General features: G+C 28.4%; 1 protein-coding gene across 1 annotated transcript; it reads left to right on the top strand.

Annotated features, from left to right (window-relative positions):
• The first annotated feature begins 86,349 nt into the window (after positions 1-86,349).
• LOC121116863 (uncharacterized) lies at positions 86,350-205,058 on the top strand. The gene is made up of 4 exons (XM_071887918.1): positions 86,350-87,238; positions 201,581-202,531; positions 203,996-204,214; positions 204,293-205,058. The coding sequence occupies exons 1-4, from the start codon at positions 86,497-86,499 to the stop codon at positions 204,826-204,828; spliced, it is 2,448 nt and encodes an 815-aa protein (XP_071744019.1). The 5' UTR covers positions 86,350-86,496; the 3' UTR covers positions 204,829-205,058.
• Positions 205,059-288,358: the final 83,300 nt, after the last annotated feature.

Here is a 288,358-nt window from a genome sequence, read left to right as displayed (position 1 = left end):
GAGTACCTTTGGGATGATGTTGATCTTCCACACTTTGGTCTCATCAAGCTTATTATGAAGTGTTTTTGAGAAATGTGAAGAAACATTTTGTAATCTATTGGTAGGCTCAACTTTTTTTGCCCTTTTCACTTATTTTTGAGTTCGAAGCAATGAAAATCCCGAGGAACTTGGTTTTCTTTCTATTTATTTCAAGACCCGATAGTTTCTCAAAATTGTCCATTGGCTTGAGCCATGTTTTATTGTGAGAAAAAAAAATCAATAATACTTAAATTTTTTTGACAACCAACACATCAAAAAAGATTACTATTGCCAATTGAGAAATGTCAGTTGTTGTTTAAAGAACAGTACCACTCACAAAAAACATTTGCTGTCGTGTCTCAGTCCCCTTTACTCAGCTAACTAATTATCTAGCTTATATCTGGTATATTTTTATGTAGCCTGCAGGCCAGAGAGTGTAACATTTTAGTAGGCCGAGTCAAAAAGTTTATTGCAGTCAGGCTAGTGATTTTGCTAATCCTGAGATACATGGCTAAAAAATATTCTTTGAAGGAATGCCCACTTTTTACTAAAAAAATATTACTGTGCACAAGGTTGAAGTTATAAGTTATTCTTAATTTCAAGTCTAATTGAATATACATTGGAAAAAAATAAGTATTTGATTCCTTCCCATTTTCTAAGTTTGCCCACTGACACAGAAAAAAACTTTAATGTTAGGTAATTTATTCATGTATGTATTAAAATGTTTGTGGATAAAGAAAAATAATTGTCATATCCCCAAAACATCATCCACACTGTCAAGATTGATGGTGAAAATATTATTTTTTTTCCGGTGTTTCTCTGTTACTGTGAATCACCGCATTGAAGAGAAGATGGACACACAGCTCATGGGTGGAGTGTAATGGTTCTTCCAACAGAACAATGATCCAAAACATACGACATTGGAACAAAAGAATGGCTTAAGAAGAAATGCATAAAGATCATGGAGTGGTCCAGCCAGTCTCCAGACTTAAAACTTTTAGAAAAAATTTATGAGTATGCAAATTTATAAAATTAGGAAAGAATCAAATACTTATTTTTTCAATTGTATATTCCTTAGATATTTTTACAGTTCTAATTCTATAACGTATACTTAAAATGAAAAAAACTTTTTTTTTACCAAATAATTTTTAAGTTTCACATTTATTATGTAAAACTTGACATTTTTGAATCTTATATAATAAAATAAAAGAAAGCTACCCACGAAATCCTCAATATTACTTACCGTTAACTCAATCGGAGTTACTGAATAAGTATATATTATCTGCTCAAGAGTAGTACTAAAAACATAATAGGTGAAATAAAAAGCTGTGATTGTTTTTTCGCTTTATTTTGACAATAAAATTCTAACAATATAGTTAGAGTTATCCAATTTAGATTGTTCCAAACTGTTTTCTGGCTAATATTTAGTTCCTAGACAAAAGAATAAGTGTTCAATTGCTGGTCCAACTCGACTATTTACATTATTTTATCGACATTTTCTATATCTATATTACTCCAACAGAATCAATGGAACCACCGATTTGCCGTTACATTCGATATTGTATTTGGTTCATAAACAATACAATATATTTTTTGCCACCAACTCAGCCTTTTCACCTCGATCGTAGTGATACTGAAGAATGTATCAAATTTTCTCTTTTTTACTTCCATTTTGGGACGTTGTAATACATAACTGCCTTCACCAAATACAAAACTGTAAATGAACTATTTTAAAGTGTACAATTAACCTTTACGCAGATATTAATTTTTTTTATCCGATGTATTAATCATGAGATATAGTTCAGTAAAGACATCTAACAAGAAACGCTCAGAACTGCTTACTTAACCAAATATAAACAGATTTTAAAGAATCAAATTTAAAATTGGGTCCTTAAATATAGTTTACATGAAGGACAAAAGAATAAATTATATTAAAATTACGAACCACCAATACACTAAATTTAATAAAAACTCTTATCCAAAATTTTATAATAAGTGGTTACTTTTGGGGAAATGGTTAAAATATTCTACAAATATTGTATCTTAATAAAAAAAAAAAGAAATAGCAAAAAATTAAACTTTCCCATCCGACAGCTATATAATTTTTATCTTAACTATAACGAAACAACTCACTCTTTGTCAAGGGTTTGAGTTTGTTCAAGTTGACAAATTTAAAAAAAATATGTGTAGTTTATAGTATAGCATTTGTTGATAAAGTAGGACATAATATTAGAATAGTTTAGTCATTCTTATTTGTGATTTGAAACTGTCGTTCTTTCGCACTTGTTGCTGCTGTTATCACAATGACGTCGCTAAGCCCTTCTTAGTGTTTCCAAGTACGTAAATACCTCAATATTTTCAGCAAATATGTCAATACCCATCTTATATGTGTGATCAGGAACGATGTTATCTTTTGGCTTAGTCTCAAAAATTATGAACACAGCAATATAATTAATTATACAAATAGGTTAATTTTTTAAATATAAATATTATTTAGGGTAGGGGGAGGAAGAAGGATTAAGAAAACATATGGGGGCTTAAAATCCCTAAAAAGGGGCTAGCACCGCTATTTTTATAGCAACAGCAATAAGAGTGAAAAGAATTGAGCAATGTTTTTTTCTTCTTGATCAAATATTTATAGAATATTTCAGATTTTTTTAAAATCAAAATTGATAATAAGAAATTTAATCAATCTACTATGGAATTCAATTTTGGAATCCTCACACTTCAAAATAGTTAAGTATCAAATTTCAAAAGTTAAGCTCTTTTGGATAAAAATGTACAAGAAAAAGTAGATCTATGTTATTTCATGTACTGTCGTAATGTAAGCTGACAATTCTAAACTACCCTTTATACCACAGCCCATGTAGATGGAAGTAATTAAAACACCAATAGGGAGATCTGAACACATCATAACCTACTTTTAAGGTTTAAAAAAATAGAATTATAAATCATTACCAAGAGTAAAAGTCTTTAATTTAATTGATTTCTGGATCTTCTAAGACCATACATTTTAAGATTAGTAAAAGAGTTCAAATAGTCATTTCCTCTCTCCATGAATAGCCTTATCGGATAATGTGGATAGATATGCAATATACAGGTCAATACAATCTGCTAGAGTGGTGAAATACTTATTCACTACTCGGTTAGAAATATATATATAGAGTATTCCTTGGCTATACATAACCAAATTGATAATTTAAAAATAACTGAAATAAAAAGTTACTATGACTTAAAAATATCTACTCTAGTAATATTGCTAAAAACCTTTGATGTGATGAATGGCGAAAATTCATATAATAGAAAGGTATAAAAACAAAAGAAATGAAAAATAAATAAAAATGGAATGTACCAATAAAAGTTAAAATTTTATATATAAGCTTGACCATAAATTCTTAAAACTTTAACTAAAACAGTCTTTTTATTTCATTCTCTCTTTGAAATCACATTTTTTTAAATGGAAAAAAATCTTGGAAACCTTTTATTGATGCATAAACTTTTTGCATTCTTCAAAAAAATGTGTTCCTTCTAGAAGAGAATAAGATATATTTTACAAAGTACTTCTACAACTCAAGAGAATTCTTAATTTGATTATCTTAGATTACATATTGTAATTATAGCTTCTTTTGTTCATTTGCTTTAATCATCTTGAATATTATATATCAATTGAAAATATGATCAGATGATGGATCCCATGATATCTTGATCTTTAATTCACATACATTAAAAAAACCAAAAACTATTCATAACGGTGTTTCAAACATATTAAGTTATTAATGTCCACCGCATCAAAGAGAGTATTAGTGTTTTTCTACGAGCCCAAAAAATACAATTCCTTACAACAAAAAGAGTGAAAAGTGAGTAATTAGTTCAGTTCCAGTTTTTTTGTTGAACTCTTGGATTTCCTAATCACCAGATCTGAATCTTCCGAATTAGAGTATTGGTTGGCAAGTAGAGTCCCAGGCCTGTACAATCCTACATCCAAATCTTTTAAGAGCTTAAAGGACTCTATCAATTAGCAATAGACTGCCGTGTCAGATGCCTATATCAAAAGTACTTGTAGCAAATTCCACCGCCGCGTGGAAGTCGCTATTCCTAGCTATGGGGGACATGTTCAAGGTTATTATCCTTAATATCATTAATGTGGCGAAGGCAATGCCTCTATCTCCTTTCTTTATGGGCAAAAAATAAATTTTCATAAATGGAGATTCTCCTCACTGATTTTTTTGATTTTTACGCTGTTTTTATTTGACATCAAATAGATTCATATTTAAATTTTGTTTTGTTCATATTATTCAAGACAGTTTCAGAATGTTTCTGAAAGGTATAATAACCTTATTAACAATTTTTGCTCTATCATGGTGTCACTACCAGCTAATTAGACAATGTGTGGGGGCAGCTAAAGCGATATTAGTAGTATCCTTTAATTTGATGTAGAAATTCCATTTCTAAAAGGGTGTTTAGATTTCTTAAGCCAAAATAAGTATTTATGATAACTTTAGTATACTTTCTTAGTTCCTTTAAGTATAGTAATACATATAAAACTAAGTATGTAAGCATAAATATTCGATTAATTTATACTCTTTCAATTATGTTAACATTTTTCCCCCCGTTCTGTGGAAGCCATGGTTTTAAATTCTTAATTACGTGTTACCATAATTCAATATACAATATTAAATACATATTTTCTTTTTTTATCGACGTCCTGCTTTTATGTTGAGACCTCAAATATGTGTGAATACGTATGTAAACGAAGGATTCACTTCCATTTTTTTTTTAAATTCCGTTTTATACACAGCATTCAAAACTTTTTTGGTAAAACTTTGTAAAAAGTTATATAAATGATAAAGAAAAAATAATTTTATTAAATTTAATAGATTTTTTTTTCTTTATAAATGTTTATCTCCTTGGCAATCAAAACAGTACTTACTTGACGTTCGGACTCGACGATATCCATTAATTTATCCACCTTTTCGACAATTGCCATACAAAGCGTGGAGCCTCTTTGACATCAAAATTACAAAAACGGAGTTTATGAAACAGTGATTTGCTGTTATAGTATCAGGTCCAAAAATTATATTTACATTTTTAGCCACTTGGCTTGGGTATTCGCCTTTATTGTAGAACAACTTTAAAATATGGTGTATTGTTTCTTTGCTGGTATCTTTGATGTGCGTTAAACAATAGTGAATCAAACTATAACAAAATCTTATCTCATGAACTCTATCTAGCATAAACCGATCTTATACAATGCGAGATACACATAACTTAAGCAATCGATTAGAAAAGTAATTGTTGTCATTTTACTACAGATATTATTTTTCAGTAAGACACCTTTAAATTTTTAAGTTGTCAAAGTAACACAAAACGTTTGTTTTTTTTAAAGCAGGATTATGGAAAATTAGCTAATCAATTTGGATGAAACTTTCTTTGTGTTACCAGTAAGAGGTCATTCTATTTTGCCAGCACTTAGGTAAACTTTTAAAATATATTATGGACTATAAATTTTCAGCAAATTGAGATATGTAACTCAAATAAATGTTAATTTTTAGGGGAAAATACTTTAGGCGAAGATTTTTCAGTCTATTAAATGCCTATTCCAGTTTCTAATTTAATTATTCTTCTTTCTGCTCAAACTTGGATATATTATGAATGATTATAATTTGAATTATATTTGAAACTAAGAAGAATTTTTTTTTAACAACAACTATTTCTATGCCTATACCTGATTTGTATTAATGCACTAAAAAACCCATATGTATGGCCATTCATATAATCTCTTTCTTTCCTTGACAACTATGTAATTCAAAATGAAAACTTAGATACCCACGCATTAAATAATAATATTGAACTAAACCATATGAAACTTCATGGCTTAGGCAAAAAGTATGAACCCCCATACTAACGTAGGTAATAACTTGTGTGTATATTAATATTAGTGTTGAACATCTTTCCAACACTGATTTTTTTCCATTTCAATTTAATGTATTTTTTTTAGAACAATCTTAACCTGTATTTTGGTACAGATTGGGTTCCCATACAGCAAACAAAAATTTAATGTGAATCAAAATGTTCTTAATGAAACTTTACTTCAGTTTTCCTTTCTGAGTTAAAGCTCTACGTGTTTATGAATAGAACCTAAATAACTAAGGGGGTAATTCTACGAGTTTCTAGAAGAAAACAGAAGAAGATGATGTGTTTCCTTCTTGTTTGAGATTAGCTTAAAATTGTCAGCTGGCATAAATGTATTCCTATTTGAAAAGTATTGGAGGTTATATTTACTCGTTATATATGTACATACCACTTAATTTAATTAATTAATATAATCAGTCCATAATTGCAATTTATGTATTTATAATAATTATCATGTTTAGTATAAAAATTGATCAGCTACGGATAAAAGTATCTAGATAGGCTTCTTGTATTTGAAAATGTTTAGTTTTCCAATAAACATAAAAAGAAAGATTTTTGTTAATATCTTCCAATTTGATAATTAATTTTATTTAGTTATAACTAACTATTGAAATGAAATCGATTTATTATATGCTAATAATATTATTTAAGCGTATTATAAAAAATTGTGAATTTAAAAAGTTTACTTAATTATTAAATATATTAAATTCTTTTTTAACTTTGAATGTATTCTTAAATATTAACATAAAAAGTGAATTCATAAATTTAAATAATAAAACAAGACGTTAGGAGCTATTATATACAAAAAATAACAATTTGAAGTATGAATAATTAAAGTACAAAACACTATCAGTCAGTGAAATAGGTAGTTGTAAAGAATATATTTATTTTCCTTGAAATTATGTTGTTGTTGTGTCTTTTTGGTCCGTCTACTCTATTATAGAGTCCTTTTCTACAACCTAACTTGTCCTAAGATTCGTTGGCAAGCTTAAATTTCTTTTCTCCTGAAATTATCTTTGAGTGGCATCCCGGGAAATATTTGTCAAATTGCAGGATACGTTTCGTAAATATAATAAATACTGTTACAATAAAGTATTTATTTTTATACTTGAAGAAAAGAAAAATACATTTTGTGATAGTATTACGAATTATTTCTTATTTATCATACTCTTCATTTTCATTTTTATCGCTAAAGCGTGGAAAAATATGCGATCACACATTGATTTGAGATATAAAGTCAAGTGGCTAAATAAAGACCAAGCAATCAATTTTGGTCTGAATTAGGGATAATACTTTTTTTGTACGCTCAGGGGTGCTTAGAGTACCATGAATTGCTCATTAGATAACCGTGCAACATCCATGAATTTACTATTTAAATTGAATTTACGAGGCTAATTCTAAAAAGGAATGATAATTTTTTTTTTACTTTATATATTCAAAATTTAATTAGTAAAATAATCTACAAATAAAACCAAAAAAACAATAACCTATTTTGAGACTTTTCTTCACATATTTAAGCATTTTTGTTATCATATTTACACTATCTTTTTCTAAAAATTTTAAGACAAATATCTAACTTTAAGTTATCACTAATAGATACTGTTGCTTTTTTTAGAGCCTGCCGATCCCGTTTTTTATTGCCGTAACCCAAGCCAACCTTCCATAAAAACTTAAATAGGTAATAATATAATTTTGGTGAAGCTAGGGATTGTAAGATTGAGAAATACACAACATGGCCTGAGATCCAAAAATCAACTGTTATAAAGTCAATTATTACAATTAAACGGAACTTAATGAAATAATTTAGTGCAGAGTTTCCGTAGGTGAAAACTGCTAGAATTCCCGGGATAACAAGATCAATGGAGAGAAACTTTAGCATGTATCTATCATTTGCTATAGATATACATCCTATTGTATACATAACTTATCTATTATTATTTTACCTACACCTTCAACCCCATCGATCCTGGATATTTAATAATACATCATGCAAAATAAACATCTATAGACAGTTATCAATCAATAAGAAATATTGCAATAACCTTGCTCTCTCTATAAAAAAAAACATACACATTACAATCATAACCAAATACCTCAAAGAATCTACTATTTCAAATATTTATTAACGGATACTTATTGATAGATTATACTTCTGTACTATAACAATCTACTAACTTATCTAAGAGAATCCTATCAACAAAGTGGTACATAGAGTACCAATAATAATAAGTGAAGCATCTTTTTGTGGCAATTATTATTTTATGTTCATTAATGACTTCTACATTAAATTATTTTACAAATGATATCTTAATTCCTAAAGACCGATTGTATTTTACTCAGTGTATGTTTTTTATGAATTGAAAAAAATAATTTCAAATCTCAATAGTTTTCCAAAATATTTTATATTGTTACTAAGTTATATTGTCGTTCGAACAAATGATAGTTTTGTATACAGAGATTAGCTCAACATCTAAAATGTGTTAGATATCAGTCATTATTGTATCATAAACTCATACAAAAAGTGAATGGTTTGATTTATCCCACTCTCATAATTCATTCACTCTATTTGTAAATGAGACAATTGAAGATTTCTACGACCCACTTGTTGGAAAAAAATACTCTAAAGAAACTATAAAATTATATCCATAGAACTAATAGTCTAATTCAAGGCTACTCAACTAAGGAAGTACGGTCCTTGTAGTTGGGCCCGGGGCCTCAGTAAATAAAATATTTGTATTTAATTTATTTCACAATCTTAAATAGCATTTAGGAAGTTGTTAAATTAATGTACCTATAGGTACATTGAAAACTTGTTACGGGATCTTTGCTAATAATAATTGAGTAGCTATTTGCTTTAAACTAAGTGATGCAACGAAGACGATGTCATAAATTTCTGTCTAAATTTAATCGGGTCTGAGAATTTTTTAAACCGTCTTATAGAACATTCTTTAAAAAATGACCTAATTATTATCAGTGGTATAGTTAAAATTACTACCTCTAATTTGAACTTTAATTAGAACAAAATTAAGAATACTGATAAAATATTCACGAGATTTAAAGATAATTAAAGTTTGACTAAACTAATTTAAATAATGAACTAAAATATTTTACATGCCTTGTAGAGGGCAATTTAAAATATAACACGTTTTTTGAGGGCCGATAATAAAGACCGATTTTAAGTTAAATATTAAGGACTGATAAATAACTAGGCAAACTCAATGAATGAATCCTTGTTATGGAAAACAAGGTTAAATCTTTAATAGAAAGAAGAAAAAAATATCATTTGTTTTTCGTTAAAGCGACATCTTGCGGCAGAATTTTTTTCTTATTGATAAGAAAATATCATCATCCTTAAATTATTCTTTTGTCACCCTATTTAAGAGCTTTAAGTGGCCATAAGCTAAAACAAGTGGTTTTGAAATGTGATACACATAACTTTAGTCATAAGTTGTAGGTCCCATGTAGGTTGGGAGGGGGGGAATAAAAAAACGTCAACAACTATGTCTTTCGTAAAAATAAACTGTCATAGACTTATGTCAAAAATTTTAAAAATATACCATTTTAAAAAAATAAGGATATCTTAATATTTTCTTACACCTGTTTGACAAGCCATTTTATAAATAGTAGATATTTAGACATTTTGCGTTAAAAATGTTTTTTTTGTTTTTTGTTTACATTTAGTGAAATAAAATAACTTGGTACTTTTTCTAAAATATTTAAAAAATAATAAAATTATTTTGATATTTTAAAGATCCTATAATTGGTCAAATGGAATTCTACTGAATAAGAATATGCAAACATTCTACTATTACAATTACTCCATCTGACCTAGGAATTGTATTTGAATTCCATATTCAAAAATTTATATTTTTAAACTAAGGCTCAAATCAAAGAATTTCTCTGCTACAATTTTGATTATATTTGAGAGTTGAAACAAACATAGTACTGTACAATAGATATAAACATACTAATCGTTACTATTTATTATATCAATTTCAATTTTTTCAAAAATGTAAAAACTTTCTTGAAATAGCTACATTTTTCTCGACTCTGATTACAAACTTCATTTTACAAAATATCTACTCCATATTAGATTTTTTTTTTTTGTAAATTCCTATAAGTTTGAAAAATCGTTACCCTTTTAATTTCATAACTATAATAATTTAACAAGAAAAAAAAATAATGACACAACAACAAAGAATTTATATATAAAAAACATTAAAGTTTTTTCATAAATCAAGCTCGAATTTCCTTATAGATTTCATCACGATCATCGCACCTTCAAGTACGTAGGTACATTTAAATAATATGCCCTTTTGAGTGTCTTGAATTCCCTCGTATTTTTAAAAGGATATAAATTTTTAGTACGTGTTAAAAAAAAAGATGTTCCTTAAGTGAGTGAAGTAATAAAAACCATCATTGTATACGCATTTTTAATTCGGATATTTTTCTTTTTATAGAAAAATTCAAATTGACGTTTTAAGAAAAGATTTAAAAAATATATAAATTTATTATTTGAAGGTTTTTTTTTTACCTTTTGGTCAAGAAGGGCTTATTAATGCCTCGTTGGAGATGATGTATTTTTAAAAGAATAGTAAATTTAAAAAAATCAAATATTACCAAAAATAAATTACTTCTTTCAGTCTACCATTTGAAGCCATCCTGTGCACATAAATAGTATAGTATTGAATATCCTAGCCAAAGAGTTCCCAAATTGAGTTTTTTACTTTGTGTTGTAAAACCCACTCATAAAAAATCATCAATGGGTTTGAGATTTTTATATGATATTTTTTTTTAAATTGCTGAATTTTAAGCACTCAACTAATAAAAATTTACTATCACCTATGTGGTGTGATAAATTTCTTACCTTTTTTTAAATTTGCTATAACACTGTTTCCTTACGTAAGGCGTTCGACTCAACAATAGGTTTTGATACAAAAATTTGTTATAAAATTCTTATACTTATTTGACTAAGCATATAAAACAAAAGCGTCCTTAAAGCAATTATATGTACACATTAAAAACACACTAGCCCAGAGAATGACAGTTTTTCTTTTATGCAAAACTATTTTCATTTTTATATTTTTAAAAAAGGAAAATTTTGTGGGGTAGAAGGCTAGCTCCAAAATTTGTAAGTTTACGTTATTGTTGAGTATTATTTTTGTCACGTAATAGCATGTAATTGGCTTCAAGAAATAATTTAGAAAAGGATTTTTTTAACCCAGTAATACCAATAATTCCTTTGTAGCAATTTTGTCTCCTGAACAATTAAAAAATATGTATTTTGATAAAAGTAAGTAAAATAAATTTTATTCACTTTTTTACAAAAATATTAGGAACTGGCAAAATTCCTTACCACTAGGGAGTCCACTCGTGTTTTTACATTAGCAGAGAGCCGTATTTATAATAAAAATTTACTGAATCACAACACAATATGACTCATTAAAATAAGTAGAATAATTTCATCTGATAATATCCGAAATAAATATGAAAAAAATCCGCATAACTAAAATTTTTATTAAAAGGTTTTTTTACCAGTGTTTCATCCTTCCAAAAAAAAATTCGGTGACTTATGGACAACTCCCTCGGGAAAATTTATTCTCTTGGATTCAGTGTGTGTACGTTCGTGTCCAGGTGATTAATAGAGAAATAAATATTCTCTATGCATATGGATTTCACAAAAAATTAGATGGAACAAATGTAATACTATAATGTCAGTACAACTCTACCTAACCAATTAAAGGAACATTAACAAATAGTTTCTGAATTTATACAAATAATTCTACAATGATTTAAACTAGTATAAGCCCTCAATGGAATATTCATAAAATTTTAAAACATTATTTTTCTTAAGTTTTTTCTTACTTTAATGACAAAAAAAGTATTTTTAATGTGTATAAAATTAATTTTGCCACTTTGTGCTAATAGATTAGATGTTTCATTACATCACTACCACTATAGTGCCTTTTATGCTAAAATATACTACCAAAGACTCATTTACCCGTGTTATCGAACGGTAATAATCAATTTCTCAGTCAAGTTGAGTTTGTCAGTAAAAATTTCCTAATAATGCAACAAGGTACTATATTATGAAAAAAAGATTAGTCTTATCATGTTAATGATTTGAGATTAAATAAATATTGTAGCAGTATTTTCAAAGAGACTTGTTACATTGTTAGATAAAGAAAAAAAAAATGTGAAAGTGTCGAAAAAACCCATAGATGTTGTCACTTAATCATTTTTATAAGTGTTAAGAAGTGTGACCCGAGTACGTGGTGGTATAATACCATTTATGTACTCTCTCCCTAACCATTCCTATTACTTAGATTGATTATAACTTATGGGAAAGAGTAAAAGATAATACACAATGATCGTACGTAGATAGAACATAGGTAAATAAATATATTTTGGAGATTCCAATGTGTGATAAGTTATGCAGTATATGTATTACAAATGTACACGTATATCTATCTAACTGTGAGGTCCTCGAAAAAATGGCTAATTTTTTAACAAATTACATATAAGCAAATTGAGTGATTGTCCCTTGTTTTTTAAAAACTCTATAGAGTGCGTAAGTAAAATCTTCAGTCAAGATTCCTTATATTTTTTGTCAAATATAGTACAATATCTGGTACATCTGTTTTATATTTTTTATTTGTTACCAAATAGAAGGAGTACCCGGCATTGCTCGGAGTTATTAGGCTGCAATTAACAAACAAAAGTTAGACAAACTTTTTTAAATCTAATTTTGTACCAACTTAATAACTTTGGACGGTATCACACTTAACTTTGACACGTACATCAAATCACTCACGAATGACTTAGCCTTAATTGCACGATTTAGTCTTGCAATGTCAAGAACAAAGCTTTCGATGAAGGTTATCCATATACTCCGTAAGTTTTTGGACTTGATAAACGGTCTTGGAGGTGACCTTTAGCTTCTTTGTTATTTCAGTGATTTAAGAATCTGCACCTAGTTATGCCAAGGTATGGAAGCATTTCTTCTCTCTTGTTACCATTTTTGAAATCACGTGAGAATTTATTTTACAAGCACGTAAATAAATGCTTACAACGGAATATGTATATACATAACAATTGAATTAGAGCTCCAGAAAACTTTTTACCAAAGATTTCATACACGTATACTTTTCAACACAACCCATAGTAATAACATACATATGTACTCCATTTTTCTTTGCTTTAAAAAAAAGATGCGTTGAGCTTTAGTTAAACACACTCCTTGCTAAGCCCCATCTTATGTCATATTTCTTATTTTGTAAATGTAGTCTTCTTTTCTATTTTGTTGTTGTTTAATATGACGTACTGAGCTTTAGCTATACGCAATTGGTGTTAAAAATGAGTCCCCCAAAGACAAATTTTGTTTTATTATATTAAATATATCTTTATTTTCAAAAGTTGGACCAAAATCTGGCAAAAAAATGAATCAAAAGCAAGGACAAAAACAAAAATCATATCATCTCTCACACATATTTAGAATCAAAACACATTACCAAGATAATTGGAGGTTTATCTGCTCTGTTTAGGATATAGAATATACCAAAAATGCTGGATTAGGAATTAACAGGGCACAAGGAAGTTACAGGCCCAAAGGGAAGCGAAATAATAGCTTTATTTGTATTCTGGTGGTCAGGATCAATAATAATGATCCGCATCAGTATGATGATACTTTAAGTAAAAAGTTATATGTAGAATTTTGTAAGCGATCGCTAAATTTCTCAAGTAATTGTTCATTTTGACAATTTTTTGAAAATCATCATTTTTTCCTTTTATATTTTCAAATTGCTCTTCTTTTTAGTCTGGTAAAAAATAAATAGGGAAAATATGGATTCTAGTTGGGTTACATAACAGAATCGATGATTCCTTAATGATATTAAAAAAAAAAATATAAATCATCTCTCATATTTTTCAAAATTTTAGTAAATTTCTTATTTTTTTGTCCAAAAAAATCCCTCAAAAATCTTAAAGTCTATTTATAAGCCTTTAATAGTATAACAGCCCTAGTTACAAGACACTTATTCAGGCCATGTGATGCCGTTTTGATGTCATTTTTAAAAAAAACAATGACATTAGATATGTCAAAATGACATCCCAAGCTATAAAAGGTGGCAAAGTGTATTGTGCAGTTGTTGATAACCTTACATATTATATAAAATGAAAATAATTGGTGAGATAAGAAAAGTCATAAAATTACACAACTTAATTGAAAAATATTTATGACTTTTTTTTCTATTAAAGAAAACAGGGATATAATTTTCACATCCCCAGCCCTTTTAGAATTAAAGTTTAGGTTATGAGGCCAAACATTTTTCCGTACGAACTCTCTATGGATATGTTTATACCTGAAAGAGAAACCAAAAGTGATGGATTCGTAACCATAACTTGAATATCTTCAATAACAACACATAAAATAACAACAGTCTTTGTGAATAAAATGTTTTGATAAAGATCAAAAACATGTTTGTTAGGTTTGTTTGTGAAAAATGTACACAAATTGATTTCCAGATTTTAATTCAATTTGTAGTTTTCATTCAAAGAGAAATAATGACTTTTTATCTTATTATGTATATGATTTGTAACTAAAATATACACTAGGCCAATCAATCAATAAAACGAAGCATGAATACGGAATTGCAGATAAAGAGGTGGCTAGGCTTGTTTAAGATATACTACAAGGCACCATTGACATCGTATGGAACATCCTGAAATATAATTTCCAAAGTTAAATAATAAGGAATTCTTAGAGCTAGTCATAATATTTCTTGGTGCTGCTTATAAGCGAGAAGTTAAATTTATGATATCTGGTGCAATGCAATGCAGCATCCCGCTAGCTATCAAAAGTCATATTATATATAGTCTTGTAATCTGGATGTTTAATTCTGAATTTAAATTGACTCCCAGAGATGACGGAATATTGCAAGATATATTTAATTTTATAATAAGAATATATCGAAAAGTTTACATCTATGTATCTAAGGTCTTAGACGCTCCTTACAACAACCTAAGGCGGATGCTGAGCTCTTTGAAAACAAATAATATAAAGCAGCAATAGTTCTACAAAAAAGATGTATATAAAATTTTTAGAAAATTGTCTCCAAATAAGTATTGAAATTTTATGAAAATTATAGAGCTTCCTTATAGATTTTTTGAAGCTGATCCTGTATGAAGGAATAACAGGGATGATTTCAAGTAGGCATAAGAAATAATTAGGTCTCTCAATGTGATTAATGATCTTGCTGATAGGGGAGTTGCACTCATCAAAGAATGTAGCCCCTTGTTAACGATGAACAAATCACACTTCAATATTATTTTACATGTAATTGAAGACCGTAAAATATTGTATCCCGACTCAAACAAGGGAACTTTAAAAAAAACAATATTATATTTTAATATTACTAAAAAAACCTTTAGGAATTATAATGGGATAGTTTCCATTTATTATTAAATCATTACATATACATAGATGAATGTATTACATTGTAATATTAGTTATTAATTAAACATTTATATTTATATGGGTCACCCCGTCCTAGTTCTCGGCCTCAAATGACTTCGGAGATAATTTTTAAGTAAAAATAACTTCTACTAAATTTTAATTACAATATTTTTTTATAAGACATAATTTTTATATAAAACTTGGCTATTTTGGTGTTTTTCCTCAAAAAAGGTCCTGAAGGTTAAGATCATCAAAATTGGGGCTTTTTTTCTTAATCTAAGTAAAAAAAAACGTATTTGCAATTTTTTTAGATATCCGTAGTCGCTCACTAGCTGTGATGAACAGATGAGCAAACAGATAGACAAAAAGGCTATATTTCATTTTATTATTTTTACCGTTGTTTTAGACACGTTAACAATGATTTATCATAAATATTTATGAATAAATTTTGATAGAAGTTAAGCTTATCTAATTTCATTTATTTTACTACGAAGCTGTAATGTGAAATATAAGGATGATATTAAAACAAAATGACATTTTTTTCCAAAAATATGTAAAATTTAAAATTTTAGGGTTATTGAGCTATCTCTACATATTCATACAAATTGTTCTTACTTTGTTAATCGTATTTTTTTTTCAAAGGAACACATTTGAACACTCAATTTTTTACTTTTTCACAAAAAGTGATTTAGTTGGCACCCTAATGTAAATAACTTGTAAAATAAGAGAGAAAAAAGGTTGGGATATTTTGACAATAGGAATTCAAGACTTGAACATCATACACTTTTCTCAAAAGAATGAATAAAGTTTTTGAAAAGTTTTTAACATATTGCAAATGATTTGAATTAATATTTGGCAGTGTATAATACATTATCATAAAAGTCAAAGTATTCATACCAAATATGAAATTATAAAAAATTACCAAAATATAAATGTTTGAGTAACCCTATAACTCACACTAAGTTAATGTACGCTCAATTTTTTCTAATTATTGAAATTTGAATCCTTCTCCATTTCTAAGGACAAAATCGTGGATTTTCAATTCTTTTAAATTACAAATTCTATCATTTTTCAAGTAAGTGGATTGTTTCTAGTTTAAAATTATGGAAAGCTTGGTTAGAAATAAATAATTTTGGAATACAGAGAAACTGACTGATTTTGTTTATGCTTATAAAAAAAATATAGAGCTTTTTCTTTCTGGCTAAATAAACAAAAAAGGACATCAATACTATCAGTCCGGTCCTTATTGTTCTTTTACAGTAACTAGAAGAGCTAGACTGACGTAGTCAGTAGTAGTTTTATCATAATCTTTTTGAAAGAAACAATGTACATATTATTAAAAGTAGGTGGTATGTAGCTAAAACGTCTAATGCTCTAGTATTATACGATTTAATGATCACTTTCATTGTCATTTTCTTCAATCCTATCACTTCACTCCATAATAATGAAAATAAAAGGATAACTAGAATCGAAGACTTGAAGGACCAACTAATCGATCCTAAGAGCCGTTGACTGGTAAAAAAAACATCCGACCAAAAAAAAAAAAAAAAAAAAGACTTAAGGGGGGCACAAGTCCAATAAGAAAATTATTCCAATCTTATCTGACAATACTTTCTTTATATAGCATCTATAAAATTAGATATACATTTCATAAAAATATACAAAATTTCAGCACTTATTCGAGGAGACAATATGTTTGCAAAACTGAAAAATCATAAGTAAAAAATTGTAATTTTTCTCTTTATTGAACCATCTATAATAAGTTCATATTTGTATGCATGAATTGTTAAATTTTGTATAGTTATATTAAATCTTTAAATAATTTATATTAATATTTGTTAAGGTAATAAAAATGTGATACTACAGGTAAAATTATAAAGTACTAAATCGTCTGATTTCAGGTAGTTTTAGATTAATATTTTCCCATATTTAAAATACTGTAAAAAGCAAGTACGAATATTTAGGGATAAAAAACAAAAAATAACAATTTGTTCCATGAAAAATGAAATCAAATTTTAATTTGTTAATCAACAAAAACATACACGCTACAAATGTGACCAAATTGGTAATTTCTTTCACTCTTACTTAATATTTTTGATTTTGACATTTTTAGGTAATTGACATCACTTTTAAACATCATTTATTATTGTTTAATCTAAAAAATGCACAATATCATATGTGTCGCCACACTGGACATCAACAAAGTATAACTAAACCCAAAAAATTTGTAAATATCCAATGCAAAACTAATTGAAGTAATTACTTGACATTTGGCAAATGTTAAAGGAAATTATAGAGTTCCTAAAGTAGACGTGCTTCGGTTGTTTTTTTATTGATTATATTTGGGATCTCAAATTTTCGATCGATTAGTTGGTTATCTGTTTTTGTTAATAATTGAATAGGTGCCATCGTTCTTAAAAAAAATAATATATATATATGAGTTTAAGCCCTGAATCTTTATCATAATAATAAATAATTTGCTCAAGTCTTAACAAAGAATTATAAAAACTGTGTCCGTACATCAGTTCTTAATATTGGGGCTTCAATATTATCAATTTTGGATAGTGTAAAAACATTTTTGTATTGAAACAATCCTGAAAAAAAGCGGAAGTTTAAATTTTTGATTTTTAAAACAACCCAGTCAAAAAACATAAAGAGCTCTATATTTGACACAGAAATTAGCAAAAATGAATAAAACGCTTATTGCAAAAATATACAAGACGGTTTACAGGTCTGTTTTATGTTTTTTGTCAACAATAACAATACTTTTTGGGTACTAATATCAATTAAACATTGTCTTACTTCTTTTTTTAAAGAGTAATTGATTCTTCATTAGTTTTTTACAAATAAAATACACTTGCTTTTTATAAAAAGCATCAATTGAATTTGTGATATAAAAATAAAGATATGTTATTTCAATAACTTATTACAGATATACTTTTGATGGGACTTAAGTTTTTGTTTTTGTTTTAATTTCCTCTACTCATATTAAACATATATGTATATTTTATACACTTGCCAGTAAGTATAAGTAAATATTTGGCATTGCCAATGATTCATTACTCTTCTTTTTTTTAAACTTCTGTCACCCACATGTAACCTGTAGCCAAAAAAAAAAAAAAAAAATAGAATATTGACAAAGAAAATAACGCATTACTTTAATAATTCGTATGCTCTTAACATAAGGTTCAATCAATATCTATTGCACATGTAGCCTTAGGTTTGTCTCTCGGTTCTGGGAATCTTTCTGGGTTTTACATCTACCTACAGAAAATTCTCGAAAAATACCAAATTTAATTATTTTATAATATAGAATTCATTTAATAATAAATAATTAATTAAATTAAGAGTTAAATTCTATACAAGAATCATTCTGTAGGAAATATTTTGAAAATGGTGCATGGATAAAAAAATCATCACCAAAATGTTTCAAAAGATGAAATTTGACTACAACAACAATCTTTTACATTCTTTTCTTATTTTTACACCCAATAGATACAATAACATGCACTCACATATTGAAAAAAGAAATAAGGGTTAGAAATCAACATACATAGATTATAGATGTCAGATAGTGTATTTCACAATTGTAAAACCTACTATTACACCAAAAATTAGTTTGTTCATCACTTACAACCACTTGCATTATTTTTGAGTTGACTAAAAGAAAATGTATTTTGAGGAAATCTGCACCTTTATTTCTTAAGCCTTGATATTATTTCTTGTTTGTAAAATTCAAATTGTCACGACAAATTATATTTTGGAAGCACGCCATTTACTAACGTCTTTTATAAACTATATTTTTGTTGCATTTTCTCTCCTGTAAACTTAAAATACTAATAATTACATAACTTTTTCCTTTTGAAAATGACAATTTTGGGATTTGAAGATTTAAAAATGGCAATTGTGGGATTTGAAGATTTAAAAATGGCAATTGTGGGATTTCAAGATTAAAATATGTGAATCTCTCAAAAGTATATTGTCCATACAATGAGAAATCGACATATTTTATTGGAAATACCATATCGGGGTCAATATAAAGTTCTTATATCAAATAAAGATTATTATGAAATATAGATAAAAGTCTGGGGTATCTTATATCATCCTATAAATTAGAATGAAAAGCCTGGAATGGATTAAAATATGTTTATGAAACAGTAGGGTGTATTTATAAATGAATAAAAAAACATTTCGGAATTTTTTCCTATTTTAGATTTTTGTGCAAAAATTGTTTTTATGATGCCCCCCTACACATATTAACAACAATAACTCCATCATGCCGTTACTTACGCTTTACTCTGCAATTTATGATCTCAGTAAAAGCATTTTAAATGGAAAATTTCCGAGATTTCATATTTATAATCGGGAAACGCCATCTGTTAAGTTATGTATGAACTAAACATATTATCATGCTATGAATGGCGACATTCGCCACAGGACCAGTGTATAAATTATTACCTGTTATTTTACTGAACGTTTTATATAGCTAACACTAGTATATAGGTACACATTTAACCCACGTAGCTACATATTTTCAGGAGAGATATAAAGGAAATACTTTGAATACTAATTGCTTATTATGAATTAAATACAAATTTGTTCCTTTTTATATGATATTATATATGGTTAAGAAATACTTTTATGTCGCATGACGACAAAAGGAGTTTATGAATAACTTTTACATATTTTCTACCAGATATAATACATAATAATTAGACTCTGTTTTCATTAAGAGTAGTGAGCCGTAGAAAATAAATAATTGATATTGATAATTTTATATAAATATATTTTATGTCTATTTGACGAAAATGAATAATGTTCATTCATTGAAGTACCATATTGGCTACACAGGCAGTCTTTAGTGTCTTTCAGAATCCCTTGGGTTCGCATGATACATCATGGCTATTTCATAATTTATTATTTTCGATAAATAAACAAAATAGTAAGTTATTCTATACGTATGCTCCATTTCCAAAAGGACTCAAATACAATTTCATGTTGATTGTTCATAGCTTATCATATATATATATATTGGTCATCTTATTATTTATCTGAGCATATTTTTTTGGCTATCATACAGAAAAACAAATTTATGACTTTACTTTTAATAAACAATTACAAAGAAATATATAATACAGTATCAAATTAATGAAATATATATATGTAATTCATATTAAAAATTGTGAAGAAATACTGCGACAATAAGAGGTAAATAAGAAGTTAAATGATTGAATTATTTTACTTACTACCAGAGGTGACTTTTAGCCTTCTTTTTTTTTTCTTTTCTTCTTTAAATAAAGGTTGTGTGATATAAGAAAGGTAACAACGTGTATATTAAAACATTATTACGTTTATTGAACTTGAATAATTTCTTAACCCCTTGGGTTCCTAAGGTGATTTTTTCGACGCCTTTGTTTAGAAAAATATATTTATCTTTGAAACTAATCAACAAATCGATTTCAAATTTTCAGTATTTTCATTCTGAGTAGTTCTTACATCCTATAGAAAAAAATAAGGGAATTCTGCAATATCTGATTTACTCCCATCGTCTATTTATCGTGGAATGTCCAAAGTAATAGTTTTGAATTTCCCAAAATTTATCTTATATCTTTAGGGCTTTATTTCATGATAAACGTGAAAATCCCACTTCCTACTTTCCCTAGTAATTTGATAAATCTAAAAAGATCAAATATGAGCATTTGTATGCCTTTAATAGTTTTTTATTTTTTTATTGCATTAAATAGGTTTAGACTATATGTTTTTTCAAATCTTATTATACCTAATTTTTTATAAATAAAAAGCTCATTATATTATCAATAGATAACAAATATTAAGTATTATTATCTTTTCGGGACATCCAAGTCAATGCATAACTCGTAACATCTGATTAAAGTACTTATCTCATTTTTCTTATGCCACTTTAGATACTTGTCATATCCAAAAAGTAAAAAAAACAAAAAAAAAACGAGTGAAGCGTGACAGGTTATCCCTTAAAAATGAATAAATAAAATTCAATATTGTGAAATGTCATTGAATTAGTTGATTTGATATGTATGCAAAATGTATACGGGCTATAATACTTTGAATATGAGAAAAACAAAAACCGATTGAAAACAAAAAAAAAGTTTCCAATTGACAGCATTTTGTTCTTTTAATATTTTGAAATGCACGTATCATTTAAAAATACGGTTCACTATTAATATTTTTTAAAGGCCTGTGGGAATTATGTATTTATTTACATACTAGTGATGTCACAGATTGTAGATCCGAACTGTTTTTGTTAACTGCTAAACTAAAGGAGATCAAGATACCCACGAAAGTAAAGGAACCGACACTAGGAAAATGAACCGGTTCGTGAACTTGTACTGACTAACCAAAAAAATGAACTATCATTTTACATCTAGTGCATGTTTTTCTTCAGACACAAAGAAACAAGCTCTAACACTCTTTACTCAATGGGACTAGTTTTTTGAAGCCATTGGCAAAATATAAAACTAAGAGAAAAATAACAAAATACTTAATTCAGGACTTTTTTTTACTACCCTTCTGAAAGATATCACTATAGACAACACACGATAACAATAGGGTAGGACCTGCAGTATCCCATTTTTAAATGCCCCTGATATTACATTGGTTGTTTAAAAACAAAGAATTGAGGAACTGGGTCGTAATTGGATCACATTTTCCTATAATTTAAAAAAATAATCAATTGCATACTCCCATTATATGCAATAGTTAGAAATTATCTCTATGTATACATTAGATACAATTCGATAGTGAATCATTTAAGCTAAATAACTTTTCAAAGCTTAGCAATAAATATTTCTCGTTAAACCTATCAAGGCTCAGAATACAAATCACACGTTGCTACCTTATAGTATCACGCCACCTTTACTTATAAAAAGGTAAAAAACCCTAAATCAAAAATACAAATGAGATTACATTTACATTTTTCGATGAATTACCTTGAGTTTCTATCCAAAATTAATCAACACAATAAAAGAATGAGAAATTGATTGATATTATTATCATATTAATCATATTATTATATTAAAAAATGTTTTGCTTTAAAGGCTCTTGGGAATCTTCACTCATCTCACAAATTTAAATACAAAGCTAATAATCGACTAAAATATGTGTATGAAATATACGATATAAAAAAAATGTAGATACTCACAAGATTAAATCTAGTCAACAGATCACAAGATTAGTCTTATCCACTATACAGATTAAGTATATAGCTGGGATTTTCTGAAGCAGGCTATTTTCTGATGACAATATTCAGAAGGAAAACCCTCCGCGCTCGAAGGATGTCATAAGATTTTCTAAGGTGTACCGGTACGAATTTATAATATGATAATAAGTATTTATGTTTATGCAATCTTTTATTCAATCTATTAAATTACATATACGGAGATTACATAATATAAATTTAGAAATACCAGTATTCGAATATTCTTTATTCGTTTTAACCTCTAGTCCACACTGTTTTCTATGTACACCATATGCATATTTGTTTTTAATACTATCAGACTCATCTAGAGAATAAAAGCAATAAATATTATGGAACAACCCTTGTTACCCTGTTTTTTTTGTATTAGAAGCAAACAAAGGATTCTTAAGCCTAAGCTAGCAACATTTATGTACATATATTTTGAATATGTCGTCTTTTTTTTTCTTCGTAAAAACTTCATTCTTTTTATGGAGTTTTACTATTATTAACCATAAATATGGTTCAAAATGAGGGGTTTAACTATTCACCTACATAAATTCATTTTTGTGACTGTCAAAATAAGTTGTTTTGTGTGTGTATACCATCAAAATGAATAGTAGGGTGATTCGTTTTGAGGGCGTTTTATCAACTTTTTCGAATATTGAAACCGGCGTATCCGTTGACAAAAGTTGATTACTGCTAAACAAATAATGTATGTAAAATATAGATGGAAGGATTGGGTTTCAGAAGTTCTTCAATACATATACACATTTAAAAAGACTATTTTTTTTATCATATAATTGATTTCTTTTATGACTTACCCCATTCACTATTTTGTAAAGACAAGATATATTAGTATGAGAAGTAACAATTTCTTAGGTATTGGTGATGCTTGATAATTATTATTGTAGAAAAAGTTGGAGCATTATTGTTTTGATCTAGTAATGGTTCGATCCTAGTACGGCATTCTCATTCATGGAGGAGGGGATTCAGTCTTTTTTCAATTTTTTCTGGTCTTTTTTACCCTTCATCAGTCCTAAAGAGCAATAAGTCGATCATTCGATCCTACAAAAAGTAAAATACGTTCCAGCCATCCATCTCTTACATAAAACTTCAGGTATATTGTCTCTTTGAAAGAAGTTATGATAAAACTTCAACAGCATATTTGACGTAGTTAGTAAATGCTTTACTAAGAAAGACAATTCCATCCCGAATTTTATGACTATTAATTTAGTTTGGAAGTTCCACAATCCCATTGACAATTAATTTATACATCTTTTTGAAGTAATTTGTTTTTCATAATTACTCACTATGGTCAGAAATTTGATTTCTGGAGAAACTTGACTGTTATTTTTAACCTATAAGCACCAAATAGTTCAAGCTTTGTTCTTATTACAAAGTTCTCAATACCTCAACCGTCAGCAATGAGTAAAATTCTGATTTTCGACCCACTCTAATGTATATGAATGTGTGAGGCAAAAGAAAATTTCACAACAAAAGAGACTAATACCCAATGTAGGTGAATACATTTAAGTCTATAGATGTGGTGGTACAGTACCATCTATGAGTTAAAAAGGGTTAATGGTTAAAAAAGAAACATACACACACTAACTTTACACCATTGTTTACATATTTGGTTATATATTTTTGAATCTACATAGGTACAAGATGTATGTATATATATAATGAAAGGGCTTTTTGAGTAGCTGCTGAGGATAATGATGACTCAAAGATTGGAAAGTAGATATGATATTTGATATATGTGTATGTATACAATGTACATTTGTATAAAAGTATGAATTTATATACATGTTTTTGTATCTGTATAAGGATAATAAACTAAGGGTCATTGTAAATGATTTTAACTTCTCAGGAAAATAGTGAAGTAAACACTCTTACTATACAGTTTATACATGTACTTACAAATTTGAAACGGCTATGAAAGGTTTGGTGAATTTGTATAAATCAAATTATATAATTATGTTAATCGAAACATTTGGTTTGTATGTCTTTTTTAAACAAGTGCCTAATTTAAGTGCTGTTTCGACTTATTTATACAGATTTGGGCATAAATACTGTTATTTTTTAAAGTTTAAAATAAACTTGTATTTATGAAGAATTGTAAATACAGTCGGTATTACTGAATTTATTAGGCTTGCATCCCTCTAATGATATATTCCATATTAGAATTGGAGTAAATATGTATATGCAAACACATCAAAGGATAACAGATAATTAATTTGAACGTAGTGCAACGGCCAAATAGGGAGTATTCTCTTTCTTCCATAATAAATAGTCCCAAAAACCATTACTTGACAGACTAACAACATGATCTAAGAATGATACCAGAAATTTGCCACTACAGCTGTTGGAGACTTGGTTAACTGTAAATATATATTTGTCCCTCTGCTTTAAAATTGATATTGATTCTTTTGCACCGTGTGACTCATTTCTGCATTTGTTTTTTTTGTCAACATTTGCATTGGGATCCGTACATACGACTTGAAACCGGCCGGTTATAAGGATATATTAGTATTACTATTTAGTACACTACCGTTCTTAACTACGAGAGTATCTCTAAAGTACTGATATACCGAACAACACTAAATGACATGTGATTTGGATGTGTTTTGTTCAACGAGTACATTACTTATTTTTGGGTCGATTTGACAAGAGACGTTAATTTTTCGAATCAACCCAAATTGTGAGTCAATTTTCAAATTTAAAAATAAAGCTGAAACAATATTTCATTTCTAAATACTTAACTTCAATAAAAGTAATTGATAATGTGTAATAATCATAAGCTTAAATGAAGGCTTAAACAAGGATAACTAGGAATAATTCTACATTTAGACTTGAAAGATTCTTCCGAAAAATGAGAAAAAGAGGTTTTGACGTAAAGTTATATATACATTCGTCTAGATATGAACCAACCCAAAACTCCATTAAAATTTATAATTTCTCGAAGTGTTATTTTTGGGAGGTTGGAGGAGGTTGGCTTAGCCTCCAAGCACATTTTCTACAATTGAAACTATCAAATTTTTGATGTGTGATTGTATAAAACAAAAAGAGTATCGTATAATATAAGTCATCTCACATAAGTTTTTAGTTTTTGGAGAAAAAAAATCACCCAAATAGCTTTTAAAAAATATATCATTCAAATTGATTAAATGCTTATTTAATTACATTTATTGTCAACCAAAAAAAGGTTAATATAATTTGAAAGTAAATCAATGGCGGCAGTTTAAAAAATGGCTGTTTGTATCAAATCTGGGTTGTCAAGAGATAATTTAAAATAAAATTGGCCTTTTTATTATCTTGAAACTCTTAATTTCATTTTTTAAAGTTAAAATAATCATTAATCATTATTAAATTTAGCTCTTATTCGCAAACTATTTATACCATAATTAGTCATTTTAGTCAATTAACCAAAAGAAATATTTTTCAAGTTGTAATACAAAGCCCAAGAGCCTCTAAATTATATCACAAATTCTTATATAGAACTAAAAAAAAATTAAGATGCTCACACTAACTATATATATTTTTAGAGGTTTTTTTTTTCATATATATTTTATAATATAAACAAAATGTAGAATTTTCATTGTGTTAGAAAGGTTGGTAATAAATAACTAGACAATCTGAAAGGGCATTAACGTCGCTACCATGTCCAAATATTGTTGACTGGAGATGAGTCTATTTATAATATTTGGCAATAAGTTATTCTATGTTACTTACTTTGACTGAACTTAATCAATACATGGCATATGCATACAATGGAATATGAAGTGGTTAAAATATTTTAGGATTTTTTAATATATTCATGATTTTTTCTGATATTTTAATAATATATTCCATATTCAATGGGTAGGAAAGGAGGGGGAAGGCTATTTGCATATAGATATACTTCATATATGTATGGTTTTTTGCATAGATGTATGTATTTATTAACATAATTGATGACTGATAAACGGAAGTCTCTTATTGGTACAATAGTCCCAAAGTGATGCAGACAGATATACAATAAACATATATGAAAAAATCCAATTGTTTAATTTGACAAAACAACATTTATACAAAGTGCGTGAGGTAATTTATCTGCAATTTTGAATTTTATTCTAGCATTATCTGAGGGGTAAAAAAAAAACCAATCAGCTGGTAAGTTAACTGATCCTTTCACTCCATTAATTTTTAAGTCAGAAGAAAAATCAGTGGACAAAAAGCAAAGAAGGAATAAGTATGAAGACTCCCTGTGGGCCAGGTCTTGAACCACTAAAATGAAAAATTCATAGCAGGATAATCCAGAAAGGTTAACATACCTTTAGAACAAAACATCTAGCTTCTCAGATCATTTTTCTGAACGTCTTAGCAGCTAATGAGAAGACAATCACCAATATTTCTGAAAGCAGAATAAAAAAGGTGATGCTAAGACCTACTATTAGGTTGGAAGAGGACTGTCTTGCCAATTTAATTGAAGGCCAATTAGTATGATGGAAATTATGTCTGGACTTTGAGTGGGCTTTATCTGACACATATTCACAGTGCCAGTTGTTCTAACACTATTTCACCTGATCTCAACTCTCAGGACTAAAGTATATGAATCATTTTAGAGGTCACGGTTTGTAAGACATCTCACTGCAATATACAGGAGTTAAAAGCTAGCACCATGGAGCATTGGAACCAAAAGTTGCAAGGAATACATTTGAAGTTCTTTGCCAGGTTTTGTTACCGTGTCTAGAACGTGATTGCTGCCAAGAGTGGTAACAAGTAGTTATACTAGTCATTATATAAATACACAATTTTTGTCAAAAGATTTTGTTAATAATAAGTATTATTTTTAATATATTGTACACTGTTTTTGAAATAATTAAATTAAAAATAAAAATGGTCTCACAACCTTAAAAATCGATTACATGAGGGTAAGCTATAAGATATATGACAAATATGATCTGAATGTATCATTAGAGTCATCCATTACTATTTTCTTTAATAGGCTTCAAAATATATATATTCCATATACATATTGTAATGACCTTACAATAAAGAAGGAAATACATTAATCACAATGGAAAAAGTTTAACAATAATTTGTCAAACGAATATCATTATTAATAATAAAATACAAGGAGATAAAATGCATTTCTGTGCCTCAGAAATACTAAAAGAATGTTGTACAATGTACATGTATGTCCTAAAATAATGTCCAACGGATTGGATCCTTTTTCAACTCCACTTATGATGATTGACTTTCATAAATCATTCTAATCGAGTCTACCCATGTTTTATGATCTGTTGTATTGACTCATACATAGGTTTAAATAATACTTGTACATACTTCATATAGTTATAACAATATAGACCATTTCAACGATAAAAGGGAATATCAATCATTTGAATAGCAGGGAATTCTATAAAAACAAAAAATATATTATATATTATTCATCTTTGCCTATAGATTTAAGTAATATATTTATTTTTTCCCTTATTCTAAAGGACATCACGCAGTGTTTGAGTGAGTTTGGGTCAAAGCTGTTTTCATCATCATATTGTGTTATTTGATTTTTGTCTGATAGATAAGGAATGTATGTACCTATGCATAATGTATGTAGGGAGGTGCAAGGTCAAACATAAAAGGAAGGATGGAAAATAAACTGTAGGATGTGAAATACCAGGGATTTGATTTATAACTAAATAGTCACTTCAGATCAAACAGATTATGATGAAAAATATACTTATATTTGAACTAAAAACAAATGATGTCCCAAAACAAATTTTTCACTTCTGATGCGTGATATTGTAGGACTTGCCGACTTTTAACTCGAGTTAAATGACGTGATTATTGTGACTCAAGGTTATTAACCTTTATCATAATCATTTAATATCCTATTGAAGAAAAATATTCAGTATATCAGTAGAATATCGCTAATTTTAATTTAATGTGTAAATCAAAGAGAGTATGTTTCAAATCCAATGCAATAAAAGTAAGTGGTGTATAGAAGAACGTAGATGATAGAATGCAATCTCTGGAAGTAATGTATAGGCAAATAAAAATAAAAATGATAACAACAGTGATGGATAGTGGGCTGAAATAACTTTTGCAATGATGATTATCTTAAGAGTATGGGATCATAGACCGAAATCCTGGAGAGCAATACTGAAGGACAATTGTCAAGTGTTGAAATTGATAATCATGGGAACAATACAACTAACATTTGCGTTAAATTCGAGAAAATTATCGACAAACAGTTTACTAGCGGAGAATGAATATGGAAATCCAAGAAGTTGTAGATTAATGTAGGAAATGTACGGAAAGGTTACTCATTTACCAAAGGAATCACCTTTATGTGATCCAACTCTAATAACACCATTTGAAATTGCATCTGCTGATTCTTTTGAGAGTAAACGTAAGCATAATATCGTTTATGGTGATAGATTATCGGGTTATCAATACATGGAATAATTTAAGAGAGTTCCTAATTTTAAGGATGTGATTGTAGTGTTGCGGAGGATATATTTGGAGACTAGATTTCCAAAGAAGTTGAAATAAGATTTAAGGTTACATTTTAATTCCAAAGAATTTGGGGAGTTTTGGAAGAGATGGAAAATAAAATAGGCACCATCAATTCGCTGAGAGTATAGACAAAACAATGAAGTCACTATTGAAAAAAGTAAATTGAAGATATGGGACATAAGAGTTTTTTTCTCGAATTACTTGAGATTCAAATATAAGCCAAATGTATCTTGGTCATCTAGTCTGATTTAGTATGCCACTGTATTCCTAAATGCATTAAGTTTTAAGGATCTTTGAGAATTCGAAAGAGTTTGTACTAAGAAATGAAATGTTAGGGTTTTAGTAGTAAAAAAAGGTTTGAACATGGATCCATTTAGGACAACGAACATAGAAAGAGGAGCCATTATTCATATGGAATGGTGTATATAATGTGTTGATTGTAAGTTAATGATATAATATAATTGTGTACATAAAGATGATAATCAGTCGTCATCATAATAGGATCGTACTAAAAATAACAATCTGTATCCAATTTGTTTGGAAGGTTGTTTCATTAGTTGCTGAATTACAAACTAATTTTGGTATTAATTTTCGAGGTTTAAAAATTTTTTTATATGCGTTGTCTACCCAAAGGATAAATATGAAAAATTAAGATGGAATGTGGTATACGTATGCTATTCTGTATCAAATATAGAACATATATTACTTGATAATAATTCATTTATATATTGATTATATATCCTCTACGTTCTACAAAATGTACAATTTTGTAAAATTACTATTTTAGATTATGAATTTAAATGTATTAAATATTATATTAAAAGTCTTATGTGTGCTGAGACACCCTGGGAAATACGTTTGCAAGGATTGGAATGAGAAAAAAAAGGGTTAAACGTTTTATTAAATTCCACTATTTAAGAATCTATGACAACAAATATCTTATCATTAACTTTTTAAAAGTCTGTTCATTTAAACATCGGAATGAAAAATAACAAGTTTTATATAACTTTTATGAACGAATATTTTATTTGTGTTACAAAATCTTTTTATACATTGTTTACTAACACCAACATATAAAAATATAACATTTGCACACTTAATTGCCATTTTATGTGGAACGGTCCCTATTCATAATCATTCTTTGTTCTCACTTATGTCATAAAGTCTCAAAGACATATCTATTATTTATTTCAAATAAACTTTGATTGGTTTATTTCACAACCTACTTAAGAAAATGAAACACTCAAATAATAATAATCAAAGACTCTCAAAATTTACAAAGAGACAAGGAATGCAAATCAAAGTTTGTCATTTATTATTTCGCATGGATTTTTTATGAGTAGAATTTTATGTTACTTTATGTTGTTTTTTTTATGTACAAACATAGATTTTTTTAAAATAAAAACAGAATTGGTTAATGGTTTTTAAACTTTTTTGAAATAATAAAGAAAATCTATATTATGCTTGGAGGCGTAGTGGGCTGAATATAACTGTAAAACAAATATGTCTCACGAGGGTACATTACAACCTGGACAATTTAAATATTTATAAAACTTTTTAAAATAGTAACAATTGACATTACATTAACAATAATTATAATTATCAATAATGTCTTGAGGGTACACTCATCCAGATATCCAGAGGATTCCAAAAAAAAAAATAGCTTCGAAAACCTTTATAATAAGTAATGTGACTGTGAATTAGTAATAGCTTATGAGCGATGTACTGGAACAAATCTTCGAATGGTCAATTTTTTTCGCATAAATTGAATAACTTTATATGTAATTAAAACAATATACATGGTTGTTCAGACCTGCGTTGACAAAATCTATGACCTATTGTTCAAAAATAAGACATTTTAGGGGAAAAGCCTACAAGTATCTATTTTCAAATACTTGAAAAGTTACAAGGTGTATTAAAAATTTATCTAATAAAACTACCTACCCCCTTTGTCGATTACTGCTTGGAATATTTTTGGAAATTTTAAACATGATTTACACACTAAGGATTCAGGTAATGCGTTTCATTCCTTCTGAATGCTGACTTTAACAGATATTATATTTGGATGTGATATTGTTCCTTCCTTCTACTCTAGATATCCCTAAGGAAATAATCGAGGGGGTTAATATCAGGGCTCAAAGGAGGCAAAAAGTTCTTGAGCCAAAATTCCATATTAAATTGAAGCCACTCTTAAGATTTGTCTTCCGGTATGTGCAGGGGCTCCGTCCTTCTGAAAAAAAAAAGTGTTTTTTTATTTTTGTTTTCCAGAAATTATACCACAGAAGGACAAGAGGCTCCAAAATTTCAGGTATGGAGCATTCTTGGTTCATCCAAACACCATTTTGAAGCAAAACTAATGGAAGCTTAAAAACTTGACATGAAATCCCCCCCATACCATCAATTAGATGCCAATTAAGACTTTAGTACTGCTTTTCGATCTGATGGAACCTTATTACCTGGACCAGCTATGATTTGGTCATTATGGAGCTTGAAATTGGTATCCAGGTCAAACTTTTTCTCGTCCTAGAAGATTATTGTACGGTTGATAGCTTTGTGGATGAATTGGCGGGAAAATGTATTCCCAAGGGCGCTTCTAATTTCCTGTGGCTTAATTCGTTTTTATTGGAGCTCAATAACTATTTATATTGAGCCTCTATCTTGAATGAATGAAAACTGATTTTGACTTATTCCTTTATATAGCTGTCAGGGAGAGGGAAACAAGAACCTAATGGAGAAAATTTTGACACCAAAAAATAATGAATGAGTGACTTATGGCGGCAAAAATGAACTTTGTCAATGCGGATCTGAATAACCCTGTATAGCAGAAAAATGGCTCTCTTATAGATTTTTTTTTTTTTTTTTTTTGCATATTATTTTCATCATAAAACCAATGAACTCTAATTTTTTTGTAAAAAGACCACATCATACATATTATACTATTGTGAAGCTCTCCGACCAGCTCTTAATGTTGTCATGAAAGAAAAGAAAGTCTCATTTAAAGCAAAAAATTAAATGATGTTATTTTTTTGCTCTGGCATACTCTAAATTAGGTTCTTTCTCAAGTTACTATTATAATGATATAAACTACGATCTAGTACTAAATATTTTCTAGTAGGGCATCTCAACCATTTATTTTTAATCTTCTTAAACTGGTATCCTAATTATTATATTATTGATGAGAGAATATTTTAGGATAAACTAATTAAGAGTATCTGCTTTTTTAAATGTCATAGAGTAACTCTAATGATTTGTTGGGAGTTATAAGTGTAGTCCTTTTTGGACTCATAGTAGAATTGAAGATCAACATCGGAGTAATTACAGCCTATCCATTTGCTAGATACATGGTCAAATTTATGTAAATCTCCTTCCTAACACGACTGCTTGTAGCTGATAAAAAAAAAATTTAAGATAGCTAAATTGCTTTCCTCCAAAATATTATTTAATTTTGAAGAAGACGGACTTGACTCAACGAACACAATAAAACAAAGATATTTAGAGGATCAGTAACATTCAATCGATTTATTTTCCATTAAAAAGACCTCTTCAGAAATAATTATAATTTTTGGATAGGGAAGTCGTAACAATTGCTTCGTTATATTGGTATTTCCCTGTATCATTTACATTCCTTTTTTAAATATGTCTCCTTTTGATATTGTTGTCATTTTTTCTTATTATATACACGAGCGAGTTGCGCTACAATATATATTACTCGTTCGTTGTATATGTTTGAAGGTGGCATGTGGTCGCCTTTAAAAAAATTAGAATTACAGTCCATTATTTAGTTTGTTTTATGAATTAGGCCCTTCCTTGCCTTTAAAAGGAAAGAAAACGCTCAAGAGAGGTTTTATTTAATTTAAATTGTCAGGATTATTATTAGAAATGTGAATATTGGCTAATTTGAGGTGAGTGTTAATCTAAAAACAAGAGCATGTAAAGAGCACTAAAGTTGATCGTGATCATATGAAGTTCTCATTGACGGGGTTTTTACGCTCACCTTTATTTAGCCAATATTTACATCCCTAGTTATCATATCAGATTTGGGTTTCTATTTTTACCATACTGACAGATCATATTTTATACAACTCTATTTATCACTAAAAGGTACAGTAATAAGTGTAGTCCCTCAAGCGATTAACAATCCATTACTTATCATCGTTGAAACTATTATATTAATTTATTACGTCTAATATGTAAAAAAATAATTAAAATTTCGATGGATACAAAATAAATAGTTTTCTTACTCTTTTATTTAGATTATAATTGCTTTATCGCTATTTTGCTGTTAGTTAGTTATTATTGTTTTGAATTACCATGTGTTACTTCTCCAGGCTGTTAATCCATCCCAGAAACTGAGATATTTTCTAATACTTAATTTCAATATGTTGATGAATTATTGGGCTGTACGTATATATGAAGTAAAAAGATATGTTGGGGGTTTCTCCTTTTCTTGATTTTTGTTAAAGATTCATTTTATGTTGACGCACTGTAGATCACTTATTCTGTGTAAAACAAGTCTTGTTTGATAATAATTTATTCATATAGAAATAATATATTCTCTACATTCTAAAAAGTTAAATATTATTTTTTCCAAATACTGTTTTAGAATATGAATTCACAGTTATATTGGAAAAAAGTGTACGTATAATAAAGTTTTACATCTAATACCAAAGTATTCGTTTCAATATATGGGTTATTAAACACCCCAGAGAAGTAATTGATTTAGAATTAAAAGGGAAGTAACAATAAATTTTAAAAAAAACATATTTGATATGTCAAATCTATAAAAGCCTTATAAAATTGATACATATAAAATGATAATTTATACTTCTAAATTATTTCAAAATTTAAAAGTCAATTTTTGTAATTTTTTTAAAACAATTAAATACACATTTACATGAATTCTCTGTTTTTTCAATTCTTTTATTTTCTAATTTAGAATAAGTATTTTTATATGTAGGTATATAAAAGTATTACTTATAAAATAAAGAAAAAAGTAATTTACTTCATGAGTCAGCTCACGTTCAAACATTCCTTTGACAAACCCCGAAAAGGTAAAATAAAAAACAACCCTTAATATCATGTACCTAAACGTAATGCACTCATATTTATAAAAATATTAATAAAGGTTAAAGATAATAATAATTATAGATGTTAATAAAAAATACTCACTTCTATAAATTATTAAAATAATGATTTAGCTCTCAAATAAATTGATTTACAAAATTATCCAAATTAATTGCTAAAAGGTTATCAAAATACACAGTTCAAAAATGTGGTATTTTATGGATTAATTGTAGTTACATTCGTAATGAAATTGCCATTAATTTTTTCAAATGTATTCTTTACAGCCAAATTCTATACATCAACGCTATGATATATGTAGAACTAAGATATAATATCTTCAATTTTTAAAATGGCTGTATACAACAACTTACCTAGTTTTTCTACTTTTCTCTGCATTTTAATATGACAAAGAAATCTTTTTTTTCAACTAATTATTTCCTACCAAACCAATGACGTCAAACAAACCCCGTTACCTAATAGATTATTAGTAGTGTTCGGTTTCTTTCTGGAAATCCTGGACCCATTTGATAACATTATAATTTTGTAATAACAAAATAATTATGTTCATGTTAAGTTCAGACCTATATCGAAGTTTAATTTGGTCTACACAAACAAATACCAGTGACCAGCCCCACATATTATAAATTAATTTTAGAAATATGATTTCATATATTTTTTCTCCTCTTGGATTAATAATTTTAATTTCAGTCTATAATTTATAATTCCTCCACAGTTCAGACCAAAATATTCGTCTAAATTAGCGTAAAACAATTATTGAAACGGGTTAGCTCAATGGACAACGCGCTCGGAAGAAGTTATTCTCAATAAGTTAAAGTGCGTTAGTTCTATACCAGGTCGCTCATGAACAAGGAAACATACATTTGTTTTGTAGTAACAAGTTCATATCTCAAACGTGATGTATAATGTTATTCACAGAAGTTGTTGTGTAACCCATCTTAATTGCTCTCAAATTGAAAGGCGCATCCCATAACAGGAGGGAGAGGTGTGACAGACTTTAAAAAATATTTTGGATCAGTAATCTCACTAAAAACAGGATTACCAAATCCCAAATGACAAGGAAAAGAGAAGTAAATGCTCAATAACCATCTGAGGAAGGAATGGCAAGACTTTTTTTTGGGCGGGGGGGATCAATGTTTTAGTAGAGGGAATTTCAAAGTTTGGGGGAGAATTCCAAACTTCCTTCCTCGAAATAACAAATGAAATCACATTTCAAAACAATAAGGTTTAAAGTTGCAGGACTATTTTCTGGTTTGCCGCCTCCCTTAAACAACTCTCAGGGCACCAATTTAAAACCCGCTGCGTTTGTCTATTGAATACATATCAAAATATTACCCTTAATAATTGTTTTGACATATGTTACTTTAAATGTTGGTTTTCCTCTCCAAAGTGCCCCATAAAGAAAAGTGTAGTAGGTTCAAATCTGGCGAGGTTGGGGCCATATCTCTTCTGACCAGAATCGAGCCATGTTTTCGGCGCAGAATTTTGTCACTTGGCAGACGTGTGAGAGGGAACACTGTCTTCAGTACACACTTAGTTACCCTCCTGGTTGTTGGTCTTCAGCCATGACAAGATGGTGTACCTAACCACATTATAGTAGGCCTCCTGGCCGATTTTCTATCCAGGCTTGAATAAAAACAGAGGCATCTTCTTTCTATCAGAGGCCACAACGCTATTTCATTGCTTAGGCCAGATATTTGGTATGGTAAACTCTTTGTACCTCTTCTTCTGTGAGAATATTCTTGTGGGAGAAAATTTTCATAATTGACCCATTAGCTTGATCCATGTGAGGATTATTTTGCACCTCTCCAGCCTCCTGGCTTTCATGCCTTCTGTCAGAAGGGGGCAGGGGTCCTTGTGATAGAAACTAATCCCATGTTGTCCTTTATAGCCCTCCTGATGGTCCTAAGAGCAACGGAGAAGTTGTTTGCGAGGCGATTCATAGAGTTAGTGGGATCCTTCTTTATAGTATTCTCCTAACTGACCAAGAACTTCGTATCCCTCTTTAAATAATGCCCTCCACTTCCTAACATCCTTGAGAGGTCTTGCCCATTTTTTTTCATCTTGGCCAACTAAAAACCAGGCTCTTAGAATATTTAACAATGTCTGTAATCTTCATCACATCAACTCCAGCATCTAGGAGATCTGAGATGTGCTACCTTTTCTCATGTACCACCTACATTATGATGAAATGACTAAATGATAAGTATAGTTTGGTTATGGAAAAAGAATGGTGGAAACAGAATATCAAAAAATAATAACTCTACCTTGTCAAGATAATGTGAAAATAAACAGTAATGAAAAGTCCACGTTTTGCTGCACAACCCTGTAGATAAAATACCCTTTTCCTTCGTAAATATATAAATGAATCAACAATTTTAGATGTTGCAAAACTATGGTGATAAGAAAAATTCTGTTATTTTTTTATATTGAATTTTTAAAGAATTAATGTTAAAAAAAACTTTGGCAAACATAATTGTGTTTTCCATAGAGTGGAACCTTAACTTTTATATGATTGGAAAAACTATATACCAATACCTGTTTACCTATTCTTCAATTCAATTTAAAAAAAAAACTTTAAAAAAAGTGTTAATTGAGTTGTCCAATTAACAAAATTATTTATAGTAAAATTAAAATCGTTCAAAAATGAAAAAAAAACTTTTTATTGAAATCTTTTTTAAGGGCACTTTGAATATTCCTGACTTACAATTACTTTTTTAAATGTAATAAATTCCAACTATACATCAACAGGTACCATTATTATTGAAAAATTCTTCGTCTATGAGGTAAATATGTACTTTCAATGACGAAATGGAAGAACTCCCACTGATGAGAATTCAAGTTCCATTCTACTTTTTCATAAACCAAGACAGAAAAAAATAAAAGGTAAAATATTTTATTCCATTTCTTATTTTTCTTAGTAAAAACAACATGGAATTAGGTAGAGGGGGGGGGGGAGATAACCCCCTGTGTATGAATGATAATATCTTGTAATGATGACGTTACATATTTTTTTGGGAGGCTCTTGAGATGTTTTATTCATAAAAATTCAAACTTCTTTTTAAGTACATGTGTGGTCGATTTTTCACAAAATATTTCGCCAACGTTTACACACAAATCAAATTTCTTGACATTTTTAAATAAATTTTGTTTCCATATCTTTTCAAGAGCTATACATAAAGTTGTCTAAGCACTTTCCGTATATATAAAAAATGAAAATGAATAAGGTAACCCTAACAAATAATAAAAATGTTTCAAATAAGAGTAGTTTAGTTTACCATTACGTATTTTTAAGCCAGCAAAGAGATAGACAATTGGAGTTTTTCTCCATGATTCCATTTTCCCGATATTTCTTTTGGTTTTAAACTTCATTTAATTAATCGTTGTATGGTTATTAAATGCAACTTAAAAATGTTACGATTTATATTTGAAAATGATAAATTATATGCATTGATATTAAATTATATCCAGCAATGTAGGTCACACAGGCTCTTAAAAAAAACTTACCAAGACACTATTAGTTGTATTAATCAAATGAATAAAATTAAAATTGAGAACAATTAGATAACGCTAGCTTAATTTTATTTTTTCTTATTAAAGATAAAATAAATATTTAAATTAAACATCATTTATTATTAATTAAAGTTTATTTTCCAGAATCCTAATACAAAAAAAGTATTTTCCAGGATCCTGCTCAATGGCAACTTCATGAAAAATGAATTAGAAGACCTTATTTACAGAGATTGTACTGATATCGATCATCAATCTTACGCTAAGTTTAACAAGGACTTACACGTTCACTGCGGTACTATTGATCTTTCATGAACAACCTAACACCTAGTTACTTTATACGTGAATGTTCTCTCCACAATGACTAAATAATAGTGATAGCAGCTAGTGAAATAAAATAAAAAAAAACAGTTCAAATTGCCAACTTCAAAATTGTCGCAGGCCAATAATTTTGAACTCTAGTTTTTATATTGGGGGTATATTATTCATAAAGATATGTACATAAATATAATAGGTTCGTGTAAATGCTATGGAAAAGAGAAAATTTAAAGATATGTTCTCAAGATGGCACCTCTTTTACTCTTCTCTCCAAATATGTACAGACGTGATTTGTGAATATTTTATGAAACAACCAGATTTCTATTCACCTTTATTCTCCAAGTCATATTTTATCTACGCATACTTATATTTTAATTTATTTACACTGCCATTGTACATAGAACATAAAAACTGAAAAAATAAGTTTATGTAATTATTTGTTTTATTTTTCAACAAGATGAAGCAAAATAAATTAGCTCAATTAGAAGTGTACTAAAATTTACCAAAAACAATTTCACCGAAAAAAGATACATAAATGAGTATGTATATGTACTATTGGAAGCAATTTCAGATTGGGAAAATAACTTCTCCAGCCTCAACTAATGATGTAACTAAAGGAAAGTACAAGGAAGAATGGTTTGTTTATATCTAGAATTGTAAATCCTAAGTATTTTCGATATGTAAAAAAAAAAAAAAGACTATTTGGTCAATATTTGAACAAGGTGGTAGTCGAAGAAATTTTTTTTTTTTGTTTCTCTAAATACATTGAATATTACTCGATAGTAATCAAAACAAAATACTAACTCAATTTATTGTACTACTAAATTAAGACCCTTGATAACATTAGTTGACAGTTATATAATTTTGGATCAAGGTTTTACTGCTAAGTGAACCTTCAACATTTCAAATAGTGTTAATACATTAAAAATAATGTAAAACTATATTCAAACATATATATTAATATTTTATTTTCAGTTTTATAAAATTTACAACAAAACTAAAAAAAAAATGTCCCACTTTGTTAGGCATTATTTAGTAACGATGTATAAAAAACAATCTTTTGTAAGGCATACGGGTAGGGTAGCAGAACATGATCTCTTAATTAATGTTTATTTTGTCATTAATCTGAATAATTTAGTGGTATTTTTATATATTTTGTTTCTTCCAACCTTTTTACATAAACAAACTATACTGATCATTTATTCATTTTATCATCATGAGCGTGCAACAAGCAGAAAGGCAGCGCGAAAGGAATGCTGAAGTTGATGTGATGAAGATTACCGACATTGTTAAGTGTTCTAGGGGCCTTGTTTTTAAGTTGGTCAAGATGAAAAAATGGAAAATACCTCTCAAGGATGTCAAAAAGTGGTCATAAGTCATAATTTAAAGACGTATAAGAAGTTTTTTTAAGTTCGAAGAAGAATGTAATGGAGGATCCCACGAAGTCGATGAATCACCTCGCCATCGACTTCTCTATTACTCATAGGACTATCAAGAGGGCTATATACTACAACTTTGGATAAGTTTTTTTCATAAGGACCCTACACCATGTTCAGAAAGACGGCATGGCAGCCAGGAGGCTGGAGAGGTGAAAGAAAATTCTTTCATGGATTTAGACAAATTGGTCAATTGTGAAAATTTTCTCGGACAAGAAGATTCTCACAGTTAATCATTTCCACAACCACCGGAATAAATGCTGGATTCCAAAAAGAAAAAAAGAGGTCCAAGGGGTTTACCACACCAAATATCTGTCCCGAACAATGGTACTCGGAATTGTGGCATTTTTTGTTCAGCCTGGAACTTTTCAGCCCATATGTTAGTTCATAAGTCGTGACATCACCAAAAAAATTATCAACTCTCATATTTTATTCAAACAATTGGAATTAGTGAAAAATGTCTCCTTAGAAACTATCAAAAACCTTATAAATTTTTATATTCCCATCAAATCCAAAAAGACACACAATACGTACCTAAGAATGTCGATCTTTCTAGTAAATTATGTTCTATTCATGTTTGCATATTATAAGGAACATATATTTAATAAAAAAAATGAGGAATAGCAATCATAGTAATCATATCATTTTTTTTATCCCCATTTTTCCTTATACATTGGTGTCAAAAATATACGCATAAAAATAAATTAATCCATTCAACAAAACTTTGATACTTAAAATTCTTTTTAACCCATTGGTACATATGTATTTCAAAAAAAAAAATATAAATAAATTAACCCACGTATTTTCACTTTTGTCCTTTTCATAAGCCCAAGGAAAATATATAAGTACATAACGAATTCGTTATTTGAATAGTTGTAAAATTTGATATTAAAAGGAAAATCTTTTATTTGAATAAAGATTTTCACAATAAAATATATTTAAATTTTTGTATAGCTTTCATTCTATACATATTTGATTAGGTCTAACATGTAGTTTAAAATTCCGAAATATTTAGTCTATTTTTAGAATAAAAGTTTTCTTTTTTTAAAGCACCCATAGATTAAGACAATCAAAAAATGAAATAAGAGGCCTAGTACTTTTTGAATATTGTTTTTTTTAGTAAATATTAGTTTTTTCTTTTTTCTTATAAAAAAAGAATTTGAAAAACATAAATTTTTTTTTATCATACTGATTTTCTTTTTCTTTTATTTGAATAACATCTTTGAATATCATAATTTTTATTATTGTTGTAAATATGGATAGGACCTAAAAGGTTTGCAGTTCCTGTCAGGATCAATATTCTTGCCATTTCTGATCTTCGTCAAATCGTCAGGCCGCTGTTTGGATAAACTTAGCAAACTGAGAAAATATTTCAAACTGAAACTCCTTCTAGTGTCCCAGTTTGGTGAAATTTTTCGTTTTGTACTTACAGTAGACAATGTCCCATTTATATTCTAATAAACCAAGCATAAATTGATGAAATAGATTTAAAATTAATTCGAAATAAAACTAATATTTGAATAAAAATCGAATAAAATATCACACTTTCACAATTGACTTGTACTTTCAGCTGAAATAAGAGTGAAGTAATTGATCTTGAAGGTTATTGTCAAGAATTTTGCTTTGTAAAAATAAAAAGATCAAGATTGTCCTAAAGGAAGCCTTTTAAAAAACACAAGACGCATATTGGTCAAGATTATATTTAGCACTGCGTCAGGCACATACATTTTGACATTATATTGGATAATTTTGTGAAATAACAAACTTGATCAAAGACGCCTTGAAAAACAGGTGGAAAATTTAAGTCATGGCCAATTCCGAAAAACAAGGACAAAAAAGAACAAGGGGCTAACACATTTTTCTAAAGCTGTACTCGAGCTATGTCGCCATTTATTTTAATATATAACTACCAAAACATCAAATTAACAATGTTACTTAACATTTGTAATCTTGCAAAAATTATAGCCCTTTGTTCAGAATTATAATTTAATATGCAGAAGAATAATAATTACTTAATAAAAATTAATTACTATTGAGAAATATTTTTTTTAGTTTGCCAATATATTTTTTACACTATCTCGGTTCTCCCCCTCTAAGGGATACAGGACTTGTAGGTACATAGGTAAGCCTAAGTAATCAAAAGAACCCTATAATTATATTTGCATTATATTCAGTGGCCAATTGTTGGAACATTGATGAAGGCCTTCGTACCTATAGGTATTATATTAATGCATTATCCTTTCAGCTCTATTTTTCTATTCCTCATTTAACATTATAGGTCTGTTTTGATTAGATATAATATCTATAATTAAGGTGGGTAAACAACCGATGAAGTTTTACATTTAATTTAAAACACGATATTATTTTGACAAAAATTAAAGTATCGCATAATATGTGATGTATGATTAAATAAACAATCTTCAACAAAAAATCAAGAAAATCCCTTTTAAATTCCAATATTACCTAAATATATTTGAGTCGATTATTTACTTTATATTCAAATATGTTGGATACGTTAAAATACCCAAGAGTGTTAGCTTTAGTATTAGTATAGATGATATCATTTTAAAATATCATGGCAGATAAGCTGCTCTTCTTGCAAACATTTTTGAAATCGTCAGAGATATCATGTCACTTTTCAGTTTCTTTTTTTAGTATACATATTGGTCATATTTCCTACAACTATACTTATGTACTCTAGGGAACATTGTCTCAAAACTACGTTATTGCATCAAATTTTGTTACTCAATTCTTTGATCATGTTGTGAGTTGTCAATCTTAAGAATAAGTAATCTATCTGATAAATGAAAGTTTCTTGATTTGAAATATTAAGTTTTGTTAGGAGTTGTTGAACTGTTTAATAATTTTATGTTGTTTTATATTTAGTAATTTTGGATTATGCTCCATTTTCGATAAGTGACACCGAATGTCTAATTTTTTAACTACTGATCTCAATAGTTAGAATCTAAAGCAATATTTATAATATTGTAAAAGTTACTATCAATTGATTTATGACATCTTTTCTATTTTTAAGAAAGTTTGAAAAATTATAATTACAACAAAATATATATTTTTATACATACTTTCCTATCTTTATTCTTGCTTGTAGTGCTTCATAGTTTTATTACGAAACTCCAATTTTACTAAAGTGCTAACATTACTTACATATCAAATAAGAATAGTCCAACAGTCGGAATGAGTGACGTAATTGACTCATCTTCATTAATTAATCAAGATTTGTCTCTCTGTATGTCTGTGGAGAAATCTTTTATGAATTCGCGCTGAATATCTTGGAGCTGTGGCCCTACTTTATCTAAGAAATAACAATGTAGCAGCGAGCGTGCGTGGCCAAAGCTCAGCGCATCATACTAAAAAGAAAAGTGGAGTATATATCAGTAGAGATGTTGTGAGGCAACTAGACATGAAGCTTGAACAATTTGTTCTCAGAAAAGTGTGGGATGAATTTTTATTCTTAACTAATTATCTTCCACTGATTAGCTGTACAGAGGCCCCATTATTCCTACTTGAAAGTTGCAAAAATTTACGATCACAATAAAATAAAAAAAAGATATGGTGTCCATGATTTAATTTTCTGCTTTCATATGTGGTGTATCAACATATAAGCAATATTGAACAAAAATTAAGATAAATAATATATTCAAATTTATTTTACGATAATTTTTGATAATGTAATTATCATATAAGGTTTGTAGTCGATATTAATCAGTGAAAAGTTCTTTTGACTATTGTATACTTCAACTCACAAGTTTAAATACAAATAATAAAACAAAATTCTTGACTATTTCCAATGAATCCCAAAACTTCAATTTCTGCTCGAGCCTCTGACAAATATAAAGAAATATGAGTTAGGATCTAAGCCACAAATTGCTCTTTGGAGGATAAGGCGGACAGTGATTTCTGAATTCTAAGCATGTAATAAGTGTTTATTGAAGCAGCTGAGAGGTTTCTACAATAATAATTTTGTTAATGTCTTTAATGTTGGATCATTCATTATATAATTGTTTTGTTTTTTTGCACTCCTGTATGATATAAATTAACCATAGATGTCAACATTAATAACAGAATGAAATAAAAATACGGTGTTGAAAAGAGAAAGAAAATGAATGGGACGTATAGAATTTGACTTTTCAGTTCCTCTATTTGAGTCATTACAAGAAGCGAATGACGATACTTTGGATCATATTGGGTAATACTTCTTGTTAATCATCCCTTTGATGTTATGTATTATTTACTATAAACTCAATTAAATATATATTACTTGTGAGTCGTCGATTTATGCTTAATTAAAGAAAAAGATTAATATGGACTATGGTTTGATTATTGAGCATTAAGATTTCCACATGTATGTAAAGTGTTCAGTGATTCGATAAACCCTTGCAATAGGATAAATTATATGGAGATTTTGGTTTTGTGTCCATAAATTTCATCTCAATGTGTTATACTCATTATACAGGTTTTAATTTTTGAAAATATAATTTTTTTTTAAATAAAAAACATCAAGACCGAGGTAACAGTATTTAACTATTTATTCATTTATTAACATATACATTTTTAACAGGACTGTTTTAAATGTTTGTATATGCAAAATTTATACTAATTACATTTTCGCTTTTTTTATTTAAATATCATTTATATTAGGAACACCCAACATAATTGAAGCACCTTTCTTTAACTCTTGATGATGATAAGGTAGGAAGAGGACTTGGGGAAGGAAGTTGATCAAATTTAAGAGGGCTTGAGGTAAGAAACAGATTCAAAATAGGAAAGGGGCTTGAGGTGAGAAACAGATTTAAGGTTGAAGTAGAGTTTGGGGTAGAAAGATGAAGACGATGAAGGTAGAAGGCCTGAAGAGTGCTCTATAAGTACTTAAATATATATTTTTTCTTTTTTTCTCACAATTGATCAGAGGAGCTATAATTCTTTCTTGGTGTTATTTCCTTTCTTCAAATAAAAGAGCTTCTTCACATCAACAATTTTCAGAAATCGAAATTGTGAATTCCTTACATGAAATGCTATTCTTCACTAACCTTAACGATTTAATTTTTTTAGTGTTGGATCACTCATTCATTCTTGCAAATCCAGGATAATCAGAGGAGAACATAAATACGTGATATTCTTTTATTCCTTTTATCTGACTAAAATATTCGAATAATTTTTTTCCATTGAAATATTTAACTTCATCTTGTTTTACTGACAATTTTGGAGTCGTAATATTTACTACTTCATTTAAATAATCAATACAATTTATACTTTGCTGATTTTTAAAAGATTTAGTAATCATTCTGCTGGAATCAACAGAAAATTTGGAAAAACTCTCTATTAGAAAATGACCGTAGATTTTATCCACTTTCCTTAGTATTACAATGTATGTTAATATGCCCATATTAATGAAATTCTTATTCTAATTTCTGAAATGCAAAAAAAAAAAAAAAATCGATGACAAATAAAAATATTATTGAAAGAAATCACTCACCATAGTTGTTACATTGAAGTTCAAGCCAAAGAGCATTATGAAATTAAAACTATCTGTATTTGTCTCTGTTCATTGACAACTAATAGTTCTAATTAATGTACGATTATGATACTCTCGCTAGTTATGGCTATTGCAAACCTTTTATTCTCTTTTTTCATTTTTGAAAGAAAGGTTGAGAGATATAATAAGGATCTCAATTTGACTCATGCGATAAAAATAATATTACATGTTCAACGATAAAAATACTTTTGTTCATCCTTCTTTTTATATTAAATATGCTAATTACAATATTTTTTTGATTTGCCAAGCCTAATGAGGTTTGCCATAAGATGTTGAAGCTCATAAAATCAAGGAACCTTCATATTTATTATCATTGGCAACTTATTTCCATGTAATGCATAAAATTTGAGGCATGCAAAAAGTTGATATTAAATAATATCTAAGGATAATAATGCATCCTTAGCTGAAAGAACGAGATGCATTAATATACAATGTACGAACATATTTATACATATCTACAACATCGAAGTTGTCTCCTCTCCCTATAATTAAAACCCATTACATTTAACAGCTTTGCAATATAATTTTAATCAAACTTCAAAGATATTTGTTGTGTTCCGCTGCAAATAAGAACAAAATCAAGAAAAGGAAAAAATCCACATTTAATTTTTACTTCATATAACTATGTGTTCTAGTGTTGTCACGATACCAATATTTTTGTACAGGTTCCGCTTCCAAATTGGATTTAGAAGTTGTTGTTTTTTTTTCTTGTTTTTTTTTTTTTTTAAATATACAAATATACAAAAGTAAGAGGATTTCATAAATTAATAGTTGTTTAAAATATGACAAAATGTGTGCCAGATCTTTTTTTGTAGGCAATCTAGAGAATGTTCATTTTTTCCCAAATCTACTATCATTATTCTCAAATTCTTGGAAAAGAATATCGACAAAATAAAGTAATCACTGGTTCATGTGGTTGAAAAATGACGGAGAGTACCACTGAGGATTGTTTAGGGAATTGAAAGTATAATTGAGGATTAATATAGGAGAAATTCATCCAAATCAATGTTCTGGCTTTGTATGCCGAGGGATTTGTGTCTATTTCATCTTATGCATCTAATATAATAAAACATAATGAATTGATGAGAAAGCTTATCTTTTCCAGAACATTCTTCAAATTATCAAGGTTAACATTTTTCGGGTTTTTTATTTTTAGATTAAGGTAGGTCATATTTTAAACAACTCTTGCAATTATCATTCAGAATTACAAAAGTGTCTGTAAGGTATTATGATGGTAAGTGGGGGAGAGCTGGCCAGACAATTTGACGGCTTAAAAAACAATTTTCATTATATTATTATAAGGGTAAGGGTGAAGATCCTAGTTTCGGGATTAAGTCATCATCCGTTCAATACTTTAATGATGTAATTAGGTTGCATGTACCAATTGTAATACCAACTTGGTATAGTATGTAGTGAAATTCTGCTGTATTTTTTAGCTCGCCCGTTTTATTTTTTTTTCTAAGCTTTTGTGATTATGATTTAATTCTTGAGAAGTGAACTTCATTTTTCATTACATTCAAAAACTGATCGAATATTTTTGTAAACTCAATAACCTTGAAGATTGTTTGCAGAGATACATATGTTTTTGTTGGACTCAGAGTAGAATTAAGGATCGACATCGGAGTAATTTTTGCCTGTTTACTATTCAGCTCCTTGTAGGTGATCTAATGAACATCACGCCAGCTATGCTACCCCAAAACATTTCTTCAAATTGTCAGGGTTACCATGCTGATTTTATTCTTCTTCTTTAACATGCACGAAATGCTCCTGAATAGCATCACTTAGTAAATTCCGTTATTAAATGAACGTGTTCACCGCTACAACTATAGACCTGGTGTACTGAACAATACTAATATGTAAAAACAACCCAAAATATATGAACAAATATATGATACGGTCAATTGTAGCATTTGTTTTCAAAAAATTTGATAAACTGCAATACCTAAGAGTGTTAACTATAGTTTAAAATTCTATTTAATTTATGATAAATAGTCAGGTATGAATATGGCATTTTAAATAATACCTACTAATTCATAATTATTTTATTATGATGATGATTTTTTGTACTTTAAGTTTAATTAGCAGCACCTCCAATAGATTAATCAGAATAGTTTGTCGATATAAATTGAAGATAATTCGTCAAAGACTACAAATGTATCCCACACTTGTTTTTATGTTGACTGGCCAAATTTGTTGTTCGTCCCCAATTGAAGATATACTATTTGGCTGAATATTTTTGAATGAATAGTAGAAATAAAATGAAGTAATACATTATTCATGTCATGTACAAAGTAACTGCATTAAAATTCTTTAAAAAAAGATTATTTAATGCATGATATGTTTTGCAAATGTAACCAAATTACTATATTAGGATATTTCTATTTTGATATGATTTGTATACATCTTTTAAAACAATGAATATTCGATCTATTAGTTAGTATATACTACATATATGAAGGTCAAATAAATGATCATTTTTTAATACAATTTCTTCAGTCAAGGGAAAAAAATACTCTTTGGATTGTCATTTGAGATACAAAAATATAAATATTTGTTATTTATGTATTTCTTTGGATTACTGGAATATAGACAATCTTTATCTACAGCCTAAGCCCTTCCAATAAATAGTGAAAAATACAGTTGGGAAGGTTATAAGATTGCATTCCTCATTAGCTTTCTAGTTTCCTGAAAATAGTAACGGTTTAGGAATAAAACAGAACTGTGCGGAATTTAGTCTAAGGACCGATCCAACTTTTTTAGAAGACGGTAAATAGCTAATACAGCTCTATTAAATATGCAGTCTCCATTAACTCGCCCTTTTAACCCTTAAGTGTCGGTTGATATAAATAGTTGATTTTTTTTGTTCAAAATTTGGAAACTATAAATGAGTTAGAGTGATGAAATAGTGTTAGGAAATTATTTTCCGACATTGCAAAATGTGAAAATTGGACTCTCCCAGATACAGATTGTAATTCACAAATTTGAAAACTGTACTTCCTTTTACATTCTTATAAATAATAGTATTGACAAAGAAATATTTTATTTCTTTGTATGGTACTCTTTCATACACACAGTCTTTCGCGTTTTTGGCACATGAGTCTTTTGTTTTTCATGCAGCAAATACAACCTCATTACTAACATGATACCAAATGATGTTTGACTTCATCATATCTGACTAATATTGGTATAGGAGCTGATGGTCTATGAACCCTTACTGATACTGAATTAAGAATATGAGTTCTGAACTGGGGAAAAACAGATGTATACGTCGTGGCAGGAAATAACAGAATATGATGAAATAACTTCAACCGTGCCCTCATAAAAGTGACATCTATTGTGGGAAAAGAGATACAAGTACAACCAGGAATCTACCTAGGCTAAAGTTTGCCCATGGATATGGTTATTTCATTACTAGGTCCTAAACTAAAAAAAGTTGGAAAAGGAAACATTAAAGTAATTGTTTATTACTTAGCAATCTGTTTCTTTATATATAATGGTATGTTTATATGAATAATTTAAACAAAGATATTTAACTTAACATTAACATTAACTCAAAAAAGGATCCTATACTTACAAATACAGGATAAACTCATAAAATTCATATGAAGTTTAAAATAATGCATATTATTATAAATAAAATTTGAATATGGTCAATTTCATCCTTGTATTTTTCGGTTAAGAAATCAACTTATTTGTTACAAAAACAGGGATGCAGTGTGTGTAATTAACAAACTTATTAAATAAATTACATCACTCTTTGTACCTTTGCCAAATAATAAGTAAAGTCTATTTAAGATAAATTAACCGAAAACCCGTGACCTTGACCTTAATAAATTCATTTTCTTTGGAACATACATAATTATAATTGTTTATTGGAATATTTACAAAATAGGAAGATCATGAACAAAAAGAAAAATAATTTGAATTAAAACGACAACAAAAGCGAGTATTTTGCACCAAATTAGTTACATAAATTAAATCGGCCTCATTGTTGCCTCAGAGTATACTATTTTTTTTTTGCGTAGATACATTAATTATATATTATGTACATTAGACTGTCCCGTTGTTGGGTTATTATTAATTTGCCTCTATACAAATACCTTTTCCGTTGGAGATAATCTAAAAAAATAACTTTGCCCAAGTTTAAGGCTTCTCCGGCTATTTTAATTTGAAAAATTGGAATTAAAATAACAAAGTTGATCATTTTAAAGCCTCTTTTACTACCCAAGTATGAGCCAAAATTGTACGTTGAAATATTTTTTTAAATAATTTAAGGGGTTTAAGATGTGCTCAATGATTTGCTATTTCCCTATTAAATCAAAGACAAAGTTCTTCCTTTTTCTTCAACAACTATAAGTTTAAATGGGATGACATGTTTCTAGGCAAAAGAAAAGTTTGTCAGTCGGGATGTTTGCCAGTGTCTCATTTTTGAGCGTATTTTAGAATTGCCTGACAACTTGATCTAAGAAATAAAAATGTTGCATCGAGCGTGCTTGTTATATTACAAAGAAAAGAAAGAGAAAGTACATATATTTAGAGTTGTATTAACAAAGCAAATCTATATTATTAATCAAACTATGACTTATTGTCTGTTCATCAACGCTTAATAACTCCGAACAATGCCGGGTAATCCCCGAATGTTTGATATAATTGGAAAACTGAACTCATTGATTACAGATTATATAACACAACCACTTATTTTAATGATGAAATAAATACTAAAAAAATATATGAAGGGTTTTATCACAACCACCCTAATTAAGGGATTTTTGCTTTTTAAAAGAAAATTTAATTTTTTAAATTTTTTGAGAGCAGCAGTGGATTTTTAAAAAAAAATCCAAAAACCAAGTTTCCCAAGATACAATCCTGTGGAAGCCCCTGAAAATAATATATATTACACCAAAAAATGGTTTTAGAATCCTCAAACTTTGTCATTGTCCCCAGCAGAAAGGATATATTTTTGAAAAGAATAAATATCAACCCGAAAACGGGGCAGTCTAATATAAATATTTCTATGTCCATATCATACTTTTGTATCATTACATACAATCTCAGAAAAAAGTACATTTGCAAATTTATCACGCCTAATTATTTGCAACTTTTGCCTTGTTTTATATAGGTGGATATTTGTTTTGAAATATCCATCAAATGAAGGATATATACATTTTTGCAGTTATGTGGAACCCATGAGGCAATTATATCTATTTTTAAATAAAATAAAATTTAAAAATAGGCAAAGAGTAATCATATCCTGGAAAATGATGATTAAGTGGCTTGAATATACATGGATGGCTATGTTCATATATAAATAAATTAAATCTAACACTCCATAATTTGCCGACACATTTTTTTTATATTATAAAATAATATGGCAAAAAGTGCAAACTAAATTCAAAAGATTTTTCTATGAAGGAGACTTGTGGCTTTAAGGCTTCATTTATTGTTATTTTCGGCTAGAAAATATCTATGATTATGTCCGATTTCATTTTACCACTCTTTGTTTCTATTTCTTTTTTATTTCCATTGTTTGTAAATGAAATTTGACAAGATATTATTTACTCAAACGCTATAATGTCCACACGTTCTATTCAAAGTAGCTGACTGACTCTTTTTGATAATATTAGTAAATAAACTTAATAATTTTCTCAATACAACACCTTCTAAATTAGTCATTTTTTAATAAAATGCATGGTTTAGCAATTTTTCGACAAGACATTATATTTACATCGCAGAAAGATCCTAATTAATACAAATAAAACAAATTTTAAAATTTTTGATACAACAAAAAAATGAACTATTAAAATGTGCACAGGGTGAAGATTTAGCTCTACCAAATATCCCGTGTGATTCTCAAATTGTTGAAAGATATATAGTAACAATAACCAAATAATCCTATAAAACATATGATAAAGAGAAAAGACAGAAAAATTTTATTGTTACAAATCACTCAAGATCAAAATTGAATAAAAACTTTCAAAAGTCTGATTTCATTAATTAATTTACTGATTATTCAAAGATTTAACAAACATATATGTTTATGGACATTTATAGCGTGTTCATGAAAATTCTTTATTATATATGTAAGTAGCTGAATAAATAAATAAATCCATAATTATTTATTTATATTTGTATGCCGTGAATAGTTACTTCATGAGGTTTTACTTGCAAAACCAATTACATAATAAAGTCAAAAAAATTACTAACATGTTCAAAAAATTATAAAATAAGTTTTTATTTTCTATGCCTGAATTATAATGCGATTCTTTTTTTTTAATTTGACTGCATTTTGAAGTACTTCAGGAACGCTGGAACTTTGACCAAATGGAGGGTAACTGTTTTTGTTGGAACAGAAAAAAAATTAGGAGGTATCTAAACCAAAACCTAAACACATCTCATGAATAAAATTAATTTTGAATTTGGTCAGCTATAAACAATAGCAAACACTGTAGTGTAAGTCCTTGTTAGCCTAAGAATATAATTAATGACCAACATCGAAATAGTTATTTTCTATGTCCTTGCTAGATACGGAGTGGTTTATGTGTTTGTTTGTTTCCCCTTATAGTTGCTGTAGCTAATTTAATGAAACGTAAAGTAAACTAAGCAACTTGCATCCCAAACATTCTTCAAATTGTCATTTTTTGATGTTTTTTTTAGTAAACAGGGGTTATCTTTATGTTACCCCCAGCCACTAATTTAGAGGTTTTCTGAAAATGTATAGATTCATTAATGTTCTTGATATTATCGAATAAACAAAAAAAAAGTACAAATCGTGATATATCCATATTTTTTCTTTTTTTTATCTCTTTTTTAGAACGAAAAAAATATACTAATAGTTATCAGATCAAACATGTACTTAAATGATGAATGACAAAAGAGGAATTAAATTTGACTAATGGTTTTTTTATTATTATCTGTGAATAATTCATTAATTATGCAAAGAAACAAAGAAGAAGTAAGCGGAGGGTTTATGCATTGTGACATTTACTAGGAGTTTAAAAAACAACAATCAATATCTAATATTTATATTATTGTTATCAATATTAAATATTGTCAAATCTTGAGCATAAATTACTTTTTAATTATATTAAACTTTTGCACTTGACAAGAGCATAAGCAACAAAATTTTCCAAGAATACAACCCTTAGTTGCTATTTGATTAAAAAAAATGGTAAACTATTGATAAATATTGGGATATCTATTACAATAGTATTTCTCAACTGGTTTGTTACAAACTAAAAGTGGATCACTGCCTTCTTATGCATACAGGGTGATCAAGGAGTTAAGAGTCCCATACACTGTTACACCATTGTATTAAGAGAGTATTGTATCTATAAATTGCGTTATACAAGTCAGAAATACTGTCAATGAACTTGAAAAATGGACCCCTTTGACTTAACAATGTATGGTATGGTCGAGAGGAGGCTCATTCATTGTTAAGGCTTATCCAAGGCTCCCTTATGGAAGCTGCAGAAGCAACGACGGTGATATGCGTACTTGCTATTAGTAAGTGACCAGGGGCCTGCACTAAGTTTTATAAAACAAGGGCAAGCACATTGAAAGAGATATTGGTCAATTGTAAAACAATGTTAAAAAGTAAAAACTATTATTACATATTCTAATAAATACCCTATTCTGTAAGTAATTTACTTTTTTTAATAGAAATTAAATTATGAAAACTCTGCATAAAAATTGGTGATCAAAAAAGAAAAGAAAATCTATAATTTTCATCTGCAGACTAATTCAACTTCAATAAGAAAATTGGGGAAATGGGAAATCATTAATTGTTTTGAATCACACTTAATATTTTTTTTTATTGTGTGGTATATATAAATTTGTACCGATGAACAATTGAAGCCTTTGCAACTTTGTATACTGATGTATTTTTTAATAAAACTATTTTTTCCGATTGTAATACTAAACTTATAAAAACATTATATCTATAATAGCCTCGAAGTTAATATTGTTTTATCTTTCTGATTCAATAAAAACTGTCCTTAATCTTAATTTTTATGAACAATTTTCGGGATGAAGCCATAAAAAAAATTGTCAATAAAAAGAAAATCCGAATTGGTTATGATGTTTTGTATGTTATTTTTAAAAACACATCAGTATTCACGGATTCTTTAGTTAACAAATGATGGGGTATCATTGCTGATAACTTCAAGGACATGATAGAGGTCGGATTTTTCTTGGGACGATGACATGAACCTTTAATTTGTTATTTGATATCCATCTGTCATTAAGACAATTGAACTTATGGTCCATTAGCCATTTTTTTCAATAAAGAACATTAATTTTTCGAGCATCCTCATGTTTCGGTATGTTATATATTTTGCATCTATCCAAGCCAATATCCTTCATCTATCAGTAAAAATTTGTTTTTGCCTCAACATATTAAGCTTGAACCCAAGATTTTTAGGTTAAACAATTATTTGATTTGCAAGGTGAGTGAGTTAACATCCACGATTGACATTAATTGAGCATTTCTGGCGAGCTGTTAATCTTTTCTTGGTGAGTAGGCTTTCCATGAAAACTCTTTCTTAAGTTCTTTAAAACAACGTTACGGTGTTACAACCAATTACCAAAAAGATATGAAACAATAAAAATAAAGATTTTTTTTTTCTATAAGCTTATCGTGTAATCCTTGTATATCAACAACCCTGACTCAAATAAGTCGTCACTTATCATTTATTTTGCAAATAGTGGTATCATTTTTTTTTCTTTATGTTAATTCCTAAATGTATTATTTAAATGACAAAATGAAATAAAAAATGCAGCCATATTTTTGAACAGAAAGTCTTTGATGAATATTTTGAAACCTTCACGTTTTTCTTTGTTTTTTCAAAACCAATGTTGTTCTAAATAACCTCTGGAAGTTTTTTACAATATTTATAAAGTGCTTTTGACTAGTATGATTAAATTTTACCATTTGAAACTTCTTTTGTGTTTCATATGACACCTCCGTATTTATTCAAATATCATATTGTTTTCTTTTCTAATCTCAAATGACACAAATATATATGATCCATGTACAGCTATTTTGTATAATGTTGATACAACAATATCAATTTGCTGTGTTTTTTTTTTAAAATTTATATTACATTTATTGGTTTAGTCCATGGAATGTACTTTTTGATTCATATTTAATCAAAACTTTACTCATTTTGTTTACTACTTTACTTAAATTGGCTAATACATATATTTTAACCCTTAAAATACAAGACAATTTAATGAACTTATAATAAAGCCTGGGGCCATTAGACTCATATAGATTCTTTTTCATCTTTCTTCATTGCAAAATATGAGTGTTATTACAAGATGTTTTCCTTAGCAAAGCATAATTCATAATAAAGTAGATTACTTATACTTTTATAGGGATTAACAGACTTATAGATGTTTTGGACAAAAGATTGTACTAATTAGCATTTATTCTTTGTAAATATGAGAACTTCTATTGTTCTACATATTCGGTAATAGGTTTTTAATTTTGTTAACAAGTGTATAAGCTTTTAATGGACCCATTCTTTTTTCATTCAATATTTTTGTCTTTGTATAAATTAAGTAAAATATAGTATTCGACTGTACAAATAAAACACCTGTGTTTCATTAAATGTTTAGAGGTACAAACAAAGTAACAAAAGTATGGTTAGATGGAAACAATAAGGAAAGTAAGGAAACAATTTCATTAAAAAAAAGATAAAATGGTCTAAATAATACTTAAAGGTTTGGGGATTTTCATTGGGGAATCAATAAAAAAATTATTTTAATAGTGACAAAAGTAAGGAGTCAAGTTTAAAGTATTAGTTTGTTATGAATAAACGGTGTTAAGGAGTGTTATTCTGCAAAAAATATTCGTATAATTGAAAATTTATTTGTAAGTGGATATAACTTAGTCAAGGTTGATTATGTTCATTATAAGAATTTCATGAAAATGAATGAGTTAAAAAAACAAGTAAAAATTAAATTGATAAACTATAGAGAGTTTTCTTTGGTGACACAGACTAAAGAATAAACTGAGACACACCCACATTGAAACCATAATGTTTGATAAATTTAGATATCAATCAAAAAATAAGGAAGTGAACTTCATCAATTAACTTTAAACCTTTCTTAGTAAACTAGAATGTTATACACTGGGAGATTTATAAAAATGTTTCTTATTCCGTTCAATCCAAATTTTATCGCCAATTTTTTTTTATTATACCTCCTCACATTAAATCAAAATACATGTTATTATATATTTATCTAGATTGTCTTTCTTAGTATTTATTCGTATATTTTGCTGTTGCTAATCGAGGTTGAGGTAATTTAATTAAAAACAAAAAAGTTAAAAGTCGTTCCTTTGTTTTTCTATCTGATTTCTGGGATTCTTCATTTTTTTTCAAAATGAGGACAAGGGCGTACAGGGGTAGCTAAAAAATGTCATATTATATTTGTACAATAAATGCAACCTCATCAAAACTGATTACTTATTGGATTTTCTAAATTATATTAAAGTAATACATATTTCATAAACATTTTAACAATAAATAGTAAAAGTTAATTTTTTTGCTATAAAAATAACAAGTTAATTTTTTGTGAAGACCTAATATAATTATATAATTATTAAACAATATCAAAAAGTTTAGAATACATCATGTTTAAAAGTTTAAAGAGCCCAAGTACACTGTTCTGGCAAACAATAATGAAAAAAAATGTTATAAAAAAGCAATATTTACAAAGTTATTACAGGATTTTTTCTTAAAAAAGTATAATGAAGATTTTTGGGCGAATTTTTTTTTTTTTGCCAAAATGTGAAAAAAAAGATCTCTAAAATATTGAAAATGAGCACTTAGTATCAAAATGAAGCAATTTGTATTTAAAATAAATACAGTTTTATAATGATTATTAAAAGTAATTAGTATTGTTTTATATATATTATGACTGATCCATAATTTTTCTTTGTTATATTGACTAATCAAGTTTAAGTCATATTTTTTTGGTGTTAATTTTTCTTTTCGATCTGTATTGCTATATTAATCATTCTACATTAGCAGTTAAAGTCAATTTAAAGTTGGCAACATCTTCAGGAGTCTTGTGAGTGGAAGATACCTCATCACGACCACTGATCATACATTCGACCCCTTGAATAAGTACGAGATCAGGATTTTGATATTTGGTAAAAAAGTATTTATCCTTTGTTGCACAATTCAATAAGAATTATTCAATTGTCAATTTTTGCTCAAAATTCCTCTTTTTTTTAAATTGGATGCTGTCGGAATATGTCTTCCTCACATATATGATCATGTTATCATAACCCTGATCTGATAAAATACATAGTTTTACCTCAAAAAAGATCCTATTGAAAGGTGGATTTTTCTTCGAAAAATATCATGAAACAAGTATTAAGAGCTTATATATCAAACCTTTCTGACGAAATTTTATAAAGATACATAATTGTGTTTGTATGTCAAGTTTCCTTCAAATGAATACATATGTATGACTGACTTGAATAGAAAGAGTGAGAGATGCAAGGTTCTTATTATTAGATATAATGAATTAGTTTTAATTCATAACCGACTATCAATCAAAATCTTCTTTCTAACTCATTATTTAATTTTCCTACTTATACTTTTAATTGATGGGCTTTGTAAATTCTTGTGACTCTTTTTTACCTTCTATGTATATATTTACTTTTATTTAAAAGTCGTGATTTATTAAAAATATATTCTGAGGTTCTGAGTATAGATAGGCACATAAGTATATCTACCTATAGAACGCTCACTGCATTTGAATGAGCAAAGAAATTGTACCTATATGGATATGAATGATGCAGACATCGACTCATTCAATTATTATTCTTTTGTACTCGTTGAGATTGAGTGAGTAGATGGATGGATGGATGTTCCAAAGCTCATCTATAGATGTACTTATATATGATGTTCTTTTAATAAACATTACTTTGAATGCAATGGCATTGTGTTGGCATGGTGAATAATATAATACATAGTTATCATGTATATACATATATATATGAATAAGGGAGGAAAAAATAGTAATCGGATAAAGATATCGTTGGTATAAAAATATAATTAAAATCTCGGTTTATTATTATACTGCTAAAGGTAGAAAAAACACCGTGTATACAATAAAGACAGCTTTATGATTTTTAACAAAAATCATATTTCCATTCAAATCATAAGTTTAGAAAAAATAATGTTTTTATTCTGTTTTTTTTTTGCTCCTAACTTTATATCAAGTCGATAATTTTTTAGTTTTTTCGCAACATTTCTTTCTATGAAGGAAACAAAAAAGGCCCTAAATTATTTATGAATTTTTTTTTGTTACTCCTATGGAATTATACTGATTTGATGTATAGATGTATTTCAGAAAAATAATTAATCCTTTTTACTAAGGAAAATGAAAACAATACTCATGGAATGAGTCAAATTCCCAAAACTCAAGTATTTAATTTACAGAATGGATTATGGAAACTCTACTGTTTCATCATGAACAATGGTGTTTTTATTTTTCAAAATAAAATGGATCTAAGCAATTTATTTCAATAGTGTGCAATTCTCTTTTTTTAAGTATTAGCATTATACTTTTAGGATGACATATAAGCAATTAAACTAATATTGGTTATTCTTTATTTTCGAAATTTCGGCCTTCAACTATCGATATGTACATAATGTAAATATCAGCCTTGGGAAAAAATAAGTCTTGTTCATTATGGCTAATATCAGATCATACGATAAGGTGTTTTGAAGGTGTGATTGTATACTAAATACACTTTTTGGACACTATTATTCATGGCCGGTTCAGTCGTGAATTATGGGGTGTCAAGTATAGAGGTCTCAAAGGAAGAAATTCACCATATTTTACATTTTTACTACCTGAAATGGAAAAATGCGACCAACAAACCTTGCTATATATACGGGGGAAATTCTCATTTGCTTTGTGCTTCACAACAATGTTTGGAGGGATTTTTTTTCAGCTCAATACTGCCCTCTAATGTGAACAACTCTGCCGTTTGAGTCTGCCAATCGAACAGAAGGGAAAAGTAAACAACAAAACATCATCAAGACAACGCTAGGCCGCACACATTTTTGATGACACACCAGAAGCTGGAAGGGGAAGTTTTTATACATCTACGCTTAAAATGTTGGTCTCAATAAAGGCCTATGAAAATTGATTGTACGATTTTTTTGCCAACATGGACAAGGGCTTCTACGACAAGGGCCTTATGAAGTTGGGTTTTCGTTAGCAACAAGTTATCAAACAACAAGGGATAATTTGCTTAAATGGGATTATTGTAACACTTCTTATAAAGCATTGAAATAAAGCGTTGAATACCAAATTATTTCTTCCCAAGCCTATTATATATTTCTTACTCAAGGAGGGACAAGGTATTGAACTAACTCACATTGATTTGAGGATAATTAATTTTTCCCTCTACATTGTTCACTATGTTGCGCTCTATCTATAGAATCATATACAATATCTGTTTGGAATGGTTCACAGCTTAACAAGAGTGCATTCCCATTCAAATAATCAATGTTCAGAACACTGAAATAGAGAAACGAAGCACAAAATCGACAGTTGATATCAAATATGTACAGGGTAAATTTTTATATTGGTACAATAATGGCAAGTTAAATTTCTTAAATTCAGCTGGCAAACTGATAATAATTAACAAAATTCAAAAAAAGTTATTACCACTGCCGAAATGCCATAACTTAATTTTTTAAAAGAAGGTCATATATAGAATTAAGATTCAAATTATTCTACATATGTTCAGCCACATTCGATCTTAGAATTCAAAAAAATAATAATTTGATTATGGTGACCAAACTAATAAATTGTTTCGTTATACACATAAAAATCTTTATTCATCACTCAACATTTCCTCTTGCAAAAGGAGAAAGAAAAAAGGAAGTAAATTGACTTGCAATGAGCCAATCAAAACTTAATAGAAAGTATATTTAACAGTATAAATGATGTATAAGGTGTAAAAAGAGGCTGAAAAAAGGATATTGAGGAATAAGAAGTTTGCATTTAGAGAAGAAACAACCGTATTCGCAAAAAAAAAAAAAAATCATGCAACAGCCTAGAAACCAACATTTTGTACCAATATCCTTGGATTACATTTATGGTAATATTGGTCTACGTCAGACAAAATTCCGGGAATGAAAATTTGAATAACCTCACTATAGAATTGTCAATATGATTTACAAAATATTATTATCACTCTAATAATTCCTGAAAATAATGATCTTTACGTTAATCCTTTTTTTTCCTAATATGGTTCTAGTTAAGGAATCAACAATAATGATATCCAATCAATTTATTACCCTATTTAAAATTCAACTGCAAATAAGCCGAATCATTTAAGTAATGTCTATTTAAATATGTACAAATATGTTAATATATAATCCTAAGACTTGAAATGTTGCGTACATGTTTGGATTTTTGTACAAGTTACAATAATATGTATAAGCAGTTTGTACAAGTTAAAATTCCTACGTCTCCTATTTTATGTTAACATCTGTTAAAGATATATTTTTGATACCCTTCACCACTTCATTTCCCCATAAGGTTTCATTCTTGGGTATTAATACATTTTTATTTTTGACAAAATTTTCCTTCAATGCACGATTTTAACTTGTAAGAATACTTCTTTAAAGGATCTACAAAAATGTTAGAGATCTCATTGTCCCATTTACACAAATAAAAAAAGCTTCTTCTTCAGATTTCACATCTCGTTTAATTCCATCTGATACGTCTACGTTATTAGAAGAGGTTTTATCAATTTAGCAATAAAAATGAGTATTTAAGGTTGAGACCTAAGAACCAACGGTTATCTTTAACCAACAACTCATTGGATTAGTATGATTATATTAATAACAATCAAGACGACCCAAAGAAGATTAAGAGAAGGTTCAATCACCTTTCCTTTGTAATTCTTGGTTCGTTGGTTGGAGGTCGGGGATTTTCTCTGATACGTTACTGATTTATATATATGTATATTGTATATATATATATAACAGGGTGCAGGAGTAAGTTTTAAAAAAAAATATAATCCTTTTTAAAAGAGTGTGCAATATAAAAATACTGTACTTTTAATTGAAAAACTTTTTCTACAAAAAAATTATCATCTATTTAATGACTTGCATCTTTCAATGGTGTTAAACTTGGAAACAATCACATTCTCGACATAAGAAAAATCTGCCACAGGTTGTTCTGGTTATATTCTTTGAACATCTTATTCCAGTAATCCATGATGCCAGTCTTCAACTCCTTCACATTGCAATAAGAGGTATTAACAACCTTGGTCTCCAAAACTCTATAAACACTGCAGTCTAGAGGATTGAGATCAGTTAAAAATGGCACTAGAAGGACATCCCGTAGAAAAAGGCAAAGTAATCTGAGATAACTTCTAGGGCTTGGTAGATGTATGCAATTGAGCCCCATACCAATTCAACCACAGGAAGACAGTTTACCTCTAAGCCTTTTTGTTAGCTTTTGCATGAACGTTTTCCTTGTGTTTGAAGAAATAAAGATCCATTCTTTTGTTATGAGACACTACGGCGCCCAATCACCTGGTATTAGCGACTGAATTCTGGGTTTGAAAGGTCATAGTAACCTCTTCGGCTGACCTTGCAATGTATATATAATTTTGGCGGTTTAGGACCGGATTAACAGTGAAGAGTTTTAGCTCAAGTAGATCAGATACCCGTTTTTTTTTTTTTTTTGTTTTTATTGCTGTGCTCTCATTTTTCGTCCCATTCTAAAAAAATATAAACTAAGGGGTGTAAGGAAAAGTTAACTTGTTTTCTGATTATATTTTATTTTTCTTTCACCTCTCCGATAATGCACAGAAAAATTACCTCCCACACTCTGTATAATTTTCGAGACAAACTCTATATGTAATGTTCGTTCTAATCAGTTATCTCAATACTTTTATGTGAATATATTTTGCAGAAAAAATGTAATTTATTTTGCTTCTTTTTTTTATTTTGTGTGTGTTTAGGTAGAGACAGGGGAACTATAGACAAGACACTTCACCCCCTGCTAGACGACAAACACTTTCAAAATATGTAGATAATTTTATATACCTACTTATGTGCTTTATTGGAAAAAGAGGCGTAGTGGTGCAACGTGGTTTGATAAAGGAAGATACTTATTGTATCAACCATAAAACCTACATGTCGGACTGTCTGATTTACACATTTTTAAAACATGAAAAAATATGTTGACATGTGCAGTGCATATACAGTAGGGTGGACCTTAAAAATCAATGTTTTACTTTTACTAGTCTAAACCATATTTTCATTTTGCCCACAACATACTAAAACTTTGATGTGCAAAATATTTTTATCTTATTTAAATATTAAATGATGACCCCGCTTCTTAATCTATAGAAAAAATTAGTTGGAAAAAACTCTATGTCTTCAGTTTTTTTTTTTTTTTTTGTAGTATCATTATTTAATCCGTTTTACCTCAATCCATTACATTATATAATTGTTTTTTTTTATTATTATTAAAAAGTACTTTATCTACATAATAAACCATCTGATGGTGTTCTCTTCTCTTCTTGGTAGTAGTAAAATTTAAATTTATTATATGTTTTATTTGTGTTTAATAATAACAACGTCAGCAAATCTTCGAACCAGTGCGAAATAATCCTATCGTGACAAAAAGTTAAACGGAGATATTTAACTTTTAATATTTGGGAGACTATATTTCACCAATATTGAAACTAGGAGATTCAAGTATTACTGTCGTCATCAACATCAATTAATCACTAGATTGTCTGTAACAAGTATATTATTTATAAGTTTAAACAAATTATAAAATACATTTCAAAGATGGTGCATGTTGGGAGGCAAAATATATTAGATTCTGTACTATACTGCACTATTTTGTTTAGACATTTTAATAAAGTTTACATTTTCAAGGATATATAACTATTTTTTTGTACTAAGAGATGATACAGTTCACTAAAAAGGTTGTTGTATACTAGTCATGGTACATATACCTATTGAAGTACAATATTGTCATAATAATATTTGTTCAAGTCTAACAATTGCACATCATTGCAGCTAATAGTTAATGTAAAGAAAGTCACAATTTTTTTTTTTTATGAGCTTGGTAATTAGAGTTTCAATGTAGCGACTTTCATCTCTGCTCATGTAACATAGCATCATTTTTAACAAGACAAGTTTCCATTCGCTCTATGTTCAATCCACATAGCATGGTTTTGCACTGAATAAATTAATAGTACATTACAGTTAGCATATTTTTACTTCTAAAATATTGAAAAATATTTTTTTGACCAAACAAAATTGCAAAATCATAATTTCTAACCAGGGTTACCTCCAAAAAGTTATTAAACTAAAATTTTATATGCTTTTTTGCGCTGAGTCAACGAAATGTTGATAATTTAGCCATTTTAGTCATTTTAAAATAAAATTGATTTTTGTTTACACAATAATAGCCACCCTATGTACGAATTGACGAACAGTAAAAATGTTTAAAATAACAATATTATTTTCCAGAAATGATGCATGAGAGAAGAATATTTGGCGGACAGTCAAAGGAATTTGCTAACATTCCTTTAATATAAATACATAAAAAATATATCACAAGGAATGTTTTGGCGACAGAGAGACACTTTAGTACAACAAGCAGTCAATGCAAGAACCTATTTACTTTTTAAAATGACTTAACTATAGGCATAAACAAACATGCATCTATTTAAATACCAAAACATGAGATATTTATTGTATATAAACGTAAGAATGTTTCAAACATATTTGAACCTTTATATATATTACAATAATTCCTCGATTTGTGAGACATTATGTTTTCAAGTATAATAATCTATATGTGTACGTTTTTAGTACGGATAATATATTTATTTGGGATTGGTTGTTTGTCCCTTACTATAAGTACTTCTTAAGATCAACTACTGATCCATTCATTTACTCATGATCATGAACGTCAATAATTGCTTTATTTATTATTCTGAAACGTTAAACCCTCAAGATAGCAATATACAGAGGCGACAAGTTGGGAAATATATCAATATAAATTTTAGCTGTTAACAAACAGAGGTGTACTAAAGAAAAACAGAGATAAGAGAAGAGATGTAAAAGAAAGGGCTGTCACAGTGTTAACTAGTTAATCATCCTAAAAGAAAGTTAGTTAGGTTCATCCTTTTGAGAAATTGCCTTGGTAGAACATTTCAGAAATTCATAACTCAGCTGATTTAAAAAACAAATGAGTGGTGTGAACGTTGAACAGTGTGGTTGTTTGAGCCCCTTCAAATTTCTCAAGTTATGTAACAGTGTCGATATTTTTTTATGCTAAGCTAACAACACTCCTGACGTTGAATGTTCAAAACTTTTTTTCAAGGCAAGGACATCGTCACACAATCTATTTTTATTAGTAGCTGAATTATTTTATTGGAGCTTTATATTCACAAATATAATTGCCTCAAAAGGCCAAACTACCATGCAAAATAATTTATCGCCCCTGAATATTTCTTTCTCTCTGTGTGAAACTATGGGTTTTTTTTGTGTTAGTGGAAAGTTTCATTTTAAAATAAAAAATAGATGCAATGTTGTAATCATTATTTTTGTATGGCAGGCTTGACTGGAGTGACTATAAATGACTGACCTTTGATTGGCCGATAATCACCAATTCTAAATAAATTTTAAAGGGTCCTTCCCCCGTCCGTCCATAACCCAGTCCGATGATATGAAAAAATTCAGCTTCTTATGACTATGCATGTTGATCCTTGCCATTTTTCTATTGAATATGCAGAGAATCAGTTAACTTTGTGTAAAAAAACACTTATCTATTACAAACTGTGCTCATTATGCGTGATATTACTGTAGCAAACCCTTGATATCTTAATTTCAAGTAATTTTATTAAAGTAACTTCGAGGTGGCACTCGAACTCGTTGAGTTTCAAAACAGAAATAATTTATAATTTATTCTACTAAAACTGCAGAAGTGTGACAAAATTCCATATTCCCTTAAGTAACAATTTTGTTTATTTTTAAATATGCCCTCAAACTGTAAAGTGTAAAAATAACATAAATTTTTAAAAAATCTGATAAATTTAAATTTTGGATTGATATAAAGTAAAAATCATTTACGAATTTCAAGAATAAATAAATAAAATATAATTTCAAGCTAGTCAACCCACAAATAATCTCCCTAATCAAAACTCTGGTCCCTCTTTAGATATTGATTTTATTACTGAATTGCTTGATTAACTAAATAATTAGATTACAATACCCTTTTTTTTGTATAACAACGCAAACATGCTTCCTTAATCATCCATTTGCATATTAAATAACGAATCTGATATAAAACCATTCAACATCTTGTGATTGGAAAGGTTAAGAACAATTTTTACCCAATCGAGTCCTTTTTTTTAATACTAGCTTTATCAGTTTCAGATGATGATCCCTTTCCCAAACGGATAGATATTACACGTAATCTAAGATATTGCAGTATAATACATAATAAGGGTCTAAAGCATGTACTTAGACATTGCAAATATTGCCACTCAAAAACATAATGATGGTTCTAAGAAAAATATGCATTATTTTGCAATTTTTACAAGAATTGTCAAATATAATATTGTATGTAAACAAAGTCATCAAAGGAATAAGCTATAAAGACAAACATTAGACTTTAAAACCAAAATAAAAATTATGAACAGGTAACAGCATAAAAAAAATGTCAAGTATTTTTTAAAAAAATGCAAATTTCATTATTTTTCCATTAAATTAAAATAACAGTAAAAAAATATATAAGACAATTATCATAATATGTAATTTAATTATATGACATTTTGATATGCTGAAATTAATATCAAAGGGAGGAAAAAAATTAATTTCGGTTTAGAAGTTATTTATCCTCAGGTTGACCTCCTCAAATGAAAAAAAAAAAAAAATACGTGAAAAAGTAATGAAAACTTTAGTTTCTCATAAAAAAATTTCCAGGAAATGAATGTTGATGATTTATAAAAAGGTCATAAAATACTTTTTTTTTTTTTTTTTTTCTTCATTTTAAGTAGGGAAGCAAATTATGTTAAGTGGTGCTATGAAATTCTATCTTTATAAAAAGTAGTTTTATTGAGTGAGTTCGTAAGAAGTAAAAAATTTGTTAAATTTGATGTGAATTCTTACTCCCTTCACTGAACTATTTTCATTCGAATAAAAAACTTTCCAAAAAACTAAAATATTATTAATCGTTAGCAAAAGCATTTAATAGAAATATGTCTTATTATTCATAGAACATGTCTTGTATGATAATAATTTATAAATTGTATATTATCTACATTCTACTAAATTTAATATTATTCTCTCCAAAATTGTTTTAAAATATTATTTAACAGCTATAAAATATAATGGTAAAAAAGTGTTCAATTTGTTCACTGATGCTTTGAGTATCTCTATCAATAAAAAAAGTTGCACTCCTCTGTATTTTATTATAACATGAAGTCTTGCTTCCTTCAATCTATAAATATGCTCCATTTAGGAAATTTCAGTGAATTGATACTATTAGACGCAATTGTTATTTTCCAACAAATCTTCCTAATTATTGTGAAAAAGTCTTGAAAAATAAACATTGATATAACATAATAGCCATGTAGCGAGTAAAAAATAATTTATGAATAGACGTCACCGGGTTCATTCTTTATAACAATACAGTTTAAAGGAAAAAAGGGAATATTATATAAAGGGACCACTGTATAAAATAGTCTCAAAAGTGTTTAGTGCAAACCATATTAAACTAGAAGAAAAAAAAGGAAGTACTTTATATAAATTTTAAAAAATGAATGTAACTTTAAATGTACTTTGGAAACGAGATAAATTACTCCTGGATCATAAGTCATATTAATTTATTTTCCTCCATATATTATTTTTTTTATTCTTGAGGAGAGAATGTCTAAGTATTGAGTAAGTAGCTACGTGTGAGTGTGCTCATAAAAAACGGAGAATAAAACCAAGGATTTCTTGGAGTGTCTTCTTTTACATTATTAAAGCCAAATTGGTATATTTGTCAACGCCTAATAACTCTGGCCAATGCCGGATACTACCGTGAGTCATTTATAAAACTGCTAAAGTTGAATATTGCTGAAGTATATTTATTTAATGAATTATGGTAATTGATGAATTCCCATCAAAATGGTTAAAATACCTATTGGCCCCCTCTTCTTTATTTACGAATTAATCAAAACAAATGGTTGGGTCTAGAATGTGCTCTTTTTGTAAAGAAAACATCGACACATCATTCCATTTGTTTTATTTTTGCTAAAAAGTAGCTCCAGTTGTTAAAATGGTGGACTGTATTATCCGTGAAAAGTATGGGCAAGAACCCAGCTCTTTAGATTGGCTCGTAGCAACGTCTTCGAAGTACAAACAAAACGTGAAAATGAAATATATTATCTCTAAAGTCCAACCTATAATATATCTGATAAAAAATAAAATGTTGCCTATTCCACCAAGGCCGTAAGAGTATGTACTCCACTCAATGGAAATCCTAGAAGCCGTCTCTGCTCAGTCGGAGATTACAAGTGTTATATATTGTCTTTTTTTTACTTTTATCTCATGAAAATTGAAGGAAAGAAAAGAAAGAGAGGAAATCAAATTACTGCACTGCAAAGTTTTTTGACTGGAGAGCAAAGGGGGGGGGGGAAGGAAAGACGAATTTAATAATTTAACTATTCATCAATATGGGATGCAAGTTTAATCAGTGTCTTGTACATATACTATGTGTCATATTTAAGTTTACTTTTACAATTGTTTTTATTTTCAAAAAATTCTTGATTGGCTTTATTATGAGAAGATCTTATTTTTAAATTAATTCATTATCACATATATATTGAATAAGTTTATAATTTCCATTCATTTAAAAATGATTTATAATATCAAATATCTGGTTAGTTAAAGCAACTAACTACATAATGTATTTATATGTAGACAAAACGAACCCGGAACAACATTGATTACATCGAGTATGACACGTTCAATCATTTTACATCCCTCACACAAACAAAATATACAGTATATGTATTGTATTCATTCAATTAAAGCCTACAGAAAGAACCGGGTGTTCTACACTCTAAATATTTACCTACATCGTATCTTTAATCGTTGATAATAGTGAGCACTTTTTCGAGTTCATTATCTACCATTGGCAAAATAAATCATTCAGTAAGCTTGACATTTTTTAGGGAGCATTCATTGGTACCTACTACTTAAAAGTAACAATAATGGCCGGTCACATATTTGTAAATAATTATTATAAATGGATTCTCACAAATATTTACATAAATGAAATGTCAATATAATTTGGTAAGATTTTTATTTATTTATTTTGCACTTTTCATCTCAGTTGGCGCACGCGCTATGAAAGCATTCGTTTAAAGTAATGAATATTGACTTCTTTTTTCTTTTTTTTTGCATTTGTAATGAATTATGTTTGGTAGATGTCTTGGAAAGTTTAGTGTTGGGACTTGGGCCGATACACATATTCCCCTCGTTTGGCCTTAAAGGATACGTTAAGATAGTGCTGAGTGAGTCCTTACTATAGAACTTAAAATGGGTATCATTTCTCTGTCCTTCGTTTTTATAAGTTCTTGTAAAACGTACCAAATTTTGGAATATCTTTTAGAGCTTTATTTTCACAAAAAATATAATAAAGTAACTCAGTCTACCAATATTTAAGATAAGTTTGTAATTTAATGCATGATAATAGTTTGCCATTATTCTTAATTTAGGCATATTTAAAGTGTTTATTATTCATATATGTAAATTAATGAAGATTGATTGATGGTTACATCATTTCAAAAACAGTTCTACATGACGACTTTTGTGCCTGATACAGACGCCTTTTTAAGATTTAGAACGAAACCGATTTGAAAATCGGGTAGAACTGTAATATAATCGTTCTCTAACAATTGGCAGTTATAAAATCAGCCTCTGACTGTCACGACGTTATCTTTAGTCCATATTGCAACCTTTCTACCAAAAAGAGTATGTAAAATAAGGCCAAAAATCTGTTGGGTATTTTGTGGATTATTCCCAACTATGGCAATATTTTCAATAGAAAAAGGGATTTTTTAAAAACTTAATAGCTACTAATTCGACTTCAACAGATTATATTAGAATATTATATGACATCATCAAAGTCATATTTGCTTATATGAAACCGCAAAGGACATCATGAATATTTCTTTGGAACATTGGTGTAGACAATTTATTTTAAATAAAGTCTGTTTAACTTTAAGCTGTTTATGGGAGTAATCCAGTCCTATTTTGTTCTCAAGGCCAGTTCAGAGATCAATTAAATCATTCTAAAATTTATTTACTTTCTTTGATGAAATAGTTCATCTTCTGTACTTATCAGTATTAAATCATATTAGAACAAAACAATTCAAGCTGTATTGAATTTTATTCAATACCAAAACAAAATCAAATGCAATGTTTAGATAGGCTACTATTAAAGATAAAAAAACTACAATTTATAGAAAAGGACTGTGTTGGAGATATTAAAATTTAGTGTCCTACCTATTTGATACCCCTGTTATTGCAATACGTTTTTTAAGATCGATAGCATTTTTCATCAAATTAGAATCGCAAAATAACATTTTCAAACACCTCTAATTATTATATATTATAAGAAGATATACTAAGAACTAAATGTGCAGATTTGACTTAATCTTCCTTTACTTCCATTCATATCCTATTATTACAAGCTGCAAAAATAATATAATAAAACAATAATAAAGAAGCAAAAAAATATTGCAAATTTAGATTATTTATTTTATGTTGGTATAATTAGCCTAAATTGTATTTTTATGGCAAGAATGACATACACTACCAAATAATAGTTGGAGACTTGGAATTTCCAACCAATTTTTTCTTCCAGTACTGCTTAATATCCTCCTTTTTAAAGCACGTACCCTCCTTCATTTTTCTACTCTAAGCAAATATCGATGTGATAGAAATCTGGAAGCAAGAGCTCTTGATGACCAAATTGATTTTAATAAAGGCTTGGTAAGATTTTTTGGTAAAATATTTCAAAACTTTGATAATTGTGATAGTATATTTAAACTGGTAAAGTTTACACTTTTCATCCTTGCTCAATGGAGTATGGAATGTGCAAGTTCATCAATTTGTAATTAATGTAAATTTTGATGGTCTACAACTCGTGTTACTTGCTCTGCCATCAAACAATGAATTGAAGAACTTGTTCAAATCGCCATCTTCTGCTGAATAATTATGTATTGTATTGTAACCTGGATTTGAGTTTCTAATAGAATTGGGTCTTCTTATTTGTAGAATGTTTGGTTCAACATGGTTGTGCAAATTTGTTTTACTTGATATGAATGTGATGAAATAAATGTTGTACTGAGCTTAATTATGCTCACTTAGATTAGATAGTAAGGATTCTCAGAACCCGTCTGGATGCACACTTAAAACGCGAGCAATAATAGCTATAATTAAATGGACTTTTATCATGCTGATATTTTTTACTATCCAAATAAAACTAAAGCCTATGTTCTATTAGTGTGGCCTGCGAGATGATATCTTCATCTCATGTTGGCTAACAGCCGAAAACTTTGAGAAGCCCTGTTGTGGAGGATCGATTATTTGTTAATTAATACATTATTTTAAAATATGACATGTTCGTTACAAAATAAAACTTCTTCCACTTTCCTCTCATCGCTCTTTTCCATATTCATCATTGGGGTAGATAATTTTATAAACGCCTAAAAATACTCTGAGAGACTTCGATAATTAATCTCAAAATTTGTTAATAACTCAGAGATCAAACGAGCGACGTAGCTCAATGAAATTGTTTTCTTGAACTCAATGTGCGCAAGTTCGATTCAATATTGCTCCTAGAGAAGGAAATATACATAATGTACTTCGAAGGACAAAAAGACAATGCCTAGGTCACTACTTATAATTAATCTGTGCAACTCCATCTGACAAATTAAAGGAGTATTTAAAAAAATAATAGTAATTAAGTATCATCACAATAAATTGGATACTGGAAGTAAATGATAAATTCAGAATTCACATAGAAGAAAGGGAAGTGAATAAATAATTAGGGGTGATAATATTGTTACACTGCTTTGAGCTTAAACACTCATCCTGCAAGTATGTTATAAAAAATATGTCATATCTGCTAGCAGAGATCAGTATAAACTAGAGTGCCCCTTGCTCACTGATACGTTAGGATTTTCAAAATGGGGAGGAATAAAGATTTAAAACAAAGTGGTGGAATGTGACTGTTAGCTTGAATAATTCAGAACGTACGAGTAGCTTTTTCCTGACATAAGATGTTTCTTTTTATGATACCGCAGATGACGTCACTTTCTCATTTTCTGTTATTTCTCTTTATGCCTTATGAAACTTTTTGTTCCCTTCTTAGAATTCAACTTGTTCATTCTGTTCAAAGGATGAATTCACAGAGGCTGAGTAGTTAGTTATAAAGTAATAGTCAAGTATACTAAATACCCCTAGCGGACAAAAAAAGTGTTGCAACAACCACTACTATGTTCAAATATGTATTTTGTAATTATGGAACATAATTAATAAGAGCATTCATAATTTGCTCATTCCAAATTATACTTTTTTTAAATTTAAGCTTACTGTAGTTCAGACAATATTTCCATCCCTATATATAATAAACACAAGATAATAAAATGATATTTCAGTCTCTGTGGTAATGAGACACTCAGAAAAGATCCTGTATTAAACAAAATGAGGAATGAACATACATATTTATTATACGATGTAGATAGAATATCTGAAACAAGGTATAATAACTTTGCTATATGCCGCAATGTATCTATGTACTGTCATTTAGTCATCCTAATCAGAGGCATAAATCGGGGAGTAGAAAAAAATAAATTATGTTAATGTTTTTTATAGTAAATTATATAAGAAGGTATGCCCCGTTAAGAGATACATATGTTCATATATCTCCCATTAATGATCTTTATATAATAATAATCACAAAAATAAATAAATAAATTTTTAGAGTTGTTGTATGTAAATATAGGTGCGTAAGTGCTCTTTACATAAGGCACCTGTATATATCAATTAAAAAAGTTTTCTGATTTTTTTTACTTCATGATTTTTTTTTAAATATTTAAATTAGGCCTACTTACTTAAATTTTAAAACACTTTTATATTATATAACCTCTACCTACTGTCATAGCTTCCTATATACAAGGGCAGAAACTACTTAATACTTTCTTGATAATTTATTCAGGAATCTTGTCCCAAGCATTTGAGAGATTCCAAGTTTGGATGTGGACGAGAGTTGGACTCCCTCTTTACGAGAAACAAAAGATGGTCAAACACGATGAGATCAGGTGAAAAGGAGGCCCACAATATTGGAAAAAAAAAACCTATATGTTTTTTCATTCACTGGCCTTCATTTTTGTTTTTAAGCTAGGCAATGAATTGAGATGTTGGGTCAGATATCTTGAATAAAGACGGTATTTTTCCTTTTCCCAAGTGAGTCATTTGTTATTTTATTTATACAATAAAATTTGAATAGGGGCCGAATGCATTGTGTATAACGGTTTAAAAATATTAAATTACAAATTTTAATCTAATTTGTATTTTTGACGAAAAATTTAATTTAAAAAACTAATTCGGAAATCGTTTGAAATATTTATTTCTAAATACAAATTATGCACAAAGAACTGTAATGAAAAGCAAAAGACGTCAATATACTTCCATGTATCTACATATATGGATCAGATATGACTTTATTCTTCAAATTTGTAGGGAAGTCGGCATCTCTGTTCCACGTCGTTAGACGGCCGTCAACAAATTTTGTAGTGTCCTTTTTTGCCGTTCCCTCATTCTTCTTGGTTATACTTTCTGCTCTATATATGATAGATATAAAATTTTATAATTGCACTATTGCACTTTTAACTCGTGTTACTATTGGGGATGGAATTATTCAAGAGAAACATTGGAGTTTTATTCTTCTCACACTCTACAAAAAATAACATCCCTATTTATTGTTTGATTGAGAGTGTGTGAATGAGTATTCATAATAGAGATATATAATTTTGTTCATAAGTATTTCAACCATCTAGACTCTTTTTTTATAAAAAGTAAACTAAGGTATCTTTAGGTGGACCTAAAGAGACTTTAGGAAAGAGGAAAATTGAAGATTAAAATAATGTGACAATGTATCTCAAAAATAATTACTAATTCACAGCCTCCAAATCTATAAAATGACTAAAGTTGTGATATTTGTGGAAAGCAAGGAGAATACAACTGTAATATTTGTCTACAAAAATCCCAAACCGAACGATGAAGTGGGGCATAAAATGAAGAAAGCGCACTGTATATGTTTTTAAATTTTCAAAATTTAAGCTGATAAATATTTTTTTTTTTCATTAATATTCCTGTTTTGTCTTTTCTAAGAGTCTCTTAATGTAAGATTGGCGGAAATGAAATTATTATTTCTTAAAATATGAAATATATAGTTAAAATTAATAGTATTTCTAATTTAATAGCGGGATCCCAATGTTTACCGGTATCCCGTAATTTAAAGAAAAAATCCTGGAAATAATAAAAATATATTTATTTTCTTTGATGGATCATTTATATCTTTAATTAAATATTCTTTGCAGTTACTGTGGTTGATTTTTTTCACCACAACAAAATATGATAATCAGTGAATACATAAAAACAAAATTACATTGACAAAGTGCTAAAAATAATATTATTTGAATAAATTGTTTATGCTTATGCATTTTTCTTTGCAATTTTTTTTTCTTTTTATTTTTTTAGATACCTAAATACCTAGTTTGTCTATTTCTTCTCCGATAAATCTTTTTAGAGTGTGCACTTAATATCTTAGGGCTGCGTGAATACCTAATATCAGAAAATAAAATGTATCAACGAACGTTTGTAGCCAAAATTCAATGTGTAATATTTTTTGAAAATAAATCAAAATAATTTGCAAATAAAAAATTGGAGGGGCACTCTACTGAGTGCCCTTTCTAATTTGAGGTTGTTTTGTCAGCCAGTGTCGTTGCTATCCTTGGTTGGGGAGGGGTAGGGGGTGTGGGTGCTCATGACGTTTTAAAAGTTTATATACTTTATATATTAAAAAAAAATATTACGGTGTTGGTAACTTTTGGGGGCCCTCCCCCCCATAAATGATGAAAGGTAATGACGCCTTTGCTGTTAACATATAAAACTTTCCTACAAGGGTGCACCATAAAAGATCTGCAGTTTGAAAGAAATACCAGTTACAAACAAACAAAAACCAACAGAGGGCTTTAATTTTGTTGCTGGAGATAATAATAATTGTTAGTTATACGTTGGATGCTCCAAAGTTACTTGTACCAAGGATTTATATATATTTACGTAAGAAGAAAGTGGTAAAAATATTGTCTAAATAATAGTCCTTCAGTATTTGTGTTTTCAATATTGAATAATTTATAGAGTTATAAATTAAGTATTTTTTTAAATTTTATATAACATAATTATAATTTTTTATACATCCAAAAATTAAAACTTGGACATATTTATTGATTAATAAATGTGTATGTGTGTCTGTGGAGGTCTCAATTTTGAGTGGCAGATGAATATTTTAGAACTGTGTGACTACTTGATCAAAGAAATAACAGTTTAGCAAGAAGTGTGTTTACCTAAAAAAGTAATATTGTTAAAAAATGTAAAAAAGGAGAGTTCATATATATTTATAATGATAGAGCAAAGTTTGTGAATATTTTTGTTTGTTTGTCGACGCCTAATAACTTAGTGCAATCTTGGTTACATCTGCTGGTATAAAATAACACTTGTAATAAGGATGCCTGATTTTAAGAGTAAACACTTTTAAACATATAAAATCCAAATATTAAGCAATATCTAATCCATGATTCTGTAATAAAGATATTTTAAGCCTTATATATAACAACTATGGTACACTTTGCCAGTTTGTAAAAGTGATATATTTAGTACACATCACGATCAACGTGTTAGTTCACTAAAAAATTAATGTAAATAAAATAAGTGAGTTATGAGGAGCTCAACTCAGTTATTATGAAGTTTAACCATCTTGTTAGAATGGAAGGTTGAGTCTTACTAAAAATTATAAACAGATTTATTTAATTTTAGAATTGCATAAATCCTTAATATAAGATTGAAATTGGTTTTATCCCTATTATCGGTATATTAAAAGACCCAATTTTTGAACCCCCTCTAGAGTTTATTATATTTACTAATATTTTTGTAAGAGAATCTCAATTGGTCATGGAATTAGTTTAAAACTACTTAGGTATCTCTAATGTATGAAAATTGCAAGTTTACCATAAAATTAAATAAAAGTATAAATTATTTTTATAAAAGCTGTTTTATTCATTATATTAATTTTCAAATACTGTTCTGCGGAACATCTGTTGCATTCAGATATGAACGTGTTCTTAAATTTGGGATGGGAAATCACAATTGTGTGACCACTACATTACTAATTCATTTTGTTTTATTAAAACCGAACTGTGTTTAAGTAATATAATTTATTAAAAAATTAACTATAAACCCATTTAGAGTTCCATTTTGAATTATAATATTGTTAAAAAAGTGATGTTTTCTTGTAAACAATATTTGTGCATATAAAAACATGAGAGTTTTTCATTTCCAGGGAAATATTGGGTAGCTAATCCTGCCCATATTTTCACAATTATTATCTTCTTTTTTTATTATTTGGGTACAACTTTTTTTACCCGTAAGCCGATCCGACTCGTTAAAATAAAATCATAAAGTTAAAAAGTAAGTGACTGAGAAGCTATTTTTCGAGGAATGTGAATGTTCTATGATTGAGAAATATACAATTCGACCTGTAGGCTAAAATTCAACTTTTGCATCACAAGTATTTAGGAACTCTTGATATAAAAATATGAGACATCTCAAATGTCACACCTCATACAACTTCAAAATCAAATTTTAATACAATATGATTAATTGATATGTAGTTAACGTTTACTTTTCATAGCTATACATCATTAAATGAAACTTATTTAGAAATATTTAATCTTCCAGCTGTAAAACTGGTAAAGAAATCCTAATATATGTATATTAATGTTGGAAAGAGTTGACACTTTATATACTATGATCGGACTTTTCTTTGGTGTTGGTTAGTTCAGATAACTTCAGCTACTCTATAGTATTAAAATGATAGAAATTACATATTGAGCTTTTAATAAATTACTCATAATTTTTATTTCGTACACATCACTCTAAGTGAATTTTTTAAAAGTATTTATGTATTTTAAGATGCGAAAATTCTGAAATTTTCTACGTATCTCACTTCCATCTTTTAAAAACAGATGGTATAAATGTTTTAAATTTCATTTCTAACAAATACACTCCTTAACACAAACTTATGTTGAAGTTTCATAAAAATGAAGTCAACCTTACTGTCCACTTTTACTAAAAGAGTTAAGGACACGGCCAAATATGACTCAAATACTCTAATTAAAGTTTGTTATGTTTTTAAAGAGTTGATTATATGGACGATACGTGAGACTTGAAATATTTTAACTCATATATTATGTCCTTATAACTTTTGCTTTTGGAACGTAAGTTTTTCTTTTCAACATTGATAAAAAAATTGTGTCTTGAGTTACAAGCAAATTATTTAATTTTGTTACTCATTGGCCCTGGTGCACCAACCTTACTTAAATTGACATCAAACTTATATTTATTGACATCATAAGTTCCTACTTTTTTGTAATAAAGATAGACTCTATGAATTGTTAAACAGAAATTTTAAGCTATGCTAAAATTTAAGTTCTGATCCCTTGTATTTTATTTGACCCAGGAATGAAATATGAACTTCATTAATATTATTCTTTAATTATATATATTTATAAAGTAAATTAATAAATTCTGTGTTATAAATATATTCAGCTGAATTTATTAAGTTTTAAGACGATATTGTCTCTAGACCGTATCAAAAAGAGGATATAACTTCTTAAATCAGTCTTTGTTTACCTATAAAACTTAGTATGGGGAGCGAAAACTTATACATAGAGCTAAATTCATAACTCAATACTATTTGTACCAAATATGTTTGTAATTGAAATACGTCTTGAAATCATGGGAAGTGCAGAACGTCACTTACTTCATCATCTAAGAATATTCTTAAATTTTTAAAATCATTTCCAGGATCAATCCCTCAGACAAAAAATACTTCATTAGAATACCATATGAAAGTTCATTTTTTCATTAAGTTCTATACGCAAAAAGTGTATTTAGATAAAATAAAAATAATTCTAACTTTTTATGTTTGATTATTGTGCGAAATAATAAATACATTTATGTTAAAAAAACAAAACAAGGACGAGTTTGAAAATGAGAAAGATTCAATATTAAATCGTATATTAAGCACCAATTCAATCTCAAGAGTTAAGGGGCTTTTTAGGGTTATTATTATTATTTTTTTTTTTTTTGGTTAACTCACGTTTCTTCAACAAGGATGCTCCTCATAGTTTAAGATATCCATGTATTCATTTTAATTAAATATATTCTAATTTCAAACCCTATTAGATATGCTTATAAATAACATAATAACATGGAATATAAATTCATCAATCAAGTTTACCTTGAGTTTACATATAATAAAATATTTAAGGATTCCTAAAAAAAGAAGAAACAAGATACTATAAGGTTTCTTCTATAATTAAAATTTAATAATTGGATGAAATTGATTTAAACACAACAGTTTTCATTAAATAACAATTATTACGTAATTAATTAAAGCATTCCTGTAGTTTTTTAAGTGGTTAACGATCCTTTTTATGACGTGATTAGTTAACTGTGTAAAAAGTAACCCAAAAAGAAAACGCATTTAATTACAAGATATACACAGTTGATCGATTATAATATTTACATACTTCATTAAAATTTTGTCTAAATTTTTAAAATATTCCATCCATTTAGTACTCGTAAATATTTCAAAATAATAAAATACAAAGTTGAAAATGTTCATCAATACATACACATTGATATGAAACATTTTGTATGAATTTTTTTTTTTAAATGGTCATACTATAACTTTTGAGTTGTGATGTAGATAAACCTCAGGGTACATTTCAGGAAATTAACGGAAGGTTAGGGTATAACAAAATGTTCTTAGCGCAACAAAAACTTATTTTGAGCTGAACCTATTAAAAACTTATTATATAAAAAAAAAAGAACAGGTAACAGAAAGTATATATTAAGTTTTATGTTAGTAAGATAACACTGTGTCATGAAACATTTTAAAGGAAAAGTTCCGTGGCTTTGTAGATATCTCAAAGGAAATTATAGTTGCAAATAAATTTAAGACAATAATCGAATGTATTTCTCAGTGAAAAATCAAAAACTGATTTCAGTTTTTCTCTCAGTCATTGAATTCTTAAATATCTGGAATTATAGTAATACGGGACTATTATCATTCAGAGTAATTTTTACCCTTAACACAATCAACAAATTAAAAGTAGGATTAATAAAACTAATATAAAAGTGGTTTTTTTAAATCAATAAACAGTGTTTTTATTGATTCTGTATCTTGTTCTGGACTGAATATATTTCAATTTTTTAGGCTGCAAAATGAAGAAAAATGACACTCTTCTTTCAACCCTTATAACTTATGCATAACTCTTAGTGAATATGAATATTATATTTATATAATGTCAAAGAATTTTTTCCCCTTTTGTAGTGATCCCGTTTTTATGGAGTTGTAATAGCAAATATTCAACAATATCATCATATTTTTTTGATTTTAATACAATTTCATGACATCATGCCTCGTAAAAGGAAGATCAATGCAATTGAAAGGAAAAAACATCTAACATGATCATCCATCACTAGAGATGTTCGAATTTGGGTTTCGAATTCCATGAGGGACGATGGGTGAGATGATAGCAAAACTAGCAGATCACTTAAGATAGTAGGATAGACTACTTCCTTGGGAATGAGATACTAGATGGAAGCAATAAAACAATCCATTCACGATGAGTAGATAACTTTTATATTTCAAAATGGCATCACTTGGAAATACAAAATGAAACAAAAAGTCTAAGTGATACATATTTTTTTAGATTTCAAATTGATTTTTTCTCAATATAAGCTAGGAAATTTCTCAACACTATGTATTATGAATGAGTTATAAATCTCTAAAGAAAAGTATAGTTTTTCATCATTTATTAGACTAAAAATGGAAATATATCGTTTTCAAAACAAAATACAGAATCAATAAACCACCTTTTATTCATAAGAAAATACTTTTTACATTTATTTTATTAATTTTTCTTTTAATTTGGTGGTTGTTTGAAGGGTAAAAATGGCCCTGAACAATAAAAGTCCCAAATGACATAATTCTAAAAATTTCATAATTCAGATGACTGAGAGAAAAACTGGATCAGTTTTAAATTCTGTGCTAAGAGATAAAATAATTTTTTTGTTTGAATTCAATTGTACAAAATGATCGTTCTCCTGTGTTATCATTTAAAAAATCAGTAAATTCTTACATCCATGAACTTAGCATAGACATTATGAGGTTAAATATTAACTGAAGACGAAATGAAGTCCATTTTGCTCCAAAAATATGTGGAAAAAAGTATTTGAACGTTTTTATTTTGTATAATACATCCATTTCCATTCACCCAACTTTTTATAAATAATTATCTTTGAGTCATCTGATCAATGGTATTATAATGATGACCCTAAAGGAAAGGCTCTCCTCAATCAATATTCATAGCCTCATCTTGCAAATCAAATTTTTATATTGGTAATATTTAGTTAGGTACATAAAAAAATTAATAACGAGTCTTTAAAAGTTATGTGCATATGCAAATTTTTATTGTTATGGTTACAACTTAACATGTCATCCACGAAGAGTCATATCTCAGCCTAATGATCCTTTACGAATGGAATTCAGGGATGAGATTTCATGCTTCGAATATTACTCGTTACATCGCAAGTAGATTTATATTTACCTCCAAATACATTTATCATCTAATTTGTTATAAATTGATTTAATTTGTTTTCTTCTTTGTTAAATCATGAGGTCAAAGATATTAATGATTTTATAATAAATATATTGAATTATTGATATGCTTATCCATTCTGCTTCAATTGAATTAGTGGTCACAGAGATATACAGAGCTCTTTTGATACTATTTGTTTTGTAAACTTGTATAATATTTAAAATGCTATGGTTTAATTACACCATGTAAAGAAAAGTAAGTCTTTGAATGCTTATAGTAGAAAGCCAACCTTTATTATTATTACTATTTAAGTTGTAAAGCACAAACATAGCAATTAAACTGTCAACAAAAATAGATTTGGTCTTTGGAGCTTTTTAAAAAATCATATTTTTTGAGTATAATTACGAATCAGAACCTTTTGTCTCATTTAAAGTATTATAGAGATGAAAATGAAAAGCAATTGGAATTGATAAAAAACATTCCTGGATTAGAAAAAAAATATATTTTCTAAGAGATTTTAAATTTAATTTCTACAATATATGAGTTAAATACAGGGGTGTCAAACATAAGGCCTAAGTGACTGATCCACTCCACTTGGAGGTTTTGTACAGCCCCAGAGATATATCTACATTTTTTAAATCAATGAATGAATTCACTATAATTTTCTTTAAAATCTGTGAATTCTATATTGCTCCCTAGGAATGCAATGTTTAAGCACTCATAGACAATATGCAAACAAAAATGTGGTGGTCGTAACTAAAACCAGTAGGTAGTAGTATTTGAGTCACCTTAACATCTGTTGGTAGGAAATGCATTATCAAATTTTCCTTTAGCCTTGCACACTCATTAGCCAAATCTATTTGTCAAAAAGGAGAAAACTGGACACAGAGCGTACGATTTTTGTAGCAAAATTGACATTTTCTTATATATTTACAGGGGTGAATGGAAAACCCGTTGTGTTTGTAGTAATGGTCTGTGTTGAAATAATAATAATATTCGGCACCATTATGAATCTCCACATAATGAAAAATATAACACCTGAAGAAACAAAAGATAAATTAAATGATGTGTCGGAGGAAATATCATTCCGTCCCTCAACTGCCTATATTTATTCGTAGAGCTTATAAAACATTGATTTTCTCAGAAGAGCTTCTTGACCTTATACCTATGACCAACACCATGACAGTAGAGGACATTTTGCCCTCTATAGTTGGAGTGCTGGAATGAGCTGATCATTCGTCATAGAGATAAAGTACAAGCCGAAATTGGAGGAGATAATTTTTCGACATTTCGTTGTATATGCATCAGGAAGTATTATGTAGCAAATTGCAAAAAAAAAAAAAAAGGCTCGGCTCATGGATTTGGTGGTCCGAACTGTTAATTTCATCAGAGTTTGAGGTCTCAACAATCATCAGTTTGACAACAGACTCAGTGACTGTAAAATTACCCATGGTGTGGTTTATCACATAGAAGTACGATGGTTAAGCAGAGCTTCTGTTCTGAAGCGCTTCTTGGGTTTACGTGGCAAAATTGGACAATTAATGAGGGCAAAATTGTCCACCGGTTAAGAAATTACAGTGCCTATTATGGCTATTTATGATTGACATCACTCAGCGCTTGAATAATCTTTAAAAAATGTCGCGAGGGAACAAAAAAGTTGTAACACAGTATTAAGACATCATACGTGCATTGAAGTTAAAGCTTGTACTATGGGAGGCACAGATGACAAGCAGTAACTTTCTCCGTTTCCCCTGTCCTTCACAGTCAGACCTTCTGATTTGCCCGTTGACGCACAACTTGAAATCATTGATGTGAAGAGTGATGTAGAATTGAAAAACAAATTTGCCTCCGTTGGTTTCAACACATGTTATAAGTACCTTCTACCAGGCTATCCTATATTGACAGCACTGACTGCTAAAATGTTGTCTAAGTTTGGGACTACTTACAATTATTAGCAAGTTTTCTCACAAATGAGCATTAATAAAACAAAACTGCCCGTCCTATAGAAATGCCAGTCGGGAAAAATGGGATATTAGGGTGAAAGCTTGACATAGTATACGATAAATTTATAATTTTTGTGATTATAGATATTCAAAAAATATACTTCACTAAAAAATCATAAATTGTCTGCAGCATAACGGCGTTTTATGCCTCATCCAAGATGGCCAATTTTTATAACGATGACATCACGTAAAAAAAACTCTATACATATGGATTAAAATTATATCTAAATAATTATTACCCATAACACTTTGTTATTTTTATGGAATATTGCTATCTTTTCTATGAAAATAAAAAAGGAAAAGTTCCCGAAATAATTATGTAATTAGCCAATTCTTCCTTACAAAATAACGACAGTTTTTTTTAAAGCCTAATAGACATATCTTTATTCTTAATGATGACGAAACAAGGCAAAACGACGCGCAAAATCAATTTTTCCCCTTTTTTTCTTTCTTTCATGCTTATATTTTGAGGTTTAATCAGACTTAGTTGAAATGATAACAAAACTAAAGAAGGCTTTGTCCAGTAATACCATATATATAATTACTACTAAATTATTTTATAGTTCGAGTGAACGACCATTGTCGGATAAATTTGCAAAAAGGTTGAGTTCCATAATCATTGCACATTCCAAATTTATTGGAATGGAATGGGGTTTCTGTTGCATCTACAAAAATAAATGATTCCTTGTATTTGGTTGTTGATGGCCTCTACTTTAAGATACCTAGAAAAGTAACTACCCAATCTGTTTTTGGGATACTGGCTATATAACTATTGTTCAATCATTGCTAGGAATTAATCATGGATTAAACAGAGCTCTTTTAATGCACCCAATCAGCATTCAGAACACTGATAAGTAAGAGAGAAATACAAGTAAAATTAACAGCTGACATCTAAATACACAGTATATTTGTTTTTTGGAGAGGTAATGCTTCAATAAGGATATATTTTTTTAATAAACATTTTTAAAGCTACAGATTATTTTAACAAATTTTTTACTACATTAACATAAATACATAATAAGTAAATAAGCTATTGATCAGACTCAGATACATCATATCCATTATCCGTCTAATGAACTGCTATTCTTTACTCATAAATACATAAAATATCATCTTGGATGATAATATCCTTATACAAGATAGATAAAAGTTCATTTATTCTTCTTCTCCTTCTATTCAAGTGACTTCAAAGCTAGTTGAATGTTTTGTTATTTTTCGACAATTCTCTCTCTCTTCTGATGGATCATCCTCATCTATTCTCTTCCAATGTTTTTTTTTTTTATTTTTTTCCTTTTTAAATATTTGTCTCACAAGGTATAAACGTACATATAGTTTGTTGTAACCTTTCTGTCTCTGATTTGAGTCAAAGAAGGTACAAGAAAATAAAAAAGTAATAACAAAAAAGTCCTTACTTATTTACACATTTAAATGTAAGAGAAGTACCAATAATGTATGTATGTACTTTCAAATAACAAACTCAATATGCACATTCAAGTCTCATAAAATCTTTTATTTTTTCTTAAGTTAACTTCTTTTGAGGCGGCCTTGTGTACATTACATATAGGGGAGACCGGGGACAGTTGCAACATGGGAAGGTTGCAACCAGTTGTGTGGCTCTCCCAATTACCGGCTCTAGGTGGGAGGGGACAAATTATGTAATGATAAGAGATTTGAAAATTGTTCAAATACTGAGGATCATACATTTAAAAAAAAGTATAAACTAATAATCTGTAAGATAATTGTGCCCTTATTACTCCTTATTTTAAAAATTCAAACGTATTAGCGAAGGAAGTATAGTGATACTTATTCAATGATCTTTTTAAGAAAATATGTCGTATATCAAGGTTGGCAAAATATACTTTTCTTTTTGATTTACACTCATAAGGATTTAGGCAATTTTCATATCTTTGATAACGGTAACTTCATCAGTGGCGCCTACATAATTGTAATTTTTTTTTTTGGGGCACTTAGCCAATAGTCTTTTTTGACAATTTAGACAGAAAAGTTTTTTTTATATTATGAATGCCAAAATTGACACATAAATTGTTGAATTTATGTAAATTATAGAGTTAAAACTTTTCAGAAGAGACTAAATTTGAACAAACATATTTTTTCTTAAATTAAAAAAAAAAAATTCTCAAAAATTCTCAAACTTCATTTTTTTTAGTCAAATTGATTTTTTTAAATTGGGATAACCATCTTTTCTTTCAAAAATGGAGGGGGGTCAATGTTCCCTGTGGTTCCAGCGCCAATTGATTTGGTCTAGTCTACTCTTAGGACCAGTCATTACAGTTCGTGGTAAGCTTACCGTTGACTTTTTCGGCCAGTTAATTTTGCTCTCAATCCTTTTCGACACTTGGAGAATTTCCCACATGATATTTTCCCTCCCTTTTTATATTTTTGATTATAAGTTCAAATATTTGTTGAATCGTTTCTTTATTTCTATTGATGGAACGTTTTACTTTTCTTCAGCCCTCTAATAAAATTAGGACTATGAATAAGGTACAACAAGTTAATGAGGCTGTCCGAAATAGAGTCATAATACCGGATCCGTGACTTCTTACTACTTTATCCTTATGAACAATATTCCTTCTTTATTTTCCTTTTCCTTCTTCTTTAGAACTATAATAACTGATATACAACATTAAAAACTAAAGGTAAATTTTGAACCTAAAATATAAGAATATAAACAGGGAGTGAATTTGGCTAAGGTAAAATCTAGAAGAGATGAAGTTACGACGGGTGAAAATGCATTAGGCAAAATTCCAGGTCCTTGGATTATTCCTCAAAATGTTTCAAATAATTAAAAAGGGAAAAACACAAAATATAAACACTAATTCAAACAATAGGAGGCATATGTTGGTATGTTGAGTATTAATTTGACGAGTTTAGGTTGAATCAAGTCGGAGTAATTAAGCCAAAAATAAAAATTGTCGCAACTGATCCTCGGTCCCCCTACATTTTACAAATGCATCTACATGGTACTATATATGTACATTTTCATTATATAATTTATGCAACAACATTAATTTAGTTACAGAATATTAAGGAAAAAAAGGTACATATTTATGGAGCTGAAGCAATAAAATCCTAATGACAAAGAAGAAAGATAAAATGTAACTCACGAGTCATTTCCTACGAGTTTTCATCAACTATCCAGTTGTTGAGAAGGTTCCTTGTTGTCCTAGCATAAAGGCTTAGATATTAAAACTTTTTATGGGGAAAACTACAATTTGGCCTAAATATTGATATTTAGGTCAATACAAGTTTGGGATTTTAACTATGAAAAAATTGATTTTGAAGACCTAAAATATTTTTATTTTTATCATTTTAATAAAATGCATTTCTGATGACATTTTTGAATTCTTTTTTATAGAAAATATGTTTCTTTAAAATATCAATATTAAATTGTTTTTAATTTTATAGATTATTAAAAAAAAATTACTCAAATGTTGCAAATTAATTTTGCTACAACGTCATACAACTCTTTTAATGTTTTCGATCTCACTAAATCTGGTAAAGTCTGGTTTATCTTTCAAATATTTTAATTAAAATAATACCTTGAATTACGAAGAAGTCTTCATTAACCAACACTTATGACAACAAATTTACACAATATCGATAGGAAGAGGAATGTACTTATTCACAAGAATATGAACGATAACTGCATCCTTTTGTGGAGAGACTAAATGAAAGAATTTGCAATCATAGAAGTTTTTTTTTGTTTTTGTAATTCAAAAGGGATACTCTGTACTACTTCCCATATAAATTAAGTGTCTCCCAATTTGATGTATGAACACTTTTTTATCTAGCAATATTCCGAGGATATCAACTATTGATTTTAAAAAATTGTTTGAATTCCGATTGTTTGAGACACAAGACGTATCTCAATACTACAAACTCACGTTTTATAGTTTTTGCAGACACATTTTGGATTTAATTACTAAAAAAGTATTGAAATTTAAAAAAAAAGAAAAACTGTATTGTTGCAAGGGCGTCCGTAGGGTTATGCCCCCTCCCCCCAAAAAAAAAATTAAGAAATTTTTGGTTGTTATTAGAATTTGTTTTTCCTAAGTATGAAAAAAAATTACGCAAAAATAATGCTTAGAAATTAATTCCAAAAATTTAATATTTTGTAAATTGCTATGGATATTTTAATTTTATTTTCAAAAAAATTATTATTTAAATTTTTCAAGAAAGTTTATAATTTTATAAACAGTTTTGGATTTTATGAAATTTTTTGATTTTTTTTCTTATTCAATTTAATCTTTGAAATATTTTGTCAAAAGCTATGAATTTTTTCAGGAAAAAAATTCAAAAACCAAGCCCTATCTCCCCCCCGCCAAAAAAAAAAAAAAAATCTATATGTATATAATCCTGGCCCTGTATAGTAAAACCAGTACTGATCGAGTTTTGACTAAATGAAGATATTGTCGTATCTGTAAATATAGTCCCATAACTAGACCTACATCCCAGAAAGGACACTTTATCAATCAATTAGGGTGCAGTGACTCGAATTTTAGCATGAGATGACGTTTTTATTTACTTAAGTTTGAAATTTTTTAATGGCCTTTTTTATACAAAAGTCTACAGTTTGATTCTTTATTAAATAATTATGTTATTATTAGTTATTATAAATGCCAAAAATTGATAAAGTTTAAATTATGTTTATATTTCAGTTCGGAAAAGGGCACTTGCATTGTTTTGTCTCTTGCACAGCTTCCTAAAACTTCCTTTAGTTAAAGCACTGCATAGGTATAGAAAAATTGATCCGCATATATACATCACTTTTGTATAAACTAATTAAGTAATGGGGATTGTTATGAATGCGTCATACATAATTTTATCTAAAATCCTCGCAAATCAAGTGTTTTGTAATTGGAGGTATTACTGAATTTGAGTTCAAATGCTTCAATGTAACTAATTGAGGGTTTTGTGCTCTGAGTTGTTGATAGTAGTGAACATTTTTTTTTGGATAATATAATCTTAATGTACATGAATATATTGTGTATTTGGAATAAAATGGTTGAATCCGTAATCATTGGAATACCAGTTGACTTTATTTTTATTTTCGATAAATCTTCATAAACCTTCCTATCAACTATTTACAAAGTATGTACTCATATAAGCGTTTAATATTCAAGAGAACGCTTTTTTTTTTTGCTTGAGAAAACGCCTTCATATTCATCCATGTACTTTACTTCGTTCATCTAAGCGCGCTCAACTTATTTTTGAGCGGTTTGTAAGCAAAACGACATACAGAAAGAAGAAAAACAATTCTAAGCGAATTAGGAAAATGTTTATCTTTTTATGTGTCAGTTGACAATTGTCTGTGCTCAATGTCGTTTGTGAATGTGTGAGTGTCTAAAAAAATTAATACCGCTCTAGTATTTAATAAATGACATTATTTTTGTGGAAACCTTATATATGTACACTTCAATAGCACCAATTACTATCAAGTATGAGCTGTTATTTACCCGTGCTTGAAAAGTTGAAGCGAAAAAACATAATTTCCTGGAAGGAAAGACCTGTTGCTCTTAACGAGAGGCAACGCAGCTCCTCTGTCCCTAACGTTCTAGAAGAAGACTCCAACCCCTACTATCCACCCTTTGATATAGTCCAACAGTCTCCTCAATTCCCCATACCAAAGAGAGACTCCACCGGTTTTACTATCACCCAAGAACTGGGAAACTTTCCTCATGAACTATCTCTCAATATTCGACACAATCATCCAACACTAGGTCTTTCAGACGTTGCCTACCAACGGATTCATCAGGGACATCGCATGCATCCCGTTCAATATGAAAAACTTCAGTTGCAGCTTCAATCTAATCCAATCCCATCCTTTATCTCTCCTAAAATGAATAGACGACAAGGAGTTCTCTCCCTTGGCCTACCAGATCATATGAATCTCTTTAAAAAGTCACGCCCAAACACTCCTGCATCCACCATATCCCGATCTCGGGATGCAGATGATGAATTTACTGTGGATGAACGGCCATCGTACTATGATGACATTTTGAACTCCAAACATATTGGCTCTTGTAGAAGTTCCAGTGGATTGTCTTCTGGAAGTCATTCACCTAATAATCAGTACTCAACGCCCATAGACTCTTCACCGCCACCTCTTGCACCCAAGGGACTCTCCATTGGACCTCCACCCCCAGTGATAAGATTCGCCAATCGGAACTTTTTAAATCAAGGTAGGGATGATGATTAATCATAATGGTTTATATGGAATTTTATTATTCAGTTCAGTATGCAGATACGTAATCCTTTGTGGCTGTTAGATATGAGACATAAATGTAAAAAAGTGCTTTATTTTTTTAAATATTGTAATAACTTGATGAATCCATTATGACTTGATTTACTCATCCATGATCAAATAAGAGCTGATTAAAGTCTTGAATACCAAACATATTTAGTACAGTTCAAAAATAAATGTTTTCCTTGTTTCAAAATAACTTTCAAAAAGATACTTGTCATTGCATCCTCAGTCAGCAAATTGCTAATTTTATCAATGGATTCCCTAATATAATATATATATCTAACCCATTTGTAGGATTATATTTATGAAGGTTGTCATAGTAACATGGGTATAGGAAATTTTAAAGATTTCATGATCAATTATATTTGATAAACTCATTTCTGACTACTCATCTCTCCATACTAATAAAAGAAAAAGTGTTAAATAATAATCTCTTAAGCCTTTATCGTTTGGCAGTTAAGTTTGTGCCAAAAAGGATTGTTCTTTATGATTATGTATATTAAAGTATACCTATAGACCATGCAGTTTGCAAGAATTAACAAAATATACTTTTCACGTTGAATAAATCATTTTAACCCTGGAATACATCAGCTGATATGTATAAGATTTGTAATTTAACAGTTGTATAAATTATTATTTAAAATTTCTTTGGAAAATATAGACTTGTACCTATAACCATATGAATCCTTTAAGGACAAGACTCGTTACAATTTAATTTCTATATGATAGGTGTATTAAAGAATGAGGATTTGGGTGTACGTATATATATGTAGATTTAATATTGGAACGAATCAATTGTACAATTGTAATAATTGTATCCTCAAAAAGCATACCTAAGTATTTATGATTATTGGATCACGACGATAAATGATAACACTTCATGACTAACAATAAAATTACAATGAGATAATGAAATTAAAAGAATTGTACGTATTGTGAAAGAAGACATGAATATGGTGAACGTTAAATGTTTTACATATGTTATAAAGTTTCGATGAGTATAAATGGTGTTTGCCTTGATCCACTCCCAAAGACCTCTGAGTGTACAAATTTAATTTTTTTAGTACTTATGTACTACATAAAGATAAAAATGCAATGATTGAGATCAAATGCAATTTTAATTGTTTTTTTTAATATAATAATTAGCTTTAATAACCCATTAAACACAAAATGGTTGTTAAAGTAGTACTTTAATGACAGATCAATTAAAGTTATAATGTGTGTCAATTCTGAATGTATTTTTTGTAATTTAATGTTCCCTACATTTGCCACGTAAATAAATAATTTTTTAAAGTATTAAAATGTCACTCAATCAATCCATCGCTTGATTTAAAACCTTTTACAAATACACATTAAAGTTTATACTTTTTGAAGATCCAGTAGCAATATTTTAATGTAAAAATACCCCTCTATAAAGATATACATATTCGTTATCTGCCTTAGAAACATGTAGGAAAATGTGCTAAAAGGAACCCCTGATCTTTATCAAAGGACATTATTTCCCCTATTACTTCTCTAAAAAAGAAATGTACAGCTGTTTGCATTCTGGAATGTTGACCCTCTCTTCAGAATAATGATTAATGGGATTTTTCAGAGTATTCATTTTATAATTATGTAGTTGCCTTTTTTTTATATTTTTTTGCTTTCAAGGATTACCTTTTAATTACAATTTGGCAATGATTATAGTAAGAATGCTTTTATTTTTTGTGTTCATAATTTTACAGAAAATGTATGAAATTTGTATTATTTAATATGTATTTGATATAAGTAGCTTGTGGTTGTAGGGAGTAATAACACGTTTTCAATCACGTCATAAGTTGTGTTAATCGGAACACCATGTTGGAGGAATAGTTGTAATTTACGAAAAAAAACTTAAGAAAACTTCATTTATTTGCTTTAAAATACGGTCATGTTCTGTACGAGGAGCAAGGATTTTTATGCATTAAAATTTGGTTGTTGAACCCAAAATTTAAGATGGCTGACTTCCAGAATGATGACGTCACATAAAAACGCTCAATTTAGTTTGTTATGTACCCCCGATGATAAACATTAAATTTCAACACGGCTCGAATTGTATTTTCTAATCTCTTCATCAATAGAAATGGGGGTTAAAAAATAATTTTCTACATGAATAAACATTTATGAAATTAAATTATAACAAATCTATTTTTGTATGAAAAATGTAATGTAATATTCAACATACCCCTATATAGCCAGGTAGTACACGTCAATTGATCAGGGTGGTACGTTAATAAAAATTAGTAATTAGCACCCCTCTGATACATATTTTTCTTCTTCTTCTTGGGTGTTCATTTTAAATGCAAATATTATTACGTATTATATCAGTTAGTGGTTGTATTAATTATGTTTTTACAAATTTAATTTACCATTCATGTTATTTCTTAATATATATATGAATTGAATATGAACCCGAAGGAGATATACTTTATCAAATAGTTTTTTTTGTCTTGACTTGAGTAGAGTGGACCAATTCAAGTGTTAGGGATGCACTCGATAAAAAAAGATATACAATTAAGAAAACATTACTTTTCATGTACAATTTAGGGCGCTTTTTCTTTTTTGTGTGCTTTATGAGCAATAATAAGGAAATAATGCAGTGCATGTAATGTATAATAAAAACATGGTACATGTCTGTATAGTATATCTCCTTGGAGATTGTAAGAATCTTATAGGAATTATAATTTGTTAGGAAATCACTTAGGGGCTGTTGCACCACAAAACTCAAAAAAATGATGATGATTTTTTGTTATATCAATCAAGCAAATTATTTTTTTTTAAATGTGAAAAGGGACTCACTATTTGAGTCGAGTCTAACCCCATCGATGATTGTTTAAATCGACACAACACAAAACTTAATTTAACGTACTAATGGGAAACTTAATAGAAATGTCATGGTAGAACACGCAGCTAGTTGACAATCTTATTCACACTCTGTATAGGTCCATACATAGAGTTCATTATCATTCACTTCTTTGTCGAAAAGTATCCTGAACAATACTTCTACGTACTATAGTGCAGCTTTATGATCGTTTGCTCACAATAATAGAATAAAAGGAACGTATTCAATTGACAGTTGCTCCTATATATATATTTTTTCACTTACTTATATTTCTCATAGACACAGCTGTTATATATTTTATTGTTACAATTCAATTTTTTCTATATTGTAGTACTCATGAGCTGAATGCGTTTCTTTGATTCACCAAAGTACAAAAGAGTTATTATTTTATAAATCTATTAGTTAAAGAATAAGAAAAAATACAGATATTGTCCACCCTAGTAATGACCTTCAAAAAACCATCAACGGCACGGTATGTGGGAAAAGCTATTATCAAATGTATTTATATTGCATAATTAGTGGATAATGTATTAATGTGTTAGAAGTAACATCAATGTAAATATATTTAATTGATACATTAAAATACCAATTTAGTTATTGATCAGCCTTCGAATTGTTATTGTATCCGATTGCTATTATTGTCATAGTTTAATATATTATGAATGTATTCCTACGCAGTTTGCGTCATTAAAGCATCATTTTGCACACTAAACATTTGCTCTAATGATGTACGTGTATCTTTGAGTATACGTAGCAAATTTGAAGTTGACTCATAAATCATCATTTAGACATCAGTTTATAATTTTCTTGTTTTTGGAGGTGTATGTACATTGTTCACTATATGATATACTTTTTAATGTATCATTTAATGGCTACAATATGACTTGTACTAGCTTTTCCAGTCCAGAATCAGGTTGTGCATCATTCAATTATATAATTATTGCAATTGAATTGTGTTGGATTGACTACAATTTAAATATATAATTCAACCCTTATCAAGTAAGCTACAGACCTACCCGAATTGTTCATGAGTCCGAGTCAGGCCTATGGAGTGGTGCCGGAATTATGGGGGCCATAGCTCCACTTGTTTTTCTTCTTTTTGACTAACTGTAATATTTAAAATAAAAATTCGTAAAGTTGTGCAACTATGACGTCATCATTATATAATTTAACCTCCCCCCCTCCCACACTTGAACATTCATTTTGTTGCTACTGGTCTAAAGTCTTATTAATGTCTAAATCTTAAATAGTGCTTAAAACTCGAAGAACTATTTACAACATACTTAATAAATACAATTAATTTGAGTTACTTACTTTCTGACTCTACTAGAGTAGGCGAACTCTGTTTTTTTTTTTTTTGCCAATATATAGCATTTATAGCATCAAGTACTGATTAAAAATACATACAAGTATTTATTACATTACCATTTCCAATGGATTAGTCTCCTCTGTACCACAATAATACCAATATACCAACAGTACTAGTCTAATGTAGCAATTTAACGATATTTATGTTTAACATCGAGTGTAAATCCCAAAAACTTAAAACTTCCAAGTACTGTTGTTTGTTACACCAGTACTATATGGTGTGGTACCGAGGTGTTGGTATATTTAAAGTGGTACTATACTAAATTAGTATAGTATTTCGACTTTACTACTCCCAACTATTATTAACTTCATTTATGCCCATGTTTTTTTTAGTAATACTTGATCTTTAAAGTTATCCATTAAATTTATTAATCTCTATCAAACATCTATATCCTGCTCAAACATTGAAAGTATGTAGAAATACCTCTAACAAGGATTAAACGTAAAGTACTTGGGTAGATATGATTGGTAATGAACCTAGTATATAGGTAGATAAGTAAGTTTGACCTTTGAAAAGATGACTTAGAACTAATACATTTTGTATAAAGTCTGGCACAAATTAATTGTAATGAATAGGGTTGGTTTTTATTTAGAATGGAAGAATTAAGCCCCGTCCACTTCAGTCTTGTGAATTAGTTTTAAAGCTTATTAAGTTATGTCCTTTATTACGTCATTCCATAATTTTTTCAGTTATAAAACTGACAGTTCGAAGGACCCGTGTGCCAAGGACACATATGACCAATCGTAAGGCTGGACTAGGCCAAATAAATAAGTACCGATACTAAGGCCATAGCTAGCTTTCATTATTCGGGAGGGGTGGGGCTTAGTCCAAAATTTGTTGACCCTGTTATATAACTACTTATACGAATATGTTTATTCTATACATATACTGTGTACAGCTTGTGATGTCTGTACGAGTTGCAACTTATAAAAACACATAGTACAAGTTGTTATGCCTTTGTCTTAAAATGCATTATTTAATACCAACATTAATCAGTTTAACATATAATTAATATTGTTCCTTTATTTTTTTTATTAAAATTGAACGGTTATTTTTTATTTATAAGTAATATAAATGTGGGCATTTTAACTTTATAAATTGCTACAGGGTACATATATTTTTGTAGTTTGTATTAAAATAGTCAAAATCACACAATTAATGGATCAATAATCCATGGAATATTCAATTATTGAATTACCCTCATCCCGTGCACTGTAAATCCATCATATAAAAATATTCATGTTATTTTTAAGTCGTGAGTTGTACAAGTTACAACTATTACAAAATGCAACTTGTACACATCTTATGTACATATGTATATATACATTATTAAAAAAATTGGTCAGAAAATTGATACAGCTCAAGTATCCACGTAAAAAAGGGCCTCTTGTCGTCACTGACTGGCCCGTCACAAGATACAAATATCTAATGGTTTTTTGGGATGGAGTCTATTGTAATATGAGATATGAACATCTGCCTATATTTGTAGGATCTAAATAATTGCTTTTATTTTTTAATTAATTAATTGTTGACCTTTCTTAACGATATGTAATTTTAAAACACGCTACGATAATTAACATAATTAATTGACTATTAACTTTTTTAGGGGGAGGTCTACAGAGTACAATTTATATGTGTAAAGGGGAAACATTTCAATGTACGAGTTGTACTCATTTAATAAAAAAATATAACATCTTTTATAAGCAATGAAAATTCAAAGTTAATTAATTCACTTAATAAAATATAATTTTATATATGTTCAACATATGAAAATGAATGAGAAGGCCCCCTTTTAAATAAATGAATGCTTTAAACAAAGGTTATCCATAAAAGCATAAAATATGCCTTTTTTATTATTTTCCTTCATTCCCTCTTTCTCTCTCTCTCCATCAAACGCTAAGCATTATACATTTAAAAAAATCAAATTCGTTCTACTTTATTCAAGTACAACCAAAGTTATGTAAATCCATGTGTATATGTATGTATTTCCTCATCCAAAACGAATTATTTCAAGATTTTTTTAAAAGTCTCTTTTATGAGAGCTATTAGATTGTTCATGAAATATTAATAATCCATAATTCAAAGTTACATGTATGTACATAAAAAAATATATCTTGATTCGGGGAAATTGTAAAGCTATCATTCATTTGTATATACCTATATATATTATATACTTACATCTTGATTTATCGTATAGGTCCCTATCGGATGTATACGTCATTAACATACATATTTGTATAATGAGAGGGTGTGGAAATAAGAAATGCTAAGTGTTTTTTTAAATGACTTTATTTGTTGAGTTGAATACCTATACTATAAGTAGGAATATATGTATCTACAATCATACTTAGGAACAACGAATCTGTCTATCAGACCCATTAATGAGATAGTTAACTCCCTTGTAGCTGTATGAAATATTACATATGTGGCATGTCAACACTCAGGGGCGTCCGCAGGATTATATACATATATATATATACATTTTTTAAAGGTGGATTCCAAAAATTTGAAAACTTATTTTTTTGCTAAATAAATTACAAAATCAAATGCTGTTCCCAAAAACTAGCATTACGACACTATTTTTCTATATTTAACAAGAAAATTAACGTCCATTACAATGGAGGCTATCAAACAATTTCTGTATCATTGTTAAGAAATTGTACTCAATCCATAGTACTGGAGTCTATTATTGGATATCTGAAAAGAAGAACAATCAAAATAAAAATATACATGAAATTTTAGGAATTACTTATCCTAAATTATTCGATACATTGGAAGTTGGAATTAAATTTTTATAAAGACTACTAACCATTTGTTGTGGGACTGTGCTCTTTTTAAAATAACAAATATCAACATTCTTTTGGTTTTGAAAAATCCTTTCGGATGTTAGTTCCAAAGGAACAATTGTATGACCTTTTTTAATGGAATAGAGAGTCAAAAAGTTAATGCGGTCTTTACTAAGGCACATTATATTTTTAAACCATAAGGTAAAGGATAGAGAAAGACACTCATCATCATAAGTCATAAAGCTGTACAAGAGTATTTAAAATATTTATAATTTGACTTTTTTATATGATCTTCATTATGACATAGTGGATGGTGGTCTGTTTATTATTGATTATACACGTGTTCGGTTTGGTTTGTACTCTTTTGTCTATTTTGCTTGTTTGAAAAAATTGGAAAACATATGGAAAAAACATAAACATATATATATATGTATTACTCCTTTGGTTGAACCACAAATAGCGAAAGAAGTAGTCAAAATTGTTCAATTTATTTTCAAAATTTTTTTTGGGGTACAGTATAAGTATCTTACAACTAATAATGGTTCTCAACAATGATAAAAATTCTTGGATATCTAAACTCATCCCACAAATTTGATGAATAAGCCTATAACTTATTCAAATATGTTCCTGAAATGTTGGGGTGTATGTTAGTATTATATTAGGATTACCTCCTATTCTTGAAGATTGTTTTTATGTTGACACACCAAATGTGTAGTAGCTAATTGGATCTACTCTATAGAAGAGTTTACAATAGTTCTTGAACACTAAATGCGTTTTGCAACATTAAAAAATAAGAAACTCTCTCAATATTCATATTTTTTGTATCCATAATAAATTGTTTATAGTCGGTAACTTGCTCTTATTTTTTTTTCTTCAAAAGTATTCCTGTCCATAAATTGCGAAGGTCAGAGGGCTTTTGTAACATACTTGAAATTCAACTTGGATGGACCTGGACCGCATGGGGATGAAGCAGTGTACTCATGTGCATATAACTTATCAGTTCTTTATATTGTTCAAGGCCATGTGAGTTGTACCTACGTATTTACTCAACTGGATTTTCCGTGAAGTTTATCTCCACATCAAAAGTTACTGTTGACTTTTATCAACAACTTTTCATCTAATTAATGAATCAGTGAAGAATTTTTTACTGTTGTTGTCCATTGAAGTCCTTGTCCTTTCTTTGGCATATTTTTCAACGAATATAGCATTTAGCAAAATTATGTAGGTTTTACTTATCGGGTACGTGTGAGGGGTATCAATATAAAAACAATCTTGCAAAATATCAAGAAAAGGAAAAAATCCCTATTTTTTTTTTTTTTTTCATATATACATATATCCCAATAATATCTAAACATATTTGAGTCAATTTTAGGGTTTGTATTAAAGTTTGAATTTTAGCTATAGTTTGGAGCCTTTTTTTGATTTATTATATTTTATTTGGCTATAATATGACCTTCCAAATAAAATCAACCTGTTTCTCATTATGGTATAGTGACAATAAATTTTGGTTTGTGTAAGTGCAATTTGGGGTGCCTCCAAAGGTTTTAAACTAATAATTTGATGACAGAAATTGACGATAAATCGTAGAAGAATACAAATGTAATTCATACTTCATTTTGAGAAAAATCCTTCTAGCTTTTATATATAAATACATAGATATTATAACTATTTCATTGGGACTCTATTGTGAAAGGGAAGGGTAATATATAGCAAACGTGACAGCTACAAAACATTTAAGATAATTATTCCTAAACGTCTTTGTTCTAGTTGTATCTTTAATTACAAAGATAGGCAGTTGAGGACTAACAAAGAAATCAATTTTAAAGGACTTTATAACTCCTTCAATGTCAACTTTGTTAAGCTAAATTCATAGTTATTTCCTTCATTTGTCTCGATATTTTGCAAAATATTTTACAAGATACAAAAATGTGAAAAAACTATTTTGTCAAGTCGTTGTATTATTTTGATATTCCAACCTTGAATATTTTGCATATTTACTTCTCTCTAATGCAAATTGTTTTTTTTTTGTTATCCCAGTTGATTTGTTTTATTTTATTTGTACCACAAAAAAATCTTTTTAATGGGGTAACCTTATGTAGTTATTTGTTTGATATTTATACAAAATTCATTTTTATAAAATGTTTAAAAAGACACAAAGACTCTCAAAAACCATTAAATAACATTAACCCGTTTTTTTTGCAATACATAAAAGAATATTCGACTCCGAAAAAATCATTAATTTAAAATTTATTACTAAATTAGTATTTCAATAAATGGTTTTTTTATGGTCTACCTCAAAAGTAAAGTTCGTTTTTATTGTCATTTCCAAATTCTTATTAGTGGGTCTAATATTTATTCATAATGTATTTTGTTAACTAATGGTTATAAGTGTTTTTTTTCGATCTTTTGTTCGTTATTATAAATAAACCTTTTAAAATATTTCACCAAACTTTTATAAGGTTAAATAATATTTGTTTATCGACATAACCAATGATATAGCAAGCATTGTTAGGGAAGGAGTGAGATCAATGGTAAATTTTCTACTATTTAACCTTCGACATCTTCATTTGAAAGATCTATAAATATATTCCTAATACTCGAAGAAAGTCGTGATGACTTCTTCCTAATATTCCATGTTAAATATTGGCAACTTAAAAGCTAAAGGGGGAATAGCGTGACGTATTTAGGAAAAAATATAGACATATAGAGAGAGCTGCACATTCAATTACAGTAATTCTTTGGATTACGAGGAACTTGGGAAAAGTACTTGTGAGCTTTAAGGAACTGAGAGTAGGGTTCCTTAGGTGGGATACTACATCCACCATGCGTCTATACTGAACGACAAAATTATTACTAAGAACTTTGCATTGCATATAATCTACAAACCTCAATATCTCCCCCTTTCAAAATAAGAAGGTTCTGTGATTTAGAAATGTTTCTTGTTTGGGGAAGAGAAAATGACACAAAAGTAATTTTTGTGCATCTAAAATTTAATTTATCATTAGATTTTAATTCCTACAAAACATACACTTTTTAAATAGCTAAACATCTTTATTTTGACAGGAAGAGCTGCTGAGGTATGAAAATTATAATATGCAAACTTGTATTATGTGTACAAAAAAAGCTTTAAACCATGTGTTGAAACATAACCACATGATTTTTATTTTTTCCAAATTTAATGGCTATTAGATTCTTTTTTCTACCAAGGAGTGCTGAGAGTTCAATATTTTACTAAAGAGTTTACCACATTGAATTAACTCGATAAGTTGAGTTAGTAAGATAAATTCTGTGAAGGAGAAAAAAAACATTGCACAGGCCACAAGGAAAAATTATAAAGTATAGGCACCTTTGGTATCTCAAAAAAGGCGTTTTCTTGAACCCAAGTTTCGTCATTTTGATGTACATATAGTGTTAGTTCTTGGTATCAGTGTCAAACAGGTTTAGTTAAGATGGGTTTCGGATCTTGTACATATACAATACCAAATTATGTTTTCTTATTACAATTCCTGCCAAATTTGCATATAATTTAAGATACAACTAAAAGGTCCTGTATATCATTCTTTGATCAAATCTTTATATTCAAATATTGGTATTTATAATGGTTGGACAATTTGGAAAATCGACAAAATTAAATTCACTACCAACTAGTACAAATAAGCTCATAATTGAGCATTGCCCATTGTACATCTTATCATTGTATATCTTGAACAGGTACAAGTACTTCTAAGCACAAAACTCACTGAAATATGACTTTAAAAAAAAAACATACATTAATTCGAAGATATGATCCACGTTTCAGTTAAAAATAAACATAAATTAGTTCGAAGATATGATCCACGTTTCAGTAGTCATAAGAAGTTGAATAGTTCTTGTATAAGTGGTGTTCTTAAGTTAGAAGCACAGAACAATTTATAATGAGGGTGACCTAATATCCCGTCTCATAACTAAATATGTTTCATCAGCAAGGCTAGGATGAAATGCATAGTTGACCTTTTTGGAAGAGTGACTAACATAAACAAACTTGATTTCTTATTCTTAAATTGTGACGATCTATTTAGGCTACTTTCATTCAGATTTGCGGCACACCTAAAAAGTTAATAAAATACAAATGTAATCCCAACTCAATTTTGTGAAAAATAATTCTAGCTTGTTTTTGTGTTGACGAACAACACAAATACAATTTATAGTCTATGCAATGATCACTTTATAATTACCCGTGAAATCCTTGTATATAATGCTTAGCTACAAAAATTACACGTTGAAACACTCTGTAGTACTGCACTTTTTAGTATATAAAATATTATCGCATCAATTTTGCTGTTTAATCCATAATTAGGACGTGTTTCTTTTGCAACTTGTAATTGAATAAATTTGAAATTACATATTCACACATATGACTACTCAGGAGTTTAGTTACCTTTATATATATATCGAAGTAAAAAAAACACGGAAATTGATTCCTTAATTGGGCCTAAATGTATATAAGTATCGAAGCTTATAATCAATTTATGATGCCTGAGGCATATTTGGAAATGTGTTAGATATTTTTTTAATGTTGAGCTCCAATTAAGAGATTATGCAAATTATACCTATGTTGAGACAAACTTTGAAATTTTTATCCTGTTCAAATAATATAAATAATATTTGTTAATACACTCATTACCTGATGGAATTAAGTAAAATTATATGACTTATAAATGTTTATAAACTTATCCGTTTATCATAAATGTATTCATAGGTGACAACATCAGTTATTAATCATCGGCTGTACATGTCCATCATTAAAAATGTTCTAGATTAGATACTAAATTTACAAAAAGTAAATACATAAATTATAAATTAAGTTAGTGTTTAACTATAAACTTGTAAAATTTAACCTTAAATTCCAAATTAGATATTTATCAACCTTGAAAGAGATCATGTAATTTCGATACAAATAACATTAGTGTATACCATTTCAATAAAAAATTTTCAAAGCAAAAAGAGTGTACATAATAAAAAATAGCTAATTTTCTTTTTTTGTAGGAATATATATAATTTTTTAGACACTGTTTCAAGAGAAAAACTATGATTCTCTCTATTTTTATCAAAATATGAAATAAAAATTTAGTAAAAAAAAAATATACTTACAAATCGTCATTCTATGTAACTAGTCATAATTTAGATTTTATTTTTGATGATTAGTTTTTCGAAACATTAATTTTTACGCAAAAATAACAAATTTAAAAAATAATTTATGTATATATTACCATATATAAGGAGTTATATTTAAACGAACCAAATCTTTTTTGGATAATTTTGGGGAAAAAGACTATACTACCATGTTAAAAATATATTTTTGAAGAATACCAGAATGTTAAGAGCAAATCAATTTATTTTTATGTTAGATATCTTAACCCTATAGCGTCTTATTATGTTCATGCATAATTTTATTGTTTCAATTAGTATCCTTGTATTTTCAAAAAAACTAAAAAATGTATTTCAATTATTATTTTTTTTTTTGGTCAAAATCAAAGATTTTTAATTTTTTTAGTTATTTTTTTTTAATTTTAGGTATAAAAAGGGAGTTTTTTTTCATATTGAATGTAACTGACTGGTTGTTTTTACAGATGTTCATATGAAAAATAAAAGATTTTATTCGTAATTTTTCAACAACGCACAGCAAAATTAGAAGATTATAAGTTAATAATATATTGATTTTATATTAGTAATTGCATCCATGAAGTTTTTGGGCCTCAAAATTGCCATGTTTCTAACAGAGGATTCCAAAGTTCATATGTATCTAAAAAAAATAAGTTGGTCGTTTTTTGATCATTTTAACCCTATTTATGCATCTGCGTAATAAAGTGTTTCTATTACTATAACATAAAATATGTGCAAAATTATATATAATCGAATATAGAGAACTTTAATTATAAAATTAACCAACCATATACCAGGAAGATGATCATGATGGTACTTAATGGTTGTTATTTTAATATTACTATTTTTGTACAACACAAAGAAAAGGTGAAGATTCATTGAGTTTTATATTTTATGATTAATGATGATACCCTATAGAATATGATGATTTTATAATTAAACAATAATAACAAAAAAAACTTATACTAGCAGAAAGAGAAAAAGAAAGAGATCCTTCACTGTCATGTTTTTCTTTTTTTTCAAAAAAATTATTATTTATTCGGAAAAATTATTGTTACATACTGACAAGAAACCCCATCTACATATTATGTATGTATTTGAACCAGAGATAAACAATTTATTATTGATTGTAGTATTTATAATAATATATCCTCGTAATCAATAGAGATTGGAGGAAAATATTTTTTAATATTCCTTTCATCAATAATATTTATTTATTTATAATTTTTTGCAAAATCATTTTCACCTCCAAAATTAATTTTTTGTGTGTATCTATATCCTAGCCAATATATATATATAAACAAATATATTCATGTATTAATATATGGATGTCGAATGATATTTGAAATATGGATTCCTTCTAAAAAAGATTTAGATAAAAGGCCGTCTAAAATGTCAGAGTTTCTTAAATTATTGATGCTCTGAACAGGTTTTTTTTTTACTGTGATCAGGTTGTGAGACTAAGACAAAAATTGGGCCCTTATATTCCTAACATGGATAATGCACTGGGTCTCTATTTTTTTTGGTTAAAGCGTGGAAACTTTGATAAATGCTCCCGATGTTCCCCCTAAAACTGGAACTGGAGTCATTGATAAAGTAAGACATTAGTCAGTTACAGTATTAGATAGCAACCATTAGATTGCACTGCCTAAATAACGAAATATGTTATAATTATTGACATCATTTTTGAAGAGAAATTCTTGTTGGTAAACTATGTTCAGTATTGTACTGGGTCTCTGAACTAAATACATTGTAATAATTTAGCCAATATTTAATACTGTTATATTCGTTGATTGTTTGAAATTGAATTTTCTTGTGTATTGAGAATTGTAGCATAGTAAGGTTTTACCTACTATGAAAAAAGGGCACTCCAAATTCTAGAAGGTCCCTGCCTGTGACTTAGATTTTTTTCAAGAACTTTTTTATAAAAGCCAGAAATTTGAAAATACTTATTTTTATAGACAGTTTATTAAGGATATGTGTAATTCACCTCTCATATAAAGTAGCCTACCGTCTTCTAAAAATAAATTAAAATATGACACGGTAACTCTGACAATTTGGAGAATGTTTGGAATGAGAGTAGCTTAATTTTCATGATGTGCGAGAGAGGAAATAAAGACTAATTACTCGCTATATATCTAGATAGAACAGGCAGGAATTATCCTGATGTTGATCTTCAATTTTAATCTGAGTCCAACAAGGAGTTACACTTATAACTTCCAACCAATCTTCAGCACTACGTTTCGTCCTTTACTTTATTTTTAGATGTTCTCTCTCAATAATTAAAACAGCTTTAGAAAATAAAAATAAATCTTCAGATTACAAAAAATAATGCACAAGTTTAGTTCATATTAAATAATAAACGTGCTTACAGTTCTAAAATTTCAGTAGTTTTTAATTCAAATTTAGTTTATATTTATATTTCCGTTAAGAGGGGAATAAGAATGTCAACAAGGCCTCCCAGTGCCCACCCTTCCATTATGTTACTGGATTTAGAGGTTTAATAAATATCACTTCTTGATGTAAGTTCTGGAAAATAGTATAACTATGAAATGCCCTTAAACCAATAATTATTTCTTGCAAATATATATATATATATAAATGACTGACATTTTAACTCTATCTATGTTCGTTTGTTTCTCATCAAAAGAACATCACGTTTATAATAATAATACGAATTGGATCAAAATATGTTTTGATGTACATACCTATTTAAAAGGATTGACATTATGCATTGCCTACAACCAAAAAAAAAAATGCCTTACAAATTGGCATTATGTATGTACACACACGATATGTTAAAACTGTCAACGTCCCTTGTTATTCATATATTTAAGACCTATCTATAATATTTTTTGTTCCTGGAGGAACTGTGAGAAATAATTGACTTTATCAAATGGTTTTCATTTGTAGTAAGCCTTGGAGGATTAAATTTCACGGAAGCGTTCACAATATACGACATCAGTAGATGTTTCTTTAGTCTATGCATAATTTAAACACTTATCCTCAGAATAATCAAGGCCATTATCTCTTGCAACTTTGCACATCCTTCTTTACTAATATGTTTTTAGAATTTTACAATACTTTTTTTTGAAAAACCCACTTTTAACATTATTTTTTTATATTTCTAAGTACTTTAATGGAAGTTTTTTAATATAAAGTTTTTTAACTGACATTATAAATTACATTATAATTCTTGGAGACGCCATCTTGGGGGCTCCACGTTGATATTTTTACTACGTAAAATTAACTAATTTCCAAAAAAACATTAACAAAACTAAATCAAAAGGCTTAACAAATATAAAAAATGGAAAACCTTTACTGAATATTATATGATGTCAATGATTAACACTAATATTCGAATTAAATCAAAGCAACTATATTGAAAATCTCTAAAATATGGTAAATTTATACAATTATTAATTTTTTTATCGACTTAGAACAATAAAAGAAGAAGAATTAAATAAGCTTATATCATTACTCTTAATGTAAAATTAATTTATCGTATAGAAAATAAGATTAAATAGCGATGAATTAATATATAGGTATATATACATAATAAGACTTGGTAATTGATGAATGGTTCACTTGTTTCTTTAATTTTGTATGTAAAAGGGTTTGATTGTTATAAAACTTTGTTATGTATGCCCCAAAAATGGCTGACATCAACAATGCTGTTTTCACATGAAAATGCTCTATACCGGTACATGGATTTCTAAAGACCTTAAATAATCATGCACAATTTTTATTCCCAAATATTATTTGAAAAAAAGAGAAGAAGAGTCAACTTTATTTTATACTCCGTTCCCTCGTGAGGGAAGGGGAAAAACAAGTTAAGCGGGATGCGTGATTATTTCATGAGTCTACGCAACCGAAACCGATAATAGAGTGGTAACGGGTACTGACGTATTTAAAAAATTGTTATACTAAGTTGATTTTGGAACTTGTACATGCAGCGCAATTACATAGTACAAAAGTTGTCATGACAATGACGTAACCTCCCAAATTTTTGAGTTAGAAAATTTCAATGTGTATATAGTTCCATATATATTTTGCCTAATTTTATTTAATGTTGTTTAGTCATATTTTCTACCACATAAAACCTGGAGTCCCACTGTAACACTCATACGGTATGGATTATGACTGCCAGTTGCTAATTCAATAACCTTAGTAAAACTTTTTCTGATAGCTAAGAATATTTTGTCTAGTATGTGAATTAAATCATATATAAATAATGTGCGTAATCAAATTGTACTGTGTCAATTAGACTTTCATAAGGCCATTATTACTTGCAATCAATGTTGGGTTATTAAAAACAAATAATTTTGGGATTTATTAGGTTTCATACACTATATTACTGATGCCAATACGTCAGCAAAGAACAACGATGAAGGCAAAAATACCCCATCACTCTATAAAGGACATTGTGAATTGATATGTTGAGCTTGTTTGTAAGATCAGGAGGCTCATTAACAGCGCTAAGAGCATCTCATTGAAGGCAAGAAGTGGGGAACAAAGTATGATTGTTTATCAATACTTATTGACCGGTATAGCTCGGGGGGGGGGGTCAATGAGTGCTTGGAGGTATTGAAAGGTGGTATAACACTTGCTTACAAAACATTAATAGGATGTTGTTCATTTTGCCAATAACATAATATGAGGAGGGTTCTGTATTTATCAAGTTAAAAACTATTACATATCTAATACATTATATTTGTATACCTAATAATTTGTAAATTTTTAAAATTTCGGAGCGTTTTATAATTTCTTGTGTGCTTTGTTCTTATTTTCAAAGATTTCACTATTGTATAAACTTGAGTATTATTTATAGCCACAATTTGATTTTCTTGGCCAGATGATATATATACTTGATATCTAAGGCTAGGCTTTTAAATTACTGAACATCACGAATCTTACAATTGCAAAAATTGTTCATGTAAAAATTAGGCCAAAAAATCACTAATCGGTATTGTTTTTGACTATATCAATATTTATAGATATAATCATCTTTACATCTTTATCATTACCACCTTCTTCGTTAAAGCGTTCAGTTCAAAAATTATTTTCTTTTGTTAGAGCTCATATTAATAGTATTAATATTGGAGTTATTATTCATTTTTGAACTGATATAAAATCAGAATAATCAGAAATTTGAACTCTATTATTTACTTATGACATAAATTTGAACATGTATATGACTAATTAATTCAAATAATGATCCCTTAGAGGTGATAGGTTACATTAATGTTGTGTAGTTAAGATGATGTGTATATTTGTTATTTTATTATTGGCAAAGTTTGTTTTGTTTTAAATATGTACTTTTAATATGTAATGATGGATAAGATATATAATAGTTCATCATGTTACGTCATCTATTTTTATTTTTTTTAGTCTGCCAAATATTTCGGATTAAAAAAAATGAATATCAAATTTGCAAATTTCTGATAGTTATTTACGTCGATTTTTTATCAACTGCTACCTATTTAGATATAACAATGATGATTAATATTGATGATCACAAAATACATATGTACACGCATTTGCGCAAAAACTATTTGCCATTAAATAAATAAGAATAATAAAATAGTAACCAAATTCGTAATATACTTTTGAAAATCAATGAAAAGTCAAATATGAAAGAATAAGCCCAAAATACTAATAATTATCCATCAATTAGCAAAATAGAAAAGACATTAATATATAATTACTGACTGTATAGAGGAAGATGTATATTAGGGATGGACTTCAAACTGAAAATTCGGTCTGGAATTGAAATATATTTTTTATTGGACAGAATTATTTGATTATTTAAAGAAGTTCGGTGTGGATCGCGGTGTTACTTCACTAACAAACAAATTTACTTTGTATTTTGTTGTCAATGGTAGATATTTGTCATCCAATCAGTGTTTTGAACGTTGAGTAGTTAAATTAGAAATAGACCTTGTTATGCTTTTATGAAGAATTTTCAAAAAATATATAATAATATTATTATAGTTCGGACGAATTGACTCATCAACAACAAAATTTAGGCCTTTTGTCTGTTTCTTTTTGAAAAGTGGTTGCAAAATACAATATAGATATCAATATCACAAAAAAATTGTTCATGATTGTGCTCATAAAAAAAAAAAATAGTAACGACCAATTTTATGGATAAACTATTCATGGCGTAACGTGAGTTTCCAAATCATCAATAGCAGTACAATTACGTCATATAATGTTTAAAGTGTATTATACATGTTAATACATATTTAACAGTTGTTAGGAAGAACGTTGGTCAATTGAGTAGGACCAAACAAATTGGTAATGAATTTGAAAACCATTGATTTTTGTTACACGCTAGTATTGGCCAGAATATCAGTCCAAATATATCGAAACAATATCACCTATCTCTTTAAAACCAAATTGATTAATATTTTGTCAAAAATGTCTAACTTAATAAAATTTTTAAAAAGATTGTGTTTGTGTAAAGAAACTAATACATTTTTTTTTAAAAATGGATAGTGTTTTTGCTAATACTTATTTAAGAAATTAAATGATTTTTTCCATACCAAACCAATTTAAATGATTTTTTTTCCCAAGAAAAATTGGGTTTTTACCACTTTTTCGACAACAGAATACGTTTGAAACATTGGAAGCTTGTATTCATGAAATCCGAAACTTTTTCTATTTAATGGCACATTGATTATACATTTACAATTGTACCCAAAGAATTTGTTAAGCCAAAAATTGTCAAACGACTCATATCTAAGATTTTGATACTCATGTATAAAATAGAATGTGTATGTTGTTATAGAGTTAAGATGGAATCGAAAATTGATCGTGACTTAACACTAATGAAAATGCAATATATTGTTTGATTAAACCACTTTGTGTTTGTTATTTATGAATATTTGTCTTTTTATATATGTTTTTGTATGCTATTTATTTCAAAATAATTGACAGTCGTCCAATTATACCATCATAGAATGAAATTCAATAAATGTGATATACATATAACGTTCTTTTTAAATGGAGGTTGATTCTATTAGGCTCTTGTTTCTTCATAATGTAATATATAGAAGATATAACCATAAAACTCCTTCTGAGGCAGCATGAATAACGATTCTTCAATTTATTACGTTTTTTACCTTCTAAAAACAATAAGGGGTTTTAAATATCTTCTTACTCGTGTCATTTAGGAGATTATTTCTATGACTATAGGCGTTTCGAATTGTGGAAGGTTTAAAAAATCTTATATTCATATACATTATGTATATATGAATGGTACAGTGTGTTTCAACTGATTCCAGATTAGATTCTATATATGTATGGGGGATCAAGGATAGTCGCAAAACTTTTTTTTTTTTGGCTGAATTACTCCAAGTGGCCTTAAATTAGACTCGGCAAATTTTCATACAACATACCCACATATATTTTTAATTTAATATGTTTGAATCTATTGAAATATTATACAAAACATAATTGCTCTACAAGTTACATTTAAATACGACTTGTCTAAGTTGCAACTGTCCCCATACATGAATAATATAGGGTTACTGTCTGAAATATTAAAAATTAGGCATAATCATTTATTTTTAAATTATACATAACTACACTTTTCAAGATGCTGAATGATTAAATTTTAATGTATTATGGTAGAATAGAAAAATGCAAATACTAATGGTGCGGATAGTAGATAAAAGGAAAAAAAAGGAGTAGATAAATAGTTGTTGTTTTATTTAAATTTAAAACTAAAAGTAAATTATACCAAACCAGTCGTGTTTGTGCACGTGTTGACATAATTGTTATTTAATTGTTTTTATATTAATTAGAAAATAAATTTTATACAAAAAAAAAAGTTTTATAATAGATTAAGATAATATAAGGTTTATACTATAGATCTCTGATCTGTATTGTAGATTAGAGAAGTTAACTCAAAAAACCTCTTCATGACCCTCTTCTAGCTAAAAAACATGCCTGATATGAAGTCTACATATTTAATAATAAGGAAGAGAAAACAATACAAGGAAAACGGGAGCACTTGTTTTAACTCTTTTCTCTTCACTAAGCCTTACAGTATCTCAAATTTCTCCTCAATGAATTTTGTTAAAGTTATATAAGCTTTTAGGAAAATAACTAACAATTCAATTGATACCAAAAACAATGAAGAAATATTGTCACTAAAATAATGAAGAAATATTGTCACTAAAATAATGAACTTCATAAAAACTACTTTTACCTCTCAAAATGAGTGTTAAATAATAACTTACAGAAAAATTGACAAAATTTTATCACTCTATGTCCACTATAGTTTGCATTATACTATAAAATTGTGACGTAACTATTTTAAATGTAGGTTTTTTGATGTTATTTCAAAGAACATGTTGCAACACTCCCAAATCGTCGCTAACGTAAAATTGTACAAAATATTTGCACCAACCAGAATATAATTCTCATATACCATTTATATAATAAATTATCACCTTCCATTCTATAATTCTTCATGTTATTCATTCCCTTTCATAAAAAGACTATGAGTCTTGGACCTTTTCTTTTGAGGTCAAGGGCTTGACTTTATTTTATTTTTATATTCTTAGGTTATGCCTTCTTTTGTTATTTGTTCAAGGGTTGCTGCTGCTGCTCGAAAAACCTAGGTATGTCTTTCACTGCCTCATTATGCTGTTGTTGTTAATGATGATGGTTATTAGCTCTAAAGAGCTTATAATTAGCTTCCGAGGTCACTGAAGCTAGATATTTATTGTGTAAAGTCGTCGATTTTTGACTCTTATACAAGTTATAACTTTCTATGAATATATTTTACTTTAGTACTTTAAAAGTAAAAAAAAATTAAATATTTAAAAACTATATAACAAAAAAAAAACATACAAAGAAACTGTTTATTATATGTGTTAAAACACATGGAACACTTTAATGGTAAGGGTTTGTGAACTATTAAATTATTTCGAGCTGTGCTATCCAAGCAAATAAAAATACTACATTTTTTAATTTTTTGTTAAGAAATAGCTATTTTTGGCAATATTAATTCAAGACAATCACTTTGTTACCTTTATTTTATATCCAACTTTCCAATAGAAAAAAATCAAAAATCAGCTGAAAATCATTTAATTCTTCCCAACTATGGAATTATTATTTTAGAATTGTGTGGAATTGTTTATAGCTTAACAAGAACTCATTGAAACTAAACCAATTAAGGATTAGAATGCTGCAGGAAGATAAGTAGAAACTTCGACAATTGACTACAAAATATAGCGTAAAATTTATTTCTATTGAGGTAACGCCGTATAATATGTCAGTATTATTAAAAGCTTGTGGGATGTATCACCAAGTCAGATTCGATTTGTCTTGTTTCAGCTAGCTTAAAGTTATGTTAAAATTCTAGACCCTGTTAATAAAGTTAACCATTTATGTATCAATGCACATACGAAAAGAATAAAAAAAAATACTCGCCACATTTGAAAGATTTGTAACTTAATCGAGACTCAGGGGGAAAAATAGATAGTTTTTAAGTAAATAAATTTGTAATCTCATTGTTTTGACTTTGACAACAGGGTCAAGACATTTAGAAGTCTAGGGGAGACTAACACATCATCACTAGTAATTGGCTAACTAAAATATAACTCCAGATCCATTTACTGTCTCCTGAAAAAGAACGAAAGCTGAGAGATCCCATAAGGATTATGTGTTCAATTTAAATCACTATTTTAATATACTTACATTTTTTACCAGCTTTTTTAAAAACCTTTTTAACTAATGAAAAGTTCCTATTAATACAAGTAATTTACTATTTTCCAAAATATATTTTCTTTCGGCCATAAACTAAAATGAAACTTAAACCCTGAATATTACAAAGCGAAAAGAGAGAAAAAAACCTTTTTGGTTGTAATACCTTTTATAAGTAATCGGATATACATTTTACCTCATTATGAATAGAGAAAATGGGTAAAAAACCATAATCATCCCCCTTAACTTTTCATGACAATTGGACATTTTTTTTTCTTGAATATTTTATTATTACTGCTAACGCATAGGTAAATATGTGTGCACATACATACGTTTGTAAGTACCTAATCGTCTTTACCTCACACATTACACGTTTATTGCTTGATGCTATTATCATGTCATGTTAAAAATGAGGGGGGAAGAATGAATTAATGGGGAAATTTTGTTTCTTTTATGAATGTTTGATGTACCACACCATAAATATTAAGGCATGATGGGTTTATCTCATGTCTTTATAGGATTTAAAAATATAAAAAAATTAGTTTATGCACACGATATGCTTTTTTTAAAGTTTAATAAGAGTTAAAACTCTTTGGGTAAGTGCCTACCAAAGTATCTTTATCGTAGGTTGTGTTTATGAATATTGTTTTTTGTAAATGTTTGTTACATGTAAACAGATATGACGTAAAAATCATATTTTCTATTTCGTAAAATAATTCATTAATCACAGGAAATTTATTTTTAAAATAGTTGAAACAATGGTCAAAAATTTAATTTACTCTTTTAACACTAGACCTTCAGCATGAACTATAACTATTAACTATGGCTACAAAACTGTATTTAGACTCAATGTTTACATGCTATTTATAATTATTTTTTTTGAAAGCGAAGGTTTGAAAATTAGATAATATTTTACCCCTTAATCAAAATGGAATTAAAAATCATACCATTGTCGTTCCAGCATTAAAATAAATCCATTAGACTTTTAAAAACTTTATCTTCCAATTTTTTTAATATATTTGTAATTCTTATGTATATGATTTGCTTTACCTATTAAAACAAAGAAATTTTTTTTTGTATAAAATTAATAATAAGTGGATCATTTTTTTAAATTAATTGTTTTAAAAAATCATTAACAAAATTGTCTTCCTAGTTATGTTTTATGTTGAAGAACCACATTTTAAAGAACTATTTATAAGCTTTTAATCTATTTTTTATACTTAAAATATATTATTTTTTAACTTTTATATGGCATTTAGAACAAGGCATAGGTCCTTTTTGATGAATGCACTACTTGTAAATAGTATAATTGATATTAATAAAAAAACTGTTTTGGATATTAAGTATATAATCGTAAAACTATCTTCAAAGCAATTTAGATCATGATTACAACATTTTTTATATGCTTTCTTAGTTAATGATTAAATTTTCATTGTTATATGTGGAAGTGCTTAACTAAAAACTTACCATTTTTCAATATTTAATTCATAGTTTTTGACACTTGCGTCTTCTTTAAAATGAGTTTTACATATTTTTTTTTATTTATATGAAATCAAATATCTGCCCATGTATTCAAATATTTAAACAAAAAAACTTAATTTGGCTTATTTTACGAATATTGCAAAATTATATTTGAAAGTTAAATTGGATTATAATTTGCAAATAGTCTTGTATAAAAATCTTTGAAACTTAATGAACATCCATCTGGTAAGAATATAGATAAAGGTTCGCTGAGCAAAGAATTATAAGCCATAAAGATTAATGACTTATTTTATTTTCTATCAAGATTTTATAGTTTTCTTAGTTTATATGAAGTTATGTCTGTTAGTTTAAATTTCATCATAACTACCTCAACTTTTTTTGAAGCTTATATAATTTTTTTTGACATATTTCTTATTTTTATAAATTTAATATTTAACAAGATTTTAAAGACATGAAAGTTTTTTCTATCAAAGGAGATTAAAAATGGCTGTAAATAGTGTATGTATGTGCAGTTAGTAAAATAATTAAATGTTTGATTCCAAAGTTATTTTTTTATTAGTTTCTTTGAGCCAATAAATAATATTTATTGAAGATTTATAACAGTACATGTACAGTACTGTACATAAATTAAATAAATATTTTAAGTCAAATATAGGCATTGTATTTAAATTGTTGGGACAAGTTAAGATACTTAATAGTGTTAACTATAGTTTAAAACCTTTATTTGATTAATGACACTTAATTTGGCCCCAATATTACCTCTCAAATAAAAATTTAGTTATTTTATTGTGAGAATGAATTTTTGATACTTTACGTGGAATTTAAAAAGCCTTTACAGGATGAATAATTTGAAGATATAAATAGGCAATAATTCTTCAAAGGGTATCAATCTAATACAGACTCCATTTTGATTAAAATTATTTTAACTTAATTTTTTTGTTGACGCAGTGGCGCATTCAGGATTATATACGGGGTGCGTGGACAATCTGTCGCATTTTAAAGACGACAAATACAAGCTTATTTTATAATATTTATTGATAAAATAAAACCGAATATATTTATTAGGATATAGAGCAGCCATCTATTCAATGTAGCCACCGTCTGCGGCCAAAACCCACTCAATGCGGCTACGAAAGCGAGAACAGGCATTTTGGATTTGCGCTGCTTCTATCTCACTGAATTTCTCCTTGATGCAGGTGATGAGAGACTGCTTGGTGTTATGGGAGGAGTGGTTGGTCATATTCTCCAGGTAGGAACAGACAAAGTAGTCCAAAGGGTTCAAATCCGGTGATGAAGGAGGCCAAGAGGAGAAAGGTACGAACGCAAAAGCATTGTTTTTCAGCCATTCTTGCGTCCACTTAGATGTGTGGGCCGGAGCTGAGTCCTGCTCCCACACCCACGGCCATGATGTCCATGTTCACCCTGAAGCCTGTCTCGAAGATGTTGGGCGGCATGACAAGACCCTCACTTGACACGACCCCAAAGACCATGACAGTGGCCGGAAACTTGGTCTTCATGCCCCTGGGGACATCTCTGTTGTTCACAGCAATCCAGCGATGGTTCTCGGAGTCGTGGATTTGATCCTGAACAAAAGTCTTCTCATCAGAGAAGAACCAGAGCATGTTTGGATTGAAGCTTCTGAGCAGCTGCAATCCTTGAGTCTTTTCAGTCAGAAGTTGTGCTCTCTTTCACCGGTAGGACTTGCGCCTTAAATCATACTTCACACAAGCCCTCACAGTCCACTCTGCCACACCCAGGTCCCTCGCTATGGCTCACATGGAACGCTGGGGTCCTCGTCGATGATGTCCCTGACCTTGTTGATGAAGGTGACATCCCGGACAATCCTCGTACTCTTCTCCTCCTTCTTCTTCCTGTCAACAACGTCCATCGGGTCCGATGCCTCCTCCAGCTTCTTCCTGAGACTTCCGTATGTTCTCTCTGGCATTGATAGAAGGCCAAAGATGTCAGCATTGCTTAATTTCATGTGATCACTAAGCATAATCTGAATAGCAGCGCACCTACGATCTCTCTCATTGAACATAATGACCTTTCTTGGACACTGAAAATAAATGATGCAGTCGCTTCAAGTGGTAGTAACAATAACTGAAGCCTATGACCTGGAAAAATTTTTAACACCAAAAACAAACGGATCAGACATGAGCTTTTTTTTTGGGAGGGGGGTCGTTTTTGTATTTTTATGGAAATTTTTGTAGAAAAATTTGAAAAAGTTATAGTTCTCCATAAAAAATACATTAAAAAAAACAACTTCAAAAATCTGTAGCTATTCATAAAAAAATAAATTTTTGAAAAAAATATTCAAAATTCCAGAGCTTTTGACCAAAAATTTTAACTATTATATTTAAAAAAAAAAAAATTCGAAATTCCACAGCTACTTACAAAAACTTTCAAAAACTGAATTTCAATTATATAATTTTAAAAAAAAAATTTAATATTAAATTTTTTCTACAAAAAAATCCAATAACTCATAGCTATTCACAGAAAATTAAATTTTCTTGGAAAAAAATTATTTTTGTAGGAAGAAAAAAATGAAAAATTCAGTTCAATTCCAAATATTAAATATATAAAAAAATATTTTCTAGTAAAAAGCAAAAAATCCTTTATTTTTTTTTTTTGGGGGAGGGCAACAACCCTCCAGCCCACCACCTGCAGACGCCCCTTTAACGAAAAATAAGTGCTATGTATAACCCATATTTTGGACTGCAGGTATTTGAATATGTTGGTAAACTAACAACTACTCTCCAAGGATTTAAATTCTTCTTTCGCTCAAGTATCCCTCTCCTTATATATTTCATCTACTATATGGTTCCATAATAAATGTAATATAATAATTGCATACTTCCAAATATGTGGAAGATAAAACATTCACTCTAATTTTGTCTTGATACAATATATGTAGAACTAGCAAGTCAATAGTTAAAAATAAAGGAATCTCTTTCATACTTAAAAATGAATATTCTACAAAACCACTCATGCATTTTAATTAAAATGTTATTTGGTTTGTCCATATTATTAATAATAGTTATAGTAGGTACTCATAAGTGCTAATTATAAGGCGAATATGAGAAGTGGTGCGGCTCTTATTGTATACTTTAAAATCTTTTTTTCTTTTTTTCATTCTCTCACACTCTCAATTGGTTAAGATAGTGATTATATATTCCTGTAAGAAAAAATTGTAACATTTGAGCGAAATTCAAAGGTGGTCGCACTTGACTATAAATTTTTTTCACGTTGTTATTTTTAGACACAAATGAAACTTAGAACAAATTAAAGTTTATCCATTACCAAGAAGACATCAAACAATGGTTCGTTTTGCAGATAAAGTACTGTTGAATAGAATAAATATTACATAATATAATTGACGTTAAAAAGATTCAATATTGGCATTAAGATATAATTATGCTTACAGACAGAGTTTGTATTCTACATAACTTTATTTTATTAAAAAAACTTTTAGTATTGAGGGCCACCATCAAATATTTATGAAGTGAAGAAAATTGAAGGATGAGACAAGTAAAAGTGCGTCATTGATTTTTTATGGCCACCCTAATAAGCAACATATGTATGTTGGTACATCTAAATTTCAAATATATATATCTTCCCCCCTTTTTTTTTTTCTTTTTCAAGGTGGCATTGAAGACCCCTTGTAGAAGCAAAAAAATATGAGGCAAAAACCTAATCAAATAAATTAAATCTCAATTTCATTCTCGTACAACTCTCTCAGTTGTATCTACCTATGAACGTACGTGCCTCACTACAAATCTGACAGCTAATGCTAAAAAAAATCCCATGATATCGTAACAAAGACTGTATTATTCAGATCTTCTTCCATTCAAATACCAAAAATAACAACAAAAAAACAACAACCTTTAGGTAGAAATAGTAAAATCCGCGGTAGCTGTCACTCACTCAAAAGTTTAATAAACCACTTCTTTTGTTATTTGTATGTACGATTAGATCTGTTATTTGTAATTATTTTCAATTTCTTTACAAGTTGTTATTTTGCCTACCCATAGCCGCTTAGTACAAAGGTATATCTTTGTATTTTTTTCGTTTAGTTACTTGATGAATTTATCATAAAGGGTCAAAGAGTTTACACTTTTTAAATATACTTCCTCTATAGCTGTGTCTCTCACACATTTAACAGTGTGTAAATATCAAAATCTACAAGCTCAACCATACCATAACAAACTGAGTTCACACGGTGGACACCTCTTCCCATACACTTCCCATAATATTGCATAAAATTGATATAAACAAACTATTTTGATACAATTTTCGGTATTAAATTTTGAGTCTTTTATAATACTCTGTTTTGATTTTTGTATATTTTGAACAAAAGTTGACAGTGTAGTGCATTATGGAAGAGCCCAGAAAGGTGATAAAAAATATCTTACGCCACTTGACACTCACTTATGTGTCAGAGAAATACTGTCTACAACAGGATAGTTACCTTTTTTATAGCCCGCTGGTGCAAGGAAAATATCATAATTCTTAATTAGGTTCCGAGGTTTATTTATTTTTTTACTTACCAAAAAATGCTTACGTTTTACAATCTTATTCATATAAGCATTTTTTGGTAAGTAAAAAAATAAATAAACCGAAACCAGCGGGCTATAAAAAAGGTAGCTATCCTTCAAGGGAATCCTTCTTATTCTTAAGAAATCGCTAAAGCCGAAATTAGTGCTTAAAGACATCTTGCTGTTATGGTGAACTGGAATTTTTTTGAAAAAAAAAAATCCCGTCAAATTTTCACTGTAAAAAATATGGTAAATTTGTTGGAGGTCACAAGAGATGTCAAGAAGTGCATGGCATGTAAGAAAACGGCTGGATTCAAGAAAAATATAAGAAAAGTTAAGCTTTCCACGAAGACCTAGAAGGTTGATGATCGTTTTCTCTCTCTCCAGACGCTTATCCTTAGTCACTGAAGTCATCTTGGGTTCTTCTTCTTTTATTTTATTATTCCATCATATAATTTCCATTTAGTTATATATAATTCATGAATATTTTTCCCCATCTGGACACAAGTTATGTACTCAGAATATGATAATATGTGTTTTTGAAGCAGTATGGGATGTAATAATTCAAATGTCTCATATTTTTATTAAAAAATTATATATATTCTAGTGATGTACGAGTAAACTCTTAGCTTCCCGGTCGGGTTGTATGTTTTAAAATTTCGATTTATTAGCTCTCAAAAAAATTGTTCCTTACTTGATATTTTATTTTTTTATGGATCTGATTGGGTTATTGAGTTTCAAAAAGTGAGATACGCGTACTTTAAAAATCACCAATAGACTATTAATGACAGTAATAAAGTCATTAATTTATTGGTAAGACTAGTTAAAATAATTTTTCCTTTTTGTAAAAAGAAATATATAAATTTTATAGTATTAATTACTTATCAACAAGAGTTCGAATTTAAAAAAAAAATGTTTCCAGGATCCCACTCAACGACAACTTTCCGTAAATAAGAGAAACTATTATAAAAACCCCTGTTTTTTAGGGAATAAATACATTATAATCATATTTAAGCATAAAATGGATGAACTGAACATTTGTTCAAAATAGGGAAAATAAAATCAAAAATTTTACATATTTCCAGTTACTTTTAATAATTAACTATATGATACATAAACAAATTTTATAAAAAAAGTACAACTTGATGACTAATTTTACTAGTAGCATCAATTATATAATAACTTCAATACTTTTATTCAGTGTGTACAATAACTTAAGGTCATTTTATGAGCCATCCTCAATGATTAAAGTAATTTTACTTTAAGGGATCTATAAACTAAATCAAAGACAAGAGGAAATTTTAAAAACGTATATAGCAAGAAAAAACAATCGTTTGTGACTTGAGCTGAAAATAAGTGCAAAAATATAAAAAGTCAACAGTTGACAATCTATTCGAGTTGTATATACCAAAAATTATACATAAGAGAATATATTTCATAAATATTTTGCAGGAAGGGACCGGGTATTCCAAGGTTTGATAAATCCGATTTCTAGAATATTATAAAATTGAATATGAAAATGAAATCATTGGAGCGTTAAAAATAGCAAACCAGGTCATTACACCCTACAAACTAAATTATTTCTATATTACAGAGTACCCAAATAATTGCAGAGACTATGGAGTTTCCAGGCCTTCAAATTTAATTGGAAATGAGTTTTTATACTTATTTCCAGAGGGGAAAAAAAAGAATAAGACATTTTTTTTGTACAAAAAAACTGTTTTACTGAAAACTGAAACATCCTATGATTAAACTGTACGATCATGACAGTATAAATTTGTTGGCGGTAAATGATTGTGATATATTCTTATTCGGAAATATGAATTGATTTTTCACTCATATAAGACATGTTTTCGAGAATTGAGTCCTTCTTAAATTTATCTCCAAAGAAATTTCGAAGGAATTGTGTTACTAATAAAAAATTGGTTTTGAGTACTAAGTGAACTTTTAATGTATAATTAAATTCATTTGTGAAGGGTTCACTATTTCAACGAGACCGGCGTAGCTTGCACATCCCTGGACATATATTTAGTATTGTCCCATACGCATCATATATACCAGAATTAACTGTTACTGTACGTATTGTCATGATCGTCACATAGGAACATTCTTTATACCCCCGCCTCTCCCACTTAGTGACATAAATGTAAAAATAATACATGGGTATTCCTCAGAACGTTCATGAAATTTACCTGTCTGTGAGTATCATCATCTTTATATCATATTGTGTACAATGAACATTTGTAGATGCACGTACAACCAACTATAATATTATATTTTTCAACATGAATGATGGTAAAAAAATCAAACAATGATGAGGATATTTTGAAAAAAAAAAAAAAAAAAAAACTAAAAACGATGAGAGAAAAAATAAAAAGTTTAAACGTAAATTAAATATCTCCTAATCAAACAATGATCTTTATTTTTATTTTTTTAATTCTCTATTTATGTATTTTTATTATTATCTTTTAGGGAAGTTGTGATAATAGTACAAAAAGCTTACTTTTAGAGTAATGTAATATGTAAACACTTAGATTTGTGTGTACTACATATATTTACATATTATAGGTATCTGTAGCAGTGTAAATAAGTATATGCCATCACTTAAGCAACTTCTGCGTATAAGAAAAAATGTACTGTACAAGTCGTATATCGTGAATACAGAATAGAACAAATCTATACAAGGGAAACTAAAAATGTGACTGTTTATTTCAAGTAATCTCTTAAACAAGGTTTTGTATTTAAAAACAATTTGAAATTTGAAAATAGTCCATAAAATAAAACAATAAACAAGTTTCGGACGCAATGAATTAACACTCATTCTCAGATAAAGGAAGGGAAAGACATGAAAGTGGGAAAAATATTTATTAATGTCCGTACATACATACTTTAATAGCAAAACGGAGAACACTTAATTAATATTTGTTCAAAGTAATGGTCCAAGAGGAACTTTTTTGGTCCGTTATAGGGTGTCGAGTTTATTTGAATACTACTGCATAACTTACTGTACAAGCCCCATAAATTCATCATTTTAATTCAAATAAAAAGATTAATTCTGCGGAGGGAAGAGAAAGTTGCATACGTCATGAGGGGAAATGACAAAAAAAATTATATAACTTTAACTGTGGTCCCATAATAGTGTCCTATTATGACATATAAATACACGATATTAGCTCAGCATCTCTCTTAAACAGAAATAAAAATTGGTTTTTATTATCCTACCAAAGTTATAAGTTAAGTGGGGAACTAAACCACGTGATTAACATTATTGGGCGTTGCAAAGGAATTTTTGTTGTATAAGTATCTTGAGTATATGTTAATATTACTTTATAACTAACTACGGGTCCTCCATGAATTCACCCTTTTAACTAATTTATCAAGGTTAATTATGTAAAGGGAAGAACTTTAAGTTGCATACGTCATTACAGAAAATTATATAGTGACGTCATTTGTGGTATTACTTATCATAAAGAGTGATATCTTACAAGGGAAAAAAGTTATTAGTACGACCAGAAATCTACTGAAACTAGCAGTCGCTTTTTGTCACTTTGTTTTAAAACTTTATTGCGTATCGAATAGGAAAAGACGATGGACAGTTTTAAAATACTAAATAATTCTATTATGATACTAATGGTTGGTCGTAAAATATATATTTTAAATTCAATCATGTATAAAATACGAGTATATAATATTTTAATCCATCATAGTTACTATCTCAATACAAATCGCATAATTGAATATAAAAGCAAATTAATAACAATTACACTATTTTTGTATGGTATTATTCATAACTCCTGATGTTCCCCTATGGCAATGATGCATATCACAGACTTATGTTCTGTCAAATTGAAAAAAAAAACCAGATTTATATTAGGCAATAACTAGTATATATATTATTGCCTTAATTACCTTAAAAAAATTAGTTTTGGAAAATACTCCATACATGTGCATAAAATTGTTTTATCTTTAAAATTTTTAGAGTTGTAACAAGTGAGAGTTAATTAATATATATATGTAATTAAATAAAACATTACAATTCCAGGAAATAATCCTTAGTAGTTATTCAGAATAGTGATTTGGTTCTCTATTTTTGTCTTGGACACGAGACAAATCATGATATTAATTATTATGTCTTAGTTTCTAACTCTAAAAAGTTTTGTTCTTGATGTCACGACCCCATCAACTACATTAAGGCTTTCCTTTTTTACAAGCAAAATAAAGAAGAAGTTTTGACTGCTATGGTCTTGTTCTAAATTTCTCAAAGTCGAGGTGGAGTCTTTGTCTTTGGAAGAATGGTCATGACCAAGCTAGAATCCAAATGGTGAAACTATGACTACGTGATGAATTTTGTCTAATTTAGTTAGACTAGAGGGCGCTGAGGGTGTCCTCAACTTCTCTATAACTAAAATGGCATCATACATGAATTCACCATTTTAATTGAATTAGCAAGATGATTTTTTGCAAGGATGCGAAAATGCATCCGTCTCAAGAAAAACCGTAAAGTAATGGCATATAAGGCACCTCAAAAGGGAAATTTCGGAAGGGACAAGTTTTCAAGCAGCCAAGAAAATATCATTTTGCTAACCGATATATTTCGTATTTTGGTTTTATAGCTTTGATTTTGACCACAACAATTTACGAACGCCCATTGTCTTTTTATTGAGGATAGTGACCTCATAAGACCCTGTTTGCTCCATGTAAACGCTCAGAATGGTTTTTACGACATAAATATTTACATCCAAAATATTTATTTATCTACGGAATTTGGATAAAAACTCAGTGCAAACATTCACACAGTTAAAGAACAAACACTCTGCCAGCTCAGGGAGGGAAGCAAATATTGACATCATTCACTCTTGAGGATTACCAGTTGACCAACTTTCCAACAAGGTACATTAAAACATAAATATTGCAAACCCTCTTTCACCTAGTATATAACTCAATAAGGTGTTAAAAAATGTTGATTTAAGACCCTTGTCAAACAATAATAGGAAATACATAGGTGTTACACCTATTTATTAGTACACAATATGCTTTATGATGGATCTCGTTTCCGTTTCTCTTAAAAAGATCTCTATTACATATATAATGAAATACAAGATTGTATTTTATTTCAGACCGACGTTCAACAAATTGTTTGAGATTTGTACTAAGAGAAGAAAAATAAAGTCTTTAATTATGAGATAAGAGAATGAAAAATGAATTCGCGGCATGAGTTGAGAGGGAAAGAGTTATTATGAAATGACCACTTTATTTCTAAACTCATATTTTATATCATTTGTTGTGTTTCAAACAAATCATATCTTTATTTAGGACTGAAAAATACAGTCCCGTCCAGTTCAGTCTAGTTTGGTCGAGTTCAGTCCTACATATCAGTCTTAGAAACTTATAAATTTTAGTCCTTGATAACGTCAGTCAACTTTATTTCTTCTGTTTTTAATCAGTTCTAGTATTGATAGTCGGAAGGACTGCCAGTCTAAAGGACCGATCCCAACGACTGATAGGACCAATTTTAACACTGAACTAGACTGTACCAAATAAATAAGGACTGACACAATCCTAACTCTCTATCGTGACTGGTTGAGAATGAGAGAATACCATTAATGATACATAATTTGTCTGCATGAACCGTCTGAAAATAGTATATCGTACTTGTCTCAAGACTGAAACACTAAATGAATTTAATTTCTGGACGTTGACAATAATGCAAATGCAAATGAAAAAAAGTAAGCTGAGAAGAGTAAATTTTGACAAAAAAAGAAATGTGTGAAAATGATAACACTATTCCTCAACAAAAAATGTCATTTTCCAATTTGTTAGAATAATCAATTTTCTTACTCTTTGTTAAACATTAAAAATAAAACAGGGTTAGTTCATTTCATTCCGGGCTACCAAAACCTAAAGAGTGCTGACCCAAAGGGCTACTAGGGATTTTAAAATTTCAAAAGTCCTGAAATTTACCCGTAATCCATGCCTCTATTGTAGTTATAATAGTTTTTTAAATAATTAAAATAGTAATTAGTGGATATCTGATTTATCTATAAAATAAATTAGTACTTAAAGAAATAAGTAGTTTCATTTGTCTAACAGTTAATTATTATTTCTATTCCAGGTATGTAGTTATGTCATTTTGTTCTGTGGAATTATTCTAATGATCATCACTTAGTCTAGAGTTATTTTAATCTGCAAAAAAAAAATACATGAAATCAATATTACTCCAAAGTAATAAAGGAAGTTTTCAAGTCTGCATACTCTTTGAAATACTAAAATAGATAGTGGCATCCTGGACATTTGGCGATGTGGAGGGCTAATGCCCAATTTGGCTTCTTCAATCATTTATATTTTCAAAAAGGAACCAAATATATTTATAATTTAATAATATCCTTCATATAAATAAGAGACCCTTTTGTTTGTGCCCGAGGGTGCAATTTCAAAAATGTATCCTTTGCCCTCTAACTTACCTTCACAACTTTGAGTTCTCTTCTATGCTATAAATGGGCACCTTCAATTTATGAATAGATAAAAAAACCGAAATTTAATTCATCTCTAAAAGAACTCTTTACAAAATTAATAAATTTTTGATCTTAGCTTGATCAAAATTGACTGACCGTTCCTATATTTCAGTGCAAAGGTAGTAGCTTAAAGTAATATTGTATGTTAAAATATTGATTTTGTTGAGTTGAATCATTTAAAAATGTCCAAAGAATTTACGTTAATTAAAACCAAAATAATTATTTATTAATTGTAAATACTAGGGTAGATTGTATTTTTGTGAGTAGTGAAATCTATATTTTTCTAACGGTTTTTAATAAATTTCATATTGGTGTCCAGTCAATACAAAATCAAGCTTCAATAATTTGTCTCAATATTGAGTATGGATTATATTTGTATTCTTTTACAAATTGTTGTCGATTTCTATCATCAAATTATTCTTATTAACCGTTAAAAGACTTAAAAATGGCATTTAAAGTCGCCAAAATTGATTATTATAATAAAATAATGAGAAGTTGACATATTTTATGAAAAATACCCGTAGTAGAGCTAAAATAAGTCTCTTATATCAATAGTAGGCTCTAAAAGTAAAGTTATTGAGTATCTTAACTTACCCGACAATAGAAAGTATTTAATTGACTCAAAAATATCCATAAAATCTTGGGTTGTATATATTTCTGAAGTAAAAAGTAAATTGGATTTTTCTCTTTTTCTTGATTATTGTAAAAGCATTACATGTATTACGTAAAAAAGTTAGGAAAAAAATTACATATTATTAATTTAATTCATTTTTAAAAATAAAAATAAAGTTTTGTACATATTAATATACGTACCCGTATTAAAATAGAATTATTTGATCGAAATATCAAAAGGGATGCAATATAAAATAAAACTGATGAAAAACATATATACTTCTGATTTTGTTCAACGCCTATAATGATATCATTAGCATAAAAGTATTCCTAAAACAATTTTTATTTCAATAACAATAAATAAAAAAAAAGGATTTTTAAGTCCCCAAATATGTAGTATTAATTGAAATCTTGATCCAATATAAATACCGTTAGGCACTATTCTTCTATATAGATACAAGGCCACTTAGATGACAAGAGGCTTTGAAAAAAATACTAATATAAGTATGGGTATTTACTGAGTAAACATTTGAAGGTAGGGTCTGTATCAATAGGTGTCAAACGGTTTTATATTGATTTAATGAGGACATTAGCTAGTGATGCGTCAACATAAAAGTAATCGTTAAAAAACTAAGAAAAGGAGAAAATCTGAATTTATTCTTATTACTTTATATACGAGGATAAATCTAGCACAATATTTATAGGATTTTTGTTTTTGTTCATTTTACAAAAGAAAGTATATGCCTCATTTTTACCTGTCATTATATGCTGTTGTCTATCAAAGTCATAAACTGGCATCTGTTAGCCAAATATGGCCTCCAACGTGTTGAATCTGGCACGGAATTAACGACATTATTTAATTGATAATTGACTGTCGGATTGAGATAGTCAAACTAACTTTCAATATGGATTTTATCAATGAAATAAATATTTTTCTTTGTTTGACGTCCTTACAAAAATTCGAGTCAGTTTAATATTCATTAACTTGAACTTGACCAAACTCAATAATTATAACTCGAATCCAACTCTAGGGGTGGTTCATAAACCACATGGTTTTCCACCACATAAACACCCTGCCTTCATATTGACCTACGTTTTTTTTCCTTTTCTCTATTCCCTCCCAATAACCACGTATTTTTATTACCGCCCCCCCCTTACCTCCCAAAATATAAATATTAACAAATCTATGTTCGCTATGACGTCATTCATTCCATCTTTCATCGTTATTCAAGTAAGCTAGGTTTTCAGTTAACCCCATATCACTAACAGGGATAAATGTGGTTTAGGGCAAAACCCTCTCCTAAGTGGTCACGTAGTTTGTGAATCTCCCCTATTTAGTATTTACCTCTTCAAATTATGATGCCTAAAATAAAAAGAATTTGCAATATTATGTGTGATTTTTTTTGACAAAAAACAACTACCATAAAACAGTGGAATCTATTAGTTTGATCAAATTAGCAGTAGGCAATGCAAGTAGTTGTTGACCTCAAGTTGAAAACTTACTTTTAATGCAAAATATGTACAGTATGTCTAACAATTGATGGTGGTACTAAAAATATCCGTTTTATTGTTAAAAAAAATATTTTTGGTCGGAATAAAATGAAATTTAGCTGATACAAGCATTAGGCAATATTGAATTTTTCTGATACAATAATTTTCGATGATTTTATCATACATCAGTATAAAAGGGCTCAGAAAACACCACAGGATGTTAGTTGAAATTCAATATCCGAAATGGTGAGATAACACCTTTTGGAGACAAGGGGCAAGGATGTTGGCATGATAGAGGGTAGATCAAAGCGGAGATACGTTGCTCAAAAGTTACAGATTCCTCTCAGGATTATTGGGAATTGGTGTAAGAAATGAAAGGATGGACAAACCCTTGCAAATCAGAAGGGTCGAGGAAGGAAGAAAAAAATTAGCAAAGTTCCTAAACTGGTGATTTCAAAATCTTTGCCCAAAAAGAGGCAATCCAATATCCAAGTTATCTGTTCACAATTACCTGAATCACTCATTGAATGATTTGCCCTGCAAACCTCGTCTGCATCCCAAACTTTTCGAAAACCAAAGGAAGACCCGGCTTCAATTCTGTCGTGAGCGGAAACACTGGACTGCAGATGACTGGAAATGTTGTCTTTTCATTGATGAAAGTTCATTTGAGCTATTTCATGCCCCAAATCCCCAAACAGATCGGGGTTCGTCAAAAGATAAGGGAGATGTGGAACCCACTCCAACTGTTAAATTTCCTCTGAAAATTCAGGTTTGGGCCGTTATTGTTAGATCTTCACCTGATTCCACGAAACCAAACTCAGCAAGTCTCTGATGTCAGCTTTGTCTCGTACTGAAGAAACTGGACCTCCTTTGAAGAGGAAAATGTTGTCTGACACATCAAGAGCCATTTTCCACCAGGATTGTGAGCCTTGGTCCAGAGGGAACTCAATGAAAATGCGCCAGTAACCTCAGAGGATGAATTAAAAAAAGAAAAACTGACAAAAGCTTGGGAAAAATTTCTCCAGATACTTTGAATAATCTGTATGAAGGGATACCAAAACGCTTTAAAATATTTATTTAGCTTAAAGGTCGTCCTATTTGGAAGTAAAAAAAGTTTTTCGTCAAAAAAAAATCTGTTGGTTAGGTTATTTCATGATTAAAAAAAAAAAACACCATCAATTTTTGGACATACTGTACATATATGTTTACTGAAATTTATGCAAACATTCAATGAGTTAATTAGTGTACAAGATAAATGATTAGTTTGGAATTTATTTGATAAAAAACACATGTCCTTAAATGTAAATATATACTTATTTGAATATGCATTTAATTTATGGGATTGGATGCAATAAAAAAACTAATTAGACTCGTTCCTTTTCATTTCATATATTATTAAATACACAATTTCCTTAAGGAAATAAATTATTTTTTATGTGTTTAAATTAATCAAAAATATGTGACAAGTTTAGAGTCATAAAACATCTTACATAGTGGAGCAACGATTTAAGGTAAATATTAAAAAATTATCTCACTAACATAAAAATTTAATTGTTTTCTCAGCTGTCGATGTAATGTATCTTTAGAGGTGAAACGAAACATACATGTAGATATATATATTACTCGTTTTATAATTTTGAAACAGACCAATAGACTATTTATTTCAAATAACTTTTTAAATAATAATCTTTAAGCATCAACAATTCTACCTTTTAAAGAAAAATGGTTCTGTGATTTCAATTCTTTCTTGTTTGTAGGAAATAATTTGCCATGAAAAATTAAACTTTTGACACGGTGTTACAATGCTAACACAAAAATTTACTATGTATTTTGTTTTAGCTTCTCGAAGTTTTTTTTTCTTTTGCCGTTGAACGTTGATTGGTTGAATTTGAATTAGCTCTTTTTCAGCAATGAACAATTTCTCACTGTTATTGATTTGTAATAATTTAATTGGTAGGGAAAATTGACTAACTACTAATTGATTTTGAGCCTTTTTTTTCTTTCGTTTTTGGGATGAAAGGTTGCGATGCACAATAAAGGTAACGACGTGTGAAAACATACACGTTACTAATATTTTACAAATTTATCTCTCCTTTAAGCTAGAAACATTTTCAACCACAAAACCTCTTCATATTGAAAGAGAACATTCTTAAGCATTGAAGCTGAATATTTTTAAATGTAATTCTATATACCCAACGGTAAATGTGAAAACTGATCCTTGCTCCGAATTATTATAATGAACTTTAATTGATTAAATTCAAATTAAATATCGTTAAGCTATGAATACACCCACTATTAATTAAAGAATAGATTTGAAACAGTTGAGAAGATTGACGTAATTGGTTAACTACCATATAATTTTGAAGCCTACTTTTGATTCTATTTTAGTGGATGACAGAATGTAAAATACAATAATTATCTATTAAAGTATTATTTATAGCAGCACTTCTCAAACTGATTACATTTCGTACCATCTAAGAAAATATTGATTTGGTTAATATTTTTTTGATAAAATAGATATTAGAACTTTTGTTACAAAAGATACAATTTTTTTATATAACAAATTTTTAAAAGAAAGTATAACTAATTTTTACAAGAAATTTGTAGTGCAGGAAAGAGTTGTATCACCTCTTAATCAGTTATTCGTATACCACTAAAAAAAGTTTGCGTACTACAGTTTGAGAAAAACTAATTTTGCAAAAAAATATACTTTCCACAAAGTAAGTGTTCACCCAAAAAATATATTTGAATACATTCCAGTTTGGAAATGACCTTCAAGTCATAATTGCTATATTAAGAATTGTTCTGTATCTTTGAACAATTTATGAAAAATTAATATTTTTATCTATAAGTTTGGATTTAAGGGTTTGCTTTAACGTGCATAATTATTATACGTGTATATAGTATCTACCTAGATAAATAGACAAAGTGATTTATTCACTGCCTGTGTTCTTTAATACTTATATATGAATACTGTAAGCTATAAATTAAACAAGTATTTTAAAGCAAAAATAAACATGCATGTTTTTGAAAACAGTTTTATTTGGTGCCTTTGACGTTGGGATTTATGAGGACTTGATGCTCTATTCAAAAAATTGATTTTCATTTTTATGGCAATATACCTTAAGTGGCTACCGATAAATGATTCGTTCATTGCTTTTTATATACTTTAACTGTACTTGTACAACATAAAAGAATTAAAACGTTCTTAAACCACCGTTAATATGCTCAATTAAAATTGAATCTGAGCCTATTTAAGATTCAAAAATATCAGAAAAATTCAAACTTCTAACTTTTTGTCTTTTGAACAAACCTAATATATAGTATGGTATTTTTTATACTAATCTAGCAATTGTTTTAAACGACAATATATGATTGTGAGTTAGGAATGTAATATTGTTGTCTTTCAACAATAAAGCAAAATATAATGATTTTTTTCTAAAATTGAGTCTGGATTGCGTTTCTTTTCTTCAATGAACTTATCACATATTTCAGTTAATTAAAATATTTGATTAATTTTAGAGGCATTATAAATTACATTTAAATTAAATAATGATAAAAAAAAAAATGATATATTCTTTTTTATTTAGACTCTATCGGGGGTAAATCATGTCTTATAACTCCAATGAATTTCCAAAACTATAATTATTATTTTCAACTAATCCCATAATTATACTACATTGTTTATAATTTCCCAAAATATGTGCTGAAATATTAGGGTGTTTGAATTTATGAAGTAAAAAATTATTATGTCTTTTTTTCTTAATGTATATTGAAAATTGATTTTTTCTTACGCACTACATATATATTTACGAAATAATTTCCAAAAACCAATAACAGATTTCATAGCAATCTTTTTCAACTTTAATAAGTGATGATTAGAGTTAAAATTCATATTGCATTATCATTGAATGAATTTTTTTTATAAAATATCTTTTTTCTATAATTCAATAGTCATAACATTTTTTTTCTTTCCTTGTGAGAAAAGGCCCCCTAGCGCATGAATTATATATACAAGGATTGCTTGTCATGAAGGTTTGTGAAGATTCAATTACTATAATTAAAGATGAATTACATATTAGGAAAAAAAAATTGCTAGAACCATTCTACATTGAAAATTTTTGATATAATTTTTCAGAAAAAAGAAATTACTTGTATCTTTATAAAAAGATAAAAAGACTAAAAAAACACTTATATATTGTACTTAAACTTATAAGAATCAACCTGTTGTAGATAGACAACCATTCAAGGTGAGCAATCAATTTCGTACCTTATCGGAATGAATATACATATGTATATATTTTTTCAGACATTGAAACAATGAATAAGTATGAGTTTATCATCGACCAAATCTGCTTTTTGTTTTCTTTAAAAAGTCATTTTGAATAATGTCCATAGCTTTATTTATATTCGAAAATAATAATAAAAAATATTATGCATCGCAAATTATGACTGATACTGAAAAGCTATTTTTTATATAATTTAACTATTGTAGGTATTACATAATTTTAAGATCTATGATTCACAAAATCTTTCTTTTTAGACAGTGCTGTGAGAAATTTTGTTAATTATTGTAAAGATAGGTTTGTAAATAAACTGTAATGTGTTTTATATTACATTATTATTTTGGAATTCAGACATGAAGGGAGTAAAGGTTTAAATCTAAACGCGACTATTAGCTTGAATATACTTCTGGTAGAACTAATATATTTTTTGTGAAACGTATGATGTTGTTTTTTATGATACTACAGATGACGTCACTTCATCATTTTCCCTCTTTGCATATGCCACTTGTTCTTTCCTTCGCATAATTCTCTTTGTTAATTCAGTTAAATGGGTGAATTTATAGAAGAGCCTTTGTTAGTTATTGTCTATTGAATAATATTCAAATATACTCAATTTCCCAAACTAACAAAAGAAGTTGGCGCTACTTCTGATACTTTGTACAAATATTGATCACGTGGCCTTCGTTTAACCACTTGTATTATAGCTTTGGTAGGAGGATAAAAACCAATGTTTATTTTTGGTTCACAAAGATACTGAGTTATTATTGAGCATTTATAAGTCATTATAGGACTAACAAACATATGGACTTAAATCTTACTCTTATACTTGGTGTCGTAGTAACTAATTTCGGGCGATATTTACGGATAATAATTTTTGGGGCTTGCAATTACTGAAGAGTGGAAAAAGGATTTATGGTAATGGATTCACTTAAAATTACCATTTTAAAAGAATAAAACTATGTGTAAGTAGGGTTTACATTGTCATGCTTCCAAGTAGTGCCAGTAGCGAGCATTTGTTCTCCAATGCCAAACAGATCCAGAAAAGAACTAGACAGTGGCTGAGAAGCAGCTCCTGTTAAGGTCAAATAAAGAGATAGAAAAGAAAGAATTTTTGCAAATATTTTCTTTTTCGCAGGCAGACTATACTTTAGTTATCTTTCTACATATATATACTTTTTATTATAGTAAAATATTGTAAATAAATACATTTAATATATTTAAAAAAGGTGTATCAATCGTTTATTTAAGTTAAAAAAGTAAATTTACATAAATAGGTTTAGTTATAGCTTTAAAGAAATTGTATATTTGAACATGATCGCAATTAAATTGATCGAATTGCTGATTGCAAATGACCCTGATCGTTATACCGCAGTGAATTTCTGATATCAATTTTCGATCGGATCGCATTTTTTTCCCTGATCGCTCACAAGCCTGATTATTACGTATTAATAAATACAAACATTTGATATATTATTTCAATTATCCTACTTTTCTCAGACCTACAGAGTGGGGATCCAAAACTTTTAAATGCATTTAATTAAGATTTTTAAAACGTTATTTTTAATTATAAAGTTTCATTATGCAACCAAACAACAGCTGAAACAAAAATAAACAAGCATGGGTTTTATCCCATGTCTTTAAGAGTAAAAATTTTTTGGAATGCATTTCGCGACCCCGCATCTGTGTCTCATCAAGAAGACCCCAAACTTCTGGTCGCGACCCCACTTTGGGAACCCCTGCCCTATGTATTATAAAAGCGGGAAGACATAGGAGTAATTCTAGCGAATGTCTTTATTTATATCCTTCTCTCCTTCCTGCCAAGTCACAGCATATTTTACGTGATCTAATAAACGTCATGAGCAATATCCCTTCTCTCCTAAACATTTTCAAATTTGTCAGGGTTAGTATGTCGATTTCCGGTTTCTTTTTTTTTAACATGCCAATTTTACGCGGGATTCTACAGCGCAAATATTTATAACTTTCTCAGTTCTATCACCAAGAACCGAAAAATGTACAATATTCGGTTCTGGCTCCGAATGTTCCAAAATTTTGCATGTTAACCTAATTTAAAAATAGTAAGAAATGACTGAAGGCACCCGGAACTGAAACTATGACCCAAAATAAATCGTCTTCATGTCAATCTTTATGAAAAATCATCTATGGGGTTGGTCCGGAGGTAGAAAAACTTTCTTTTACTTCAAGTTCAAATCAAATCTCAATTTTTTGCCGAAAAGTAGAAGTCTCTTAAGACTTTTATCAAGTCCAGTTCAATTCCTCGGAAAAAATACTAAGTTTAAAGAGTATTTATACCCAATTAAAAAAAATGCAATGTCTTCGACTCCAAGTCAAGTTGTGAGTCTTAGTTTTAGTATCAAAGTAAATTTTAGAGTCTGTGATCGTAGTATCAAGTCTAGACACAATCCTTCAAAATATGGATTCGTGTCAGCGGCACCAAAACCATAAGGGCAAAAGAGCTACTGGCCCCGACTTATTTAAATTATTTAGTTATAATATGTTAATTATAAAACATAAGGTTGCGTCACTATTACATTACCCTGATTTAATATGGATTTTCTCTTGTAAATACATTTTGGCAACGCTGACTTGAGTCCAAATCGAGTCGCAAGTCTCGAATCTAAGTCTTTACCTCTAGGAATCACCGTTACAATTCACTTGTATTAATATAATATTTTTAATCTTATAATTGAGAGTCAATTGAGTATAAAACACCTCCATTAAGTTAGGTTTTAATATTATTCTACGGTTACATTCATCTTCTTGGTATATTCATATGTAAGTAGATATATAAATATCTTTTGTGTAGTTATCTTGAGTAAAATATAATACAGATTCTTATCAGTTCCACTATTCCCCCATCCCCTTGTATTTATAAAAGAAACAAGAATCATCGATCACATATACGCATACAATATGCTTAGATATTTATTTGAAGGTTTTCATATTTTTGTTGTACTCTTCAACTGCCTCAATGTGATTAACCTGAACGATCACATTGTTTCCACTGACGAAAAGTATTAGATACTAATAAATATCTTATAAGTTCTTATACGAGCATGTTAGAAAAAGAATCAAAATAGCGCGAAATATTCAAATTTAAAAATGTATATATAGAAGTTACAACGTCGTAGATAATAATTTGATTAAAGCTTTTTTTGTCTATTTTAGATTAACAATGATATATATTTTTTTGTTATGTTTATTACTAAGTGATGACCTCAATTGACTTCATAATTTAAACTCATGACTATGTATATATATATCGTAAAAAATTACCTCCTGGTGGGATTTTTAAATCTGTTTAAAAATATACTTATATCTATATAACATAATATGTAAGTAAAATAAAAAGGAGAATTATTATTTTTTATAAATAATAATACACCACGGAACAACTATTCCCATTTTATCACGCAACCTGTTGACATATATATATATTTATATATACTTTAATTATTTTTAATCATTGGGTGGAAGTTTTTTGGCTATTTTCGTTTCTTATTCTTTATTCATTTAAGCCCATAAAACATTACTTATTGACTTTTTTTTTTAAATATAAACACTTAAATTAAATTCAAAATAGTAGGGGATACCAGTGGGACAATTGTAACAGTTTTGGTTTCTGACTCAATTTCTCAAAGTGGGTTTGACAAAGACTCATTAAAAAACAACTCATCATACCTACATTTGTCTCTTATTGTTTGAATATATTTCAAGGTTACAATAAACCAAATAGTTTTTCTACAAATTGCATTTGTCCTCAGTCCTTGCTATGAAAAATTACAATATTATTAAAAATAAGGTAATCTATATACATGAAGCATTGAAAAGGAACAAAATTTATCTTTTTGAATACTCTAAAAATAAAGTAACAAAACTTTTGACTGCTAATAAAACTATGCTCTTTACTTTGTCAAACTTTGTTAATGGGGCTTAGAAAAATTAACTACAGATTTTTAAATAAAAAAGTATTTACCATTCTTTATAATTAATTTTAAATTGTTTTTTTTTTTAATTATAGAAAAAAAAATGATATATTTTGTTTATATGGAATCTTTAATTGATAACATACGATAATCTTAGAAAAAAACTATTTTAGTATATCATTAAAAAAAAGTATTTACATTACATATTTAACTCCATAATGCCCAATAGCTTAATGCTTAGTCATAATTTTCTTTTGTGAAATTAAAATCCTGTTTCATTTCTCAAAACATAAATATCGATTCTTTTAAATTAGTATTTTTTGTAAAAATTGAAAATTTTTAGTCAATTCAAATTAATTAACGGACAGTTTTTGTATTTTTTTTTTTTAATCATTGATATTCAAAATTGTAACACTTTTTAATTTCTTTTAAAAAACATGTGGTTGTAGGACTTTTTTTTTGGTCAGGTTCATATGTTGGAAAGACGGGGTAGTATTACATACCCGTTAAAAAAATATGAAAATAGAGATCTTGCTCTTTTTCTAATTGCAGCATCTAAATAGTAATCTTTGTATTATTATTTTTATTATTTTACCCTTGAAGATATATACCATCTAAGCTTAAAGTAATCACTAATGCGTGGAAGACGAAGAGTAACACAGACAACTTGTTAAGGAGTTATAAATGTAAGTTAGCCCCTAATGGATTTGGAGTAGAATTTAATTTCATGCAACGTCATGACAGCTAAGCTGCTCTCCTGCAAAACATTCTTCAAATTGTCGGGGTGAACACGTTAATTTTCGGTTTCTTTTTTTTAACATACAAGTAGGTCAGATTATGTTAATCTATAGTGAGAAATAAAAAATTGTTTGTTTTTTTCTATTTAATGAATTATCCATTGATTTTTTTATTTGCAATTACATTTACGAATTTTTTTAAGGTAAAAAATTGTTAAACAGCTGTAATTGAAGATTACATAACTTATACAAATATACATATACATAAATTATGATATGACATGTATGGCATTAAAGGATATAAAAAAACTGAAAAATTATATAAATTTTATGAATCGAAAAAAAAAAAATTACACTTTTTCATAATATGTTTGCAAATATTTTTTTGTTTTAAAGATAGAAAATTATTATTTAAGAAATCTTTAATGAGTAGGAACTTCCTACCTTTGTAAAAGTATTTTGTTTATTTTTGTTAATTTTACACAAACACATCCACTGAAAAAAATAATATAGATATAAATCTTTTCAAGATGAGAATCCTGGCATTGTAAATACTTTTACAAAAAGACATTATCTTTACGTATTTTTTACTAAAATATTCTGCAAAATATATAATGCCTAAAATCTGTTTTGTATGTCATTTGTAATTACTAATGTTTACTATTATATAAAGACTTGTAATTTGATATGTAGTTAATGTCGAATGATTAATATCTACAAATATTTAAAAGTTTTCAAGCAATCCAAAAGTATTTTAAATCATCTTTAAAAATGGTAATTTAAGAAATTATTATTTATGAAAAAAAATTATTTCACTCCCATGTGAATTGTTGAATTATCTTATATAAATATTTTAGCGTTCACAAGAAAGTATTTGTGATATTTTCTAACATCTATTTTTGGTATGTCACTTATGTCATCACAATTTTTTTGAACATGTTTTGACTGTTACTAGGTAATGAATATAGGCAGTAACCATAAAGGAAAGAGGGCTTAATAGTTGTTGTCGGTATTTCTGTATAAAAAGTTTTTTTAGGCGCATGATCCATGTTATCAAAAAGTTACTTTATCACAAATCATTACAATCATTTACCATTTTGATATATTTTAAATCAAAATCTTAGCATTTTTTTTTCTGAAGACATTATGGCGAGTTAATAAAATATTAACCTTGAAAAAAAATAAATAACTTCAAATGTTTTTTGTTTATCATATATATAATATGTATATTTTCATATTTAATATACATATTTTGGTCAATTACCGGTTGTAGAAAAAGTGCTGAGACCTGCCTCTAAATAGTTATTAAAACACTCATAATTGATCAGGATGATGTTGTACATAGAAAATTTTATTGAATAATATTTTTCAATATAACAATACACGTTAATTATTAATCTGACCACCATCAGCCTCAATGACAGCCTCCAACCGCCTCTGGAACCCCTTTCTCACATTGGCAACGTAGTCATTTTTGTATGATCCTCCACTGCTGGTTAACGGAGGTATTCAGGGCATCAATATTCGGGTGGCGGTCTTTGCAGGTCTTCTTCTCAATTTGCCACCAAATAGAGTTATCTAGTGGATTCAGATCTGGTGTCTGAGGGGGCCAAAGGGTCTTGGACCAGAAGTTAATGTTGCTAACCATTAACTCTTCTACAATATTAGCAGTATGTGTTAGAGCCCCTCCTACTGAAATACGTTGCCTTGTTGTACTTTTTCACGGTCTTGGTGATCTACGGTACCACATTTTCTTTCAATGCCACCAGGTAGTCGGTTACAGGTAACCGGTATCCAACAGGAAACCAAATGAAGGAATTTTTTCTCCAGTTGATGCCACAACCTCCAACATTATCACAGAGACACAATAATTGATATTAGTGACTATCCTGATGCTGTTGTCAGCCTTTCCAAGGCATACCACATGATCAATTTGCTTGTTGTAGAAGGGCAATGGTAAAGTTCTTTTCATCAGAGAAAGAAAGTAACCAGTAGCTATTGCGCTTCAGATAATTCAAGAGTTGTTGACATCGGCAAAGTCGGAGTTCTTTTTGACGTTGGGACAGGAGTGGCCTCTCAATTCTTTTAATCGACCTTCCTCCAGCCTTTTGGACGGCCTTGGCTATAGTATACTAACGCACCTTTTTCTTCTTGGCATAGTCTGACATCTTCATCTTTGGGTAGACCTTAAAGGCATCTGTGACGTCTTCAGGCTTCACTTTGGTGGGTCTTCCACTCTAGGGTTTGTCCTTAAGATTTCTTACGCGACAGGCTGTGGGCCTTGCTGACGTTTAAGGCCTTCATGATGTCAAAAGTGGTTCTCCTGATACGGATTTAATTGCCTATGAGGGCTTTTCTTGCATCCATCGCCACATATACATATTTGTTGTTTACAATATGTACATCAATCAAAGGCTTATAATCTAAGCTATTAAAAATAATCGGAACTTTAAGATTTAATCAACAACACCTATTCAAAACTGTATTTTTAGAAGGTATCATTACTTTTTTTACACCCGTTAATATATAAATACAAGTTTCTTGGATGATTTAAGTAACCCAATAATATTAACAATAGATTAGAAGATTCATTTTGGTTCATTAGACTTAAATAGGGATTATTATGATCCTACAAATAAACTTTATAAAAATCAAGGACCTTCTTTAAGAATTATTGTCACTTTATACTCAGCAATTAATTTTTATATTGATAAAGTTATCAATTCAATTTACATAATAATTTACAGTTGGCAACAACAACAACAAAATATCTTAGTCAATGTATCCACCCTCCTGAGTTTAGGGTTGCCAGCTGTCCCTGGAAAAACGAAATCGTCCCGTATTTAGAAAAGAAGAAAAAAACTACTCACTCGTATTGAGCTGAAATGGGACGCGCTTTGTTCCTAAATCCTGTAAGTTTCATCCCTAGTCGCATCCCTAGTTCAAACTTAAAATTCATTATTTTATAATCAATATCGTAATTTTACTGTTAATTTTGATTAACATCATTTAACAAAATCAAGAGTAGGCGTTGATAGTCTTTTTTCATGTGACATCTCAATTATAATCATACTCAAAGATTTAAAATAACAAAAAATATATGTCAACAATAGCACATTTCTTTACATACATAAATGAAGGATTGTAATAATTCAACACCCTAATGAACAACCAACTCGTTTTGAGAACACCAATGTTGTTGAAATGATGTCATCATATAAAATACAAATACAAGTAACATTGAAGTCATAAAATTCATCAATTTATATTAGAAAATCATAGTTGATTATTTTTTCAATAAAATCAACTAATTTCCTTATTCTATTTAGTGAAACTTCATTAAATTACTTTATAAATACAGAAACACATAACACGTGCATAAAATAATACCTTTTTGTAACAAATAAATAGTGATATTTGAATTAAATCAATGTAATATATACTGAAAATCCCTAAAATAATGATATATTTTTACATTTTATATTATTCTTTGATTGATTATAGACTAAAAAATTAAAAAATATCTTATTTTTTCCATTGTAGTAGTATACAATATAAAAATAAGATTGCATTACTATGATTAACATATTTTTAATATATATTAGAATTAAATATAGGTATATAATACAACTTGGCTTAGAACCAACGATTGATGATAGACAGTAAAGGCTTAAGTCATTTTATTTGTTGATTCCGATTTGACATAGTTGTAATTCACTATTTTCCTGAATATTAATGAAAAAATATATTGAAACTAAGTTGTTTAAATCCCTAAAATGGTCGTATTCAACAATGCTGACGTCATATGAAAACGCTCCAATGGAAACGATTCTTTTATTGTATTTATATTTTTTATGGTATGTACTTATAACTGGGTGTGACTCATGCAAAAATTTCCATTTTAATATACTTTGGTATGTGTGTAGGGCTCCACCTATTGAAGAAGCTCTTTTATAATATTTTTTTTTACTTTTTAAAAAATCCAGAATGTATCATATTATTACAATACAGATGATTTATTAATTTACAAAATAAGTTGGGATCCTATGGAAAAAAAAGCCCAGAGTGTCCATTGTACGTACTACATTAGGCTGGCCCTAAAATAAATTAAAGTTTTTCTTTTACATGTTTCACCTTTCTATTATGCTTCATTTATAATAAAACTTAGTTGTACAAAATATTTTGACTTTAATTGAAATTAATTGTGGGGCTTGTTTATTAATTTTTTGTCCTATATTGAAAAATTAAACTAACAAAAATCGTTATTTCATGGTTAATAGAAATACCAGGTTATATTATAACCCTTTTCCGACTGCTGTTTGACTTCTAGAACGATTTTTAATAGTTATGTCAAGGAGTATAACTGTTATCAAGAGTAGCTATATATCGCATTCCTTGACTGTTACTGTTAGATTATAGCGGTTATACTCTATGACGTCAAAATCTGTCTGTCTTGCCAGCAGTAGGCAAGGTACATCAAACTGAAAATTCTGGCAAGTCCGATTACATGATGGCATCGCCTTGTATTTCTATTACTTTATTTGCCCTAATTTAATGCATTATTATTAAGCTAGAATACTAACTTTGTCTGTTAGCATAAATAAATTTCATGGCAGTACTTTTACTGGTTTTGTAGTTTCTTTCCTTTCAATATTTAATCTTTTTTACATCAATTAGACAATGAAATTTTATTTTTTTGCAAAGTATTTTCTCTACAAAACAAATCATTATTTGATCCCATTTTCTTTCTTTTTAATTTATTTCATTCGTGTTTTAAAATAAAAACATCAGCAAATTTTGATAAATTTACAATTTTAGTAAGAAATTTAAGAACTTAGGGCAGCTACATCTAAATGTCCTTCAAATTTTAAAATTTTTGGTATTGGAATATATTTTCACTATTATAACCGATTGAGATGGTGAAAGAATGAAAATAAAAACACTGATTTTTAAAATCACACAATAAGAGCCACCCTACTATATACATCTTAAAATTGGAGGGTCGATGTTAGTTGTTTCATTGTTATTTATGACCCTACATAGAATAATAATTCTATTCGGGCAGCCATGGAGAAAATTAATCAATTATGTACAACAATTTTCGTGGATGTTATTTTATTTTTTTTTGCTTGCTAGTTTTTATTAATTTTAATTATAGCTTTATATCTACTACAGTCTAACTTGCCTCCCTATATATTAAAACAGACATGTATCCCTTTTCAATATATGAATACAATATTTAGATCTTTTTATTCTCAAAGAATTTTTTTGCTTCCTTTATTTAAAATTATTTATCAAATTTACAATATTTATTTGAGTATATATATATATTTATATTCGTACATAGATAAGATAATTTTACTGTTTTCGTGATCATATTTTATACATAGTAGTCTGGTTGTGAAATGAATGTTTGATGATTAAGTACAATATTATTCATTTCTAGAAAATAATGAAATAAAATGCGCTTTAATATATCAAATGTGTGGCTTCAAAACCATCATGTAATAACTCTTTCGACAGAAATAGGGTTGAAAAAAATGCAAACTTATTTGACAAAATATGTGTAAAGTAAAAAATTTAACTATTGCTTTTAAAATTTTGACTCCCCTTGTTGGACGCTACCAAATTGGACCCAAAAGCCGTTTCATAAAACAATATACAGGGTAGTTAGAATAAATTGGCAAAATCTTTAAAGGCTTATAACGAACAAACTGGAATTCAATAAATATAAATTCTACTAAGTAATATATATCTATAATGTATGATACATGACGACATTATAGATATATATTACTTAGTCACTTAGATAATTATAAATCAATATTTTGTAACTTTAATCAACCTAATTTAGACTTTAAGTGAGCCTAAAGTAAGTATAATGGGAAAATATTTACGTTTTTAAAGATAGTTATAGTTTTAAAAATCTAATTCAAATGGTATATTGAATTACTTCACTATTATGTTTTTGTAAAAAATATGCATTATAGAGGTTTTAAAATTTCGAACTTTTTCTAGGGTAGATAAACAGGATGAGACAGGACTGGGATGAGACAGATTTTAAGTCCAATATTAAGGACTGATACAATTCTAATAAAATTTGACTAAATTGTTAATAAACTTTTTATGATTATGTGATAAATATTGGTTCTAAGTTTACAATTTACATAATTTATTATTTTTTGGTCGGTTATTTAAAGGTCAAAATATACAATACTGAATCGGCAATAGTCACTATCGTGACATATGACAATCAATAAAATCTCTAAAGCAGTGGTTTTTAATCTGGGGGTTTTAAATAGTGGTCTTGTTTAAAACGACATCTATGTATGGAAGAAAAATTAATGTTTGTCCTAAAAAAATCAAGGTCTTAAAATGTTTTTTATGTTTTTTTGTTTTAAATAATTGCTTCAAAAAGAATTAATTGCCTCTTAATTAAAAGTTCCTTAAACTTTTTATCTAAAAAAAATAGGAAGAAATGGATTTATTAAGATTTTGAAATTAGATAATGTAGGTAAAAAAAATTAAGAATTTATAAATAGTCTTTAAAAGAACTTATAGGAAACAGAACACGGGTCGTACGCAATTTCTTTTTCCGTGAGCCAGGTTATACCATTGACCATTGGCAAACTTAAATTGTATAACTATGACCGGTTAAAATATTAATGATTATATAGTTTTCGTCATAATATATGCACAATTAAAGTGGTATATGGTTGATAAATTAGACTCTAAGGGCCACAATATTTTATAAGAGATTTCTTAACGGAAACCCAGAAGTCCAATTTTTTTCATAATATTTTATACATGAACAAAAATAATTATTTTTCAATACATTTTGATCCTTTATTAATTAGAAACATCCTATCCCCGTATTATTCTGAAAATATGTTGGTCATATTCAATTGGGAAATTTGATTCTTATTGGAAGAGAAAAAAAACTTTTTCCGAATATAAATTCATGCGACAGAGCAAAAAAATATAGAGATATTTGATTTTTTGTTTTTGTTCATAAAGTTAAATCAAAGGGATTTTTGCCACCATGTATATTAAATGTATATTCAAAATTTCACTCTTAATATAGTTTGTTAATAATTATTATTTATGGAACTAACTTTCTCTTGATATGTATATTTTTTTTTTTTTCGTAGCCAAAATTAAATGGATCTCAATTTGCAAAAAAAAAAAAAAAAATAAAATTATAACTTTTTTTCCACACAATAATTAACTTCTTTAAGTTCAAAAAACTCATCTTTTTTTGCTTAACGTCTGTTTCTAGATACATCATATAGGTTAGAAACAAACATAAGCGTAATTAGAAATGAAAAAGTAGAAAAATGATTCTAATTTATCTGCATATTTTGTACTTCATAAAAAAACAAGCTCTATCCTTACATTCAATTGAAAAAGTCTTAGTATATAATTAATTAGAGTGTATACTTTGTTTTAAATTTGGAAAATTGATGAGCAAAATAAGTATCGGTGTTTTGTACAATTAAAATTAAGAAGTTATCCCGGATAGGAAAATTCCGAAATTCAACAATATTCTAAAAGACAATTTTTATTTTCGCTTGCTTGATAAAGTGCAGTTGTGTAATTTCAAAGTTTCGGTGATTATGTTGTCAGTGGGACACTTTATTTTATTACGTAATGTTTCTGTTAGTACCGATTCTAATACCAATTGAGTATTGTACCATTTTAAATACGTCCGTATCCCGGTACTATTATAATAACGGTATGCCATACAACGCTACTTCCTAGTCCACAAGTAAGCGTTAAAATGTAGCGATGGTTAATAAAAGAAACTACATATTTTGAAAAGTAAACATTATATATAGATTTTGTTTGTACCTTATATATGCAGTTTTCTAACACAAAAACAAGCTTGAATTACTTTTATTTAAGTTGAATCGACAAATTATTATATATTTCTATCACTAAATAATTATTTGGAGGCACCGCAAATAAAGCACATTGAGAAAAAAAAGAAAATCGATAGATTTTTTCGAAAGGCCATACCGCTGTTCAATTAAGTATTATACATCATTTAAAGGCTTTAAACGGTAGTTAACGTCATTTTGTATCTCAAATAATACCAGAAATTTGAGTACTAAGCCTATAATTTACCGAATTATGTCTATGAAACATTGGGATGAAGTTTATTATAATGTAAAAAAGTACATTAAATATTTTCCCTTATATCTTGATTTTTGTTCAAGATAAATGTTGGAACCCAACGTTTACTTACAAACTTATAAGTTGTAACCTAACTCAATTACCCTAATTTCAAAAGCTTACTGTAGTCATGGCATCAACCTCTTTATGATAGTAATTATCGTCATCAATACTGAGGTAGAATCCTTGTGTGTGGGATTTTCTCTTTAAAAACAAAAAAAACAATAATAAAATCTAATTCAATTTAGTTTTTGGAGGTTTTCTTTCTTTTTATTTTCTGGACTAATAGGTTTTGTTGCTTTTGAATCAAAATTGGGCAATTTATGAGTTCCCCCTCTCTCTAAATGCAAGTTATTTATTTGGAAGATTTTATTTTTATTTTTTGCAAGAATTTATGTTTGATTTTCTTCTTCTTCTTCTTTTTTTTTTTGGGGGGACACACATTACCACATATACTTAATGTATTTATGTACACAGAATATAATTTGAGTATTAAATGTGTATTACATAGGTACAAGATGGCAGAATATAAAATAAATAAATATATATCTACCCTCAAGCATTTTATATGATGGTCATAATTACAAGTATCATCATTCTATGACTATATGTATTTGTATATTTTTTCTAACTATGTAGATGAAAAAAAACCTGTGTTAAAATATTTTTTTCCTTTCACACACTTAAAAATAAAAACACAAAGTGTGTAATTTTTTTGTTGAATTTGGAACACTTTTTTTTTTTTTTTGGAATAGGAAACGTCAGTCTCTTACTTGTTCTTTTGTTGAACTCGCAACAAAAAAAAACACATAATTCATGTCTCCTTCAAAAATACCTACTTATTGAAATTTCTTCAAAAAAAAAAAAAAACAAAGGTGCTGACGATTCAAATGATTGCTCTTGATGAACATGAGAGAAAAAATACTGTTACTCATTACAGCAAATAACAAAATAATACATATTGAAGACATTACATTGTGAGATTATCAGAGATAGAATTATATAAAGTATGACCTGTGAAAAAGTAATAAAAATTACCAAAAATTAACATTGTTACCCTAATAAAATTGAGCAGCCTATCTATCAGGGCGTTTCATTAAGTTAGCTGCGAGGAACCATGAAATAAAGTAAATGAACACAAGTTCCACTCCATATCAAGAAGGGCAAAGACAAAAATTACTTCGATTTCAATCTTCACTCTAACAAGAAGTTCCGCACCAATTCCCTAAGAAATCCTTAGTTTTACTCATCGTTATTTAAAAGCACACGTACTATTGATTACTGAACACTTATATATTCTCTCTTTAAGCATGCCAAACCAGAAAAATATTTGTACATGAAAACATTTTAACCAACAGAAGAAGAAACACATGTTAATATTGCGGTAGTGGCTCAGGGGTTCGGAACAAGTTCAAAAGTGAGGAGGCGGCAGGTTTATAATAATGACGAACGTATCATCAATAATCACCAACTTTTCAATATTATTGTGCTTCGAAAAGTTAGAGGACAATGGCCATCTGTTTCAGCACCTATAGGGTGCACAGTTATTCATTTATTATCTGATGGGGGTGGGTGCTCAATTTCTAAAATGTTGAAAACCCCCTAATCTAAATTAAAGTAACACAAAATTGTAATTTTTTTAAAGTTTGACCAACATTGCTTTGCTTATTTAATCAAAGAGAACTGTGTCGTTTATTAGAGTTGGATAAAATGATTTTTCTAGCTGGCAATTCGAATATTGTTTATTATTTCCCAAAGCTTCTATCATTATTATATATATATATATACATATAAGGGAATTTTAAATGCCCTATTCATAAAAAAAAAACTTCCAAATCAATTAGTATTAGAACTTTTTTTAATCAAATATTTATTAAAAAAACTATAAAACTATCTCTCTAAATGAGCAAATTGGGGATTAAATGTGTAATTTATTATTAATAGATTTATTTAGACATAATTAGAAATAGTCAAATATTATAATTAAATGTAGGTGTGGTTTGGAATCTATTTTCAGTCCTTTATGCACATAGTACATAATTGTGGTGACTCAAAGCAAAAACAGTCTTGGACTAAAATCATTAAAAGAAAAAAAGTTATTATCAATTTTCTTACAATATATTTATACATTTGGTCTAATATTTTATGAACATATTTTTCCCCATTTTGGCTTTTTATTTAAATTGATGGGGGGATTTGAGATTCGCAAGAATCTTAAGTACAGTTTCGAACCTTCATTTGATTTTATGAGATTTAAATTCCGCTTGATATGTTTTCAAAAAGAATTGATCAGTTTCTAATTATTTCATTGCATCGATGGATTTTTGCAAATTTCAGTAGAGTATCCAGCACCTCCAAAGGATTAATCATAGTAATTTATAGATATAAGCTTACAATAATTCGTCATGAATATAAATATCAGCTATACTCAATCTAGCAATGTATTTCTCCTCACAAACATTCTTCAAATTGCCGGGGCTACCATTAAATTTTCGACTTTGTTTGTTTTTATATACCGAAATACTTAAGATTTACAACTCTAGGTAACGTCATAATCAGCATTTAAACCATATTGTCATCATTTTCCCAAAATTTTATTTTATTTAGCGATATTTTTTGCATAATGTTTACATTTTGTTTAAAAAAAGTAATGATATTTTTTTTTCCTTTTTCGTAAGGTTATTTAAATGAAGAGTCAAACATGATTTTTTTTTATATTTGGAGATCCATATACATAGACCTATGTATTCATGCATCATGTTCCTACATACTTTCGAGCCTTTTTTTATTCTTAAAAAAGGTGATTATTAAGCTCCTTACTCAAAAATGAAAATAATATAACGATGTGTGTAATTTCAAAGGCTCGTGATTTTATAAGTATGTAATTTACACGTCACGATGACAAGTGCAGAGAATGGAGGGAGAAAGAGAGAAATTTTAAATACAACTAAAATAATAACAACAGCAGCAAGGGCTCTATGATTATGTGCCTTTCAAACATTTGCATAAATTGAAGTAGACAATAGAAACATGTCTGAAATTATAGGTAGGTACTTTTTGCTTGCAAAATAAATGAATGGATGACGTCATATCAATGAAGACCATGAATTCTCTCGACCATTTTTAAATTTGAATGGCCAAGCCATTATAAGGTAGCTCAAAAACTGCAAATATGTTTATATAGCTATTTATACGGTATAGAAGCTATAAGCTGTATGACTAGGAATGGGATATTTGTTAATGTAAGTGGACATAAGAGTAATTACTATCTTATTTCTCAAGTTGCAAGAAATATCACATTTACGAGTGCGATAAATTTTGTATGCAGTTAAAATTTAACAGTTTTTTTTTTAAATTTTCTAAAGCTCTTATCATTATTTTTGAATTTTTGAGGAGAGAACATTGAATGATAAAATACGTACACTCATGTATGAAGGAGAGTAACACTGATGATTTGATGGAGGAGAGTCATAAGTATAAGTGCATTTTAAACTGAGAGTTATAGGTATAAAGTAATCACAAGTGTTTGAAAGACGAAAAGCTACACTGAAATTTTGTTGCCGAGTTATGTGTGTAAGTCCTCGTTGGGATCGGAGTAGAATTGATGATTGTCATAGGAATCATTCCTGTCAATGCCCTTGCTTGATAAATTAATAAAAATCCAAGACATCTCAGCTGCTCTAGTCACAAACATTCTTTAAATTGTCAGAGTTACCATGTTTTTTGGTTTTTTTTTACAATTTACAACCCTATCTATATTATCAAACAAATGTTGTCTGACCAACTGTTGACACCTAATAACCTGAAGTAACTCTTGGTACTCCTGTTAATATTGAAATAAAATACATAACTATTCAGGAGCATTTGCTACAATTGTTTAATGATACATACCTCTTTTATATTAAGGATGACTTTTGTTAAAGCAATTATACATATTTGTTTATTTTATTCTTCCTATGACACCATTGTCTCAAAGCTTATTAACTATATGACTAGAAATGTGAGATGTATTGTTGTGAATGAGCATTAGCCTGCCTCGTTTTCGCATTAAAATTGTAAATCATTGAGGACATCGTCGACTCTTTCAATGATACAAAACGAGGTGCACAATATTTTTTTACCCATGTACCAAATACTATTAAATATATAATGTACAATTTATACTTTAAATTATTATATTTCGGACGGTACAAGAAGCTTCTAAATTGACAACTTTTACCAAAAAATCCAATATTCTACACATTAATATGACCCCAAAAACGGGGTTTCTTTGTGAGCATGCTCACAGTTGCTATCAAGTTCCTCTATTTCATTAAATTAGCTGTTTTTTTGTTTTACAATAATAAACAACAATTAATAACTGAACAAAAACAATTGACACTAATTTAAACGTAATGACGTCCTGAGAAGATAGTAAAGACTGAAGAAAACTCAAGAAAGTGGCCTAAAAAGATATTTGTAAGAAATGGGGATTTTGGGGTTCAACAATACAAACAGTATTGCTTCAAATTATTTATTGTTGTAGTAGTGCCATAAAGAAAGATGAGCGACTAATTAAATAAAAATGTGTAAGAATGTTTTTTCGGTCAGCTGTAATAGGGTCTTATATCAAAACTAAATTTTTTGAGGGAATGAAACAAAATAGAGCATTTAAGAGGTTGAATATATTGAATAGTCAAACATCATCCGTAAAACCTTTAAAGTATCAACCTTGCCTTTAAATAAGATTTACACAGTAATATTATAAATATCTTGTATATATTTATATACTACGTCAAAGTTCTAAAACATAGATGTGGAATCGAGACACTTACTACACCAATGCCCCTTTTCTCCCACCTAAAACTTAGAAATAATAAACATTAATTTAGTTTCATTCCGTCTTTTATTCTTTTTTTGTCTCAAATTGTTCTTAAGAGAGTAACATCCTAAGTAAGGTGGCAAGGATATAGTTATATAACAATCTTTTGAAAATCATGGTGGATAACAGGGAATCCAAAAGGGCTGAAACTTTGATGAATAACTGTCAATAGATACCAGATTGATTTTACTACCTTTAATTTACATTTATTAACAACTATACGTCGAGGTCAGTAACTTTTCAAACCACCCCTGTAGGTAATAGTAATATCAGCTATCATTTGTGCACATCAAACTAGTATTTATATATTCACATAATATTTTAAAATTTATAAAGATCCTAATTTTTCTTCTATTATTTTCTAATTTAATTTTATTTATATACCTAAATATCAAAGTTAGCATTTACTATTCAACAAATAATTTGAAAAACATTATTTTTATTTTCAGTTTTTGCAAAGCAATTTTTTTTTGTAAATAAAAAGACATAGTAAGGGAGACTCGAAACAGTTTTAATACTCTTTTTTTTACACTATTATATCAAAAGATTTGTATACTAGTATTTTTATGATTTAAAGTTATATTAAAAACCTAAATTTGTTATTATAAAAAATTCAATAAAAAAGAATTTTTTTTTTAAAATTAGATCCGTAAAATCGATTGATTTACTTTGTTGATTAGTTTTAACCTTATTGTATCTGCCAAATAATGATTTTTATATATGTAAAAATGAAATTTGATGCAAAATCGAAAATATTTAGCTAATACTACTGCAGTTTTTTGGCTTTTACCTATTTCAAAATTGATCGCATGATAGAAAAACAAAGTTATGATATTTTTATGACATCTACTTATTTTTTAAAAATGCTGAGGATTGTATATCATTCTTACATTGAAGATGAGACGCAGGCCAGTTGCAACACATTTTTGTTTTTCCTCCACTACTTTCTGTTGCTTTCACTTAGACTCACCTAATGTTAACACAACATATCTACATATGTTTGCTATTGTTCGAATCTATTAAAGGGTTATACTAGTCAATCACTTTTCCACAAATTGCATTTGAATGCAATTTGTCAAATGTTTCAACTGCATCCGTATACAAAAGCAGTTTCAACAGTTAAAAAGTATTGACATTGAGTTGGAAAATTAAAAAAATAGATCTAATAATATTCTTAAAGGAATAAATATTGATTTAGATTAACAACGCAAACGCTGGTATCACACTTTTGGTTAACTCAGTTATTTGTTAAAGATCTTGTAGCAATAAGCCACCCCTGAGTTGGAGTTTTACAGCAATTGAGTTTAAAAATTTCCCTTATCTCGAACGAACACTCTATCTATTGGACTTATACAAATCTTTTACATAAAAGGAAGTGTCAGAGAATGGGTCCACCATTTTGGATTTGTAGATATTACATTCTACAAACAGAATAACTTTCTCTTTTTGTTTCCTTAATGAACTATGATATATTTATGGCCTTATGTTGTTTAATTACATATTTTTATTTTTAATACATTTATATGTAACTAAAAAGAACACACAAACAGAAAAATACTTACTACAACTCATATGGTGTAGCTAGTGTAGTTTGTCCCATCCCATTGATAATTTAGTGAACGATAATCCAACAATAATCACGAAAACGAAGTGCACAAACATGTTGTAAAAAATTTAATTGTCCGCACTGATTAGTATTTGGTAGCTACGCCATTGGATTTACCTATGTGTATATAATGTAGCAGACATTCATCATCGTTAGAGCTGCAATTGTCATTCTACTCTTTTCAAGCCCTCACAAGCCATTATTAATATATATATATATATAAATATATTCACCAATATTCAGAGTGTGACAGAGGTATTTATGTAGTATTGTCACAATAGCAATATTTTTGTACCGACGCTGGTACCAAAATTGGTATTGGATTTTGATATTTTGTAATAATAATACAACAAATTAGGGTAAATTTATTCGCTGTTTAGAGATGTCCGCATCATTTTTGTATAGAGTAGTAGTGAGGGGAGGCTAGTCCAGATATTTTGAGGAGTTACGTCATTGGTGGTACAATATTGTTGCAGCATAATGACGCAGCATGTACCAGTTCTGATATCAGTTTGGTATAGTATTTTTATATATGAATCAGTAGACCGTTACCACTATAGTACCGGTGTATCAAACAACGGTAGTGCCGACTTGATAAATTATTAGTTCCTCTAATAATTAAAAAAACAAAATTGTCATTTTGATTTTCAATCATCTGAAAATAAAATAATAACTAATCATAAGTAATTGTTCTGAGATTTTTGCTTCAAGAGTCGTTTAAAATTACGATCAGACCTAATTTATTTTTCTTAAAAAAATTGAGAATGTTGATCTGTTAATATTTTGTCATATTTACGCCCGCCACGGTAACTGTTTTCATTTGTTAATTAGTTTGTCTGTTTCTAATTAAAATTACGGAAAAAGTTACGGCAGATTTTTGTAAAACTTTGTAAGAAGATATTAAATGTTAACAATAAAAGGCCGTACAAATTTGAGAACACAATATGTTAAAAATGCATAATTGACCATCTATTTCGAACAAATTTAAATATATAGCTCAATTTTTTATATAAAATTATTTTAAGCGGAGTTTTCAACTTTATCGAGTATAGGTAGGAGATACTGTAATGATTAGCAGCCCCCAGCTTGTTGTTTCGACATTCGATATAGTCTTCTAAATATAAAATTGACGATGAATATCTCTGGTTGCTTAATCTTCTACATATATATTTTTCATTTCTAAATTATCAACTCTAGTAGATCTCTAAGGACTCGACTAGCCAGATGTTGTAGCCGACCTGGATACAACATTTAGTTTATTTATGTGTAAATTAACCTTGAAGGATTAATTTTATTGAGAGGGGATAATTATAGACCAATTTGTATGTATATTTTTTTATAGGGAGAAGAGATGAGTCCAAACTGAGAGGGAAGTTTTTTTGTTTTTTTTTTGGAAAATAGTGTTTTAATGGTTCTGTGATGGTGGAATGATTATGTAATAATGACTTTATAAGACATCAAAAGAGAAAAATAGATAGAGAGGGAATGAGGCTAGAGGGTGAATATTTCTTTGCTGTTGTTTTTTGTACCTTTCATGCAGTGTGGCTGAATACGTACATATAGGTATATATGTATGTAGTTTGTTGACGTTGATTTATGGGCAACAGGGTTGGGGTTGAACAGAAAAGAAATTAAAAAAGAAGGGAGTGAACTTTGACAGTTTTTGTAAAAGTTTTTTTTTTTTTTTTGAAATTGGTCAGATACGTTCATATGTATAGTTTGTAAACTCAAAAGCGTTTTCCCACCTACCCAACCTATAATTAGTATTAGATACAATCGTTTTGTTTCACTATTGTTCAGGGTTTTTTCATGCCTCTCTTTTAATTTAAAAGAAAATCACAGATGTATTTCAGTATTCAGTCAAACTTTTTGAAGATCCAATACATTACTTACGGGCTTAAACTAATTTTTGGAGTACTTATGTTTAAATATTATATATATGTAAACTGACTAATAAATTCTTTTCTTTTAAGCTTTTTTATTGGAGAATAAATAAAACCATTCTATTTTTTTTAAATTTAAACAATGTGAAAAATAACTTATTTGAAACATGAATAATATATATGTATGTAATAAAGTATAAATCACTTTAAAAAATAATATTTTTTTTGAAAAGTGAAAAACTTTTTTTACATGGTGTTTATAAGCCATTATTTCAAAAATCTTGGGTGAAATTGTATAATAATTAAAATGGATATATTATTCATTTGAAGCCTTACAAAAAGTATTAAACATTTATTTATAATTTGACAAAGTAAGACACAATTTTATTTATAAATATAAAATAAGTAGGACTTTGTTATCTAAAAGGGTAGATAGAGATAAAATATACGGAAAGATTAGAGTATTTCTAAATCATGTTCTATACAGAGTAAGATATATGCCCCTTCCATGATCTTTCTTAGTTTTGGGGTGAATAAACACAATAAAAGAGTAATGAAGCATTAATAGTTCCTCCTTATTTTAAAAATTCAAAAGTATTAGCAGGAAAGAACTTGTCAACAAATTTATCGTCTCTCAATGTTAACAAAATTTACTACTTTTTTAATTTACATTATTGAAGTTTTTGACAATTTTTATATGCATAGCTATTTGATCAGTGCAAATATTGTAAAGGTGTAGCATGTTTATAGAATTATCAACTAAACTACAGGAATCGTATGGGAAGAAACGTCAATTTTTCTTGGTTTTTTTATAGGCAAAGATGTATATTTTTTTTTAAAGTGGAAATATTTTTTGTCATGAGGCTTAAAATCCCTTATTTCCAAAATCCTGTATCAAAATAAATAATTATTATTATCAAAATATTAATCATCCACTTGAATCCAAAAGTAGTATACATGTTGAATTTATCATTTAAGGAATAACATTCGTTAAATTTTTTCATCAACGTAGAATACAAATATATTTACCAACAATCTAAGCGTTAATACCATTATTCACTAAGATACATAAGTATTTAAATATCCGTACTTAAATGCCTCTTCATAAACGGATACTTCTTGGGTATGAAAGGGGTTATATAGGTACTAGCCATGGTAGATAATGTAACTACACATGTCTTAAGTATTGTTCATTGTTTTATTTTAAGAAAGGAACAAATGACTTTAAAAATATAAAATACATAATAAATATTCACTTCTAATGGGTTACTTAGCAGGCAACAAAGAGGAATGAGATATGTAGACATTATAGGTACATATGTTGTAGTATCTACTTACATATCTAACCCTATAGCATGTGAATAATATCTATATATAAAGGTACATACATTTCTTTGAAAAGGAATTCTGCTGGTGTTGCTCGGACCCCCAGTACTACAAATAGTGGTACCAAGGTACAGAATAATGTAAAGAAATGACAAAATAAATTTGCGAATACAAAAATAGTTTTGACTCTCTTTTTTTTCTGAAAAATATGTTTTAGAATTTTTTATTTATTGAATTAAATTTTATTTTTACCTTTGCTTTATTTTTAGGTAAGTTGTTTTTCAAAATGATTTATTTGTAGCAAATATAGCCGGACATTTCATGAAATTATAAAAATACCTTAGATGACCCGGACAGGTATGTAAAAAGAGATCATGCCCAAAGAGAAAAGAGGACACTTGATTACCCCATAGTTTTCCTAGTATAGTTTTTACAATATGACAATTATGCAGGTCTATGTGAAAATCTACTTTAAGTAAGAAATTATTTTTATATTAGTGCTGTTTCGAAACTAACACTTATCAACTTGGTTTCTAAGACGATGATTATTCTACTTGATTTAAATGTTGAGCCAATTTTCAAATTTAACAAAAACAACAAAACGAGTTGGCAAGATTTTGAATCACTAAATCTCACCAAATGTTTTGAGCATTGTTGCTTTGTTGTCCACATGTGATTTTCTAATTAATGACAACTTCTACTGAGATTCTTCTTATCTCGGAGAAGACAAACTAGACATTTAAAACCCTGGTTTTTCTATTTAAATGCAAAAAAATATAAAAGGGCACAAACTTCTAAGGCAACATAGTTTAATCGAATAAAAATTAATGAATGATCAATGGGTATACGGAGATACTAAATTATTTGTCTTTTTAATTCATTTTTAACTTTTTGAATCAGCTCGGCTCAACTTGACTCAAGTTGACGCAACACTATCTTATTGAGTATAGATTATAAAAAACCCCTTCAAAAAACTTCTGTATTAAAGTAATGATAATATATTTGTAAAGATTGTTATTTTTTGGAATGGGTCACTTAACATCACCTGGAGCTATGTACTTTCCTAATTACTGAGGTGACCTTAAATGAGGGATTATTCAGCAAGAATCACCCCCTCCCTATTCAAGATTTTCTTATATACAACAATAGACATTCCATTCATGCAGACAATTAAAATTTTTCCTTGGACTGCTTTTCACACAGAGACAATGTCAATTATTGTTTTTGTTGTTGCTAGTCTTATCTTACACATATATATTTTAATTTATTCAAGCATTGTTCTATGTACATATATTGAAGCATTGGATATTATACCGGTTCAAAGCTTAGTCTCATTAGTCCTCTTTTGAATGAAGAAAAACAAAGAGGATATAAGGTACACTCCATTTGACACCTATTTAAGCACATTTAAAATGTTTTATAGTTTTTTTTGTACAAATAGTTACAAATTCATAATTTAAATCGTTAACAAAACAATGTCAATGGGTGAATTCAAACTACATTTAAGTAATGCAGATTGTCACATCTATCATGCGAGTACACTTATACAAGTATTGATTATTTATTTCTATAAATAATTGGATATTATAATTTTCAAAGATCAAAAACACTCCCAATCAAAATAAATAAATTTTCTGATTTAAAATGAGTATCGTTTGTCGGAGTGAAATTACAAATATGGCATTATCTTTCCTTTAACAAGAAACATTTTAAATCGTACAACCTCTTTATTTTGACAGAGAGAGTAGTTGAGGTTTGAAGATTATGATATGCAAAGTTTTTATAGATAAATTGCAATGTACAGACATGATAGATGTGGTAAGTCGATTTAGTGTGTTTCTATTTTAATATACCAAAAAAAGGGATACTTGGTTTGGGGAGGTATTTAAGGGAGTAGTTTAATATTTAAAAATTAAATAAATCAAGTAGATCTGATTCTTGTTTTTTTTTTTTGGTGTAGATATTTTGAATTTAGGGTGGTTTTTACCAAAATATTGTTATTTTTACATTTTTTTAAAGAAAGATATTTTCATTTTTTCTTTGTTTATTTAAAAAAAATATTAATTTAAGTCGAGTTTAAAATGTATAATTGATACTTGATTTAATTTTACACATCTTTAATTTATAAAAATAATCCCCAGATATCCCAAAAAGTGAGTAAAAGAGTATTTGTCCCGGAAAAGAGAACAATAGGTTACCCTAATGTAAAAAAAGAATATAACATTTGTGTATGAAACCTTCATTATTTGTCCAAATTATTTTTTAGGTAATGACGTCAGTTGTTGATAGTGATGATAATATATATACAAAATAATAATAGAGCGTTATCTTTTACGTCCAGATTGCATAACAGAAATGGACTCAATATTGTTGAAAAAATATAACAGATATACTTGTATTGTAAAAGTTAAATAGGCTGAATTCCAAAAAAAACTTAGTTTTTATTTATATTGCCATTAAATGACGTTTTCTATTCACATGTGTAGAATACAACTATATGCCAAAATCAAACAGTGATATTTGAATAAAGTCAAATTCATAAATGCTTAAATCCTGTTTACATGGCTAGATTTTAGCACTTAATTATGATTTTTTTTAATAATTATGTTCTAGAAAAAAAGGAAAACTGTAGAAAAATATTTTACATGAGGCAAAAGTAATAACTTAATTTTTCCCTTCACAATTTATATGTGAAATTATAATTACATAATAAGGTATTTTGAAGACACATTAGGTTTTTAGATATAACAAAGAGATTTATATTTTTGGTTGACGGTAATGATGAAAATCATTATGCTTGTCAGTCATGCTATGAAATCAAAGGACCCGGCAATAACTCACCAATTTCCTTAATCAAAAATAAACAAGTGTTTTTATTCTTATAATATTTGGTTATTTAGGCATACTCCAAGATGGCTGACTTCCACTATGACGACATAACTAAAAAACACTCTTATGGTTTATTTTATATTTTTAGTCGAGAAGCCGAACGAAAATGGTTTAAAGCTAACTTGTTTATAGCCGAAATGACCAATATCATATTAAAATTATATTCCATTATCTAATAAATGCAATATAATATTATTTATGCGAATTATGCTAGTTACTAAAAAACGTAATTTGAAACATTAACTTGATTAGTTAATCTATGAGTTTTATTAGTTAATTTGATTAAACAACGTTGAAATGTGATTGTTTTGTTTCATGTTTTGTAAAATTTATTTTATCAATAATCATTCATCATATCGTTACCTTTATCGTATCTCGCAATCTTTCTCGAAAAGGAACAGAAAAAAAGGCCGAAAATCACTTGGTTGCTATGGTTTTTTTTTTTGAAACTATAGATTTATTATTCAAAAATAATTGTTAGGAATTGTTAACAGCTTAACAAGAGCTAATTCTAACTTAACCGAATGATTTTAAAAACATTGATTAGGATTGAAGAAGCAGAAAATCAACAAGCGACAACAAAGTACATGTTGAATTTGTTTATTTGTAAATTAGAACTATGATAAATTACATATTGTAATTTCTGTTAAGTTTATATAAAAGCCGATAGGCAAGATAAATTGAAAAAGCAACTCCTTAGTACATAGCATCTCAAACATAAGGGGCCCATTTTTGTAGCAGTTTTAAATTTGAAGGCAGGATATTGTTGCTTAGGGTGCTAACACGCTTAAAGCAGAAAGCTTTTAACCAACTTTAACTTTATTATATGAATTATTATTATTTATTGTACATGAGTTTAGTAGTAAGAATATGTTTAGTTAATACAAACCATACATAAACAAACGCTGAAGTTCGAAAAATGTTTAGATAATGCAATTATATTTAAAGTATTTGACAAAGTGTCATTAGAAATCCATGAAACCGTATACATATAATTATAAATGAGTTGATATATTTATGTACTTTTTAGTAGATTTTTATCTAAAAACTTTACGATTGCATGATATTTTTTTATAAAAATTTCAAAAAGAAAGAAAGAAGATTGCAACTATCTTTTAGCGTAATTATATTGACATAAAAATATATATAACTTGACTTTTTTCAACTTCAATGTCATCTTAGATCAAATAGTAAATTACATTTATAGAAAATCTTAATCGTAAACTGAGAAATGTTCAAGATACAACATACATACGTTTGTAAATATATTATGTATTTAAGGATGTATAAAAAACATGGGTCCTTAGGACAATTATACATAATGGAATGACTCCCCCCCCCCCTTTAGACTTACAATTTGATTATATGAAATTTCAAATGATATTATTATACATTTTAACCTTCCATGTCACCCTGTTGATTAAATTGAACCCCCCACCTCTATCGTACATGAAAGTAATTTATAAAGTAATGTGCTTAGATGATACTAACATATTAAATTCCAAAAGGTCTGCCTACCCTCGTATTTTCATAATGAGTCCTTGATACTCCGCACTAATCGAAATTCTTATGGTATTTGTTCATAGCATTCCGTGTATTTGAATCATATTATTTTTTGAAATAGGATTTAAACAACAAAATAATGTATAATTTATAAAATTATGTTTTTATTTTTATAAATACATATTAAAAAAAGAAATTTTTAGATTTTTTATATAGATATTTACGAAATAAGAATAAAAAAAGAAGTTTTTTTAAGGTATTAAATGAACCAACCAGTTTTCATATTTTTTTTTTTTTGTTTTCTTAATAATAAAATAATCAAATTTTTAACATATTGGACCCACGGTGCCAAATATGTATTTATTAATCTTTTGAACAATTTTGTTTTAATTTGATATTTAATCAAACATGTTATGTAACATTTATTATTTCTTGAATATCTTATTTTTTAAATATATTTGGAATGCCATAATAACTATGTTTTGAAAACAACAAAATATAATAATAAGAAGAACCATTTATGTTATTTTATACATAAAAATAATTATATACTATCCCCAATGCGATTTCAATCCTGTAATCAAAGTATATCTTATGGTACAAATATATTTTTGAAATATAGATATACAATGCGCACAACTGTTGATTTGAGTCACGTATAACTTAAAATTTGTTGTAGGTGGTGTAAAGCTCATAATAGAGCGGTGTTATGATGACTCAATGCTTAAAGTTGAGCAAATAAATTCTAACGGCATATACAATGTGTCTTTGTTGGATTCAAATGATATAAAGTATAATTACTAGTTTTGTCACGATGCCAATATTTTTGTACAGGTTCCGGTACAAAAAATTGCATTGATATTTTAATGCTTTTGATATTTTGTTGACTAAAAAACTTATAAGTAAAGTGTAGTTAAGGTCAATTTACATGGACGTATGACGTCATGAAAGATACTTACCATTCTTGCTATGTTTAAGAAAGTAAATCTTCTAGCTCAGATATGGGAAGAGGGATTAATATTATCACCAAAATTATATTTACCATATTAAATATATCAGTATCTTCGGTACCTTTATAATAACAGTATACCAAAAACCTTATTGTCGATTTGATAAGGTATTCGTTATTGACAAACTGAATTTGTATCCACCTTTTCTGAGTCCAAGTCAAGTTGGACTCCCGACTCCAGTACTTCAACTCTAAGTAGAAACATAAGTAAAAATATACAATTATTTAGTATTTAATGTAGATTGCAACTGAATTTAAAAAAAAAAAAGTAAACTTCACCTTGTTTCCCACGGACAAAAAGTAGAAAGAGGACATTTAGTAAAATCATAATTATTATCTTTGAATAATTAAGTTAAACCTTCTTCTGGAATTCCAAAGATCTATAATAATAATGCATAATTTTTATTTCAACATAAGGAGAGTATATAATGAGTGATTGGTTGGAAAAAAAAGAAGGAAAAACAGAGAAAACGTCATCTTGTACTCGATTTCTTGAAGGGGGAAAATCAAACAAAACAAGCTGAACTGCATGCGTGATAATTGCATGTGTCATTAATAAATCCTTAGTTAATAGATATGTTATAATATATTGCTGTTGTTATGAAATCACTTAACATGCAAATATATCCCTTAAATTGAATTTCAGATGTTATATATGGATATATCATGATTGCACAAGCAAAATCAACGTCAGTGTGAGTAAAAACTGGACACAAATGAACCCTAATATTGGGTTGCTTACTCATCATTTGTTGAAGTTTTTAGTCCTTGTCTTCATGGTATTGAGTTCATGAAAAGAGGACTCGAGTCAGATGTTTGATAATTGAATTGTTATTGTGAATCCAAATTAATTTGTTTAATATGTTATTGAGAATTAATCCAATATGTGGATATTTCAGGCATTACTTCTTTATGCACTAATTTTATGTAAGACCCCTACATTATATCAAGTCTACTGATAAGCGAAACGGATTTTAATCTATAAATTAGATACACTTATCACCTGTTGATTACAAATGTATTAAATATACCTCATAGACGTGCGTATCCTCAAAACATCCATGTATTTGTTACCGTTTGTTATTTGTTCCACGTCAATCACTGGTTATTTAAAAAGAAATGGACACAATAATTAAAACCTTCTTACCATGTTTTATAGGAACATGTTTGAGATGTGTAGCATCATAAATGATAAGATATCCCCTGAAGGAGGATTTTGATTTTCTTTTTATTATACATATTCTTGGGATAATGTTGAATGAAGAATATTATTTTATTAATCATTGTTCTTGTAATTATTATAGCTCCTTGGGATGAGAATATAAAAACAGGATTTTCTAACACAATTTCTTTTGTAAGGTAAAATTTATATATATTACTTTCATAAAAACACCTAGTCCATCTACATAGATGCTCGGTTATTCATGCCGTATTAATCGCATCGAAGTATACTATTATGTGATTTACTGTGTATTAAAGGATAAATTATGCAAAATCAAAGCTTTAATGACGTAACAATAGGATTGGCAAATATACATTGAACAACAATTTAATTGCATATATTGAAAAATGAAATTAATGTCTAACAAAGCATAGTTTTTGGTGGAAAACATTTTTTTTTCTTCAAGCGATTCAAATAATTACTTTGGATTATTTTGTTCATTCCAGTTATTTAAGATAAAACTATGTTTTTTTAAATAATTGGATGATCTTTATTGTATCTCACAACCTTTTAATAATAAAAAAAGCAGCAAAAAGTGCCAAAATCAGTTGTTAGTTACCCAATTCTTCGCAACTATGAAATTATTTTTCTATAATTATTTGAATTGTACATAGATTAACTTATGTAGTTCAAATTCAACTAATTAACGTTGACAAATATAATGAACTATTGTGTAAGTGAGATAATAGCGTGCAATAGATCTCACTTTCTTTACTTCACCTTCTTTCCTGTTAATTTTTGACTTATAATTTCTGATTTATATTTTGAAAGTGTAAACATTTCTTACTACTGATATTCAATCCACATATTTAGTTTGTTGTGTGGTGATAATTTCTAATAGAGTATAAAAAACGTATAAAAATATATCAGTACTAGTTGCAAAAATATCGGGAGTAAATAATACTTTACAAGAACGTTTAACACCTTAAAAAGTAGATTAAATAGTATATTTAGGGCGAGATAAAACAAAAATATTATTGGAAAAAAATCAACAAAAGGAGAAATGTTCAATACGTTTATTTAAATCATATGAATATTGTACATTTAGGCCATATTTTATATATACTTTTATATTTATATTTTGGTCAGTGATAAATTTTTGGATTGAGTTAAGGTACCTCAGAGTAGTAACTACAAATAAAAACATTCATTTGATATATGAAACTTAAATTGGCCTCGATATGGTCTTTAAAATGAAACCTATCAATTTTTAATTATTTTATTGTGAAGATTAAATTTTTCTATTTCAGTTAGAATTTTCAGCTCCTCCAATGGATTTACAAAAATATTTTTTTCTTAGAAATTGATTACAGTTTGTCAAATAGTACAAATGTAATTAATATTCAATTTTAAGAGAAATCATTTTGCCAATATTTTGCAGCATTTTGTTCAAAATAATTGCAAATTTAAAAACATTCTATTTATCTGAACAAATGAAAACACTTTTATAATATATTTTAGGACATCAAATACTTTAAATATGTAGCTATTTGTAAATTATAAATTATGAATCACCCAATAACAATTTATCACATTCTATTTGTATTAATTAGCAGTGTTACATAAATAATATGATATTAAAAATCGTTATTAGACATAAATAATTATCTAACAATAACTATGCATAATATTTGTTTTCAATAATATATGCATAGGTTATACATAATCACGTATAAAGCAAATCTATTAGAAACAGATGTCTTATATTTAAGAACAATTCGTAGGTAAATGAAAGATACATCCATGTACAAAGTAATTAAAAAATAGGGTTTTTTTTTCTATCTCAATGAATCTTTTATTTTGTTTTCTACATGACTGAGTTTATTTATATATTATACCTAGTTGGTATTTTTATAGGTAGGTATACATTGTATGATGCAACTTAAAATAAGTTTGATTTATGCTAAAGACTTTGCAAAAAAAATATATTATCGAAAACAAAGGAAAATATTTTTTCACCTAGAAAATTAATATTGAGATTTTATGTTAACACCATGTGAAGAGGTTAACACTTTTGAATAACTATTAATTCTGTAAAAAATGGTTTAATGTATATCTACATAATATAGTTGTTTTTTTATTGCTTATGAAACTTTGTCATGTTGTACTAAAAATAAAGAATACTTTAGGTACTAGGTCTGATAAAAAAATATTTTTTTTTCATATTCCGGATTTGATTCGCAATTATATTTTTTATTATGTTGGTACACATTTCTACAACGTTTGTATTGTTAATTTGATTTTGCCAAATAATAAGGTTAGACGTCTTGGGTGTACCGGGTGAACCATTGAAATCTGATCACTTACTAATTCAAAAATTAATGAAGGTTGAGTAATTGAAATTAATTTATATTTGAACATGTTACAGCATAAACAATAAGTTACAAAATAAAACAAATTTGAGCTCTCTAGCTTACGTAGAAGTCGAGTAAATGACAAATGAATGGGAAATACAAATTTGCGTACTCCAAGAACTTGGGTGTCTGTAAGACAACCGTCTACACCGTTAGCAAATGCGAAACGTTGGAGAGGAAGAAGGGTTCTCCCAAAAAGGTCATACAGGATGCAGAGGAGTTAAGGAAAATAATCCAGGCCAATCCCCTCAATTTCATGAGGACTCGTGGAAGAGATCTGGTTGTTTCACACCATAATGTATATACAGAGCTATCAAAAAAGTGTGTGGAAAGGGCCTTGTGAAGATGGAAAGTCCACTTTTGGCACCAGCAAATGAAAGAAACCCATCTCCTCTGTTAAAAGACTCTTTTGAATGAGAAACGATGCCCTCAAAGTCACTGTCAGCCAGCACTAGGACTTAAGATTACATCTGCAGCAGGTTTTAGGTCTTTTATTTATAGTATTAGTTTTGTTGAAATTATTTTTTTTATTAATAAATTATATCTTGTTGAAGTTTAAATTCAGAAAGTTCCAATTATATAAGAGCACTTGGTACTCGACAAACATGGAAAGAAAAAAGCAATTCAGAGGAGAAATCTTTAATAACTTTTAAAGATCGTTTATACCCCAAAAATAAGGTAACACTAACAGAATCGGAATGCAACTTTTGTTGGAGAAAAATGCATATTTATGATAAGGGACGGCAAAACGTGTATTACAATTGTTCTTTTAAAATAATATATTCGTTATTTATTAGATCGTTCTAGTAAGAACGTCTCCCTCAGAAAGAAAAATTAAAGAACTCCTGCTAAGCTATGCTATAATTATTTTTATTCAAATAGTATAATAATATATTTATCTAAATATAATTACGAGTATAATATTATTTTTGTACTTATGATATTACATAGGTATGTATAAAGGTTAAACATAATTCACCCTAGAACAGCAATACATCTTTCTCCTTCCTAATAATATCAAAGGCATATGAGAAAACTCTAAAATCAATATTACCACAAATCTGGTGCTCTATATTTGTTGCATCCTTATGAATGGTTGCAAAATTTGTTGAGGTGTGTAAGTATACCTGCAATTGCTATATGGGTCCTCTGTTTTATTCTATGAACTACAAGTTATTGAAAATATATTTAGTTGCATTAAAATAACACCTTTTTGTGTGTCATATTTTTTCTAGTCGGTAATCTGAGGAGGTATTTTAATTTTCAAAACCTTTTATCATTACTCTGATCGACATCAGAGTAATTCTGGCTTAAGTCCTTGCTAGACACTGAATTTGGTTGTAATCTAATAAAACGTAATGACAGTAAAGATGTTTTTCTACAAAACAATTTTTCAAATTGTTGGTGTTATTTTTCAGTGTCTCTTATTCTTACAAGCCAGCTGGTAATATTTAATACAGCTCTAACAGTAAACAATAAGTTTACTGAATGAATCGATACTCGTTTTTGTACCAATTATTCATTTTCTTTCTTTCCAACAACTCAAATTTTCCCAAGAAAAATTACAATCCTACTAATATTTGTTAATTCAACATAAATGCTAGCAAACAACTTATAGAAAATGGATAGAAAATTGAAGTGTGTCAATTTATTCGTATGCCAAACATTGTTTTATATATAAAAAATAATCATGAACCCAAGTCAAAAAAAAAAAATCTCAATTTATTTATTTACTTTATAAATAGGTAGATACTACCCAATATTTCGGAGACATATTTGAGTAAATTTTATACATTTTACTCAATTTTGTGGGATGAACTTAGATGACAAATAGTTTTAGCTATAGTGTAGACCTTAAATTTAGTTTAAGAAACATATATTGCCTCCGATATGGCTTTTCAAATAAAATCTTTCAACTTATCATTCTTTTATTGTGACCATCAATTTTGACAACTTTAAATGTAGTTGTCGGTATACCTCATTTTATTAATAATAATTTATTAATAGAAGTTTTCGATAATTTTTGAAAGAATATAAATGTAGTTAATTATCTATTTTTGAGATAATTATTTAAGCTTGATTTTTTGTTGACAGACCACATATTACAGATGGATCATATTCATATGAATAGTAAGCTACTATTTTTGCAGGTATTTGATGAGGTTTTACTAGCTGATGTAGGATCCTATGCAATTTTGTTGGTCTTTTTTTTACTATACATATTATGTATGTAGTGGTAAAGTCATTGATCTCATTTAGAGTAGCATTCAAAACGTTTTATCAATGATGATGATAATAGCAATCATACTAATCCTAAATAGAAATTCCCTTTTTTTGCAATTTTTATTTTTATATTTATTTTTACGATCAACACATGCCTCACAAGTATCTTTTTCTTCTTCTTCTCATTCTGCCACAATCTCATTTATTATAAATTATATTACACTTCTCTCTTTTTAAACATACTAAATACCTATGATAGGGTGAAGCTGATATTCCAACTATATTAAAACAAGTTTAAACTTTAAGAGGTATTGTGTAATGTTCTAATGAATCAATTTAAGCAATTCCATGGCTATATATTAATATTTACCTTGAGGACAAAGCCAAATAAATTTTGGAAAAAAAAAAAAAAAAAAAACGATTCATAAAAACAATATTTAACAAAAACTAATAAAAAGAAAGAATCCGAATATATTAATTTACTTCATATACTTCCCAATATTTATAAAGACATATTTGATTCAGTTTTAGGCATGATATTCAAATTTGTAGAATTAATTCAGATATCCAATACTTTAATCTATAACTTAGAATATTTATTTCATTAAAAACCTTATATTGGCCCCGACATGCCCTTTCAAATATAATCTATCGATTTCTTATTCTTATATAGTGACAATCAATTTCAGCTGGTGCCACCAATGAGTTGATAAGAATAATTTATTCATAGAAAGTAAAGATAATTGAAAGAGAAAGCAAATGTAATCTAAACTCTTTTTTGAGAAAAATCATTCTATATGGCTTTAGTGTTGAGAGGCAATATACTTAACAAATTTGATTTTGTAAAGGTGTCAATTTTTTTTTTAATAAAAATTGGAGATTTTTGTCTATAATAGAGCATATAAGAAGAAGAATTGATGAACATTTAATCATTAATTGATGGTGAAATGTCAAGGAAGTAAAATATAATTTTAACAATAAAAATTAAATATACAATCAAAAACCCAAAGATTGAATTTTTTTCACTTTTTCCAAAATTTATTCGACTTTGGGCTCAAGATCTATTTTAATGAAATTACACAGATATGCCCATTAGTTCCATAATCTGAAGTCACAAAAGTTAATTAGTTATTTATCAAAAATTAAACATTTGTAGGGCAGCCAGCCTCACCCTAACCTATATATGTATATGAATTACCTGTGAAGAAATAATTGCAATGATGATGCAGACATAATCTCCCAGCTAACAAATAGAGTAGGTTGTGACTCAAAGGAGGCGGAGGCCCCATGAGTTAGGGAGTAAGTAATAACAATTTTAATACCATAAGCATTATTTTCATAAATAATAAAAATTATTGAGTTGTCGTGACTTTAGAAAAATATGGTGATGGTTGTGCATTATGATTTGAAATAAGCCGACAAAAGGACACACACAAAATGTTGTACACATCAAATTTGTTAATGTGTGGTGTAATTAAATTTGGGAGGGCTTTGTGGAATTTTATTTCGTATGAAACTAATGTAGTCAATAAACATTGTCAAGGATAAAAAGGTTTAAAGTATTTTTTAATGTGGATACATTTTGATGGATACATGACCAGTTGATATGACAAAGCATTTTAAAGTTTGATATTTTAAATTTTCTAAAAACAATATTTTATAGTGGCTTACTTTGTAGGAAAATACCCAATTTATTAACAACTATATATCTGGCTGTAAACACAAAATCAAGCTATAAATTTTTTTAAATTGAGTCTAAATTACATCATATTCATTAACGAATTATTGTTGATTTTTGTGAACAGCATTTCAAAAGGGTTAATGAAAAAAGTAACGCCACAAATTTCACTTAAAGTAGACAAATTTGATCGTAACAATAAAAAAATGACAAATTGACATAATTTATTTGAAAGGCATATTTGGGTCAATGGAAGTCTTTTAAATCAAATAAAATTTCTAAACTAATGCTAAAATTATTGAATATTTTAATTCGCCCAAAAAATTTGAATAACAACCCTAGAGTAAATTTAAATATGTTTATGAAATATTAATTTTTACTTTTATTATACATATGAAGTAAAAATATTTTGGGATGTTCTCCTTTTTTGATTTTTGTTCACTATGGTTTTTTGTGTACTCACATACGTTAACAAAAATGGGCCTTTATAATGCACATTACATTACTTTATGGTATGTATAGTATCTGATTAAAACAGTGGTCCTTAAATTGTGATATGTGTACCATTGGTGATGCACAAGCTTCTTTTAGTGGTACGTGGAATAACTTTATATATATGTTAACCCTCAACTATTATTTATTTAGATTGATCATTATAATAGTAGAAAATATATACTTTGATATTTTCTTTGTTGTTACTCAATGTAAAAAGTTTAAAATCCACTTTTTTAAAGTATTTTATCTTATTGAAATCAATTTTTAAAGTTGATACACAGTGTTTCTCAAGTTTTAAAAATAATTTTTTGGGATGTTTATGTTCTTTAAAAAACTATCTCTTTTTCCACATAATAGTTAAATAATTAAAAATGCTTGTACCAACATTTTGTATAAATATAATTTATGTATTAAAGCAAAATAAAATATTTTATTTTATTTTTTTTGAAAGCTAATTATTCTCTAACTGTCGATAATCTGCCGATTTAATCAATCATCTATATGTAGGTTAAACTAAAATTTTAAGACTATATTCAATGTCATATAATGATGAGTAATTTGTTTGAGATACAATAAACGTAACAAAATTTTATAATTTCAGAATGTATCATAATCATATTTCATTTTTTTTTTTTTTTTGTAGAAGAGTATAGATTGTAAATTGAACAAATTAAAAGACCCACAAGTCTATTTTGGATCGGTTTCTTTATATTTTAAAAGTGAAATTCAGTGAGCCATTGAGTTTAGTGGGACAGATACCCCGTATTCTGTAGAATCCGATACAAATGACAAAAAAATACAATGTGTTTTTCTGTTGGTTGTTTTAGGTATGTCAGGCATTTTTAATTCTCTCTGTTTTTCTACAGATATATCACATTCTGTCATTTGAAGAAAAAATGTACGATTATACTCATAGGAGGTCTTATTATTCTTTACTTTGACTGTTTATAAGCGAGTCAAACACATTCCTTCTAACCCAAGATAGACTTCTCATAAATAATAACAATATCTCCCTGGAAAATGAAGAAAAAAACCTCTTTACAGCAAGACATATTTCAATGTCGAAAAACCCATGACTGAAGAAGAAGAAAAAAAAACCAAAGTTTTATTTGAGCTTTAATGAGTGACTTACCTTTTCAGAAAATGGCAATGTATTTATCGTAAATTTTTATGAGAATTCTACTTTGAAATTTCATACTAATGGTACTTTGCTATTATTACTCTTAAATATATCTTAGATACGTTTGAAACTCAACAGGAGGTGTGGAAAGATTTGCACAAATGTCTTTGCTCATTTGTGAGAGTGGTTCAATTTCATTCCTGTTTCTAATCTGTGGTAAATTAGACTTTGTTAACCTTGAAAGACAAAAATGAACTCGAACGTAAATAAATAATTATTTTATTGTTACTCTTGTGACCAAATATCTACAAACAGACTCTATCACACTGGTAATATATTTTTTATCTCATAGCATGTAGTAATCTTGTATATTTGCAAGTAATTTGTTAAACGGGTAAAAAATATATGATTCTTTGAAAGAATTCAGGACTGTTCTACTGATTTTAGTAGACTTTGATTAAAATCTCGTAATCTTGTATAGTACAAGCAATTTGTTAAACTTTTATGGAAAATGTAATTATTTGGAAGTTCAAAAGTTAAGTTAAAGATTTGGATTCATTAACCAATCCCTATCTTGTACTGTAAGATTTCAAAAATAAACTTGAGAAAACGTAGATTGAAATCTTGTAATCTTGGACCTTTGAGAAAACTTGTTAAACGTGTACAAAAAATGTGATTATTTAGAAGAATCAAGTATATGTAGTTCTACATCATGATTCAATCAATTATTTTCTTGTATTGAAAGATTTCAAAAGCAAACTTGAAAGATTGAAATACATTCAATTAGAAAATCATCAGCTATACTGAAGCCATTTGCAAATATATAAGAATATGTAAGAATGAGTAACGCTTAAGGAGAATTGAAAAATGTTAAAAACATTTGTCTTCATAAAAGTTTTTGATATTTTTTTCATATTGCTTTTGGAAAAGTATGTTTTTCTGACGGAAGAAATTTCGAAATATAAGTTAATACAAAGAAAATTGTCCCTAGAAACTCCTTTGAATAAACTGTCAATAAATATCCTGAGAAGAAGAAAAAAATATTTCTAATTACAAAATGTATTTACAAACATTTTCTTTACAAGCGTTTTGGAACACAAATGACATAACTTGTAAAAATATATCATATGATAGCAAAAATAAGAAGCAAGTTTATCTCTTTTCAGTCACACTTCCAAAGAATCAAAAATACGTATTCATCATTAACTATGATTGTGGCGTTAAAGCTGGAGTGGGCCAATGGGCATACTCATTTTTTTAAAACTATAGAAATTAAATTTTGTAACATCATCATGTTTGATATTTTTTCTGTAGTTACTATGTAGGAAATGTTTGTATCTGAGTTTAAGTGATTTTTTAGTGATTGTATTCGAGTTTTTACAAAATAAAAATTGCCATTTTTTCTCGTAAACGTGATTGTGTCATCAAACTTTTGAAATTGTTCCGCTTAACCACCAAGGTAATTGCAGCGTGATTAGGTCATAAAACTATTGAACTGTCGATCACATAATCTTTTAACTTTTGAGTGAAAAAGTTAAAAAAACAAAATTGTAAAAATTGTGTTTTATTAAAAAAAAAAAAGTCTTCGAAGTTCCTTCCAAATACCCAAAACAAAAATAAAGTGAATTTAACCTAACCATTTTGGTTTAAAAAATATTTTTAAATAAAAATATATAGAAACATCGATTAAAGATTGATATTGAAACCAAGAAGGTGACACCATTAGTAAGGAGGAGTCTTGTGGAAGGGGATGTCAGGATCCATAAACTGGGGAAAGTATATTTTATAAGGTGCCAAAAATGAGAGAGGCGCTTCACAATGAATGGTTTTTTTAATTAAAAAAAAGGAATCTTTCATTTTTTAAGAAATTGAAATTTTTGTTACAAATATGTCGTCTAACACGAACCTTATTTCAAAATATGTAGAGTAAGGGTGCTAAAATTTAAATATGGCCTCCCTTGTAAAATTGTGCAACTCCGATATATAAGTAAGCTTCAGGTAAAATCCAAATAACAACACCTTTTCCTTGGCTCATTTGTATGAAAATGTAGTTGATGATAGCTTTAATTAGCAGCTATTTTCCTTCCTTTCAGTTGCTTTATTATAGATACCTTTTTATGAAAGACTATTATAGATAGGTTTTAAATCGTAAAACTTTTGGATTTGTTAAACAAAGAAACCAAAAAAGAACATGGTAGCCCTGATAACTTAAAAAAATGTTTGGGAGAAGAACATTACAGCTGTCATGGCATTTTATTAGATTAAACCCAAATCAAAATCGGTATCTAGCAAAGGCATAAGTCAGAATTACTCTGATGTTGATCATCAATTCTACTCGGAGTCCAACAAATTAAAAATATTACTCATTAAAGAGCACATGCACTCTTGGTTACAATATGTACTTAGATTTTACTTCCTCGATTAAAAAATAAGATCCTTAGAAAAAAAAACAAAAAAACACTGTTCAGGTTGCCAACAATAAAATATGCATACACTAAAAGATCTTAAAATTGACAAACGTTGTTATGGCGGCGTCAGAACTAGGAAAAAGATACCCAGAGGCTACTGGTTCTTTTTTTAAAGAGCAGAAATGATAAAAAAGGACGTGGTTATGTCATCATCATTGTGTGGAGTCAATGCTGGTTCTTGACATAGAATGGTAGTAAATTTATATTTAGTGAGTAAGTACTCAGTAAGTTTTAATTACGAGCAGATCTTTTCCAAGTGGATTGCTTTTATTAATGTATGTATTTACAATTCCATAATGAGTTAAAAGTTTTTTTATAATCCAAAGTGTATTTATTTATATACGGAAGTAAATCTGTTCTCCCTATTTTTCTTTCTATCTCTTTTGCTTCTTTCATCATTTTTCAATCTTTGATTATTTATTTATATATTTTTATATGTATACATACTATATACTATAAAGGACCTTGTGTTCGCATAAGGTTATACATACAACCATGTACATAATATACTAAGGCTGTTGTTGTTCTTTGAGGATAATTTATGGAATAAAAAGGATAGAGCTTCGTTTATTTACCTTCATTAAAAAAATATAAATATAAAAAATATTGGTATTTTATTGGAAAAAATATGTATTTATGCAAAATAATAGTTTTAATACTCTGTCCGAGACCAAAGTTTTTTTGTGGGTTATAATAAGAGTTGTAAAAAAATATGACTACAGAAAATTGCGAGGCTTCGTAGTTGCATCCTGAAGTGTGTTTTTATTTTACAAAGGCTGTTATAATTATTATTTATTATTAAAAGAGAGAACATAAAAATGTAAAGTAATTGCTAGTGTGTGAAAGACAAAGAGTAACATTAAGGACTTGTTGAAAGGTTACAAGTGTAACTCCTTGTTGGATTCGGAGTAGAATTGAAAATCCATATCTTTGTAATTCTTTATCATTTCCTTGTATACCATTTTAAGATACATAGTTGGATTTGTGTTCCTTCATATTCTAGTTGTTTCCAGCTAGTCTAATGATGAAACGTCATAACACCTAAGCTTCTTTTCTCCAAAAATGTTCAAATTCTCAAAATTAATACTTGGATTTTCGGTTTCTTAAATTTTAGCAAAACGGAAGGAGATATTTTTTACAACTATAGTTATTATTTCAATCGTAGGTGTACTTGTATATAATGTTTTGTATCATAGTGATTTTGATATTATAATCTTCAAATCTCAGCAATTCTAACTTTCGACGTAAGGAAGTTCTGTGATTCAAAATGTACCCAGCCTTGTTGTTAGGAGTGAAAATGTCCTACTTAATCGAATTTTTGATGCAAAAAAATTAATAAAGTGACTTTATCTACCCCTAAAACAAGAAACAATTTAGATCCCAGAATCTCTTCATTTTGAAAGGGAAAAGGGTTGAGGTTTGAAGACCATACATAGTTTTTTGATATAAATTATTTGTTCACGCATGATGGATGTAGTAACCCAACTTTAAGTGTTCTTTTTTAGACCAAAATTCAGACAGTAGATCAAAAAATTTTTAGTGAAAGAATTTTACTTCTTGACCGGTACAGCCCTTAATTAAACTGAATTAATTAAATTATAATGTTTTCATACCGATCTAGATTTGTAGACTGCAGCTTACACTACAAAAAATAACCTTCTAATTAATATATACCTTGTATATCATACAAAACCCTTTAAATTTTCAACCAATTAAAACCCCCCTCTTAGAACTACCTACACAAATAAAAAAATATTCGAATAGGGGTTTTTTGAATGCATTTATTCGATCTGTAAACATGGAGTTTAATATTTCGAAAAAAGGTTGTGTAAAGCAAAAAAAGTATTTTCTTTTTTAATTATGTATCGATACACCACAACAATTATATGACGTCATCATCTATAATTTACATCCTTGTTTGAAATATGATAATCCCTATAGCGCAGTTATTAATTAACTAGCTTACGTTCTTCTTCAATGTAGGATAATCTTTTTTAATACATTTCATGTTTAATAGTTTTAGATTCTAGTAAGAGTAATTCAATAGAAGGAATTACAGGAAGACATGAAATTTTTATATCAGGCAATATTTTTTTCCTAAAAAGATAAGAGGAATTTGTTTAATTTAGCTCAACGTCTACCTGCTTTGTAACAAAATTTAACACAAACAAATTAAAAAATAAATTATACATATATTCTCAATTTACGATTTTCAATTTTTTTTTTTGGGATAACTTTTTCATATCTCTGCTTGGAACGATATGTAAAGAATTAATAAAAAGTAATCCATTTTTTTTGTAAAAACATAAATAAATGACTTTTTTAAAGAAGAAGGTCATTTAATGAATGATAAGCTCAATAACAATAAAAAAAAGTATAATTATTATTAATCATATTGAAGGGAGTTAGTTGGAGAGGGTGGGAGGCAAGCACTTCCAATTTAAGTTATTAAAATTAACGAGTACTTGAATATATTAACATTAATTATATTGAAATATATCAAATATTATTATAGTTGCCTTAGAGGAAGTTTTTTTTTAGTTTTAAGACTAAAAATATAAAACAAAAATTCCAATAAATGCAATTAAGGGACGTCTGCAACTTTTATTTCTGTAGGGATGAAGGAAGGGATGGGTTAGCTCTGAAATTGCGTGGTTACGATATCAGGGAGCTAATTTTTTATGGTGTACATACTGATTCCAATACTACTTTAGTATCGTACCGTTTCAAATGTATCAACATCCCTGAAGTACTGGTATACCGAACATTACTAGTATCTAGTCAAAATAAATGATTTATAATCGTGAAATTGACATGTCATCTTATTGTACAAAAATTTCAACCCTTCTTTCAAAAGAAAGAAGATATAGGGTCAAATCAGCCAATTACTATCTGTAAATATTGGACTATTCTTAATTAAAAGTAAAGAATTATTCTAAACTTTAAAAGAGTTAACTACCCTGCTAAACTAATCAACATTCAAAACGCTAATATGGGATATTAAAGACGTATAAAAATGACAGCTAACTATAAGAAATAGGATAACGCCTGTTTAAAAAAAAGAAAACTTAAAAATCATATCACAAGGCATTCAAATTGAAAATTTGTATTCAATAAGACCCATAGTTCAACTCTCTTGCAATTCGTCTTAATACTGAAAATTCAATAAAGTTTACCAACAATTTATTTTTACTTCTTCGGACATAATTTAACTTTTTGAGTGCATGTTTCTTCCTTAAAATTATTTCAAGCCTTAACTTTAAGAAAAAACAAACTTTGAACCATTGAATAGCAATTATAAAAGTGTCTAGTCACAAGAAGATGATTGTTGTATCTTGCGTTAGTTTCCTAGTCTGACACAATGGTATCCCTAAAACACCAATAATTCCTGTGTATTTTTATGTTAACTGTTGATCTCTTTGCTGTCCCCCTTTATTAATACATTAAACAGTAAATTTGTTGAACTTGAATTGAGTATTGTATGGGATTACTATTCTGTAACTCTGAAAAACACTTTATAACCTGCTATATGTATTTTGATTGAGTGTCTATTAAATAGAATGACTTAATATTTTTAATGATTATCGTTTATATAAATCTAAATAGAGATCATTGAAAATCTACTTATATCTTGCTTTCTCCCCTATCAGATAATAATTATAGCAACACATAATTATCACAACAAATGAAAAAAAACTTCCTATTTATATCAGATCCTGGAAGAATTTAATGTAGAAATTGCAAAGTCATCGATGTTTTATAGGTAGCAACAAGGTCAAGTGAGTATTAGAAGTACCTTTTGGAGGGTGTGCAATAGGGTCAATAAATACCTATGAAGGAATAAATGGTCATTAGGAGTTGAAGGAAGTGTCTGGGTGTGCGGGTATGAGACTGATACCTACATGTTAGTCAGTAATGTACACAATCCTTTATGGACAATCATATACTATGTACTTAAGTACCTATGTATATAGCCTTGTATAGGAGTGCTGCTCTATACACAAAAAGTGACCAATTTTTATAGTCATATGAGTAATTGATTTAATGATTTATCAGTTATAACAATTAAACAGTTACTTCACGATGCGTAGCATATTATATGTTAACGCATAACTAGGATGGGTTCAGTTAATATTTGAACACGGAATATCAATTTAAAAAATTGCACATAAACGACTACAAAGTAATCGGATCTTTAATTATTGGGGAGTTCCCGTTTTTACCCGGATATTTGTCATTTATTTATCATGAATGAATAATAATTTGGATACTCCTTCTCTTTTTTTGTGTAAGTACTTATGTACGAGCTCATTAAGAGGTATAGTATTTTTTGTGACGTCATCATTGGTCTTGAAATTTCAGTAAGTATGCTTTTGATTACATCCCATAGTTTCTTGTCCTCCCAATCATTAACAGAGGCGCTACTTGGAATCAAATCGTAAGTAAGGGGTTGGTTTCATAAAAAAGACTTCTTATATTGATGGCAGTACAATCACGCAACTTTTAATTGTACCTGTTCTTCAAAAAGTGAGAGGCAATAATGGTCCTTTGGCTCCTTGTTTCGACTCTTGCGCCTATGTTCATTATTTATCAGTAACTTAAGTGCATTAATTAGTTACATTATTTTTAACTTATGGAGGTTCTTGCAATTAAAACTATCTACTCATAGCTACATGTCACTCCCGAGTATTAAACTATCCAGTTCTACCCAAGTCTGAAGTTTATTTACCCGTGAATAAAACTTCCCGAAGCCCATCCCTAAATGTATCCGTTATAGCTATTAACCAGTTATTTCACGATATATTTATTAACACGTAAGACATAGTTCACATATCTACCTGACGTCTTCCCCCAATTTAACCTCACCTATCAAAATATTGATCACTTGCGTGTGATATAACCACAATAATAATAAATCAGGTCACGCAATACCGATTCATTGATAGCTGTTTTTAAAAATAAATATCTATTATCGCTAAGCATGTATTAAATACGAGTAAATATTCATAAGGAATAAATACCTCCTGATCGGATTGTATCTGCAATAATTGTTCATTTTTAATCTACGTTCCATAGAATGGGAGGATTACCCACACCTCTGAAGGTTTCTCGACATGTTTTTATAACAAATAAAAAAATACCAATATGAATAGATGCTAAAGGAAATAACGACCTGTCACTACTTAAGTGATAACTAATGAAAATTCCTTAAATTTGTTTATATTGTTTGAAAATGGGAAATGTATCATATTTGTAAAAATGTCCTTATAAAATTTGATTTCGATGGATATAAAGAAATGTTCCTCATAAGAAGGGTTGGAATCTTAAAAATATTCCAAAATTCAAAAAAATGATAAATAGAAAGGAAGACAACAAAATAAAGTGTAATTTTTATAAGGGTATTTCCTCACTAATCCAAATATGCACAGAGTATTTTGTTGTCAACGGTCAAAAATTCGGCTTTTTTTCCTCTAATCAGTGTTTTGAATGTTAGTTGGTTTAATCAAATAGCTTTGAATGTTAATTCCATTGTTGGGAATTATTGGACCCGCCTTGACATCTACCAATTTGTTAAAGGGCTTTTTTCTGTTTCTTTTTTATATGAAAGGCTGTGTGATACAATAAAAACAACTACGTGTTATTTTAGGGATGCCACGTATTATATGGGATATAAAAAAGATTCATTTTTAAAAATATATTTCCTTGGTCAGTTTTATGTTGAAATAGAAGATTTAGTTAATATTTTGATTATAAACCAGGGAGTTTAATATACAATAATGACAGTGACGGATATCTTCATACTCAGGATACCCCATTCATTCATTACTTTAAGGAAATCAATAAATATATGTATATGTACCTAACTTAGTAGGTACATCAAAGACATAAATAAATAATTATTAGCTCCATATTTTGTAGAACAAAAACGAAAAAAATAAATAACAATAATAATTCGTAGATATATTGTTATGATAGAAAACGTAGCGTGAGAACGAGGGATTCAAAAGGAATTTACACCTCTGGAAGGTGGATAATAAGGAACAGGTTATAATAACCAAGAAGAATGTTTTATTGGTTCTCCAGATATATATTTTTTTCCTTTTCTTAAAAAATTTTATCTATGTATATATGGAGAAGAAGAAAAATCTATGACATTTTGTGAAGATATATATATATTTGTTTTTTTGGCCTCTCCTCTAAAGGTTTCATACCTCAGGGGTAATAAACTCTACCTCTAGTGATTATTGAATTTATGTATAAGTATTTACTATTTATGTATTTATAAGGAATCCCATGTACTTACATAACTCAAGTTACTCCATGAAATTTGATCCATAGGTATCAATTTTCTGTTGTTTTAACTATCTAGTGGAATGTTTTTGGAGGAAAATGTCAATAAACAATCAACTAAGAGCTTAGATGGCATTGTTCCTTCAAACTGAAATAAAAATCAGTCCCGTCCCTTTTATCAGTGCTAGAAAAACGTTCTAAATTTTAAAGTTTTCTCTATAACGCATCATTCATTATTTAAGCTAAATTAAGATATTTATTTTTCTAATACAATACAAATAGGCGAACAATTGTTGTATGTTAGACGACGCTGCTGGCGGATATGAATTAATTTAGCAAAGTGCATTCTTCAGGACAGTTTTACGCCCGATGCAGGAGCGGTCTTAAAATTTAAGACAATACCTTACAGAGCCAAATTCACACTATTTTTGGCCACAATTAACCCACTTCATAACTATTTCTATTAAACTGAAAGAGTAAAGTTGAAAATAAAGACAGAAAAACCACACCTGATATGATGTCATAAAAATATGGAAACTCGGGGAAACTACATATATATTTGCAGATATAATTATAATGTTTCTAGCCAACTAATGTTTTTGAATTTTCAAAATAAGAAGGAATCATAAATAAAAGTGCTATACTTTTGCCAGCTTCCAAATGTATACTTTATTTAAATTATACGCTCACCGATATTTCAACCTTTTCACATATGTATCTATAATCTTCAGTATTTCAGTGGGTCTTATATATTTTTAAACCATTTGGTAAAATAGGGTTATAAAAAAAATTTACGCGTCCGAGTCATTTGAGTCGGGAGTTAAGTGTGATCTGTGTACGACTTGTAAGTCTGAGTCCATCTCAGTGCTGATTCAGTCATCATCAATATTACAATTCAATCATTTAATAAAATAAGTTACACTCGAATAATATGAGTTAATCTCAAGTCTTTAGTCATATTTCAGCATGTGTTTTTCATCTTTGAGCCAATAATCGAGTCTGAAGATATAGTTTTTTATGAGACCTTGAGCGTAAAGTTCTCAACTTTGTTTTGGAATTTTAGTAATTTATGTATTTTTTTTCTTTAGGTAAGATTATTACTACTCTTAATGGAAAGGTTAGTCAATTTTGTATAGAAAAACATTGTTAAGGATACGATGCTTTAAAAAAATTATTAATTGTTAACAAAATGTCTATTTAAAAAAAAATCCTTAGTTATTCATTTAGTATCTCTTAACAATTCACACTTATTTTTTCCTTATCTTCATGCAGTGACTTGTTGAAAAGAGACATTTTTATATTAATATATATATATATAATTAATCATCCCCCAGTTATTTCAAATATGTTAGTTGTAAAAAGAAACGGAAATAAACGAGAACGTAGTTATATCTACTTTGGTAACATTGGTATATAGGTACGTTCGTATGTATTTTAATGAGAAGACCGCATCATCAAATGAAGGTATTTCAGATAAAGATCAAAGCAATGTTTTATGTCTTTTTATACATACTTAAAAACGTTGCTTGCTGCTGTCAATTTTACAACAGCAACTACTACTGCTCTTTGTCTGTAGCATTATAGCTACCTATGTACATACGTAATATGTTTGTAAATGGTATATGATCTACCAAATATTTTGAGAAACTATTTGAAAATCTCATGGCCTTGATTAAGGCGTATTTTTATGATCTATGACAGTTGAATGTCATTATTTCTACGTATTTTTATTATAAAGAGTTCACAAAAGTCCCTTTGCGTAGTACTAACTATATTAGAAAGAAGGCATGAAACACAGACAAAGCAATAAGCAAGTGTCAATTTTTGGCCAAAATTAGTTGGCTAATAGTGTAATCTTTTGTTCACTAGGGCACTGAGAATTATTAGGTCAAAACTAACTAAGCTACCTCCACAAATTCATCCTATTAATTTAACTAACAACAAAAGGAAAGACAAATATCAAATGTCATAAGGGAATACATATGATAAATTAACTAACGTTGTTACCTTTATAGTATCTTGGAACCTTTTTTCTATTAAGAAACAACAAAAAGGTCCAAAATCAGTTGGTCGTTAGCCAATTTTTCCAAACATTGGAATTATTATTCAACAATTGTGAGCAAACTCTTCACACAGGTCAACAAGAGCTAATCCTAATACACCGATCAACTCCAAAACATTGATAAGGGAAATACAAACAGAAAGATCAACAAATTACACAATATATTTTTTGTGTTACTTAAATAATGCTGTAAACATCATTTGTGGTAAATTAAAAGTGACATCTTACGATGGGAAAAGTTTTATTGGTCAGGGAAATCTTTTTAAGGTAGCAAGGGCTTATTGTAATATTTGACTTTTAAAGATTTAGAGCAAAAATGTTGGAATCAAACATAAAATGGCTATAACTTCTTAACATTCAATAAACTATAGATGAGTTATATGGTTCTCGGGATTGGGTTTGGCCTTATCTTGGTTGTGAATTCTTGTAAAACTTCCTCTTGGGTTTTTTTGTTAAAAATAAAAATATTTAAATAAAACTTCGATTTTGTCCTTTTCTTCTTTATAATTTGGTTAATGTTTATTCATTAGAAGTCTATCAATAATATAAAACTATACACATTACATGTAAACTCATTACATTTTGACCTATTCTTCAAAAAAAATTGATCCATCATATTTATTTTACAAAATATGACCAAAATTGACGTAAGTGATTTATTTTTTCAATATAATAAGAGTTAATTCATTTGGTAATCCAAATGTTCCCAAATTAACCTGGTTTATTACTTATTAGGAAGAAAAAAAAATCAATAACATACAAAAAAGCCGCCTTTTATTTACACTATTATTTTAACCAATCAATTGTTTCTGTATTTGATAAAATTTACATTTATACAAATACTTTTCCATCCTGATAGTCACATATTGCCGAAATAACGTACAATATATACTATGGAATTTAGCTAAATGATTAAATTCCTTAATAAATATATTCCATTTTTCATCATTATTTGAGTTTTGTAATCTTAACCTTTTCCCCCTTCATTGTTTCAATCCTATTGACTTACATTTGATAAACATAGCTTACGATCATAGAAATAACAGAACAAAAGCACTGATATAAAGTATGAAAAATTTGTTCTCTATGAGTCAAATACCACATGTATTATGATAATTCTTTTTTCACCAAAATGATTCAAAAACACCCACAAAGGCTTTGCATACAACTATGATTTTGAATAAAAGGCGTATTTAACAAATACATTTTTACCAAACAGTAATATATAAATATTACTAATAGATCAATTCCTATTCTTTAAAAAAATAATACGTAAATGAATGATGGTACGTCGTATCTACTTATATGTTTATTAGTGTGGTTCATAAGGACAGGACATAACAAATTATTGTTTCTCTTACGTTTCTGAGCTTGCTTTAACCAAATTTAACTCCTCTTCATAATCTACTTTCCTTCAACAATAATTAAGGTTCTCAAGAAACTAAGATTTTTCAGACCAAAAGATCTTTTAATATTACTTTTTTATTTTCTAATTACCAGAGGTGGGCATTCTACTAATCACTAATCTACGAATTAGTATATTAAAGTTGCTGTAAGAACGATATTTATATTTCTTCAACTCTCAGTAGTTTGCGTTACTGATGTTTAAATGGAATTTATCATATGTATCAAACATCATGTTTCTTTTCTCGTGCATTGCAAAGATAGCATAATCTTAGCATGTTCTAAGAGAACCAGAAAATTAATTACTCTCAAAAAACCAAAAGTTTCAATTGACCATCAATACTTGGAGTCAGACAGATACCATTGCGCTGAATAGTGCACAGAAGCTGAAACATGTGCAGACTTGTCTGCCTTGCCAATGGAACTGGTCAATCCATGAGGGCAAAACTTCCCTACCCTTTCATATTTAGTCACTTTATGTTGAACCAATCCAATGCATATTTTTTTTTAGCAAAATAACTTACCAGAAATACTGAGTTTAGTAAAAATAAATTCATAAGATTCAAGTTTCTTATACCTATTTATATATTTTTTTTCTACTATTGATTGAACAGCCTTTACAGTTATGTATCTTTAAAAAAACAAAAAAATGCTAAATAACTCCAATAAATTATTAGAGCAATAATTTATTATTCTATTCGTATTAATAAGAGTGTAAATATCTCGATACGGCCCCAAAGCAAGCGTCATCTGTTCATTATACACTATAGTTTTCCTTCCTATGGCAATTTTTATTTCTTATAAAAGTTTACAAAGTTATTTTTTTGTGAGCTGTAAATTTTTCTACCAATGATGTCCCTTATTTTTGTTCTCAACATTGATTGGTTTAATTATAATAAACTCTTGTTGAGCTGTTAAACATTTATGAATATTCACCCTCCGTTACTTCTCTACAAAACCTAAAAGGTGTATCTTCTTGGTGTATTTAGTCACCCCAACATTATAATGGATAGCTTAGCAGTATAAAACAATTAAGAATTTACATAGAAGGTGGAGCAAAAGTATGACACACGCGAGATATTAAAATATATGTTTGTCTCTTGAGTGGATAAACATCCCCAAGGAAATATCTAAAGGAGAGTTAAAGGTAGAATTGGTCAACTATTAATCTTTTTTGAAGGAAGAAAAGTTGAAATATAAAATCATTTTTTAGCTATATGGAATGCTTATCATATCTATTTAACGATTTTCTTTTTTTATTTATTAATAGATTTCACTACAAATTAAATTCAATGTTGGATCTTTGTGTATCTTACAATAGGTACAATCGTTTTTGTATGCAATCAGACATATATATGTGCGTTACCTAATTGCATGAATAACCCATTATTATAGGCACATCCATCATGATATATATATGTATGTATGTAAATAATTTACATATAATTCGTAACTCTTTTGCACATTAGTTTGAAGCATCCTACGTTATTATTAAATGAAGGCCTCACAAAAATTGATTTATTTTGTAGTCGTATATATATGTAGGCATGTTATCTTTGCCTAATATCCATGTCATTTGTCCAAGGTAGAACGGAAATGGTCTAATATATTTTTAAGACCATTAATTTGGTGCAAAAAGTGATTATTTATGAGTTGTGTCCAATTGGGATGTCAAGCTTTTTTATATTTAAATTGTGAAAAATTATGGATTTATATATGAGTGTATGCTCTCTCCGTATAATTGTGGTGACCATGAAATTTTTAAATAAGTATTAAATATCCTAAGAAATATCAAATATTCATATATATTTTTTTTAAGTATAATGTGGATTCTACTACAACTCATATTTCTTGTAATTATTTAAAATATTGATTAGTATAATTCCAATTAGAGACCTTGTAAGTAAAAAGTATATACGCAAGTTTTTAATATTTTTAGATACCCTTCCACCAATATTCGTATATGTTAATTATCTTTTAACCCCATATCCTTATATAGTAAGTATGTGATTAGAGATGAGAAAATTGGGCAAATTGAGGTCAGCGTAAAAACCCTACCTGAGAGATTGCATAAATAATATTATATTGTTTGAGAGACAACATATCTTCTGACAGGGGTTACTATAAACTATATAATTCTTTGCGTGCTGATACGTTAGAATTTGTCGAAATAGGGAGAAGTAATAAATAAAAGTATTCATATACTTACCAACAAATACTTTTCTTTAAATTTACGCTCACCCAATTTAGCCAATATTCACATCCCTCTAGATTATACCTTGTGTTTGCACCTTCAAAATCCAACCTTCACTTACAACCTGTGTGTCCGTTGGAGGGATATCTCGGTAACTTTTTTATTAAATGTAGGATCCCCAGAAATATTTGGATCCTGTTAGTTAATAATCAATACAGTAAAATTTAGTTACACATGTTTTGAAGAATGAAATTTTTTTTACCTATTCTTATCCATATATTCTCGATTGTCATTTTTATTATCACTAATAGCGCGAATGTTATTTTTTGAGTCCATGGACCCCACGTTTTAGAATTATGTAATACGATCCCACCTTGAATAAAAGTCTTAAATAGTAAGGGATGAAAAACCTAATTTTTGGCTGAGATGGGCGCTATATAATTTTGAAATATACAATTTTACACTTTGATTAAAAGTCATGACAGTGTACTGTATAATTGCAAAGTGGATTTTATATTATGAAATAATTAAACACAGGACTTCGAGGGGAAATGTATATTTTCAATTAAAAAAACGAGATCCTGAGAGGGAAACTATATTGTGTACGTACATTGGACATAGTCCTTTAGCTTTTGTTAAACTGTGAACAATTCCCTACTATAAAATGTAATTGTAAAAAATTGGTGATGTAGTGGTTACCGATTTATTTTTGGTCTTTTATTATATTGGAGGGGAAAAGATTAAGAGTTACAATATGGATATCATCGAGTAAATTTTTCTTATTGTGTAATCTCAATTCCATCGCCCAACCTTTCCACCAAAATGATGAAGAAAAAAGGGACTCAAAATCAGTTGGTAATTCGCCAATTACATCAAACTAGGAGATTTATTATTATTCCATACTAAGTTATTCCTGTTCAGAACACTAATTACGGACATAAGTAGTTGAACTATCGACAAGTGACAAAATAATAGATGAGGCACAACGTTATTTGACTAACACTATATTTTTTGTCAGCTGTTGATTTTTCTACTTCTTTTCCTGTAATTAGTGTACTTCACATTGATTGGTTGAATTGGAATTAGGTTTTGTTGAGCTGTGAACAATTCCCATCAATTATTAAATTATAATGCCCTCAATGGAAAAAATTGGCTAGTTACCAAATGATTTAGGGCCAATTTTTCTGTTGTTTTTTTTTAGTAAAGGTTGTGCGGTATAATAAAAATAACAACTCGAAGAATATCTACAAATCACATTTCGGAACGCTAATAATGAATATGAGTCGTAAAACAATCGACAGCTGACAAAAATAAAACATGGAACATTTTATATACAAATTAATTATCGGACCACTAATTATGAACACAGATAAAAAGATGCAGTGTAAGTTCCTATGTTATTGAGAAAAACTCATATTAAAAGATAATTTTTCTTAGGGAATACAGAAAGTAATATATTTTTGTATATGTAATAATTAATTAGTTTGCCAAATTTACAAACACATAAATTACTTTTTACGTGTTCAAAAAATTATTCCTGGAAAAACAATATGATTAAAATTTCTTTGTACGTATCCAATTTCATAGTAATGTTCCACATCACCTACAAAAACACAATAACATCATTTCTGAAATGAGTATTAATTTTCTCATTTTTTTCATAGGTGCTCTATATAACAATAGTAATAATATTTTGAAGATCTCTTGTGGAATACCTAAAACGCATCAATCATTTATGAAAATGTTTTGGTTTTTTTGTTTCTCGAAAGAGGTAACGGGTCATAGTACACATATGTAATCAGTGTTGAGAAGAGGGGAGATAGCTGCACCTGGACAAGGAATATTTTCATTTATACTTCCTTCGACATACCAAAAAATTGTAGGTACCAATGGTTTGATTAGAAGTGAAGGAAAAAAAATAATAGAAATACCAGCTGTCCCGCTTTTCTAACGATTTATCAATTTATCACTAAAGAAATTGATTTGAATTAGAAATAAATTACTTTAAAGATTATTTGGATTTTCATAGTGAAATTGCTTGAGGTGATAACCTCCCCCCCTTCTTCCCGTTCGTACCCAAATAGAAAATAGAGGACAAATTCCATAAAAGATTTAGTGTTAAAGGACCAATTTAGACAATCGTATTCAAAAATTAATGAAACTTTAGGGATATATCGTGTCCTAATAACAATCTTTGAGAAATGACATCATTTTAAATTAACCTACTTTAATGGAAAAATGGTGACGAATTTTAAAACTACTTAGAGTTTTAATGAACTAATTCAAATGTTATACTTAAATATTTGAGTATATCATTTTATTGAAAATGAGACATTGTTGCTTTAAAATTTGTGACGTTTTTCAAAGACCAATATCATTTGCGAGACCAATTTGAAGTCCCATTTTAAGGACTGATACAACCCTATGGAATCACCTTTGTTATTATAATTAACCTTACAACTTTTAAATACATATGTTATGCATACGGTTATAATCTGATTTTCCTAACAATGCCATTCCTTGATCAGAGATGATCATGTTATATCCTTTTCATCATATAGCTCTTATATCTATACATCACATACTATCCTTGAAAGAAGTAATAATTTTAATACATAATATGTATATAGTTTGAATCTCATGTTTAATCCTCATACATAAAAGTACTTATTTATGAGTGACTGTTGATACTAGAGCCTTTTTACCCTTATACCATATACGTACATACAAATGGACATATTTGAATATGGTGTGTAAATCTATACGGAGTAAACCATATTAAAATGGGTCAGTATCTATAATAAAATAAAAATAAGGTGAAGGAATGTTTCAGTTAGTGTTGCGTCAACTGGAGTCGAGTCGAACCAAGTCGTTAAGGATCCATTTGACTCGATAAAACAGAATAGGAAACAAGAAAAATAGAAATTATGTTGATACGCATCCCCATTTGTGATTTCAGTGATAATTTATTTTTTGCTTTATTAGCAATACAGAGAAGCGAGGGAGAAATAAGCGCATTTGTCATGCATTACTTCTCTTCTTCATTTGTGAAATCAAACTATAAGTTTGTATCCTTGCACGCTTAAAAATGGGCGGCTTTTCACTTATCTACTATTGAGCGAGTCTTTCGTAACTGTTCAGGTGGGCTAAAACATCTATCTTGACTGTATACTGTACACGTATACGTGTAGAGACAATTTATTTATTATACGTTTGTATATTATAATCCTCAAACCTCAACAACTCTTTCTTTCAAAACGAAGGGTTTAGTTGTTTATAAAGGGTTTTGTTTGTATGAGTGAAAGGATCACTATAAATTAAACTTTGGCAGGCCAAAAACTCAGTGGAGTTGAACTGAGCCTAGTCGTTAAGTATTGACTTGAGTCAATACATCAGAAAACAAGAAAAGAAACTATATAGCTTCACATGCCCATTTTATAATTTGGGGGATATATGTTTATATATGAGCACTAATGAGCTGAATTTGTTAATTAACTGTGAGATAGTGCAACTCGTTTACAAAACTGTGGGATATGTAAGTCTAGTCAGTCTTGTCAGAGAATAAAAGAACTTAATTTGAAATGTTGATGGATTAGAAAATACCTTATGCAACGTCTACTTTGTACATGGAACATTCACTCTTTTGTTCTTTCATTTTTTGTATTACAACTACTGGCACTTGTTTCTATTATTAGAATAGTTATGAAATGAAAGATAAAATTCAATTAAAACTATCGTATAATGAATGTATTTAGGAATTAAAATAATTTTTTTATTAATTATCATTCAAATAGATAAATTGATGAAAAACAAAAAAAATTACAATTATTTTAGTTAAATATCTTCGTTCATTGCATAACTATTGTACTTTTGTAGAAATTACTCATTTGATGACCAACTATCTGGGGAAAAAAGGAAAAATAAGAGTGTTTCATGTTTATGTACAGTACCACAAATCTGAGTTTTAATGATAAAGATCAAGCAGATGCAATGAAATATGAAGTAAACTCGGTTTTCTTGGAATTTCAAAATCGACTTGCCATCGCCATCAATTGATCTGACAAAATACTAGTGTATTTTTAATCAATAAACTCTTATTTGGTACGTATCCCATGAGAATTTTCAAGGAAGTGACACACTCCTAAAGTGTCTTAATCGTCTTACCTTCTTCATATTTGAAAAAAAAAAAAATAACCTATTGTTTATCTATATCTCATTAATCTTTTATTATTTTTAAGGTGAAAAAATAATATTTAATTATACCTTTAAAAAAAAATGGAGTTGTTATCGATAATAGCCGGATTTTACACCAACATCTGTATCTATTATTATTATTTTTTTTCTCATAAAGTCTTTCAATCACACCCTTTTACTGATAAATAACGTTCCTCAGAAATAGAAACCCTAATCTTTTATAAATAAATATCATATATAATTGTACAGCTAAATATCGAGCTGTGAGACACTTGGTTAGCAAATGTTTTGAACACCTTGCGTCTGTTTGGATAACTAACAATTTTTCTGATTGGTAACAATTTATAAGCTTAAATGATTTATAGGTGGAGAGAATATGAACATTTTAAATTTGAAGATATATAAAAATTTATAGTTTTTATGATGCAAATATTTTATAGAATTTTTTTAATAATTCGGTTACTCCACAACGTCCACATTTTCTTATAATTATACAAATACAACTTTCTTAAATGCAGAAAGATTGCAGATGTATTTTTTTTTTGTTATGAATGACAAATTATGTATATTTTTATAGAAACGAGAAAATTATCTTTATGTGATATATTTAATATACATTAGATGACATTTACTAAGCATGAAAGTTAGCTGTCAGTTTTGATTAGCAATCTTTTCTCCTACTCAGATATTGCATGTAATCAAATTTCATTTATCGTACGAGTATTAAGATAAATTAGTAAGATGGAATATAACTTAATAGTTATTGATAACTATTTTTACAAGGGGGGCACTGGTTCACTTTCCATAAGAATCCATAAGTTCTACCATACGCGCATAAAATATAATACTCAAGGTTATAATATTGTATATATCAATCAATATATATATATCTTGATTAGATATGCCAATTTTCTTGTTTTTTGAGTTGAAAAATAAAACTGTTTTTTTTTCTGTTAAAGGTGATTGAGAAAATTTTAACGTCAAATATAAAAATGGGTACAATATAATTATTTTTAAAACACACTTCTTATCTACGTGAGTCTATATATGTATCTTTGTCTAATGATATAGATTAAATGTGTATATTTGAGTGACAGGAGTTTTCAAAAGAACAAAAAATAAAAATTGAGAATATTGAGGCATTTTATTTTGATATATTATCCTCATTTGTAAAGGAAATTGATGTATATATTATAAATGGCTGCAGGGATATTTGTATTATTTAGCAATATTTTAATTCATTAATTTTGAGTGATAGGCGATGGATTATAAAAGATTAATGGTCATTGAGCAAACCAATGGAATTATTTCAGTAAATCAAACTTTATCCATTTATGTCGAAATTGTTGTTGAGAAGATATGTAATGAAATTATTAAACCCTTTACGTTTTTCATCTAAATTAATTATCAATATTTTATCATGTTATGTAGGCTTTTAATTATCCTCTAACAACGCTTTTGTTTACAATTTACTGAGAGTAAAGTGGTTCAACAATGAAAAAAGTACAAAAAACCGATGGAAAAAAAGATATTACAAACTTATAATTTATGTAGTAATTAAAGAATAAGTGTAGACGAATTTGTAAGTGGCCTCGCTTGCAAAGTAATTTTGCATTTTTACATCAATCTTACAGATTGTTGATATTGCTTCAAAATCGCGTATTTTCTCAAATTGTGTTAACTTTATCCTCCACTAGCGGGAGTACCCGTTATTGACCTGATTTATTAGGCGTCGACACAAAGACAAACAAACTTTGCTTAAAAAAATATACCTATGGATATGTACTCTCCTCTTATTTTTTAATAAGACACACTGAGCGTCACACACACTTTTAGCTAAATTGCTACACATTAGGTCAACAAGAGATACTGTTTTAAAATATTAAGCACACCCTCAAAAATGAGTAAACTATAGACACATAAATTTGTTTTATATTATAAATTGTTTTTAACAACAAGGATAGTATCGAGTAATTTCTTAAGGCATTGATAAAAAAATTTTCGGCCTTTATCCAATTAGTCAAATTATTTTCAATTTAAACTAGCTTACACATATATGAGAACCTTTTTAGAAGTTTTTATATCTGGAAATATATTGCTTTCCAATTATAGTTAACTTATTCACCACTGTGAACCCATTCACAGGATCTAACAAATTGACCTTAATGGATAGATCAATTTCTTGAGCGTACATTAGTAATTTTATTTTCACATGAGTTTATAAAACACTTATTTTGTAAGCAATGTCTTATTTGGTTAATGTACTTCAGATTATATATAAAATTATGGTTTATTTGTTGGGATGAAAAAGTTGTCAGTATCCCTTGAGCATAAAAGTCACTCCTAAAAGATGACATTAAAAATATGATAACTCAAATATGTTTGACTCTGAGAAGAATTTAGGATCGATATCGGCGTTATTGCTGTCTATGTCGTCATTATTAGATACAGAGTAGGAGGCATGTTTATTTCCTTCCGTTCATAGCTGCGTACAGATTATATAATGAAATACCACAGCATCCAAGCTGTTCCCCTCCCAAACATTATTTAAATTGTGACAGTTATCATAAAAATTTTCAGTTTCATTTTTTTTTTACATACTGAAATGACTTATAATTTCCATCTCTATATATTTATATCCATTAAAGCCAATTTGATAGAGCGTACAGAGTTCTCTTAAAGATATCATCTCTTGGTCAGTTTTTCTTTGCACACACTGTTTCCTTCATAAAGGTTTTACTGTATCTAAATAAAAAAAATGAATTAACATAAATCTATAATAGTTTTTTTGTTTTGCTTTTCTACTTTTTTAAGTATGTATAAACATATTATATACTCGTCAATCTGTTAAGAATTAACAACATAGTACTTTGTACTACATATTTGCATTTACAAAACAGTACAATTACATTTGTATAATAAATGTATTTATATAGGTACTCACTTATTATAAAGTTGATGATAAGGTGTAGTTACACATATAAAAAAACTCGAGGTACCATAAATCTAATTATTATCTGTGACTTCTCAAGAAAACAACATCAGATAACTTTAACATTTGAAAAATTTATTGTTAAAAATGCGAAAACCAACTATTGTATTGTTTTATCACCTCTGCTAATCATTTCATTATTTTGTCGTCTTTTGTACTTAAGTTATATACTACAAATTTCCGTTTTGAAATATTGCGTTCATTGTATGTAAAATTTTAAAACTAATGAAGCGACATCTATAATAAATGTTAGTAGAAAAAGAACAATAAAATTCTTTAAAAAAAACCTCAATGATAAAATTACTCGCACGTATCAAGAAGGAACTTAACAACTCTCTATGATTCGAATACCAATAATTTATATTAGGGATAAAATATATATCTTCACACCAGGAGACCTTTCTCGCTTACATAGGTTACCCCCTTCTTATACATAGGTACCTAAGAAAGGTAAATCCTCTTCAGCGATTCCACCTTTCTTCAACTACTTTTTTACCTTTGTGTGAATCTTTTATTGTTGTTCTGAGTATTCATATTTTAACTGCTTTAAGTATTGTTTAACTTTCGAAAGTTTTAAATGCCTTCAGTTCATAAAAGGAATAATTATGAATTGGGTTTAAAATGTTCTCAAATGACAAACATGGAAACATAGGGGCATTGTCTACATACAATAGTTCGGAAAAATAACATGAGGTAACAAAATGTTAACTTTATCCATAATCCTTTAATTTTATATTTAATTAACACAGTACATTAAATTTAAATTAGGAAAAAGTTTTTCCTGTCTCTAATTTGGGTTTCAAATATTTTTTTACATCGCTTATACATTTAGTTTAATAGTTTGTAGATATTAAAAAGGCTTTGTATTGAAATTTCAGGAATAAGTTGCGATATTAAAAAAATTTAACTATAATTTAAAAACTTAATTTGTTTATGATACAGAATTTGGCTCAATATGGATTTTTAAATAAAATATTTCAATTTCTAATTATATAATTGTGACAATACTTTTTTGCATCTTCAAGTGCAATTTGCAACACCTCAATGGATAAAGCAGAACAAGTTGTTTATAATTTTTCAAGGTAAATAAAATGTAATCTTGAATCAATTTTGAGAAAAATCATTCTAGCTGGTTTTTGTGTTGACCGATGAAAGATTATTATATTAAAAAAGAAAGTTCACGGCCTAAAAAAGGATTTCTGATTCTATTTTTTCAAAGAAGTTGACTCAAATTCATAATGGTACAAATATGCAAACAGCTGAAATCCAAAATGCTCAAGACCCCACTCTGATAAAAAATAAAAATTACATATTCATAATTAGTGTGTAAAATATTATTAGTTCTAATTAAATATGATATAAATAAAATTATCCTTTTTTTTTGTTGCCTTGTGGAAGAATTTAGCATTTAAAACCGGGATTATTTTTGTTTTGTTTCCTCACATTTCGTTATATTACATTCATTCCCATCTTAGTCACATTTTATCTTACCTTTATTTTGTCAAAAAAAGTTTGTTTTGTTTATTCTTGTAATTGTCATACAAACATCATTCGTTGAAAATTAGGACATTTTCACTGACGCCACGTATTGCTTCATAACTGAAGGAGACACCATTTTAGGAACTCAAAGTAGATATTCTTCTATCTATATTTTACAAAATCCAAATAAATCTTGATGAAACTTTATCAAATAGCTTGAAGAATAAAAAGACTTCATAACTGCACTAAATACTACTTTATTTCTATAATAAATAGTGATATTTGAAGTAAATTAAAGTAATGCCTGCTGAACATCTCTAAAAATAGCTATATTTGTAAAATGAAGTTATTTAATCAATTAGGGACAAGAAAAGACGGATTAGTTACGAAAATTATTCTTCTATTTCATTGTAATAGTTTATTTCTATTTACAATATGGAAATAAGATTGCATGACGATTTAGTAACATATTTTCAATTAACTTTAAGATCTTATATGTAATAAAACTTGTCAGTAGAGGAATTTATTTTTGATAGAAGGTAATGTTGTAGATTTTTTTTTTGGTGTTCCTGTTTTTGCATCCAATCGTTCATTATTTTTATAAATAGTCATGAACAACTAATTTTCATTGTCATGAAACATGGTTGCTTAGGCCTCCAGAATGGGTGATAATGAAAACGCTTTATATAAAATGTAAGCTATTTAATTATTGTTTTTGCAACATGAAGTACTTTGCTGCCCCTCTAAAGGATAAATCATAATAATTTTTTATTTGAAATTTACAATTTTCATCGAAGAATACAAATGTTATCCAGACTTTGTGGAAAAAAAAATAATTTTAGCTTGTTTTTGTGTTGACAGTCCTAAAATATTTAATTTTTATTATAAAATACGAGTAACGGCTAAAAAAATATTTTATTCATAAAAATTGACTATTATCAATAAAAGTACAAAATACGCCAACAATTTCAATGGAAAAAGCTCAAAAGCCCACTTTGATAGCTAAATAAAATATTATTGTTGCAGTCTCTCTTTAACTACATATATACGTCTGTATAATAAAAGGCTTTGCTACGACATTGTTCCTATAGGTACTTTTAGAAGCCATAAATGCGCTTGGATGTAAATTGTACAATACATGTACATAAGTATTAAAAACTAATTTCACGCCTCCCTAAGCACAAATAATGTACATCTTACCCAATACATACGAAAGATGAATGAAGTTGCTGAAGATTTTTTAGTCTTATAGATGATCCTACCTATAATTTTGTTTTTCTTCTTCTTATTGTTGAGCCTTTTTCTTTTAATATTCATTTAATCTTTATATATACAAAAAAGTTTTTCTTGGCTTGTGAGAAAAGGAAAAAAGTATCATTTGATCATAAAAAAAGTGAGACTGAATAGAAAGACAAGCATTTACAAATTGATTATAATGAAGAATTATTATTAAATTTATTATTACAATTCTGGGATTGCCAAGAAATCATCTACTCTTTTTTTCATGTATAAAAGAACCAGATGATTCCTAGATTGTTGTTATTATTATCAAGTTGCATTGATATGGATATATAATAAATACTGTTCCAAATACATTTTTTTTTTGTAAAGACTATCATTTTTCAAAAAACTTTTTTGAATATTTTAATATATTTTTTGTCAATTTTATGTAAAATTTTATTAATTACAATATATTGTAAAGAGCAAACGTTATCAACTTGTGGCCCTATAGCTTAATTTGAGCATGTGTAGTCCTCCCGTAAGAACAAAACACAAGTTTATTTTATTGATAAACATTATAATATGTGGGTATCATATCTATTACTAATGCCAATTTGACCTTTTACATATGAAAAAGTTGGAAACTTTTATTATAGAGTATTGACGTCACAGATGGCCTAACAATCCCTAAACCGACATACATGTTGGAAAACTTTAAACAAACGTACCAGGGGTATATTTCTTTCTATTTGCCTCTTTCATGATTGCCGACTCCCAAAACCATGACGTCACGTGAAAGTGTTTTTTAAAAGATGCATTGTTAAAGATTATTTGAAATCCTTTATGTGGGTTAGATGTGACTAATTCTTAAAAAAGGTACTGTCTTTTTTACCTTTCTTTCTTCTAATTTTAAGAAAAACATTTATTGCAGGGTCGTTCAGTGTCAATTTGGTTGGGACTCTTTTATCAGATTGAACTTTGAAATAATATGATTATTGAATATTGAAAAGGGAGTCTTTAAGTGTAATTAGAAAAAAAAAGTACAATGTCATATCGTAAAAACAAATTAAATAAAACCTGTGATATCAGTAACTCATATTGTGTTAAGACAAAAAAAAGTAAGAATAAACTTTTTCAAAATTATGTCTTTATTAGATTAAACCAATTATCATGATTAGTTAATTTAAGGTACTGCAAATTTCAATTCAACTAGAAAAACTCATTGTCACAATAATTGAAAATTCATAATTTTATTTGAAAGTCATATGTGGGCTAAATTAAGTTTCATAAGTCAAGTAAAGGATCTTAACTATAGGTAAAATTCTTAAGAATTTTGAATACAATACCTATAATTGACCAAAATAAGTCAATGAAATATTGGCTGTAAATATAAATTTTACAAATTAATACGTGGAATTTTGTCTTTTTGTAATTTTTGTTCATATTTTTTTTGTGTTCACTAATCACATGATTTTTAGATACGTTCTTATTGACATAGAATACTCCAATTAATAATGCCAAAAAAACAGTCTGAGAAATGTTATAAAAACAATTTGATATAAGCTCCTTATATGAACTATGCTGATATTTAGTATAAGGCACGTGATCCATTTTACTATTCTATTCGTTAAAAGGTAATATTTTTGCATCAAGAATCACTTGTTTTCAATACAGCACAGTCGATTCACATGTTGAAGCTTCAAAGAAACAACAAAGAATTTTCAATACATATATATGTATCACCAGACTCTCATCCTCAACAAGAATCTTGAACGTGTATTTATCTAACACATCTCCAATATCTGACTATTGTCTTCTTTGGTTCCCTTTTCTTTTGAGGTCCTTATCGAAATTAGTCATCTTTAGGTTTTTGTGTACTTATAATCTATTTATGTATGTACATAATAAAAGAATCAGAACCAAAAAAAAAAAAGAGGAACAAAATGAGGTTTTCTGAAACACGTTGCGTATATATACGTCAAGTATTTTCCAATTTTCAAAAGTAATTGCCCAATTTGTCAAAATATTGAAATAAAAAAAAAAACAATAACCTTCCCTTACTTTTTGTACGCTAGTAGTTTTCAAAAAAATTTAGCCTCCCTCACATTCAAATTGATATTTTAACAATCAAAAACTTTATTTGTTCCTTGTAATTACTGCTTAGTATGATATAATTAGCCTTAGTGAGCAAATTGATTTTTTTTACCATTTTATTATATACTTGCCTACTGATAATCTAAAATAATGTTTTGAGTTTCATATTTTGTAGACTGTAAGGCAAAGATTATTTCTAAATTATAATAATACAAGGCATTTTAAAAACAGAATAACTATCCTGCTCTTGCATTAATTCATATTGATTGTTGAGGGGAGATAGAATTTAAGAACTGCATCATAAAGATTCTTTCAAACCTCGAAAATTAATTATATAATTAGTTAGTAACTCAAAAATTTTTAAATTATCATCCCTTAAAAATTGGACATAGGAAGTACAATACATAAAGAATTGAATATGATAATTGCATCTAAACATAGGTACTTAGTAGAAAACCTATAATGAATGCATGTATTTGCTAAAATGTAGTTCTTTCATTCATAGAATGAATTACTTCCCAAGCTTAATAAGGTGTTGGAATATTAAATATTATTGTATGCTCGTCATAGGTGTGAAATTATTATTTATGTTATCGTATATTTCAAAAGTATTGGTCAAATTTTATAAGGAGTTAGTTTTTGTATATATTACTAATATATTATAAACATTATTTATATAAACAACGAAAACTTTTGCACTTTGTAAATATATATATATATATTTATTTATTTTTTTGCAAAAAAAGAAATAATTTTAATAATACTTATGTTCAAATAAATGTAAAGTCTCAAAAAATATGCATTCAATTTCAATTTGCAAATTCCACAATGAAAATTATGTATAGGTACAAGTTCCTACCTTTTTCATATTTATATGTACCATCATAGGTACTATAACCATTCATTTAAAGCCATCATAAGCATTTACAAGTATTTTAAAGCATATTTTTTAACTAGGAAAAAGTTTGCTACAAATTAGTATCTTTGGAAGTTATAAAAAAATAATGAATTTAAAAATTGGGGAATCCTATTGAATATTTCCGTTTTTGCTATCTACCTATTATAAAGAGTGATTATTAGATTTTTACAATGTATTATTTACTCATCTATTCAAGGAACTTGAGATAGAGGAAGAAAAACATATTATGTACCTTTTGTAGTGTCATAAACCTCCCAAGAATGTGCAGTATTTTTGTAAAAACACCATGATTAGGAATCCATCATATGAATGTCGAATAGTTGTCCTCTAACGATAATTATCATTATTTAATTTAGACTCCTGGATCTTTCTCGTAGATGCAAATGATATCTTCCTTTACAGATTCTTATCTTGATGGTTTTGACTATTGAAAATATAATATGTACATAGAATTCGAATTCCCCCATGGCTCAATAATAATTCTCTGTATGTACGTAGAGATGTTGACTGCAAAAGTTAATCCTTGTGCTATCTGGTTATATGATCACTCTAGACCAGTAGTTTTTATATCGTGGAGCATCTTTTAGACAGTATATGAAGGTGCTGATAGGGGGGTTCAAACCCCTTAACAAAGTTTTTTTTATAACAAAATTAGAAATACATTTATAAAATAACGACCTTATTGAAATACATTATTAATACTTTATGACTTTAAATGTTGTCAAATAAATAGACTTTCTACAAAATTGAATTTTATTATTTTTTATAAAATAATTCTGTCAAATTAAGAACCACTGTCTCAGAAGATATTCTTATTAATAACTTTGTTAGGATTCTTAATCAAGCTATAGATATAGGTGTCCTGGCACGTCATCGTTACTAAAAAAGGGACGCAACTGTAATATTATGTATTTTCTAAATCAAGTTTGGACTTGGGGTTTTGTATTTAAAGGCTTTATAAACATTTAGATGTATTTTACATAATATTTTTTTACGAGGAACAAATTTGGTACATATTACTTCTGAAATTAACAATTTAAAAATAGTTCAATTCTTTTGAATATTTCTGCTTTTGCTATATACATTTATCATTTTGGGCCTTCTACAATCCTTCCTTCCTGTAGCTTCGGCCTTGAATATATGCATATATATTTATATATATATTTCATATTTACTTGACTCCCTCCCTCTCCAGAAATTCTCCAAAAAAATGTCTTAATTGTTCATTTTAAAGTTATTTTTGTTCATTCAGCAAAATAAAAATTGAAATAAAAACTGGAAGAAAATGAAAGGTTAAACCATTAAATATCTTAAATACATTTTCTACGACAAAAATATCTATATAAATCCATTTTCAATATACGTACATACATATATCCTTCATTTAAGAATTTTATCAATGACAAAAAAACCATTAAAATTTTTGTCAAAAAAAATATTTATCTACCATTAGATTATCTGTCGCATATTAGTCTTTTTTTCTTCTGTCCTCTTCTAAAAGTAATTTGTTCTTTGAACGTAAAAGACACAAATATTAATGATTTTACGATTAATCGATGTACATTGTTATCGAGAAATAATCTTTTATTTTTTAATAAGTATTTATAAAAAAAAATATGTTAAATATTGTAAATGACAGTAATTTAAAGAAAAATTAATTTTTCTTATTGATTTTTTATTCGATATAATATTCTAGTACATATGTAGTTCTTTTCATACAAATACATATGTACAATTAGTTGTTTTTAAATTTCAGATCACGCTCAATATAGAATTTTTTTATTCAATCTTTTTATTATAGCAGTTGACTTTTTTTTATGTTAGGAAAACTATTGAAACATATTTAAAATTTAACTTTTTACTACAATTTATAAACGCTATCAGCTTATATTTCATGTAAAATTCTCAAATTATGAGAAAAACAATATAAACATCCTCTTTTTTAAGGGTGTTGTTTAAAGATGAATATTCAGTAAAAATTCATCTAGAGTAAAATAGGATTATTTGAAGCCCCGATAATAAATCCATCTGCGTTTTTCTCAAGAAAATTTGGTTGTAGTGTTTAGTGTTGGATTTATCTTTATTTAAGACTGAAGACTGTAGTCTGGTCTTGTTCAGTCTCGATTTTGTCCAGTTCGGTCCTGCATATCAGTCCAAAAAACTTATAAAGTTCCGTCCTTGATAACATCACACACCTTTATGTATTCTTTTTTTAATTAGTTATAGTACTGACAACACAACGGTCCGATCGTGAGGGCTGATATGAATGGCTCTTAGGACTGATCCTAAGAAGGGACTGAAATGAATGAATAGATACTGACTCAAAACTAGTAGTGGGGCCTATCACTAAGTGAATACACTAGTAAAATTTATAAAATAACAATATTTTGGAATAAAAAATTACCCGAGGTTACAAGATGTCCTCTTGTTATAAATCTGTATTTATTTATAAATACCAATACCCCCGAACAGTCCAGATAATTTTTTTGTTGTTGTTGTTTTTTCAGTTTACTGATCTCTTCAAGGCTGTTATATAATTTCGAATGTAAATTGTGCATTTTATTACAAAAAGGTCATAAATTGAAAAATGTTTATCTGATACTAAAAGTGGTAATATTATGAAGTTATGTTTCCTGTTTATAGATGTGCTTTTTACTGGGCTATGTATGATATTTTCTGCTGGAAGACATTACATATACACTATCAATAATGTGACATGCCATTTTTTTCATAGTACTGGTACTTTTAAGGAAAAAATGGGTCGTTGTTGAGAACAAATTTATCATTTTCATAGGTCTTGTGTCATTTTAATTATATAAGTACGGATCAAATCTTAATTTACATTAGTATAAGTTTTAAATTAAAACCTTTAATGCACCTCAAATTCAAAAAAGTTACTTTTAATAGGAAACACGAATACATGTTTAATCAATACTTAAATTAAGATCAATCTCAATTAATGAATATTACTCAAAATATAGTTTTTTCCAAAAATACATTTTCTATGATAGTGTATTGAAATTAAGTAAGCTTTTGATTTGAGGAAGACTATCAAACTATTTTCTATTTGAGAGTGACTGAAGGGTTAGCATATTCAAACAGATGTACATTCGTACATCTGTATATATTTTTTCATAATTTTTCTTCGGACATCACACTTCATTTATGTTCCTTTGATTTGACCGGAAATCCTTTTGGAGATTGGGGGAAGCAGTTGTAGTTTCCTCCCAACAAAAGGTTAGTTGTGCTACCTATGTGAGCACTTGAATCAATGAATGATGTCCTTATTATTTTTTCTTTCTAACCTCTTAATCATTTGAGTCTCTCTTGAGAGAGGTTGAAAAGTCAAGAGTCTGAAGAAGAAGAACCCAGGGGGTTTATGGTTCTTTGGTAGGTACAGAGGGGAAACATCATTTCAATAATGATATTATTGTACCCATAACTCGGATATTCTCTCTCCCCCCCCCTCTCTCTTAGAATCCATATTGTTAAACGGACTCAAAAGAGAAACTTCTTTTTATTTTTTGTGAAGTGTTTTTCCTTTTATGTTCATTCATTTTATGACCATTCTATGTACAGATATACATAACATAAATATATTGTCCTGTTCATTTTTTTTAAAGACGAACGTTTACAAAAAATAACCTGAAATACATAATGATTATTATTCTATATATTTTTTATTGTAATGATTGGGTTTTCCTTTACAATTATTGTTATTCTTCTACCCATTAGCAAAAGAATAAGGAGTTATTTTGAAATACTTACCTATGACTCCACCTATAAATTGATCCGATTTTCTACTTTTGGAAAGTATTTTTGATAAATTAGGAATGTAAATCGTCAATAAATTGAAATTAAAGGAGATATTATGTAATAGAGCTTTTTTATATAACGTCGTCATTTTGGAAGAAGTCGGCCATCTTGAAGGGCCCTACATTACCAAGTATAATAAGAACAAAAACACTCGTTCCTACATGTTCAATAGTTGTTTTTTAAGCCATTATATGAAGTTTTCAACAGATTTTGAAGAAATTTTTCCAAATTTATCTAATTTATGTATGTTGCCGAATCAGTAGAATTGTAAAAAAATATGACTTTAAATTATCAATAAATTGATCTAATTTTATATTTTTGGAAAGTATTTCTGATAAATTAGAAATGTAAATCGTCCATAGGTTGAAATGGTAGGAGATATTATGTTATATTTTTTTATACGACGTTGTTATTAAGTAAGAAGTCCACCACATTGGTGAGGCTAACATAATTTTGAATAATTAAATAAGAAAAACAACACTTTCTTCTACATAGTTGAAACAATTTTTTTTTTATTGAATCGCGACAATATTTTTATACCACATCCTAATATGGTGGACATATTAAATAGCATTTAAATTTGAACTTAATATAATTTCTGCGGGCTTTAAAATTAATTTCCTAAATGTTCTTATTCTTAGTGAATAAAAAACCCTATATTACCTGTGCAAACATGTATCAAATTATCTTTTGTTGAAATATTGACCCAAAGCCATTGAATTTTACATAAGATTATTTAGGAAAATATGTACAATTTGTTTAATTTATCTAAGGTGACCATAATTTGATCAACAATTATTTTATTTTTTAGAAAACAAATGAGCACAAGAGGGGGACTTATTCTTTGAAATAAAAATGATTTAAGAATAAAAGGTTGCTGCAGTTTTATTTTTGTAAAGTATACTTTAGATCTTTTCTTTTGAAAAAATGGATTTTATTTTGCAAATATTTTATTATAAATTGAGCTCTTATAGTTTCTTCAACACAAGCCAGACCTTTCATAAAATAATAAAAAATTCCGGGACAGGACCTAAAAAGAGAAAATGTATGTGGGAAAAAAAGATAATTAATCACCAAATTAAAAAGAAATCATCGTAGGCTCAGACAAGCTGGCCCTTATCGATAGATGTGAGTGTCAATAAGTGTTGATAAAAATTAAGTAATTGCCTAGATAAACAGACTTTTTTAAATTAAACTTTGATACTTTGTGATGTCATGTGTTTTCTTTGATTATTCTCAATTTAAAATGGCATAATGGCCACATTTTTAAACAAAGCCTATGTTTTTATATACTTAATGGAAGCGCTTATTAATTTCAATGAATCTTTCTACAAAAGGATCGTTTTCTACTAATATCTATGAGCCAGTGGATAATCTTCTTCTAGATCACTCTGGGTTGTTGAGTTGTAGGGAATTTATCGTAATGAACGTTTGGAGATTGATAAAGGTTGGAGTTTGAAAATTTCAAAACTTTAATGAAAAAATAACTCAACTATTTTTACTAAAATATTAGATAATAAAAAAAAAGTAACTTTAAGTGTATTTTATATTATAAAACAAATTTGCAAATTAACAAGCTATTAAATTACACAAATGATTTCTAAATCAGCATAAAAAGTTTAAACTTTGAGGATAAACGCCTGCAAATTCCTATATCAACCCTTTATATATATTATTTTACTTATTACTTCTCTTTACCAAAACGGATGGGGTATTTTTTTTTTTTTTTGGTTGAATGAAATGGTCTCTCATCCATCAAAGGGAAGAGTTTTTCATATATATATATATTTTTGGACCTACCAACTATAACCAACAAACCATTGAATGGAGAAAACACAATTTATTTTAAGAAATATTTGTGGAATTCTATTTTTTTTCCCCGAAAAGGAAATATTATTTTTTTTTATTACTTATAAAGAAGAAATTGAACAACACATTATATTCACCTATTTATAAAATAATATGAAAGAACTGTCCCCCTTCTACTGAATTTGGAGCTATATAAGATCACACTGATATTAGACAATGCAGTATACATACCTATATGTAAATGTACTTAAGCACTGCTGATTATCGCCTTTGTTGCATTGTGGTTAATTATGATTTATGGCTGATGTGATGTTCTGATAAATACGTATATATATGTATAATATATACATAAGCTGAATTCTTGTTGACTCTTTAACGAAAAATCAAATTAAATACGACTTCTTTTAGCCTATTTATTATGAAGTAAATAATTTTTCCTACATGAAAGGATAAAAGAAAAAATATTATGACAGAAAAATAGGGATTTTTACAAGCAAATAAATCCAAAAAGAAAATAGAGAAGACATTGGTTGATAACTGCAAGTCATTGCAAAAATATTTGAAAAGAAAGTTATTTATATATGAATATACGTATTAAGCCCTCCCATGTCAATACAACTATTTTTTATGGCTTGTGTACATGTATTTATATAAATATATATACAGACATATGCATGGGACAGATTCATGTCTTTTTAATAGTGTTGATATGAGTAGAATATGTTGTCGCAATGGGAGCAATACAGATTTTCTACCCACATTCAAGGATATATTCCATCCACCTGGATAAATCATGCTGTGTCAGCAACAGCTGTCATATTATTATAGCTGTAAATAACGATGTGAGATCACTGGTCAGCATCAATTCTATAAATATCAATTTGCTCAATACTTTTCCAACTTTAAATAATATTTTTTGAAACCTATATTTAGTTTAAAATGTACACAATTTACTATATTCTTCCTGTCTACCCAAAAGCAAGTAGGGATACTTTTTTTCTCAAAAATAAGTCTTAATTACAATTGTATTTTCAAATAATTAATTGATTATCTTTCATTTTTATTGGTTAAGTGAAGCGTTGGAGGATACATAAAATGATTTGATTCTTTGAAGTTCATAGTAGGAATTAATTTCTTTATCAAAATATCATTAAATTACAACTTAGTTTTTAAAAATAAAATTTTAAATTTTATAGAATAAAATATAATATAAAACTATATCGTATATATTAATAGGACTCATAAAATTGGATATAAAGTTTAAAAAATGTAAAAACAAATAATAATGTCCATGGCATATTTAAAGATTATATATTTTTATCAATTTTAAAATATAAAATTTGTATTTTTTTTTACTAGTGTCTGACTGTTTTTTGTGTTCACATAGCACATTTAAAAAGAATAGTTCATTAATTTATAAATATTTTAATATTAACTGTTAAGTCATTTGCTGAACATTTTAAACAATTCATTCCGAATATAATAATGGTTGTAAATAGGATAACGATATTATGCCTATGCAATATCCATGATTGGTATGTCCAAAGGATCAAATTGTCCAAATATCACACCTCAATGATGAGATGTCATCACTAAATATATATATTATATAATTATTACTTAAAGCAATAAACTTGTTATTAAAATGCTTTGCTATAAAGTTATAATTTTATTTTCTATAAAAGTTCAATGGATTAATTCAAAATGTTCATTTGTTCGTAAGGTATTGAACTTATCAATGCAGTTAGTAAATATGCATCCATTTTGTACATCAATTTCATATTTTTCCTCTCTTTACTATTGGTATTTTCTTGCAAAACAACAATAACATGTAATGTTCAGCATGGTGGAAATAAATAAAAAAACATCTTAGTTTTCATTAAAAGTTGTACCTAATCATAACTCAAAGACATGAATTGCTGGGTTGAATATTACATATTATGACCTAAAATATAATCGTATTTCTTAAGCGTGCACTCAAATCATGATCCTTCTACACAATTCACGGGTCAAAGACATAGACACACACACATATATACAGTATGTGTAACCCCCCAAAATAACAACAACGAGTCAGGCGTCGTCCTGTGTCGTCGCCCAAGAATACCACTCACCCTCGTTTTTGTTTTTTCTTCTCCTTAGATGGTATACCATGAAGATATTCTAAAGAATGTGCGTTAGTTACCATTCACTCCTTGATCCGTGTGTATATTTGTGTAGTTTTTTATAGTGCAAGTGATTGTTAAAGTTATTTTAGAGGAAAAATAACCATTTATTATTCGGGGATTTTTTTTAGTTAAATAAGTAGCCAATTCAATATGGCTACTGCAGCCTATGGTGGATATGAAATTTGGAACAAACTCCAAGGTATGTTCTAATAAAATGTTAAAAAACTTTGCATAATATGTCGGTATTGTATTCAGTGTTATCAAATGAAGGTTTTGTGGTTAGAGAATCGTATTTAAACATATATTCTTGCAACCAAAAACCACAAATTTTATAGGTATTTTATTAAGTAGGGGAGGTATATTATAATTCGTAATGAACCCAATGAAATTATTTTTTTAGAGTCTTCAATTTAAGTGATTTGGAATGAAAAAAAAATAAATAGAATTTTTGAATAAATATATCACAAATTTTTAATGAAAAATTTTTTTTTTTTGTTTCTATCATAAATCGGTTTTTTTTTTCAATATTTTTATAATTATTTCATATGCAAATCTTCAAAATACATAAGTTAACTTTGATCTCCAGATTTGTATACCTAAATGTCTGACATTAAAAAGATAATATTGAAGGTTAAAAGAGACTGAATTAAAAACTTAACCATGCCCCTTGTAAAAAAATTACCTTTTAAGTTTTTATATAGACCATGGAAACTACGTTTCAATATCATTTGTATATTACAAATTAAAAAAATATGTGACAATGTTTTGTTTTGAAGCATTAAGTTTTTAAAAATACCTATATTTCAATGCTTAATATTGAGTAAGAAAGGTCATTCCACCTATAAAATTAAGTGTACATATTTTTAAAGAGTTTTTATTACATCTGCTTTAAACCATGTTTAAAAATATGAATTTCTTTAGACTCTCCTGTAATATTATTAAATATATTAAAAAATGTTTTTATAAAAAGAAAATTAGATTTTTATTATTATTATTTTTTGTTTTCGGAGTAAGATAAAATTAAATACATTCCAATATATATTATGTTCTTTTTTTTTTTTCTTGAAATAAAAATTACTTCTTTCGAACCCTACGTTATCAGAAAACAAGGTTTAAAAGAAAGATGTTCTAAGGGATCAACCCACGGTATAAAATTTCTGGTCATTTTTTTAATATATTCGATAGTTTTTCCTTCTCAAGAAGAAAAAATATATATATAATTATAATTTGTCTATGAGAAGTGGGGAGGGGAGCACAGAAATTTCATTTATAATTTAAAAAAAATTGAATCTCTCGTTAATTATCATATAATTAATTATCGTTTATCTTTCGTTCTTTTTCAGAGATTGCAGACATTCATAATGAAGGTCCACGAAGAGGTCACGAGGAGAGTTCCTCAGCCTCATCCTCTGCAGCAGAATCTGACTCTATAGGAAGTGTACGCAACTCCTCTCCTGAAATCTCCAAGCCCCTTGATCCACATCATATTCTCCTCCGATCCAAGGAACATCGACTGAGTCCAAGATGCGATTTTTCAAAGAACTTAGAGTCTCGCCTATCTCCCAGCGTCTATGGTGGACACCTCCTAGCTCCCAAGTCCGTCCCACATCACGCAACTCAACTCTCTGACATTGGCTATCATAGCATGAACAATACCTCTAACAATGCAGTTCTAAGAGGATCCACTCCCACTTCTAGTATTGAAGCTCGGAGTTCACCGGATCCATGGGACGTACGTGCTACAAAGATCCCAGCTCAAGATCTCAAAAGACAACGCAATATCGTCACTCGAAATATTGCAGCAATTTCTCCTTCCTACTTACATCAGCATAATCAGCACCATCAGCACCTCCACCGTCCTCCATCTGCACTAGCCAATCATAGACTCTCCTTAGATTATCTTCCAGATGATCTCCTAATCAAAATTCTCTCCTTCCTTAGTTCAAATGATATTGTGAGACTCTCACGTGTAAATAGACGCTTTTATTTCTGTGCCTGGGATCCTTCCCTTTGGAATGCCATATCTCTGACTGGAGAGAACACGGATGCTGATCTAGGTATCAAAACGATTCTACGTCTCCTCTCACGAAACTCTGCAGGAAACGCAAAGCTCTCCATTGTTAAAATTTTCCTCAATGGATGTCGTAGGCTCACAGATCGTGGACTGGCCATCGTGGCTAGGAGGTGTCCTGGCTTAAAAGAGCTGGAAATTCAATATTGCATTAACATTACAAACGGGGGACTCATGGATCTCGTATCAAAGTGCCATTTATTAGATCATTTGGATGTCACAGGTAAGCGTCTCTTTCATATATTCTATGGTAATAATTTTAATTTTTAGAAAAGAGTTTAAAGTTATGCACTTAAGGCATCAAACTGAAAGAAATTAACATCTAGTAACGGACGTCATTCGGATTTCTTTTTTCAAATTTATAAATTTTGTTCCTTCAAAATAAAAATAAATCCTTTGATTGTTCTTCAACCCAAAAGATTTTCAGTAGTAAAACATGTCGTGTGTATATATACACATATTTATGACTTACAGGCAGTTAAAATTATTTTATATAAGGCTTTTTATATACATATATGATATATTTTGAGGGCAGTTTACAAAAAGTGGAAAATCTTTAGTAGGTACATATTTTATTAAAAGAAAATAATTAGTGTTGAACACGCAATTGCGTAGCCTCATAGAGACTTTAGGAATATGAATTTATGACCCGTTTAGAGAGGAAAATAGAGGACCTTATATATTTTATGTAAATGTCCTTGACAAATTGACACTTTAAAAAAAGCGATGTCCACCTTACTTTTTTGCTTCAAGACAACACAATAAGAAGAAAAATTTGATATTTTTTCAAGGGTCATAAGTGTTTTTCCTCCTTCCTTCTCAGTTCTTTGTATGTACGTACGTTGTTATGTGTGTTCGTCTATAAGGTTATTTCTTTTACCTGTAAAGAGAAAAAGATAAGGGCTTGGTTGTTATTAGTAGTTAGTTGGTTGTAGGTACTTTTAATCAAAAGTAATAAAGATTTTTCATAAAGATAATCCAAATAAAGCTGCTACTCTTTGCAGAAGTTGAACTTGAAGCAGTAACAAAGGAATTGCTTTCATTAAGTCCTTAGGATAGCACTTGAAGTCCAAGAATACAAAAGCAAACTAAAATTGATTTTTTTTAATTTTTTTTTTTAATTACTCAAAGAAACTCTTTTTGGAGGTGACGCAAATTGAACTTTTAGTATATATAAATTTATTGTCACATCAAAAGATAAAAAAATTCATAGATTTTCTTCAAATAAACATTCTAAACTATAAAAAAACTCTTGAGTATCTTATCTAATGCCCCCAAAAATTAACTCAAATATGTCTATGAAATATTTGACTGTATGTATATAAGAAGTAAAAAAAATATATATATATTTTAATATTGATTTTATATTGACATACCAGACTTTTAAAAGTATAGATATGCAAAGATAGGAAAAGATTTATTTAAATTTTAATTTTAAAAAATGGCTTATGCGGATTTATAATTATTTTAATTATTGTTCATAGTACAAAATATATTTCTCAATAGTACTACTTTTTTATGACTTCCTTTCTAGCTTTTTTCTATTCAAACAAAAATCTTTTTTATGTGTCAAAAAAAAAAAAACCTTCTGACCTTCCCGCATGATAATTATAACAAATAAAAAAAGAGCCTTAAGGCTTGATGTAATAAAAATTTAATTTTATAATATTTATTATAAATTTTTCAGGTTGTCAAATGATCTCCACTATCTCAGTCCATCAGCCTCCACCCTCACCTCGCACCCTCGTTACTAATTTCCCACCTCAACCTCAGCGTCGGCAATTGAACATCCAATATTTAGATATAAGTGACTGTGTTTCTTTAGAAGACTCTGGACTTAAAATGATTGTAGAAAGTTGTCCTCAGTTGACGTATTTGTTTTTACGTCGATGTTCTAATATAACAGGTAAAGTAGTTACTCAGACTATTATTTACGATTCGTAGATCTTAACTAATTATGTTTTTGTGATACAATTACTTATAGATGCGGGAATCAAAGCCGTTTCCTCATACTGTTTATGCCTACGTGAACTCAGCATCTCCGATTGCATCCGTGTTACAGACTTTTCTCTCTACGAACTCGCCAAACTGGGTCCAAATCTTCGCTATTTAAGTGTGGCTAAATGCGATCGAATCAGTGACTCCGGGATCAAGCAACTTGCTCGTTTATGCTACAAACTCCGCTATCTCAACCTTCGTGGTTGCGAATCCATTTCAGACAGTGCACTTGAAGTCATTTCACGTTCCTGTACACGACTTCGATCGCTGGATGTTGGGAAGTGTGATATCACGGATGGAGGTCTACGACTTCTTGCAGAGCACTGTCCAAATTTGAAAAAGTTGAGTATCAAGAGTTGTGAAATGGTGGGTGATAAGGGGATACAGACTGTGGCGTACTATTGTCGTGGTCTGCAACAGTTGAATATCCAGGACTCTCCAGTCACGTTAGATGGATATCGATCTGTCAAAAAGTTTTGTAGGAGATGTGTTATTGAGCATTCGCATCCAGGATTCTATTAGAAACATACCTATATCTATCTCCTTTCACCACTTCACAACTCTAGTCAACCAAGAAAGCAAGCAAGCAAACAAACAAACCTATCTTCCTTCATCAGAATCTAGTCAAATTGTTATCATACGATATACGCATATATTTTTGGTTATATTTTTCTGTATTAAGGTATTATTTATGAAAATTTGTAATTTGTATAATTTTTTTAATAAGAATAAAGAAATTGTTGCAAATTTAACATTGTGTAAATATAAGTATTGATTAAATTTTCAAACAACTCCAATTGACTCAACTATTTTGTAAAATCTGGGTTAAACAGAAATGAACAAAACAAAAGTCCAAAGCAAAAATATTATGTTTTTTATTTTAAGTCTACTTTGGAATCTAAAAATTAAATTTTACATTCGTAAATGTTCAACTGTTATTGTCCATGGAGGTCCTCTTGTGTGGCCCATAAAAAAACGTATAGGTATGTAAAGAGAATTGTTTTCTTTAATATAGAAAAAACGGTAAAAAACGTTGTTTTTTTTCCACTATCATTTGATAAACTGATTTTTGATTATGGATTAAAGAATTGTATAATTGATATATGCAAAATATTTGATCATTTTTTATCCTCAAATTGAATAAGTGTGGTTTGTTGTAAAATTCTATGGTAATGTAAGATTTCTGTATAAAATATATAAGATATTATGATAATTTGGAAATAAATTTCATTCTCAAATAATTTAAAGGATCAATTTACAAACCGAAAATATATATTTTCTTTATTTTACATTTTGATACATTTAAAAAAAAAAAAGAACTTAGTAAAGATGCAAAAAAAGGAAAAATTATTTTAATGTTTTTATCTTCATATCTTATATAACAACGACAAATTAATTGAGAAAATGAGATAACAAAATATTAAAATGAAGATTTTGACTTCTATAAAATATTTTGTTAGATTATTTTCTATACGTTTTTTCTTTTGAAAAAGACCACAAATTAATTCAAGATTACCTAGAAATGTAGAAAATTATGAATATTCAATAGCTTTTCAAATAGTAGCTTTATTCCTTCCAAAGTCTTAAAAAAAGTGTCTTTATCAGACGCAAAAGCTGTCTGATAGAGTAATCTTAGGTAAATGGCACTATTATCTAGAGAATGGCTCAACAAACTAGATTTTTAGGATTAAATTTATACATTAATTACGCCTAAATTACGAATAAATGCAAACTATTTTCATCCATGAAGGTTTCACCTAACTAGTTCAATTAGTGAATTGCGGTACTCTAACATATTAATGAGGGAAATGGTGCCTTTTGGAGCGCTATAAAATTTGTAACGTTTTTATTGATAAAATAACAAGGATACCTCATACAATCCTACAATTTTACGTAATATATTAATAAAAGATGAATTATTTGTTTTTAGCACTTGCCAGAATTTCACCCTCTTCCACATCTCTATAAATTAATTCCTACTTAAATACTATTTGTTTCATAATTATCTTTTAAAATTAAGCTCATATTCTTTTTTTTAATTTTATAGCCCTGCTTTATTGTTTTTCCAAATTATTGCAGTTTTATATAAATGATAAAGAAATACAAAAATGATCTTTAATTTCTTTATTTATCTTTTCAAAGTTGAAATAAAAAAAATATTGATTCTAAAATGATAATTACATTGCATATAAAAAGTACTTAAATGGAATTAGTATATTCTTGATATTTCTAAGAGGTAGTACTATTCAAATCGTGACACCCTTCAATAATGGATTTTTTAAAACTTTGATTACAAATAATTAAGGAATCTCACAACTCATAATTTTTTGTTTTTCCATTCATTAAGTCAAGGATTTTTATAATGCCTTTTAAATATGTAATACACAAAACTCCAACGTAGGAGTTAGATTGATCAAGGTACGTTTAATCAATAATAACCTTTATGGCAGGAAGTAAAGGCCACAAGTTTCAAACTCTTTGTTGGCTTGTATTTTTATTTTACATATGTATATAGGAGGAAAAAATGTTTATGTTGGTATTTATAACAAGTTATAATTAATACAATATTTTATTAGTTTACATAAAATGTAAAGGTTAAAAAAACGTTTATTTATGGTTTGTTAAAAATGACCCAAAATGAAATCAACACATGTAGAGATATCCATTAAAATTTATACGTGATTTTTATTATTATTTGCTATTAATTGAAATAATCTTATTGCTAATTAGAAATGATTGATTTGGCTGTCCAAATAAAGAAATGGATCACCATTTATGTACTCAGTCTCCTTCACTGGATTTTGAGAGGTTTTTATATTGTTAGGGAACATGAGTTTCATTCCATCAAATCAAAAATCTTGTATAAAAATTGTCATTTTTAATTAAAATGAATCCGAAGATGATGCTGATATGAATCAAATGTCCTTGAGATTCAACATTCCAATATAATGAATGATTATAAAATATTTTATCAGAAGGTCAAATTTGTAGATAATTACAAAAATATCTACACTTACCCATAATTTTTTTTTTTTTTCAAATACAAATATAAATTGCCAAAAATCTAATAAAAAGTTGTTTAAATAATTCAATTGATAAATGGAACATACTTTTCTTTAAAGGCATCTTCAATAAACAAAAGATCAAATGTAACCAACCCTCTTGAAGTAAAGTATATTATCTGCTTGTTAGACCTGTGCAGACTTTTTCTGTTCATCTGTTATTTTCATTAAATTCCATTCAATTATTAATTTATTTGCTTTCCTTCATTCAATTTTCCAGTTTTTCAATTCGGTATATATTTTTCAACGAAACGAACACTACTTGATCAGCGTTTATTCTAATTAATTGTCTAAGAAAAAACTTTTTCTTACAAAATGTTACTTATGACGTCATTTTATTGTTTTTCTCAATAAAGAGATGTTTTCTTTCCTTCGTTAAATTCACTGTTTGTACTGAGGGGTGTTGTATTGTTACTTATAGAATCATTCATTTGTATCCTTCGCACATCTAGTGAAATTAATAGTAGTAGTATTTTCCACTAAATTTGAAAAATATATATATATATATTGATCATGCAGTACTTGTTTCCCCAATTGGTTTTAGCTTTGTTCCTGGGGTAACATATATTTCGAGAGGAATAAAAAAAGCGAATAAAATATTTTTCGTCCGTTCTGACGCTCAAAAAAGAACAGAAGCAGGAACAGCGTTAGTTTTTTTGCAAAATCTAAAAGCCCAAAAAATTGACATTGTTACATATGCAATCTTTATTATGTATTTTTAGTTACTCAAATTAAAGTTATTTGTTCTAGAGAATGTATATGAGGAATGGATAAAAGAAGAATATTTGCACAATATTTTTATAAACTTAATACGCTATGTGAAAAACTTCCGTAATATTAATTGATTTGACTCATATGTTACCTTAGAGAGTTTAAAAAAAGTGTCATTATCCTTGAGTTAATATTGACTTATATCCTCATTAAGCCTTACATTTTTTCCCTCAAGCCCTTTGATTATTAATTCAAAAGTAGGCATTTCGATGGATAAAGTACCTACTTTATGTTGAGTAAGGGACCTTGTATGCATAATGAAGAGCTGGGGTATTGAACTCGAATACAACGTTAGTGCCATTTTGTAGCAGAGATAACTTAATTTGTTCGGATTTTTAAAAGTTTATTTGAATGTTACAAAATAAAAACCTAAATTTAAAAACTTTGGGACAATTTTGAGGGCATAAAAGACCCGAAACCAAATTTTGGTAGTTGCTTGAAATATTCCCATTTATTTTTTTTATAAAAACTTTCTCGATGCAAGAAACTTTTGGTTGTAATGGCCTCCATAGGCTTATTTACATCTACAAACGGGGGTTTATTATAGTTATAATTACCAACTCATTTATTCTTAATTTAAAAATAAAATCGTTGATTTTTATAGCTTGAACTAATAGCAATTAATCGTCTTATAAAAATATCAATTATAACAAGTAATTAATACTAGAGTTTCAGAAAATATGACCTGTAGGAATGTTACTAAGTAAAGAAAACCTCAAATCAACCTGGTAATCCTGACAATTTGAAAAATGTTTTGGATAAGAGCAGCTCGAAGATGACAGAAAACAATACAAATTCAACTCAGTATATTGCAAGTGCATGTGTAACATATATCCAAAAAGTCCAAAAAGGACTTATACTTAAAACTCCATAACAAATCATCAGTATTACTCTTCGTCTTTCATACACAATCCATTACATTATATTGGATAAAATAATAAAGAAGAAAAACTTTGAAGAATACGAAACAATATTCAAGTTGCAACCATAAAAAGTATTTTGCGCGGTCAAGGTCATATTTTTACAACTATACTTGTTTCAATTTATAGTTGTAAAGTTATTCGAGTTGAAAGTAATTTGTTCATAAAAAAGATAAGGACACTCTTTTTGCTATTGCTTTTAAGGAGTTGATCACTCCTAAATGAAAATAATAATTTTATGGTTTAATTTTAAGAAGTGAATATACATTACATATGTTATAATTCAGTTGCATTTTTGTAGTACGTCAGCTCAAAAGTAATCTTGATCACAAATCAAAAAAATATGTAACTTCATTAACGGGCAAATTGCATTTCATGGACATATTTTGACCAATTATAATGTGTATATACAAATTTAGGTGATAAATTGAGATACGAACAAATTTATTCTATGGTATAAAACTTTATTAGGTGATTAAGATTTTGTATAAATACTTATTTTTACCTCTGCTATCAAAGTAATCGACACGGTTTGTATGTTTGTAAGAAGGATGTCGGAAAAGTTAGAGACCGATTTAGTAAAATATTGTTTGAAAATTATTTATGTAAACAGTAAAAGCCCATTAAATTTTAAAAGGTCAAAGTTCAAGGTCACACAAAATGTTAAAATTGCATAATCGACAATAACTTTGGAACAAATTGAGATACATCAATCAAATTAAAGTCATTTTTGTAGATATAATAAAGGCACTTTTATACAGCATAAAACTAAAATTCAAGATCCCGCAAAAGGTAAAAAAAGGTTCAACATTGTAAACTTTTGGCTTACAACATACAACAGAAATGAATGTTAAGCGGAGGTTTTCACTCCACCAAATGATCATTCTAGTTTTAAGTTTATTAAATCAGGAATTTTTACTATGTTTAAATGCAAAATTTTATTAGGCATCTCCTTAGAATTAATCCAAATTATGTATTGATAGACATATTTTGTATGTTAACACACAAAAGCAGTCTTGAACAAAAATAAAGAAAAGAAGAAATGCCCTATTATTATTTTTTTACATCTTGTAAATATAAATAAGGTACAATTTTTCATGAAAATATTTATCTGAACGGTATATTTTGTGTTCAAATTCCTAGAATAATTTGTAATATTTTATAATTCGAACCTTCACTTTATTTATGAGACATAATTTGACTATTAATGGTTTTTCAAATATAATTTATCAATTTTAGATTATTTGAATTTGTGGCGTCCCCAAGGGATTAATCAAAATAATTTATTAAAAAAATCGGTAAAAAATACCGATAATTTGTCGAAAAATACAAACATAAACAAGAATCAAGCAGTTTAAAAGTTATTCAAGCTTACTTTTGTGATGATGGTCCACAAATGAACATACAAGTTAATATTTGTACAGTATAAAAAAACAATCTGTACACAACATCTGCTCACATTTGTAAATATATTTTAAACAAAACTACCTACACCATCCATCAGATATCTTGTGGTGGATTTCACAACAAATGACCTTGAAACCTAAAAGACAAAACTTTCTTAAATAATCTCAATTATCAAAAGAAAAATCATTTGGTGTCCATCATCTGTCATCATATTTTTTTTTAGTGTGTATGTTCATTTATTGATTAACTGAATCGCATCCTTTGAACCTTTTTTGACATTTTTTGTCTGATTGATAAAAAAATAACAAAATATTTATATTAAACGGTGAGCAAAAATCGAGAAAAGATGATAATCCTTGAGTTTGTCTTCATTAATTCAAACCCCTATTTTAATGGTATTTTATCAGATGAATATCCTCATAACTTTTGGTATTTAAACCTACGAAAGAAACAATTTAGCATAAAGAGTTTTTGGGAGAAATATATTTTTTTATTGTGATAATGTATTTGACCGATAGTTTTGATTCACTTTCAAATACTTAAAATGTATTTATAACATAAACAAATAAAGGGGTATTTTTTAGCCTTTAAACACTAAATAAGTATATTTGACTTATTAGGTAAATTTGATTTTTTGTCCTAATTCTCCTTTATAAGTATTTGAAATTTGTATACATTTTTGATCATAATCTAAAATATTATAAACTGTAAAAATTGTGTTAATTCAAACATATAAGTTTGTACCTATATCATTTTGGCTGCTCTATCTTAAAAAACTTAACTTATGATTGGATTATATTGTCTAACAATCTCGATTCAAAAATGTATTTTCAAAAAAAGGAATTTAAGAAATGTTTTTTTGAAAAAAACAAGTTATTTGTCACGTAAATGTTGGATTTTTGAGCATTAACTGGTCAAATTTAAGGATGCATAACATACATGAATGATTTTAGTGTGAGTGGGACTTGATGGAAAAATCAGTAAACAGTCCTTTTTCTTTCTTTAGTTTTTATAATATTCAATGTGATTTTTTTTTAAATAGCATTATTTTTGTTAAAATAAAATGTGGTTTCATTTTTTTTTAAATAAAGTTTTAACTAATAAAATAAAAGGACTTTTTTTTTAATTATAAATGCTTTATTATATTGCTACAATGACTTTTTTATAGACTAGGTTAAGATTTCTTATGGCTTTTTCTTTAATACATTTTGCCCATATTTCATGTAATTACTTTTCTATTGGAAAGTAATAATCATTTCTACTGTTATGATCTTTTTATGAAATTATTTTTGGAGTAGAGCCCCATTTAAGAGCGTGGCCAGGAGTTAGTGTCCCTTGTAACTCGTTATATATGATCTTGGACTCATAAGATCACACTTCTTGTTTGAACTTGTCAAACTAAACTAGTAACGGTTAGTACAGATAATAGACGAATTTGAATATAAATATTGAGTTTTTCAGATTAGAATGTAGATAATTTTGTTGTTATGGAAAGAAAAATCAAAGGAACGGATGAAAAAGACATGCGACATCCCTCCAATTCTGCTGTAACTTACAAAACATTTTATAAGATTAAATCTATAAAACGATATTTCAGTAGAAATGTAGAAAATGTAATATATATATTGACTATTATATATGAAAAAAAAAAATTAGAAAATTGTAGACCGATAGAAAATACAAAGATGAAAATTAAAATAAAACAGGTAGAAGATTAATAAAAAAACCAGAAGGAAAACGATTTTTTATTTCTGATCCCTCAATGAAGTTGGGTGTGTAGTATCGTCATTATTATCTTCATCAGTTGCCCAAAAGTGTACTATTTATTTATTATCGGTATGTTCATAGGTAGGTAAATAAATACCTAAATATAAGATGGATATGGTTAAAATCATTTTTATATTCAAAGTAACTGCATAATTTTGAATATTTTACATTTTAGTATCCAAAAAAAAAAAAATATTACAGTTAAAAAAACATTATATATACATCTTTCACTCTCCTATACTTCTCTTCAAATCCTATCGTTAGTACTTCTTTGTGGGTGTTTAATCAACCCAAAGATTAAAATTATCCTTAGTTATTTTAAAATATTTTTATTCTAAGCATCATTGCATAAATTAAATAATTTTTTACTTTCGTAGAAAAATTTTACTCTGGAATATTATCATATGAAAATTCCACTCGGAAAAATAGCCATCATCGGAAAATTGCCTGCAAATATACTATATATGCAGTAATTAATTTACTAATCTGACTCATCTAAGGAACTGTTGATAATTTTCCCATTTGCTGATGGGGGATAATATTGATAACCCTCGTAATTTCCCAAATTGTATTTCATGCACACATAATTTTGTGTAGGATAACGTTGGAGCCTAAATATAGCTTAAAACCCTCCACTTCTATTTTAAAGAAACCATTAGAATCGACTTAGCTCTAGAGTAACGGGTTACCCAGTCTAAACTTGGGGGCTCAAAGGCAGATTAAAAACCACCACCGCTGTTTCAAAAAACATAAAATATACCTCCTTATTTTTAAATAATTTTTTACAATGGCAGCCTAGACACCTTTTCTATCTTCCATAGTTTTTCTATCGATGTGCAATCTGTATATGGGACGGATCGGTAGTAATTTTCCTAAAGGCAATTTTCCGATTAAATAAATGTAGAGGTCAATATTTCTTCAAGCAACATTCCTTTAACATTTTTTCCATATAATTTTGTACCTATGAATTCATAATACAAAGTAAAAGTTTCACGAAAGAATATTAAAGTTTGTAGACAGCATAGTATAAATTAAGAAATTGTAATGTAACAAGACATGTTCCATATTCAACAGAAAAAGATTTTTTCCCTCAATTTTCACCGTTGGCGTAGATAAATATTAAGCACGCATTAATAGCATACTTTTAAACCTCGATAATCAATTCAAAAATTGGTTAATTACTCAAAAACTAATGAAATGCCATGTCAAATTATTTGGATACAAGATGTTTTATTTGACAAGTTATGAATTTAAATATAAAGTAGAGCAAACATATGATATATACTAAATATTACAAAAATATTTCAATTAGTAAGATTCGATAAAAACCTCAGAAATATTATGCAAGGATAAATATCTAGATTCCTGAACAAAGTGTATAAGATATCTTAAAGGTTGATAAAAAAGTTTTGTTGAATTTGAGTCACAGCTTTTGAGTTCGATTTTTTTGAAAATTTTCACACAGAATGTAATGTGGTTTTAACAATAAAGAAGAGTCTATAATTTTTTTATTGTCATTTTGAATGATACAATTTATAAATTTGACTTATTTTGACTCAATTTTCCTGAGGTATTGGTTTTTTGAATTCAACTAAAGTCAAATTTTGAATAATATTCATAAGATTATGGGCTTAATTTAAATTAAGTTTTTTATAGTTCGAATAATACTCGAATTCAGCATAATAGATGGACTTTTGCCATTTTGATGTCAATTTGTATGTACCTATAGCATAAATAAAGCCTCTGACTAATTTTTGAACGCACGTAAATGCAACTATGTAGAAATACGAGCATACAGCTATAAATTTGTCTCCATCACTATCTCATTTCGGATATCCAGTGCATTGAATGGTAGGTGCACACATGTGACAGTGCTTTTTGCATTGGTACACACATATACACTTGTGGTACATACATAAATAATATAAGAGAGTTTATTGTACTCTTACACAATATAAGCCTACTACTAGCTACCTATAATAACCCAAGCTCAATTTATACGAAATCCTACGCTCTTTGCATTCAAATCTAATAAATTCATAAATATGTTCCTATTAATATTAAATATGTAAATCACTTCAGGAAGTGAATCCTCTATCATAGGCATCACGTGGTAGATACTATCTACGTCACTTGTTCCAATAAAAGATCAAATATGGGAAAATAGAATAATTATTACGGAAATTGTGAGATATATTTAAAGCTTTTGTTTTATACCAAAAAAATGAATAAATTGAGATTTTGCGAATCTGGAACAAAGTTGTAACAAGTTCAGTATAATATTTTTAGGATATCAAACTTTTCAGTTTTTAAGTCTTAATTTTGTTGAATGTATGTGTGTCATTTTATAAAGTTGAAGTTCATTTTTTTCCAACCATAATCAAATTTCGTGTTTAGATTATCTAAAGATAGTATAAATAATTGTAATTATTCATAAAAATATTAATAGGAGCTAAAATTCTAATTTTTCATCTAAAAGTAACCTATTGGTAGTTGAGTATGTATACTTTACAAAAACTTAGTTTTTGTCCCGTCATAAATTGTCCTTGTATAAAAATTACAGCTAGCTATTTTTTCAGTTGTTTTATGTCAACAATAATTCATTATATATACAAAAAAAAATGCATTAGTTTAACCACTAACAAATTTTGAACATGGGTGAAATAAAATTGAGCAAATTATTTATGTTAAATGAGAGTTTAGTCAAATTTTGGTGCCTTTTTTAAGAACGTTTTTTGAATTTGCTAACTTTAAACGCCCATATTCCATTCTCTTGAACGAATTAATCACAAAGTTATCCTTATTTTCATATATAAAAGTATAAATATAATGTAAACATGTTAGATAATTCAGATATATGTTTTTAACTCCCGTGGTCATTTTGGTATGGAACAACCCGTATTATACCTAACCTCTCCGTTCACAAGTAGATGATTCACCTTATCAGATTTTAGTTTCTTAAGTGGGTTTTAAGGATGGGCTAAGGTAGTTAAGCCCCTCAAAAATGTTATAAAAGTTAAGTGAAAAATCTATATTTTTGAAACATAATTTTTGGAGACATTCACAGCAAATTTTGGGTGTAAAACCATTTTTGTTTAGTTCCTTTTTTGGCTTTAGAGGGCATATTTGTGAAGATAAATTATATTCAAAATCTGCCAATATAATTCACTATTAATTTCTTCTTCTACGAATTAGTGATGGTGCTCTTAGGATAGGCTTTGATCCCGCCTGAAGCATCTAAAAAATTTAAAACTTAACCATTAGTTTCTTTCTCTTAACTTTGATTCCTTAAAGAATTAATGTTATTTAGATAAACTCTAGTTTTTATTATGTATGTACCTTTGTGTTGTTTTGTATAGCGGTACTTAGAGGGGTACCAGACCTCTGACACATTTTAATCCGTACTGATAGGAACCTTGGAACCTTTACTTTCAGCTCCACTACATCATAAAAATTGGCCTGCCGATTATGGAACACCTCAAATTTCTGACTGTTCCCTCTCCCCCTACAATAATATTGTCCATTTTAATAAAAAGCTAGAATCAAAATTTTCTTTCATAAAAAAAATCATTTAATTTTTGAGCACTGGAAAAAAAAATCGTATCGTAACAACACCATGAAGTATTGGTATCATTAAGGTATTCTTAAAACAACATTACTACTTAGGTACCCTTTATATAATCTTAGATGGATTGATTGTTTGTCCCATACACTGGACAACGCTTTCTTATAAGGAAAAGTAGGAATGAAAAAATGGAAAAACCACAAAGTGTTCATGATTTGACATGAACTAATTGTAAGGTTATGATTTGATCCTGTTTATATATACTATGACGATATATACATAAGTATACAATAACTGACTTGCATACTTAATATGCCTTCATTTTTTATGTTTACGAGTGTCTGTGTGATTAAAAATATACACGGAGAGAATAATACCTAACTAAACAATATAAATATATTAGGGTGTCTTTGATATTGCACTTAAAAAGTCCATGTTTGATTTTAATTATCAATCGGTTCTAATAGCCAAAATATGTTCATGTTCTAATATTTTAAACATTTGAGCGACATACACAGGTAGTCATAGGCTTTTAAACTTTGTAATAAAATAAATAATCATATCAAAATTAATTTACATAAAGGTTATCATGACTTGTAGTAGATGAAGCAGTTATTTTCAACTTCAAGCTGAACCAAAGCAGCATACTAAACAGCTATTGTTGGTGTATCCTATCGGTTTATACTAACTATGTTGAGAAAAATATCTCTTAATGTACTTTTTGATTATTCAAAAATAAACAAAAAGTATTTATGCATTTAGACAAAGTTGGTAATAAATTGGAGATATTGATTTTTCCCCGTAAATTTAAGATGCAAAGGCTACCCTTGAATATTAATTAATGTCAAATATATTTTGCAAAGCAAAGTTTTATTTTGAAGATGACAAAATGGAAGGATGATACAATTACCAGTAAAACATTGATTTTTTAGGGTTACCCTAATATAGATATACAATATAGATAACGAGGAATATTTTTTATATTATTCTTTGAGTTGGAATAACAAAAGTAAAATTTTTATAGAACTTTCTGGGAGCAATTTGTTTTATACCTATTATATATTAAGGGTGTGTCTATTTAGTACGTTTTTTCCTTTAAAATGTTATTTTATTATAATTTACAAAATGTATTTAATTTATTTGTTCCTGTTATATCAACGTCTTATTTCTACCCCCCTCCTCCTTCTCCAATTCTCAAAAAACATGTTGTTAATGAAAGGAAAATATTATGAGAAGATAAATTCCAATACAATTTTAATATTACGACACAATATATATAGGATACCGGGGATAGTTGCAACACTTTTTGCCTCTGGCTATATACCTCAAAGATTTCTTGATTTAGATCCGCCAAAAATTAACAATACATACTCACTGGGGTTTCTTATTCCGTGAGAAATTGTCTTTGGATTTTTCTATATAGTTTTTTGAAGATATTTTTAGTGCGTTTTTAGTGACATCAACCATAATAAAAGTATTACTATCACCCGTAGCTCAGTGGACAAGGTATTTGAGAGAAATTATTCACTCACATTCAATATGCGTATGTTCGAATCACTTTCGCTCTTAGAGAACGAAATATACTTTATGTATATTCACATCAAATGTTATATAGAGATAATTGTAATACTACCTGGTTTAGAAAAAGTACTGAGACCTGCCTCTAAGTAGTCATTAAAATACTCATAATTGATCAGAATGATTTTTACATAGAAAATTTTATTTCATAATATTATTTACTTGGTGATCTATGGGACCACATTTTCATTCAACACCGTCAAGTAGTCAACTCCGTAACCAGTATCCAACTGGAAACAAAATTGGAGGCATTTTTTCTCCAGTTGATACCACAACCCCAAATATCATGACAGAGGCCGGATGTTTGGTCTTAGTGACTGTCGTGATGCTGTTGTCAGGTTTGCCAAAGCATACCACCCAATCATTTTGCTTGTTGTAGACGGGGTCAACTATGAAGGTATTTTCATCTCACGGTTGCTGTTGTGCTTCAGATAGTTCTAGAGTTGTTGATATCGCTGAAGACGGAGTGTTTACGTTAGGACAGAATCGGCATCTCCATTCTTCTAAGTGACCTTCCTACAGCCTTTTGGATGACTTTGTCCACAGTAGACCGATGTACCCTCTTTTTTTTTTCTTTTTTTTTTTTGACGTACTCTGACATCTTCATCGTTGGATTAACCATAAAGGCCTCCATGGTGTCTTCAGGCTTCACTTTGGTGGATTTTCCACTCTAAAGTTTGTCCTTAAGGTTGTTCTCATCAGCCAAACGATTTTTGACCCAACACACTACGGTCTTGCTAACGTTTAAAACCTTCATTATGCCCAAGGTTGTCTTCCCAGCGTAGATTAAATTGCATATAATGATCTTCTTGCCTCCATCTTAACATATACCTGCATAATATTTGCTTACAACATGTACATCAATCAAAGGCTTAGAATCTAAACTATTCAAAAATGATCGGAACTTTAAGATGTAATCAACAACACCTATTCAAAAAGGTATTTAAAAATGATCTCATTACTTTTTCTACACACATTATAATGTTAACTTATACTAAATCAATGCAACACCATCTGACAAATAAAGGAACTTTTGAAAAAAACATATCTACAAGTGTTTTGATTTTCCCAGGAAATTATTTCTTAACGGAGAAACAAATTTCTAAATTACGGGATACTGTTATTAAATAATAAATACTGACATTTAAAAAACAATAGTATATTTTAAGCGTATCCGACCCATATATTTGCAATTCTTATGCTCTTTACTTTTTAAATGATTACTAAGGGTACACGGGTTGTTTTTAGTACCCAGGGGTCAAGTTTTTTGGGCTTGTGTTATCCGGTCGGACGTGCACAAAAAAGTTATAATCAAGCTTTATTGTATTGGATAATATAGGTGTCAATGATACAATGATATGATTAAATACGAGAGTTCCTGGAAATGTAAAACTCCAAAAAAGACCGTGAAACCTGGGTTCCCAAGAAAAAAATTTAATAGCTATATGTGTCGTTTTGGGAAAATATATTTAGAAATTATATAATTCAGTAATTTTTTAACGAATTGAATTGAACTGCAACAATAAAATGTTGCAACACTCCTTTGATGTACGGACAATCGCAAAAGTAATAGATGACAACTGTATTAGTTGGAAAAATTGTGTTTGAGTTAGAAATTAAGAAAAAAAAAAAATTCTACTGATTGATTACTGGTACACTGTAACTGTTTAGTGTTTATACGCTTTGCTACTTTTCCTAGGAGAAAAGGAAACAACATCGCACCTTTTACAGAAATATTAAATACCGCCTATATATGATGACTGGCGGAAGAATTAGGGATAACTTTTGGAGAGGGAGGATTTCTTTGTTTTTACATTAAAAATATACTAAATCAGCATTTAGTGTTCGTAGCATTGTTTATATGCAATATAGCCAAAGACAATTGAAATTAGTGCATCTTATATTTTAAACATTGCAATAAATTATTTTGATATTTTAATTAAATTGAATTTGAAATATTTTAAATCACTTAATTGTTTGTAAATGATTAATTTGATTTCTGAATAAATAACTAGACCTTGCAATTATTAACTTTCTATGTTTTGTAGTTCTAGATTAATTTATAATAAGAATTATAGTACTTAAATATTTAAAATCATTATTATAGATTGAAACTCCCATCTCTTGTTAAAACTACCTCCGGTTTCCCTATTTCATATCACAGACGATTGATCTATATCTAACTTTTTACAACCTCTTTGGTTAGAAATACATGCAGTTTACCAATATCTGTAGTAGATACTCAACGCCTCCTTTTTATGTGCTTATGGGTTGTAGGTAAAAGAATGCAGTCATTAACGATCTTCATACCTTGAAAAAAGTGACCTTCAAACTCAAATATCTTGTTTTTCTTCCCTTATGAACTTTTACCTTCATTCGCTACTCAAAACCATAATTTTATACTAACAACACATATCGACACATTATAATTAAAAACAAACCTGGACTAACAATGTAAGTAATTTCCGTTACTTTTAGATTTACTCCTTACTTAGGTGGAGCTGTTTCTTTGTTTATGAACAAGTCTGGACTTGAGCCATTTACTCAAATAATATGTATTTGAACTTTGTATTATGAGGACTTTTGTCTTGATCTAGATTCGGAGTTGCAATCCTTTGAACTCAGAGTTGTTTATCTATAAATCACATTTTATCAAAGAAGTTTTCAATTGTCTGGATTCCAGGGTTTTAAATATACTTAAGCAACACCAGACAAATTATGGTTGTTTTTTATTGCTGCTAGCATTATTTTCCCCACAAATACAGCTACAATATCTAACAAAAAAGAAAGTTTAAATTTTTTTGCAGTACATGATACAAATATAAGGATTCGTTTTTTATGGCAGTAGCTTTTTTAATGATAGAGAAAATGGATATATTACAACTGTCCTCAGTATTTTCTATTATTAATAATATTTTATCTACTCAGAGCTTTATAATTAACTCTGGAAACAAAACCGATACAAAGTTTTCATTTCGTTATCCAAGAAATGTATAAAACATTTCAACGTTAGGAAAATAAATTATACCCCCCTCACTATTACTATAGATTTAAATAGTATGACCTGCCCGTATGTTAAAAAAAAGTAACATAAAATTATTGTATTCCCCGATAAAATTTATAGAATGTCTTATGGCTTAATGCTTAGCTGTCATGACGTTTCATTGGACTAGCTATGGGTTGATATGCAATGAAGGGAATAAACACATTTCTTACTCCCTATTTAGCTATAATATAGGCAAAAATTACAACATTGTCGATCCCTAATTCTACTTTGAGTCTAATAAGTGCTTAAACTTATCACTTGACAACAAATTTCCTGTGTAGTCTTTGTTTTTCACGCACTATTACTATATTATACTTAGATGAACACTCTCTTCACGAATAAAAGAATAGTGATAATAACAGAGGAAAGTATAGAACACTGTTTTGACTGCTATGTCATTGTCATAATTTTTTAACATATAACTATTGCTATGAAGGAGGCTCTCCAGTTCCTCCACCTGTAATGCATTGCTCTCCAACTAAAATCATAAAATAGACATCTAAGGTTATGCAAAATTATTTAATCAGAATTCTCAAATGCCTATCTCCCACTACCTCCTTGCACTGTACAAAACTCGTACTCATGACTAAAGTTGCAAAAAATATTTTCATATCTAAAAAAAAATTGTGTTTGGCAATATGAATATCTTTCTTATATTAACCAAAGCTGTGACCATTATTCTATATTTTTTAAGAAAATAAACACCATTATAAAGTGTATGTGCTCATAAAACACAAGCAGAATAACACTTTGAGTTTGTGAGAACTTATAAATAAGCTTGTAGCTTATCTAATAAAACATTATGACAAAAATTCAAAAAAAAATTATGAAATTGTCAGGGTTACCAAATCATTTTTTAGTCTTTTTTATAAATGCCAGGAGAGTATTGAAAAACAACAATAAAAATAACCATTTTCTAGTGTTTTTTTTTTGTTTTTGTATTCCAGATTATTAAACATTCGTGTTCAACAATTTAGCCAAATGATGTATAAATTAATCTCTAGGCTGTAAAGACTCATGAATCATTAGCGAAAAAGATCATTAATGACTAACTTTATCCAGGTGTTTTTTACGCAATAGATTAAAGATTGACATGCTAAAGGTTAAGCATACATATACACAAATATTTGAAATGCAACTTCACCAGTTTTTATTACTATAATTATTTTAGCCCGTTATTTTTGTATTTTTCTGCAACTTTTTTAGTTATAAATATATGTATTATTATTTTAGTATTTTTTTCCAAAAAATGTCCTTGTATCTTGTGTAACTTTTATTTTTTGGCCACTCAGTAAACGTAATTGAAAGTTTTTTGTTAGTATAGAATACACAAAAGCAATTCATCATATTTTTTGGTTAATATATTTTTAGAAAAGAAATATAGGCATAGAAAAAAAATCTATCTATTTTTTGGCTGTAAGCTTAATTTGATTACAACATCATATTAATGGTAAAAGAATAAAGGATCGTAATTTCCTTTCAATTGTCTAAAGGGAAGTTAACCCCAATCATTTTTTATTTTTACTTTTTGTATATGCTTACGTTAGAAAAAATGACTACTAATAAATAAATTAACAAATATATTTTTCTATGTGTGTTTTGTACCTAAACAAATGAAAATGATGATAAAAAGCATTGTTTCCCCCCCTTTGTTAAGTATAACTCAAACTAATTACTGCTTAGTGCATATAATATGTGCTTATTTCTACATATACATAACGGTAAAAACTGCATTTTTGGGAAAATAACTTAAATAAATGTAGAGTTAATTATGACTACTTTTTACCAAAAATAAGCTCTTGTTTTAAAACCTTGTAACCAAAAAAAGTGACTGAATCTTTTCAAATATTGCCTGTAAGCTTATTTTTTCTGTTTAATTGTTATATTAAATCATTTAACTCCAAATTATATTTTAACCCACTTTTTAATGCTCTTCAAATCATAACGTCAAAATTTTTCCGGGGTTTTCAAAACCCCAAAAAAGTGAATGTCAATGTTTGTGGATTATATTAAAAATAAGCATTTTTTTAAATTTGATTTTCATCTATTTAAAATATGTTTTTAAATTGGAATACCGAGCAAATTTTAATATTTTTATTAATGGGCTAGAATTTAATATTTTTGTGGCATTTTGATAAATCAATAGAAATGATTTAAGCTAATGGAGCTGCAATTGGTCGTATAGATTTTTTAATATTGTTCAAATAATTCTTCATCTCAAATAACAATTTATATTAGTATTGTTTCGACTTGGTTCACCTCAACTGAAGTCGTTGATTTTTTTACTCGAGTCAAATTGTGAATTTGAAATTTTGTAATTGAAAATACAAAGAGTGGACTAAATATTTTTTTTCAGTCGATTAGATTTTTAATTATTGAGCCTCAACATATAATTTTAATAATTTATTCATTTTTTGTAACGTCAGTGAAAACACTCAATATAAAATATCTTTAAAATTTTTCAGTTTAAAAAAGCTATTATTTTATTTTAAAACTATATATTTGCTAGAGTTTCAAACGTAGATGTTATTTGAAACTTTTTGTACCTGTTAATCAACCTATTATCAAGTTTTGATTTAGACTGTTCTTAAAAGTAGTAATTATTAATAAATCTGTCGTTTTTAAATATAAAGCTAAAAAGATGTTGTTGATCCTACCTTCTGGCTATAAATATCCTTGAATATGACCTTTAAAATACAATATAAAAGTTATAAAAACTATTATGATATTCAAAGGTGATAATGATCATTTATAAGAAATATTATTTCGGGCTCAATTATTATAGAGAAAAAAGAGATACTTTTATAAATAAAATAAGATTGTAAAAGCATCAATTAAATGAAATATAGAATGTGTTTTGATTTGTCAAAAACTATTAAATATCGTCAAAATCTGAATTAAGGTAATTTTTTAATTTCAAAGAAAACTTTACTCTTATCACAATTTCTTCTAAAAAAGTTATATATATTGTAATGATGCACAAGTTGACTTTTAGTCAGTCTGACCAACTGGTTGAGTGTTATAATTTTATTATAACACCAGTAATGATATTACAAACTATTAATCGTTGTTATTATTTCTATATTTTTCTATTGATATTATATTTTATTACTTATCTACGATGGATGGAATTAAATAGGCAATTGAATTTTATAACGTGTTACAAAAAACTTCTGTTTTAGTAGTTTTATGAAAAAGAGTAAAAAAATTACATGGCATCTATCAAAGTTTCAATCATAGTTATTCTCTTGTAGTGGACCTGTGGCTTGTGTTTTATGAGTTTGCACCAAAAATGACTTTTACGGGGATTACAAGATCTTGTAATAAAATACGAAGTCGACTTGATTATGTTATGTCTTTAAGTAGATTGGAAAATCTTTAGGCAGAGTTTATGGAGTTCCCACCGTACATTTATAAACGTTGTCCAGTTTTTGCAGCATTTAATGATCCATAAAAACCTTGAAGGTCCTTCTGGAAACTGAATGTGGCTCTCCTAGAAGCGGAAGGAACTTGTGGCGAGGTGTCTGAAATCATTAAAAGGAACAAATTGTTATAAGATGGAGGTAAAATCTCTTCATGAGATTACCTAAGAAATATCGAAAATTCAGCAAAGAAAATATTCATTTATAAAGGAAAAGAGGCTGCCTTCGAAAGAAAAAAAATCTGAAAAGCATCTGGAAGAAATGAGAGATGATAATACTAGCACGATTGAAAAATTGGAGGAGATTATAGAATATGAAAATATTGGAACACTGATAAGAAAAAGGAATTAAATTTGTCGAGTTGAATTTAAAAGGGAAATCTTCCTTCAAATATCTGGAAAAAAATCCTCCTGGAGGAAAAATGACTTCTACAAAACTTGCCTGGGTCTAAAAATCGGAGGACCCCGAGAAAATATCGGCAGAAAAATGCAGATTTTATTCCAAATTATATAGTTGTTCAGTCCGTAAGTCGAATAGACTATGTGACTTCTGTTTGAACAGGAAGTTGTTGAAAGATCCAACATAGTGGAAACCTTTGTGATTTCAAAATTGGTATCCTGGAAGAACTGAAAAGAAATTATCAAAATGATTTGAATCGTGATATATTTTTAGATATTTACTAACCCGTCACCAAAAGAAGAAATTATAAAGTTCGTCCAGGATTATGACAAAAAAATTAAAAGCCCTGGACCATCAAGGTTGCCTTATGAATTTTTCAAAAGGTTTAAAAATTTATTTTCTCCCATCCTCGAAGAAGTATGAAGGAAGATATTAAACATTACAGACCCATTTCTCTCGTGAATAGCTCATATAAAATACTAACCGGAATATTTAATCGAAGACTTTCAGGATTTGCCTTCATATAATATCAACAGATCAGGATGTATAGCGTCACACCTGCTAGATATACTGCGCTCTTTACAAACTGGTATATACTTATGTGCATCCTCCAAGTACACTACAATTTTTGTCGACTTAGCAAAGGTATACGATACTTTCTTCACACAAGTGCATTGTCGAACAGCTATATAGGTACAGACTGCTGGATGGGTTTGTTTATATGGTCTCGACCATCCTTAGGAACTCGTCATCGAGAATTGACATTCCCAGAGTTCATTCTAAGTTATGCATTCAGCATGGAGCTCGGCAGCTATCGCCATCCCTATTTCTAATCGTAATGAATTACTTGAACAGCATTAGGCCTGAAAATAAATGAAAAGTCACAAGTTATTTCCAACGGGAACACAAAAAAAAACTGGTATATTCCATTTCCCACGCTATTGAAGTCATTCAGGATTTCCAAAAAAAAATTATGGCCTCTCCATCAACATCGAGAAAACAAGGATCTTATCCAACTATGACGACTATCTTCAGATATGTGGTGTTCTTAGCGAGTTATGTTTTGTTAAGTCTTTCTCACTTCCAGGGATTGAAGTTTCTAGCTGCAGTGTCGATGCTGTGAGAAGAAATGAGTTAAAATTTTTATCTTCTATACAGAAAAGTGTCAGATTTTTCAGTAATCGAATCTCCAAAGTGCAATGTATAATTTAACCTTTGAAGCAAAATACCCATGAACTCCCTTCATGGCGTAGTGGTTACGTCTCTGAAGCGATATTGATTCTCAACTCCCTCTTCATTGAAGGGAAATACTATGAACTAATAAGAAAGATACATTTATTACGGGGTTTCTTTTTACAGAAATAAATACCACGGAGTCCAGTTAAACATTTCAATACTACCCTAATTCATTTAGGAAGAAATGCTCTGCTACGTTAATCCTGTCTACTCACAAATATTGACAATTATTTTTTTTCGTCGATTGTTCTTCTTCTCTTTTCTTCTATTTTTCTTTTTAATAATAATTAAATCGTTGCTGTTTTTTAGACTTGGGGTTGCTCGATTTTGACGATTTTTTAATGATAGAATTAGTATGTAATATATGATATCTATAATATGTGAAAAAATTACGTTTAAATTTGCTATAATAAAAGAGTTATAACAAAAAAAAAAAAATAGCCTTATTCTCTAGTAAATTTTACATTAAGATGACTTGATCTCATTTTTCAATTGCAACAATTACAATATCCTTACTGTAATAGTAAAAACTTGTAAAAATTACTGATTGTAACAGTAACAAATTATACAAATCCCAACTTGTACCAGTGATAATTTGTTACCTAATGTTTCTACATAATAGTTACAATAAGAGTCATAACATTTTCTTTGAATGTTTTGGTTGTCTAAAACACATTTATTCTATTTTTACGAAATAGAGACGATTAACAATTAAATTGAATGTGACGAATGAAGGAAAAATTAACACAGATATTTACACAATATAATCTGTAATATAAAACAGATATACCGCGAATAAACACTTGATGAAGCAGTCTATTTGAATATTAATAACATACAAGTTTTACATTTCGATGACGAGATATGTCTTGAACCTACAAACAAGTTGCAATAATAAGATGCCAACCAACTACTGAAGGCAATAATATGCAACCATTTAGTTTCTTGTAAATATATGCAATAGACACATTGTTATCAGATGTTAGTCAATTTAGTTTGATGGACTAAGTTCAAGATCAGTTTTTGGGTTAAATTATTTCTTTTTCCTAGGGATGGACCCGTTTAAATTTTGTCTGTTTATTTTCTTAGACACTTCTATCCAGGCACTCATTCCTTCGAACTGCTTGTAAGCAACTATTGTCATTGATCGAGAGCTGGTTATCGAAGTGTTTGTCGAAAATTAGACAACTCTTAGGCCAAAGTATAATTTTGGCCATCTAGAAAATTCTCAAGCTCGATCTATTTGTTGCAAGGATGATGTTTATCATTAAGAAGTTTTTTTTAAATCCCCTCTACGAGGTAGAGTAGAGCAGTCTATGTAAGAATATATACAAAAAAAGGAAAAAATCGATAAACATTCAGCACGGTTGAACTACTTAAGTTTAAATTTCAGGCGAGATTACATTTAAAAAAGCTGACAAGTTGTGGCTTCAGTTGTTCCCAGCTTAAAATAAAGGGAAGTTAGAGCAACAGGGTCTAAATTTTAAGAGATTTTTCATAAATCATAAAACCAAAAATGAACTGAAAATTTGAATTGCGCTCATTTTCCACTCAATTGTCCCACAGCAATGAGTCTTGCATATTCGTAATTCAATGGTGTACTGTATTATTTTGGGACATTTTCAAATGTTTATTCACAAATGTTGAAACCTTCTACAAATATTATGTTTTCTCATCCAAGATCATTACTAAATCTCACCGATCATGACTAAATATACACAACACCACACACACCCTTTCGTACAATCTATAGAGATAGTACTGACTACCACTAAATCAACAAAATACTCCTTATCACTCAATAATATACATATTTTTAACAATGCACACATCATGTACACAAAATATCATGAAAATGGTATAATGAACCCCTCTCTACAATCAACGAATCCCTTGATTTATTTGTCCTTATTTTGATTCCATTTCATCATCCATCATGCCCTTTTAGGGGATTTCGTAAAGATGTGGTGGTGCACATGTTATGTACAAATTTTGAGCAAACAATTCAAAAGAGGAGTAATAATAATAAAAGTTTTGTTATTTAGAGGTGAGTTATGTTTACAGAATTGATAAATAAGTTCATACAATGCTTGTTTTTACAGAAAAAATAAATATATTTGTATTTTGCTTACAAAAAAATAGCTAATAAATACCAACCAATAATAATATATTTACAGACAAAGTAAACATTCTTTCATCATCAGAAATGGTTGATTAGGACTCCCCTCAGAGTATGAAAAACAAAACATGAATGGATAAAATGGTTTTGTGTAGTTGTTGTATTATTTACCTCCTGATCACTTTACTAGTAAAATAAAACAACAAATATGAAATAACATAATGTTGAAAGATGGATCAGGTACAAATGCAATTCGAGATGGTATCACTCACTTTTGTATTTGGAAATACAGTGTTATCTCAGATAGTGAGAAATATGGGCCAGTTGTATTACCTCGGCTTAAATTTGAACTAGGAACTTATTGACTCAATTAATTAAAGTAGTCTTAAAATGAAGGTTGGAGTTAATATAACTGGGATATAGACTGTATTTATTTTGAACTATGAGTAGGGATGTAAATATTGTCTAAATTACAGTGAGCAAAATTTTAAAACAAAGTATATTTTGGTAAGAGCAAGATATGAATCCTCATATTAAATAATCCTGCCTTTTTTGAAATTTCTAATGCATCAACGAGCAAGGAGCACAATAGTTAGAATTCTAAATCGTACGCACTTTTTGCACGTAAAAAATGAAATTGACAATGAACATGCTATCCCTAAAATTGGAATTAGGTTTTAGAGTGAAGCAGCATAGCTGTAGAGACGTTTTGTTAAGTTTGGTGTGCGATGAACAATAAAAACATAAGTCCCAATTTATATCAACCAAAGACATATGCAGGAATTCCTCACTTTCTGATCCTCAATTCTACTCTTTGTCTAACAAGGACATGTACTTATAATTCCCTGAGAAATCCTTAATGTTACTCTCCGTTTTGTATGAGCACAGACACAAATTTACTAACATGTTCTCAATATTTTGGCATAAATAGGTTAGGAATGAAAAAATAATTATAACAACTTAGCAAAAATAAACATTATTTAGAATGTTCATAAGAAAAAAACTTGCAAGCTAACAAATGCTTCAGATCTACAACCATAAGTATAGCTTATAGTAATTAGCAGATTTCTTGTCTCTCAATGTTAACAATATATCCTTATGACATTTTCCAAGGCGTGGTGTTTACCCTTACCAGAAATTATACAATGCTCACATCTCTAATTATGATTATCCACTTATAGTTTAAATAAAAAGTGATATTGCGAGTAAATTTTAACAAAGTTTCTTATTTTTATAGCTCGAAAGAAAAAAAAACAGTGTCACCTTAGAAAAAGAAGACAAATCTTTATCTTCTTTCTTTTCCTTTTTAAAATAAAGTAATAGCTTGGGTTGTGAGATAATGGGACTGCAAGTGTTTTGATCAATGATTATCCACTTACAATTGAGATAATGAATGTTCTATAGAGTAATTTGTATCAAGTAGGGTTTCTGTTTTCCCAGGATTTATCCGTGTTTACATCAACAAGAAATCAAGGGAAAACTCACGTTAAATTATTTCATAATATACAGTGATGCAAATAACTATTTGATCCCTTGCTGATTCTGTAAACTTGCCCATTGACAACAAAAAATAATGTTTTGTAATTTGAATTCTATGTATATTTAACATTGGCATACAGGGATTCACAACAGATGGTCTGGAGACCAAGTACAGATACTAAAATTTCTACTCTTAGTCGGACAAGAAATTACATACACTTATAATTTCCTAACAAATCCTCAATGTTACTCTCTGTTTTTATGAACAGAAACAAAGACAATGATGGAAAAATAATGATAACAGCTTTGCAAAAACAAAAAAGAACAAATGTTCAGGATGCCAACAACAACAAAAAAACTCTCACATTAACAAATGCTTAGGTTCTCCTTCCTCTACTAATCTTATTTTATTGAATATCTCACTCAGATGTTCCTCTTTCCACAATGAGAATATGAGCACTTTTTTTTTTAAATTTTTGTTATGACAAATAATGGGATATTCAAGAATGGGTAGAATATTACATTATATGAAAAAGACTACTATCCTGTTCTTTGAAAAAACATCATGGGTAAAAGACCAAATTAACAGAAAGTCAACGCCTAAGATCCCAGTTGAATCACAAGTGTTAACTTTGTCTTTAAATTAATTTTGTGGGAAAAAAAACTTAACACCTCTCAAAAAATAGAAAACACAAATGCAATAATCATTCTGCACCGTAGAACTAATACCAAGTGATCCATTGAAATCAGATTCAATAATTCAATAATGAATGAAGGTTGAGTCATTGAAATCAATTCTTATTTCGATATATTAAAGCATAAACAATTAGTTACAAAACGAAGCAAACTGAAGCTCTTTAGCTTACGTACAAGTCAAGAAAAGGACACTTGAATATGATTGAGGATTATTCATTCACTTACTCCAAGCAGTTAAACATTTTCAAGACCACCGTCTACAGCTTCAACAATTCCAAAACATTTAAGAGTGTCTGTCAGAAAGATCAACCTGGATTGGAGGAGCTAAAGGAAACAGCCCAGGCCAATCACAGTCTATGAGGGGGCAAGCAAAAGATATCGTGGTTTTACTCCAGCCTGTCCAAAGAGCTATAAAAAAAGGGTAGAAAGAGCCTTTTAAGGGTAAAAAGACCACTTTTGACACCAATTATGAAAGAGCCCCATTGCCTTCGTATTAAAATTCTTTTGAATGAGTCTTTGAGTTCTTTTGAAATCTTTTTTGACACTTTTGGTACCCTGCAGCCCTGATTCCAAGCCTTTTGACTATGCCTTTGGAGTACATGTCGGTAGGAAAGCCTACAGTGTCCGTCATCCATATACCGAAGCCATCAAAGCCAGCACTGAGACACCATGAGTCATGACATAGGATTACATCCGCCACTGCCTGGAAGCCACCATTGCTGCTAAGGGCGGCTACATTAATGATTAAGAAAGCTCCGACTAACATCTATATTCAGTATTAATTTTGTTGAAATTCTATTATTAGTTAATAAATTATATCTTCTCGAACCCCAAAATTCAAACGAGTAAAAGAAGTAAGTATAAGGTTTTGGACTGGCTTTCCCTCAATCCAGACTTCAATCCTGTTGAAAATCTTTGGGGTGAGTTAAAAAAAAGGGTTCACGACAGAACACCCAAAAATATCCAAGAATTCGAGCCATTAAGTATTGAAGAGTAGTAAAATATTCCTTCTACAATGTATTTTAACTTAATTGTAAAATATAATAAAAGAAGGAAGTTATCACAAATAAAGATTACACAATGACTATTAATTAAAGGGGTGACTAAACTTTTGCAATGTATTTTTTAAATTATTGAATTTCAATTGAAATATATAAATTTTTCGGTTTATCAAAGTAGACAAAGTTTAGATCAATTATTATCAATAAGCATTTCTTATTTTTATCATTTTATGCTATCGTGGATTGTTTTGGTTATAATAATAGGGTATCTATGTAAAAAACATACTTATACGCATGACTGTATATTCAAGGAATATAATTATTAAATGTTGAATGCATTTTTGCTAAATATTTCTGGCTCAAGGAAAAAACAATATAGAACAAATTAATATTACAGAAATTGCAATGATTCGTAAAAAGTATTAATTTATCTTCAAGAATATACTAATCAAAAGAGACAAAAGTAGAGCATAGAAGAATAATAAAAAATTAACAAAGTAATAATTAAAAAAAAAATGTAGACAGATGAAAAAATGAATTAACAAATGTTTCAAATTAAAGATCTAAGCTGTTTCCATCAATAAGTCAGTGTAAAGGTGGGTTACCACATCTATCATGCGTGTAGAGGAATTTATTTTTAAGAACTTTGCAAATTATAATCTTCCACCCTCAAAAACTCTCTCTCTATAAAATATAGAAAGTTATTTAATTTAAAATGCCTCTTGGTTGGTGAAGAGAAAATGACACTTTAGTAATTTTGTGATTCCATTATCTATTTAATCTTCATACATTATTTCGTCAAGTACATATAACATTCTTATAAATTTATTAATATTCATAATAGTTATAAATTAAAAAGGAATATATAGTGTAAAACTCTTCATTTTTTATAAATGTCTGACATTACAGGCCCTGCCGCTGAGTCAACCCCTATTAAATAGTGTTGGGAGCTTTGATGACAATTCCTTGTTTGATAAAAAAGTTATTATACAAAATCTAAATTATGCAAGAAATATGGTTGGTCAACACACAAACAAGCAATAAGAATTGTCTTAACATAAATCCTAAAATAAATTCGTATTTTGTATGTAATTATTGTTCATTTTATTCAACAAAATTGTTCTAATTCATCCTTTGAAAAACCTGCAAATTGTTATTAAAGTATCAAAAATTCAACATCTATATATACATATTTATGTACTCATCCTGAAAAATTAGAAGACAAAGACTAAAAATATATCAATAAAATATTTAATATGATTTAATTATAAAATTATAAATTGTACAATCCTCCTTTTTCTGATTTTTGCTCAGATTGTTTTTTTTTGTTAACTCACCACACATTTCGTTTCATCGTGTTTTCGATTTGTCACCTTTAATGTTGTAATCATCATCAAAAAAACCTTGTCTTTGTTAACGAACACATTTCCTTCTTTGACTAAATCAATACTACATACAATGTATTCTGATATGTACTTATATCGAAATGTTTTATAGGATAATTAAGTCCAAAATTATTTTTCCTTTATGGTCTTAAAAATTGTTAACAATATATAGTCCTATGAATGTTGTGTAGAATGCGGTGGATCCTTTTTGCAAAGAGAGAGATTATTTGCAATATATATAATATAAAGGGATCAGGAATGACTTGAAGATTTACTCTTTTTTTTTTGCATAAAGAAAAATGGAGCATGATTAGAACCAATAATCCAATTAATTTATTCTACACATGTTTTAAGACCCACTCGTTATCCTTTTTAAAATATTAACTTAAATTATGTATTTTATAATACACTTTTCATACCTACCTAAGTTTTTAATTTATGAGAAGCACCAACTTAGGGTCAACCTTGAGAAGAGGCAAACTACCCAATATATAGTATTTAAATTGTACTGTCCCGTCTTTGAGTTAGTATTTTGATCTACTTGTACAAAGAATTTTTCTGCTGGGACAATAGAAAAATTGAATTATCAAAGTTTGAGATCACACAGGATATTTCTGGCCTGGTACATGCCATTTTAGTTTGTAAAATTTTATTTTTTGTGCCAAATCAGCTATTTTAAAGCTTCTTTTACCTTGCCAAAGACTATGCGTCAAATATTAATAATGTAAGGAGCCTAAGATATGATTTATTATTTGCAGTTTCCGTGTTCCATCAAACAAAACATATCAGAATTTAGCCTTAGTTTAAACGTTAGTTGTTGTTAATACACAAATGAAACTGCAAACCGTCGACCACATCTTAGGGCCCTTTAATTATTAAAAAAATAAGGCGCACAATATTTTTAACTGATGAACATAATCTCAAAAAATATTAAGAGTACCATTTTTAACTTAGGACATCATGTTTGTGACGGTAGAAGATACCTACAAGTGACAAATTTTGGCCCAAAAATACAAATTTTCCAAACTAAAATCCCTTGTACTAGGATAAGAATAGTCTGTGAGGTGTCAAACTTTGCCAAAGTCAGTTTTTTTTATTGTCCATCGTAAAAGAGATATTTATGCTGGGTAAATGAAATATTCACTCGAAAACAGGGCAGTCTAACGTAAATGTATATAATAAGAAATAAATTTTTGGTTTATTTTGCCTTTTTCACTGTTTTTTTGTTTTTATGTTTACCTATGTACTATTTAGCTCTACTTTGTTAAAAAACAAAATAAGTTCAAAGTTCGATGGGCTATGAACAAAATTTGATAGTGAGTAACAATGAAATTTGGAGTTTAATTAAGAATCAACGTAGGTTCTAAGCCTGATATATAACTTAAATCACAATTATTGACGCTTTGATTACGAATCTGTTATTAGTTTAAATTTTAAAGAAATATCATCTTTTTGAGTGTTTTCGATTTCAATTTATTATTATAATATTTTACTCTTGCTATAATTTTGAGAAAATTTTTGAGGTTGATAAAAATTAAGAAATTCACTTGTCAGTATTCGTTTGAGTATGCGAAGTAGTTTGTTGGGCTACAATTTGTTTTTGTTTTTCAAAATGAAAAATAAGTATTATACCTCATGTATCACTTATGAAAAAGAAAATCAATAAAACTTTTAAAATTCAGTAACACAACTGTAAAGTTAAAGCATTGAATCCCGTTAAGAATAGTGAATGTTAACAAAAAGAAAGCTTTATACTCAAATAGGCTCACATTACCAAACTGTACTCAAAAATATATTTTGGTCTTGAAATATTCCTTTCTTTATGGTTAGTAGGGTTTTATTCAGCATTTGAACTCTTGGATTAAGCTAGAAATTTTTTCTCCGTATCTGAACACTAGCATAAAGTTATAAACTTTTTGCAAAGTGCTTTAAAAAAAAAAGAATATCAATAAACTATCTTTCCAGAGAAATGCAAACTTTATTTAGCAATATACTAGCGTTAGGCCTACAAAATGTTTGAAATAAATATTTACAAAAAAATAATATTTTTGTAGGTTTTTTTTTTCATGTATGAATAACGTTTTGGCATTTAATCTTTTCCGGAACAATATTAACAAATTTAAAATCAATATAAATAATTACTTACTTTTGAAAGAGTATTTAACTCTTGAGGATCTAATTTAACAATAAACCTGATTGAGTTTCAATTTGTTTGAGATACAAACGCACTAGTGGTCAAGATTATACGGAAACACTAGTTGCCAATTTAATACAAATTCTACAGTTTACCTAATTAAATTCATGATTTGATTTTTCTATTTTTAACAAAAAAAAGATATATCCACAGAACGCTTATGTTTTAAGCATTTAACATCAAAATAGTTATTTACTGGATATCATAGAGTTTATAAAGGTCCATATAGGTAAATAAAGTTACTTACCTAGGCCAATCCGTATCAGAAATCCTTTTTTCTGAATCAATGACAAACCCAAGTCCATATGTTTCCAAATAAAGTTTAAGTCTAAACTCTAGTAGTACAGGTTTGAAAAGATAAAACATTACGTAAATATATATAATTGTTGTATTTGATATTTAATTTTGATTTGAACCGAGTATTCATTTATTAGAGTCTGGTCGAGCCGGATAAGAAATCAAAAAGAAAATTTTTGTACTTGCATTATTATTAAGCTAATACTTTTTCAAATAAATAAGTAGGATTTGGTATATAACTAGGGATACGAAAATGGTTGAAATACCGGTGAGCGTATATTTAAGAAAAATGTATCTTATATAACATGCAAAATATTAATAGTCATATTAATTTATATCCTTATTTTTAAAATTCAAACATATGAGCGAGCAAGTTTATAGTTTACACTCATCTCTGTCAGCCGATATGTTGTCTCACAAAGACCAAGTCAAGTTTGAGTAGACATGATGATGAATTTGGGTTTTGGAAAAGTTACTTGTGTACTACATACACTTTATGTCTATGTCTGAGATATGATAAAAACATGATTATAAAACTTTTTTAATTATATTGGAGGGTTATTTGTCTTAAATAGTACACACATTTTTATCAACATGTTTGATGGATTTATTGTTTTATGCGATTCGGAAATTCGCTCAATAATATAAAGAAAAATCACATCATTCTGTGTATTTACTAATTTACTACCTTTTATGTATGTAGGTAAGTTTGAATAGCCGTTTTTATGGGATAGTCTCTTTGAATTGGGATACCCTCATAAAACTCAATGGTCAAGAAAGAATAGTGAAGCATCATTAAGAATTGAAAAAGGAATGCTAATTTGTAAAGAAAGATACATGTTATAAAGATGAACTTCTTTAGTCTAAGGTTGAACTTTGACTCACTTTAATATTATTATAGGTAATGTCATTTTACGTCTTTTATACAAATATAGGTTGTTTTGTAAATCTTAAGTACTTTAAGATTGAACGTTTTTGTTATTATTGTTGGCAACCAGAACAGCTTTTTTTATGAAGCTGTTACAATTATTTTTTCATTCTTGAGATGATAGCTATGGATAGATAAATATATTGAGGCAAAAAGTTGCGAAAAAGGTTAATCTAAATTTCAGCTGTAAGCTAAGAAGGATGTAGTTTAGGAAATATAAAGAAAGAAAAGAGTTGGAATAGAGAACACATTTAAATTATTAATATTTTAATCATCATAATAAGGAGATAATAAATATCTTCCTTTTAGGGAATGTTTTGGCCAATCATTTAATCAATTTAATTAGTTCAGCTGATGTATAAAAAACAAATGAGTAGGGTTTATGTTATAAAATGCAATAATAAAATCTTCAAAACATGGTCGTTAGGCTACTCAATCTCTTTCTATCGAAGCTCAATTATTCAACAAGAATATTCTGAAAGACGCCTACCCAAAATCCTAAGCTGCCTTCAAAAATATTTTGTTTCCTTATTATATATTTTTCTATGGAAATAACATCTATGTATAAAGTGTAACCGTGAGTGTTTTTCTCATGAATAACAGAAAGTAACGCCAAAGATTTGAAGAAGAGTTATAAGTGTAGTACTTACAGCCCTAAAGAACAGCGTTTTTTGAGATTCAGTGTCCCATATGCTTTTTAAGGAAGAAAAGAGGGAGCAGCAGATGCACGGATCACGGTACATAATAAAAAAAAATAGAAATAAAGGCATCCCTCTGTACCTCATATTAATTAAATGATTATCAAGTTTATAAGTTAAAGTGGCTTTGACTCAGAGAGACTCCATATTATAATACGGAGAAAAATTTAACTATAAATCAGATATTGAAAGTATCTATAGAATGGATGTCCAATTGGGAAATAAATATATACAGACAATGAGATGTGTAAATAATAGATCACATATATTAGCTAACAAATGTGACTTCAGTTTATACACAGATTGTTTGTTTTTCTTACATTAATAATTGTCAATTCCTACTAGATAAATGATAATAAGCTCTGAGGCTTTAATAAAAAGTATACTAATACTCAGAGATAAACTAATGTTGTTTTTATACATTGACATACGAGTTTCCTTCATTTCTTGAGCGGGTTTCGTAAGTCAAAGTAATGTATCCCAACAGTAATAATTTAAAAAATATTTATCTTAAAGTGGCTTGCCAAAAATTGATCAGCTTGTATATAATTATAATTCGTTTCCTTAATTTTGCTTATCGGATCTTAAAGTATCACTATATCGTTGTTTTTACCCTTCGCCATAGCTGATGCTCATTGCTGCAGAATGAAGATTTTAATATACTAGTCTTACTAAACTAAACTCCCAATCAACATTCCTTTGTCGTCTTTATATAAAGGGTAGTTCTTATAAGTATTTGAAATTTTATCTTCCTCATCCCATCCCCCTACAAACCGTTTTAATACAAACACTCACTCATAGAGAGTAAGTCCGGTACAAATGTCAATCTTACACGTCAATTGCTCATTAATCTTCTTTGCAACAACATACCCTCGTCTTCTTCAATCATGTTCAATGATGAGCAAAAACATTGTGCACTTTCAAGTATTTGACGCAATTTAAATGGTAAAATAGACACCTACTTTTTGGCTAAAGCGGTAGAGTACACTATTCCATTCGTTCAAAAATTCAAAAAACGTGTAAAGCAAGATGATGAAGCGGCCAATCTATGAATGAAATCACTCACAGGATCGAAATAGCGTCCAGTTTAACTATTCATCGTGTCAATAATGAAGATCCATTGTAACACAGCTATGCACGTCTTAAGGGACAGCTTATAACCCCTTCAAATAGGGAGAAAAGGGTCAACCAAATCAAGGCATTGATCATGCTTAAACAGAAGACTCCTGTAAAAGTAACTCCTGTATCTGGTTTTTCTTAGATAAAAAAAGTTATGTCAACCCCAGAAGCATAACTCGAGAAATAATAGATTGTTGTCAATAATTTCTCAAGGATCATGAAGGGCAATTAATTACAGGAAGTTATGTTTTGTTTTTTTTGCATTGATAGCAGGGAATGAAGGTCAACACCAAGGTCTACATTAGTGTTCTGTACAACAAAGGATTTCCTTGGATTCGCAGCATAATGAAAGACCGACTTTAGATCTGGCAGCAAGGCGGTGGCCCCTCTGACACACCAGCAAAAACACACTCTCTTTTCTTAATTCTGAGAATGGTTCTTCCCGTCGAGTAATTGTTCTTCTAACTCACCAGAATGGAACCTTTTATAATATTTGGTCTGGAAATAATGATCGGATTTCCAATGAAGGTACCCACAGGACCATAAGATTCCAAAGAGCCGGGATAAAGAGGACATTCTGGGCTTTACCCAGTGAGATATTTCCGGGAACGTTGTGAACTTAAGATCCGAAATAACAGTTATTTTATTGATTGAATGTCAAATTTATGTATAATGTTGATTTTTTTGAAAATTTTAATAAAATCAGTTAAGAAATAAAGTCACAGTAATATTTTACTTTTTTTTCTCGTCTTGCGAAAGTTTAGACGAACCACCTTTTATTTTTTTTCTCTATAGATGACCCCCATCTTGCAGCAGTGGATCCATTATAATCCTTTGCAACACGGAATTAGAAGCACAGATATGAACTCTATGCAATATGTTCTTTTTTATTAATATGACAGAAGGAGGTTTCTTTTTTAAATTTATCTTTTTATTTTATGTGCCATGATTCTGTTGCTTCTTTCTTCTTCGTCATAAAAAAATATATGGGATACTTTGTCTCAAAGAGTGCCCAAATATAAATAACGCCTCATAAACAAATATTTATATTCAAACATTATTATTTTAATACATTGACATAATGAAACTTACACTCCAGAATGTAAACATATAGTACATAAATACTTTGTTTTTGATGCAATTTGCTTAATGTAGTAGTATTCTGTTGTTTTAGTTCCAGGATTAAATCTGTTCATAAGTCATTTATTAATATAATTTTCTATTGATCAACAAAACGTTATAAGTTAAAATATCATTTCGTAAGAAAAATAACCACAATTTCATTTTGGGTCGAATTAGAGTTGGACTCAACTTTGCTTCAACTCAAATAATCAAAATTTGTAACATTCTAGTAATGAGTAGTCCAATTTATAGTATTATTCAAAGGGAAATAAAAAAAGTACAGCTGTTTCTTTCTGATTTGCAGAAAAGTTGATCTGTTAAAAAGGAGAAATTTTATTTTTGTCGATTCAGTAAATAAAACTCCATTATTTTTCCCTGCCGATGACTTTAGCTTTGTGTATCTTGTGTTCTATAAATGGTTTCGGTTTATACCAGATGGGGTTATATAGATAATATTTCTTACTAAATAAACAGTTTTGAAATTTTTTGACAAAGTATTGTTTGAATGGGTGTCACAGACAGACAGTAGCAAAGTGAAAATACGTCTTATTTTATAGTTTTTCTTCGATAAAAGTGAAAACACAGAAAGACCACTGAAAATGTGAATATTAATTGTGGTGCTAATACTGTAAAAGCCAATCAAGCACAATTTTGGTTTCGTCGATTTTGTTCCGTTAATTTTAATATCAAAAATGCAATACGCTCTGGAAGGTCATTTGTCGAAAATGTGAATAAAATATAGAAAATAGTCGAGTCCCACCGTCATGTTTTGACTGCCAAGGAGATAAAAATTAACGAAAAAAAAGTTCAAAAAATATATTACAAATAAAAGTGGATTTATTTTGACTATTGCTGATATATTATGTGAAAATTCTCAAAACACAAAGGAACTCAAAAAATCGTGTATCGCCTTAACTTGAACTCGATTGGACACAGAAAATTTGTACTGCAATTTAACACTAATATATCTATATGTCACAGTAAAGATTGAAATCCAATAGTATGGTTGATACTCCTAGTAGAGATGATGATTGTAATCTGTCCTAAGACATATTACAATCATAATCCGTGACAAATATTAAATAACTAGTAGGAGTACCCGGTAATTTTCAGAATTTGATTTTTATAATACAGATATGCAACATTTCTTATTTAATTTTTTAACATGACACACTGTGCTTTAACTGAACACATTTGCTACATTGTTATTTCTTTGATCAAGTACAGTGCCGTTGAGCAAATTTATACTGGATGGATATGTGCATCTTGTGCGAGAACCATACGAATTAAAAGTTGAACGTCTATTTGTTTTTAACTGAAAATAGACATAGCTTTTAGAATATTATCTTGAAGCTTATATAGAATGCTATGTTATTGAGGAACTCCTTGCAAAAGTGAAACCATTTTTTTATTTAACATTGCACAAAAATATCAGGTCCAATATCGCAACAACAAATTGAATAATATTAAAAGAAATACATTTGTTGCAACAAACCCTGCACTCCCTATAACATGTAAATTGGCATAAAATAGTTAATGATTAAATAATTTTAATTAATTTATTCGAATAATAATTTGTTAATAATAGCTAATATGCATATTAGACTGTCCCGTTTTACATAAATACTTTTTCACGGAAAAAAAAAATGTTCGGCTTGGGACAGTAAAAAAATGAACTTTGGTATAATTGGACCCCCCCCCCCAAGGTAATTCTTACCTTGGTATATTAATTTAAGAAAAATTGTATGTGGACCATTTTTAGGCCTCTTGTATCGTTCCAAATGTCAAACTATGAGTCATAAGTTTAAGTTTTTATACTTTTTAATATTTGGTTATCAGTAAAATTTATTTTCTATGATATATTCAATGATCTGCAGTTTTCTAGTTTTATGAAGCATAACTTTTCATATTTAATATTGTATAAAATTTACCTAATAATGGCATATTTTAATTCAAAAATGTATATTACGTTTCGATATATACAAGGCCATCGGTAAGATTATTCTCTTGAATTTAATAGCCAAAAGTTAGTGCCTTGGTCGTTTCTAGACAAGGAAATATATATTTTGTATTTGGGCTTCAAAGACAATTCCTAGTCCAGATGGAGTAATTGTTATACTATAATGTTTACTTAATCAGTGCAACTCCATCTGACCAATTAAAGGAACATTAAAAAAATTGTAACACCAAAGATATCTCAAACTTTGTTCAAGTCAGTTTTTTATTGTCCCTAGCAGAAAAGTACTTTAATAAGGGCGAAAAAATATGAACCCGAACACGGGACAGTCTAATTTATATTATAACAGACATTTTGAAAGCAATTACAAATACGCGTATTTATTTATAATGCATAGTTTATTCTATCATTTTATAGGTAGGCAATTACCCAAACTTCATTATTCAAAATATTACAGTAATTATAAAAAGCATGCACAAGTAAATCATTCCAATAACTTATTTTTTTCTACCCATCGTATCAATGAATAAATATTAATGAGCATATCTATAAATTTAATCATCATTCTGAATAGCAACATTTTTAATTAATTAAAAAAGTCATTAAAAAGATACGTCTTCCAATGAAGGAAGCTTACACAATAATTGTTCTCTCTATGAAGGTATATTAGGGCAGTTTGTATTTCAACTATTTTCGAATTTTGATTAGAACTAACGTGAAAAAGTTGTATTCAGTAGGACTCGCAAAATTATTAGCCTAACATCCCGAGGCTATGTACTTTTTACACTCCTTGCCCGACGAGCTATCTAAAAATATATCTAACTTTTAAAAAAAGTTAAAATGGGCGTTTTTTTAAGCGTGCAAGGATACAGTAGTTTAGTATACTTGTAAAAGGGGTTTTTCTTGAGGAATGAAATTTTATTGTGGTGTCCTCACGCGCTAAAAAAATTGAATTTTCACTTTTATACATATTGTTAGTTATATAAATCAAAAAAATTGTATTTTCACTTTAATACATATTGTCAGTTATATAAATCGTGTAAATATTTTAGCTGACTCACTTTTTTAGAATTTGTAATCAGAAGAATGAATTTTATTTTCCCCGTCTGTTACCATAATTATTTAACTCCTGACTAGTTGACTTATTTTCCGACTACATTCAATTATATTCAAAACCTGATAGAACATTCATGTGCGTTATTAAAAGACAAAAAGTAACCTTGAGGACTTGATGCAGAGTTTATATTGTACATCCTTGTTGTACTCAGAGTAGAAGTGAGGATCGACGCCCGAGTAAGTTTTGCCAATGTCCTTGTTTATTTCCTTCTGCCCCTTCTCCCTCCTCATAGTTGATTGTAGCTGATATAATGAAGCGTCATGACAGCTGAGCTGCTCTCCTCCAAACATTATCCAAATTGTCAAGGTTACCATTTTGATTTTTTTGTTTAACATGCCCAAAATACACACGATTTAAATCACTACATATTGTACGCAAAATCGAAAAAACAATGAGCAAGAGAAGAAGATACTCTAACAAAGAGAAAATGTCTGAAGAGGATGAGACTATTTCCTCAAGAACAATTGGTATTTTCTAATTTGATTTTACAATTCATTTTCATGTTTTTATCAAAAACAAATTCAAAAAATATTAAATAGACTTTATCACTTGCAAACTTTTAAACAGCAAAAAATATGTCAGTTAAATTAATTTCGGGATATCAAAGTCTAAAAAGTACCTGCCGTAAGTATGTTAGGTATTTTCAAAATTATACAAGCCCCTATGTGGTATAACAATAAACTATGAAAAGTTTTATAATGGTATCTTTAAATAATGGATCTTGGTCAAAATTTGAAAAAGTACAAAATGATTTATTTATTCAATTAAGATTTAAATAAAGCATTATTCTTTAAATTGTATAAAACGATTTTAATAGACAAACTAATAAAATATGTTATAGAGCTGTCTTTCTAAATCCATACCATGAAAAAAAAAAAAAAAAAAGCAAGGCAATTTGAAACATATATTTTTTCGAAAAATGTTAAAATTATGTACACTACAAACAAATCATGAAAATTTGCATGCGTTATTTTTTCTTTTTGCTCAAAAGGTGGCTTTAGATAGAACTTTTAAAATCATTTTTTTTTACATCTTAAAAGAATATCTATCAAAATAGGTTTGTGCAAGACAGAAGACAATATGGACTGAATAGCTTATTTTTGCCTTTTTTTTTAACATTTGTTATTTGGTATATATATTATATAGAACATACATATATAAATAAACCGGAGCAACTACGTAAAGAGTACATAAATACACATTATAGTTTATACTTAATGCTCTGGGGTAGAATTTCAACTAATATTCGAAATATCCATCTTTAAAAAACCAACAGTAAAGCAGCAAATCAAGAATTATGATAAATATTTTTTTAAATTTCTTACACCCCTTTTTAAAATACATTGATGATTCCGTGAAGTTGATAGAAGGTACCGGATGTCTTCCCCTGCAAAATTCTATGACTCAAATCCTACTTTAGGAATTTTCATTGTGAGAGAGACATAGCGGGCTGAAGCTGCCAAGATGATACCTCTCAACTCATCCTCCCGAATAGACTGATAGTTCGATAGTCGGCTGGCGATGAAGGCTTTACAATTAAGAATTGCAAAGTCCAGAGCCGTTGTTACCTCAGAAGTTCCGCCATTCTTCTTTGAAATTCCAAAAACAACAAGACCTTTAACATATTGCCCTTTCCCATTCGTCAGCCCTTTTAGATTTATAGATATAAAATAATTTAGGATATAGATGGCAGGGCAGTCCACAAACGCCTGAAGTGTGTTATTATATAGTTTTCCACAGTCCTTGCAGGGCCTAGTATATTTAATACAATCTGTGGAGATGTGTAACTGCAAAATAAACTTTTTATCATCATTTATTCCCTTCAGAGAAGACACTATTCTTCTTTTCCAGCCCATAGGGAGGCCCAAACGCTTATTATGCAGCTCCCAGAGTCCATTCACAGCTGCATCAAAATTTAGGGAGACCATCTTAACGTGCCCCGGGCAAGGCATTGAATAATATTTTGAAGAATTAACAAGTAGAAATCTTATTCTACTATAGTTGAGCAATTCTTCCGAATTTAAATTATGGACAGTTAAAATATCTCGTGTGATTGCACGTTCTTCCAAAATTGAGGTGTCCTTTAAATTTTTAAATAAGACTTTTTATTTATATTTTGCCGAATTTGTATCAATGGTAGATTCATTTCTAAACGCAGGGGTGAGCATCCAAATTATTCTCTGAGCTGAGCCCCAAACTGGAGAGATCAAACATGTTTTTTTTTGTTGGTCAGATTAGTCCCCATCATAAGCCATATGTATAGTTCTCGGTTCGTTATACTTCTTCTCGATTCTACTGCTGGATTTCTTGAAATCTCCACAAAAATTTTAAACATTGACCGAGATGTGTGACCTAAAGATGACAATATCGAACAGTAAAATTTGGCATAGGTACTTTGCTCTCGACATGGCAACTATAACGCATGTATGTTAATCGTAATCTAATTTGGAAAAAAATGTTGACGAAAAACCGCCCTAATGTATAACTCAATTATCTACTTATTTAGATAATTCTACCTATCGAAATAACAAAAAAGCATAGAGCAATTAAAGTGATCACTTAATAAACGGGATTTTTAATTATTACAATTATCCTCATTTTGTTTAGATGTCCCCCTCTCTTCAATGAAGAAATTGTACTTCTGGAGTTTTAAGAAATGTTTCGAAGTAACTGCAGAATAAAATTGACCTGTGTTTATAAATAAATAAACATACAAATGATCTTATTTTTTGACATCTATTAAATAATTATTATATTCTCCTTTCATACAAATTTAAAATATGGAAAACAGCGAAATCTTTTTTATAACAGTAAAATTAAATTAAAAATGGGTGATCATATGCCCATGTTTGAATACACCGAGCATTCCTACGATCAAGTTATCAATTTTACCTCTTGTACAACATCAAACAAGACATTTTGACACAATTAACGTAGCCTTTTGTTAGTGAACATCTTTTTTTTAAGCTTGTCCGTGAATTAGGCCAAAATGATAATGATATGGTCAACACATGCGACGATTTAACGCAAAAATAATCATGCACAAAGATTAGGAAAGAAATAAATTTCCATGTTATTTTTTATATCATAAATGTATACAATCCAATATGTCAAATATATTTTAGTTAACCATAAGCATTGTATTTAAAATTTTAGTGATGAGTTGAAATACCCACGAATATTAACTAAAGCTTAGAAATTTCATTTTATTCAAATAACTTAATTTGCCCCTAATATTTTAAGTACAATTTGCAGTATCTTCAAAGGATTCATCAAAATAATTTTTAAATAGATATTGACGATATATTTAAGATAAAACAAATGTGAATATTTACATATGGGCATAGCTCGAAGTATAAAATAACTTGGCTTTACTATAGGAGATAATTTATCAAAAAAAAATGTTATGAAGAAAATCTGATCATCGTCCTTGCCTGACGCAGTACATGAGTTCCAATTTTAAGCAAATACTGACTAAAAAATTTTAATAAATCAACTTAATAATAATTCAGATCATTGACCATCCTTGACTCCGAGGACGACTGACATGGTCATGCATAAATATATCATTATTGCTATCAATCAACCTGCATCATTGGTCAAAAATAGATTTAAAGCCCTCGATACATATTAAGATAAATAGGTAATAATAAATCTACTTCCGTGTATCATCTTATTTTTATTTTTTATTTCATACGGAGGTTTCTGTAAAAGCTGAGACTTTAATGGGTTCAGATGATCATTTAAATCATTATATGTACAAGGATTGATATTATACCAAGCCCTAATAACAACTGTATTTCATTTTTTATTACATGGCTCGTCAACATAAAAACAATTATGAATGATTTTTCAAAAAAAATCATTTGTATTCTTTTAGATGATTATCAACTTATATCAACAAATTGTAAAGATTATTCATTTGGAGGCGTTGAAAGTTAAGTTTTAAGAAAAAAAATGCTTTGCCAAAAAATAATAAATCAAAAAAAGAATGATTAAGTGTATTTGAAGGGGAATATATTTGGGTCGAACTAAGTTCCATAAATCAAATGAGATTTTCAAGCTATAGTTTCAATTTTTGGGTAGATCAACTCATCGCAGAAGTTTAAATTCAAATCTTATTATTGACAAAAATATGTTTATGAAATGTTCGATCTTGTGCATAGGGGGCCAACTGTTATTATTTACTTATTTCTATTGTTCAAATTTTGAGAGGTTAATTGTCATTTTTTTTACAATGTTCCATTAAACAATGTTGTAGAACACATAATTAGCTGTCAATTGCTAAGAAAAACATTGGCTTAATAGCCACAATCAGCACATACTCAAAATAGGATCACACCGCTCCTCAATACGGAATTGTCACAGTAAGGCGCCTGGGAGGAGACTGGAGCGTCGAGGAAGGCGTTTTACAATGTGTCCGTGTGGTTGAAGATTGGGGAGGTTGTTCCAACAAGATGTAGCACCTGCGCTCACCAAAAGGAAACGGCAGAGTTGTTCCAGGGTATCATGCACTTTTGGGCAAAGGACTTCTGGCCGCCGCAGAGCCCAGATCTCAATCCCCTAGACTATTCCATCTAGACGTAGGTGGAGTTAAAGGCCTGTAGAAAGGCGCCACAACATACCCTGAAGACCTCCGTCAACAAGGCCTCAGCCTGCATGAACGCTGAGTACATCCAGAGGGTCTACAGAAGCTTCTGCCACCACCTGTAGCTAACCATTAATTCTGTGAGGATTGACAAATACATGTTCTTTGGGTTTCAATTAATAGTTAATAAACTTGTTTCCTAATTCCCCAAGGATCCTTCCATGGACTTAAATACTTTGTGCGTTAAAATGGCTAAATAATAATGGTTGACCCCGTATATGATACAAAAAATAGAATTTGAATTTTTCAGTTTCTTGATTTTTGTTGAAGATTTTTTTATTAACATTTTACTACATTAATGAGATGTCACTTGAATAAACTCTATAAGAATGAATTAATTACAATAATTATACTTAAATATAGATTTATTGTGCACATTTGAGGCAATATTGAATATTTATTCATTAAAATAAAACTTTAGATAGTCATGATTGCCAATTTCAAAGTCACTCAATGTGAAACAATGAACGTTAATGCATTATTTAGATATAATCATATTTATTACTTCTGTCGATGCCTTTGTGATAATAAAGTAAATTCATATAAGGGGTCAAGAACAATGCTTTATGCTAATAAGGTATCTATTGTTTAAGTTATTTTAAAGGCAGGAAAATGTAAAATAGTTACTAAATATGTCATTCGTATTTATGATATATTATGTATTTATGTTTATACTAACATAGATAGAGAGAGAAATCACCGGCCATTTTAAAATATTTTTTATTTCAATAAAGCCTCTTTTATGATAATATTTTGCCTTTAAATCCCTTGTGTTAGATGAATATGCACAAACCTTCGTAAGTGAAGTATCGAAAAATGCAATTTTAAAGGAACTTTAATAAATTTGCGAACACAAATGTTTTATAAAACACTGATGCAAATATTCGAACATCACTGATCAGCTCGTTCCATGATCCAAATGACCAAATGAACTTTGGCAGATGGGAAACAGTGGGCTGTTTTGCCGCAAAATGATTTTGTAGTTTAATGAGGACTCAGAATGCCGCTCAAAAAAAAATACCATTTTTAAACAGCAGAAGTGAATGGGGGAATTTACTTTAATTCTGATTCTGTCATCATGGATGTTGTATATTGGTAAGGTTAGAACGAATGCAAATATTTATAAAAGTCTATATTAACACTGTTCAATCTTTAGATTGTAAACTACAATTATATTTAGATACTACCGCATATTTTTTACAAATCTACCGATATATCTCTGTGACTGGCCGATAAGGTCTTAGTTGAATGTAAAATCAGGTAGGTTAAGAACAAGGTAATCATCTTTTCAAAACTGTATAATTGAATTTGGGTTATTCTTTTAGTACTAGCGTAGATGACGATATTAAATTAGGAACTTTGGTTGAGGGTTTTTCATAGTCGCCAAAATCTTTTTCTCTCCTCTCTTTCTCTTACCTTTCCATGATGCCTAAGTTAAATTTGGATCCGATAACTTGAAAATCGACATTTTCAAACTACATATGCGAATATCTTTTATTTATTTTAGTATCAAAGCAAATATGGATTCCAATATTTCATTTTTGTGAAGTCGATACGTCATTAATATTCATACATTCTATTGGTTTTTCAAGTTTTTTAGACGCATATGTTGCTTTGAATGTTCAAACAAATTAATCGGTTGGTGTTATCCAATTCCACTCAATCTCTCAATAACGTGTCTGGATTGTAAAAAATTATTATGTGTTTGTTCCTTCACACGGAAGATATATCATATCACTTTGACATTTCTTTGTTCTTCACCTTTGATTGTAGTTGTTTGTCTTTGTGTGTAAGTCTTGTACGTAAATACATAAATTGTGGGTATCATATACCTATGTACCTATACAGATAGGTGTAAATGATATATGAAGACCTCCAAACGACATTATCTTTATTATTCGAGTCTATCTCATCTTACAGCGAAAAAGGTGATTAATGGTCAGACCATAGCTGTTGTTGCTTACTATGACACTTTACAATAACTATGTATTCATGAATTAATACTTATGTATATAGTTGCCAAGAAAACAAAAGATATATATATTTTTAAACAATTTGATCCTTTGATGATAATTTAAAGGATGGGTCAGATTTTTATTGAATAACTACTTATTAAAAGTTAATGAAGCCAAAATGTGGAAGTTGAACTTTAGTTAAGTCAGTGGCTCTGCTGATTCAAACAACTATTTACTCGGTTCAACTTGACTAAAATGCTAAGTCAATTTTAAAATCATAAAACAACCAGAGTCTACTTCATTTTCTGTTGAGTTATATTTTATTATAACCTCTGAGAAGACAAACTAAACATGCAATTCTGATCAAACCAACCCGTTAGTTTCCTACAACTAAATGAATAATACTTTTAATAATACATTATCAACTGATTTTTAGGCTTAAATATAATAATGTAAAAAATTAAGTTTTATCATAATAAGAATATTATATGAGCTCTATTCATAAAATTTAAATATATCAAAAATATTTGAAAAAACTACAACATTGGAGAGACTAATTTTAAATTTTTATGCTGGTTATTAGATTGATTTTCAATCATTAAAGAGGGAAAAACTTCCATGTTTTTTTCGATTTTGGAACAAAAGAAGAGATTCGAGCTACTTTATCCTCAATAAGAGATGCTCGATTTCTGATACATACGCGGAAATTTATCCAAAGAAAAGAAACTAACCGAGCTAAGCTTCATACGAGAGTAGAGTGAATTCTTTCCTTAGGCAGGAATCTATCTATTTATATATATATAACAATGATTATATTCAAGGGTTGAAACGATGAAGGGATCCATTCAGATATAATGCTCTGGATTTGAAACATAAAATAATTAATAAGATTTAATCATTACAAATACTAATTGGTACTACAACAATTCGAAGTTATTACCATAAAACTAAAATATAAAAAAAAACATTTGAGATAATTTAATATTTAGATGTTCTTTTAATTTGACAGTTGCTAAGGCCAAAGATCATTCTTCAATAATTAAGACCAATAAAATTGGACTTCTATGTTCTCCAAGAGTTATGACCAAAAAAAGACAAAGTGAATTGAAGGAAGATACTTCTAACTTGATGATCCATCTCAAAGGATATTTGGATTTCGAATTTTACGAGGGATGACATAAAGAAAATTCATCCAAGGAAAACCACTAGGCTTTATAAGAGAGTTGAGTGGACTTCTTCTTTTTTACAAAGATTCCAGAATCGAAAAAATGATGAGTAAGGAATTTTAATATTTCAATTATAATTCATAATTATGCAATTTAAATTTCTACGAAGCGGGGTATATACCTCCCATAAAAAAATGGATCATTTAAAAAATACAAAATCGAACAAAAATTCTTGTAGAGGCATATTTTTTAAATATATCTTTTTTTAAATTAAACATTGAATATTTTTCTATAATATTAGCTATATTATTCCTTATCAATATGTAATATGAATAAGTTATAAGGGTCTAACAAGCGTATCATTTTTCAGCATTTTGTAGCCAAAAAATTGAAATATGTAGAGTTCAAAACAAGATACAGAATCATTAGAAACACTTTTACATAAGTTTTATTAATCCTACATGTAACTTGCTAATTGTTTAAATGAATGATAAAAATGCCGAATAACTATGATCTCAGATATTTCCAAATTCAAACGACTAAGAGAAAAATTGAGATCCGTTTTTGATTCTACACTCGAGATAAATTTGAAATTTGCTTTAATTCATTTGTACAAAATTCGTGTTCCCCAGTGTAATATGAAAGATGAGCAAATGACTGTTCAAGTCGAGTATTTTTTCAATTCCAAACCTTATCATCTTTATATGAAGCTTAAACCCCACTCTAATATAGATAAATTACATCCAACTGAATAAAGGATTCAAAATGTTAGAAACAAAAGCAAGAGATGAACTTATTTTCCGAATCTTCCTTTACTTTCATTGTGTGTTTATTCTCCCTTTCTCCCTCCATAGACGGAAGTATTTTTGTAATATCTTGTTTGTATCATATTCTTGCTCCGTCCTCCATGCAAACTTTTAAAATGATCATATACTTCTGATCACCAATTTAAAAAAAAAAAAAAAACTTTAATATTTTTCCATTTCATTAACAAATTCTGGAATGAAGTATAGAGAATTCAGTTCTTATTATTTACCGAACCCAACTATGAAAGGGGAGGTAAAAGGAGATTAGAATATGTTTTATAATATATAAAACATGTCTTTTATTTTATTATTAACTAATGCATAAAAATAATTCATACTCTACGGCCTAGAAGATCAAATATTATTTTCCCAAGATTACTATTTCAGATTATGAGCTATTAGATATTAAAAATGATTGAAAAATTATTAAATTTGTTAACTGATTATTATAGTATCATAAGGAACATCTACTAATGGTAATTAAAGTTTTATCTTGCTAAAATATCAATTTGAATTTCAATGTGACTTTATACCTTAGGGAAGTGTTTGTTTTGGAATTTTAAAAGAAGTAACGGAACGTTAATATTTAAATAACAGCAATTAAAGATTTATATATCAAATCAAAGAATAATTATTGTGTAGAGCCAATTGATCCATTAATAAAGCTTTACTTCCGTAGTATATATGTAATATCCCATTTGTAAATATATATGTATATGTAGAATTATTAATATACATAACTTTTAATGCATATAAGAGTATTTAATTTTTACAAACTTATATCCCAGAATAATGGTTAAATAATTTTAATGTATATTTGGAATACAACTGTAAATGTTAAGTTATTTGAGTAAAACACATCACTTATAAAATGATTTTAAGTTTATATTATAAATTTAAATAAATATAGTTTTGGATACAAAAATATGATATTATGATTATTGAAATACAAACTTAAGAATCATATATCTGAAAAGTAAACTCCAATTTCTTAGACCTTTGAAAAATCCACATAATGTGTATCAGAGTTATTAGATAAATGCATCTCAATGATCAGCTATCTTTTTTATAAAATGATCCGTACAAATCTTGTATTAATGAAACACCTTAAATATTCAACATAGGGGGGGAGGAGGGGAGAATATATACAGGGAGCGGGGATCAAATTGTCGCCTACTTTAAACCTTGATAACTTGAAGACAACATTATCAAATAAAAACCGGTTACCAAATAGGAAAGCTATTCTTGTCAGCTGACAATACGTAGTTCAGTTAGCATCATGTCGTCATCATATGAGGAGATAAAGAGCTATAAGTGGAACGAGGAGCTTTCGAGGTCCGCCGTAGTCATGGTATTGGTTAATAATGGAGGTGAAATCTCCAATTCAACGATTGCTTCAACCTTAGGAGTGAATTTACGGACTGTTCAGCGTATCCATAAGAAGCTAGAGGACACCTGGGATGTTGATGCCACAATAAAGAGGGCACCCAAGGAGGAGGGCGCCGACAGGAAGGTCAGGGACACCGACTTTGTCGACAAGGTGAAAAAGATGGTCGGAGGATGACCCTACCAGGTCCATGAAGGCCGGAAACAGGCCCTGGGTGTGGCAAAAGGACTCAGCACCCTGTCATGTGTCCAAAATCTCCATGCAGTGGTTAACTGAGAACTGTTATGATGTCGTAACCAAGGATTTGTGGCCTCCTAACTCTCCCGACCTTAATCCTTTGGACTATTTTGTCTGGAGCTATGTCGAGAGACATACCAACAGACATCCCCATAGCACCAAGGCCAGCCTGATGGACTCCATCAAGGAGGTATTCGGCAATATGGACAATGAGATTGTCAGAAGAGCCTGCGGCCACTTCAGAGGCTGTATTGAGGCCGTTATTGATGCCAACGCTGATTATATCAAATGAATGGGTACTCTATACTTATATGCTCGTCATAGTTTTGCTTTTCAATAAAAAAGTTAAAAAATGTATATTTTGTGTTGTTTTTGTAGAAAAATACTTTGGCGACAATTTGATCCCCGCTCCTTTTATATTACTTGGATATCTTTTTTAACTTTCTAAGACCTGCTTTTGATAGAATAAAGACTCACTTCTGACTCGCAACCCAACTATTGATAAATATTTTTCTCACTTATTCCTGAGAATAGGAATCTATAAAGGAGTTTGTCTTGATGTTGGGCCAAATCTCATTTTTAAGTGTTATTACTTGATCTAAGGAATAACAAGGACAACAAGAGCGTGTGTAGATATTGCTCAGCGCGCCATATTAAAAAAGAATTAAACAGGGGTGTACATATTGGTACTCTTTGTAAATTCTAGGAATTCGAGTTTTTGTTGTTGTTGGCAATCGGAACTACGCTTTTTTAGTTTTCTCAAGCTTATATTATTATTTTTTCTTTCTCGAGGAGAGAACCTTTTGAGTAACTAAGTGTATGAAAATGTGAAAAACAGATTTGTTTGTAAGTTCTCTACTTTATTATTCGAGCAAAGTCCAGATGTTAGTCGAAACCCTAATAATTCCTAGTAATATAATATATATATGCGAAGGGACCATGGGCAAACGGGGTTTTGGGCTCCCCTGATATTCAAACAGTACAATTTTTTTATAAGCCTACCAATTTAAACAATAAATTTCTTTGCCAGGGGCCCAGAAAATATAAAAACTACGCGCTTCAAAATTAAGAAAATATTTTATAAATATACTAGCAGATGAGGCCTGCATTGAAGGATAGTATAGAGTGAAATAGAAACAGAGAATAAAGGTGGATGAAAAGAGGCAGAGGGAGAAGAGAAGAGGGAAGAAACAGAGAGAAGGAGAGATATATAGAAATAGAGTGGAGAAGGAGGTTTTATTTCGGTCAAAAATAGCCTCTTGATTACCTCGGTTGTCCAATATTAAAATAACATGTTTGGTTACTTTATACGTCTACATGCTAAAATTCAGACTGTTTTGTATTCCATTAGTGATAACACCAAAAATAGAATTAAAAATAAATATAAGATTTATAACCATGACATTTAAAGTCGGTCGTGCCTGTTTTTTATTTATTTATTTTTATCAAAAAAAGGCAATTTACGTAATTTTTTAGGTACAAATTCATTCATTGAAATAAAAGAAAACTAGCATTGAAAAAGAGTCAAAAAGTAATTACTCTTATGCTTATATGTATATATTCAATTCCATAAATAATTATGGGCCTTTGAAAGAAAATAAATAAAGAAAGAATATGTACATAAATATATGTTAAGGCTCCACACAAGAAAATGTGCTATGTATGTACGCTTATTACGCCCAAAAGTTAGTTTGTGGTAATCTCATCAATAAGAATGCAGCTTACTCACTAATATATACTTGGGTAATGTGTACCTTTGTAGAAATGTCTCCTTGAATATATTTCATACAATAAAGAATATTAAAAATAAATACCTATAATATTTACTAAACTTCAGTAAGGATAATGTAGAAAACAATTTTGGGACACCTTGCCAAATTAACAATTTTCCAGGGAGATAAGAATATTTGATGATAATTCATGTTACAAACCCATTTACTTTTTATGTAAAAAAGTGATTCCGATATCGAATAAACACATCCTCAAAACAGGTCAGTAGTGGATAATAAATAGTGTACTTTCTATGATTGGATGATCGAAAATACTGAGCACCACTTCTTTCTTTGTCTGTATGTACCCCAATTTATTAACAGAGGGAATGAGACGGGACTGCAAAATCACGAAGGGGGATTGACTAGTAGCAACGTGATACAGTCACCAATGAATGTTCAAAATCGAGTACTTGATAGACAAAATACAGGCAATTAGGAACTCTGCATGAACTAATAAAAAGTTAAAACCTAAAGAGATGGATGCGATGATCAAGAGATCAATATTAGTTATAGAGAGAGTTGATAATCATGGAATCCTACGTATTTAAATAGTTAACTAAGGATAGTTTTATAACCAAATAGTTATTTTGAAATAGAAATTCCTTAAGGTTGTTTAGGGATTGAATTTTATGGATGACAAAATATTGTAGTAAATTTTTACTCCCATGTATGTATTCAATTATGTTTATTTTGAAAAATGTTTAGGAGTGACTTTATAATTTAAGTGCAATGACACAATAATTTAGGTACAATGTATCTATACGTATTCTGTTGCCACAATAACAATCTTTTTACACCGGTTCTAGTACCGAAATTTGTATTGGTGTTTTGAAAATTTTTGTATAAAAAATACGGAACAAAAAATATCATTAAGGTTAATTATCATGCACTTACAGGGGCGTCCATATATAACTCTTGTTTGGGGTAGGAAACTGTTGATAAAATTTATGAGTTTCAATTAAAGCAAGTAAAATGGTTTTTCTTCTATTTTCCCTTAAAGACAAAACTTGTCTTGAATAGTGAAGGAATGATAAATTTAAGAGGTTAGGTTGTGGACATGCCAATTTTTGGAAGACGTAGTTGAGCTGCAAAAACTTTTGTATTACCACTATAAGGAAATAAAAACATTTTTGAAATTATGGGGGGTTTGATGGATAATAGTACCTATAAGTTTTAAATCCCACTGAAGTAATGTAATTTCTTTCACTTGTCTCTCTTAAGCCATTAAACCCATATTTCTAAATTAGTAACCATGTATTTCTCACTAACTGAAATTAAAATAACATATGTTCGAGTAAGTGCAAATTAACAATAATAATATTGAACACATAGTTCTTTCAAAAAAAAAAAAGTATGTTACTTGCCTGAATACTCGTTACTCGCTTGAATACTTGTTACTTGCCTCGAATACTCCATACTCACCATAATACTTTTTGCTCCCAAAAAAACTCGTCAGTCAAAAAAATAAGTTTTTAATGAATTATTGAAACTTGTCATTTAAAAACTCTGTATTTGTAATTGAATATATTATATATGTACATATAAAATGATCTTATAATAACACTAGAAGGACTATAATACATTTAATATAAGGTACTGATGACAACACAAAATTGTTTTATAATTTATGTTCCACAAATTAATCTAAAAAAATTAGTTTAACTTATTTGAATCGTGGTCATACGCGTAATTCAAGAGTTTACATAATATTTCAATATTTTACTGCAGTCTGTTTATAAATTTTAACAAATATGGTATGAATGGCACTAATGTTTATTAATATAAATGCATATTAATCATAAATTATAGGAAAATAAAAGTTTGTAGTCGGTTAAGTAATTCCATGCAATAAAAAATCAAAATGAAGATGATTTTTTAAACAAAGTGGGATTATGATTAGGGACACATGGCAGTAAGGTGTCTACCTATTGAAAAACAAAAAACATAAATTCTAAATTTTACAAAAAATAAAAAAAAAAATAAGAAAAGTAAATTTTGAAAGATTTACATGTTATAATGGGGTCGAAAAAGAAAAAAAAGAATCGAAAGTTTTGACGAGTTCTGATTAATAATCTGCCTTTTTTTTTCTTTTTTTTTTTTTTTTGCAAACAAGCTGATTTTCGTGTGTTTTTTTATTTACTTCATAAAAATCAAGTACCAATTTATGAGTTTTGTTCGTGGCACATCACTAGTTTTTATAAGCTTTATTTGAGGTCTTTATACCATTGAAATCAAATTTATTTATCTAAATTGAAAATTTGACATTCCAACATGTCAAACTTTTGTAATTCTAAAGTTTTTAAGAGAAAACAAATAAATCTTTATTGATAACGATTAAGTTCAAGAAAGAAGTTTTGAATTAAAAAAAAAAATCATTTTATTTTTTTTAATACGAATATTATCAATTTAGTTCGAAAATTTCATTTAAATTTTAACAATATTAAAAACTAAACATTAATTTTGATATACCTATGAGATGGAAAAATAAAAAAAAGAAGGAACTTGTAGTAATGGCTAAAACAAAAACTGTTTTAGTTGATGTTGAAGTTTATAAGCCATAAAGTCTTCGTTTTTTCATAGCTATTTGTTGATATATATTATGTATATCGGCGTATAGAAGAAATTATGTTTAACTACTGGTATCTGAACTGATGATACAAATAATAAAACAAGCTGTATCATAAATGCAATATTGATTTTGTAAAGTAATCGAATGGGTTACAACCCTTTCAACTTAATTGCTCACCTACTTACCAGGTTTTTTACGACTAAATTAGGCTATTCCACAAAATATATAATTTTAAAAAAATCATTAAAATACACCTATTTCTAGTTCATTATATTTTCACAAATTTTATTTTGTCGTATCTATAAAGTGCGGTTAACTCAAACATTTTAGGCAGTAAAAATACAGGGGATGTCTAGAATAAAATAATAAAAAGTATTCCTTCATTCGGTGACATATAATTAAAAATTAAAACCGATTCAAAAGATAAATTCCAACTGAATAATAATTTATTAAAAAACCACAATAATTTGACATGTATTTTCGAAATAAAAATGTAAAAAAACTGATAGCTGAATTTGATATAAATTTTGGGGTAAAAATACTTTTCCACTGAAATGCTTTATAAAATAACAATTATTTAAATTTTTAAATATATATACATATTCGCTCTTCACAAATGTTTAAAAATAAATACATATTGGTTCTTCAAAACAAAACAAAATATGTATAGTTAAGCCATTCAAGACGCTTCAGAAAGTCAAATATATAAGTACAACTCGTGTACAATTAGCTAAAGAGTCATTCTACGCTAAAACATCCAAAAAATTAAAAAACTTTACCTCATAAGAATTTGTTGGATTCCCAGCCTGATTCTTTTATAATAGTGTAACTGAGTATTTCGAGCTTACAAAAAATAGTTTGTATTTTTCACTAGGCTCCCCACGCACTTAAAATTGGCCCAAAAATTTTGTATAAAAAATACAGGAAATTACTATATTTTGAGAGGTTATATATATAAAATAATTCAAACTAAAATTAATCCAGATAATTACGTTGAAATGTGAATATAGTCAAAAAAAATTTGCCGCTTATAATTTAAGAAAATTATATTTCATTTTGCCAACTTTAATGCCGATATCTCTGAAACTAATAACTAATATACAAATTTCAATCCAACGATTAGCATTTTCATACAATAAATTATTTTAAAAAATCGGCAATTTATTAAACAAGTCATTTCTTGTGGTAATTTTGGAATGGAATTACAAAACTGTTGAAACAAATATTTTATTAATTATTCGTTGGCCACTCCGGATATAAATTAAAATAAAAAAATAACTACAAGCAGAATTATTTTCTTAGAATGGTTTAGCTCGCCAAAACTATAATGATAATTGAAAAAAAAAAACTGAATTCCAAGACAAAAATGACTGAAGTTCTAGTCCGGACATGAGAATTACAGCTTTGCATGAATCATATATATAGTGTCATTTTGAATGTTTATTTTAAGAATACAAAGAAAACCTGGTTTGTGATAAACAACTAAATAAAAGAAGTATTATTTTGCATTGTCAATTGGATAAAAAAAAATAGCATAACAGGCCTTTTATCATGATGATCATCGTCTTTATTACTTTGTCAAAGTATTTTTGACAGGCAAGATATATAATATTCTTTTAAGTTATTCACATCCTTAACTTGCTCGTTAATTGAATGATGATAAGACAAGGAGTCTTCACCTGGACTCGTCTACCAAGAAAAATACAATTTAAAATATTTCAAAAATTAGTTTCCCTTCAATAAACACACCACAACTAACATTTACGTCTCCTTCATCTTGTAATGCTTTGTTTTTGTTTTCTTGTTAACTGGCTACCTATTATAATTAAATAAAACAACTTGTTTTTTGGGTTGGCCACAACAAAACTCTGTTTGTCCTTCAGGTTTGTTGACATTCATTGATTGGGAAAATTATTTATATATATATATATTTTTTGTTTTTGGTTGAAAAAATTATTAAAAAAATAGGAAGCAATTATTACATGTATTTTTTTTTTTGATGCAAATATTATAATGTCGCAAAATATTTTTTCTTATAGGTAGACCTGTTAGAATAATAGTTTCAAGACCGTATAAAGTGTGAATAGTGATACTCAAGGCTGTAGCTACACCTATCTAATGTTGAGACAATGGGAAATAAAATCATGCATTGGAAAAAAACAGAATAATGCATAAAAACTATATTCGTACAAGAATTTATTCTCTCGTCATATACCTGTATGAATTTCAATGATTCATAAGTAGGTGTAGATTTACTGGGTATCTATGGGGAGTAAGTACACAAAATGCTAGATAAAGATAGGTTTAATTATATCTATAAAAATGCATTGTTTTTCACTGAGATAAGAGCCAAACATTAAATTAGAATTCAAGACAGGCTTGGATTTTTGAGTAAAAAATGAGTACTGTTCACATTTTCCATTCATTTCTCAGCCTTCAAATGGGAAAATATTGAAAAATTAAGAGAAAAAAATCTTTGAACGGTTTTCATTTCTTCACTAACTTTTTTTTTTTTTTATTTTCTTCAAAAATCACAGGACCGAAGCTAAAACCAAGTTACAAAACGATCAACACACTATCAATTTGTTAAATATACAATGAGCTACAAGAATACTTTTGTAAAATAGGGCGACTGAACTATTTTTCTATTTTTATTCTTTTTATTTTTATTAACTATATATTATTCTATATCTAACTTTGCAACCTCCATGATTTATATACTGAATGCTAGGGAGGAGGGGCATTGGTCACTAGAAAAAATGGCATCATCATATATAGCTGAAAAGGATCATCTAATTAGGAAAAAGTTGTTTTCGTAAATTAGGACAAAATTGATTATATGTTTGTCGTTTTTTTTTAAATGGAACGAATGAACGGAAAAAATAAACAGAAAAAAAATTAACAAATATGGGCGTGAACTCAAATTTTTCAAAAATCTGCAGATGAACGAAAAAAGGGGTAATGACCTTCAATATATATAATGTATAGAAATACAGTTTTGTCTAAATTGTGGACAATTAGTATGCAAGTGAGATGGATAACGATAGTCTGCATAATATTGAATATTACATTGATTAAAGTAATGAATGTAATTTTATAAAAACAAACAAATGGCCCAAAGACCAATATTTTTCGACCACTAGGCAATGATACTGATGCAAGCACAACTCAACTTATTTTGACTGAGAACATTATTATCAAATTGTTAGCAATTTATTGGTACTTGAGAAGATTTAAAGTTATTGTTTTGGTTTACGATAACTACTTTGATCCAAAATGTACTAAATATTGCTGTATTATAATATTTTATATACCACCGTAAAATAATGAAGTGGATAATTTTATTGTAGAATGATCTTCTGGCACGGATGTTGTCCGTAATACAAGATATTAATGTAAGTGAGTGATAAATGTTAATGTACAAGCAAATATACATATTGGGATGGATATATCCATATTTCTGCAATGCAGATATTAAAATTAATTAAATCTTGTTTCAGAATCGGAAATATTTATATTTTGAAACTGCAGACGCGAATTAAGATAATTTTTTTAAATATATAGACAGAAAGAGGGCTCAAATAACGTACTTCTAAAAATTTAAATACTTATTAAGGGAGGCATATTAGAACAATATTGACGGAATATTATTAGAATAAATAATTATAATCTGGAATACTTTATTAGTAATAACCTCATACCTCAATTCAACTTAATAATTTCAGAGAAACAGCATCAAGAAGTATATTTCTAGTAAAACACCAAAATACCCTATGGAAATATATTCCGAACTGGTGTTTTTGAGGCACTCTAATATGGTGCCAGCACAAATACACCACATAATTATCAAAGCAATATAATATCTAATGTAAAATGTTGAATTTTATTATTGGAAGGATCGTATCAGATGATTATCATAGACATCATATAAAGTGTCAAGATGATGCAACGAGGAGGGCATGGTTTTATGCCTCTATTCGGAATGATTATAATTGATCTGACGCCAAGTTGTATCCATTCTATATTTTGAACTTTGTCCATATCTCACACCAGTTTTACACTAACACTTTTGACAGCAAATACATGTAATAGATCTTTCTTTGTGATATGTAAAATGCACTTGCATCCAATGGGCTTTACCATACAACAATGGGAAAGCATTTCTTCTTTGCTTATTATATAATTGTTCTATTTATGAATTAGACAGGAAGAAGGGCCAAGCTTATAGACTTTCAAGGTCAAAATATTTCAAAAAGCAACAAAAACAACACCTTGACTCGCTAAAAAATACCACTCTAAAAATTGCTGATATATTTTTTAAATATATAATCAAAGATACAATTTTTAAGTTTTAAGAGCTTTAAATCTGGCAAAAAAAATAATAAAAATAAGTTTAATATGCTCAAAATATTTGCACAGTGTAACATTGGATCTAAATATTTCCAATAAATTGACACTTATTTCTTAGTTCTACTCCCTATATAACTTTTAACTTAACTGGATGTTATTATGCAAAATGATTTCCATTAATTAATTTCTATAACATGACATTTATGCTACTCTTATATGGGAGACAAAGCATTGAAGGAAAAGTTGAAGAATGATGATCATAATTTATGTCTTAGAAAAAACAATGAGGACATGAAAACATTTAATGATTATTATAATTTAACCAAAAGAATAAAACCATCAATAAAATCATTTTTAAATTAACACAATGAGTTCATTAAATGATTTATTATTAATCAGCAGAATTAATAATAATCATTGAACCATTCGTGTCTTTTTTTTCTTTTTCTTCATTTCCTTAGATCTTCATGGGAACATGAATACATATTTACCAATTCGTGTTGGGTTTTGATCTGAAAATCCTAGACAGCTTGAGACCTTTCAAATTTTGACTAATTTGGTCCAACTTCGGTCTAGACCAGTCTCCATGCATAATTTGTGCTAGAAAAATAATCTGGCTTGATCATGTTCCACAGTTAGAAAAGAATTTTTTTTTAAATATAGGTCAATTTATTAATTGAGACAATATTAACTATTTTTTAGATATTAAGATTTGGCCCAACAAAAATTTAACTCCACGTTCTGAATTTTGTTCTAGGATTTAATTTCTGGCACAAGTGTCTGAATTTCGAGCTATTAATGGACCAGGGGGGGGGGTCGATAGCTTCCCCTACTTTTGCAAAACAAGAACGATCAAATAGCTAGTGTAGGGCGTCCATATTTTGATTTTTAAAAGAATAACGTTTGGCCATATTAAAAATTGGGAGAGTGCAAATATTTAGAAATTAATAAAATCCAAGGTTCAATTTTTATTTTTTTTTGATAAATATTTCATTTTGACCTTTTTTTTAGATTAACTTTTTTTTATCAATATAGGATATTCCTATTGTTTATTCATTTTAAAGAGACCAAACGTACTCTTTTGCACAGATTTGTTCACATTTACCTTTAGCCCTAAAAAATCCCAAATACTTCATGAACATAAACTGAAGTTCCCTGGCGCTGTATAGTATATGAAAAGAAGACATGTCCATGTAAATGAGGACAGATAGTCACCCATTAATAATCTTATAATAATTTTTAAAAAATCGGTCTCAGTTTAAGTCTCAACACCAATATCTAACTATAGTATCTTGTATTCAAATCCAAAAATAATTATTCCTTAAACCTCCTTTTATGGTTAGTTCGATTGCATTTGATGCCTATAAAATGTAATGGAGGTTTTTATTTCTTCAGTAGCAACAAAATTGTTCATGGGAAAAATAAAGCTACTGAGAAATGGAATTTTATACATAAAACTCCTTACCAACAACAGCCAAGGATATTTTCTTTTTCTTCAGCATTTAATTATACCTTATCTTTAGGGATTATATGATACCTATCGTGCAGTTACCTCCACTTTCACTTCCTTATTAAGTTAAAGAATAGCATGATGTTGATAATATCTATCATATCGTAGTGTTTCACTTGTTTTTCAATTCCAAAGACTCAATCCTTATAAATCTTTGCCATAACTGCCACTTTATTTTTTACTCTGTTACATCCTCACAGAGCTTCTCACGAGGCATTTTTAAGAGTACAAGTCCTATTGTGTAGTGACATATCTAGCTACGTTCAAAACAATCACTGTAAGCAAGATGTCAATGTGTGCACCTTTTTTTAGTAATCTTAAATCCACGATTTCTCTAAATACAAAATAAGTGGTCCAAAATTAGGGTCCAATTAACTTTAACGTATTTAAATTAAGGGTATTTTTTGTTTATGTTATGTTACTCAACTCAGAAATATTACAATAAAGCTATGTCTGAAGAAACTACAGTGTGGGTCCGCACTGCAAATGAAGCCCAAGTATGGTGCAAACATAGTTTTGAGCACTTTTCCTTTCGGCATAATCTTAATTACCTTAACTTAGCAATATAAGATATAATCGAATGGAAACCAATACAGTTTTCTGGATCAGCAAAGACTCCTTTATGGTAGCCGCGGAACGAAAAATCCTGATAAACGTTTCGCATACTAACCACAGGATAAAATTGTCAATTGTACAATAATATTCAACAGATAAAAAAATATTAAAACAATAACATGTCAATATAAATAAAAAATCTGTGAATAATATTGAATTTTTTGAATGGGACTTTAAAGCAGGGTAAATAAAACCAAGAAACTAATTTATAAATTTTTACGGTATCATAGTACTTTAAATGTAGTTTATTCAATTATTTAATGATAAATAAGACAAAATTAATATGTTATAATGATTTATTAATAATTGAATTAAAAACTTTTTTACTTTATCATAGGGTTAGGGTAGTCAGTCCTTAATATTGGGTATAAAATTGGTACTGTTCTGTAAATTTTATTGGTTCTTTTAATACTTTCTAAATATTAAACCACTCCATATATTTTGTATAATATATACTTTATCTTATTTACAAATCATATATTCTATATAGGAACAAAAACACAAGAACCCAGACCGATAAGCAATATATTGCAGTCTCGGTTCGACTTTTTCGTTTCGGTCATAGCAGTTCAAGAACTTGAACCTCTAGACCGATAATGGTACAACCTTGCCTATAATTTTATAAGGTATATGTGAGAATTATGACGTATACATATATACAGTTTGATGAAAAAAGCATGTTGGTTGAAGTTGGTTTAATATAAAATTTAATCTAAGCATATACATCATTATATAAAATAAGTATATGATTAATTGTATCAACTATATTTGATTCAATGAGATACATTTATGATTTAAAATTGGAAAAAAGATAATATTTCTAATTTTTTTAAGAAATTTAACTTGTTTCTGAACATCAGTGGATTAAATATTTTTTTACCAAAAAATTTAATTGGTTTGGATTAACAAACGTACATTACTACAATCCAAGTAATACCTTGGTATTACTTGGATTGTACTAATGTAGGTCAGTTTACCAACCGAACTCGTCTATTAAAACTTTATATATATTTGATACAAAAGAAGATTTGACCATTATTATTAAAAAAGGTTTAATTTAAATGATATTATTTTTTTGATAAATTCATTTGAATGGTGTCTAAAATGGATTTATAATGACGTCAGTGACAGATATATCCAATCCATGATGATGTCATTTTGTAAACTTGTTCCGTTTGGCAGCTTCAGTCACGCCTTGACGACTATTTTTTGATACCTGGATCACAAAATTTGAAATTATTTAATTTGATATATTTTCTAGAAAAAATGTATTTACATAAACTTAAAATAGCTATAAAATAGACACAAACAGAGATTTTTATTTTGTTCACTTGGACTTGAGTTAAATGATTCGTTTATGAAAAATCAAGTCTTTTCGAATCATAAGAACAATTTGAGTCTGACTTACTCGAGTCTTCTTAATCCATTATCTTTTTTGAGTCAAAATTCGTAACCCAACTGAAGTTTTAATATTTGAGTCATAGTGGTGGATCGGTCTAAAAAACTAAAAAGACTGCAGTCGTATCAGTGTAGTCCGATAAAAATTAGTTAGCCATGGAACCGGTCCTTATCGGTCTTTTATTGAAACTACAATAGCTGAAATTATGTATGTAATTACTACTAACTACTTCATTTGAGTCGTTAAAGTTTCATCATAGTTCCTCTTTCAAAGAAAAAATATATCTAAAGTTAATAGTAAGGGATGTGTGACTAGAGAGTATTTTTATACATTCTAGCTACCCTTCATTTATCCTAGTTAGGAGTGAAGAAAATAAAAAGATGGCTAGGACCGTTGGACTGAAAGACCAATTTACCCGTCGCTAAGACCGTGGAATGTTAAAAAAAGATCGGACCGATAAAACAAAGGGACTAAAAAATGGCTGATTAGGAAATCAAACCAAGGACCAATCCAACACAATTGAGTATACATATCAGTCCCTAAATTTGATAAAAGAATTGTTTTTTAATGATGTTAGAAAAATATTATAGTACATGAAACGACCATCTATAGTTCGGACTAAATGGAGAAGAAAACTCTTGGCATTCAATATCTATTGGGACATTTATAGCTCTGTACCCAACGTGTTTTTAGATTGGAAATTCAAATTAATTAAGATGTGTACTCTTACTCTCTACTAATACACGAAAAATAAGAAAGTCACTTCCAGACTCGACCTATGCATTTATAGAAACAGTGGAAGCTACAATCACACCGGAAGCTGAGGATGGATTTTGAGGAAAAATTTTTCATGTAAGTTTTAAAGGCTCCAAAAATAGTTTGTAATAACATTTTTTCACCATTTAAGGCCCTTTAATTTTTCTCTTAACAATTAAATCAATATTTAAATCAACCCTGTACATCACAAACCGATTTGAAATTTTTTGAGGAGTATTTATAAATGTTTGAAGATTACATAACATTTTTTTTTACATGTTTGACAATTTGAAACGTTCGACGATGCATAGCCTAGTACATTTCATGAAAATAAGATATGGCTGAAATACCATTACACAGTCAATTAATTAATTGTGTCATTTAATCATTAGAAATTTATCAGTCTTTAATATATGACGTATTAGATAATTATTATTTTATTGGTATGAATTAGTAATTCATAAATAAATCGAAGGGAAATGTAACAATGTATTGTTTATCATAATTGAAATTCTTGTATCATAATGAAAGTTATTGAACGTACTTCATTTCTGTGTTCAAAAATGTGCATTTTTACAAAAAAAATAAAAATACAATTCTAAATATGGTTGCTCCCTAGTGAATGACAGGTAGGTAGTTAGTTTAAATATGTAAATACAACACAAAGGGTTGTACCTGTTTGCTTTATAAAATAAGATTTTTCCTAGTACTAGTTAAAAGTTATCTATTTTTAAATATATTAATGGTATAAAGAATTTTTTATCTACAATATTTAGTAATTCTATTTTAAGGTTTAATATAAATTTAAATTCGCCCAAGAACTTTAAAAAGTTGTTGAGTATTTTTACTTTAGATATGATATTCACTTCTACCGAAACTTTTCTATTTTTAATTAGGCACCTTGAATTTTATATTCCAAGGAACATGAATCAGTAATTCCAGTGATAACTGACTGTTAATTTCTTGAAAAAAAATTCTTGGAAAACTGGAAAGAGAAAGGAAGAAATTTATAGTTTTATTTTGAAAAGTAAAACTAAATAAATTTTACAGACAACAAATCCATTTTATATTCATACTACCTAGAAATTTAAAATGAGCTACCATTTAAAACACAATATGTCTCATAAAGTTTATCTATCTCTTCGTCTTTACTGCGATAAATTCTTTAAGAATCATTTTAATTTTATAATGTTGAAATAATGGAGTGTTTTCACATAACGTTACAATGAAAAAAAGGGCACCCTCTTGAAAAAGGTATTTATGTTTTAAAATTTAATACATGTACTTCCTCTTGGTGGTCTTGGCTATTCATTTGTGACGTCAGTATAAACACTCTAAAAGATTTTGATAGTTAAATGAAATTAGCATTAACAGGGCTGATTAGAATGACTATAGAAATTTACCATTAATAAACCGAAAAATACGACAAAGATTTCGTTCTCTGGTAATTACGGCCCTGATTAAGAAAGTCCTAGATTGCACTTTTGCGGACTTAATCCTTTCCATTATCTCAAATGCGAATAAATAGATTATATCATATGTTTTTCAATCAGAGCTGTAATACTCAAGTACGGACTTGGATTTGACTTGGAATCGGAAATATATAGGCTATGATTTGACTTTGAATAAAAAAAATGATAGACTCGAATACACCTCTAACGCATGGGTTTAATGAAATCAGAAACAATTCCATCATTCTCAATTCTTTTCCTCTTATCCCCTATCAGGGTGTATCAAACGCCAATACGTTTGTAGATTTTCTAAAATGTTCTCTCAAATATTTCGCATTGTTATAGAAAGATTTAGGAAATCAGAGGTGGTCCTGCGTGACGATCATGCCTTTATATATATATTTACTCTTGGGCATAAAATTAAAATTCTTAACTTGCTTGTTTTTTCCTTAAACTTATTCATGTCTGCTATCAAATTAAAGCTATTGATGTGAATAACTCAAATATAAACATTTTATGTAACATTACAAGACAGGACTTGCTTTAAGGAAAAAATAATAATTTTTTGTATACATGTTTCTATTATTTGTTGACATATTTGAGTGAATAGCTAAGAAAGTTCATGAAAAATTTAAAAATCAACTGCCGTTTGATACAAACTATTTCTTGTTTTAGAGACATTCAAATTACAAAGACAGTATGTACAAATTGAATAATTTAGCGTTTATCTAATCACATATAGACTAAGTTAATATAATAGTGTTTGAAACACTTTTCAGACTTTTCATCAAATATATTAGTGCATTAATTTACACCATGGGTACACATACTACATATATAACCTTTTTTATACAGTGACTCTCTTCAATTCCCCTTCCCCTGTTTAAAAATCTGTGCATACAATTTCTGCGTTTGCAGGCAAAATTTAAAGGAAAACTAGGAGAGGTAACGAAACTTGATTCGATTTTGAAGTTTAATTAATAATTAAATTTTGTGCTAAACCCCATATTTTATAGCTATTTTAAGTGTTTATTGTAAAATAACCTAGTTAAAAAATATTTTTACTTGTTCTCGAACAACCCAGTTAAGTATCATTTCGGCATTTTTAATGTTCCTTTAATTGGGCAGATGTAGTAGCAATAATTCAGTATAAATAATTTTTATTTTATTAAACTTACTCTATTTGGCCCAGGAATGGTCTTTCAAGACTAAAACCCGAATCTACTAACATTGAGTTCAAGAGTTTAATTTCTCCCAAGCGCGTTGTCCATTAAGAAACACGGTTAATAAAGATATAGATGCCACTATTCGATAACATCTTTTTTTTCTCTTTCAACTAACTATATAAAGATATTCCTAAAAATTTTTAAAAAAAAATTGTAAAGTGCAAATATATGTACTATTTATTTGACTCTTTTTTATTGCACTTTCTAATATATGATATTTTAAATTATGGGCTTGTTTAATATTTTGCCATAATCGTCTATCGTTGTAATACAAAAGTTTAAAATTTAAATTATATTGTTTATCTATTTATTTATTTTTATACACTAAATAAATAATCATATTATCAAATACTTTGTAATTTGAGGTATACATAACAATATTTTTAGACAAAAAATTTAAGTGTCTTTATAAACATAATTTAAGGATTTTAGCAAAGGTCATCTTAGTCGTATTATATATAAAACGTTTCATGTACATAGAGAGACTCAAAAAGCATTTTCATTTGATCTTGACCTTCAATGAAATGATTGGATGTTAATTTAACTACAATTTTTCTTACTCTGTCATGCACTTTTTATAAATATATTTTTCTTCCTTTTAAGTATGTGCATAAGGATGATATCTTTGAACTTTGCTATCATAAAAGCTTTTCATTCATCATAAAGATAAATGATGAAGATAATTGTAGGACATTTTAAGTCTCCAGTTTTTATTTTTTTGCATACTGGAATAAAAAAAGTCATTTATCTTGTACAACATATAAAAACTGTTTGATTATTTTTGTGTGAGGCCTTGTTTTATTAAATGAGCCAAAAAATTGTCCCAAAGAAATTAAAAATACACCTATATATAAATTTAACTTATTTGCTTAAATGAAAATTGATATATCTATAAATATATACATTTTTTTTTTTGTTCTTTTGAAGATAGAGTCTTCCTAATCAAATAACATTGACGTTGGTACATAATCATGTTTGAGATAGAAACTGAACCCCGTTGGTTTTATAAGAACATTAAACAAAAATTTTCTTAATTGGAATATGTCATTTCTTGCATCCAAATGAAGTAGGATACAAGACTGCCACTTCTTTGAGGACAGGGGGGTTGATATGGAATATATTTTTCTCAAATTTCCAATCTTTCTTTCATACTAAAAATAAGAACTTTTGTAAGAAAATAATATAGGCCTGTTATTTATTAAAATGAATAAAATACATTTTTGATACATAATTACGTTCCTTTTTGATCGAATGACGTTTTTGTATGAAATATTTCTTTTTTAAATTTTTCAAATAACCTTCCCATTTTTTACCCAAATTTATGTTTTAAACTTTCGACCGTTTTAATGCCTCATGTTGAATGTGTACCAAATTTCTAAGAACGAATTATCAAATCTCTTAGGATTCGAATGAACTACGTTAACCCTTTACCTCCTGGATGTATTTCAAAGTCTCTTCTTAAATAAACAAGTGTAGCATTAATTTCCAAGTCTATATCTTCTACCTAACTTTAATCAAAGCTAGTTTATAATCAATATAAGGAATATGTTTTTGAAGTGAAAAATTTATATTTATATTGTTAACTACGTCCTTGTTCTCGGCCTCAAATGACCATGGTAATCATTTTTTGTAAAATTAGCTCCTATTACATTTGCATTGCCACTATTTCATGATTTATTAAACTAAAATTAGGCTATATAGTTAGTTCTACCTCAAAAAAGGTCATAAAAAGTTCATCAAGGTTAAGATCATCCAAATTTGTACTTTTTTTGGTATTGTAAGAAAAAAAAAATGTATTTGCAAACTTTCGTAGTTATCAATAGAAGCGTACTGGCTGTGATGAGCAGATTAACAATCAGATTGGAAAAGAAGCTGCCTTTCATTAAAATATTTTTATCATTCTTTTAGAAGCGTAAAAAATGATTTATCATAAACATTTTTCACAAACTTTTGATAGAATTTTAACTTAACTAAATTTTTAACTTTACCATCAAGCTGTAATGTGTATTTTACAGATAATATTAAAACAAGATCACGTTTTTTTCCAAAAGTATGTAAAATTTCATAACTTTAGGACCGTTGAGCTACCTCTAAATATTCATAGAAATCGTTGAAACTTTGTTAATCGTATTTTTTTTATCAAAAAGAACGCAGTGGAGCCCTTAATTGTTTACTTTTTCACAAAAAGTGATTTTATTGGCACTCTAATGTTCGTATTATATTGAAATATAATGAAAACAATAATAATTTCTGCAAGATATATGCTATGCTTTTAAAATATATGATATTTTATTTGGCTCAATAAACTAACAACATTTGTTGGTAAAATTCAGGGATAAACTGTTGTAAGGACTAGTCTCAAGACAGGAATAGACTGAATATTTTTTCATTTTCTTAATATTTGTAGCAGATTGCTTTTTTGATGATGTATATATACTTTATACGTAAAATTACCATAATTGATATTCACATTTATTTAGTAATCTTTATCACAAGGAAACGCAATAGAATCTTCTATTTTTTTCTGTATCCTCATTACTATTACATACATTTTTGCAAAAAAAAAAAAAAGAAGATTTGCAATTAAGAAATTTCTTTTGTTTACATAATATGTATAATTCAAAAACCCCTCTTCATTATCATTTAAACATAACGTTTATAAAATGCTTTTAGCAAAATGTAATTAGGAGCATGATACAGTTTGCAAAAATACAAAAATGTTTCTTCAGATCCATTAATTTCTACATATGTGGTGCGTCAACATAAAAACAAAATTGAACAAAAATTTATAATATAAGAAATTCATAATTTATTACTTTCCCGTCCAATAAGCATAAAGCCAAGTAACTCCAGAACCAAAAAAATGAACCACTCTATTTTAGGAATTTTTTTAAATTATCATATGATAAGATTATGTTCGTATAAAAAAAATAATATGATTGTTCAAACTATTGCAAAAAAAATAAAAAAGTTTCTTATTCCAAATTTTAAGTGGTCTTAAAAGTTATAACAGTAAAAATATTTTATAAATTTATTGTCAAATTGTAGATTGAAAAAAAAAAAGTTATGTCAAAAAATCTATTCATATGCCTGCCCTCCTCAATTTTTTTTTTTTTTTGTTAAATCCTGCAGAATCCACTGAAGGCGTCATCATTATATAATTTGGCCTCCACTAGCAAGTACATTTTAACAGTGCTCATACATCCCAATATTTCTTGGAATGATTTGGTAATTATGGATTTTGTATTGAAATTTCTGGTATGAGTTGAGATACCAGAAAAGTATTTTTTTAAAATAAAAGTTCCATTTAGTTTATAAGTTTTAATTTGACCTTGATTTAGCCTCTTTCAAAATAAATGAAATTTATTTTAAATATTTTCATTGTGACAATGAATTAAGACGCCTTCTTAGAATTAATCAAAACAATTTGGACACATAAGGTGACAAAACTTGGTAAATCTAGACTCAAATATGAGAATAATACTTTTTGCTTGCTTTTGAGTAAACTACCAAATTATGTGATAACACTTTACAATGTATTATTAAATTATCAGATATTTATTCTCAATTTACTTATTTTGGGTTGTTGAAATGATGATTTATAAAAGGATTGTGCATGCAAATATTTTTTATATCATGCCACCCACACATTTTCCATTGTGCAAATTCTTCAATTAATAAATTAGATTTAGATCAAAAATGGGATTTTTGGATATTCCTTGAGTTTAATTCAACATTTATATAGTTGGAAGAACTTAAACTTTACAAATTTTACATTAACATAGATAGACATTTTTAATTTGCCAAATGTTTGCCTTCATGTGAATTAAGCATTTTTAATGTTGGCCATTTTAGGGACATAAACAGCCGAGTATTAGAAAAAAAAATTATATTGGCATTTCATTTAGGAAAATATTGAACAATTGCTCTGTATTTGGACTTTCCAATAGGACTATCAAATGAAAAGAACGTACTGTCTATCAAAAATATATCCCATTAATACATAGTTTTATTTTATATCATACTATAAAAGTATTAAAACGATGTTATTACTTCGTTATTCAATCATATTTTTAAAATGTAGACAATAATTTGGCTATTACAATAAAAAAAAATATTTATCTCTAATTATCCTTCTCTAATTGTCCCTAGTCGATCCAAAAAACAGAACTAAATGTACAAATTTTGTTGTAGGCACTTCATTATACATTATTGTTTTGACATTGGACATCACCCATCCTTTGCAAAGCATAAATTCCTACAAACTTTACTTCAAGTGAATCTAAATAAAGAATACGACTCTTTTTTAAAGTAATTTCATTAAAAAAAACTTATAATATTGATCGTTCATAACTCACGTTGTTATTTTTCACCACCCCATCCCTTCCCAAGAACAACACGGGTTTTTTCGTTACACCTCCCAGAAGTATTTATTTCCCCACAATTCAATTAATTACATTTTTAAACTGGCATTTTTAAAGATAAAGCTCAAACTTTTTTATTGTATTTGTTTTTTTTAATTAGAAGATATTTCATAGAATGACGTATTTAAAAAAAGACTTTTCCAAATTTTAAGTTCAATTTTCTCTATGACGTAATTATGTAATTTAATTTTACGTGATTTTAAAATAACCCTCTCTCCACTAATGAGTACAAACTTGGTTTTGCACGCACGCCATATATTGTCACGAGGTTTGTTGAATGAATGAAATAATTACATTCAATATTCCTTGGTAATTAATGATTTACATGATTTTTTCCTAGTTGTGAAACCCTAAAAAATCCCGGAAACAGATCCCTGTGGGACACTTTGGAACGACACATTATAATAAATTCCTTTTTAATTTGGTGTAAAAACATACAATCTTTTTACAATATGATGTACAAACACATCTTTAACCTCTTGTCGAAGAAAAATAATATATTTAAAATGTTCGATGGCTAAGTAATATGGCCTATTATTTTTTCAACACAAGACTTTTAAAATATTATTATTATACATATACATAATAGCTAGAATATATTCTCTCAAGATTCTATTTTTATTATTGGGTCATAACATTTTTAATTGAAATAGTCTAAAATTTCGTTAACTGTAAGATGTTTTCTATGAAAACAAAAGTTTAATATAAATTAATCTGCTTACCCTACTGGTGAGTAAATTTTTAACTACCGATCTTCGTAATGAAATAATAATGTATATAATTTATATTTGATCTTGATCAACATTAAAATACATTTACAATTGAAACTTAATATGTATGCCTACTACTTTACTACATAATATTTACCTTTTTCTGGAAGTCACAATTTTGAATTGAACAACACTCTTCATTTGAGCTAGACTCTTGGGTAATATGGTGCCTTAGTAAATGTATACTTTCCTTTTTAATATTATATTAATTAAAGCAGTCCGTACGACAGTTAAACAGAAATTAAAATAATAAAAGCTATATGTAGATTGAAAAATTCGTAATAATAGGTAGGGTTAAATTAAATAAGCTATCGCTTGTAATGGTATAAGCAAAGTTTCCTAAATATTTATTCATTCAGTGATCAAATTCTGTTGTTGTTTTTTGCCATACAGGTATAAAACATGATTATTTTTCTTATTCTCCTTATTACCAAGGCATTAATTATGGTTATAATTATAATCACTTTAATCATAAGGAATGTAAAAATGTATTACAAATGCATTTTTATCATTATTATTAATTATCTTTATAACTCATTTAAAACAAGTTCCAATATTGAATGCAATATACGTGAATATACCCAATGGTCACTACTTTTTTGTATGCTAGTTTAATTCAAATATTCAAATTACTTAATTAAAATTCAAGATACCTGATGTTGTAAAAGTGAGTTTGTTATATAGTTAAAAAATAGAGTCTTTAAAATTATCATGATTGATTCTGGAAAGGAAGTTATAGAGAAAAATCTGATTATTTCAAAGAAATTATTAAGTTAAGGAGATGACCAAAACTTAACTAGGAAAAAATCAATATTTAAATAATCCCTCACGACAAAATGTTCTTGTAATATCATTCATTTCCAAATATTGCTAAGTCATTATGTTGAAGGACATATCTTATTCCATGAATAGAAAGATAATTATTATTAATAATAAATATTGTATCAGAAGTTACCATCGTCATAAAGCACCTTTAAGAAAATAATTAGTTGAATACCTCAATAGGAAGTAATGTTGCTCAGAATACCTGTTCTGTCAGTCCTATAAAGCCATAGAAAATGTGCCAACGATGACGTAAACATCCAAATTTTGAGCTAGAATATTGACCTGTATATAGCATAGCGAGCATGCAAATTGTTTTTTATAACATTATCAAATTTTTGTGCTATCCTTTTCTCATAATCTCAAGGCAAAAAATATGCAGATACCTCTACATAAGCACATGAAAACTGCTCTAAACGTTTTTTTATTAATATTTTTGGTCGAAAAAGTATCAAAATCTGACACTGATATTTGTACCAAAACAGATACAAAAATAATGTTATTGTGACAACGGTAATAGGAAGTAATTTTTATTTGTATTTGAATAGATTCCATAGAACATCTAACATGAACATTAAAAAAATGCATTTTTTTCTTTAGAATGGTAAATCTTAATGTAAGAATTTTTTTTTTTTTTTTCACAAAATTATCTTAAAGAAAGTTCTCTAATTGCTAGAGAAACTTTTTTAATATGCGTTTAATAAAGCAATTTGTTAATTTTCTCAGATAATACTACACGAAATGTATTTGTCATAGAGGAGTTTCATTCCAAAGACTGCATAAACAATTTTTTTTTCTATTTCGTCTGAATAAAAATTAAATTTCCTCTTGTTGTGAAATAAAGTGAAAAGAAATATGCCAAAACAAAAACAAGACTAAATATGTGGGGGAAACGTGATAAAACGAAACAAAGACCAAACGCAGTAAAAAGAAATATGACAAAACGAGACAAGAAAATGACGTAAAAAAAAGTTTCGAAATAAAGACGAGATGTAATGTGACGAAATGAAATGAAAAATTGGTAACGAATTAAAAACTGAAATAAATTAATGAATTAACCAATTCAATTTACTGTCATATTGACGTTATAAGAAAATAAATTAATTCAAATTTTGTACAAGTCATTACTGATATTTTATGTAAATATGTTAATGAGTGAATAATATAAAACCATAATAACTTCAAAGGTGATCAAGAAATATATCTATAATAAACTTTTATCCATTTTCCTTGGAACACATTGACTGAATTACGTTTTTAGATCCAGACGGTCTCATTAATAATATCTAAAAAATGGAAGATATTTTCACATCATAAACACATATATGATGTTAAATTATTTAAAGAATACTTATGAAGTATAGTTTCATTTTTCTTGTTTTGTTGGTCAAAGTAAAGGCAATTATTAGAGTCAAATACTTATTAAATGAAAGAGAAAATTGAATTAAAGCAATATTTTAATAAATATATAAAGACATTTATAATAGTTTTTGGGGTTGATCTACTTTTTGTAAGAATAATAGGTAATAAAATAAGTAATTTTAGTTCCTTAAGACATTGAATACACGATTATTAATATTGAATTTCTTCTTTCATTTCATATCTAATTTGCTAATTGAATAATCGAAAAAAGGTGGTTAATTCTTTTTAATTTGTTATTTTGTACAAAATTTTAAAAGTGTAAAATTTATGTTAAGGTTTTTCCCCTAAATTGATTTTTTTCATCTCGTTTTATTTTCAATAGTAGAAAATCGCAGAGCACACTAAATACTTTTAATTTTTGTCTCTTTCTAAAAGAAATTAAATATACAAAATGGATTTTTCAACAAACTTTGTCAATATGTGCACCAACATAGTAAAATAATTAATTTGAGAATCAAAACAGAATTGAATTCAGAATGACAAATTATCGATTTATTTTTATCAGAGTGATTGTATGTATTTTCTACTAAAAGTTCATGTCAAGAAAGGGTACCACACTTTTAGGATTTTGAACTTGATATTAATCATCTTTTCAATTCAATGAAGTACGTTACCGGAGAAATAAAGTAGCAACAATATTCGTAATAATGTATATAATCAAAAATAATAGTGTATCTAAAAACATAATTGCTGAATTATCAACAATTATTATTATATCAAAACAGGATAAAAAAATAAAACCATAATAAAAACGAGTTCGATAAGCAGTGCCCATATGTTAATGAAATGTATGTAATTGAACTGCATTTGACTGCCTATATACTAAAACAAGTGCATTTTAAAGATAATTAACTGTTGTTATTCTACAAATACCAAGCATTAATGAGAAACTGTCAACTCTAATAAAAAATCAATCAATCATTGACAGAAAAAGAGTGTTTAAGAGATCAGCAAAGAATTGATTAATGAGATTAATTAACTTACATGTTCACTTATGTATCCATTTATTTTTATATTATTTTCAAGGAATGTCAGACACAATTTAATAAAAAAATTATCAGTTTTGATTGCATCATAATGAATGTGTTGGAGCTAAATGGCTGTATCGGTGCCATAATTTTTATATCTTGTCCTAAATTTTAACTCAAAAACCGTCCCATAGAACAATCATTGATAATTAATTGACGTCATAATATGTATCTACTAGTGACTTCATGATAAGTAACTCTTCTGGAAGATTGAATAGTAATAACTTATATTTTATTCTGAATATAAATTTCTAGTTGGATAAAATTCAAAATTCATTTGTTTAAAAATTGTTTATCCTGAACTCTATACAAAATTTATTATTCAACTTAAACCTACTACTTTAGCTTGTGAAGTATTTGGGATAAATTACAATAATGATAAAAAAGTGTTCTATTTATTTATTGATCTAAATGATCAATAAATCAAGCTAAGTATAATATTTAACAAATACTTCGGGCAAATAAATATCAAATTTTATCCAGAAAAGCGACAGGAGGACCTCTCAATTCTTCTAAGGAACCTTCTTCAGCCTTTCGGAAAGTCTTGTCCAAAGTAGACCGATGCCCCTATATAGCACCTAATAGCCTATATGATATTTTCAAGCTTCACTTGAGTGGGTCTTCTACTCTTAGATTTGTTCTTAAGGTTGTCCCTATCAGATAAAGGATTTCTCACCCGACAGACTGTGGCCTTGCTTATAGGTAAGGCCTTCTTGATGTCCAAATTGGTCCTCGAGGCCTGGATTAAATTGTCTATGATGGCTCCTCTTGCCTCCATCCCCAACATATACATAATTTTTGTTTACATGTACATCAATCAAATACTTCAATCTAAGCTATTCAAAAATAATCTGAACTTTAAAATTTAATCAACAATACCTATTCAAAACTTTATTTTTAGAAGGTATCATTACTTTTGTTACACCCAGTAGAAAACTTTTTTTTATAAATAAATTGTATTGATAAATTTTGTTTCGAATTGGTCAATTTGTTAATTTATCATAAAAAGTATCCTGGATTAAATTAAATGATATTTTGGAGGCACTACAAATTAATAACATTTAATATTTTCTTTCTACCCCCCCCCCCTTTCAAACAAGAAATTTTTAAACCAAAATGGGCACTCAGTAGAGCGTAAACCTCCCCCCACCAAAAAAAAACCAACAACATTAATTTATGATGTATGTTGTAAGTCAAAAATTTGCAATTCTGAACATTCTTTCACCTTACATGTGACCTTAACCTTTGACCTTATGATGTAGAAGAAGTGCTTTATTATATCTACAAAATGACAAAAATTTAAATTATGTACCTAAATTTGTATCGAAACTAAGGTCAATTATATGTTTTTAACTTTTTGTATTACCTTGGATTTTGATCTGTACGAAATTTAATTGTCTCTTGCTCTTAACATATTTAATTTGCTACAAAGTTTTACCATAATCGGTCATTAACTTTTCCTGCTTACAAAGAAACAAAAGTGGAAACATAGCTTCCGCTGGACGTCGTTGGAAAAGTTAATCACATAACCTCCTTATTTTGATAGATAATGTTGCTAAGGTTTCAAGATTGTAATATGCTAAATACTTAGAAAAAAATTACATGTCCATGTATATTAAATATTTTAATCCGCTTTTATAATAAACAAATTTTTTTAGTAACGTCACAAATTGTATAATAAACAGAAAGTAACGTCATTTTGGAAACATAATTGTTGATGTATGGCGAGCTAAATAATAACATATAATAGTTATTAAACAAAATGTAGAAATTTCAAATAAACTTTTTTAGAGTCTTTATTTAATTACTGTAAAAATGTAAAGAGAAAACTAAAATGTTATTTTTGCAGTAAGTTTTTTTCATTCTAATGTTGGGTTTTCCGATTGCTAACAATACTATGTCAAATATGTTGGTAAACTAAATTTATATTTAAGCATTTAAGTTTTCAAACTATGAAAGTATTTATTTACAAAATATTAAGATAACTTTCGATTTAGATTTGAATTAACAAATCTTATTTAACGATTGACTAAATATATATATAATTATGTTATAATTGTTATATAACTCCAATTTTTGACTAGTCATTTTTTATATTATTTTATATGAATTATAGTTATAAATTTGGGACTAAGTACGAAGTACTTACGCAGGTGGTTATATTGCGAGCACAAATCATGACAAAGTATGTATATTACGTGCATCATTTGCAAACAAGGAGGGGGGGGGGGGTTCAAAATAACTAAAAACTTGCTAACACACTTTGTGTAGGGCTCAATACAATAAAAAATGTCATTGATTAAATTACTAATTGTATTCATAATTTTTTTCTGACGTCGCAAATTACATAATACTACAATACCTATATACTGAACAACACAAATATGATCCTTGATCCCATGTCACCAATATCTACATTTCTATTTATACATATGAAAAACATCAAAAAAATTGCACTGAATCATTCAAATTATTCTCAAGGTTTCCTTATTGAAAAAAAAATTGGGTGACGTTAATTTTTTTTTACTTTTTAGCGTGTCGTTTATGTTGTGCGAACAAATGGTTCACCTTGAAGTCGTATAGTTATTGTCATTCACATATTCTTACAAAAGATTCATTATTTTATTGTTATTAGGATAAAAGATTTGGCCTATTTGCATACCTTAAATTAAAGAAAATGCATTTAAAAATAAAATGCTGTATTATTGAAATATCAAGGCATTTTTAAAAAACATAAAAATTTTCTCATGGCTCTAACTTAATAGGATTTAATGAGAAATACATTTCATTATGAAGACAAAAAACACGATGCAATTATTAAATGAGAGTATAAAATAAATCCAAAGATTTCCAAAAGACATAAAAATAATATTTTTATGATATAACTTTATATTTAAAACCCAAACTTTTTGATACTAGAGTTTTAATGAAAAGACCTTTGTATTAAAAAGAAATGAAAGGTATAAATATGATTTACTTTGCTCATATGTTGTAACCCTATTGTATCTGCCAAATAATGATTTTTTATAAAGTCAAAAGTGCAACGTGATGCAAGGGAGAAAATGTTTAATTTATACTACTGCAGTTTTTTTGGCATTTACACATTTACAAATATCAAAATTTATCACATGATAAAAAATAAGTCGTTGTTATTTTATGATATAACTTTTTTTGTCAAAAATGGTAGGGATTTAATTTCTTTGTAACATCGCAGATGCGACCAGACAGATGCAACACATGTTTTGTTGTTGTTGTTTTTTTGCTCAAATAGTTGCAATTGGTTTGATTTATACTCTCCAAGTTGTAAAAAAGATTAATTTGTAATTTCAGCTAAACCAGTCCTCGATGGTGATCGTCATTTGAAGTCGAAGTTATAAGGAAAATACAACTTTAGTTTATGTATTATCATCAAAATGGAGACTTAAATTTGAATATAAATCAAATAGAACCAACAAATCATCTGAAATGTTATATTATATTTAATAATAAACTACGAGAAAGGGTATACCACTATTTGCAATTTTGCCTTTTGTACTGAACGTTGCAATATTACAAATTTATTCCCACTGAGTGAGTCTTATTTTTAATAAAATTATATTATATGATAGCCAAATAATCAATAATTCAATAAATAGTGCAGTTACAATACTGATAAAACAAAAAAACTCATCAAATTATTATAAAAATTATACTTTTTTTAAGTTTATTTACATCCATCAATATCAATTTTTATCCAATATCTTGAAGAAAAGATGCCCAATGGTTTTGGATTATTTTTCACAATAATCTGCATATAAATATACTTTTGTGATATGATTTTTTTGGTTTTTTGAGAATCTTCCTTACATATTTTATATCCCAATAAGCCGTAACTAAATAAAGAACTATTCAATTTAAGAAACATGTCACGACTTATGGTTTAAATAAATAATAATCACACAAATCCCACTTTCAATTTCCTCCACATGGAATAATTTAAAGATAACTGAAAATAAATCCACTAGTCAGTTTTGCCCTTGGAAAAGATGCACAAAGATAAGAAGATCAATTTTCTCCCTGTGATATTTTTGTGCGGTATTATCTCTAGAGAGGTAATTCAGATTAGAATTATAAATTAAATTAAGAATCTTATCGTGTTATATGATAAGAAAATCATTCTTCTTTCTTTTTTTTCTTTTTTTTTGTTATCTAAGGAATGGATTTCCTAATCGTAAAAGAAAAGTGTCATGGATTCCACAAATTGTAAAAGAAAAATGTGTTTAAGATTGTATTCGAATCTGTTAATTTTGTTACTTTTTCTAAGAGAAAAAAAATGTCTAGTGACGTTTAAATATTTTTAATTAATAAAAAAATAAAGAATAAAATAGGAAATATGTTATTATTAAAACAAATATTTGGAAAAAAATTCCAAAGAGTACTCCTGTTGGACTCAAAAAGTGTACTGTCACTCTTGAAGAATTTCGATGATTTAATACATACTCTGTGATTTAGAATAGATGAATAGTGATAAGAAAGGTCGGATTCGAAATAAATTTCTATCTTGTTCAAATATCTGATTGTCATAATCTATATTTTTGTATCTAAAACTCTTGAGCTCATCCTTAAGATCAAAAATATCAAAAAAACAATATTTCTAATTTTTACAAACAGATGTTTAAATATATGCACAATTAGTTGAATATAATAATTTCTTACACGCCTGTTGTTTATTGTGCGACGTCACTCCCTTGTATATTTTAGCCGAATAGGAGCTCAAAATTACTACAAAAAAGTTATAAAGTAATCTGATCTATACACTTATATCAAAATGTATTAATGGTAATTAAATATTTTGATATTTCAAATTAAATGTGTTCATGTTAATCAAAAAAATTATAAAGGTAATCATTGTTTTTTTTATTTTAAATAAAATAGGTTCTATCCATGGCGTTCAAATATTTATATATAATATTTACTTCGAAAAGTGGGAAGGGCACATACATTCTGAGGAGTATGTAGATACAGCAAAACCTGGTGTAACGGCTACCTGTTTTAAGTGTGTCACTGCAATAAGCGGTCATATCCAATTTTCAAATTTAAAATTTTTACAAAAGAGGAAACCTGTTTTAAGAAGTCAACTGTACTAAGGTGGTACTTTTTTAGTTTATCTTGCCTCACAGCTTAATACACGTTTGGCTGTATATTAAAGATACATGGCCCTCCGCTTACAACTACCCCGTGAATATATATTTCAACACAACTCTATAGATTATGTATACTATTTAAATGAAGCAACTGAGAATAGCTACCCCAATATTTCCCCCACGCAATCGCTGTTTAGCCCAACTTACAGTGGGGCTACAATGCATCAAATTCAGTCCATACGAATTTTTTGTACCGTTGATTAAAGCTTACTACTTGATTCATATTTCAATTGAATAAAATACTTTGTTCGGCAATTGATTTTAAACTTTTTTAATTATATAAAAGAACCCTTACTTTCGTTAGCCTATCGCCACATCAGAATAAAATTAGTAGTTTTTCGAAATTTTATGCTAATGATTATTATTTAGATTTTTATAAGTATAAGTTTTTTTTTGGCAAACAAATTAGTTTGTACTAGGGATAACCGAATAAAGTTAAATCTACCCTCATCAATAAATTTTAATATTTTGAAGCGTAAACGTTGGCATATAATCAAATTTCGTTGCCTCTCTTTCCAAAGCACCAAGGGACATTCATTATATCCCGGCCCACAGTTTATACAGTTGAATTATTGGGCCTCAAGGAAGTTCAAACTGCATTACCACCGAATTTCTTAGTTGAATTTAAAAATTATATTATTTAAAACAAGTGAATAGATATGACAAATAATTGTCCAAATGTAAAATAATATCTACAAATCATTTCATACAAAAAGGAGAGGAGGTCAGAGAGAAACAAAAAGTTGTAAGTCTTCGAGGAACATTATCTTTTATAAAACAGGGAAATAAAAAGTTATTGAGATCATTTTGGACCCCTTAAAGTATTTTACAGAGTATGCACAATATTTTTCACTCTTTCACCAAGCACTAAAAAAATACAATTTTTGATTCGTTACAAGAGACATAAAAAAAGCTGATTTTGACAAAATCTTACCAATTTTTACAGGAGAAAAATGGCTGTGCCACGACAAAAAGGATCTTAAAGACCTCTAAATTTACCAAAATAAGTTTTTTTGATTTTTCGGAGTAAAAAATTTCTTTGTGAAGGAGAAAAAGTATTAATCAAAAAACAGTATAGTCTCATGTACATAGTAGCCCCATGTACTATCTATGTTATAGTGATCCGTAAATGATAATTTTTCAATACTTTATATACATACAGAGTGTCTTATATTTAATGGCACTTTTTTAAAGTTCAAATAATTTTTTTTAATGTATAAATGTCGCGGGTACCACTGTCTATCTTAGTACCGGTTGGTCCATTGAAATTTGAATAATTCCTTCAATAATTAATGAAGGTTGAGTAATTAAAACTAATTCATATTTCGATATATTAAAGAGCCCTGTGAGGGTGGAGACGACACTTTTGACACCAGCAATGAAGGAAACACATCTCCTCCGTTGCATGACTCTTTTGAGTTCTTATGAACTCTTTTTTGACACATTTGTCCCCCTGCATCACTGATGCAAACTCCCTCAACTATACCTTTTGGGTGCAAGTCGTGGGGAAAGCCTGCAGAGTCCGTTATCCACACATCCAGGCCACAGTCAGCAGGCACTGGGGCTCCATGACAGAGGAATACATCTGCAGTAAGTGTCAGGTCTTCTGCGAAGCCTGTAAGCCATAATTGCTGCTAAGGGCGGCAACATTAATGATTAAGAGAGCTCAGACACTCATGTATATTTGTAGTATTATTTTTATTGAAATTATATTGTTACTTAATAAATAGTAATTTAATATAAGTTTAAAATTCAAAGTGTTCAGATTTCAATGGACCACTTGGTATGGTGATGACTTATAAGTAGATTATAGAACAATTGTAAGAGTAAAACAGCAAGAATGACTGGGCTGGACACAAATTCATTACGTAAAGCGAATGAATAGATACTAAAAAATCGTCGAAATGTAATATAATAGATATAAATCCTTTCACAAACAAAAGAAGGAAACCACAAAAAAACACAAGAACTGAAGGTGTTGGAGGTGACGAAAGGGTAAGATTGATGGAAAAGATGAATGATGATGGCTTCAGGTATGAATAACAAGACACTACCCACAGGAAATAATAGAATAATAGAAATAAACAAGTAAACATGAAGGAAAGAAGGGTAAATAATAATAATTAGCTTTATCTCCCACCTGTGTGAAAATGCAGTAATATGATTAAGTGAAGGGAGTTTCTAGTTAAAGGTGCATTTTGTTGTCTTTCCTATTCAAACTCATTTCTACATAGACAATGTTAATGTTTTCATCAAAGCTATTAACCAAGTGATCGATATTTGCACAAAGAATTGGTTCTAATGACTTTTTTTTTGTCCTCTAGTGCATTGAGTATATTACACAATAACTAACTACTATAGCCTCCATGGATATATATCTTTAACTGAATTAATGACAAAGTGAACTCTGAGAAGGAAAGAAAAAATTGTATACGTCATAAGGGGAAATAACAGAAAGTTACTTCATCTGTGGTATCGTAGAATGTGAAATCTTGCATGGGTAAATTGTATCAGTACGATCAGGAATCTACTCTAGCTAACAAACGCGTTTCACCACTTTTTTTTATAGCTTTAGTTTTCATTCTTTCTGTATCTTTGGGGCAATTGATACTTATTTTTCTGTTTACAATGTGTAGATTCATATGTATGTATCTTAGACTTGTTCATAGATTTAATTTTTCGAGAAAACATAGTCTAAATACTAAATGAAGAAATATAAATTTAAACCCATATTGACCACTGTTTAGAGATTGAACAATGAACATTGTCCTTGAAGATTTTAAATTTCATATTTTTGTAGAAAAGAAGGTAAATTTTTACTTGAAAATAATCATTATAACTTAAATTAGAGCAACGTATAAAAATACTTAGTTTATATAAATAAACAATCTTTAAAAATAACTTTTTCCTATGTTCAATATGCCTTATTAAGAATGATACATAAAATATTGTTGTACTGGTAATAGAGTGGCATTGTGTAGTGCAACATAATATCAAAACATTTAATGAAAAACATTTTTTGACGTAAAAACGCAAATTCAAAAAAAAAAAAAAAATTGGACTATGTCCAAAAAACATCTCCAAAAAAATTTAATAAATGAACCGGTCTAATATACAATGTAAATATCATTTGGAAAATGTATTTATTCAATTTATAGGTTACTAAGAATTCAGAGCAACTCTGTAATTACATATATCGGTTCGTATCTAACAAAAATGTTTTCGTATATGTACGTTAGTCTGTCCCATATTTGGGCTACTATTTTTCCCCTATTTACAATAACACTTTCTTCTGGAGACTGTAGAAAAACTAACTATGCTAAAGTTTAAGTTCTCTCAGGTCATTTGCTGCGTGGTATGGGTCATTTTAATTTTTTTAAAGAAATTTTTGGCCAAAATTGGCCATTTATAGATCAAATATGATCTAAAAATGGCCAATTTTGGGCAAAAATTTACCGTAATTAAAATGAATAGGTGTTTGACGCATAGGAGAATGTCATCTTTGATAAAAAAGGAAAATCCAAAAATTAATGAGCACAATTAAGACCACCTAAAATCGTTAATCAGAGTATGAACAATATTTTGTCACTCATACACTAAGTACTAAAAGCTATATGAACATAGCTATTGACTCATAACATTATATTGGGGGGCATAAAAATAGGCAATTTTGAAACAAAGAAAATATTTTTTTCTTTGGTAATATACCGTGTACCACAATAAAAATTAACGCGAGAGATGTCAAACTTTCCTAAAGTCAGTTTTTGAAAGTCACCACCAGAAAATGTCTTTGTGAAAGAAAAAAATATAAAGTTAAAAACGGGACAGTCTAACAAACAAAGAAGCTAACCTTGTAGAAGTGATCCTTGAGGGATAATTTTCCAATACTTTATATACATACAGGGTATGAAACATATTTATTGTTGTTTTTTGAAATTATAAATTTTATATTGATTTATAAAAAATGTAGAATATTGTTGGTATCACTGCATGTCTTAGATCTTAGCTTTCAAATGGTGAATTTGGAAGATTTTGACATCGTAAAAGTAAATAAACCTTGTAAACCTCGTAAAGACGTTCAGGGCTCATCAAAGAAGATCCGCGATCTCCATAAGAATAATGAGAAGAAACATGGAAGTTTTAAGGACGACAATTTCGTGAATGCTGAAGGAACATGGTTAGAGGTTGAATGTACGTGTCCCGAAGCAAATGTTGGAAAAAAAAATTTCGACAGGAACAAGCCAAACGATGCAAGTCAATCATATACTTTTTAAGAAGATGCACAAAAAAAAATTTATAATGGAAAAGGTCTACAACAAGTATAGCTATATATATTTGAGTTTATCCCCATGTGATGTAGATGGATTGTATCGGAAGAAAGTAGCTATTTCAAGACTTGATTTTTGGTGTTTTTACATCCGTTGTAAAGTAGATGGAATGTATTTGCTGTTGTGCCACCATCAAAATCAGGTATTCATGGTTTTTGTTGTATTTGCTTTGACATCTTTACTTCAATTGGAACATGTAATATATCATTTATAAGTTAAGAGCCCTAAAAAGTTAAGTGCCACTAACTACTTTTAGAAATTGTCTTAAATAAGCGTTTAATTTAAACTTTAAAAAAGTTAATAGCTATATAACACCCTGTATATATGTATGCCCGTAAATTTATTTAATTACAGGGTTGTAATTTTATTATTTTTTACTGCTGTTAAGTAGGTCCTTGTAATTATGGACATGAGGGAAGTGTTTGTATTGCTATATGTTAAAAAAAATGACTCATCAATACCCATAACTAAGGGAAGTAATAAGTATGTGCCTACTACCTACCCTAGGAGGTATCATGGAAACAAAAAAGTGGATATCAAAAGGCACTCTGAAAGTTGCCACTTGGTAAAATAACTTGTTATACCCCAAGTGCTATTGGTGGGGCATAAGTATGACTTATCTTACGTTTATTTTTTTTTAATGTTCCTATAATTGATCTGAGGAAGTTGCATTAATTATTTATAAGTAAACATTATAATATATTAAAGTTACTCCATCTGAACTAGAAATTGTCTTCGTTCTCGCAGAGTGACAGAGCATCGAAGCTATCCACACGGAATCCTACATAATAGTTTCTTCCGAGTGTGTTTTCCATTGAGTTATTGTCGTTAGTTTTTAATTAAAAACTTTTTTTTGGAAAGGTGATCCAAAAAATCAAAAAACACTCAAGGATTTTTAAGAATTTAACTTTGTTAAAGGGTAACAATACGGAGATAATTAATTTCTTATTCATTTGAGGACTTACCGTGAAAAATGATATATGTTAATTAATGATGATAACTAGAAACTATTACTTCTTGAAACATGAAAGATTTAGCAGTTGTACGTCTTAAATGTATTTTTTTAATGAATAAAAGCGATTAACGTTCGGTTACTCAAGGTTTACTCTATACATTAAATTTGTACTATATTTTTAACCTTTTTTTTCTGCTATCTAGAGGCAACTTTTTATATAGTGGAATAGCTTTTAAATCAAAGAGAAAATGGAATGAAAACAATATAATACAAATGTATTAAGGAAATAAAATATTTTTGATGTAATGAACTTTAAAACACTTTACCTTGCAATGAAACCATTGGTAACTATTATTAGTTTGAGTATTATGTACTTTTCAGCTTGCATACTTTTTATTATCAAGGATTTTTATTTTTGCAATTTAAAAATATGCCATACAAAAAAAAAATACTTTGAATGATTTTTTTTAGTAAAAAGTTGGCTTAAAACCAATAAAAAAGTATGAAATAGTTGTGCTACTAATTCACAAATGTTGTCAATTCTAGTGCACAAACTTTGATATGGCTTTATGTAGATCTTTTTACTCATGGTTATGAGATCAATGTTAATTTTGTAGGCTAAAAATTCCAAAATATATTAAGCAAAGAAGGTCGTTTATATGACAATTGCGAGGCGAAGACGAAAACCAACTATTTTTTTTTTTTTTTGTATTTTTCGTCTCACTAAATTTTGTATTTATTTTCATTCTGAAATAAAGATAAGACTTAAGACTTGCAACGTTTCATTCTTTAGTTCTTCAAAAAGTAATATTTTCTAGATATCATCATCAATTATATCAATTTACACTTTAAATCCTCGATTGAATAAAAAAATAAATTATTTTTCTATAGTTTTTCCTTGAACAAAAATACATTCTTATAAGTCCAAGTTTCTCTTTAACTATTTTAAAGTGTTTTTCGTTACATTCCTTCCAACTTTTTATGGATAGTATGAGTTTAAAAAAAAAACATTCATGTTTTTATTATTATTATTGGATACCTCTTGGATTTTCGAAAAATGGTAAAGTTCCTTTTTTAGAATTATTAACTTCAACTTTTTTTCGTGAGTGATTAAGCAATAAAAGAAACCATCAGGAAAAATGTTTCCTTATAATTATAAGTATTGGTTATAGAAGTATATATAATTTTAATATATAGAGGTAACAAGACCATTTTTATCCGGTTAAATGGAAATTCATTAGTTTTTGAACTATTTCTTACATTGTTACGGAAAAAAAAAACTTTTATACTTATAGGACATGTCAACTTAAAAGTAGGCTTGGATAAAAAAGAAAAATTGAGAAAAAATATCTTTCTTTTTCGAGCTATTTTAAAAAAGAATCATTTGAAGACAAAGAAGACATAAATCCTATAATTTTAGTTCATATTCTTTTATATTTTGTGGTCTTATTTGGACTACATATTGTTTTTTTCGTCAGAAACCAGAATATTCATAAAATATTAGTATTTTATAATAAGATTTAGAATATTATGAATGATTCATCAAAAATTTGAAAACTGTAATTTAAATATGACGTCAATTAGAGCATGAATTTTATTAGTTTATCCATGATTTAGATTTGTATAAATGTTTGCACAGTAAAATAAAATTTTACACAGTATTTTGTTGCCAGTTGCCGATTTTTCCTTTATCATTGTTCGGAATGTAAATTGGTTTAGTTTAATTAAGATCTGGTTAAGCTGTCAAGAATTTCCAACAACTACTAAAGAATAATTTCATGTTGGCGAATAATTGACCTACTCATGTTTTTATTTTTAATGTATATTGCAAACTTTTCTCGAAATATAAACAGAAAAAAGGCCAAAAATATGATGGCAGTTATTTAATTCTGTGCCAATTCTTCCACAATATGAATATATTACTTCAATAATTGTTAAAAACTGTTAACAGATAGTAAGAACTCATTTGATTTCAGCCCATCGACACT

This window comes from Lepeophtheirus salmonis, chromosome 1 (assembly GCF_016086655.4).
Source record: "Lepeophtheirus salmonis chromosome 1, UVic_Lsal_1.4, whole genome shotgun sequence".
Taxonomy (NCBI): Eukaryota; Metazoa; Arthropoda; class Copepoda; order Siphonostomatoida; family Caligidae; genus Lepeophtheirus; species Lepeophtheirus salmonis.
This window is presented reverse-complemented; position numbering and strand designations above follow the sequence as displayed.

Bases quoted from the DNA above. Each gene is read 5' to 3' on its own strand.
- LOC121116863 (XM_071887918.1), top strand. From the start codon at position 86,497: ATGAGCTGTTATTTACCCGTGCTTGAAAAGTTGAAGCGAAAAAACATA. The intron at 87,239-201,580 runs GTAGGGATGATG...GTTCTTTTTCAG, and splicing joins TCGGAACTTTTTAAATCAAG to AGATTGCAGACATTCATAAT. The intron at 204,215-204,292 runs GTAAAGTAGTTA...AATTACTTATAG, and splicing joins TCGATGTTCTAATATAACAG to ATGCGGGAATCAAAGCCGTT.